The sequence below is a fragment of the Melanerpes formicivorus genome, unplaced genomic scaffold, assembly GCF_026170545.1.
Source record: "Melanerpes formicivorus ecotype bairdi unplaced genomic scaffold, bMelFor1.0.p_v2 SCAF_2, whole genome shotgun sequence".
Lineage (NCBI taxonomy): Eukaryota > Metazoa > Chordata > Aves > Piciformes > Picidae > Melanerpes > Melanerpes formicivorus.
In genome coordinates, this window is record NW_027142354.1 from 10,554,015 (window position 1) to 10,813,584 (window position 259,570).

Below are 259,570 nucleotides of genomic sequence, written 5' to 3' on the forward strand. Positions count from 1 at the left end.
ATGAAGCCCACAGCTCGCAGCCAGCAGGAAGCCTGCCTCCCTCCCTCCCTCCCAGCAAAAGCAGGAGACAAGAAGAACACTGACCTCTTAAATAAAGAATATGCAGGAAAAAGAAGGGAATAACACATTACATTATCCAGTGCCTCCCTCTTGGGACTGGCTTTCCACACAGCAGAGGAGCTCCACCTCAGGGTTTAGCAGTTAACCGACAACACCTGTGCAAATGCCAGCTCGCAGGGGAGGAGGCACGGAAAGGCTTTCTCTCCATTAGACAGCTGGCCACCACGTCTAACAGTGCAGGCAGAGACTGAATTCCCAATATCCTGAAGACTCAACTTGTTTGGGGCAATCAGACATGCCCACACCTAACAGCTAGTCGAAAGGAGAGGTGGGATTTCATTTCTGTTGAGCCTTAGAGAATTCCCAGTAACTTCTGTTTGTGTGCTCTTGTGCCCCGGGGCTATAACAGGCCTTAGCAAAGCCCTATGCCTTCACTCAAGAGCCCTCAGAAGTTACTGTAGTAAGACCCAATGATATAAACTGCTCCAATTGGTACGTTTCCAGTTGTCATGGTTTTGACAATGTACCTGTGTTGGGTGTACAGCTACAGCACCCCTGGTGAGGCAGAGCCTGCAGGAGGGAGGGCAGAGCCTGCACTCAAACTGCACTGTCCAAGTGTTAAACAAGCACAGCCGAGGAGCGGGGGTTCAGAGAGCAGCCATACACTGGGTGGAAAGGCACTGGATGATAATGTTCAGGCCAGCACAGCAAGAAGAGCACCAGGCAGAACCAGTGGTGCCAGACTGTTTCTGGTGATACTGATGCTTTTAGCCAGGTGGGCAAGCAAGGGGACCCCACTCTGCTGCCACCCCACCAGCCCTGGCCCACTGAGCCACAGCTCTGCTTGTCTCACCAAGCAGTCAATGGTGAGCCAGTCTGGCACTGGCAGGGAGATGGGAAGCAGTGTTTGAGATGGCAGTAGGAGGCTAGCGGTTGCTGTCATCACATCACTGTCCCCAAGTTAGGCCTCAAAATCCACTTTTTTAGCTCCCTGTATCCTCTCTTCCATCCTGTGACAGTTGCAGCAAAAGTCCCATGCATGCTCCACCAAGAAGCAAAACAATTGCCAGGCTGATGTGTCATCAACCACCCTTAACTGTATATGGGTTTCTTACACCCACAACTGCCCCAACATATTGTACAGCTGAGACCAGTAGCAGATATTTACCTGTGTGCTTCAAATTCCTGGAAATGAGAACAAACTGCCAAAGTCACCCAGCAGCTCCAGGGGTGCCATGCAGGAGCACTAGATCAAGCAACACTTTTGTCCAAAACCCTGAGAATTCAGTAGTGCCGAATTGTTAAGCAAGCACCTGGTAAATCAGCACAGCTGTAAACACTCAGATACTTTGGCTGTGATTAAACTAGCACTTAGTAATAGCCTCAGTTTATCTTACTAAGCACTCCCATGCAGAAGCGACAGTCAGCTTCCAAGCCCCATCATTGTTTGCTCGCTGCACACCTTCCTCAGAGGTGTTTGTGGCCTGGATGAGAGCACAAACATCATGAGAGGTACAAAGACTTACAGGCAGCAAAAGCAAGTAATGTATATATGGGAAGACCAGGAGTGCTTTCTCTGGCCCAAGCAGAGAGCTTAGACATCCCTGACAATTTCCTAGAAAGGGTCATCAAGTACCTGCTGAACCAGGAGTTGGCTGCACAGCCACAAGGCTCAACCCCACTGATTTTCATTACCTTAATTCACTAAACATGAAACTGCATCAATCTAGAAGAAGATTTACAGGTCTGGCTTTAGAAGAAAGCACCTCTTGCAAAGAGTATGTTAATTAACAAGACAACATCTACTGTCAGTCAATTTTAATCCACAGCCTCCATACATCTAACAGTCAGAGCACTCTTAATCTAGCTGTTGTCCTGAAATGAAGGACACAATAGCTAATGAGTAGTAGTTGTAGTCCTTTGAACAGTCATCTTAGAGACAAGAATAAAAAGAGAAGGTTCTAAAGCCATGCCTTGCTCACCAGAAGCAGCATTCCACACAGCTCCTTCTAAATGTATGCTCCAATTTCTTATTCCTGGAAGCCTTTAAGTAGTGCACCCTCTGGCTCCACTGCTCACACCAGTCAGAAAATTGTAATTTCGGATTAAACTAAAGGACAAACACATAGTTCTATACTATTTAAAGCATCTTGAACATTTGACCTACATTTAAACTATTTGATTACAACCATTTTGAGAGGAATTCCATGGCTCTTTTTCACACTGTACAAGGTCTTTCCTCAGCTGTGTTGTAGCTCTCTCAACAGCAAATTTTCCCAGTCACAGTGTTATGAAGGCAAGGACTTCTGTTTTGGGTCACAGTCAAGTAGCCAGCAACAAATACTGTAATGTACAACACTTTGCACTTAAAAATACCTGTAACAAACAGTGATAAGCCACAGGAAAGCAAGGCTCAGCATTAGAGATGTCTTCAGGTGAAACCATCACCTTCAATGAGCTTTTCAAAACCCACTCCAAAACTAACTATCCTATAGTGAGATTTCACCTGTGGCCTGGTTTATGCAGAGATGGAGGAGTTCCCAGGATTTAAGGGAACCCTTAAGCAATCATTATGCTAGTGCTGTTCTTGACTTCCTTGAGAATTACTTAACTGCTACCACCTGGCCTAGGCTTTTTAATCCCACAGGCAGCTGTGGTCTTTTCTTGTGCCCATCTGTGAGTAAATTTAATGCTTTCCAGTCCTCAGAGAAGACAACTGAGAAGAATAAACACCTTCTATGGAGAGGAACACTCTTTTTGTGAGGTCTGTGGAGTGCTTGGCCCTGGGGGGAGCTGCTCCCATTCCTAAAAAGCTGGTTACAACATCCAGGACCAGAGATCCTTCAGATAGACTCCTTTTGGTCACAGTGATAGAAGCCTAATTTGTAGCTGAGGATAAGGGGTGCAACAAGGTTTTCCCAGGAAACTAGTCTAATGCATTATGATTACATTGCACAGGATATCAATCTCTTGTTCTCCCACTACTGGCTTTTACATCTTTTTGTGGCCTCTTTGTGAAATCTGTATCAAATTAGATTATTTAAAAAACCTAAAGCTTCTTTCCCTTTCATGGAAACTCCAGTTTCAAGAAAAGTGACCAATAATAGTGACCCCTCTAGGGCAAGGACTGTAGTGTTCATCTAGTGTAAAACTAAGAAAATTCACATGGAAGAAAGACTCCTTAAGCACAGTGAGCACATAATTGCATCATGCACTATGCCATACAGAAGAGAATTCAAGTTGTAAAGGTGCAGAAAAAACAGGAACTTGTACTTTGCTGCTTACAGAACTATGGCAGAACAGTGAAGTTATATAGGATTTATTTGTGGTGTTACTACCCTCTGTACAGAATTAAAGGTATAAATGCAGCTCTCATACAAGCTAACAAGATAGATGCTTTCTTGAACTCCCCCCTCTTTAGCTGCTCTGCTTGAGTTTCTATGTGTCATTAGTTATTTTTACTTACCTAGTCTTCTGAAAGGATGAAAATATAGATGGTGCTCCAGTGAGCCTGGTGCACATCCACTCTGTGTCCACCTTTGTGGTCTCCTATTAATGCCACTCAAACACCAGGGTGAATGGAATTAATGTGTTGGAACTGGATATTTCTACTGAAGAAAGAGCAGAAATGAGATTGTCTGACAGGTGTGGATTAATTTGTGCAGTGCTGGCAAACAGTTTTTGCCCCTATAATCCAAAGAGAATATCCAGAATAATAAGGTCAGTAAAGTTGTACCTAAGTTGTACCTACTTTCCTGCATTAGGGAACTGAGTTTCCATTTTCACTAACTAAACCATGCACTGAGCCAAAGCCTGGCCAGAATTAGCCTGTAATACAGTAAATCATTGTACTCCTGCCATAGTAATTCACTAGATTGATTCTTACACAAACCCCTCACATTTTTCTTTCTTTTTTTCTTCTTCTTCTAATACCACAGTTTATGTAGACTGTATCACATCAGATTACATATTACTTACTGTAATTACATATTTTCCCTACTTGGTTGTGTGAGTCAGCATAGGCAGGATGCAGGAATGGCCACAAAACCAAAGATGAGATGCAAAAGTAAATGTATTTTTGTCACCTCACTAGCTGGAGGATCCCTGGACAGAGGCACAGGAGCAAGGATGCAAGGCAGCACTGAGCTTGGTCCATGCTAGAGCACCAAACCTGCTGTTTTCACCATGCAATTAATATGACAGTTGTATTTTTCTATACCCTATCTGATTGTCACTTGAGTGCATTTATAATCCCCCTTACCAGTCTTCCACTATTATCCCATATTTCACTCCCTCAATCAAGGGACTACTTCTACCGTGACTGGCAAAGCTGGAGGTGTCCATGTGGGTTTGTGGGGTGTATGGCAGGCTAAGGTACAGAGGCATGTAACAAACTCATCTAGAAAAAGGAATAAACATATCCCTACAGTAATGATTTTCATCAGATGTCTCACCCATCCTGTCAGGGAATTGAACCACTCTAGCTAGCCAGGAACCACTGGTAGATTTTTGTTTGTTTATTTATTTGATGCATTCAGTCCTGGGGGGGGGTGGATGTTGAACGTTGTCCTCTGTGATAGCGGATTTCATCAGTTATGTTGAAGCAGCACACACCTTCAAAACTGGTGCAGCATTTATGGTGTTGAAGGAGATGCTTCACTGCTAGTCAATTTTGTAATGTTCCTTGGCATGCAGCCATTACCTACTCAGAGAAAATAGCAAGAGGACCATTAATATCAAAAGCACTTAGCAGAGCATAATCCTCTAATACAGCTACTGGGGTTGGCACGCTAGTGAAACACATTGTCAAAAGATCTGCAGTTGTTAATCCTTCCTCAATACAAAAGGCTGTCGAGTTAGTTACAGCAGAGGACAACCAAATCCAAGTATTTGCACGTTAATCTCATGGAATCTTATCCAGGACCTGTGCTTGTAGCACAAGGCTACAAAGCATGAGAAGCCATCCTGTGATAAGGGACAAGGACATAAGCAACATCTCTTTCCAGTAACATACAGCATTACTCCATCTCCTTCAGCTTGTATTATTCTGATGATAACCCAGTGTGGGGTAATTGCTCACATGGATTGAAGAGCTGTGGCTTGTGCTTTTTCATTTTGAACTTCAATTTGATGCTTGGCTCATGACAACAGTAACACCATTCCAGTACTGCCTTCTCTGGATAAAACACAGGTATCCATTGAAAATACTTGAAATACAAGAACTCGAGAATCTGATACCAACAGAGGATGTAAAATAATAGGAGAAGTTGAGCTACAGAACCATACAGCAGGGATTATTATGTGAATCTTCACACCTAGAAGATGGTCTAGAAGGTCATGGTCCCAGCATGCACTTTAGTGGTGTTACCAATTCCATTTCCTGTGTGGTTATTTTGGGAGAAACACCATCTGGAAGAATTTCAATCCTCATCGTGTTTTGTACTGGCGGTGGTGTGATAGAGCGTCTGGTCACGATTATTCCAGCTGTTTAACTAAAAAAGAGATGAACTCCATATACCTGTCCCCTGTGTAGGGTATTTTTGTACACGTCAATCCTCTTGGGCCCATTAGGCTAACCACACTGAGGGCTGTTTGTATACAATCCTATTGTCAGTGTACAAGTAATGTGCATTCCCTTCCAGGATGGCAAAAGGTACTGCAATCAATTCAGTCCAGTGACGAGCTGCCTATATACCTACTTGCCACAGCATAATTCCTGCAACCAGGGCACATGCAACTGCTCTCTGTTGTCTTTGCCCAGTTGCCCTGTGTGTTGCACTTCCATTAGTAAACTGGACATCTTTTTCATGCTTTTCTGTTATCTCATCTTCATAAGGTGGCACTTCCTCCACTGGCCGTGTAGGGCAAGCTCCCGAGTGAGGCTGTAGGATTAAATGACACAGTGCCTAGAAAAGCAGCAGGCAGAGTGGTGACTCGTGGTTTTCCCAGTAGAAATCATTACTGTGAATAAAGTTTGGATTTCCAGTGTGTGGCTGTGTGAGCTGCCCCTTGCATGGGCCCTAATGACACCACCAGTAACCTCCCCATGAGTAGGTATGGGTGTGTCTGTACAGCCACATCTTGGCCTGTGACTCTTGCTGCTTCTTGTAGTGCCCCAATTACACATAAAATTTGTTTATCCATTGAGGTATAATGTATAGTGAAGCCTTGCAATGCCTTGGAACCAAATCCTACATGTTTTTTCTAATCTTTTAGCCAGGTCATCTGCCACAGTCCCCACAAGACTGGATCATCTAAAATTGCTACTTCTAATTCAAAGGGATGTCCTTGCCGAGGAGAGTATAGTTGTGCACACTCAGTGAAAACACTTTTGCAGGCATCAAACGCTGCTTGTTCCGTCCACCGCCAAGCAACTCTCTCTCCAGCTAACGCCTGCAGAGGGCGCATCAATACCACCAGATGTGAGAGAAAAGTTCTACACCCCGAAAGTCCCAAGAAGGTCTGTGGCTGCTCCACTGTGGTTACTACGGGAAATCACTGGATTGCTTTGTATCTCTCTAACCTGTCCATTCCACACTATTCCCAAAAACTGTATAGAAGTCCTAGGGCCCTGTATTTCCTTTGGATTAATATCCCAGCCTTGTTCCTGTAAAAATGTGCTTTCAGCAATTTGGCAGCTACTTCAGTTCCTTCTTGTGACTGCCGCAGTGCCACAGCAGCTGTTACCATTTGGTGGCAAATGGGGGGGCTGCGCTTGCGTCCCTCAGGCAGTATTTGGAATGTATGTTGCTTTTGTTGCCAGGTAAAGACAAACTGGTTTTGGCTCTCTGAAGCAAAGGCTTGCAAAAAGAAAGCATTGTCAGGGTATGTCACCACATTCCAGAGGGGCACATTCTTGCTAATTTTTTTCTATACGAGTAGCCATGCCTGGTAGTACTTCAACTGCAAGTGTAGAGGGTGACTTTATTCAGTTCCCTATAAACTACAGGCATTCCCCAAGAGCCATATGGTTTTTCAACAGGCCAAATAGCACCTCTCCTGTGAGGACAGACTGAAGGAGTTGGGGCTGTTCAGTCTGGAGAAGAGAAGGCTCTGAGGTGACCTAATTGTGGCCTTCCAGTATCTGAAGGGGGCCTACAGGAAGGCTGGGGAGGGACTTCTCAGGATCTCAGGTAGTGATAGGACTAGGGGGAATGGAATGAAGCTGGAAGTGGGGAGAGTCAGACTGGACGTGAGGAGGAAGTTGTTCACCTTGCAAGTGGTGAAGCCCTGGAATGGGTTGTCCAGGGAGGTGGTTGAGGCCCCATCCCTGGAGGTGTTTAAGACCAGGCTGGATGAGGCTCTGGCCAGCCTGCTCTAATGTGGGATGTCCCTGCCCATGGCAGGGGGGTTGGAACAAGATGATCCTTGTGGTCCCTTCCAACCCTGACTGATGCTATATTATACTATGATACTATGATTATTAAGAGTAGGCATAGCTCTCTTAGTGATTTCCACTTACTGAAGTTTCTGAATTGTTTGAGTAATTTCCACCTCCCTCCCTGGCAGAGTCCAACATGATGGCATTCAACAAGTCCAAGTGCCGAGTGCTGCACTTTGGCCACAACAACCCCATGCAGAGCTCCAGGCTGGGGTCAGAGTGGCTGGAGAGCTGCCAAACAGAAAGGGACCTGGGGGTGCTGATTGACAGCCACCTAAACATGAGCCAGCAGTGTGCCCAGGTGGACAAGAAGGTCAATGGCATCCTGGCCTGCATCAAGAATAGTGTGGCCAGCAGGAGCAGGGAGGTCATTGTGCCTCGTACTCTGCACTGGTTAGGCCACACCTTGAGTGCTGTGTCCAGTTCTGGGCCCCTCAGTTTAAGAAGGACATTGAGACGCTTGAACATGCCCAGAGAAGGGCAACAAGGCTGGGGAGAGGCCTTGAGCACAAGCCCTGTGAGGAGAGGCTGAGGGAGCTGGGATTGTTTAGCCTGGAAAAGAGGAGGCTCATGGGAGACCTTATTGCTGTCTACAACTACCTGAAGGGTGGTTGTAGCCAGGTGGGAATTAGTCTCTTCTCTCAAGCAGCCAGCACCAGAACAAGAGGACACAGTCTCAATCTGCCCCAGGGGAAATTTAGGCTCAAGGTGAGGCAAAAGTTCTTCACTAAGAGAGTTGTTTGCCATTGGAATGTGCTGCCCAGGGAGGTGGTGGAGTCACCATCCCTGGAGGTGTTCAAGAGGGGATTGGACGTGGCACTTGGTGCCATGGTTTAGTCATGGGGTCTGTGGTGACAGGTTGGACTTGATAATCTTTGAGGTCTCTTCCAACCTTGATGATTCTGTGATGATATAATCACAATTACCACCTTGGCAGGCACACATAGAACAGGACCTTATTTTGTAAATCCATGCAAGACAGTTACAGATCAAACAGTGAATCCTGCTTCTGAAGTCCTCAAGAAGAAACAACCATTTAAAGTTTCAACTGTTTGTCTTGCCAACACATCAATAAAAATATATTCATTAATCATGGCAGTTAACACTGTCATGGTAAATTGCTAAGCTAACCTTAGCTCTGAGGGCAAGAGTTGGATTTCCCCCTAATCCACAGACCTGTGATGTGGTGTCTTTACTGTTAATATCACTATGTAATACAGTAACTTCAGCTCCAGTATCCACCAGAGCTGTAAAATATCCCCAACCATTACTTTAGAGTTAAAGGAACACAGAGGTGTTGGTTCCCCTTAATGGAAAAAGGCTACAGTGGTAGCAATTTTGGGGGACCTGGCAAACTTCCATTTCTGCTTTCCATGTCTGTCCTTTGTTTATTAGCAACATGTGCTACCAGTCAGCCTGCAGTACCTTGCAGCCCATGGCACTGCTCGGCTTGTGTAGGAGTGACGTCTCGCATGATTGCCTTTGCATCTTGTGAAGTCCCAACTTCCTTTTCCAGTTCTCTCATTTTACTCCATAATGCTACAGCTTCACAATCATGAGCTCTAAGACCAGTAACCAATAGCTATCCCAATCTGCCCACTAACCTGTGAGAAGCCTGTGATGCTACTTTCCATGCAAACCACTCACTGTCATGACAATTGTCTGGGGTGTAACCACCACCCAGTCATCTGTTTTAGGCCACACTTCTGCTGGAGCCCATGTGGCCAGAAAAGTAGCCACGGGGGTCCAGTGCTGTGTACTGGCTTGTCCTGGAATACAGGGAGTCACTGTCACAACCTCCCCAATCCCCAGCTTTTCTGCCAGCAAAGGCATGGCTGGTCTTGAATCCATCTGACTACACCAAAATGTGTGAGTCAGCACAGGCAGGATGCAGGAACAACTGCAAACCCACAGATGAAATGCAAAGAATAAATTTCTTCTTGTTACCTCACCAACTGGATCCCTGAAGCAAAAGCCAGGCAGAAGCATGTAAGTGGGAACACCAGCTCAGCCCTTCCTAGTGATTGCTGGACCTGCTGGTTTTGCCTGTGTTTCAGGCATTCATGAAGGCAGAGTTTACCACTGTGCTTTGATCTTTCCCACAGCAGGGCAGGAATCTCAAGCATGCCTGATAGGATGCTTCTAAGTCTATCACATGCCTATGTTGTTATCTAAACACAGATATTCTACTTGTCAAGCACACAAGGCTAAACAACAATTAGTTTGATATATGTGTTTCTCTAACACCCCAGCTGCAAGTCACTTGAGGGTGTTTATAATCCTCCACCCCAATCTTCTGTTATTATCTCAGACTGGTTGCTCATATTTCACAATAAAAACACTATGCCACAGGAGCTGGGAATGAGAGGGAAAAAAACCTGAGTACATTGCAGATATGAAGGAAACAAACTGAATTCCAGATCTCAGTACCTTCTCAGAGCTACAGACTGCTGGAAAAGTGCAGTTGAAGACTACCAAGGAAAACCTAGGTATTTTCTGTTGTTTTCAGTGTTCCCAGCTGGGTCCTATTTGATGGAATTCTGCGTTTCCAAGTAGCATATTTCAAGATATGTGGTCATTTATGTTACCAGTTTCTTCACTGATGTTTAATACCTGCTTTTATCCCAGGGCCACTTCTCTTCATAGATATTTAGAAAACCTAAACACTGCAAGTGAAGTAAAACAGACTGTGGGCAACAGCCTTGCAAGGTGTCGGAGAGGCTTTCACACTGTTGGCACAAACCACAACTGGATGTTGGGCTCTAACAGCAGACAAATCTCCTACCATGCATTTAAGCGCACACAATGGACACCTGTCCATACTCTCATTGCTGAAGTGGTGTCACTGCTCTCTGTAGCTGTTCACAGTCCTTTCACGGGTGTGAGGACAAGATAGCATGGATAAGGATGCAGTTTGTGGGAGCTGGGTGTGAAACAGGATGGTGAGTAAGAGCTTAGAGGTCATGGTCAGTCTCTGGCATTCTACTGGGGGAGAATGATTAGCAAGCATCTGAGACTGCAATTAAGGAAAGCAGACATGTTAAGAGAGGGGAAAGATAGTGGAGTCAAAGGTTAGCAGATTATGTTAGAAGAGGTGAGAGAAATGTAAGCTGCAGGAAGCTCTCCTCTGAACACACAATCTAGCAAACTAAAAGGTTTCAGCTCTGTATAACTGGAAAACAAGAACTGGCAAAGCTAGAAGCCCCTGTGCTGGCATGGAAGCAGGAGTTGCTGTCACTGATGCCATTTTCCCAGATAGATGAGCTTTAGGAGTCCATAGTCCTTGTACTAGGGCATAAAGGACAATCAAGTTTAAGCTCCCTTTATATCTATTATTCTTGGAAGTTTTTTTGGAATATATACCAGTATCACTTGGAAGATACAGCAGTATTTAAATGTAAGGGAAAACTACTGTAGTTTGAGGGTGCTGGGGCAATGGAATAAACTGTCAAGGGATGTTGTGGAGCCTTCTGTGGAGACTTTCAACACCCGTACAGATGGCATTCCTGTGCAACCCGATCTAGGCAAACCTGCTTTAGTAGGGGGGTTGAGGTCCCTTCCAACCCCTATCATTCTTTGATCACAAAGAAGTCTTGATGCCAGCAAGGTCTTTGAAGCAGATGAAGAAATACCTGTTGAACAAATCCTGCCAAGGCAGTCTACATAAACACATGATATGAGGTGTGGCTTATCCAAAGAAGGAATAGTCCAACAAACAAGAGTAGCAACCAGAGTGATTTTCAGAAAGACAATTGCAGTTTATTGTCAAGATACTTTCTTCCTTCTTTTCTCATCATTTTAGATAACTTCTAACACAGACTAACAGTTTCTCTTCCAAGAGGTCACCACAGTTTCCCAGATGCTGGTGATGATTTCAGACTGAGCATGTTTGTGGCACAGAAAGCAAGTTTGGAGATTCTTTGTTTCCAAAATCCACACTGGTACTACAGAGGTTGTCAGATCATGCAAGAAACTCATCCTGTGACTTGAATGACCAGTTTATTGCATGAGTCCTGGGCCTCAGAGCTGCCCTCCAGAAAAAGCTTTTATTTTACACAAACTTGCTTGCATAGGGTTGTGCTTAACAGTCCAGAAACAAAGAAGTGCTAATGAGATTTTAATCTCAGAAATAACCTATCAACTGCTTCACATCCCCAAATTACACAACCCACTTCTGACAAGCTCTGCAAAAAGCTGCATCAGTAAATAGAGACAAGCACTGCTGTGGATGTTCTATGATGGAATATTAAGGGATTACACATTTGATTGTTACACTGAGGCACACTTCTGTTCCCTGTGTATCACATCACAGACACCTTTCTGTAGAATTTAAGTTTGGTTGATCTCAGATAACAGACTGGCCCAGACAGTGTTGTCTGTACACCAGTCTCATCTGGCATCACCAGTGGTTTGGTACTGCATGTGATGATGTCCTTAGCTTTCAAGTGGATATAAGCTACCCCAGAACCACACTGTCTTAAGAACTCTTTTCTGAAATGGACATTTCCTTTGTATCAGGACTCTATAAAAAGGTAAATGTATTAAAATCATTATCACTCCTTTCCTTGTGACTGCTGTACTGACTGTGTAGACCTGGGTTTTGCTTTTTTTTTCTTAATCCTTTTGACTACACTGCAGCTCCCAGTGGGCACAGTAATTTACAAACACCCCCATTTTGCAGGCAGCACATTACAACATCCCAGCTGAGGAGTGAAGGGTAGGATCACCTTTCAGTCTCCCAGCTGGTCATGCTTTTGCCACAGTAGTGCTCCTTCACCATTTTTAAACTGGCTTACAAATCAGTTTACTGAATTAAGTAAGTTAAATTATTACCTACATTTCTCTTTTCACACTGGGTTGCAGAAAAAGAGACAGAAATTCCAGCCTTCAGGAGCTAACACTGTGTGTGACCAACTTTAAAGACAACATTAATTTAGTACAGAGACTTGATAGGGAGCTTGGTTGCATGGCTTAGTTGATTAGGTGGTGTTGGATGGTGGGTTGGACACAATGATCTTGAAAGTTTTTTCCAACCTGGTTTATTCTATTCTAAGAAGAACATGGAAGATTAAGCAGTTCTAAAATACCAGTGTCCAGTCCTGATACTCAAAACCCTGCACTCATCAAATCCACATCTTTCCCAATTCTTTTAATTGATTTCCAATAACCTTCCAGACCTCCTCTTAATAGCTATTGCTCCTTGTATAACCATCTTTTACTTAAGATATTAAATTCTCTTCTCTCCAGCACATAAGCAGTGAAGGCCTGTAAATGCCACAGAGCCTTATGAATATATTAACATAATAACTAAAAGGGATCTAATTAGAAGAGAGAAAGCATTCTTCTTCAGATGGCAGGTAGGACATTTTCTTTCCTGTAGTTGATGTGTTGCCAGATTTCATCAAATTGTTTCTGTAATTCATGTATTTATTTCCTCCCCACAAATGAGTTTTTACCATCTGAACACAGAACTTAGGTCTCTACTATCGTTTTAAAGATGCAGTGAACATGCAGAAGCTTCTGCAACCTCTGTTTCCTGACAGATCTTTACCTTTTTGTGTTACTTCAGTAGCCAGAATTTGTGTTTTATACTGAAGGCTGGTGCACAGCTCTGGTGAGACCCCACCTGGAGTACTGCATCCAGTTCTAGAGCCCCTATTACAAGAGAGATATGGACGTGCTGGAACATGTCCAGAGAAGGGCCACAAGGATGAGCAGAGGGCTGGAGCACCTCTCCTATGAGGACAGACTGAAGGAGTTGGGGCTGTTCAGTCTGCAGAAGAGAAGGCTCCAAGGTGACCTAATTGTGGCCTTCCAGTATCTGAAGGGGGCCTACAGGAAGTCTGGGGAGGGACTTCTCAGGATCTCAGGTAGTGATAGGACTAGGGGGAATGGAATGAAGCTGGAGGTGGGGAGATTCAGACTGGATGTGAGGAGGAGGTTCTTCCCCATGAGAGTGGTGAAGCCCTGGAATGGGTTGTCCAGGGAGGTGGTTGAGGCCCCATCCCTGGAGGTGTTTAAGCCCAGGCTGGATGAGGCTCTGTCCAGCCTGATCTAGTGTGGGGTGTCCCTGCCCATGGCAGGGGGTTGGAACTAGATGATTCTTGTGGTCCCTTCCAACCCTCACTGATACTACTATGACACTATGAAATAGAGCAGTACACTATAGACAGAAGCAATTCATGTATGTTGGGACTGCCCTTTCTCTCTGTATTATATTCAAACACATGCACGTACCACACATTTAGATTTGCTATTAACAGACAATTTCCTGCTAAAAATCAATGACATTCGGCATCAGTATTGTTGGAAGGAAAACTGATTGGCCCTTAAAATGCTGGTTGCACATTATGTGAAAGAATTTAACTGCAAAGAGAGAAGTTTTCAACATAAAATGTACTCATGGTGCTGGAGAAGCACTTTCAAGACTTCTGGCCAGTCTTTCAGAACAGTATATAACATAGCAGTTCTTTATCAAACAAACCTGTATTTTACTTTGTTGAGTGTTCATTAACTCACCAGATTAGCCACAGTCATGATACAGTACTGAATACCTGCAAGATTTTAACACCTACACTCTGATTTGAAGTTGGTAACACCTCTTCAGAACCAAATTATCAGGTTTATGTCAGAAGACTTTTCTAATCTCAACCCTTGAAAGAAAGAACTTCTGAAAGTTACTCAGGAAACAAAGTGGAACTCAGAAAGCTAATACAGTGTACATTACATAGCTAATGTAATTTCACAGAATGCTTTAGGTTGGAAGTGACCTTTAAAGGTCATTTAGTTTAACTTCCCCCACAGCTGATATCCCCAGACCAAGGATATCTTTAGCTAGATCACGTTGCTCAGAGCCTGTCCCAGCGGACCTGGAATGTTTTACAGCAATGGGGCATCTACCACCTCCCTGGGCAACCTTTTTCAGTGTTTCACCACCACAGCAGCAAAAAACTCTTCCTTGTATCTAGTCTCAATCTACCCTCTGTTAGCTTAAAACCATTATCCCTTGTCCTGTCACACTAGGCCTTGCTAAAAAGATTGTCTGCATCTTCCTTATAGGCTCCATTGAAGTACTGATAGGCCACTGTGGGGGGCTGAAGTTTTTTTTAAAGACATAGCCTAAAACTGTCACACCCACAGTAAGGTCTTCCCCCATCTTTCTCTTTTCCATGTTAACCAATCCCAGATCTATCAGCCTGTGCTCATAGGAGAGGTGGTCCAGCCCTTGCATCATTTTTGTGGCCCTCCTCTGGACCTGTTCCAACAGGCCCATCTCCTCAATGCACTGAGGGCTCTAGAGGTGGACACAGTACTCCAGGTGAGATCACAACAGAGTGGGATAGAACAACAGCATCACTTTTTTGTAAGTGACATAGATAAAATGAGTCCTCTGTCGCCACTGTAAATTTTTTTAACACTATTGCTGAAGTCTATGCTTTTAATCATCTCTTACAGAAGCAAACAACACAGCATTATGAACCACTTAAGCTGTACTACAGCAAGTACATCTGGATTTCTGCAAGGCTTTTGACATGGTCCTCTACAACATCCTGCTCACCAAGCTGGAGAGATATGGATTTGATAGGTGGATTGTTCAGTGGATAAGGAATTGGCTGGATGGTCACATCCAGAGGGTAGTGCTCAATAGCTTGAAGTCCAGATGGAGAGCAGTGACAAGTGGTGTCCCTCAGGGGTCTGCACTGGGACCTGCGCTGTTTAATATTTTTATTGAGGATATAGACAGTAGGATCAAGTGCACCATCAGCAAGTTTGCAGATGACACCAAGCTGAGTGGTGGTGTTGATACACCAGAGGGACAGGATGTCATCCAGAGGGACCTGGACAAGCTGGAGGGGTGGGGCCAGGTGAGGTTCAACAACAGCAAGTGCAAGGTTCTGCACCTGGGCCAGAATAATCCTCACTATCAATACAGACTGGGGGATGAGGTGATAGAAAGCAGCCCTGTGGAAAAGGGCTTGGGGGCAGTGATGGACAAGAAGCTGGACATGAGCAGGCAATGTACACTTGCAAGCAGATCCAGAGAGGTGATTCTGCCACTTTGCTCTGCTCTGGTGGGACCTCACCTGCAGTACTTCATTCAGGTCTGGAGGTCTCAGTATAGGAAGGATGTAGACCTGATGGAGCAGGTCCAGAGGAGCTGCTCATGAAAATGATCAGGGAGTTGGAGAACCTCTGCTACAAAGACAGGCTGAGGAAACTGGCCTGCATTAGTGTGGCCAACAGGAGCAGGGAAGTCATTGTGCCCCTGTACTCTGCATTGGTTAGGCCGCACCTTGAGTCCTATGTCCAGTTCTGGGCCCCTCAGTTTAAGAAGGACATTGAAACACTTGAGCGTGTCCAGAGAAGGGCAACAAGGCTGGTGAGAGGCCTTGAGCACAAGCCCTATGAGGAGAGGCTGAGGGAGCTGGGATTGTTTAGCCTGGAGAAGAGGAGGCTCAGGGGTGACCTCATCGCCTTCTACAACTACCTGAAAGGTGGTTGTAGCCAGGAAGGGGTTGGTCTCTTCTCCCAGGCAACCAGCACCAGAACAAGGGGACATAGTCTCAAGCTGCGCCAGGGGAGGTTTAGACTCAAAGTGAGGAGAAAGTTCTTCATCATTGGAATGTGCTGCCCAGGGAGGTGGTGGAGTCACCATCCCTGGAGGTGTTCAAGAGGGGATTGGACGTGGCACTTGGTGCCATGGTCTAGTCATGAGGTCTGTGTTGATAGGTTGGAGTCGATGATCCTCGAGGTCCTTTCCAACCTAAGTTATACTGTGTGATACTACTGTGTGATAATATTCAGCTTGGAGAAGAGGCAGCTCTGGGGAGACCTAATAGGAGCCTTCCAGTACCTGAAGGGGGCCTACAAGAAGGATGGAGAGAGATTCTTTACAAAGGCCTGTAGTGATAGGACGAGGGGCAATGGCTTCAAACTAGAGAAGAGCAGATTTAGACTAGATGTTAGGAGGAGGATTTTTAACATGGGTGGTGGAACACTGGAACAGGTTGCTCAGGGAGGCGGTTTGGGCCCCATTCCTGGAGATATTCAAAGCAAGGCTCGACAGGGCTCTGGGCACCCTGATCTGCTTACTGCAGAGGGAGTTGGACTAGATGACCTTCAGAGGTCACTTCCAACCCAGACCTTTCTAGCATTCTATGAAAAGCTTTGTCTGAGCAGTGACTGCTGCTATAAATGGCTTTTCCAGAACTTTGTGAATTCCAGCCAATACATGACAAGCTATAATGGCTTGCAGGATTATGAAGACATTTATCCTTGGGCTGCATGCAGAAGTGGTCTTTCTTCATTCCAGGAAACAACTGAAGGTTTAGCAAGTTAGCAGAACATAGGTGTCTGGAGAACTGTATTGTCTGTAGGAATCACTGGACATTAATCTTCCTGATCCCATATATTCTTGCTAGATTTCAGGCACAGAACCTTTTTTGTATAGAACCCTTCCAAGAGTTGTGCTCAACCCTGCAGCTACCTGCTTAGTGTTGCCTGAAGCCTCCTAAAGCATTCCTCACTTAAGCCTACTTCTGCTTCTCTAAGCTCACACAATTTTGCTCTTTCTCCTTTTCTAAAACATTTTTTCCTATGTTTGACTGACTACACCCTTTAAAATGTGAAGAAACACAAGGGCCAACATTTTTCTTTCTCCTTGCTCCTTTCCTTCTTCTAACTTCTGTATTTGCTGAAGCTCATCTTCAAGAATCTGCATTAGCCTGCCTCATACCTTACTGTCATTCTGTGTCTCTTCTCCTCAGTCATCTCCTTGCTTCACCTTTCTGTCATTATTCTGTGCCTTCTTTCAGCCAAGCCTTGTGCATGCACCAGCATCCAGCCCTGCTTACTCAACCCCCTGCACTCATCTCTCCCCATTTTTAACTGATTTCCAATAACCTTCCAAACCTCCTCTGACCAAGCTATTGCTCCTTACATAACCATCTTGCATTTAAATTAAGACATTAAATTCTCCTCTCTCCAGCATATAACCAGGGAAGGCCTGTAAATGCCACAGAGCCTTATGAATGTATTAACACAATAACCAAGGGGCTCTAATTAGGAGAGAGACTGAGACTTCCTACATCTAACAGTAGTAAAAGTGAACTCTGAACATAAACACAGCACTCATAGAATGACTTAATACAGAACAAAGTTTAGGAAAATATGGAAGCTGATAAAAGAAAAAAGGGGGGAAAAAAAGACATCAAAATCTCATCCAGCTTCAATAATTCTTTTAGAGACAAACTCTAGACCAACTATAAAGTTTGGACAAGGCCTGTAACAGTACAACTCATTAAGAATCAGGATGACAACAGCCTCCTTTTTCTATTTAGCATGGCCAAAGTTTGTTTATTTTCCTTTCTCTCTGGATGTCTTTAGCAGAGGTTTGCTAAACTTACTCCATACTTATTCACCAATAAAGCCATCACAACCCCCCGCCATGGAAGAAGCTTCTAACGGAAGAAACTAACTTTGAAGTTGGATACATGACAGCAAGTGAAGCATGTTTTCCTTAGCATAGTTACACACACATTGAAGTTCTTGACAGAGCAGAAAACACAGCCCAAAGTTGTCATGCTCTTAATGTTCTGTAGAGGATACTTGTATTGGCTGAGACTCACTGGCTGAGAAAACTGAGCTGCTAACCACTTCTGTGTGCTGCTACAGAGGATGATGCCAGTAAGAAGATGACATGATTGCATCTCCACATCAGTTGCCTAAATAAGTATCCTTAGAAGCACCATTAAAAATGTTTCAGCACATACTATGCAAAATGTAGTCATGCAGCAACATCAGTAGGGCTACATAAACACTGCCTTCTGCACAGCAACCAAAATATGAGCCTCAACTGAAACCCACCTCACAGCAGATGTGGGCTTCAGATAAGCATCAAGGCTACCTGTGTCCAGAGAAGAAATTCAGCCCATGATACATTCAAGTTCAATCTCACCTACCTGCATTGACAAGATGGTGTGTTTGCAGGCCAAGACTTCCCAAAGAGTACCCCATACAGCCTATGAAAATGACTGGCAGCATCAGCTGGCCAGCAGCAGGGAAAGAAGCTGGCTAGGCTCCCTCCCATAGGCATCTCGTGCAAAATGCTGTAATGTACTGCAGAAGCTGCAGACACCAGAACTGTGATGTTCTCCAATGCTGCAGTTTTCAATTTGATGATGCCCCTAGTTGTAAACAATAAAACCAAGCCTGAGTGTCTTCCTGTCAGGATGGTGGCATGAGGACTGGTCAGCATTTACACACTGCTTTGAAAGGGGCAGTAGCTACTATGAAAAGGACATGTTTCATGTTATAATCTCTGGAAGAAATGTCAAAGCAAGAACCAGAATGTCTTGCACTAGCTCTTTGCAACAGCATGCCATTCAGATCAGTATGAATAGATGTGAAATGATCTACTTTATCCAATTAGTTTTCCAAAAAATTCCAGTGGTTCTTTCAATAGTATTTAGCATGCAAAAATGGCACAAAGTTTGCTTGCTGTGCACCAGAGTTAATCCCACCCTGGTTCCAGTGAGTGCAGCTGGATTCACTTTCTCCACTTCATTTCACTTTTCACTCTGCTTATAACCTGGTTCTGCAAAAATTTTAGTTTCTGGGAGACGTTGCAAGTAAGAGAAGTAGTAGAGACACTCACAAACAATACTGGAAGAAAGTTTAGGATTCTATTTCAAGTTTTCTAGTTTCAGCACTAAGATGCCAAAATGGGATGGATGTGTACGCATGCTTTAGTTGTCTGTGAAGAGAGTTAGTAAATCTTGTAGTGAAAACTGAGATTAGTAGCTGGATGGATGGTTTATGGCATTCAGCGGGTTGCCATACACTGTGGGACACATCTTTTGAAGGAGATTTTAATCAGCTCAAAAGACAATATGGCAACTGGCAGCCTTTTTCTTTTATTGAAGCAAAGTCACAGCATTTTCATCACTATTCCCCTCTTGTGAAGGGAAGAGTTAAAGAAGGCCCCTGAAATTTACATCGCTAACGAGTAAAGGGTTGAAGAGAGAGATTACAAGCGTATTTCTCTAAAATAAATAATCTACAAAGAGTGCTTTTTCCTCTTCCAAACAGCCTAAAAATGTATAAATTCTAGGGTGAGGAGATCGAAAGGATTTTAACAACTTCCAGTATTTACAAACAGTACAAAAAACCTGCGCACGCCGTCGGACGAGGCAGAGTTCGCCTTAAAACTTAAAAGCTCCATGCCTACCAAGAGCCTAAGACTCCAGCCAATATTTCAGTTTTAATTAATGGTCTCCTTCACGATTGGAAAACCGTTAAATGCTTTTATTATCTGTAAAATGTACAATAAAAACAAACCTTGCTAAATTATTAAGGTTAAAAACAAAAAAAAAAAAGGAGAGAAATACTGCAGGCAAATCGAAAAGGAAAGCAACTGTAACTTATTCTTTGGTAACCAAAAGTTAGCGAGTATTGTGTATTTCAAGTGATGAAAAGTAATCATCTTCCCATTCTGACAAATGGAAGACAGACTTCTGGCAAACTACGACTCCCAAGTCTCAATTTTGAAAGACAGGCTTCACCTACAGCTCCATAGTGCAAGTTCTCAAAGTCAAATTTTGCTTTCTACTTCAGAAACATAATCCTTCCAAACTCTTGGCAGTACGCTGCTTAATTCCTCTCCCACCTCCCTTTCATCTGCTTGCATCCTCCGCACGTATCCAGTTCTTCCAGTTCTCTAAGGGAATACTCTAGTCAAGGAAGCAATTCACTTGGAAATGAGTGTTTCACCAAGTGCCTGTGTGTGGCTGCACAGCAGCCAGTAGTGTGTTACAAAACTTGGCTCCCTTTTTCACATTAACTCCTATTTCATTTTCCCTTAGGAAAAACAAAAAAGTACCCTGGACCAGTTCAGAACTTCAGTGGTGACCTCACTGCTTTAGCAGGACATGCTTCATTGAACACTGAGGCATACTCCAGTAATAAGCCATGTAACCCCAACCCTACTACCTTCTCATAGGTCAGTGTGCCTCGTCACGCCTCACTCTGCTTACAAATGCACTATGCTGCACCACTACAATGCTTTTGAAGCAAACGTCCACCTTGTACCATGGAAGCCTTCCCATTCCTCCTTTTCAGGCTTATACCTAAATTTACTTGCACAATTGCAGTCTCAAGAAAAAGAATAACTTCACACCCCTACAGGCTCTGAGAAAACTCCCTCCCCCACAAGAGGACTTCTAAGGCTTTACACAAAAAGTTCAACTGTTAAACTCTTTAAGCCACAGACCGCTCATTCATAGCAAGTCCTCCCCACCCCAATCCATCCATGCAGAGCTATCATTGCTTTAGCATTTAGACACACACATGCAGTTCATGGAATAAATGCTTAGCAAAGCACACTTGTCCTGGGTCTGGGCTTTCTTCTGGAATCTAGTCCTCCATCATTTTCTAGACTAACATCCAGTGCCTTTAGTCACTGCTTTTAACTTTCTTCAGCTGAAGGGCTTAGATAATTCCTTGAAGCACCTGGCTGAGTCATTAAATCTAGATGGGTTGCATCCAAGGTCTCCTTAGAGCCTGCCTCCTCAGCATATGGAAAGTCATTTACGTCCATTTCATCACTGGCAAACATATCAAGCTGCCTTTCTTGCTGCTCTTCCAAAGTCCTTCGGGCCCTGCCCTCCGACTGTTCCACTGGTTCCCCATCTCCTTCACTGATGACGGTCATAGGGCTGCTCTGGATGCGGTTGCGGACATTGTATTTGCTGCTGGCAGCAGAGGGAGGTGTTCGTGACCGGCCGTACCTAGTGCCAGAAAAGGACATGCTCCTTGGCATCAGGCCCTCACTCTTAGCCCACTCTTCCTGAGCTCGCTTGCTCTTGCTGGGTGAGCAGCTGGCAGGGCTGTCGGAAAGGTCAGGGGAAGAGGCATCTGTCTTTGTCCGGTGGAACCGTGGGTCTGTGTTCTTCAACATCTCTGCTGCAGACATGCGGGAACTGGTGTCACAGCGGCTCCCTTTCTTCAGCAGCAGGGCTTTGAAGTTGTCATTGCTGGTGCTGCTCTTGCGAACGCTTCTCTGAATCGATCCAGCCTGTTTGAGTGTAGCTAAGGTTGGGGAAGCACCAGTGGGAGTTACGGGGGGCGATGGGGAATGGTTGCGGGTACGGTCATCTTCAGAGTCTTTACGGCCGAGGACTTTCCTTTTGGATCTGGGTTCGAAAAACAAACAAAAAAAGAGAGGGCCAAACAAAAAAAAAAAAGAAACTTTAAACCACCCTGAGCTAGAACTCAGCTTAGAAGGATGACAATGAATTAAGCCAAAGCACAGAGAGAGAGAAGGGAGAAGTAACCTAAGTATAAAGCATGAGTAAGAATGCCGCCAAAACTGTACAGGCATTAATGCGGCATTTGCAGTATTAAGCTCAGTTTATTGTTCTTTTTCTGCAAATCTGGAACAATGAAACTACTAAAACTGGCAAATATTGATTTTATTCAGTAAATTTAGTGAATCAGGTTTTCTGAAGTCAGTATTCAACTGCTATGACTACTGCATCATACTCCACACCATGTGTCAGTTAGTTTGGGGACTTGATTAGAAACGTCACCTAGGGTACGTTGGGTTTTGGTTTTGTTTTTCTATCGCATTCAATGTTCCCTGGACAACGAGAACTGCGGGTTTGTGCACCTGCCTTTAGAAGAGGACACTGAAATGCACTACTGCTGAAGTTAAGATGAGGTAAAGGGAGGCATATGTAGCAATTCTGGATTAAGTGATTAAAACAAAAAAGCCCCCCAAACTCCCAACCTGAATATTATTACTGAAATGTAATTTTTTCATCTTCTATTAAGGTGCACAGACAAAATTCTGTTGGTTCTCTGTCACTATGTTGGTGCTCTGTCACTGTGTTCTGTTGGTGCTCTGTCACTACGACCCTTCAACTAAATGAAGGAGAGACCAGCTTCCTGACATGACAGTGATGAAGAGGCATAGTGTTTTTTAAAGTGCAAGGGTAACAAAGAAACAAACAAACAAAAAGAAACCATCATAGAACTGGCACTAAGTGGAAACTGGACTTCTGTTGCCCCATTTTCACATTAGAAATCTTCGAGACGTATTAGATGCCCAGTATCTGTTGGAAAGCTGCTCTGTTTCTTTGCAGGTTAAACAAGAATTAATTCCAAGAGATTATGCAAAAACTAATTTTACATATGCTGTTTTGGCCAAAGTTTCGAGCCAGTCAGCAGACTTGTTACAAGATTATCATGCTATAATTCCATGTTTAATACAGACTGTTCCTCTTATACAGCAGGTTTCTATTTAACATGATCTTTAGCTGTTCCTTTCTCAAAGGCCTTGAGATTTTGCCAAGGAAAGCTCAAATGTCTTCATGCATTGCAGCTGACTCATAATAACCAGAAAACAAAGTAGCAGGATACATCAGCTGAGTAGGTGGCAGCAACGGACGTTACCGGAAACTCTGCCAAGATGGTAGAGTGATCCTGTCTTTCTTAAGTGGTGGAATTTATGCATAGATCACTTTTGATCACCTCCCTCAAAGGCATCTATTTATTTTCAGCTGCTGCTGCCTTCACCTGCCTTTCTGGAAGAAGACTGTAATGCTGACATCCATTCAGTCTGAGGATAAATGGACACCAGAAGATAGCATAGGGATAAAATGATTACTTCGGTAGTGGCAAACGTAAGAACCTTGTCTAGATTCAATTGTGCAGCCAGTACTGTAGACAGCAAACCAATTTGGTGCTTGGATGCTCTGCAAGTCCGTACGTGAATATGTGTGTGCATTAGTGGGAGAAGATTTCCGTTCTTTACAGATACCTATAGGAAGCCAAAACCCTAAACAGTGCAATGCTGGGGTTGTGCTGCTGCCAAAACCCAAATTATATTCCAAATACACAGAAAGCAAAATTCATTTGCAAAGATCTGCAGGGAAAGAATTCACTATCTTGTCTTGAAGCAATTCAGTAAGACTGTGAATGCAGTGCAGAGCAGTCAGTTTGCTGTCAGCATCTAACCAGCTTTTCTCAGCATGTATGAAGTATGGCATAAACTTAACAATGAAATTTGGTTTTGGTGGCTTTTCAGACAGAGGCAGAGTTTATAATCAAGCACAACTGTGACTTAAGATTCTTTTTCCTGTCCTTAACACACATGCCACTAAATTTCTTGTCTTTCTCCAAAGCACATATTTGAGAGTGAGCCAATCACTGAGATAATGCCTTTTAGAATACCAGGGTTGGGGGGCAAAGGGAGGGAACAGAACCAAATGGGGGGTTTTATGAGTTAACAACCCAAAATGGTTGTGGTTCAAGTCTAAAGCCAGCAAAAGCAAGGTCTTAATAACAAATGTGTTAAGCAGTTTTAAATATGCCACATCCAGTTCCATTGTCCATTTCCCCATAAACTCAAGAATTACATACACACAGAGATCCACTCTGTACCTGCGTGCATAATGGAGAGAGGTTACTGGCTAGAATATTCCACTCTAAGAACAGATTTGTCACAGTCCTAGTGAGTGCCACGCAACATGAATGCAAAAGACCATTTTTAGAACAGCTCCTAAGGGGTAACTGTAAGTTACAAAAAGTCAGCATCGTATATGTTACATTTTTGTAACAGGATTGTTTCCAAAACTAGAAACCAGCATTTGCATCCCAAGTGCTGCAGTCTCCCAGCACCCAGCCGTGTTCTCTCAGGCTTTTCCCATCCTTCAGTTCTCCTGATGCAACTCACACAGATAAGCAAACTGACTGTGAATCTACATAAACTTACGTGGGTGCTGCCAAGCTCTTTGTGTGACCACATCAAAGAGCTGACCCCTCTGCATTCTGAAGTAAAAGCCACAAGATGGCACTACCACTACATCGATTCTAGTCTAAAAGCAAGCTCAGTAGTTCAGAGTGGTAATGGTCTTCTGTGTGTACTGTTTAAATGGTGCACATGTTTCATTTGCTGGTTTTAAGCCTTTTTCTTTTTTTCCTTTTTTTTTTTGTTTACTTCTTTTTGTTTTGCTTTGTTTTTTTGGACAACCTCACCATTCATAACAATCTAGCTGCCTATTCAGGATGATTGTGTTTGTCAGGGAAATGAAGAATGTCATTAATAATAGAGCCAGTGCTGCACATTTCATTCATGAACCAGTTGGACACAAAACACCCGACCTCAGGCTGGATTATGGCAAACTATAATCCAGCGTTTGCCATATGTTTTGCCATATGACTGACATGTTGTGTTACTTGCCAGTTTCAGCCACGCTTGCCATGAAGCATTAGCGTTGAGCCTCTGTCCCAAACTGCACCATATAAGCAGCGAAGAGAGTAAAAAAGAGATGAAGAACAACGAGAATGAAAACAAAAAGGTACACAGAAAAAAGCAACAGTAGAGTTAATATGGCAAATTGAGAACAGTACAATAAAGACTAGATGTAACTTCATATTTTAAGGGGCAGGACGTTTATAAAACGATCTACATTGATCTAATTCTTTCAGTTCAGAATGGATTAAATGCATCTGTAAAACAAAACACAAATCTTTTTCATCTATAGCCTTAGCAGAAAGTTCATAAATGCATGCCCTCTGTTAAAGCAATGACTGCTGTAACTGGGTGTTTGGCAAACAAGGTTAATTAATCTTGGAGAGAACTATTGGACCTGACAGTATGAGCAGTGCAAGTTCGGCAGTACCTGTGAATAGCTGCAAAAAGATCCTCGGTAGTCCTTGGTCTTGCTGGTGTTGCCACTCCGTCCATTTCTTCCCCATAACTACTGCTTGGCAGGAATGAACTGTTCGCTGCATTCGATTCAAATACCTCCACTACGAGGAAAGAAGGAACAGTAATTATCAGTCCATAGAGAGAACCCAGCAGCACATAATCCTGAAATCAGCCCTCATTGCCTCTAAGGCAAAGCCTCCAAGAGACTGTGTGAATGCACTCTTGTCATTGTGATTTCAGAGTGATGCTGTGCTTAGGAGGCTGCAGTGCATGAAATGCCAAGGCTTGCTCACTCATAGGGGTGGAGAACAATACTGAAAGAAAATTCTGTATGGTCTCTACTCAAATTGCAAAATCAAAATTAGCCAAACTAAGCAGGTTTTCATGGCATGTTTTAATCCTAGCACAGTTAAATAAACATCATTCTCTTTCCACGTCTGTAATAATGAGAAGTCAGAAAGGAATTAGAAGAAATCCATGAAATATTAATCAGATTCTGCAACTTTATTCAAGCTTTCAGTTGTACCTCACACAAGAGATTCTTCTCTCTACAGAAGCCCACCTGAATGCTAGGATTGCTATTCTCGCTCCCCAGGCTCTCTAAAATAGCTACTGCTGCATCTGAAGAACAGTCAGAGAACACAGACTCACCACTTTCATTTTCTTGAGAGAGGTGCCCATCAGCATTACTGCCACTGTCTTGGCTGCTGCCTGAACTGCTTTCTTCATCAAAAGCAGACTGCTCCTCCTGCCTGGCTTCTTGAACTGGTGATGCAGAAGGCTGTGCCACAAAGGCATTAGCTCCCACTGTCTCAGAGAAGGTGAATCCGGCAGCTCCTCCCTCAGGAACCAGGCTGCCAGAGTCCATCTCGCTGGAACTGAGTCCATCTGTAAGACAATTTCTCGCTCCCTCGCAGTGTGCAAGCACAGCGTCTCTCTTAGTTGGACTTGATGTGCTTCTGACAGTATCTCTCACTTCAGCTATTTTCTCCACTGTAACATCTAATTGCGGAGGTGGTACAACAAGAAACAGTTTGGGTTTCTTTGAAATAGGAGGTGGCTTCTTGCTTGGCAATATGACCTGAGTCTTGTCAGGAGATGCTGGTGATCCCTGAAGTGACATGCCAGAATGGAGGTCTTCACTCTGCACTGAAGACTCAGGTGTGTCTTCAGTAGCTATCCCTAGTGCATCAGCTTCAATGGGCTTGCTTAGACCTACTGCACCTGCAGGCTTTTGATCACTGTCAAGCACAGTTTTATTATCAGGGAGAATGAAAGGAGAACCCCGAGCCAGCACCTGAATTGAGTCTTTAAATGAAGTGCCTTCAGCTTTCACTTCCTCCTCACCTAAGCTGTTACTGAGTCTTAGTGAGAGAGATGGCTTTAGGGAAGACTGTGATGGTGAATTTACAGTACCTTTTTCCTGAGAGGTGGTTTCAGAAGCAGATTCAGGTGATGGTTCACCTTCTGTCACTTTTTTCACAGACCTCAGCTGCACCATTTGCAATGCTTTGGTAGTGACTAAGGGCATTACAGGTCTTGATGCATCTTGCTTGTTGAGTGGCTGTTTCACTGGACTACAGCAAGAATCTTCCAAGTTACGTTTCTTAAAAGAATACTGTGGTTGGATTGTTGCACCTTTCAGTTTGGGATCAAGAGGTGGTGCTGGAGGTGGGACAGCTAATGGCAATGGAGAAGGAGAAGGAATAGGGGAAGAGAACGAATTGGCAGAAGCTTCTTGTGGAAGCCATGGGACAGTCTGGGCAAAGGAAGACTTAACATCAGCTTCTGGGGGAGGAGGAGGGAATGTGGGAGAGGATGGCAATGGTAATAGATCCATGACTTCTGCAGCAGGAGGAAGGGGAGGGGGAAGAGAAAGCTCAGGACAATGTGATGGAGGCGTTGGAAGAGGAGGTGGTGGAGGAGGTGCACCAGAATCTGGAGGAGAATTCAGTGTGGGGTCCAACTTCTTCACACTCACACTCCCTTCAGTAGATGTATTTGAAGAAAGAGAAGTAGAGGATGAAGACATGGAGACTGAAGACAAAAGGGAAGATTTCCTTTCAGGCACTTTAGGCTTTGGCTTAGATTTGCCAGTTCCTGATGATGAAGATTTTAAAAATACAGGCACTGGAGTAAGAGCAGTGGGTGTGTTGGACTGGCTGGAGTACCCACTCGACGGAGATGTGACTCGGTGGGATTTCTCTGGCGAAGTGCTCTTTGGTTTGGCCAGTTCACTGGGCACTTGCTGCACTGAAGCCCTTGAGCCATCACTGAAGTGGCTGATGCTGTAATCGCTGAGAGCAGATGATGTGCTGGCAGAATGGGTCACTGGTGACTTCATCTGGTCGTCTCCCACTGCAGCATAGTCACTGTAGTAACCCCACTGGTCAGCATATTCTGACTTGATGCTACTTGTTTCGCTCTGAGATGGAGTGACTGTGCAGATGGAGTACAGGTTTGGAGCAGTGGTGGACATCATGCTGCTGCTTGCACTGACTGAGCTTTGGCTGCGGGATCGCAACACCCAGGGATCCTCATAATCACTGCTGGGGCTCTGGGAAGGGGAGCTGCCATTTTTGCACTTCAGATTCAACTGCAGAGAATGCTGGAGGGTGGCAATGAGAGTTTCATCAAGCACCTGTCCATTAGATGGAGCTTTTTTCTTGGGCATCCTTCTAAGTGAGTCTGTTCTGGATGGTGGCAAAGGAGGCTTCTTTGCCTTTTTCAGAGAGATGTTTCTTGCAAGGGATTTGTCACCTTGGCCTGACTGGTCATCCTGATATCTCTTCTCCTTTCCTTCAAAGACATTTATCACACTGTCTCTGGCATTCCCAAACCCATTAGTACTATTGCATGGCACGTCTGACTTCAGCCCAGAGTCCATATGCATGGAGCTGTAATAACCATCATGGTCCACAGAATGCAGAGAAGTAGAATCGTCCCTGACCAAAGTCCTCTCCAGGCTGCTGCTGCTCAGGTTGCTACCAGGAGTGGCGCAGCCTGGTGCGGTACAAACTGCCTTGAGTAAAGGAGTCTCACTGTTTTCTGCAGACTTGTACAGCCAGTGCTCTGTGCTGTTCACTGCTGCTTGTGCTTGCTCCCCTGAATAGCTAGATTCACTTCTACCATCACTGTCCTGGGAAGAGTTTGGTAAAGCAACATTATTCCTACAGCTGTAGCTCGTGCTCTGAGACCCAGCCTCTGCATTTCCAGAAGTGCTAAGAGACACAGCAGAGTCACCAAGAGAAAGCATCATGGCAGTGTTAGATGGGATGGTATCTGAAGTCTGTGAGTGACGTGTGGAGCTACTCTCACTCCAGTTACCACTGGAAGAATGGTGATCTTCTTTCCCACTTACCGCACTGCTGGCAACAGGGTTGTCTCTTGGCTTTGGGTAGGCAGTGGAGTTGGTAATTTTACTATCCAATGGCCCAACACTCTGGGCTGTGTGAATAACAATAACTTCTGAGGAGGATGACAGCGTTGCATTGGGTATGACGCTCGTTGAGTAGGTGGCATGAGGAGAGACAACACATGCTGGGCTTGCAGATTTTTCACTATCGCAGCTTTTTACCTCTTGAGACTTTGGCCTCAACAGGACTCCTGGTGTGGGATTATTCCTCAGATGCACAGCACTATCATCCACTTGCAACTTACTTATCTGTTGAGGTAAAGTGCCAGCGATGTCTTCTGTCTGCCTAGAGCTGCTCTGTGTCTGCTCTAGGGACTGCAGTGAGACCCTCGCACCAGCCCGTGGCAAGCTGTGGAAACCTATGTCGCTGTTTTGGCGAGAGGAAAATATAACTGCAGCAGAATCACTCATCACTGACATGTTTCCAGAGGAGCTGGAGAACTGAGACATCTGGGCCGCAATGCCTTGTCCTTTCTGTGCTCGTATTCTTCTCATTGAAGGAGGCACAACTTTAACTTCCTCCGTCTGGCAGCTGGTGTCCTTGGTTTCGGAGCGCTGCATGGCAGAGCGATAGCTGTCCAGTCTCCCTAGCGTGGAGCAGTGATCTGGGACATACATTGAATGCCCTCGGAAATCACCTTGGCCAGCGCCAACTGCTGGAGTCAAAATAACATCATTATTTCTTGAAGCACAAGTTCACATTTATATTCTTATTCATTTAAAAACAAAACACACCAGCAAACTGTTTGATCCCAAGCTCCTGCAGGTTATGCCTTCTGAGAACGAATCTGCAACAATGGATTTTGCACAGGCACTCTGTGTTTTCTGCATCTCTTCCCTTTTTCCTTATTACCATGAGCCCTCTACTTACAGGTTTTTCTGCATTCCTGCTGCAGATTTGACACATGAAATCCTCTATTTATGACATGGCAATAATTTCCATAGTAATCAGTTATGTCAGAAACCAAGTAGCACTGTTTGACTTCCAGTAGGAAAAGCAGCAGGAACAGACAAAAGCCTAAGCAACGTGAAGTGCGTTTCCATGCTGATGCCTCATGCAATAAAGAAAAGGGGAAGGAAATTTGGAGACTAATGTGAATAATCAGATCTGCTTTTTGAAAGCATTACACCTCACACACACAAAATTTCAGAAGACCTGGACTGCAGGTCTCCATGTCTTGCAGTTCATATGAAAGGAGGGTAACACACTGAAGCATGCATTGTTTTACCACAAATAATATGATACCATTTATACAAAGACATTATCCAACAATGCAAAGAAATCCATTAAATAACATTTCTCCATACAACTAGTTTTGATTTATCGTAAAGGAAAAGCTCTTAAGAAGTGGGGGAAAAGGCACAGCTAGTACTCAGCACTGTCAGGAAACAGAAAATAACTGTACTTTAAAAAAAAAAAAGAAGTAGTAGTAATAACAATAATATATTGGCATTAAAAGAAACCAACAAACCTTCGAGGACAAAGGAAAACCAGTTGTAGTTCAAAATACAGTTATCACTGGGTCCACATAAAGGACTCGAGGGTTCTGTTAAACTTACATGTTTATTGGTAGCTGCCTTTTAAAATCACAAACCAGAGCACTGGTTTAAAATTGGTCTGTGTAAAGCTGTTGCTTTGCAGTTCGGTTGCATGACTGTATAAATAGCAGACACGAGAGGCAGGCGTGCTGCTGGAGATGCTCCTAAGGATGCTGCATATGTCACTGCGGGGGAAATCGGTTATTTCAAGTCTCCGCCTTAGCTAGTCTCAGGAGTGATGAAGCAGCATGCCCGATGGGACTGTTCTCCTTTCATATTTACTATATGGAACTGGATCAGGACGAGAGGTATTCTCATCATGCAGCTTTAAACACCACTTAAAGGATATTTAATTATCCTTATTCTTGGCAGGCAAAAGAGGCATTTAGGAGAAGGAAAAGAGAGCTCTGAAAAGGCTACAGTGAATGCAGCACACACAAAAAGATTGTTTGCTTCTTTTCCCCAGGCACTTAAGTAGCCTTTTACCGGCTTGAAGCCTATTTGGTTTGCTTTGTGTAGATTCTCTTCCTCTCACTAAAACCTAGCCTCTTTCTGCTTCTGGTAGAGGTTTGCAGCAAAGCTAGATACTTGGATGCTGGCAAACATCTTGGATAATCTGAGATGCTATCAGAACAGATGGACTCCTGCAGCCAACCAAGAGAGGCATTTGCATATTCTGCACACAGTTATTAAGAACTGTACAGTAAGAAAAATAATTTCATTTCATTTTCCATGTATGTTTTTTCTGTGGATCAATGTCCCCTTTTTGATGAGAGAAAAACATCAGAGCAGGTGTTACAAATGTTTCTGGAACCATGACATCACTGATGATGACTGAGAGCTAATTAAAAATATCCAGTAATAAGAATGTGTGTACCACATCTTACAAATACCAGAGGAACGGGGTGTTTTTCTTCTTTCTGCCACTATGAAATACACACACACATACACACACACAGGAGACAGAAGGATGGGGCTGGTGAACAAAGCTGTCAGCACTACAGCAAGCATCTAACACTGTCACATACTGACCTGTGGCTGAGAGCACCTCATCTCAGTATGCAGCATGTTTGTATTCACCAAGGAAGCTAAATACACTCCGCTTCACAAGCAGCATGACACAGATCCACGGTTTATGCCTAAGAGCTTACTGCTAGCGAAGGAAAATGGCAAAGCAGAACAGCACCGGACCTGCTGACTTCCCCTTTCCTCCTTCCAAAATCAGGCGTGACAGACACACTACTGGGACATGCTGCTTATGGCAAATGCAGAGCGATGTGTGAAAGACAAACCTTGGTGCTACATCTGCACTACTGAAAAGAGGCCAAGGAGGGCTGTAGCAAAATGGCTGAGGAAGAGCTCTTTCCCTGTCCCCTGGCACCCATGCCAAGATGTAGCCCGGGGGACCACTGCTTGGCCCAGGCCAGAGCAGTACCAGAGAAGCACACTAACAAGAGGGCAGCATCAACAACCACAGGATGCTGCTGGGCATCAGTGCTAATCCTGTGTTTGCTACTAGAAGTTAACTTAGGGTCCGGTCTAATATGCTCATGAGTGGAACATCTCCCTTATGAGGAAAGGCTGAGGGAACTGGGCTCTTTAGCTTTGATAAGAGGAGACTAAGAGGTGACTTCAGTGTTTACAAATATATGAAGGGCAAGTGTCGTGAAGATAAGAGCCAGGCTCTTCTCAATGATGTCCAATGATAGGACACGGGGCAACGGGTGCAAGCTGGAGCATAGGAGGTTCCGTGTAAACATAAGGAAAACTTTTCCACTGTGAGGATGACAGAGCCCTGGAACAAGATGCCCAGAGATGCTGAGGAGTCTCTATTAAGGGGTGCTCCAAACCCCCCTTCCCCCACCTCCATCAGCAGAAATTTGATTGGGGAAAGACAAAGGCATGAAATTGCCTTCCCCTTCCCCTGGAGACAGGTAAATGGCTCCCATTCCTCTTGCCTGGGTGGAGGTCCGTCACACATATTTATCAGTGGGGGAAGTCCACTGGGTTTGGGAACTATGAGTAGCATTGTGCTTCGTGCCCAGTATACATTGGCCCTGGACACATTGTCTAGGAACACCTTCAATAGGGTGACCAGAAAGCCGTCAGGATTCCCGCTCTCATTTTGCTCGCTCCCATTTTGGCTCATCTTGGACTTGCTCTGCTTTCATGGCAAAATTGGAGAAACCAGCACTTGGACCTGGCTTCTCCCTGGACCTGCCTGCTGCTGGAGTGACCCTGACTGCCGTGAAACTGTGGCTTGATCACACTGTTCAGACAGTGCCACTGCAGAAGTTTCCCCTCATGACAGCCACGTCTACAGACACTTGATTCTGGCGGGTCCCTTTTCCTTTGGACTTGTGCCACATTATCCACAAATCAATTATAAAACCTGCAGCTCTGGAGCCTGCCACTGAAGAAAGACCTAGGGACCATTGCCAAATTCCTGCTCCATCCCTGTGAGTACAACCTGGTGCCCTCATCAGCTTTCCCTGAGGTTCCTGGCTTGCCTCTGATTTTATAAGTGGGGCAAAGCTATTTTGGGGTTTAGCCTTTTCCATTTCCTGAAGTCTCTAAATTGTACTACAGTTGCCCATGAGCATCCTGGTAGAATTCACAAGCAAATAGAACCTGTAAATAATTTAGTAAGTTTTACACATCATTTTTGGGTGGGATTTCTGGCAAAAATAAAAATCACTATGTTTTTGTAATTCCCACCTCGTTCACTTAATCCCAATCAAATCAGTCTCCTTCTCTCCCACCAGGATGCATTCCTGTGTGCCCTACTCTAGGTGATCCTGCTCTGGTGGGGGGGTTGGACTAGATGATCTTTCAAGGTCCCTTTCAACCCCTAACATGCTGTGCTTCTGTGAAATTGATTCAACAGCAGTAAGCCTTTACAATCTTGAAAATGCAGGGGAGCCCATCAGGGGCACATCTCTACCAGTGAGAAGCCTCTAGTAGTTAGAATGAGTCAGATCCCAAACAAACACAGGGTTCAGAAGGGGCAAGACAGCCTAGTCTCAGAAGTATAAAGTACAGGGCTACATCCTTCGATCATTATGGGACTTTTCACAGCAGTTTCCATCACAAGAGCACAACATTGAGGTTTTATGTAATTTTTTGTAGAAATGGATTATATTCTGAAATTACTTCAGCTTTGGTTTTACATCTATGCAGCATCTTAAGCAAAAGCTGTGAGGATTTACTTGTCCTTTATAATACAGAGATTGCTCTTTTTACAGTTCCATTTCCTGAACAGGAACAACAGAAATCTGCAGGGAAAATGGTTCAAAAAAACCTCCAAACAATGACCAAAGAAACATTTAAGACTCAGGTATTCTCTTAAAATGTTGTGGGCTTTAAGACTGTGATGGAATTCAGAGGAGGGTAATGAGGAGTGTTTTGTTTGCTATTTACAAACGCACTGCAAATGCACAAAAAAACAAACCACCTTTGCTGATACTGCAACTAGTTGACAAAATCCATAGCTAAGGGCCAGCTCAAACCTTCAATTGATTATTTATTACACTGTCTCTCTCAGAAAGCCTCTACTCAAATAGCAGCCAGAAGTTCCAGGATTTCTGCAACACCACAATACTGGATATTGTGAGGAGAAAGTTCTCCAAGGAGAGAGTCATTCATCATTGGAATGGGCTGCCCAGGGAGGTGGTGGAGTCACCATCCCTGGAGGTGCTCAAGAGGAGATTGGACGTGGCACTTGGTGCCATGGTCTAGTCATGAAGTCTGTGGTGACAGGTTGGACTCGATGATCTTTGAGGTCACTTCCAACCTTAGTGATACTGTGATATTAATCAGAGCTTCTAAAGAATACCACTTGCAAGTCCATCTAGTTGCAGGAGTGATCTTCAGGCAGATAGCAGAGAAAAATGTTGCAGAACTGGACATTAGGTTACAAATGCTGAATGTTAGGAAGTCAGAAGGGGCTGCAGTTTGGTGGTATGATAAACGTGCTGAAAGTAATTAATAATTGCAGACAGTGCTATGTTCACCACAGGAGACCAGTAACTATACCCCTTTCTTGATTAGCCTAAGCTGAAAATACCTCTTAGGGCAAATGCTCTTTCCTAACACACAGTGTAGGCTCCAGAAGCAAAACACCCACTAGCTGGAACAAACAAAATATGCAGAATATTTTAACATTTCTTGCATGGAAACACAGGGAAGAGGTTCAAATGCATGCCTTAGCTCCAAGCACTTGATCCAAGATAGACCTATACAGGTTACACTAGTTTTCCCTGACTCCAGCAGTCATTGGTGTTGCTCATTAGAGATGACAGGCACTGAGAGTGACTGAAGATCTGATGGGAAAAAAAGAAAGCATCTGCATCTAATTCCTAGGGCCAGATAATAGCTACTAAAAGACTCCATATCTCCTTGTGATTCTGGCTGATCGGGTGGCACCAGTAACTCACTACAGAGAATCAGCAGAAAGGTCCTCTGCACTGAAATGCGTGCAGATAACTGAGGATTGGAGAGGATAGCACAAAGAATGTGCTTGTTTCAACTAGTACATAGAAGTAATCACTCTTCCCAAACTTCTTTTGACTAATCATTTCTGCTATAAGCACTTGTCTCTTGTGCCCCAGGCACATTCCTGAAGTTTGCTGCTCTCATCTTCTCATGCCCCACCTAGCAATCTTCCTCTAAACCTGGTGACCTGGCCAAGTCACCACACAGGCACCACAACTTCCACCACTAAAAAAGAAAACACCCTTGGAGATTCTTAATCTATTTTACCCTAGCAATTAAATACCAAATGATTTTTAATAGACATTCAACAAGAAATAGACAAGTACATCTGGCTTATGGTAGTTTTAAGGAATTTTCACTGTGCTCCATGAAACATCTGTAATCTCTCTCAAGGGGAAGAAAAATATCGCAGAGAATCTTGCAATACTTTCAGTCCTGACAGCTAAAACAATATCCTGATTCCTTGCCTATGTTAGTGACACCCTGAAAGGGAGAACTTTGATGGAAATGTAGGGAATTTAAGTTTTCTTGAATCTGTTAATTTCACTAACTGAACAGCCTCTGGTAAAAAAATATATTCCTGGCATCTCTGTCTTTCATCCCCCATTATCAAAAAGCAGATCATACCTGTTTTCTAACACTCTTGATTTCTGGATTAATAGTGCTGGAAACAGTGTTGAGAAAGTACACCTTTAAAACCAGTATTAGTTAACAGGCACAGCAGCTCTGGAAGAGAGATACTCTGTTCAAGGACTTTTAAAGCTCCTTACTGAAGCAAGTACAGAACACCAGCCTGAACAGCTAGGTATTTGCATGGTATTTCTGTAGGCCCACAGCACAGCTGTGACTCTTCCTAGCTGTGGGACCTCTATCTTGAGTGACTGCAAGTGCTGAAGCAACAACTTGGAAAATAATATCCCTTAAGAGGAGTCTTCAACGGAACAGTGAGACTCTGAAATAGGTAGCCCAGAGAGGCTGTGGATGCCTCTTCCACAGAGGTGTTCAAGGCCATATTAGATGAAGCAAATCTAGTAGAGAGGCATCCCTGCCCATGGCAGGGAGGTAGAAATACATGATCTCTAAGGTCCCTTCTAAACCAAGCCATTCTATGATTGATGATAAAGACTTATGTGCCCCCATGATGCTGAGATAGAACTGTTTCCTCTAATGCACCAACAAAGGGTCTATGTTGTGCCACAAGAAATCACACAAGGGACTAATAATTCAGGTGTCAGTCATATTCATCCTGATGACTGACAGGAGGGCCTAGGAGTGACAATTCATTGTGAGCTACTGAAAATGTGAGGCAGGGAAATAAGTGGAAGAAAAGCATATGAGGTCATTCTGACCCTCTGAACTCTCTTGTTAGGAAGAAAAAAAAGAAGTACAAGGGGTGGGAAAACTGAACCACCAAGCCATTAAGACCCTGAATTGCACCTTAAGGTGGACAAAAAACGTTTTGAGATAGCTCAAGGGAAGCACACACAAAGCATAGCATTAAAAGACAGGTTTTGAAAATGTGAAGAAAGAGACTTTGATTAAAGAAAAACAGCATGCCTGGCACAAGACCAAATCAAAAGGTGGAAACCTTGAAGATGGCTTCCTCTCCCCTGTTTTGGTGAGGTTATGTTTAATTGGAAGATGTGTTGTGGCAGAACCAATTCTCAGGTCTGGGAACTGCTCCTCCTGCAAAACAGGGGAGTGTGGGACACCAGAAGCTGTTCATTGGTGCCTGGGACTGCACTGGTGCAGAGCTCCAAAGAAACATTCATAGCCAGGTAACTTGGTACCTTCAGAAAAAGAAAGTTAGTCTGAGCCAGACATAGAGCACTGACACAGAGAAGGGACCCTCCTAATGCCTTTATTTCATCTAGAGAATTGGAACACATGAAACTGAAGGTAACCAAGAGACAAGAAATGAGCATGGCCTGCAACAGGTTCTCCCAGAGAGATGCTCATCTATACCGAACTTGTTTGGGAATCATCTTCTTCATGAGGGAAGAATAGCAGTTTGCATATAAGGTGCTGTCTGAAGAAGACAGCTAGAGGTGATGGATAACGGCAACACAGAGCAGAGAAACTGAATGCGCAGAAGTGTGAAGAAAAACATCATCTCAAAGTTTCTTGCCCTTTCTGCACTCTTGATCCAACATTAACTCCTTTAAATATATATATATAAAATATTAATGTTCTGTAAGACAATGAAGGTAATTGAAAGTTAAGCAAAACTAATTTTGCATTGCTGTGCTTGGCAGAGAGGAATGCTTTGCTTTCTTGTCTTACTTCAGTGTTGTTCTGCTGAATAGTACTGAGTGGGTCCTGCTGTTGAAAGAATGACTACTTAGAAAATAACTGGCATCTCTCAACTAGTGGGCATCTCATATTTTTCTTCTGTCTCAAAGTACTATCTATGACACTGCATTTAATTTACACAGCATTTTTAGTGCAGAAGTTTCCAGTCTGTGCAGAGACTGGTTCCTTGCTGGAAGACACCTGCGAAAACACAGCAGTATTACAATGCTCAGAAGTAGCAATGTTTAAAGATACTTTCAGCACACGCTTCAAGGGTGCAGTTAAGGATCTCTGTTGGTACATTTGTCTAAATTCTATGAGGGTACTGCAGGCACTGAGCTCAGGCCAGCAATCTGCACAAGCTCTCTCCTCTGTCTGGTATTTTTTATTCCAAAGCAGTCAAGGGAGAACCCCATCAGTTTGGTGTAGCAGAAGCTCTTCCATGAAATGAAAATAGTTCAAACTTGGTTGAAGCTTTGAGGTTCTCTCAAGTTTCTGCTTCTTTTGAAGGACAAACAAGGGGTAACAAGAATCTGCTGTATGTGTTGGTTATTCAGCCTGTGCACAGCAACTCTGGTGTACCAAGGGATTTTAATCTTTGTGTAAATATTACAGCCATTCAGCTTTAGGGGAGAAACAAAGAGATTTATTCAGCTGAAACCACAGGGAGAATGTCAATAGGCACAATGCAATTGCTTGATTTGGATTTTAGTCCGAATCCTTCTTCTGATCAAATGAACTGTGGAATGTTTTAAAACAACTTGTTATTTATTTTGGGACAGTGTAAGAGAAATAGGAATGGACAAGTACAGAAATATTTGGGGAGTGTCAGAGGAGAAAAGGCAAAGAGAGTACTGAACAAGGATGGGGGAGATTTAATTTATTCCCAGCCTTGCCAGCTGCCTGCTGGGTGACTCCAGCTAAGTCATGGTTTCCCCATCTATGAGATGAAGATACTGATAACTTCTCTCTTTTAAACTGCACTTTGTTTCTAGTGAGGGAAAGCAATATGCTAACAGGATGGAGAGTTCCATTAGAGAGTCTTCCTGGCATACATTTTGCTGTGTAGATGACATAAAACCACCACGGAAGTAACGAGAAGCTCCTCAAACAACTTCCACTGTAGGGCAGATGGCTGAACCTCTACTTGCCTGCCAGTTGTCGGGCAGTGAACCCTCCAGGGCAGAGCTCCTACACTGAGGTACTGCCATCCCTGAAATTTCTGCAACTTAGATTAGGAGCCAAGGAAAATCTTCAAGCAATGCAACATGAAACATGCTCAGCACAGAGGTGAAAGACTGAAATCAAGACCATAAAACCTGTCACCCTTAGCAAACAGGCTGGCAAAAGACACAAACCTCTTTTAAGGCAGTAATTGAAGAAATTCTCAGTTAATGCCACTAGGAAAACTACAGCTGATGCTTTCAATCATTAAACATCTGTCTGAAGGCCTCACAAACATTACCACAAAGTTCTGGAAAGTCTGCTGGCAATAAGCATTGTTCACACATCCACCTGAGTAACAAGTTACCTGTTTCAAAAGCCATGTGCCTGAAAAAGCATGGAGAACCCCAACAAGAGACAAATGGCAGTGTGGAACAAAACCTTCTATGTCACTCTGCTTTTCTCTGCTACCTGCCTCAGGGTAGGTCATCAAGTGTCAAAGATAATCCCTACCAAAACCAATGTCCATGGTATGTGTGCCATTTTCAGAATACCACAGAAGACTAAGACCACTGTAATAACATTGAAAATGAACAATTTAAGTCATGTTCAGTTTTGCATTTAAGCAGCACAAGTACTTTTAAGGAGCACGAGGCATTTCATCTAAGCTCTAGACAAAAGAGCAAAGCAGTTCAGTTTGAAATGGAAAAACAGCTCTAGAACAGATGAGAGAGGAAGAAGGCTGTTTCTGCTATTCCTCAAACTAGCTGTAAACACGGCACCTGAGGGATTATCCTCAGAGAGATTTAAAACAGAAGGGAATCTTGTTGAGAATAATTTAATATTAAGTTTTATGTAGCTTTGTTTCCAGCTTTGATCTTCATTTGGTAAGAACAAATCTACTTTATTTAAACTCTCAAGCTTGCTTATACCTGACTGCAGGTCTGATGAATGTGCTGTTCTCTCTCAGGAAATAAATTCAGATTTTGAACTCCAGGAGCATCTCTTGGTCTGGACATTGTCTCCTGTCAGGTGGTAAGGCCCACTACACACAGTGAAGAGGGAGGAAGGGAATCCACACTATGAGGAGCTCCCTACAGCAGGCATAAAACAGCACCCATCTCCCAAGAAGAGGTGGACAGACACCTGTGAAACTTGGACAAATCTCAGAGCAGCAGTTAGAAATCAAATCCTTATGGGGGACCCAAAGGTGGCAACATTTAAAGCTGCCTAACTTCAGCCATCCTAGCAGAGTTAGAAAAATGGAGTTTCTTTCTTGAAGCAGAGGATCCCATGGCAGGGCAGTTTCATTACAGATGTCAAAGGAGCACAGGTCTACTCACAAACCACTTTCCATACACTTGCTTCTTACTTTCTCTACACTGGGCCCTCTAGTTCACTTCAAACTGACTCACACACATATTTTTGCTCCTGTTACTGAAAAATCTAGACCAACCACCAAGAATTAAAACACCATTAAAAAAGAAAGAGATGCAAGATGCAAGGCAGTAAAACTTACTTGAAATCATCAATATGAGATGATTCCACATGTAAAACACCTAAAATTATGCTCTGCCACACTACTTTAAAAGACACTCTTCCTCTACTGCCAAAAAAAAAAAACTAGAGAGGGAGTGTAATTTTACCTGGAAAGTTATATTCTTTTTTTTTTAAATAAGTAAGAATAACCAGTTAAAGAGTTCTGCAAAAGTGCCTGAAAGGTCTGCCAAAATACAGACTACTTCATCAGCTTTGAGTATCATGTACAGTACCAACTATGAAAGGATAGCCAAAGGTACTGTAAATGAGACTGAGTAGGAATTTTTCCTTTGGAATATATGCAATAGCTGATGAGCCCTTGCAAGTTGCTTCCAATCAAATAACATTTATTCTTAAGGAATCACCAATTAGAGCTAAATTAAGCTGGAAAATTTACATGTTTTTCACTGTTGATGCAACTCTTGGCAGATCCAAGAAGGCATCCATGAGTAATTGTTTGCAAGCCAGCATGTCTGCCCACTTCAGTTTTCTTTCAATGAACATCATAGAATCATAGAACTGTTAGGGTTGGAAGGGACCTCAAGGATCATCTAGTTCAAAACCCCTGACATGGGGCAGGGACACCTCACACTAGAGCAGGTTGCTCAGAGCCACATCCAGCCTGGCCTTAAAAACCTCCAAGGATGTGGTTTCTACCACCTCCCTGGGCAACCTGTTCCAGTGTTACAGCACCCTCACGGTGAAGAATTTCTTCCTAACATCCAATCTGAATCTACCCATTTCTAGTTTTGCACCATCCCTCTTAGTCCTATCATTACCTGACACTCTAAAAAGTTGCCCACCAGCTTTCCTGTAGGCCCCCTTGAGATACTGGAAGGACACCAATAAGGTCTTCTCAGAGCCTTCTCTTCTCCAGACTGAATAGTCCCAACTCTCTCAGTTGGGGTGCTCCAGCCCTCTCATCATCCTCATGGCCCTCCTCTGTACACGTTCCAGCACGTCCAGATCCTTCCTGTAATAGGGGCTCCAGAACTGGCTGCAGTACTTCAGGTGGGGTCTCACCAGAGAAGAGTAGAGGGGGAGAATGACCTCCCTCGACCTGCTCGCTGTGCTTCTCTTGATGCAGCCCAGGATGTGATTTGCTTTCTGGGCTGCAAGTGCACACTGCTGGCTCAGGTTGAGCTTCTCATCCACCAGCACCCCCAAGTCCTTTTCTTCAGGGCTGCTCTCAAGCCAGTCACTGCCCAGCCTCTGTTGGTGCTTGGGATTGCTGGGGGAAAAGCCCAAATAACCAAGAAAACATTAAGGAACAGAAACCTTACATCCCTGCAGATTTCCATTGTACCAGTACATCATTTTCCAAATACCCTGCCCTGTGCTCCCTTCAATAGATGGAATTCAGATAAAAGGTCCTAATTTCCCTTGCCACTTTGTGCATCAGAGGCACACACGTTTGGAACCATAATAGGCTATCAGACTGTATTGGTTTCATGAGCACTGGTAATGTCATTAGTCAAGTAATGATAAGCAGTGACAATGAACAGTGGATGGAATACAGTTCTGATGAGCCATACCTAGCTCCTTTTGTATGTTGTCAGGGATTCCTGTAATAGTCTTTCTCCTTTTGACTTTCTTCGGCCGTCTTACCACCGTGTCTGTGTAAATTAGAGACCGCCGAATGCTGGCTTGGCGGTCGAAATTCTCCCCTAATACATGATAGAACAAGCAAAGCAACATTACTTCCAAGCATGCTGACATCATGCACTTTCTTCCACTCACATTGTTGTAGAAATGGAAAAAAAGGCATTAACAAATGATGTTAGCTTGTCCTACAAAGGTTTACATTGAAGGAAGATACAGCACATTGTCACAGTAAGGCCTCAGACGCAAATCCATTACACAGGACTGCAGGCTTTAAAAGGAGTTTTGACTTCCTGAGCCCAGTTCAGATCTGGTGAGAGCAGCTCTAATTCCAGAAGTGAACAGAATCCTTGCTTTGATTTGACCCTTCAGGGTTTTTTTGTGTGTGTGGTATTGTTGTTTCATTTTGAAGTAACGAGCTGCAAAAAAGCAGCAGATCTGCTCATGAAAATGAAAGATCACAAGGGTTTATGCGGGAACAGCCATCGCCATTGGCAACAGCTATTGCGTCTTTGCACAGCTCCATCATTAAATCACACAAGACGCTGCTTTTCCCTTCCAGGTTGCTCTGAACCTGTCAAGTGTGCCACCACTCTGGTGGTGATCTTTGAACACGAATACAAATAAGTACTATGGAGCATGCAGAGATCAAACCAGTCTTTTGGTCTCATAAATATTTCAGTCAGAGCCCAAGATGCTTAAAACAGACATCTTATAAAGGATTACAAAAATATACAATGGCAAGAGCCGAAAAAAATGTGTGCAGGAGCACGCTGCCAGACAAAGCCTTCTGATGACCATGTGCTGTATCATAATGGGACCCAGAAGCACCACTATCATTAAGCAGCTTTTCTTTAGGAATTCACTTCTGTTTAGAGGTTTATAATTTGGCCATTTTACTACCAGGAAGATAAAGCTTGCCCTACAGATTGTGAGCCAAGTCACTTCTCTGTTACCACTAAAAATGTAAGGACTACCCCCACATGTAACACCCTTTTTAGAAGTTAAAGCATTTTAAAGCAATAAGTGCCCTTTAGATAATCCATTTAAATGTTAAATGCAGGGAAAAAATACCCACATGTGTAGATATTTTTTGCTAGGGATGTTCTGAAAATTGATGACCAAATTATTTACCTCTAAAAAGTGATTAATGCAGAACAACTAATACGTCATAAATATCCCTGCCTGACTGCACATCAGGATGATGTGTGTCGTGCAAATGGCATAGAAAACCTCCTTACCTCTGTAACAGTTAAAGATACAGTCATATTAAAAGTACAGCACGTGGACTCATGACAATGCAAGGAAAAAAACACCAGTTTCATTCACCATTTTGTAAACATAAAGACTCTGACTCTGTTTGACTGGAGCCTTGCGCTCCCATGAACCACACTTGTGTGAAGTGGCATTCTTGCAGCTACAAAGAAGTGCCAGTCCCATCCAAATTTTGGATGAAGTGATTGAAGTCAGGGCAGATTAAGGGAGGAGGAAGCCTATGAGATTCATAAAATTTAGAGGTATGGATCCCAGTGGCTTAGTAGAAGCCCCTGCAATACTGAGACAGACTATGCACTGTCTGGGGCATTACCACTACCAGGATAGTAGAACCTTTATGGGGTCAGATTTGGTTATCCTGCCATGCAGGATAATAATTCTATCCACATCATAGCAAATTTGAAGGAGAAAAGTTTTGCTTCTCTGAATAAATCTTTCTCCATTCAAAGGCCAACAATTAGGCCTGAGACTGTGAGATGCAAGGAAATTAAAATACAGCTTTGAATGCCCTGGAACGAAACATAAGTGGTAAGTAGAGGATGCAAACAAGGAGAGAGTCTTTTACATGAAGCCTCAGACAGCACAAACAGGATGACCATGGGGAAATGTTACTGTGTCAGCTGATCCACAATAACTTCTTCCCCTGACCTACCCAAGAACTAACTCAACCAATCCATCTTTAATGACTTTTGATTGACAAAGTTTGGTTTTTTTTCCCCAAAGCCACAGTGAAAATGTGTAGAATTCCAAAGTAGCAGCTTTAATAGACTCCAACAAGCTAAATCAGAACATCTTGGTTTTTTCCCCCCTTCTTCATTGCCATCTTTTAAAAATTATTTTTAGAAAATATATATCACCTTAACATTAAATGGATTTTGCACATTTAAGAATACTTTCCTTCTGTTACAGATTTCTAACAAATCACCTAGGCATTGCTCATAGAGTTTACTCAGTTTCCTTGGATGCACTGAAAATATTTAAGTATGGTGCTTAGAGTCCCACTGAAGTCAGTCAAGTCAGACTCAAGCAAACCCTTAAATGTTTTGCAGGATCCTGCCTGGCACTGATCACCTCCACCATCACCAGCCTGCTCCCTCTGGAAAGAAAGTTAGTTCCGAAACCCCCATGAAAGCAGACACCATTATACATCTTTTAACCCCCAAGATGTGTAAATGCAAGGAGTGGCCACCGCTAGAATTTCAGCCCAGACCCTTTCCAGGCCCAGAATAAGCTCAGCTCAGGCACTCCCAAAGTCTGAAACTGCACCCATATCTGGATGCCCAGTCAGCAGCTTGTCAGCCCAGTCAGCAGCTTGTCAGCCCAATGCAATGCCCCCCTGCACCTTTAGGCTATCCAACGGATTTTTACTATGACTGCATTAGCTGCTGCACTCCATCCACCGAAAAGGCCCGAAAGCTGACCTTGCGGAGCGTTTGCTGCACAGCCACGTGAGAGGCCATTGTATCAGAATCATTACTAATGTGCTGTTGAAAATGCTGTCTATTGCCAACAGCCTCTTCAGAGGTTAACCTTTTATTTCATGCTACAAGTAGTAAAATGGGAGTTTTTGGACCTCTCTTCTGGGAGTGGGGCGGGAAGGGGGGGCGGGGAAGGCAAGTGAAGGAAAAAGCCCGATGAAAACAAACACCAGTGATGGCTTGTTCCATGGCACATTGAACAAACTGGACAGAATTCTTGGTTGGTTTTTTCCTGCCTCATGCAGTAACATAAGGAACTCCACAACATAAAATTATTCTATGTGTGGGAGAGCAGAGGAGGGGACCAGATTGTGACTTTTTACAAAGGAACAAGGATAGCAGCTTTTTCATGTATGCTGTGTGTGGCTCCTAGTCTGTTACTGTTGCTTGCCTTGTTTCACAGTAGTAATGTAATTATTCAGGGAAAGGAAACAGCAGATCACAGAGACCATCCACATGCTGCAACAGTGGTCTTCCTTTACTGCCCTCCCTTTCCATCCCCTCTGATTACCATGCTTACAAGGGAATAAATGCTCAACAGCACACTCCAAAAAGGTGAGGTGTAATACAAACACGCACTGCTTTTATCGTAAAAGTTGAGAACTGCTGCATTTGCCAAGCGCAAACCAAACAGTTCAGGGCACACAAGGTTTGCTACACCAGTCCAATTAAGCTGCTTTACGTCTCAAGACTAGTTTATCCTAACATGTTGATGTTCTCAGTGACAATGAATTAAGTCTATGAGGTTTATTTGATCTCTTTCGTCTCATTTTTCTTTCCATCTGTTTTTCTCCTCCATATATTTTCAGCGGGCAGGATCATTTAAATCAAACAGCGGATTACTCTTTCTGTAAGTATACCCTGTTCCTGCTGTCACAGTATCTAAGCCCTGCTCAAGCTTATCGATTATGTCAGATTATCCATTGTTCCCACAACTCAGCCTTCTGCACCTACATCCCCCAGATAATGCCAGCTGGCCTAGTAACATTTGAGCATTACATTTATTTTCCTTCTATTAATTTTCCAGATGTGAAGTGTTTGTAATTTTCAGTCCTCTTAATGCTGTTTATTTCAAGTATTTTCTGCTATTTAAGAAAGAATTCTTGTTGCTTTCTCAGCTCTCTGATGTTTGTCACAGAAGTACTGCTCTTACACTATTTAAATACTATTAAATAATACTGTCTAAAATTATAGTTCATAAAAAATACAGGTGAAGAAAATACTGGTAGTCATACATGGAAGAACACCACCCAGGGTACTTTCAGAACAAAACCAAATAGTGTGAGCTATTAGTTGTAAGACTGAGCATGGAGTCAGAGCATGCCATATGGCATTTGAAATAAATTGGATATTGAATATCATCCTGGTTTTGGAAGGCAAGTACTCAGTTATTTAGATTAGAGGAGAGGCTGAGAGAGCTGGGGTTGCTTAGCCTGGAGAGGAGGAGACTCAGGGGTGACCTTATTGCTCTCTACAACTACCTGAAGGGAGGTAGACGGGCGGATGTTGGTCTCTTCTCCCAGGCAACCAGCACCAGAACAAGAGGACACAGTCTCAAGCTGCACCAGGGGAGGTTTAGGCTGGATGTTAGGAAGAAGTTCTACACAGGGAGAGTGATTGCCCATTGGAATGGGCTGCCTGGGGAGGTGGTGGAGTCACCATCATTGGAGGTGTTCAGGAGGAGACTTGATAGGGTGCTTGGCTGCATGGTTTAGTTGTTTAGGTGGGTTGAATTAGTTGATAGGTTGGATGCAATGATCTTGAAGGTCTCTTCCAACCTGGTCTGGTGTATTCTATTCTACTCTATTCTATTCTATTCTATTCTACTCTATTCTATTCTATAATGGCTGGATACTGTGTAGAAAAAGAGGGACTGTTAAACTGAAGTGACAATTCAATCTTTCACACAAATTCTATTCACATGTAGCAACATATGTACTCAGCATTAGGCTTGAGCATAATTTAACTTCCACAAGGCATGAGTTCTACAACTGTAAAACCAAAGAGCACTTTCAACATGAAGAGTTAACAGACCGTTCACAGCAAGAAGATGTGGACTATGGTCCCGTGAGTGTCTTGCTGAAGACGTAGCCCCGTTAACTTCTGCTGCTCTTACCCTATTCACCCTGCTATCCTCTTGCTGATAAAAAACCCAACCCTTGAGGCAATTTTTTTTTTCTTGCCTTTTGTAATGTGCAGTATTTGGAATATAGAAAACCCCTGGTAACTTTCCTTATGTAAAATTCCTAGAAAGAAAACCCTTGAAAATCATCAGCATGGCATGAAACGTGATTTTCCATTATGTATCTTCAGAACAGTCCACAGCAAAATACTATTTATTAATCCTCTTCTAGTACTTCACGAATATCTCACGCTGTTTCAAACCCACATTGTGTAGACTGTCTTCATTAATGATAATTTTAAGGGATTTTGATGTTTCCTCATTAACTTTGGAGATAGACTATTAAACAAAACGCTGTTTTCACAGAAAGGTGCAGTAAGTAATTAAATTTCATGCATCAATCATACGAGTGTCAAAATATAATCCAACTGTGTGAATCCCTTTTTATCCCTTCCCTCCCTCAGTGTAATTTAATGACTGAAATTAAAAGCCTACCAGTCACATTAATAGGAACCAGATCTGTTTGGACTGCCTGCGCTTGTTGTCGCATTTTCTCTTCTGGTGTTGGCAGTGGAAGTGACTTAGTCCAGTTGGTTTGGGTGTCGATATCTGATAACTCATCTGAAACTGGAGTTTTAGGCCTCTTGATGCTAATAAGCTTTTCCTCTTCTGGGGAAGAGACAGGACACTACAAAGAGAAATACATGCAACAATGTAAGTTTGCTATAATAAAACCCCAACAGCAAACCACAAAGGTGGGACTATGACATTACAAAAGTACTGCTGCTGCAGCCAGCATGATCGCTCATGGAACAAAACCCTCACAACTGTCACATTTTTACCTATATGAAGAGTGGTTTCAAAGACACACCACCCACAATGAAACACCTAGACTGTATGCATCTGAGACATCTAATGAGTCTAAGGCCCATTAGATCCTTACCAATGAGAGAAAAGAGTGGTCCTGAGCACAGCAAAGCACAGTAATGTATCACCTTGCACTCTGACATCATCCCTGAAGTGATTAACCCCTCCCACTGCATTACAGTGCGCCCACCCTTCTCCTCTCTCCCCCAGTGCCCTGTCAGGAAGATGAGATTTCAGCACTGCTTTGTTCCAGGTCTACTAGGTTGTGAGGATGTGTCAGGTCTCAGCAAGAAGTGTGCTATGAAACGACAGGTTTTGGGAGAGCCAAACGAACCGGCCAAGGTACTCTACAAAATCATCAGCCACAGATCAGTGAGGTAGTAAGAAAAAACTTTATTTCACCTTGCCACACTCAAGGAGTCCAACTGTGCCCATTTTTCAGGGGTGAGGCAGCTAATATTAGTAGGCACATAATGTTCACATCAAAATTAATTCCTTGTCAAAGTGGCAGATTTTACCCCCACAATGGTGTTTCACTTCAGAAAACCATATCAACCAATAAAACAAAAGCTTTCAGCTCCAGAAAAAGAGGTTGCAACAACTTGTGCAAATCCTTCCACTAAAGTTATAAGCCAGAAAAGCCATTTGCTTTCAGGGAGCAAACCTGTCTTTATTACAACATCCTGGCTTGCATGTCAGTGACAGCAGAGAAAGCTGTAATAAAGCCTTTTACTGATAGGACAGTATTAGTCCACAGGAAAGCCCAAACACAGGCAGGTTCAGAGCACACAGAAGACACATCACTGGGGCTTCCAGCAGGTGATCACAAGCTTCAAGCAAAGCCAGGAGAAGCAGCCTTCTCTAGTCACTCCTACCAGCAAGGCACCCCAGGGAATCCCAGAAGCAGGAGTGGAAGGAAGGCCTAGAGCAAAACCAATCTGTGCTTCCCTCCTGCTCCCAGGCAAAACAAAAGAGAGAAGAAAACCACAGCAGTTCAGCAGCACTAGCAGAGATCTCTCTGCCACCTCCCAGCTCCTCTGCTTCAGAGTTGTTTCATTTGGAACCTCCCTCTTCACCACCAGACCAGAGTTAGTCCCAAACTCTTTCTTTCTTTTTTATTTTTTCCACCCCTCTCTCCATTTGGATGGCAGAATGCTACCCAAAATAAGGTTATCTGTAGTGGATCACTGTCTCTCCTGGTCATTACTCCCTCACTGCTGTACACAGCATGGGAAGAAGCATCACAGCTACTTATAACAGATGGACTTGTTAAATTATTCTGGGTTTTCAGAGTAAGTGATCTGCTCTGAGTGCTATACAAAAGGCATGCCCAGACAACACTCTGCCACAACCACTGTTCATAATTTCTGAGTTTAATTTTCCTCCTGTTACCATGAGGCAGTCCCATTGTTTATAAATAAATAACCATTCATTTATTCTGTTATGCTTCAACTGTACATCCTTACAAGACAGGGCTCAACATCATAATACAGAAAAAATAAGTAGGGGGAGAGGGAAAGGGGGAGGGGGAGAGGGGGAGAGGGGGAGAGGGGGAGAGGGGGAGAGGGGGAGAGGGGGAGAGGGGGAGAGGGGGAGAGGGGGAGAGGGGGAGAGGGGGAGAGGGGGAGAGGGGGAGAGGGGGAGAGGGGGAGAGGGGGAGAGGGGGAGAGGGGGAGAGGGGGAGAGGGGGAGAGGGGGAAAGGGGGAAAGGGGGAGGGGGGAAAGGGGGAGGGGGGAAAGGGAAAGGGGGAAAGGGGGAAAGGGAAAGGGGGGAAGGGAAAGGGGGGAAGGGAAAGGGGGGAAGGGAAAGGGGGGAAGGGAAAGGGGGGAAGGGAAAGGGGGGAAGGGAAAGGGGGGAAGGGAAAGGGGGGAAGGGAAAGGGGGGAAGGGAAAGGGGGGAAGGGAAAGGGGGGAAGGGAAAGGGGGGAAGGGAAAGGGGGGAAGGGAAAGGGGGGAAGGGAAAGGGGGAAAGGGAAAGGGGGAAAGGGAAAGGGGGAAGGGGAAAGGGGGAAGGGGAAAGGGGGAAGGGGAAAGGGGGAAGGGGAAAGGGGGAAGGGGAAAGGGGGAAGGGGAAAGGGGGAAGGGGAAAGGGGGAAGGGGAAAGGGGGAAGGGGAAAGGGGGAAGGGGAAAGGGGGAAGGGGAAAGGGGGAAGGGGAAAGGGGGAAGGGGAAAGGGGGAAGGGGAAAGGGGGAAGGGGAAAGGGGGAAGGGGAAAGGGGAAAGGGGGAAGGGGAAAGGGGGAAGGGGAAAGGGGGAAGGGGAAAGGGGGAAGGGGAAAGGGGGAAGGGGAAAGGGGGAAGGGGAAAGGGGGAAGGGGAAAGGGGGAAGGGGAAAGGGGGAAGGGGGAAGGGGAAAGGGGGAAGGGGGAAGGGGGAAGGGGGAAGGGGAAAGGGGGAAGGGGGAAGGGGAAAGGGGGAAGGGGAAAGGGGGAAAGGGAAAGGGGGAAAGGGAAAGGGGGAAAGGGAAAGGGGGAAAGGGAAAGGGGGAAAGGGAAAGGGGGAAAGGGAAAGGGGGAAAGGGAAAGGGGGAAAGGGAAAGGGGGAAAGGGAAAGGGGGAAAGGGAAAGGGGGAAAGGGAAAGGGGGAAAGGGAAAGGGGGAAAGGGAAAGGGGGAAAGGGAAAATAATGAAGAAAAAAAGAAAATAAAAATTAAAGAAAAAAAAAGTAACTTCCAAGTGAAAGGTAAAAGAAGAAAGAAGTAAAATCTCTTCAAGTAATAATGAAAAGATGTTTCAGGCAATGAAGCTATTAGTAATGTCATCCTGACATTTGGAACCACGCTTTGTAATGTGAGAGCTTTTCTTTCTGCAATTCTTTATAAGAGAGGCTGCAGATGAGATGGATGCTGCTCTGGAGGGAAGGCCCAGCCCTGTGAAAGGCTCAGCAATCATTTCAACACAAGCTTCTTGGAGGACATTCATATTTTTTCAGGCATGCATTATTTTTAACAGGCTTTAAAACCATTTCTATAAAAGCATAATGTGGATGCTTATCTTTTTACAAGTGTGTGCACATACACTGTTCATACACAGATACAGTGTGGGCACAGATATCTGTACATATTTACACACACACACAAGGATTTCCCCACCTCAATCACTCAAATTCAAAACCTTTCACTAACTTAAGCAATTTGGGAGAGAAAAATCATTGCAGAATGGAAAGCTGCCTCTGAGCCATACTTCCTCCGAATTAGGTTTAAAATCAACTGTGAGAGATAAAGGGTTTGTATGGAATGTAGCACTGGGGGTGCTAGCCCAGTGTCACAGTGGGCACGTGTGCATGCACTTAAAGGAGCCATTGGGGTTGAGGCAAAGAGATTCTGTTTTCCCTGTTCTACAAAGAGCTTTTCTCTGCCTGAATCAGGGAATCAAGGGAGACACCTCAGGCCTGGTTTTGCAGTTTGTGTGGGGTGGGGACGAGCTCCAGTGACCTTCAGACACTCTGCTTGGTTGACATTGTCAGCATTAATATCTGTCACATTCAGACTGTACAGCAGTGCCAGGTCTCAGCTGTCACACAGTAGTCACCAGGGGCTCCTCCAATATGCCAAGTGGCAGAGATATTGATACAAAGCCACCTTTCATTTACAAGGCAACTACCCAAACCAAGTAGAACACTTCTTCTGTTACAGGACATAGAATAACTAAGGAACTGAATCACCTACTACAAGGGAATCCAAATTATGGAAAACAAACAAAAAAAAAAGTGGACCAACAATGACAAATTCTGCAGAATTAAAAGCTGAGGAAATCTGGGACAGATGGAGGAAGATGGACAGAAATGAAACAACCCAGTAAGTGTGTAACAAATGCAAAGTAATTGAAAATCCAACTGTGCAATTGAGAGTTCAAAGCACTGTATCAGGAAGAATTTCTTCTGCCACAGAACGGTGACGTGTACTTCTATAAAATAATTCAGTATGAGCTGTGGGTGGGTTTGGGTGTAGGAATAAATGTTCTCTTTTCATCTGTAGGTACACTTCCCATGATTCCTGAAGAAGCATAATTATCTTTAATATAGAACCACTGATGGTGGAAGAGATCTTTGAGATCATGATCTTTGTGAGGGTAGGGAGGCTCTACAGAGGGACTTGGATAGATTGGATCGATGGGCCAATGTTAATGGGATGAGCTTCAACAGGCCAGATGCCAGGTCCTGCATTTGGGTCACAAAATCCCCATGCAATGTTACAGGCTTGGGAAGTGTGGCTGGAAAGCTGTCTGGAAGAAAGTGACCTGGGGGTTCTAATCAACAGGGAAATGAATATGAGCAAGCAGTGTACCCAGGTGGCCAAGAAAGCTAATGGCATCCTGGCTTGTATCAGAAATGCTGTGTCCAGCAGGAGTTGGGAGGTGAATGTCCTCTTGTACTCAGCTCTGGTGAGGGTACACCTTGAGTATTGTGTTCAGTTTTGGGCAGCTCGATAAAGGAGAGATGTGGAGGTGGTGGAGTGAGTGCAGAGGAGGGCAACAAAGCTGGGGAAGGGCCCGAATAATATATCTTATGAGGAATGACTGAGGGAGCTGGGGCTCTTTAGTTTGGAGAAGAGGAGGTTGAGGGGAGACATCACTGCTCTCATCCTTAAAGGATGTTGTGGAGAGGCTAGAGCTGGTCTCTCACAGGTAATTCATGATAGAACAAAAGGGAAGGGCCTCAAGCTATGACTGGGCAGGTTTAGACTGAATATTAAGAAGAATTTCTTCACAGAAAGAGTGGTCAGGCATTGGAATGTGCTGCCCAGGGAGGTGGTTGAGTCACCAACCCTGGATGTGTTTAAAGATCTTTCAGATGTGGTGTTTGGGATATGGCTTAGGGGTGAACCTTGCAGAGTAGGGTTATTGGTTGGACTTGGTGATCCTGAGGGTCTTTTCCAACCTGAATGTTTCTGTGATCATCAAATCTAATCACTCACCTAGAGCTCACAATCCACCACCACTAAACCACGTGCCTAACTACCACATCCATGTGGGGTTTTTTAATACCTCCAAGGATGGTGACTCTACCACTTCCCCGGGCAGCCTGTTCCAGTGCTTGGTAAAATTTCTTCACAGAAAGAGTTATCTAGTAGCCAACCTGAACCTTCCCCGGCAGAATCTGAGGCCATTTCCTCTTGTCCTGTCACATGTTGCATTGTGAGAAAAGATTGACCCCAACCTCACTCCAATCTCTATGTTCTTCCTTCCAAGTACTCACAGCGACAGCGGCATAGGATTTTTTTGATGTGAAGCTGCTTTGAAGTCCATGACAAAGCCACACACAGCTTTCTTGCATGTGCAGGAAAAGAGCAGCTTGTATTTCAGCTTTCTTCACACATAAATGATTTTCCTCCATAACCATGATGAAAATAGGGACTCACATTTTTAGCAAACGCTCCCAGATTTACAGCACAGAAGCTTGCTCTAAGATGCAGTGAACTGCGGCTGTGTAATGTCTTCTCAAGTACTGTTTGTTACGTCAGAAATAGCAGAAACAGTATATCAGGACTAGGCTGTACTTCGAGATTATGTATCTGCTTAGCAAAGCTCATCATAAACACTATGCTCATAAAACAAAAAGCACTTGCCCCATTTTTATGGCATAACTGATTCATAATGGCTTTGTTACTAGACTTAAATGGCCACATTTCTGTGCCAACTGGATGTAAAGACCCATCTTCTTAGGCAAACTTGGTGGACTTTGTTCTTTTTAATGGATATTGGAAGAGGGAAAGGTGGGAAGTAAAACTAGCAGCCTAGGACCTTACAGTGTTTCCAGAACACACAGTTTTACAGGGGAAAAAGCACAAGCTTTTCAATGGGAGTTAAAAAGAGAATCCAGTGGGGGGAAATGTCCTACAAATACCCTGTAGACAAGCTGTATGGCTCAGAAAGCCAGAGAATCTCCAATGTTTTGCTGACATATCATCCTCCAGCCTACTCAGCTGCCAAGATACAACAAAGGAAGGATTTCACTGTCTTGTCACATTCATGTTATTTGAGTGGTCTCAGATGACAAGTGCATCTTCCAGCATGCTCTACCTAAATTCTGTTCATTCTTCTTTTTTATATTCCAGAGGCTTATACTACAGGGTTAGCTGTCCATTACTATTTGCCAGCATCTTCTTTCTTCTCCAGCCCTTTACTAGGTTTGACAGCTTCAAGTGCCCTTTCATCCAATGCAAGATGGAAAACCAAACAAACCCCCAAGAAACCCCCACCAACAAACACAAGCTCCAAACCTTTAAGTTATTCTTTCCTGGTCAATTGAGAATGTCACTCTGTGCTTGCTTCAGCCTGTGGGGTTTCACAATGTGTTATGGAATACTGCCACATCATAAATTTACAAGAATTTACAGTTAAACTAAATTAGCCATGCCTTGCTCTATTTGGTGTCCTTCCAGACCAAGGTCTCCAGTCTAATTCCCACATTTTTTGTAGAATATTCCCTTTTACTGCTTCTACCCACAGATCTTTGGTTACACCAGCCAACTTTCCTATTCTACTCAATCCTTCACTTCATAACCTTCACTGTCTCAGTAAGGAAGTGATTCCTGTTCTGCTAGCAAAAAATTCTGAGCATCAAGCAAGTTATGACCTTAACCAGCACCACAGAAACGTTCCTTTCTTCTTCCTCTGCTGCAATAGGTATAAAAATATAAGAAGAGTTATACTGCACCAGTTCAGAGCTCTTAAAAGCCTGCCTAGTATCTGTATTATGATAACACCCAATCAATAATACAGGTGAAACAAAAGCAGAAGATGCATAGAATAGGATACCTTCCCCTGAATATTTTCTCAGCACTGGATGGAGTCTCTTTCCCCAGTTTACTCAGTTGCTTTCTCTACATATGGAAACTCCCAGCACCCACAATTCCCGCAGCAGTTAGGCACTGCATGTCATACATAACAAATTATCTTCTTGTTTGTTCAAAGACTTTCTGTGCTCACTTCCTTATGCTCTTGGCAGTTTACAGTTTGAGCTGCTGGTTTGACTCCAAAAACTGAGCAGTATTAGAAAAAAAACACCACCAAAAGCCCATGAGGTGGTATACATGTGCTGCTTACTGCTCACAAGAGAACCCCCTCTTAAAACTACCTCCAGTTCTGCTAGTGTCCATGCCTCAGGACTCTCAGGCATTCCCACCTCCAAACTGGAGTGCCTACTTACTTCAACCCCTCTTAACATCAAGCAAAGTTTCGGATTAGACCTCCACAAGTTTCTCAAGCCAATACAGAAGGGCAACAAGGCTGGTGAGGGATTTGGAGCACAAGCCCTGTGAGGAGCAGCTGAGGGACCTGGGGTGGTTTAGCCTGGAGAAGAGGAGGCTCAGAGGAGACCTTATTGCTGTCTACAACTACCTGAAGGGTAGTTGTAGCCAGGTGGGGGCTTGTCTCTTCTCCCAGGCAACCTGTGACAGAATGAGAGGACACTCTCAAGCTACACCAGGGGAGGTTTAGGCTGGATATTAGGAAGAAATTCTTAATAGAAAGAGTGATTGGCCACTGGAATGGGCTGCCCAGGGAGCTGGTGGAGTCACCACTACTGAAGGTGTTTAAAAAGAGACTGGATGAGGCACTTAGTACTATGGTTTAATTGATTAGATGGTATTGGGTGATAGGTTGGACTTGATGATCTCAAAGGTCTTTTCCAACCTGGTTAATTCTGTATTCTGTAGTCAATGCATCTGTTTTAACTCTTGCACATATATTGAAGATACAACTAACAGTTTGCATGAGTATAGTAGCAAATATCTGATTCCCCCCCATGCATAAGCAAAATAACCTCAAAGTTTAAGACATTTTATCAAGTCAAAATTTGTAAGCAAAATGGCAGGACCTGAAGAAATACAGCATGAGATTTTGGCACACAGACAATTTTAGAGAAGGAATAAAGATCTGATATGCTGCATGTCTGGGAGCAAATGCTCTCTGTAGTTCACATTTCATCATTTAAGAAAAATACACTACTCCAAATTAGTAAAGGTTCTCTTTGGCTAATTAAGAGCAGATGAAGCAGCTATTTAAACCAAACACAGTGATTGTTGGTGAAGGGGTTTTAAAGAAGGTAAATATTAATAGACAAAAAGGAATGAACAAATTTCAAGTAAACAGGATATTGGACTGCAGACAAGAAGGAACAGTGAGGAACAATAAAGGAAACAAACCTGGTGCAGCATTCTTCTGCTGACTAGTTTATTTTCAAAATAGAAAACAGAAGCAGGCAACAACTGAAGGCTGAGAGCAGAGTAAGATTGCATATAGGCTAAATGCTACAAGTCACATCAAGCTGCAGATATGGCAGCTGGATGGTCCCACTTGTGGGCAAGGTACCTTGTTGTTCCAGGGAACCAAGTTACAGCAGGAGCTAATGCAAGACTGAGAGATGCAGTCTAACAGACTAGACTGTTGAGTGAGACAAAAAGAAACAAAGAGAATGAGTGATAAAAAGGGAAAGAAAAAAAGAACAAGAAACAAAAAACCCACACACACAAAAGACAAATACATTTAATATACACAATGCATGCATTCTAGAACTTATGGGAACCAGAGTTTGAAAGTGACATCCAAATTTATCTTGAACTTCAGCAATACTGAGGGACAGGAATAGCTCCCAAATTGTATCGCCGACAGTTGGTATGCACAGAATGAAAAGGACGACTCTGGTCACAATACTGAGATGTAAAATCCAGATAAACAATTTAATCTCCAACAAACTCAATTAGGATCAGTACTGCAGTAGAGCTTGGAGTGCAGTCATTAATGTAACTTGTAAGAATCAACATTAGAGTAGTACTACTACCAGTACTACTGCTTCCAAGAATTACATTTTCTACCAGCTACCAGTCAGAGGCTTCAGCTTTCTATGGTTTTTTTGCTTGTTTTTCAGCTGGGCTAACTTGAGTGCCTCTCCCTACTGGTTTTCCTTTCCAACAGCAAATGTTCTGCTTATCATAGACATTTACCAAGACTCACACAGAATCATGTGCCTTGCGGTACAAATATCACCACCCTCTGCTGACAGACACTCACCTCCACAAATTGAGGTCTTCCCTTGCATCATTTAGCCACAGTTTCATACTGTCTCCAGTGTAGACAGAGAACTGGAATATGTGGCCACATTTTTTTTTTAAGAAAAGGCAGATCAAAAAGAGTGTGGAAAGATGATCTTCATTGTGAATCTGCCATGCAGTTTTTCCACAAGTTGGCAATTACATCAATTTAGAAGCAAATTTCCAAAGAGTAAACAGCTATTCATCCATCCAACTGTCATTATTCAGTTGTTCTTGAATTTCAACTATTAGCTACTGGAGGTACAGAATTTAAATGCTGGCCTCCTTTTCTTTGAATAGACAACTACACCAAAAAGCTTTCATCTAGTAGTGAGGAGTTCACATATTCAATCATGGAATTTTGGTGACCCCAGTTCCACGCTGGTGCTGAAGAGCAATTCTGACAGCTGAAGTATGAATTGTTCAAGGCATAAGACTTATTAGAATTACTTGGCAGTTTACCAGTGGGATTATTATTCAGAGATCTGTTGTGCTAAGTGTTCATTTTAAAATAAGAGCAAAATTTTAGGCAATTACCAAAAAAGTGAATTAATCAAAAGATATTGGTCAAAGGACACCACTAAGCACTCAGTGGTACGATATGAAGGGAGACTCATGCTGCCTTTTACATGGGATTGATGCCTCTTTGAGCAGCAAATTAAGAGCTGCGGGATGAAGATTAAAGTTCTGAGATAATCAGTAACATTCAAGACTGTTAATTTGACAGCTCTCTTTCTCCACAGCTCTGGACCATCCTCTCAGCAAAAGCTATTTAAAGGAGATGATTCCAATTCAAAACGTGAGTGCTATCCTATCTGTGAAACGTAACTAGTTGCATGTTTTTTTTTCCCCCAGAATGCACAGGAATTGTTACTAACACATCATGTTAACATTCCAGAAAAACCTTAACCAAGGATGACAGACAGCTCTTAGGTCTCTGAAAGAACTCAGTCTTGCCTATGTGCTCTCATTTGAATTGTTAAAAAACCCAAAAGAGTGTATTTCTATTTTTCTGATGTTACACTTGGTTTACATGTTGCAGACATTGTGTGCAGCACAGTATTGGCTATGAGGAGTGGACAAGCTATATCCATGAACATTTATGAAGTACCTCAATAGCAACAATGTGCTAATACTAACCCCAGTGGAAGTTATAATTCCACTCATTTCAATGTTTTGGAAGTTATCATTATAATGCACTCTACAGTAAGAATGTCCTCTACATTTTCTGTTCCCTGCCAATAGATACTCCACACAGCTAAACAAGATGCTCCAACATTTGCTGCCAATACACTCATAGAATCTAATCACCACCTGGACGAGAGACTGTACATCGTCCATGACACACTTTAATATGTGATGAAAAGCTATGGAGGACAGAGCTGAAACACTGTACCTTTTAAAGAAAGAGTTCTCACTTTGTATAGAGACATTTATTTAGTCTGTACTACACAGGCTCATATGGCTTAGTAATGATTCAAAGCAATTAAACTGCATTACAATTAAGAATACCCTCCCACTCTCTGAGCAACACTAGTTCTGTAATTGAAACATATATAAATTGATGTATATAACAGTCTTCATATGTCCTTTCTCTCTCTTTCTTTGCTTGCTTAATTTCTAGATTCTAAGCTAAGCATATCAGAGCTGAGATGTGGGCATATAAACATGAAAACCATGAAGCAAACTGAAAAAAAAAACAGCTGAGAAACCCTACTTGGTGTGCAATCTTTTATTCTTCTGAATGCCTTTAAGGAAATAGTTGTGATGCAGTACGACAAATCTTTACCTAATGAAACTTCCTAACTGGTTTTATTAGTCATTCAAAGTCTGCACGGGGTGCTGTTACACTGCCAGTACACCAATGGCTGGATAACAGCTTTTCCTGGTATTTAAATGTAAAGGTCTTCCCTTCAGAACATCACCAAACCCCTTCTGGCTTTCACATCATAAGTTCCACTTGGAACTTCACCTGAGTAGAGTTAGGATTTTGGGAAGGCAAAAGCCAGATGACCTAATACCACTGTCACTGAAAGGAATACGCATGCTCATGATCATCTAGAAATTCTAACTTATTTATAAACTGCACCAGACACATACTCTTTCCAGCACTTCACCTCTCACCATTACCTTTTGTTCAATTTCTTCGTAATCATCCTGATAGCTTCCACAGGTTGCATTGGAAGATGAGGAGAAGGTGGGGCCCTGAGAGTAATACTGTGAGCTCCGGTAGCCATCCCGTCGCAGCTTGTCACACTCTGTCAACAGACAGCAAAAGAGGAGATTAATTCATCACAGGGGCCATTACTATTTACACTGGGTGTACAACAGCACTCACAAAAGTACAGAATACTCTTCTGAAGGTGTTTACCATGCGTTAGCATCATCGGTCTCAAGTGACAGAACCCAAAGCTGCATTTTTTGTGCCTGTGTTACCCCTTCCCTGACATATATTACAGACACCAGCCCACACATAGCATACATACACATGGCTTTTGTTCAACCCAGGAGATGTCAAAAGCTTTGGAAAGAAGGGGGAAATAGATTTATTTATTTGAGGCCTGGCTCAGTGTCTTGACAGATGCCAGCATCTTGCAGGATGGGAGATGGAAGCATGAGAGTAACACCAGGGGTCTCATTTGCCAGGCCGGTAGACACCCATTATGTGCCTTACACTTGAAACCATGATGCTGCTCACTACCCATGCACCATCTGCTAAATAACTTTGGCACTGACCACTTGCCTTCCTGCCTGCAGGAGAGACCATTTACTGTGATTTCAGAGAGGTATGCAAATCACAGGGACATCAAGATCTCACGTTGCTGCAGAGCACGTGTAGTTCAACAGGAAAGTTTTCAAAATTCAGGAAGAATTCAAGAGTGGACAGGCATGCACACTCAAAATGGCCAAAATCCCAGGCAGTATCTCAGCCCCCTTAGCCAAGTTTTCCACAATCATCTTCTTGCCTCCTAATTGATATTCAGTGTGATTGTGGTGAAGAGTAACAGACGCCAGAGCATAAGGAAAAATTAAATGTTCGAGATGAAGCAAACCCACCAGCCCAGTCAGACTGTTAGCTCTGCATTTCCACAGGCAGATATCTGAGACTGTTGAAAGATGAGGAAAGAAAAAAGAAAATTAAGAATTTGCTACATTTCTGTCTAAGGAACCGAAATTTCTGCACAATACACTGACGTTAGCATGACACAAGGTGCTTTTATCATCACTTGCTGGAGAAAGACTTTCCATGATTGCATCATCTGTCTCCCTATCCTGATCTTTTGACTACCCCTTAAATTGGAAAACATGCAATGTTTACATTGAGGGCAAGGGTTTTGAGAGGCTTTTGCCTGGCAAATGATTAAGAGGAGTTGCAAATTGCACATTTCATCTGTTACACTCAGATGCTTTCAAGGCTGAGGCCTGGAGGACTTCACTCTGATAAGTTAACTGACCTAGAGCAACCACAGCTCTACCAGGATTTAGTCAGTGTGGGCTCCCTTGTTATCTGCACATGCACACTGAGGAAGCAAGTCTGCAGTTTGGCAGCTACCCACTTCCAGCACCAGACATACATCCTGGCCTATCACATTTCTGTATTGGGTCAAGAAGGGCACCATGGCATGAACCTGTTCACTTCTCTCTCAACTCAGGGACAAAGTGTGGCTAAGGGGGGCTTTGAGATCCAGGTCAATTGCTACACCTCAGGAACAGAAGGTTGGTAACGCCGTTTAGCTGCTTTGCACATGTGAGTATGCTGACACTGCACGCATCTGGCAAACTGCTGCTGCAGTTCAGAAGAAGGTGAAAAATGGCTGCAGGCAACCACAGGAAAACAAATTCCTCTATTGCCCTTCCAAATATAGCACTGGATCCAGCCAGATCCAGCAAGTAACACTCACAAACGTGAGCACCCTGATGGGCTGTTTGTTGGTTTGAGGTACAAAGCAACAAGACTAAGCAGGGTGCAGGAGAACAAGACAATCCGGGGACTTGCATCAGCTTGTAGCACGGGTTAAACACACTAAGCTGTCAACTCAGACACTGCCAAGTTTCACCTTCAGATCAGTCACTAATCACCACAAAAAAGTATGAAGACAGCCTAAGGGGTACAGAAGAATGCAGTGTATTTTTTTCTTCCTGCTCTTGGGATAAGGCCCCAGGGCCCTGGCTGGCCATTTCGGTGACTATTCAACATCAGGCATCACCATGCACCCCTAGGGTGATGAGCTCTCACGATGCATGGTAGACACATACTCTGATATGAATTGCTTGACATTATTTATTCTCCTAACAAAGGAGATGAAGATGATGAATGGTGTGCTTCAGGGAGCCAGAAAACCTCCAGAGTCTTAAGCAAGCCAATGCTAAAGGTCTCAAGTCCACCACAAGTTCAGGCGGACCGAAAACAAAAACCTGACAGTTTATCAGGCCCACAACCTCCATTTGTTGACAACACAAGATCCATGTAATATCAGAAGCTAGTGCAATAACATTGCTGAAGAAGCCAAGAGAATTGCAAGACAGCTGCCAGGTGAACACAAAGGTGATTTGTCCCCCAGATCAGCTTTTCTTTTTATGTACTGTCACTCTACGTTTTGCAGTGCTGCAGGAAACACACTCTGTGAACAGTAACCAAGGCCAATTAACATCAGCAGAGTTTTTAGGCTGCTATCTTTTACTTTACATTCATTGCAACAGTCCACAAGCACACCACAAACTCAATCATTGTGTCTAATTGAATCTACTCTTGCTGCCAGACCAAGGGCAGCAGTTTCTATTTAAAACCTGCTCTAGCTGGAGGCACACACCTCTCTTCTCATCACTACTATTAAATGTGTGTATCTGGTCTTCTGTAAGCAATCAGGCTTGCACTTTTCAGAGAAACATTGAAGTTTACATAAAAATAACCTAAAAATTCTTACTCCAGGAGCGATTCCAGACATGTTTCCTTTTGCACAGAGAAGCAATACCTTGTCCTATCCCTTGCAGAGGGACCTTGACAGGCTGGACAGATGGGCAGAGTCAAATGGCATGAGATTTAATACGTCTAAGTGTCGGGTTTTACACATTGGCCACAACAACCCCATGCAGAGCTACAGGCTGGGGTCAGAGTGGCTGGAGAGTGGCCAGGCAGAGAGGGACCTGGGGGTACTGGTTGATAGTAGGCTGAACATGAGCCTGCAGTGTGCCCAAGTGGCCAAGAAGGCCAATGGCATCCTGGCCTGTATCAGGAACAGTGTGGCCAGCAGGAGCAGGGAGGTCATTCTGCCCCTGTACACTGCACTGGTTAGGCCACACCTCGAGTACTGTGTCCAGTTCTGGGCCTCTCAGTTTAGGAAAGACGTTGAGTTGCTGGAAGATGTCCAGAGAAGGGCAACAAAACTGGTGAGGGGTTTGGAGCACAAGCCCTCTGAGGAGAGGCTGAGGGAGCTGGGGTTGCTTAGCCTTGAGAAGAGAAGGCTCAGGGGAGACCTTATTGCTGTCTAGAACTACCTGAAGGGAGCTTGTAGCCAGGTGGGTATCGGTCTCTTCTCTCAGGCAACCAGCACCAGAACAAGGGGACACAGACTCAAGCTCCACCAGGGGAGGTTTAGGCTAGATGTTAGGAAGAAGTTCTTCATAGAAAGAGTGATTGGCCATTGGAATGGGCTGCCCAGGGAGGTGGTGGAGTCACCATCACTGGAGGTGACTGGATGGGGCACTTGGTGCCATGATTTAGTTGATTAGATAGTGTTGGATGATAGGTTGGACTTGATGATCTCAACGGTCTCTTCCAACCTGGTTTATTCTATTCTATTCTACAATTTCAACAGAGAGGAGGAGCACCACACACTGATAGTGAAAATGTTCTTGCAGCTTTGCAGATAATAATAATAATAATAAACCAGGTTGGAAGAGACCTTCAAGATTGTGTCCAACCTATCAACCAATCCAACCCACCTAAACAACTAAACCATGGCACCAAGCACCCCATCAAGTCTCCTCCTGAACACCTCCAATGATGGTGACTCCACCACCTCCCCAGGCAGCCCATTCCAATGGGCAATCACTCTCTCTGTGTAGAATTTCTTCCTAACATCCAGCCTAAACCTCCCCTGGCGCAGCCTGAGACTGTGTTCTCTTGTTCTTATTTCAGGACTGAAAGCTGACTGGGGAATAAAAGCATACAGCCAGTTGCAGTTGTTAATAATTTTCAGTTTTAAGACTGTGACAACACATCAGTGCTTTTGTGAGCCAAGGCCATACACACTCTTGGACTGAGCAGCAGAGCTGCCATTACCCACATTATCCAAGACGTGAAACAGCCTTTCCATACCTCTGCCTCAGAACTGCCAAGGTATGGTAGTTTCAGGTTGTGCCTGGAAAATATTCCACAGATCCTGAACAGAAAGCAGAAGAATGTAAATGAATTACCATTGGATGTATAAAAGGAAAATAATGGTAAGTTCTAAATAATTCCACTGCACAGACGACTAACAAAGTTACAGTTCTATGATTCTATCAAAGTTGGTTTGTATAAACTAACTTTCACTCTTTTGGCTTCCTCACTCTGGCAGATATTAACTTGTGCTTCTGCTGGCTTTGCTGACCTTGAATGTGTTCTTATTGTGGTTAAGTAACTAACAGCAACTCTCTGCACTTTCTCTCGTCCTGTGTACAGCAGGGTAGGGAACGGAATGGGAAAGGGGAAGCTCTTAGTAGAATAGAACAGAACAGAACAGAATAGACTAAACCAGGTTGGAAGAGACCTTCAAGATCATCACGTCCAACCTATCATCCAACACCACCTAATCAACTAACCCATGTAACCAAGCACCCTGTCAAGTCTCCTCCTGAACACCTCCAGTGACGGCGACTCCACCACCTCCCCGGGCAGCCCATTCCAATGGGCAATCACTCTCTCTGTGTAAAACTTCCTCCTGACCTCCAGCCTGAACCTCCCCTGGCACAGCCCCCTGGTTTGTACAGGGGTGTTCTTGTGTTGCTGATAAATTGTACATATATGTAAATATTGTGTATTTTGTACATATTCATTGCATTTCATATTCAGACTGTAGTTTTGCTTGTAAATACAGCTTCACTTGCTTTCTAACCGAGCTGGTCTGGCAATTTTATGTTGGGGGGAATTTTCAACCCACCACACAGGGCAAACCTCAGGAGACTGCATCAGGCAGGACAAAAATGCCTGTTCCTGAAGATGTGCCTGCCAGTTCAAATCTATAGCACACTGTGCAAACTCAAAGACACACAATCTTAGAATAGTTCCAGTTCAGAAGGACCTTAAAGATCATGTACTTCCAACCTCCTTGGCATAGACAGGGACACTTTTCACTGCATCAGTTTGCTCAAAGCCCCATAGAATCTGGCTATGAACACTTCTGGGGAGAGGGCATCCACAACTTCTCTGGGCACCCTGTTTCAATGCCTCACCACCCTGCACAGTAAGGAATTTCTTCCCTACACCTAATAAAAATGTACCCTTTTCCAGTTTGAAATGGTTAGCCCTTGTCCTATCACTGCACTCCCTGGTAAAGAGTCCTTCACCATGTTTCTGGTAGGCCCCCTTTAAGTACTGGAAGGCTATGATAAGGTTTCCCCCGAGCTTTCTCTTCTCCAAGTGGAACAATCACAATTCTCTCAGCTTGTCCTCACAGGGGAGGTGGTCCAGCCCCCTAAGCATGTTTGTGGCCCTCCCATACACCCACTTGAGCAGGTCCATTTCTTACACTAGGCACCCCAGAGCTGAGCACAATACTCAAGGCAGGGTCTCTGGCAAGTATCTGATATGAAATATGCAACAATATTATTGCATCCCTGATGAATCAGTTTTGTTTGCACAAACATTGACCATTCAGCCAGGAAAGAGCCACTGCCTTGGTAACTGCAATCAGTGGCTGAACTGGGCAGTGTTACAGCACTACCCCCCTCCACCTCCCAGCTGCTTCCACGGATGAGTGTGCAGGGGTGCTGCCTGTCATCTGCTGCCCTGCAAGTGCTTTTCTGGCCAGATAAAATCACAGATTGTCCTTCTCCTCCTACACTGATGATACATTAAATTTTAAAACATCTTCTGTATCATAACATTGTTAAAAATGACCATAGTCAGACTGCATTACAGTATCTTTTAACCCCACTTATAAACATGCAAGTTAAAAATCTTCCAAGAGAAGGTAGTTTTGCCTGAAGTTGAGTTTAACTATTCACAGGGTGGTTTTAGTTAAGCATGAAGAAAGTGCATGGGAAATGGGGTCAAAAATCTTTTGAAGGTCCCCTCAGAATTTCTACAGTTATCAGAACAGGATACATCTGATATTCAGGACATGCAAGATGGAAGTCAATGTGCTAAAGATGTCATACAATACATCCAACCATCCACATGTACCCCCTTGGGACACTGCCACTGGCTTTACTAAATCCTGGCATCAGACAGGCATGCTGAGGACATGCTTCTCAATGACAACAGGCATCTGCATCACCCTTCTCTGCTTGCTTCCCTCCCTCTCAAAAAGCAGGGGAATGAGCAGGTACTGGCAGCACCCTGCTGAAAGCAAGGGCTCAACTGAGCCAAGTGTAATTCTTCATCAGTTCTGAGCCACAGGCACCAGATTCAGTGCTGCTGTGAATAGCTTGACCTCTGTGTGTAAAACCTTCAGGGCTCTGTGACAGGCAGTGAGACCAAGTGTATGAAAATACTTTCAAGCCTCTCAGCCCAGATTTTCTCTCCATTTTATATGAGGAACTAGCACATAATTGCATTTGGCCCTGAGCCAGTAATACAGTTGCAAGTCTCACACAGCAGAGGAGATTTACTGCTTTTCCAACAACTTGAAACCACATTCTTACATGATAACTTGAGCCACAAATCGCCAGAGTGAACAGCAGGCACAGCCCTGATACCTCAGTAATTCGTCTGACATGGTATTACTGTGAAAAACCAGGATTAACATTTACCTTGTCTGCTTAGTTAGACCCACACAGTACATTGCTCTGAGCCAGAAGGAAGGCTGGGTTTGATGGAAGAAGCTGGATGTGTTGGCTCTTCTCCTCTCCTTTAACCAGCTTTGGTAGGACTTCATTCCCGCTGAGGTTCCTACCACTAAAAGTAGCTGCAATACCTTAAAAATTCATGTGAAGGAAAATGCATCATCCTGCCAGCAGCAGAAGTGGTTAGAGGTAGATGGATTGATGGCAATTTTCACAAGTTTTCCCTTTTGCAAACTTAATTTTTATTTTATCATAAATAAATTGTGCAAGACAGAGTGTCATTCTTCATAAGCTTCTTCATAAAACTATGCTTGTGCCTGCCAGGCTCAGGGCACCCCATATTGCCATGGCTGCAGGGAGAACGTCTCCAGAGGCTGGTTTTCAAGGCTGGAGTTTATCTGAGCCTGGGACATCTCAAGGTGCAGCCTCAGCAGCAGTGCAGAGCCACAGCTTCCTGCTACCACTCTGGTCTGGTCTTCTAGGCCTCAGGGCTGAAGCACAGCTATCACTCAGTAAATTGGCCCTAATGAGATTACTTGTATAAGCAAACACTGCCTCATGTGACTGTTGCAGGATCAGGTCTTAAGCTCTGTAGTTGTCTATCTCCACACAGGAACACTCAGAAACACTCTTGAATGCATGGACTAAAGAGCTCAATATTAAAAGAAATAATCATCCACTTTTCTGTGTTTCTAATTATTTATGAGTAACCAGTAAAAAAAAAATAGCTAAAGAATTAAGCTACCACCATATTTACAAGTATAAACCTGGAAACTTGTCATTGAGGCTACTCAGACATCGAAACAGCTCTGAGTTCACTGGCATCACTATCCATCTCACTGGATCGGTCAAGTAACCAAAGACAGAAAGATGATGTCCCAGAAACATCTGAATTTGCCTCATATCACAGAATCAACCAGGTTGGAAGAGACCTCTGAGATCATCAAGTCCTGTCATCACCCAACCCTACTTAATCAACCAGACCATGGCACTAAGGGCCTCATCCAGTCTTTTCTTAAACACCTTCAGGGGTGTTGACCTCACCACCTCCCTGGGCAGCCCATTCCAATGGGCAATAACTCCTTCTGTGAAGAACTTAGAAGATCAATCCCCCTGCACAGCTTGAGACTGTGTCCTCTTGTCCTGTTGCTGTCACAGGTTGCCTATGAAAAGAGACTGATACCCACCTGGCTGCAACCTCCCTTCAGATAATCGTAGACAGCACTAAGGTCACCCCTGAGCCTCCTCTTCTCCAGGCAGAACAATCCCAGGTCCCTCAGGAGCAAATCATAGGGCTTGTGCTCCAAACCCTTCACCAGCTTTGTTCCCCTTCTCTGGACACTTTTGAGCAACTCAACATCTTTCTTGAATTGAGAGGCCCAGAACTGGACACAGTACTCAAGGTGTGGCCTAACCAGTGCTGAGTACAGGGGACGAATTACTTGCCTGCTGGCCACATTATTTCTGATACAGGCCAGGATGCCTTTGGCCTTCTTGGCCACCTAAGCACACTTCTGAACTAAGAACAGCACTGAAACTTGAGACTAATTGCTGAAACCCAAGAAAAATATGTCAGTCAGGTAAGGGGCAGCTTCCCAGGGGAGAAGATGTACTGCCCACCCAGCAGAGCTGCCCAAAGCCACCAAGGCAGAGAATGCCCAGGGCAGAGAGAAAGGGAAAGGACCAGCACATGCTTTGCTTGCCTTTGCACCATCCCTTGTCAGCAAGAAGGGACAAGTGACAAGCTGGCAGCTGCATCTGTGTACTTGAAAAATTATCTCAGCTAAAGTCAGGGTGACTTTTTGGCAGAGGCTTTCATGCTGTAACTTGTATTTTGTAGAAAGGGATTCCCCCACCCCCACTCCCCCTTTTTTTCTGGTACTAGAGAGGCTCTTAACTTCAAGAGTCAGCTAAACTGTCAACTACAGACATAAATCTGCTGACTAGAAAATTAAAACACATTTATCCATTCACTGCACATATCACTGGAAAACTGCTCTACTCCCTGAGGTCAGAAATCTTTTTTTTCCCCCCTGTCTTTAAACGTTACAGTCAATCCCTTCTTCCATAAATATCCACAAATCACATTCCTCCCCAAGTCACATCTGCAAACACTGTCTTAAAAGTAGCTTTTCAACATTTCACCTAAACCCAAACTGGGCTGCATCAAGAGAAGTGTGGCCAGCAGGTTGAGAGAGGTGATTCTCCCCCCTTACAGCACTCTTGTGAGACCCCAAGTGGGGTCTCAGTCCAGTTCTGGAGCCCCTATTACAAGAAAGATATGGATGTGCTGGAATGTGTCCAGAGAAAGGCCATGAGGATGATCAGAGAGCTGGAGCACCTCTCCTATGAGTACAGGGCTGAGAGACTTGGAGTTGTTCAGTTTGGAGAAGAGAAGGCTCTGAGGAGTCCTTATTGAGGCCTTCCAGTATCTGAAGGGGCCCTAGAAGAAAGCTGGTGAGGGTCTTTTTAGGGTGTAGGGTAGTGATAGGACTAGGGGGAATGAATCCAAGCTAGAAGAGGGGAGATTTAGATTAGATGTTAGGATGGTCTTCACCTTAAGAGTGGTGAGACACTGCAACAGATTGCCAAGGAGGTGGTGGAAGCCCCATCCCTGGAGGCTTTTAAGGCCAAGCTGGATGTGACTCTGGGCAACCTGATCTAATAACAGATGTCCCTGCCCATGGCAGGGGGGTTGGAGAACTCGATGATCCCAGGGTTCAAACCCTGACAATTCTGTGGGTGTCAGAAGACCTGGAATTTCCTACCAGGCATTGTTTCAGCCAGGAAAATCACTCTGGGTTAAACTCAGTCAGGAACTTACGACTGCAGAGAGAAACAACGCAATCAATGTATGTGCCTCCTAAATTAAGGGTTCAAGCAGGTATCTACAGTTTGCCTGCAGCACCCAAGTATATAGTGAAGCATCTTAGGATAAAATCAACTAAGGAAGAACCTGGGGTGCCTCAACTCTTGCCCTTTCCACAGCAGTAATGACCAGCGCTTGGTCCAGTGCTGTGGGCATCTCTTCTCATGAGGAGCAGGAGAATGTAACACCTTTAGCTCTGAGGATGATGTTCTTTTCATCCAACAGCTGCTGAAAACAGCATGATGCAAGTTAAAATATTTTTCATGAGGTACAAATTAAAAATCTTTAAGAATCAGGTGAGCACAGGCAAAATCTCCAACTTCCTAAGAGTCTGCTCTGAACGTTACACAAAAAGATTGTCACCTGAAATGTAACAGTCAGAGGTCTATTTGGTACTGCTTGCACTGGTGCACACCGAGACATGCTCTGACCACACCTACCATATTAGGTGCAGCTGCCTGTCTGCTTGCAGGGCTGCAGCCTGCTCTTAACCCTGCTATAAAACCAGGGTTAACTCTGTTAACCAGGAATTCCAGGGAGGTAGCTTTTCAAGATAAAGAGCTTGTTGACCATTACTCTGCCTGGGACCATAATTAAAGCAGGCACCCTGGTTGAAAGGTCTCTCTGGTTAGTAAAGCTAACTAAAATTACTGCCTTTCACTCTGTCTCTTTGCGAGTTCCTCATTTGGAAACTGGGGATAAGAATGCACAGGTCTCTGCATGTGGATCAAACAAGCTGTATAAAAGCAGAACTGAACAAAGGCAATCTTGTTTACAACAAATGTCTCATGCTAAATGTGACTTAAAACATAATAAAAGCAACTCAGTTTAATTCCAGTGAAGCATCTATTTTTGTCCCTGGATCTAAATATGAGGCAGACAGCTTGCCACTGTTACTTTACACTCCTCCCAAAAATTCATTCAGCCTGGATCAAATCCCATTCCCCTTAAATGTATAAATCCCCATATCATCTGCAGAACTTAAATATCACAGAGAGTACTTCTATATCAAAGCTTTAAAATATGTTGCAAAGCCACAGCAACCATGCACTTGTGTAACAACTGAACTGTAACCAACACTGACTGCAAAGCAAGTTCATGAACTTCAGCTGTGATATATCCAGTGCTCTATTTTGTTCAGACTTCGGGTTTGATGGAACAGGAATTCCAACAGATGTAGTACCCATAGCAGCCCAGCTGAAAAAAACCCTTCAGCTCAACAGTTGGATCTAGATGCTCTGGATAGTACCAGCCTTTGCCAGGACAGATACCTTCCTTATTATTCATCTTCCCCTAAAAGGAATCTGATATTGCTATTTCTAGATCTTCATATTTACCAACACGTATAGAGAAGGGTAAGACAAGCCTGGAGATGGTGAACATTGGTACCCAACACACTTCCACAACACAAGTGCCATATGAAATGTCAAGTTTTTAAACCACCAACAAAACTTCATCATTTACTACATGGCCCTCTTGTCTGAGGAGGAACAAGAAAGCTCTTTCAGACTTTTTAAAAGACTGTTCTGTACGTTCCCTCTCTTGAATAAGCAGCCATGCCCAGCTACACAAATAGCATCTAATGACAGATGCTGTGTGGAGTTTCCCAGAAACAAGTATGTCCATAGGAGAAAGGTAACCTTAACAGAGGGCTGCTGGACTCTGATGGAGAAGTATGTGGAATGGACACCTCAAGAAGTCTTGAAAGCAATCAAATATGTTAGGTCTATTCCCCCCAGGGCATAAGTGCAGACAGTCTCCTTGGGAAGGATGTCCTGACTGCAGGCCCAGTCAGGCTGGGAAACCAACCCTTCCAGATCAGCATCTCCAAGCTACTTCAGGGCTTGATAACACCAGCATGAAAGTAAAGGAAGTATGCAGTCAATTTATTTTCAAGGGCCCAAATCAGAAGCAAGTCTTTAAGAAGGACCTAAACTAAAAGGAACTCTGCACTGTGAAAATACCTTTAACAAGGTTAAGTCAATGCAAACACACTGATAATTCCTTTTTCTTTTCTTTGAGGTTTTTAGAAAACAAATACATATAATCCCATTCATAATTCCCCAGATAATCTGTAGGATTTAGTCATACAGAAAGCCCTCCTAATGGCACCAAAATGCAATGCCATTGCAAATTATATTTGTTAACAAGCTGTCACTAGGGAGTGCCCAAAATAATTATCACTGTTTGTCTTCAGTTAAGTTAAATTTATGCAAGTGTGCTGCACCACTACATTTAGTGGTGACAAGATGTCTTAAGTTTAACAGTTTCCTTTCTTCCTTTTGCATGTTTGGTGCTGGCATTAAAATCACTGTCCCTGCTTTTTTGTCTAGCGTTTTAATGTTGTTTCTTAGACAAATGAAAGCAGCTAATGCAAAAATATGAAAGGAGTTTTTAATGATTTCTTTCTCCTAGGACACTTACTGTTAAAACTAAAGCTCTCTAAAATGCTGCAAGCAAGCATGTATAACACCCCAGTCTAGGAGAGGAAGGAGAAAGAAAAGCAAACAATCTAAAGCCTGATATTCCTTGTGATGGAAGTTACTTTACCTAGCACTGAAACAGATACACCACAGATAGTATACAGTTCAAATTTCTTCTCTCCATTAAAGGCACAGATCTGAAATGTGGTGAGGTTTGATAATCTTCCAGCTAAGTCTTCCTACTGATTCTGACTTCTATAAAAAGTATTAAGAAAACACATGAATCTGGTTTAAGGAAAAAAATCATTAGTATTATTTTGAAACAGATTTTCATCTTCTTTCAAGCCTTTCACTGGAATTACTTCACTTATGTATTTCTTGCAATCAATCTATATATAACCACCCTGTATGTTTTTACAGTAAGCACTGCACTAAACCTAAAAATAGGGAATGCTTCCAAGTAGCTGAATTTTTCAGCACAAGAGCAGCTTTCAAACATGAGCAGTGCAGACTCATGGTCAAATCCTGTTTAGTTTTATTTGAATATTTGATTTTTAAACTTCCTTATTAGAAAGGGCAGTTATGGAACTTGGCCAAAACCATCAACGGCTGCACTGTGAATTAATTCAGGAACCACAAAAAGGGCAGGATACATGGATAGAACCTCTGCTACTAACTTGACTGCTGAAACTAAACCAGCAAGAAATCAACTGATTTCTATTTTTTGACTTTACCACTCCAAGGCCCTTCCTGGACTTAACAGCCTTTTACTTCACTAAGGTTTCCAGTTGGTAGGGAGCTCACATCTTGATGTCTCTCTGAACCTGAACCAGACCTATTGTCAATATGGAGGTTGCCTCCTATTTTGCAGCTCTTTAATGAAACATAAGATTATTTTAAGTCCATAATCTTCTCAGAAGGATTATCAAGTAGTAGGGCTGACCCTAATATTGCTCATCTGAACAGAGGTCTGGCAGATGCACTGAGAAAACAAAGGCTAAGCACATACCTGTCTGGAGGGTCTTGCAGCAAGGCATAACAGAGGCTTTATGAGTAACTACTTAAATCCGGTTTTATTTAACAATGCTTACCAGATGTCTTCTAGAAAACAAATCGAGTGCTTCAATCACTGCTGTTTAAATACATTCCTTGAATTTGACCAACAAAGCTAAACAGAAGCTATAGTCAGCCAAATCCAGCTCTTCTGAAGATGAGATAATAAATGAATCATCATGGACACTGGAACATGGTGCCCTATATTATGTACATAGCCTGAATCAACACAATTACCCTGGGGGGGGGGGGGGGGGGGGGGGAGGGGGAAGGCACAAAGTGCAGGCAGCTGTGCAGGAAGTCTCCACAGTTACAGTCTGAAATGGAGTGTGAAAGTCAGCATATGGACTGCTCCTACTATTAACAGCTACACTTTCCTAAGTACATACCTGACACACTGTAACCGGCTGAAAACAGCCAGCTGGGCCAGCAACCAGCACCCTATGACAATTACCACTCCTCCACAACTTGAACTGATCAGGGAGAACATCCACAACACCTCCTGACAGCCTGGTAACATTTCTGTCTGCCTGTGTTTGCCCTTAAACATCGACACAGTTCTTTCATCCCTTCCCCCTTCACATCTGTCACCTCCCACGGCATGGACAGGTGACAACACACAGCAGTGGAACTTGTCCTCCCCCAAATCTTCATTCTTGTTCCAAATCAAAAGTGCTAACTGCAGGAAAGGGAAGATAGCTGCCCCTTGGAAATCCAGCTATGTATGTCCTACTCTGGCTCCCATCTCTACAACTGACTTATATCCACATTTAAAGGAGAATATAGGACAGTTCCAAAAAATTCAGAAGCAAAGAGAGCTCCACTGCATTACAGGATCTTCTTTTCCTGTTTTGATTCCCCACCCTGTTCCTTCACTTCACCATAGTTTGCAAGATTATCTGAGGCCAGTACATTCCAGATAACTTTAGGCCTTCCTTTTACGACATTAGACCTACACCTGTGAACATGTTACTAACACTGCTATCCAGTCCAGAAGGTAGAGAGGCATACTCAAGAGATACACCCCAAAGCAGTTATGCAAAGCAGTCATGGAATCATAGAATTGTCAGGACTGGAAGAGACCTCAAGGATCATCCAGTTCCAACCGCCCTGCCATAAGCAGGGACACCCCACACTAGATCAGGTTGCTCAGAACCACATCCAGCCTGGCTGCAAAAACCTCCAGGGATGAGGCTTCCACCACCTCCCTGGGCAACTCATTCCAATGTCTCACCACTGCATGGTGAATAATTTCTTCCTAACATCCAACCTGAATCTACCCATTTCTAGGTTTTTTCCATTCCCCCTAGTCCTATCACTACCTGACACCGTAAAAAGTCCCTCACCAGCTTTCCTGTAGGCACCCTTCAGATACTGGAAGGCCACAATTAGGTCACCTCGGAGCCTTCTCTTCTCCAGACTGAACAGCCCCAACTCCCTCATCTGTCCTCACAGGAGAGGTGCTCCAGCCCTCTGATCATCCTCGTAGCCCTTCTCTGGACACGTTCCAGCACCTCCAGATCCTTCCTGTAATAGGGGCTCTGGAACTGGACGCAATACTCCAGGTGTGGTCTCACCAGAGTGACGTAGAGGGGGAAAATCACCTCCCTCAACCTGCTGGCTATTGATTTGCTTTCTGGGCTGCAAGTGCACACTGCTGGCTCATGTTGAGCTTCTCATCCACCAGCAACCCCAAGTCCTTTTCTTCAAGGCTGCCCTCAAGCCAGTCACTGCCCAGCCTATATTAATGCTTGGGATTGCCCTGACCCAGATGCAGAGCCTTGCATTTGGTCTTCTTGAACTTCATGAGGTTATCATGGGCCCACCTCTCCAGCCTGTCAAGGTCCCTCTGGATGCCATCCTTTCCCTCCAACATGTCAGCCTCACCACACAGCCTGATGTCATCAGCAAACCTGCTGAGGGTGCACTTAATGCCAAATTTCATGTTGCCAACAAAGATATTAAACAAGACTGGTCCCAGTAGTGATCTCTGAGAGACTCCACTTGTTACTGGCCTCCCCTTGGACATGCACCCATTGACAGCCACCCTTTGGGTGCAGCCATCAAGCCATTTTTTAATCCACTGAATGATCCATCCATCAAACGTGTACTGCACCAGCTTGGAGACCAGGATGTCATTCAGGACAGTGTTGAAGGCTTTGCTCAAGTCCACGTAAATGACATCAGGTGCTTGGCCTCCATCTATTAATGTTGTGACCTTGTCATAGAAGGCCACCAGGTTTGTCAGGCAGGATTTGCCCTTGGTGTTCGAAGCCAAGAGCAGCAGTGCTACAACAGTGCTGTCTCCTCCCCATCCTTGTACTTCGTGCCTCATTGTTTGTCATTTTCAGATTATAATACCATTAGTAAAATTGGGGTTAGTCCCAGTTTACTTTTCTTACTATTTGCATCATTATTTGCATCACTGCTATATATTACTGCTCTTTCATCTGCACTCCCAACTGAAGACCACTCAACTTCGGGGACTTCTGCAGACAATGCTAGTTTAATGCTAGTTTAACAGAGTCTTTTCCCTACAACACAGCTCCTGCATGCCTAAAGAAGAATAAACACCTTTACATCAGTGACTAACAAATTTGAATGCAAGATCTTTTCATGCAGCCCAGGAGGCCAATCACATCCTGAACTGCATCAAAAGATGCACTGCCAGCAGATCCAGAGGTGATTTTGCCACTTTACTATGCTCTGATGAGACCTCACCTGGAGTACTGCAATCAGGTCTGAAGCCCTCAATGCAGGAAGGACATGGACCTGATGTAGAGGTTCCAGAGGAGGACCCTCTACATCACGAAAATGATCAGGGGGTTGGAGCACCTCTGCTTTGAGGACAGGCCTAGGGAGCTGGAAGTGTTCAGCCTGGAGAAGAGGAGGCTCTGGGGAGAGAAGGGGGCCTACAGGAAGGATGGAGACTGTTTACAAAGGCCTGCAGTGACGGGACAAGAGGCAATGGCTTCAAACTAGAGAATGGCAGATTTAGACTGGATATCAGGAAGTTTGTTACTATGAGGGTGGTGGAACACTGGAACAGATTGCCCAGGGAAGTGGTTGAGGCCCCTTCCCTGGACATATTCAAGGTGAGGCTTAACAAGGCCCTGGGCAGCCTGATCTAGTTGAGGATGTCCCTGCTGAATAGGGGGAGGTCAGACAAGATGACCTTTGGAGGTCCCTTCTGGCCTGGACTATTCTATGATTCTATCTCTTTGAATCTCAAATCTCATCTCAAATTTGAATGCAAAATGGCCTCTTTTTTTGGTCAGGCATTGACATAGACTGCCCACAGAGGTGGTAGAGTCACCATCCCTGGAGGTGTTCAAAGACACGTAGACATGGCACGTCGGGACATGGCTTAACAGCCATGGTGGTGTTAGATCAGAGGATGACTTGATCTTCAAGGTATTTTCCAACTGAAACAACACTATCCCACCATTTATAGAGTAGTTTCATAAAGCTAAACACAGTATTTCTCTCTGATTTCAAAAGGGTGAAAGGCTAATATAGCTATAATAATCTATCCCCATGCAACATACACTATCACATGCTGCATCCACCTCCACTGTGTGGTAAGCAGAAGAAAGTAAAATAATAAACTACATCAAAGAAAAAAGGAAAACAACTTTCTCCTCCTAACACAACACTGCTCTTCCTGTAAAAGAATGCAGACCATGAAGAGATCACCAGGCAGAATACTTGGTTCTCTCAAAACAGGTTAGACATCATACATTACAAGATCTAACTCTTAACCCTTTAGTCTTAAACCAATTTAAGAACAAGAAGTGATAATAGCTTTGCTGCTCTTTAAGTGGTGCTTAGAAGTTTATTCTAGACCAAAGACAGCTTCCTATTTACTTCACTAGGGTTTTATTTAGCTAGACCCATGCTGTCAAACATTTGCTGTTAAAATGATACCAGAATAAATAGGTTTGACCTTGCATTGTCTTAAAAGCTAGACATGATTTTGTCTGATCAATATTAAGTAGGTGAAAACACCTTGGTACAAAGCTATCTCTTCCTTCCCAATCTCTAAAAGTAGGATTAAGTATACAGGGACAATTTCTGAGTAGCATTTATCTTACTTATTCTAAAAAATCTCCCAATGATTTCCTAGCCCAAAAAATTCATCTCAGTGCTTCAGGGAAGTTTCCTCTGTCATCAGACCCAAGCACTTCTCTGTTGCTGTGCATGTTCACTACTTCATTTCTGTCTTACCACAAACAAAAACTTAATTTCACTTTTGTTCCATTCCATGCAGAGGGATTCTTAACAGGGGAATTCATCCTACTGTTTCCTTTACAGAGCACAGTGCACCTTGTAACCCAACAGTGGTTTTATTCCCTACCACTCACACAGCATTTTGGGTCACAGAGCCATTCTGCTGTCCCAACACTTCACCTTGACCAAAGAATTAGATACATCAAGATGTCAGACTGCGAGGTTCATCATGACACCAAGAAAAGCAGAACTAAAGCTGCTGTATCTGTAACATAGATAAACCTTTCAAGGTTTATCTATGCTATAATCACACAGCACTGAATTCACCTCCTACCCATTAAGGAGCATTGGAGAACTGCCTTTTCTAAAGCAGCAGGTAGAAAAGCAGTTTGGCAGTTGTCACAATCATGTCACAATTTCAACAGCACTTTTATGCTGAATGAAGTTCAGCTCTGGCTACAGAACTTTTAACCCAATCCTCCAACAGTGAACAGAAGCACTGTTGTCTGCTTGATTTGACAGTTCTGGCGGAAGCAGCAGCAGAGTAAAACTGATAAAAAACTACTCAGTGCCTCTTTTACTACTCAGAGACCCTACAGGCAAGAACAAAATTACTGAAAATAGTGTTAAATTCATGCTGTAGGTACTCAGGACAGCTACAGGGCACAATAAGGAGTTATTTTAATACTGCTCTTGGGGAATAAGTACAGCCTGGGGAAATAAATAAATAGCAGAGTTTTGATGACTCGAGTCAGCAGACTGAGGTCTGGTGACGGCAGCACAGTTTCTTCTCTCTATCACTACCCTGAAAGCATAAAACTGAAGTTCAATTCATTACCAAAGAGACCTACAGCACATGCACAAGCCAGATTATTTAACAGAAATGGCTAACTGATCAGTTGTAGTAGTACTGAACAGCTTTTGTTTAATAAAGATCCAAGGCTCTGGCAAAAGGTCCCAGCAGTTCTGAATAGCTTCAGATGTGTAAGGTGGGGGAAGCTGCATATGTTACTTAAGTTACACACAAATATATTAGCTATAAATTTACTGAAATAAAAGATGGATGTGCAGTCAACACCTTTCTGATAAAATATGAGACAAAATTAGGGCAGTGTTTTAGCCTGTGCAGTTTTCTTTGATATCCCAAACAAACAAGAGAAAAATAGAAAGGTAGCTGAAGTTTACAATAAACTAACCACAAGCTGTGTTCTTTATAATCTAAAGCAAGCAAATATTTTTCTTCTGTAAAGAACTGGTGAATGTGCCTTCAAGGAAACAATAAGCATTTCAAAGCTGAAGTGCTGCACAAAAGTGTAAATCCAATAACACGTATAGAGGACACACAGGCTATCTGCTGAGCTATGCAAGAGCTAAAAATAGTGGCTGTCAAGATTTCCCTATTAAATAACAAAAGGCACCCAGTAAAAGATAGTGAAAATCAATCCAGAGAAACAGCAAGAGAAATAGAATACAACAGCCAAACACTTCTCTATTCAGACATGCAGAATAAAGTTCTCTGCATGTTAAGAAGCAGAAATGTGTTAAACAAAAATTACAATGTTCTTTTAAATCAGGCTAACTCTGCAAGGTATCAAGTAGCTGCAGTTCCTGCCAGAACAGAAAGGGAATTGAAATGAGTTGGCTCTTTGCAGGGTAACCCCTTTTGTTACACAGCCAACGTAAAGAAAAGTTTTAGCTTAACCACTTCCAGAACAGACATGAAGTTGTAATTTAGAACTTCTGGCCCAGGGACAGATGTTCCGCAGCCTGCCCCATCTTCATGGCTGCACTAACACAACACCTGCCATGCCAGACCATACAGGTACACTCCCAATGCAGACACCAAAGGCAAAAAATGCTCCTTAAAAATATGCTGCATCCTTCTGAAAGAAGGGACTTTCTCTACTGAAAGAGTCCCTGTGAGTGCCCTGTTCCTGGTTTCCCTTCTCTGCCCTTAGCACCTTCTCAGACATGTCTCAAGTAGTCACATCCCTAGCAATGACACTGTACAACAACAAAAGACATCACCTCTGATGTGATTCTTAAACTAAAACATAAATGAGTAACACAGGACTTACAGAAAAGGGAGGTACCATTCTGGAAACACTCTGAAGACCAAATGGAAGTGGCCAAAAGACACAAGGCTTTCTCCTTTTCCATTCTCTTCATAGCAAAAGCATTTTTGCCCTACACCCCTGTGCTTGAGTGGGTAAATCCCACTAATGTTCCTGACATGCTGCAGGCAGAAGAATACATATGCTTCTTCTGAAGCTTACAATTTAGATATGTTTGCAAAACCTGTGACAGAAACTACTTGCCCTTTCAGACATGTGCTAGTAGCAGCATCCCTTACCTCTTAGGACTGACTTGAGGTTCAGCTTCGCTTGTCGGTGCAGATCCTCCACACAAGGTGGTCTTGAGGAGGGCAGGAAGACGTTTTCCTGCTGGTGCCATGGAGCAGTGTAGTGCACAGTCCATCTGCTTTCTTCATCTAAGTTGGAAACAGCTGCAGAAAGAGACAATACAAACACTATTGTAGATAACTGTGTCTTGAAACCACACATGTTTACGTTTTTTGCACATCATCTTAAAACCAAAGAAGATTATTTGCCACTGTAGTTCCATCAAAATGCTCTCTAGGACCTCACTTACATTGCAGTTAAAAATCTTGCTCTCATTTCTAGTCTAAATTTGTTGTGCAGGAAACACCTTTCCATCTTGCCATGTTTACACTCACTGTTGTATTTACTCTGAACTTGCAGCAGCTTCGTTTTCCCCTCCACTAGCTCCCAGCTTACACAAATGAGATCAGTATCCCCATTCCTCTGATCCCAACAGGCACTGTGCATTGCAAGATAATTTCCTCTTGTTCAAAGGTCACCCTGGTAATATGGCAGTCACCAAGAGAGATTATGACAGGTTCATAATAACTTTCTCTGACCTCATGCTTGCTCAAACCAGGAACAAAGATTCCAGTGAAGCCAACAAATTAGCTACCGTCTCTTGCCATGAGTAGAAACCAGGTTTGGACAACAGCAACTCCCTGGGCAAATACGGCTCAGAACACAACAGTACTGAAGGAGGATTGTTCTGGCCACCTCTTCCAGCCAATACACACATGAAAATAAAATAGAGACCTTGCTCAAGTTCAAAGTTCCCTACAGACATGTAATGAATCTCTAGTAATGAACCAGTGAAAGCACACATTGCTAAGATTTGTTTATCATTTATGACTCCCAAGAGATAGACATTACCTTTTGTTTAAAATTTATCACCAATAAAAACAACTACAGCTTAATAGCCTTATCCCTCCACCCTGTAATAATAGGCAAAGGGTAGCTGGAGGTCATATTTTATGATTCCCCCAGGCACCTTTTTGCCTTCAGCCAGCGTACTGCACATCCTTGCTTTTAGCCCTCTGGATCACAAAACCAGTATTAGCTGTGGTGCTTCCCGAGCACCTGCCCTGCTGCTGTGCTGGCCTCACCGCCAGCTCCGCATCTTCCCTTGCTGCCCGGGCACTGCTGGCTGCTGTCACATCCCTTTGTGAAGTTTGTCTGATGCAGAGGAGGTGTGTAAACTGAGAAGCAAAATGAAGGCAACAGCCTCCTGTTACCTGAAAAATTACCCCTTCCCTAACGCTATCGTGCATCAGGATCCTTTAAGATGGAACCCATCACACCTTTTGCTTTAAAACCTGCCCACAGCCTATTGCTCAATGCCTCTTTTGTCCTAGGAGGACTTTGGGGGGGGATGGAGGGATGGGTGTTCTCAACTGTCTTTCTTTACTTGTAGTTTAGTGTAAAGTCTCGAAAAAGGGTTTTGAAGACTTTATTAATCACTTCATCTCCGAGGTGGCTTGGTCCTACACTCTCGCCCCTATCGCAGACATAGTGGCTGCAAGAAGGCTGATAACACATTCAGTCTCTACCTGCTTTTCCTCTTATTGCTAACTAAAGGTCAAACCTAAATCATGACAATCTCACAAGACACCACGTACCTGGTTACAGCATCAATCACCCTGATATGACAGAAAAAGTGGTAGGTGTAATGAATGACCTGCCCAAAAAGCAATGCTCACCATCCCCAGGCTGAGCAGGTGCGGGGGGAGGAGAGTTAAGGCGAGGGCAGGAGGAGGGAAACACCAAGCCTACTGTCTGGCTGCAGTCCCACCGTACCAAAATTCAAGTTTGCTGCTCATCACAGCAATGGTCAACAAAACTAGTCGAGAGGAGTGCTGCGTGCTCTCTCTCTCTCGTGCAATTTGTTTATCTTCGTGAGTTAAATAAAGATCTGAAATTTTAAAAGCCGTTCTGAAACCACAGCACCTTTAGAAATCAAATATCTGCTCAGAGAAAGCTTTTTGTAGGTAGCTCAAAAACACAAGCCCGTAGCTACACAGGTGCCCAGCAGCTGCCCAAACAGACGCAGGTAGGCGTCTGTCCAGCCCTAGAAGAATGCCCCAGCATACCGCAGGACACCTGTGCCCAGCTGCAGGTGACACTGGCACCCTCAGCCTTGTTACCAAGCTGCTCCAGCTCACTTCACACAGAGAAGTTTGAGTCCTCCGGAATTACATCGACGAAGTATTTCAAAAGCAACAACGCAGCATCCCAAAGCAGAGGTCCTAAGGCACCTTATAAGGCTCCATCTACACATTGGAAAGTACTCTTATGGAAAAGGGAAGCAGGACACAAGGAAAGCAGGACCCGAGCCCAAGGGAATTGCACTTTCCGGCTGTCTCTTGAAAGGACAGAGAGCACGCACAGCTACTTACTCTTTCTCTTAAAAATTTTCATGAAAGATTTAAGCTTTGTGTTGATGAAAACCACCATTTTCAAGGTGTTGAACTTCAATCCTGGAGTTCAAATCCCATAGAAAGGAGGAGCTGCAGAAAGGTGACTGTTTCCAGACCGAGCCTGTTCAAACTCCACACAGCAAATTCCTCTTCTCCAGGCTCTCTTCTCCGCCTTTCTTTCCTGAAATCACAACTTTAAACCTGTCTAGATCTTCCTGATGCACGAAACCATTTACAGTTCTTTACCCTACATCTGTCCTCCTCACAAGTAACTTTGTGGGCTGTAAACAGCTAGGTCCAACATGGAAAAACAGGAGGAGCAGGAAAGAAAAAGAGTTAACTATATTCAGGTTCGCACAGAGCTTTCCTGCTGTCCACGCATTTACTCAGTTCTTCTCATCCTCTGCTCGGCTCTCCAAGTTTGGCTGCCCCGGACAGTTGGAGTTCGCAGGTGACCGCTTCCCCTCCCCACCGCGGCAGCCGGCTCTGCCCGCGGAGCAAAGGGAGACGCCTGCACCTTCCCCCCTTCCTCCTCCTCCCTCTCCCCGCCCTTTGCACCTCCCCGATGCCAGTCTGCAGGCGGAAGGCGGCAGGGCAGCCCCCACCCGCCCCCGGCCCCAGCTCTGCAGCCTCATTCCAGCTGCAAATGAGTTGCATTTTCGTGCAAATCAGGATGCCCAGCGTTCCCACCGCTCCCATTCTATCCTCCCACACCCTTTTTCTTTCCCACCCTCTCATTCCAAGGACCCAAAAGCTGCGGTTTAGTTGGCTGCTCCCCCCGTATACATCGCCACCGCCTGCGACACTAGCCTTCTGGTTTACATATTGAATTTCATTCAGTTACATACCTAATTTATTCTTACCAGCGTCATCTCTGACCAGATACAGAGAAAACAAAATCGAGTTATTGCTGGCTAACAGAACCTGTTATTCATCAGATGAAACTTGTGCATTAGCCCAGCTCTTCCAGATTCACATTACAGTCTCATGCCTTAATAAAACAAAACAAAAACAACCAAACAAAAAACCAAACCCGGTAATTGTACTTAGAGGTCCAGAGCCATCCTCCCTAGGAATGCTGTTTTGCAGCAGTTAAAGAGAAAATGCTAAGCACCAAACCAATGTGCTCAGCAGGGCATGCCCTTCGCACAATGTTCAGGCTCAAGAAGCAAGCCCTCCCTCACAAAGCAAGCTTAGGAAACCCCCTCGAGTTAACAATGAAAAGGATTTTTTTTTCCTCAGGAAAAAGAAAAAGGCAGCAGCAGGGGGCTCAGACTGACCCCGAAGCTGCAGCAGGATCTGGAGTGCAGCAAGTAAAAAGCAGATGCTCCACAGGAACTTCATGTTTTATAAAATGGCTAAAACTTAGCACTGCACAGACCAGACTGCAAAGTACCTCCATCACCGTCTGCACACGCTGTCATCAGCATTCTTCAAACCCAGATATTTTACAATTACAATGTGAGATTAACACCCAAAATGCTGCCATTACATCAGGTCCTCCTTGAGTAGCTGCTGGTCTAAGAGACATTTTGACTATCTCATCTCTGCCACAGGGCTAGAAGACCATGGTGCCACAGCAGCAATGGTGAAGAAGGCACCTCTGCCTTTGCATTGATTTCTGTCAAGAACCTTACACAAGAAATGACCCCGGGATCAAACTCTGATAACATGGTAACTGCTAAATGTTACTTGCTCTTTAAAATCGCACACACAAGAATACCCCCATCTGCCATCTTTCGTACATCATTATGTGAGAAACTGGTTATAATATTTGGCTTTCGCAAGGGGAATTGCTGGGGACCGGGCGGGCCCCATCGTTGTGCCTGGATCGTTGGGCTGATGGGTCTGTATTGTCTGGGGTATTGGGAGAGAAAGGGGAGGTGCCAACAGGTCTAAAGACTGGCCAGGTCAAGGGTGCAGGTTTTGTCTGCCCTGATGGAGAGGGGTGGGAGCGTGCTGGGGAATATATGAATATGTACGCTTTAATATATTAATATGCATGTTTGCCGTCTATATCAGTTCACCTCGTGTTGTTAGGGTGCGCCTCTAGCAAACTCGCTTGCGCCCAGCGCTGTGTTGCCTTTATTTTATAATAAACTGGTTATAAATTTTCAGCAGTGAGTTCATTTCTCACAATTAAAACCACTTTAAATGCACAGACACACTCTGAAGGCAAGGACAAACTGACTGCATTGTCATCTGATAACAAACCCAGACGGTAGTAACTCCTTTTCTGTTGTGGTGGTGTCTTTTTTAGGGTGCAAGATGTGCCTCTGTAAATGGGATGGGCAGCTACTGTACAACTGCAAAGAGAAGGTAAAAGTTTCAAGCTAACACGTGCGGGAGACTGGGCTACTGGAAATGAGACATTGTCCCCGAGGTCTTTATAGCACCTCACAGAAGCTTGCAAGCCCTGGGAAGCAAGCTTCTCCTTTTGCACAGTTACGCCCTTCATCACGATGCGGGGTACTTTGGACGACTCTAGGAGCCCTTCCCCTTTTCACCTGCATTGTGTGTCAAGCCCAGTGTTGTTCTTTGTTACCAGATCATCAGCCCAACCCTGAAGCATTTTTCCTGCCTGAAAACAAGAGCCTGATGGCTGTCCTCAAGCCCTCATCTCCAGTATGGAGGCAGCTATTCAAACCCAGTAACAATCAATGCATAAGATGATGTCTGTCGTTCATCCTCACCCCTCCTTGGCTTCCATCTTCCCTCAGGTCACGTTGATAAAGAAGTCAAACATCAAAAATGCCTATCATGAGGGGATACACCAAAGGAAATACCAGTTGGGTACTTGTATTTGCATCTCTCAGAGACAGTACTAGGTCAACAAGGACCAAAAGTCTTTTCCATTTGAGGCAAACCCATTAGCTTCCACGAAATGCAGCATACTATTTCAAATCCAGCTTTTTAAAAATGCTTTTGCTGTCACAGGAAACAATCAACTGTCTTCTCATGGCAGTTCTCCTAGAGCTGAAAGCATGAAATAAGTGTGCTGCTCTGCAGCCTGCTTCTCTACACCGAGAAGAGAAAGCAAAGATGAAACAGTTTTGAGAACATTTATTTCATAGTCATTATCCAAACAGGTAAAGGAATCTAGCCATTTGGTTGGTATGATCTTTAAAATATCTTTTTCTGTTTGGTTGGGTTGGTGGTTGGTTTTTTTCAGTACTTAGACCAGCCTACAAGAAAGTTGAGGACAGACTTTTTAATAGAGCCTATTGCAACAAGACAAGGGAGGATGGTTTGAAACTGAAAGAGACTGCATATAGAGGAAGAATTTCATTATTCAGGTTGCCCAGGGAGGTGGTGGATGTCCTATCCCTGGAACCATTCCAGGCCAGGTTGAATTGGGCTCTGAGCAAGATGATCTACTTCAAGATGCCTCTGCTGAATATAGTGAGGTTGGGCTAGATGACCTTTAAAGGTCCCTTCCAACCTAAAGCAGTCTGTGATTCTAAGTCTGTGATTGTAGCCTCCAACAATGCTAACCCAGGAGACAAAACACCCCACCACCCCCAAACAACAAACCACTCACCTAAAGTTACCTTAATAGAAAAAAAGTGTAAGTTTGTTGAAACTGAATAAACCCAGCATGAACAGTAGGTGTGCATGCACTGATAGCCCTTCTTTAGAAGCAAACGACTCAGAGAGAAGTAGCAAACTAGCACTGTGACACATCCTACTTCACCTTAGATGTCTAAGTTAATATTAACCTGCCCTCTCAGTTCTCACAACATACTCACTTCCCACCTCACAAGGCTACTATCCCAAGTAATACAGAAAACACCGGGATTTTTAGTAAATGCCACTTCTCACTTCATACTGGATGAGACTCCTAAGGATACCTAGGAGTCTTTCCTACCAAGTCAGAGATCAAAGCAAATAAGAGGCACAAGATGCAGTGCCAAACAGCACACTCAAAATCATGAATGTGTAACACCATCGTTAATAAAATGTGTCTAAGCTTACATTACAATCGTTTCTGATGGAAGTGGTTAAACTGATTCTATTTTCTAACAGAGACCATGTACATACAGCAGAGAAGTGAGCGTGAGTGGCTGCTTGGACATGGCATGCCTGAAACGCTGCATCCATTCCTTCGCTTCTCTCTCTGCCCTCTTTAGAGGGGCTTTCCAGCTGACCTGCTCTGCAACAGCCGTCTGGGACAGCTATCCCTCCACATTCATGGCAACATAAAACATCAGCGCCTGTGAAACAATCTGAAAATATTTGGCTTCCATGGAAATACTTGAAACCAGCCCCTGGGGAAGGGGGCTCTCCTGTAGAGCCCCCATTCACAACCCAATGCCCTGAACTTTGCACCAGTGCACATGATCCATTGAAGAAGCTGTGGGTTTATAAATGGTAAATGTTGAAAAGGGATGAATTTGAATTGTTCAGAACCACAGCTGGAGCAACTTGCCCAGCAGCAGCCCCAGCAGCAGCTGTCTGTCGGGTACACGAACAGGGCAGTGAGAATCAACTGTTACTCACTTTCTGACGCTCATCAGCCTATGCACACACACAGTATTAAATTTAGGAAGTACCAAGTTAGAGCAAACCCAAGCAAACACCCACAAGAATAGCTGAAGGAACCCATTTATCCTCCCTCCCACAAATCAAGACAAATTTTACCACTTATTTTCATGAAGGAGGGGCAAACCCAACACACACATGAAGTTCATGAAAGGAAAGATGCAGCAAGCTACTAACACATATCATAATCTCAAAACTTAAATCTTAGAAGTAAAACCGTACAACTGAGCTGAGAACTGCACCACAAGAGTTCTTCCAGGGAGTATCTTCAAAAGCAAAAGGGAAAGCAGAAACTTTGCTAAGCAGATCTACTCCAAACAATTAAGTTGATGTCTTTGCTTTTCACAGACGCCTCAGTTACTCATTCAGAACAAGTTTCCAATGTGCCACTCTCCAGCAGCATGCAGAGGACAGGCAGGGAAGAGGCTGTCTTGCAGGGGCAAGTCCACGTAGGACGTGCTCAGGATTGCTCCCTGCCACTCCCGTCTGCCTCCTCCCAACAGCTGCTGTGTCCGGAGGGTTGCAGCTATGGGACTGACACCAATGCACCCCAGGCAGCCCAGATACACCCGGGCGTCCGCGGAGCGAGTCAGAGCCCCAGCAGGATTATAACCCCCTTCCTGCAGGTGACAAGGCTCCTGCCTACCTCAGACCTGGCCTTGAAAGCTGCACCTTTACTTCTAAGCAAGACTTCTGTCATTAAGAAACATCAAGCACCTGAGATAAGACAGACCGAATGCCTCAAGTGTTTTCAAAACTCGTGCCCAAGCTTTTATGCCTATCCTGCCCACCCTCGCCCATGCTGTCAAACGCTTGTGGGTGTTTAAACGGAGTTGAAGCCACCACCGCAGAACACAGGAGTCAATAATTTATGGTCAGGAGAAGTTTCTTGCTCCCTCCCTCTCTCCAGAGCCAGCCTCAGCTGACCCTCTCCCTGCATCTTTCCGGAGAACAAAAGTGCTCCCTCCACAAAGGCAGTCCCAGGCGGCACCGCATTCAGCTGCCCTCCTGTCTCAGCTCAGTTCGCTCACAATGGCCTCTTTGAAGGCAACCTCGGCCTTAGTGAAGCGCGATACTTCCTCGGCTACCGAGAAATTACAATTCATTAAACCTGGAATCAGGAGGTAGAGGAAGAGAATGCACAGGGGAGAGGGAACAAAGAAGAAAAAGTATTTTATCCCAAAGCCACCGCAATAGAAAGCCAAGAGGGACCCAAGTCCCAGCAAACTGTCAGGGGATCTGGGGCTGAACCTGTCTCCATGCAGGCAATTCCGAAGCAGGTATTACTTTAAAGTAAGTGCACCAGCAGCACCCTCGTTATTCATGCCGTAAGGGATTATGGCTACAGGCTCTGGAAAAGAGGCTGCTCCGCAGGGGCAGGGGGAAGAGAGAGGAAGAGGAGAAGGAGATGCAGCACAACCTAAGCCAGAGAGAACAGAAAAGCAGCAGACTGATTGATCTGACGATCCTATTTAGGTCACAGCACAATAAAGCTAATTCATTCCTTTGACAATTCAAAACATCTTTCCACAGGATCCTCTATCATGCAAACACATCACAAGAGAGAAAAGGGAGCGTGTGGGCAGGGCTGTCTGCAAACAAAGCAGCAGTTTCTTCTGGTTAGCCCATCTCCACACACACTGTAACTCCACAGGAGAACACAAAACGTTCAGTGAATGCACAGTTTTGTTTCACGGTTTTGTTTTAAACTGCAAGGAATGATCGTTTTCCTTTGGCCATTCCTGGACCCAGCTAAGGCAACATCAGCTCCCAGAAGAGTACTTTTCTGCCTTCCTAGGAAGGCCCTTTTTAAATACCACCAGGAAGTGCTCTCAACTTACATTCAAAACCCACCTCAGTGCAGCAAGTAATAAGTTAGTCACTGCAAAATCTAATAACACATCATAAAGATGATGTTTCTCTTCTGAGTTACTGATGGGAAAAATACCAGGCAGACAGGTTTGCATAAATCATCTTATCAGTTCATCCTGTAAGACTTGGGAGCAAAACAAAACAAATAAACAAACAATACACCCAGACTGCCAAAAAAGCTATTTCTGAACTTCTGTCCTGAACAGACTCCCTGTTCAGCCTGTCATTCCATCTCTGGCAGCTGTGCACTTGTGGATCCACACTAATATCCAACAGACATCTTCAACTAATCTCAGTCTGCATTCTCCTCCTGGGTGTCCTGAAGGGGATATGCTCCCCACTCATTTCACTTATTTAAAGGTCACAGAAAGAATTCTTGTAGCCTATCTTCATGTCCCTGCCCAACATTGCTCTTTGGCATACTTTACATGTGGACTATCCTGGTATAAGAAGTTACAGTATCACAAAGGTTGGAAGAGACCTCAAAGATCATCGAGTTCAACCTGTCACCACAGACCTCATGACTAGACCATGGCACCAAGTGCCACATCCAATCCCCTCTTGAACACCTCCAGGGATGGTGACTCCACCACCTCCCTGGGCAGCACATTCCAATAACAAATTACTTGCTCAGTGAAGAACTTTCTCCTCACCTCGAGCCTAAACTTTCCCTGGCGCAGCTTGAGACTGTGTCCTCTTGTTCTGGTGCTGCTTGCCTGGGAGAAGAGACCAACCCCTTCCTGGCTACAACCACCTTTCAGGTAGTTGTAGACAGCAATGAGGTCACCCCTGAGCTGCTTCTTTCCCAGGCTAAACAATCCCAGCTCCCTCAGTTCAGCTGACACTCTTTTTTTCCCTTCTTTTTCCCTCTGCTTACTCTTAGACTCAGGGTGAGTCATATTAAAGCTTGGAGACATCCTGTTAAAATTAGGCTGGTACCTCCTCTAATCTCCTAAGAATTTTGCAATCTATAAATGAAAAACATTAAGCTCTTTGGAAAACTCCAACCTTCATACAATCTTATAACTGCTCATGCCAAAATCAAGCACCAAGTGCTTGCTTACTTGCTCACACAGCAGCTTGGAGGGGAGGGAGGGGGAGGAGTATTCCTGTTTTTTTTTTTTTAATTTTCAAAACCTTCATTATTTACAGAACAAACAAGTAAAAGCTAAAGTTCACAAACAATAAACAGGATTTCAGCAGTTGTGACATTTAGGATCATCACAGTATCACAGTATCACTAAGGTTGGAAGAGACCTCGAGGATCATCGAGTTCAACCTGTCACCACAGACCTCATGACTAGACCATGGCACCAAGTGCCACGTCCAATCTCCTCTTGAACACCTCCAGGGATGGTGACTCCACCACCTCCCTGGGCAGCACATTCCAATGACGAACAACTTGCTCCGTGAAGAACTTTCTCCTCACCTCGAGTCTAAACCTCCCCTGGCGCAGCTTGAGACTGTGTCCCCTTGTTCTGGTGCTGGTTGCCTGGGAGAAGAGACCAACCCCTTCCTGGCTACAACCACCTTTCAGGTAGTTGTAGAGGGCAATGAGGTCACCCCTGATTGTTGCCAAAGCCCTAATATTGTCAACAAAATCTGAAAATGGGGGCATGTTCCAGTTAAATAATAGCACAATCTGCCCTGAAAAACAAGATTCTCCAAGTTCAAGCAACGCACCTAGTCCACATAGCATGTTGCTGCAGGATTCATCAACATATTTTAAGCTTCTAAGGAAACAACTGAACCAATATCTGTGCCACAGCATCTCCAGAGAACGCTCTTGGCTGGCCATGAGCATGTGGATCTCTGACACGATCAAATACCAATGGGTTCTGAAAACAAATTTTACAATATTTGTGTGGTCAGCACCATCTTCTTATATGTTGCCAATAAAAACTAATGAAAGAATAGCATCTGTGGATTCCAACTTATGATTTTATCACCATTTGTATGCTCAACAGTGCCTGAGATGCAAATATCTTTGTTATTAATCATATGCAATCTAGCAGCCCAAAACTCACGACACAGTCAACACCATCAGCATCTAAACATTTAAATAATGCTACTGTGACAAAGGTACTTTTTCACCAAACATCTTCAGAAAGCACTAGTGAACACAGCTATCACAAATTTTAGTACCAGGGCAATGGTTTCAGGAATTATGTGGGGACACTAAGCAGACACCAGGTATGCCCATCTGCTCCATCGAAAGGTAAGCCACAAAAAGGTAAATAATATTCTCTCCCCTCCTGCACTGCCTGCCATTTCTGCCTCCATTTCCTGATACAAAAGGAAAGAAGTAGATCCCTACTCTTTTTTTTCTACAGTGCAGATACCCACACTTTTTTTTATTTTAAAAACCTAGTTATTCCCTCCTAAAGCTGCAGAACTTCAGATAATCAAACAGTGAAACTGTAACATAAAGGGTTTAACACATACTATTTAAAATTAAAGATACCATTTGTAATTGCAAAAATGTCTCCTTTGTTATCCTTGGTTTCCCCACTTAGCACAAAACAAACTCCAGAGAAGTTGTATTTTGTTGGAGGAGTTTAAGTGCAAGTTGGAGAAGTGTAAAACCTGAGACATCTGATGCTAGTTTTTATATTATTTTTCCTGGACCTCTCACTATTTGCACATGAAAACCTTCAAAAGCCTGCAGCTACAGCACCATCTTCCCCACTTCAGCTCCAAACAGGTAACACTCTGTAACCTGACATCACATCTCCAGACTAACCTTCCTCCAGTGATGAACTCTCACAGAAAACATCTAATTAGAAGAGACCTCAAAGATCATCCAGTCCAACCTTCGACCCAGCACTGAAGGGTCAACACTAAACCATGTCCCTAAGTGCCAGGTCCACATGCTGCTTAAACACCTCCAGGGACAGTGACACCATCACTGCCCTGGGCAGACCATTCCAATGTTTGATAGCCCTCTCTGTGAAGAAGTATCTCCTAGCACCCAGCCTCAGGCTCCCCAGAAATGCAAGCATGCATCTACAATTCAGACCAACACTTACATTAAAGCTATCAAAATATTTTTGAAAGAGCTTCTAAATATATTATCCTGCCAACAGTAGATACATGGCAACTTGGAGATTCCCAACTGAAGACACAGAACCTAAAACTACATTTCTGAGCAGAAACACCATGGGCTTGCCAGCCCAGCATACAATTAACTATCCTGCCCAGCTTGGTCATCACAAAACTTCCCAGTAGCTGTTGTTAAGACAACAGTTAGGACAAGGCAAATAAATACCTGCAGTTAAATACTACTAAGCAAACAACCCTGCCATCTCAAGACAATTGATTAAAGCTACTGGACATCCCAAGCAGCTGCATTTTTAAACTATGTGGAACAATCCAAATTCAACTTTGGGTTACAGGTTTGTCCAGAGGACTGCTAATTCCTGACAGTTTGTGCTATTACAGAATTGGCACAAGACAGCATTATTCACCTCAAGTTCTTCAGAAGAGATGAGAAGTCTCATTTTAAAATGGCACAGAAGAGTGAGGTGGTAAAGTTCCTGCCAGCTCCAAGGCAGGGTTCACCCCTGGATCAAAAGATCCAATTCAAATGTAAAGAAGGAGGTGGGCGATCAATAACACAGCCAATGCGAGTAACTTTTACACCCTCAGGAAAACTGATCGATGAAACCACAGCTATATTTTCCCCAAACCATTCTGCAGTACGTAGTATGCACAACAAGGCTCTTTTCTCATCTCTATGGATAACACCACCAGCTTTTCCAGACTTTGGCATCCTTTAACGATGCTGCAATGCAGCACTAAACAAACTTCAATCCCAGTCCACCTGAGTTAGATGCAAGTGTCACCTAATGGGACACCTGTTTTGCCATCTGTGGCAATGCCAGCGACGAGCAGTGTGAGCAATCTGGCAGTGCAGGCCTAGAGCCGGACATGGTGGTAGGCCATGCTCAGCATAACTGCAGAGCCAGCTAGCAGTGCGGCAAAACAGTGCTGTGCCTGCAGCATGTAACTAAAACAGGACACTGGTAGCTATAAACACAGAAAGTTATCTTGGGACAACAGGACATGCACCTGCATCAACAAACTTCACGTGTCATTAGTAGTTGGACCAATAATCTATAATAGTGCCATGTGTGGTCACTCCTAGGGAACCAATGAAGCCATGCCAACAAGGCACTCCGAGTTTATATAAGTTGTAGAAGTTCCCTTGATACACACTTCTGCCCTTCCTTTTGCCTCCTCTTCTATGCTTTACTTTACTGTGCTATACTCACACTATAGGCCTGCAATACTGGAACAATGAAGAAACAATATTCGATCATATTGGTCAGCTGTATTGATGCCAATCTCCACCATTGATAGCCATCATGTCAGGAATTGTCTAAGCTGATGCACACCAAACCCCAATTTCCATTTTTGGTTTTAAACTGCAGCTGGAAAGAAGAAAATAGTTGGAACCTACAGCCACTAGAAGTATATGGCACATCCCACAATGCCTATGGCACATCCCACAATATCTAATACCCTGTACAAAGAGTACATTCTGCTCCAGGAACAAAGAAATTAAAATGCTGTTCAGTCTGCAGAAGAGAAGGCTCCAAGGTGACCTAATTGTGGCCTTCCAGTATCTGAAGGGGGCCTATAGGAAGGCTGGGGAAGGACTTCTCAGGATCTCAGGTAGTGATAAGACTAGGGGGAATGGAATGAAGCTGGAGGTGGGGAGATTCAGGCTGGAGGTGAGGAGGAGGTTCTTCACCATGAGAGTGATGAAGCCCTGGAATGGGTTGTCCACGGAGGTGGTCGAGGCCCCATCCCTGGAGGTGTTTAAGCCCAGGCTGGACGAGGCTCTGGCCAGCCTGATCTAGTGTGGGGTGTCCCTGCCCATGGCAGGGGGGTTGGAACTAGATGATCCTTGTGGTCCCTTCCAACCCTGACTGATACTATGATACTATGCTGCGTTCACATAGGCTTTGAAAATATCTCTTGTTATGTCAGGGAAATTAATATCTTGTTTTTCTTTGGATAACTAAGCCTAACAGGACGAGGTTACCATTACACACAGGAAAAAAGCCAAACTCATACTCACCTTTAGTTATGGACATAAAAGAGCATCTTTGATGCTATTAATTATTTAATCTAACATTACTATCACCATCTGTTTGGGGACCTGCTTGCACCCACCAAACAGCAGCCCACTCTCCCTGGTCTAGCTGTGCCATCATGTTCATGGCAAGCTTCTGAAAAACAAAAGGAGGGACAGGCCAATTAAAGTTCATGCTGAGAACTATGAGGGATCAGGAGAAGTGCCAAACCCGCTTTGGAGATGCTACCCAGCTACAAGTTTAATTAGCCCTCTCTAAAACAGACCACTGATCTGCAAAGCAATAGTTTCATATTCTGCTGTTCATGCTTTTGGGCGATGACACCGTGCTTGCTCCACAGCCTTTGTGTGTAAAACTTCACTGTTCTTAAACTCCTTGTCAAAGTGCCCAAAGGACAGCAGACAAACAAATGATTGCACTGAACCAGAGAAGGGAAAGCTGTCCCATACTCATCGTGGCCCAGATCAAAAACTGGACAGGGGATGCAACTTACAGGATGAGCAGCACATGGCCAGTGCCCCCTCGCAAAGCAGGTAGCTGAGCACCCCACAGAAAAGCCACCACACATGGATAATTTGTCTTTCAAAAACGGCATTTATAAGCTTTTCTTTCTCAAGAAGCCTAGTGTCCAGTGACACCAGTTCACGCTCAGCTGATGGGGACAAGCCCTCACTAGTAACATAGCAGCATACTGAAAAACAGTATCCAAACAAAAGCCAGGGGCTGCAGCCTAACAGCCATGAGCAATGCTTTTAGAGAACTCGGCCTTTAAATTAGTTATAGTCAAGCCAAAGCCTGCCTGTCTGTGCACAGAAGACACAGGGAGGCTGATTAAGTACTCTTCTGTTGTGACTAGAGTAGTGGCATCCTGGGGCTTCCTATTTATTCTCCTCCAATGACTCCAGGACAAAACTGGTCAGTTACAAGTCCGGCGCTGTTCCTGTAACTGCTGTAATGGCAGGCGCCGCCTGCAATCCAAAACTCAAGCTGTGCCTTTCCAATCATGTATCATCCCCATAATCCAGATCCCACTGCACTGTATTACTGCACCGATTGAGATGTAATTGCAATGAGCCACTTAAAGCATTCTTCTGATTAAAAAAAACACAACAACAAACCACCAAGAAAACCACCCCTCTGTCCCAGTTTTTGCTCAGGCAGAAGAACATCACCAATCGTTTGTTTTGCACCATGTATTCTTAGAATCGATCAGATCCAATCTATCTTTCAACTGTTCATCAGTGGTTTCTTAACTGTGCTATCCTCGTGCTTTCCAGCACAGTTTGAAAAATGTTTTAAAGGGTTTGGGGGGGGAACAATAAGTTCACTAAAATAAAGGCTGTGCCTCCCCGCCACCACCTTTTTCTAAATAACCAATCTCTCCCAATCACAGCTCCTCTGAGACATTTAGGAGATGCAAGCAAAATGCCATCTGTTGGCAGTGAGGTGGGACTAAGGCTTTAACGTTGCAATAGTGACTTTAGAAAACCCAAGCAGGCAGATTTGAGTGACAAAACTGAGTTCTCTAAATCACTGCATATTCCAGGTCCAGTGCTGCACTTCCTTTCACATAAGACAGATATATTTCTGTTTGCTCTGCCATTAACTCATCACTTCCCTTTTAAGAAAACAGTAAGATGACCTCGCATTTTCCTCCTACCAAACCTGCTGCCCCTTCATTGGTTTAAAAATTTCAACATGGGGCTTTGCTCACCTTCCTAAGAAGGCGTGAAGCAAAGGAGAGAACAAATAACCTCTAAGCAGAGCTCGGGCGCTGGAAGGTTTTTTGTCTTGTTTCAGTAAGCTTCTTCTGCACATACCATGTCATATGTCCCTGCTGTGAGTTCCAGTCTGCAGGCCATTGACTGCCCTGTGGCAGGAGATAGCCATCCCACAGCCCCCCACCGGTGGAGCTGCTCTACAGACCATGCAAATGTCAGTATGGGGCTGACAGGAGAGGAATAATTGCATGTGTACTCCCCACCTACACCTGCTACCCAAGAGAACTGCTGTGCATCTGCTGAGTGGCTGCTGCCTTCACACAGCATCAAAAGAAAACAATAAATACATAATTTGAGGACAGCTTTCAAAAGTCCCACTCTCAGGAAGAGCATCATTCAACATCCTACAAGGTGATCTGATGCCAGACACACGCAGTCACCAGTCCACTACAGCTTGCCATAGGTATTCTCTACGAGATAACCTACCTGTTCCGTGCCAGACAACCCAGCTCTGCTAAGGTTTTTATTTTGAAGTCCAAGAAACCCAGTTCTGCTCAAGACTTACCATTGTTACCTAAAAAGACTACATACTTGCAGCAAAATCACAGAATAAAGTCTAAAAGTCAGCAAACTTTACACTCCACTTGGCTCTTCCAGCCTTGCTCCCGTGAGAAGCGCTCCAGGTGTGGGTGCATCCATTGGCACAGCAGGCAAAGGCAGATGGCCATATACCAGCAAGGCTGCCTTCTGCAACTTCCCAAACAAATTCAGTATCCACTTGCACAGCAGTCTTTCACAGATATGCAGTCCCCACACAAGGCACAACCCTTTCTACTCAAATCCTTCTCAATTTTATATGCAGTAATTTTATCACGCAAGAAAAGGGAAAAAAAAAGAAAATACCTAAACAAACCAAAAGAGACTCCTCCTAAAATTCAGATTGCATCACCAAGCTCCAGGCACCCTATCATTCTGGGATTTATTCTCTGAAGACACCACTCTGCCAGTTAATTTTCTCTTTCCACCACACTAAGTAGCCTTCACTCCTCTCCACTGTCTCCCATATGGTTAACATGAATGTGGCAATTAATATGCAATTAATAAACTGGTGTGATCGACTGCTTTTGTTCACAGCAGCAGCTGGTCTGCATGTTAGAGCCTAATTAGACAAATTAAGACATACCCCTTTTGTTTGTAGAGGAACTGACAGCATCGCTCATGCTCAAATGTCCCTAAACCTACAGGCATTTGGGGATTACTTTAAACATGTCCTTTTTGATTAACACTACAAGGTATCAATAAGCCAGACTCACATGCTGCCAGCTGCAATGCCAGCAAAGCACAAGGTTGCTTTACCTCCAAGAGGTTTGCAGAAGGCAACACAGAGTTACGGAGAGAAGTGATGGATTGCAGGGAATGAGTGTGCTTTTGCTCTGGGTAGAGGACAAAAGCAGAGTAGATCTGTAACTGTGTCCAAGCAAAAGTTTGAAAACCTTGAGGCTCAAGCAGTGTGCATAGTTTTCAATGTTTTGTCATCAGATTAGGGCAGGGAAACAAGAGAGGGATAAAAATCTGTCGTGATCTATCAGATTTAGTACCATTTCCTTTAAAAGGCATTAGTGTGCCCTATGTAGGAGGCACACAGAGAAGAAGTGGTTTCAGGAACAGTTCCAAGCTCTTTAGGAGTTGAGAGATGAAGTAAAAACCCCACATTCTGGCCAGGCAGGAGGCCAGGAACCACAGCACCAACTCCAAGCACCAGCAAACCTACACAACTGAGCTCGTCCAACAGGCAAAAGTGCTGGGGTGGATAGGACCAATCCTCTGACAAATCCAGTTCTCAGGAGCTGCTCTCCAGAAGCCAGATTCCTTTGCCTGCCTAGTGGCCCCCAGTGGCCCATGTACCCTGTGGAGGCTGTACACCCTTTCCTGGTTGTCCTCACTGGCAATGCACTGCAGTCCACATTGCTCCTACTGAGAACATAGAGGTCATCATACCCACCGTGCCAGTGGCAATATCCTGTTCAAATCATTGCATGACCACCTGCCATGGGCTCTGCAGAAGCAGCACTGCGGGCTACATACATTTAAATAGGGGCAGCACATGTCATACACAAAGCACCAAACAAGATACCTGATAAATCAAGCGTGTGCAAGGCAACACAACACCTTTCCAAGGGGTCATTACTAAAGCTTCTGGCTTTCCAATTGTCTGAGAAAAACACATGGGAAAGGACACCGTGTGAGGAGCAGCTGGCACAGGAAAAATAAAGGAGTGGCAAGCAAGCCTTTGAAGATGTTCACATTTAGTAACAGCTAACAAGAAAAGACAAGCCACCAGGAAGATTTCTGCTGCAGGAGCAGTGCAAAGGTGCCAAACTCCACGGCAGCTCTCTACCACCCTACCTCTACCATTCACATGCAGACATACAACCTGACTCAAGAGATAGCTGAAAGTCACCAACCTGCAAAGATCTGGAAGACAGGCTCTAGAAGGAGTGATGTGAGTAACTACCTTGTTAATAGGAGAATTTGCTTCTCTACTCCTCCAGCACAATAAAAAACACTGCATCTATAAATCCTGGTTACCTTTTATCACTTCATCTCAAAGTGCTGGCCTGAGGAAGGGTGGAACACAACAAGAAACATGGCATAGTAAAATGGATTTTGATAATGCTACCATAACCCTTTTCTGATGGCTAGTGTAACTCCATTAGCCAGACTGATAAAGGCATCCCTTAAAGCACTTGTGCTTGCCTGTGGAGTTTCACATTCTGCTCACCATGTTTCAGCCTTCCTATGATCTGAGTCTGATTTTCTTGTAACACTTAAAACCATTTCTTCAATTCACGGCACTAGCTAAAGATCTCCGTAAGATCAGCAAACATACTGTACCCACCATCCATAAGCCCCAGGTTTAAGCACTGACAAGCCTATTCAGTCTACAATTAACCATCATCTTCAACCACAGGCTTTCCAATGTCACCTGTTTCGTGTGTGGATTTGTACTTACATTGCTCCACTTGCTTAATTACAGCAGATGCCCCCTGCTCTAATTGCCAAAAACACTGCAAAAAGAGTTCAGATGTCTATTTTTTCACTCTTCCAGATGCACTTGAGTGATGTTAATGAGTGCTGTACCAAAATCTCCCTTCCTCTTCCTTGAGCTTCTGAGTGCCACACGTGGCTTCTCATCTGCTTCCATGCAGAAAAGAATGCATAAAACATACACCACCAGCACCTCCTTGCAACTGCAAGCACAACTTCACATCTAGCAGTGGGCAGGCAGGCTACCCAAGCATTTTCTTTCAGCAAGGCAACACAGCAAGGCCTTCATATTCATGTCACTGATTCACTTAATGTTTTACAACATCCCAACACAAATCTCTTTTCACACCACGTATTTCAGGTTCGCCTTCATCCACAGTTTTCTCACATCTGATTCTCAAAAGGATTACAAACTGCATGACAACAGCATAGGAGACCAAGAGCTGGATGCTCATAGCCCAGCCAGAAAATGAGAGGTGAAGGGGCTTTTCTGTACAGCACATGCAGGGAACATGCAGCAAAATGAGTCAAAAATGCAAGACGTGTACTGAAATGCACATCAGGAGAGTTGTAATTTATCCAAGACCTCAAGTAATGTTGTACAAATTGAAGCACTCCTTTCCTTCACAAGGTTTCAGTGGCTTGTTTGGGCCAAATGAACAAAATATCCATGAAAACTCAAGCGTAAGATACATCCTAGCTAAGACCACAAAGAGAAAAAAGGAATAAACCCTTTCCTTTTTAGGCACATAATAAAAACTACACTGATGTCACTTTCTCTTTAACAAACAGATCAGTTCCCAACTTACCTGATACAATCTGATCTGTCAGCTCTTATGACAGGAGCTGAATGCAGCAGATAAAACTGGGAAGAGAATGGCCAGTCACTTGCATGAGGCTCTTTAAGTAGCCATCCCAGAGGCTCACTGCAATAGACTGAGCCCTTCTGTCACTTAGGGCACCAAAGGCCACAAAGGCTTCCTCAGTGCTCCCCACACAGCCCACAATTTGCTGAGATGGAAAGCAATTCAGTCTTTGTTTCACACTGCTAAATGAGAAGGCAAAGGATGAATCCTTCCAAAACACAAGGATTTTTAAATTATTTTCTTTTCTACAACACCCTGCAATTGAGAAATTCAAACCCCATCACTGTTGGAAGAGAATACTGAGGGGGAAAACACTGAGCAAACAGTGGATAATGAAATACCCAAACTGGTTCAGGACATCCCATTCATTTGTAAATAGGTTGAGTTATTACTGTTATTTCAAATCTTGTATCTTTTTTTCACAAAACACACACCACAGGTAAGACAGAGCTGCTGTCCTTAGAGCAACGAATTAAAGAGAAGAAAACATTCTTTCAGGAGCTAGCAGGCAACAAAATGCTGAGAAAAAAAGCCCAATAACTTTAGCTGCTGTTCAACAAGTGTTAAGAGTAATCTGATACTGCCATTGGCTCACTCCCACATCTGTGAAAGAAAGGAAAGAATCCTCCAAAATCCTTCCCAAAGCTTTATCATCACAGAAAGCCAGCAGATGCCACAATTTAGCTCGGTTAGCAACAGCATACATCATCTTTGAACTCTGCAAATCTGGTGAAATCTGAGTCAGCAACGGGAATCACAAGAGGCAGGCGATGCTCTAACAAGGAGCAGGTGACAGCCTCCCAGGGGTAGCAGTCACTGCCAACAGCCTCCAATTCAGCACACATTTAAACCTAACCGAGCCAAGTCCTCAGCCTAACTTTGCTACAGGAAAATCAACTGCCAAACACTCAGCACCACTGAGTATCTGGTTTTTGTCTGCAGTCATGAACGAACACGTGATGGTCCCTCCACCGCTGTAACACCACGTTTCTGGCAGGCAGGCTGTTAAAGGATGCATTGCTGCACTGACTAATTTCAATCCTATGCCGCCTATTTAAAGCCAATCTGGCAGCAAAGAAAGGCAGAGGAACAGCATCATGGATGCTGAAACAAAGCTGAGCTGGTCATGCAGAACTTCCACTTCACAGAACCACTGATTTCCCAGTTTTATCAGGACAAAATATCCAAACCCTAGCATAGTGACTTGATTGCCACAGCTACTACATCACACCACTACTGAGTATTTTGCAGAAGAGATGCTGTCAAGTGAGCAGGATTGCCAAGGATTACTGGAAGGATGCTTCCTCCAAGCCTATGAGAAAGTTCAATAATTTGACTGTATTATGTTTTCAAACAACCCTAACACTACCAGGGGCATTTTCTGTGGAATACATAAGCACTGTGAAACCTCTCGAAGCCCAGTTCTCATGACACTTGATAAGGACCCCAAAGGGAGGCCTTTATCAACTGAGATAAAGCTCAGCCAATAATCCCCTGCTGTGCTCTGCAGTTATCACTTGACCAGGTCTCAGAAAGCACTTCCACTCCTGAACACTTTTGTTCCTTAAAATAAACATTAACAGAGTTTAAAAGCAATGCACCTTCCCTGCCCCAAAGCTCTGTCCCACAAATAAGGCTTTAACTGATGCCTTAATTACGTTGTCAGTCTTCTCCTTCTGCTGACTGAGAATGAGTAAGATGAAAAGGCAGACAGCAAGACAGATCTGGAGTTCCACGTGTACACCCTTCTACCATAGGGGACACTGTCACTGAAGCACAAATAGTTATCCTGGGAAAAGTCAGGGCAGAAAGCAGGTTAACTGATTTGCTGTCCTCTGTTTCAAAGATTCAACACTAAATATTGAAACTCCAGTGGTTTGCAATTTAAAAACCAAAACCACAAATAACATGCATGAAGTCATACCAGGCATCAGTGGAACTCAACATAAAGGAAGTAAGAGTAAGCTTGGTCTGAAGCATGCAGAAGTTTGTTAGGGTCTACAAAGGACATTAAAAAGCATCAAACAATTCAATTGCTCATATGTCAACAACAAGCTGGTTAGAAATAAAAATTACATACACAGTTTTTTAAAACACTAAATAGAATCAAACAGAATTTTTCTCCCTTCATTAGGAATATGTTGAAGCAACAAAAAACTAAGGCACTTGCATAGGGTGCTACAGGAATTACATCACACCACTGAGATAGGCAAAAGTTTCCCAGGTTCTTCTTTGCATACCTACTTAAACAATTTCCATTCAGAGATCATTAAGTTCCCTTCCAAGCAGACAGTACCTTAAAGTGACTCAGCTATTGAAGTGCCAAAAAAAGCCAACCATCCAACAAAAATCCCTGTGTTTCAGTTTCCAAACTTTGGACATGAAAATAAGATTTAAGTTCATCAGCAAGTCCTTACTTCTCCCTTTCTAATACTGTAGTAAGGTAATTATTTCCTCTGTCTCCACTTACCTTCTGCAAAGTTTTCATTTCAATGCAGGTGCATTTCAGAAAGGAGGAAAGGGACACCTTTCCCTACAGACAGCACGAAGGGAAAAAGGAAGCAGGCAGCAGGGAGGAAGCAGGTTCAGATGGATGCTCCTGATGTCCTGAGCTTGGCACTCACAGCAACGCCTTCCAACCAGCTCTGAAAGTCAGTGTCATGACTTCGTAGGAATGAACTAACTTGTCACCCATCAAGACAGACAAAATCATATATCCCAGACCGGATGGGGCACGGAGGGGCCACGTGCTTCTCACCAAAAGCATCTCTGGAGTAATTTTCTAGCACTTATCCTCTTCAGCATTTCCCCAGGTGCTACAGTACAGAAACTAGATTGGATGTGGCACTTGAAGCCATGAGGTGTTGGGTGCCAGGTTGGACTTGATGATCTTTGAGGTCTTTTCCAACCCTATTGATTCTACGATTCTATGTAATTTTACATGAAGGAAGCATTTTAATTTCCCCTTCTGAACAAACCAGAATTCACTATGTGCTCCAAAATACAAGAACTCAGCAGATGAGCTGCATTTTTCTTTCCCCTCGTTTTAAGACATTGCTTCCTCTCGAAGAAGGCCTGAAACATCTCTGTGATAAATCACATTCTGACATGAGGGGACATCAAATGAAGCTTGCTTAGAACTAGATAGAGAATACAGAGAACAGACATACAGGTGGTTCCACCAACCGGTGTTCACACGGTGTGGCTAGATGATTGTTTTTTTCAATTGCTGACAACTACCCATTGTCAGATGATCAGCGTGAGACTAACAAGGAAAGGAAAAAGATCAATACAGTTGCAAATATATTCATGTACTTTATTTCTTTTTTTTTAAAGGCCTGGTGCAAGATAACCAGCCAACCGGCTTTTGCATTAAAAGCTTTCTTTGTCTGGTGAAATTTCTCCCCCATCACGCTTAAATACACTTTTCTCAGAAGCCATTCCACAAACAGCTGGGAGCCTTTGCTTAGGTGGTCGGGGGTGGGGGGAAAGAAAGAAAGAAAGAAAGAAAGAAAAAGAAAAGGCAAGCAATAAGGCTAAAAACAAAACAGCTGAACATTACCTCTGTCTGTCCTATTCTTTCCCTCTTTCCCATCTGTATTTGCCAGTGAAACTTGAAACTACACAGACTTAAAAAGGAGAGTCATCACAATTCAGGAATTCTTTCTTCTCACATCCAAAGGGAAAATAACCTTCAACCTAAGGTTTCTCAAAAGCAGATTTTTAATTTTTTTAAAATAAGCACTTGTCAAATGCATTAAGCATCTCTGAGTCTGTTAGATCCCTTTCTTGTTTTTCCTGGCCTTTATATCCACTAATTCTTTCTACTGCTTTCAATTAGAGTGCCACAGCTCCACTCATCTAAACCAATCATTTTGTTGAAAAGGAGCATTACTGAACGAAAAGCAAACGCTCAAGGCCTCTCAAACACGAACATATCACATACACAGTGTCATCCTGTATCAACTTTGCAGTCCCACCAGATGCAGAATTTACTTCATCCTCCAAGTAAGTAGGAGAAATAAGAGTACTTTCCTTGTTTATCTGCCTGTTTTACTTATTTCCTCAGTAATGACGACACACTGCTAAATGACCAGAACAACTAACAAAAAAAGAACTGATCTTTCTTACTTGGCCAGAAGGAGTTGTCATCTTTGTTCAGTAACTTTTTCTTGAGGCGCCCGGGCAGCTTGGTGTGAGTGTTTCCCATTTTGTTGGAATACAGCGGGATAAGTTCCTCCTCCTCATCGTTGCAGCTGGGCTGCCACTTGCTCTTGCCGAGGCACCCGACCATCGGCTCTGAGGGCAGGCAGTGCACATAGGCAATCATTGTGAGATGCTGCTCTCAAAGATGCGTCTGCTGTCCCCAATGGCTAGTTGGGAGCAGAAGGGAGTGGCCTGCTCATAACCCTTGAACGGACGCATTCAAAAGGCTGCAAAGGAAAATATTTTTCTCCTCCTTTGCACTTAGGCAAGCTAAGCTATTCCATTATACTAGGAACCGTTTTGAATAGGATTCTGTTAGCCCGTAAAAAAAAATAAAATATAAGGAAAGCTACAAAAGGAACCACCTGGTTAAGCAGCTCCGTCCAGCTGCTGGATTCCCTGCCCCCAGCTCTCAGCCACCAGCAAGAAAATACAAGCTGCAGAGAGCTGGGAAACCCAGTTACCTGCCACACATTTCAGACTTCTCACTTCCTGCTTCCACTCCAGTCTGCTGCTTCTCTTAAGCCTTATCCCTGATTACTCACCACCCCCTGAACAACAGGTACTCTGGCCATACACAGATGGCCATATCCAAGCAGCTTATTTAAAGCTAACATACAGTAATCACTGTGACACTGACGGGTAAAGAACTGCAACTTGGCAGTTCTGCCACAAACAGGAACATTTACCTTATTCCACAAAATAAAAGTAAGAAAAACACGCAGAATAAAGGGAAAAAGAGAGAGAGCAAAGTGTTGCAATTTCAGTATGTGGATTTTAATAAGGGAACTCCCTCTCAAAGCCAGAATCACAAGAAGGCATCTTCCAGGTTAGACTACAATTGGACTGATGCTGAATGCAAAGGGCAAACAGCTACCAGTTTGCACTCAGTACCATATAAATACATAAATCCTCACAATGCCTCTAGAACATAGATATTAGTCCTATTTAAAGGTGAAGACATAGTCCCAAAGAGATTTAGTAACCTGCCCACAAAGTGGTAAAGCCAGGATTAGAGTTGAGGTATTCTCAGTTCTTTAGCCTCATCCACAAGCCGTTAGGCTGTGGCACCTCTCCACTCCCAAATAATGCACTGCTAGGCAAGTTTCCACGCTGGTAACCACATCAACTCTAATCTTGCATCCCCCATACTGTTTTTCTCTGGGATCCAGGAAGCCAGCCCTTCCTGGGCTTCTGAATTGGCTGCAACAGCACAGTCAGATAGGGACTGCAAGGAAAACAGCACATAATGAGACATACGCCCTGCATATACTGCTGTCTTAAGCAACTTTAAGTCTGCTTTTATATTGTTCAAAAGATTACACAGAATTTAACACTCTTATACTTGCTTTTAAAAATTGGAGGATATAAAAATCCTAAGTAAAGTTCAACATAGATGAAATCTTACTCTGCTTCCTTAACTTTTCTTTTGAAACTCTTTAGTCACAACCCATAGCTTTCATGAAAGTGGCTGCTCTCTACATAGGAGCTGAATAGTGTCAGGGAAGTATTTACACATATTAGAAAAGGCTTTATTTGCTGTTTGGTTGATATCCACCATAAACTTTTGGACTGAAAAAATAGTACTAGACCCCCCATTGCTTTAATAGGGAAAAAACCAAACAAAAACACCCCCAAAACCCCAACAACAAGAAACCCCAAACAAACAAACCCACAATAACAAAAATTCAGATCAGATGTGCACCTCTCTTTCTCCCTGACACACATACCCATCTCCTGCTGCCTCCATTGGCAGCAGCAGCCTGAGAGCTGGGTGTATGCCAGGGGAGGTTTACGTTGGATGTTAGGAAGAAGTTCTATACAGAGAGAGTGATTGCCCATTGGAATGGGCTGCCTGGGGAGGTGGTGGAGTCACCATCACTGGAGGTGTTCAGAAGGAGACTTGATGGGGTGCTTGGTGCCATGGTTTAGTTGTTTAGGTGGGTTGGATTGATTGATGGGTTGGACACGATGATCTTGAAGGTCTCTTCCAACCTGGTTTATTCTATTCTACACACGAGCTGCCCGCAGTCACCGCACCAGTGTGGCATCTGCATTCAAACACACCAAACAGAAAGCGCCACCCAGCATAAACTGCAGCACTGACTCAGCTGCCCTGGCAAACAAAAAAGTTACCAAGAAACTGGCTTGCTTGGTATTTGGGGTTTTTGCTTAACATGCTGTTACACTGCACAGCAACCTGAGCAAATAATTACAACTGCATGACGTTTTATCCACACCTCACAGTCACATCTCATCAGATTTGCAAACAGATGAACACAGGGTGTACAATGAAACATCAGGTGACTTTAAAAAAAAGATGAAACAAGCACTGACCACAATTTTACCTCTTTTGACAACAGTCTTAAATATCTGCAAAAACATGAATGAAACGGGGAGAACGTGCCAGCAGCGCAGGCGACAGCTGTTGGCACCACCAGCTCCTCTGTGCGTAGAGCAGAAACTCCTGGGCATAAACTGAATGCTGGCAGCCAGCGTCTGAGGCAAATACAAATTTCCAAAGCCAAATACATTTACTCATCAGGCTATGAGAAAGACAAGCTGTGGTTAACACCAGCCCAGTTCAACTCACTCATCAGCCACGCCGATATTCTTGCATCCGCCAGAATAAATGAACGTCTAGACAGTCCTCCTGGGTGGGATGAATCCCTGAGAGTGCTGTTAGTGAACCAGCTCATAAGGAGGCCCCATTAACGCCTCCCTAATGGGGCAGTATCTCTGTAACCCACTTGTCTAGCCACTGTGCCTGCTGTCTCATGCTTTCAATTCCCTGTGATTGTCAGGATCTTACGAAGAGTCACTCTTGTGATGCACAAAACTTCTAAGCAACAACAGGCTAAAAGAGTGCACTAAGGTTTGCACTTACTGTTCCTGCAGACAGGAGTGGGATCCTTTGACACCACTTTTTGGTGAAGCACTGGAATGGGTTGTCCAGGGAGGTGGTTGGGGCGCTGTCCCTGGAGGTCCCTGGTCTTAAGACCAGGCTGGACGAGGCTCTGGCCAGCCTGATCTAGTGTGGGGTGTCCCTGCCCATGGCAGGGGGGTTGGAACTAGATGATCCTTGTGGTCCCTTCCAACCCTGACTGATACTATGATACTTTTGTTAGACAAGAAGACAGCTGTATTTCTGTTATGCTTTTTAACAACTCAAAATGATCTTACCAAATTATATTTCAAAAGGGAATCAGCTGATGTTTGCATGCAGTCTTTGTATTTCTACACAATCATGCCACTTGACATAAAAGCTAATGGTAGATCTACACATCAAACCAGTATATATTGGGTAACACACACTGCAAACACAGGAGCAAGACAATAAGGGTCACAGGCAAAATTCAGTGTTCAGCAGACTCAGATGTTCCCAAACATTTAACAAGATGACAGGATAACACATTGGCGTAGAGTCCCCATGCCAGTCACCATGTACTTCTCTGGGCTATAGACACACTGAATTAGCCATGTTTCCAATGTGTGCTCACAAAGTAAGGCTGATGCCTAATAATGGGATCTGTGCTGAAATCCAGTTTAACAAATGTATTTACCATATGGTAGGCATTAACGACACCCACAAATCTTTTACCTGCAGAATCATTTTTTTCACTGAAGACTGGAAGATCTTGGTAATGTACACAATAAAAGATTTGGTGATGGTTATGATCTCAGCTACTAGCAAATGCAAAACCATGAAGAGTTAGGAAAAGGATATACCCTCTGACACAAGAAAGACATTATATACATTGCCTCTTCTAGTTTTCTCCCCCAAAAATCCCCTAAATCATTATTTTATACTGTGCCTATATAGAGCAATAATTTCTAAGTCTGCCCAAATCAAAATGTCACCCAAAATGTTATGATAAGATTTCTGATTAAAGTCAATTTATTCTATTGAAGCTATCACCATAGCTTCAATATATATAGCTTCAAATCCCAAAAGTGAGGCTGTTCATTTTTCTCAGCCTTGGGCCATCATTTATATAAAGATTCCCCCAAAAGATCATTTTATTTCCTTCATTCATCTTTTTCACACCTTTTAAAAACTGAACTATTTGTAAGGCAAGTAGGAATGTTCTAAGTAGACTATTAAACACGCATATTCCTTCTTTATAAGCATATTTCATTCTTGCTAAACCACATCTTTAAAGTCAAGTTCTATTAGGGAGACCTTGAATTATTAGGGAAAATAATTGATTACATTATACTGGAAACAGTGTAACATCTCAAGAGAATAGAATAGAATAATCCAGGTTGGAAGAAACCTTCAAGATCATCATGTCCAACCCATCAACCAATCCAACCCACCCAAACAACTAAACCATGGCACCAAGCACCTCATCAAGTCTCCTCCTGAACACCTCCAATGACAGTGACTCCACCACCTCCCCAGGCAGCTCATCCCAATGGGCAATCACTCTCTCTGTATAGAACTTCTTCCTAACATCCAGCCTAAACCTCCCCTGGTGCAGCCTGAGACTGTGTCCTCTTGTTCTGGTGCTGGCTGCCTGGGAGAAGAGACCAACCTCCACCTGTCTACAACCTCCCTTAAGGTAGTTGTAGAGAGCAATAAGGTCACCCCTGAGTCTCCTCCTCTCCAGATGATGATGAGATGAGACTGTTGAGAGTTTGACAGATTTCCCAAACTGTGACTAACTCAGGGATTGCACAAAACAAAATTTAACACCAGCAACCAAAGAAAATATTATCCCTTTTTATTAGACAAGAATGTATGCTCCTTAGTTCTGAGAACAGCAATCACAGTGATGACTCACTACACACAGGAGTGTGAAAAGCACATCTATATGATATATCCAACAGGTACTCTAGGATTTGTGATTTGGAATCACAAAGTACACTCGTGTCACGTCATGTCAGTCTTTATCTCTGGCTTTGTAAGATGTCCAAGGACAAACAGTGGATGAAATGACTAGCAGGCCCCAGCAATGAAATGAAAGTCCCTCTTCCTCTGTACAGGCCTGTGTTTCAGATGTGAAAACTGTCCTGGAAGATCAAGTGAATCCTATTCCCCACCTGTATGGTCCTGTGTTTCAGCCATGAGGAGCAGGTCCTTCCCTATCCAAAGGAAAGAATCTGGGAGGTACATACCATGGCATACCCTGTGGTTTTACTTACATGACCATAGGGAGGTCATGAGGAAGCAGGATGGAAAACCCACTTGAGTCCTGGCTGCACAAGTACACAAATTACAAGGAAATTATTCCCAGAAGAATGCTGCCACAGATTCCAGTGAAAAGTCATCCAAAAAGAGCAGAAGAACTGATGCTGCTTCTGATCCTCATGAAGAGATGCCCAAACCATCTTCACAGGTTGCAAGTGATCCCAGTCAGAATTAGAGGGGCCCTGCCTCCAATCAGATAGAACCAATAGCTTGCCAAATTGAACCCACAAGAGTACAAAACTTCAGTAGATGCCATCAAACTATAAGGGGTGAAAATCATCTGTGTTTTTGGTGGGATAGGGGGATCCCAACACCTGAATGTTTCGGAAGGAGAGCACCAGAATGCAAGCCACAGTTTGCTTGCACTTGGAGGGGTGGAAGGAGTCACTGGAATTGACTGACCCCAGAGTGGAAATGTTACAGCCCCATCATTTGGACTGGTCATGGACTGATCCAAACTGTACTGGAACATGGTGGAGCTCCAGAACATATGCAGTAAGTCTTCTGTGTACTGCAAAGTAATCTCAGTTTGAGTAAGAATGGATAGTGAATGATGTGTGTTGTTTAATGTTAATTGTTGCTTGGCATGACACAGATGGTATAGAATAAGGGGTGGAGAATGTCATGGATTGAGTGGGATCTGCTGCTGATACTCAATACCATGCTGCTGTCATGCCAGCTTCAAAATCAAAGTGCTGACTGGAACAAGGTATGATGGGGCTTGTAGTTCAGAGTGTAACATGGGAAGCTTCCCATTCCAGTTGCTGTTTCCAGGTTTGGGGTGTTGGTCTTTTCCACTGAGCTGGCTGCAGGTCCAGGTGTAGGGGCATCTGCTGCTGCTTCTGCATTTTGCTGTGCCTTTCTGCAAACAGGGTAAGGTAACTGTGATCTCATTTCCAGTAAAACTCTATCTCATCTTGTTACCTCAAGCCAGGATTTTTGTGTTACTTTCCCTCTCATCTGTGTGGGGAGAAATGGGGGGATGGAAGGGGGGAGAGCGGGCTGTATTAACCCAGCACACACAATCTTAACAACTACTCTGCTATTAAGATAATCTCTATAAATTTGCTACACAAGAAATGGTATGAAATGCCTTTATGTACAATTTGCAGATTCTCTGGGTAAAGGAAAAGCACTAATATGCACAATGTAGGGAGATAATGGCACTTTTACAAACACCATGCTCAACAAAACCCCTCAAAGTAACTTCCCATGCAAGCCCAACAACCACAATGGAAACTGAAGAGAGCCTGCAGAAATCCAAAGGGATAAACTTTGCCCTAATTAGACAGTGAGCCTATTTTTAGCAGCAATGGGTTGACGTATTCTGTGCTTTTGGGCTGATCAAGTGGAGGTTTTAAACCATATTTTAACAACTATTTTTAAAACAAACAAGAAGAACAACAATTGTACATTAATCTCGTTTCATTTGAGCCACATAGCATTAACTAACCCTCAAAATAATACTCTTGGAGAGGAAATATCCTCCCTTTACAGCTGGACAACTTGCATGACTGAGCACATGCCTGTCACAGAGGAGCACCACAACATCCTGGGCAACCTGGTCTAGTTGAGGATGTCCCTGCTGACTATGGGGATGTTGGACTAGATGACTTTTGGAGGTCCCTTCTGGCCTTGACCACTCTATGATTTTGTCCTCAAGAGCTGACAATGGCCAGATTGGACACAGGATGTCATGCTCTCCTGGCCTGTGTATGCACATTCCCTCTTTCCTGTTTATTAATGTAGCATGTCTAAAGTCTTAATTCCTGTTCCTTAAACATATCTACAGAGATAAAAGCTAAAGAATTTCAAAACAAGGTGGGGGGCTGGGGGGTGGGGAGAGGGAGGGGGTGGGAGGTGGAAACCACCTCAGGGTATTGCAATTCACTTTTTAACTGACTATGAATCTGTCAAACAGGAAGCAAGCAGTCCCTGGGAACTTAAGAATTGCACTTCTGTGGTCTCATTATTCATCTTTACTTTCAATTAGGAAGCCTTCTTAAGAGCAACAAGCAATGTCATACATTTGATATTAACTCTTGATTGCTGCTTTGCTATATTTAAATGAGAAAGAAAATAAAGCCAGCTGTATAAGCAGTGGGTACGTCAGAAAAGCCTTTCTGTGCCTTTCCAGTTTAGCTCTGCTGCCATACAGAAAGAGAAAGCATTTTGGTTGGTGCATTCTGTGCAACAGACTGCCTTTGGGAAGAAGGTGATGCACATTCAGGACATATGACAGCTGTTGGTGAGACAGAAGTAATTCAATATTACCACTGGTGGTTGAATCAAAAGCCATTCTTGCTGCCTTACTCCAGGGAGAGCCCCATGCATACACTGACCCTTCTCAAAATGTGGAGCCAAAGATAATGCTGCCAAAAGCAGAGGGAGAAGGCAGCATCCAGTCTGGAGCCACAACGGAAGGCAGCACTGCTAACAGTGGTACACCCACACACTCTGTGAGCAAAGGAGACTCATCTCTAGCAGCTTATTTTACAACTCATATTAAATGGCAATTCAGACAGAGATGGGTAGGATTACCAGTTACAGATCTGCTCATTAAGCTCATTACCATGGTAACAGAAAGAAGTAATCTCCCCACTCCTATTTTCTCTCATTCCTGTTCACTCCTCTAATGGATTTAAAAGCCCAAAGAGGGAAGCTCCAATACAGAGCAGCAGTGACCTCTCTAACACCAAAGCAGCTCACTGGAAGAGGCCACACACAGTGGGATTTCCATTACAAAAAAACAAAACAACTTATACTACTTCACAAGAGCAAACTTCATAAAGCAGCCTTCAGTCATTAGGCTACAGCATCCTAGCCCTCCTCTTCCTGCAGGAAATGCTTTGCCAACACTGCCTTCTGTTCATGCACACCATCAGTACTGTCAAAACACAGTGCCACCTCCTGGACACACACGTTCCAAGGATGGCCTACTTCAGCCAGGTGTGTAATGGGGAGCAAGGAGGGCTTTCAAGAGTAAAAAACAACAGGCACAAGAATTCAAATCTGTATTGAGAGCATTAATTTTCAGCAGGTAGTTGTAAGAACCATTTGGTTTCACATGGTCAGAGTGCTTCAATGAGTGCCCTACAAAGAACTGCTAGAGATCCACATAGGAAAGAAAAAACCATGAAATTGAGCTTTACTAATAGAGTGCTCCTTCAGTGCATAGTCAAACAATCTTGAGATGTCAGAAGATGAGCTAATCTGTTTGCTTTTCTGCTTTAGACAGAAACTGTTAGGTAATACCCACCCCCACGGCGTCAAAACTTCCTAGTCTGTAGGGCACAATACTCAGCATTGAAGAGTCATCTGCTGCTGGGCAGAGGCATTTGTTCACACTGAATTCAAACCACAGAGCAACAGCTAATATTTTATACACAAATACATTAAAATATAATGCAACTATTTTAAAATATCAATCTATCAGACGGAACTGCCATAAAAATAAGAAACTCAATGGTTAAGCTTTTCACTTTCCAGCCTGAAAAGCTCTTCTTGCATACTGGCACACATTTCAGCCACACTTTCACAGTACCACAGTATCACCAAGGTTGGAAAAGACCTCAATGATCATCGAGTTCAACCTGTCACCACAGACCTCATGACTAGACCATGGCACCAAGTGCCACGTCCAATCCCCTCTTGAACACACCTGCAGGGATGGTGACTCCACCACCTCCCTGGGCAGCACATTCCAAAGACTAATAACACTCTCCATGAAGAACTTTCTCCTCACCTCGAGCCTAAACCTCCCCTGGTGCAGTTTGAGACTGTGTCCCCTTGTTCTGGTGCTGGTTGCCTGGGAGAAGAGACCAACTCTCTCCTGGCTACAATCACCCTTCAGGTAGTTGTAGAGGGCAATGAGGTCACCCCTGAGCCTCCTCTTCTCCAGGCTAAACAATCCCAGCTCCCTCAGCCTCTCCTCACAGGGCTTGTGCTCAAGGCCTCTCCCCAGCCTTGTTGCCCTTCTCTGGACACATTCAAGTGTCTCGATGCCCTTCTTAAACTGAGGGGCCCAGAACTGGACACAGGACTCAAGGTGCGACCTAACCAAAGCAGAGTACAGGGGCACAATGACTTCCCTGCTCCTGCTGGCCACACTATTCCTGATGCAGGCCAGGATGCCATTGGCCCTCTTGGCCACCTGGGCACACTGCTGGCTCATGACTAGGCGGCTGCCAATCAGCACCCCCAGGTCCCTCTCTGTTTGGGAGCTCTCCTTGTAGGGCTTGTGCTCAAGGCCTCTCACCAGCCTTGTTGCCCTTCTCTGGACACGTTCAAGTGTCTCAATGTCCTTCTTAAATTGAGGGGCCCAGAACTGGACACTTAGGGATTTTTGGCATGACCCTGAGAATCTCCACATTCCATGCCACTAGTTTGCATTGCAGGCACAAGGACATCAACAACTACTCCATGCCACAGATCTGCTCTCTCTTCTGTCATGAAACTTGACAGTGTAGACATAGCTTCTCATAATCATAGTATCATAGTATCAGTCAGGGTTGGAAGGGACCACAAGGATCATCTAGTTCCAAACCCCCTGCCATGGGCAGGGACACCTCACACTACATCAGGCTGGACAGAGCCTCATCCAGCCTGGGCTTAAACACCCCCAGGGACGGGGCCCCAACCACCTCTCTGGACAACCCATTCCAGGGCTTCACCACTCTCATGGTGAAGAACCTCCTCCTCACATCCAGCCTGAATCTCCCCACCTCCAGCTTCATTCCATTCCCCCTAGTCCTATCACTACCTGACATCCTGAGAAGTCCCTCCCCAGCCTTCTTGTAGGCCCCCTTCAGATACTGGAAGGCCACAATGAGGTCACCTTGGAGCCTTCTCTTCTGCAGACTGAACATCCCCAACTCCTTCAGTCTGTCCTCATAGGAGAGGTGCTCCAACCCTCTGATCATCCTTGTGGCCCTTCTCTGGACACGTTCCAGCACGTCCATATCCCTCCTGTAATAGGGGCTCCAGAAATGGATGCAGTACTCCAGGTGGGGTCTCACCAGAGCTGAGTAGAGGGGGAGGATCACCTCCCTTGACCTGCTGGCCACACTTCTCCTGATGCAGCCCAGGATCTGATTGGCTTTGCGGGCTGCAAGTGCACACTGAGAGCTCATGTTGAGCTTTTTGTCCACCAGCACCCCCAAGTCTCTCTCCTCAGGGCTACTTTCCAGCCAGTCACTGCCCAGCCTGTATTTGAGCCTGGGATTGCCTCGACCCAGATGCAGGACCCTGCACTTGCTCTTGTTGAAGCTCATGAGGTTGGCTTGTGCCCACCTCTCCAGCCTGTCAAGGTCCCTCTGGATGGCCTCCCTTCCCTCCAGCATGTCTGTGAGTTTAAGGTAAGGTAGTTTTATTATTTTTAAATGCACAACCAATGAAAAAATTAACTGTCACACGCTTCTGTCAGGAGCCCACGGGGAGGTTATACCTCAGCAAAAAGAAGTATGTTTAAAGAACTAAAACAATAGCTTATATCAAATATCACTTTACTTGGAATGGTTTAGCACTATTTTTTTTTTAATCTGAAATGTCACATTTACTCAAATCATATTTCTATAAGATAAGCTAGTTAGCACTAATTACAGCCCACCTACTCTCCAACAGGCCATATCAAGGTTTTTCAAAATGAGTAAGTAATCTTATAAATCATGACAGAGGAATGCATCAAATGCTATTAGAAAGAGTAATGACAAAAATACGCCTGGGAAAGATTAAGCTAATGAAGAGCAGTACAAAATAGCAACATTTCAATCCAAAACAAAAATCACACCCAAAGAAAGAATGTTCTTCTTGAGTTCATATGATGCATAAACCTTTTATCATCAATCAGGTAGTCTTGATTGTTACAGAAAAATCATACTGACTTGTCACTTCTGTATCTCAAAGAACCAACTCTTTCTACACAGAGAGAGTGATTGCCCATTGGAATGGGCTGCATGGGGAGGTGGTGGAGTCACCATCATTGGAGGTGTTTAGATGGAGACCTGATAGGGTGCTTGGTTGCATGGTTTAGTTGATTAGGTGGTGTTGGATAATAGATTGGACGCAATGATCTTGAAGGTCTCTTCCAACCTGGTCCATTCCATTCCATTCCATTCCATTCCAACTTTCCAGACTGCTTTTTCATGCAGAATACGGAGTTACAGAAGACAACTGTTCTTACAATATATGATTTTCCAACAGAATGGATTCAATGCAGTTGTTATAGCTGCTACACAGCCTACTAGTGCCCTTTCTCGGCACCTGGAGTTACTGCTCTGTGAAAAAATAGTAGAAGTCCAGTGGGTGACCTTCACAAAATCAACTGGAAAGAGCAGCCATCTGTATATGTGCCAGTGTAAACACGCAAATTGATTAATTCAGTTGTCTAGGGGTTTCATTTCCAGTCTGCTCACCAGCAAAAACACAAACAAAGCAGAAAAGCAAACTGCCTGAACAAGGGTACATTTTTGCATTCAGGTGGCATCAAGCTTTCTTCCCATTCAACACAAATCTCCCTGCAACGTCTTCAGGCAAGAGTATCCAACTAGTTAACCTTAAAAATGCAGGGAGGAAAAGCCTGGGTTTTCCTCATTACTTAAGTGTCATGCTTCTTTATTCTACATAAGCATGTTAAAGATGCAGCAATTCTCTTAAGACTAAGAGACACAAAAACCAATTCCTACAATGCAGGATTTGCTGTTGCTGAAGATGTCTCTGTATTAGTTCTTGCATTCACTATGGGAAAACTACTATTTTATTTGTTTCAACAAATACCGATGAGTTCAAATCAAAATGGGGATGGGTTAAAAACCAGAAACCAAAGGAGGCTAGAATGCTGTGCTGCAAAGAGCAGATTTCCAACAGGTCTGGATGAGGAGGAATAGTGAGCCACTAAAGACCTTGCAACAGGCAGTCTACATGAGACTTGGCACTACCTCCCTACATAGGTAACTACACTGAGTGACAGGACAAGGCCAAGAGTAAATTGAAGTGCATCTGTGAGGTCCAAAGCCCCTGCGAGGGCAAGAATCCTGTAAGGTAAGACTTCTAAGGCAAGTGCAGCCCACCCAACACTAGAAGAGGACAGGGGATGCCCAGGGGCCCAGGCCAGGCTGAGCTCATGGAGAGGTTTCTGCCTCAGCAGTACCACTTGCTCAGTCTAAAAGGAAGACTGGGGTAAGCAGGGCACACCTACACTGTGAGGAGCTACAGCACGCCTTGCTCCATATCCTGCCTTTCCCTGTGACCAGCCTCAACTGAGGAACATCTGAATATAGAGAAATTTCTACAATTACATATTTAAAGGGGTAATTAGTTCTTCCTGCTCTTCACAGGAGAATCAGAGTCACTTAGACATGGGATGACTACAACATATGCACAAATGCAATCCCCTCCTTAAGCCTTCACGTAGCGCCACGGCCTCCTGTCACGAACTTCCCTTGCTAGCTTCAGAAATTCTGACTTAAAGTCTCCCCAAACTTACTGAGAACAGTCTTTAAAACACTTCTTTGTCTACATTATCCTGTTTGGAAGTCTGTTCCACAACTTCCCTTCTCAGATGGTTTGGGACCTTTTAATGTCTGACTTCAATTAATTCAGAAGCCGCTCATAACCACTCATCTTGTGCCAATACTCTCCTTTGACTTCAACAGGTTTCCTCCTTCCTTGTGGTATTTACCTCCTAAGCTACCAACTAGACTAAATAAGCCATGATTTCATAATCCCTCTACATACCGCCAGCAATTAGGTTTAAAATAGTTTAAGGTCTGAAAGACTAAAAGTTAGGCAAGAGATTCAAATGCCAAGAATATTCTCTGATTTCATTTTTTTTTAATATAGCTAAAAAAAGGGGGATGCTCTAGAGGACTGTAATTCAGACAACACTGGGACAGTACTGAAAAAGATGCCTGGGGTAATTATAGACTGCTTTGCCTGCCATTAACCGCAAGCAAGATCACAGCTGTGACAGGACTCTGAATAAAAGAATTAACAAAATTTCCATCTCTTAATACCAGGCAATGTGCTTTCACAGGGAACAGGTCTCCCATTCACAAAGGTTTCTGGCATTTTCCCAGGAGTAACAGTGGTCTTCTGCACAAATGCTGTTGTGGGGGGAGGGAAGAAAGCCAATACAGAAGACTGACAAGCATAGACAGTACAAATCTGGTAATGCTGTTGCATTAAACAATGTGAAATCATTACTAAGCTTAAACCTCTGAAAAATGTATGAAGATATTTATAGGTTCCAAGTAAGTGCATGCTGTTTCAAAGACCACTTCAACATTAAATTCTTTCAATGCTTATGAATCCAATCAGCTGCACATGCTACTTCTTACATCTGTTTTAACATTCTCCAGCCTGCCCATTTTTTACTGCTTAGAATTAAGTGCTGTCTTCTTGCTGCAATCTGTCAGAAATTCACTGCCCTCTACTACTGCTTTGCACACCAATCACCATCTGCATTGTACTTGTAGCCCTCCAAATGATGAAGAAGGTTAATAGATATTGTTTAAAAGCAAACAGAAGCAGGTCAAGGAAAACAGCAGATGATCTCTCCACTGACGATTCATTTACCAACAGGGCCTCTTTGGAACTGCAATGCTGTGTGAATTTGTGCAAATGGCTCCTGTTACAGCCTGCAGGAAAGAACTAGGTGTGGAGCAGAAAGGTCCAGTGTGCATCAGAAAGGTCCAGTGTGCATTAAATGCTCAGGTGAACATGAAAATAGAGTCTAAGGAAAAGCTGTGTGTTAATGATACACTTGTGACAGCAGATGAGTCAATTTTCAGTCTTAAAAGACTGAACACCAGCTAAGTTAAACTAATAGACATCAAGTATTTCTGCTTGTGTGTATTTATACTGCACTACGTTTGCAAAGCACAAGCTGAATACAAGCACTGAAAGCTGGGCACACAGAGATCTACCCTGACCTCCATATGTTCAATCATCAGCTAAAAGTTTTACTGAAGGAGAGGTTCAATACTAACTGATTTCATAGCTTAAACCTATATAACCTGCTTTGTCACCATGCCACTTTAGGGTGAAAGACTTGTGTGCCCTGGGAAAGGCTGGTGTACCTGACACAAGGTGTTTTTATGTAATGTTGGTTATTTTCACCCTGCTTCACTCACTGCCATTTGCCTTCTTAAAAAAATTAACAGAAAAAAATAGGCAGCCACACCCTGTTCTATGGCCAAAATAAAGGGCAAAGCAAGCCCACAGCAAACAATAGGCATTTATTCTGCAGGTTCTGTGCCCATGCCATTTGGTGGTCTCCTCCAGAGTCAGTCAAATGAAACAGCAGGAGCTGCTTACACAATGTGGTGAACAAATGGATTTAAGATGAAATCTCTCAAGTGCAGAAACAAGAGTTAGGGTACACCACCCTCCTCCAATGGGTCAGCATTGCAGAAGTTCTCTCCAAGGTTTCCATTTGACCCCTTTGCTGCAAACAGAGCCAAGAAACAAGACAGGCAGGCAGTGCAGGCACAGCCACAGCTCAGCCACCCAGGCACTCTGCTGCTTTGGAAATTCACTTGGCTTTTATATATCCTGCCCCCTTCCAATGTATTTAATTGTGATTTCATCCAAGCAGAAACACTGCTCCTCTGGGTGCTCAAGTACCACATTACAGGACAGGAGCATAGCCACAGGTGGAGCAGTCCAACAATACTTAAGGGGGGGGGGGAAGAAAAAGAAAAAGTAGAAGTCCATGGGGATCTTCTGTATTCTTGAGCATCTGGCTAACTGTAGCACAAACGTTATTATCCAGACCTACAATCTTCCATCCGTTATGTTCAATTTCATTCTAGACCTCCAGGCACAGTTAGAAGCAATTCCCATTCCCTGTTGCCCGGTGGAGAGAGGCCAGTCCTGTGGCAGATGTTGTTGGTCATCCTCAGCCATAGGCATATCTTTCCCACTTCTGTACTGCTCCTTCCTTCAGCAGGACATAATAGAGCTGTCATTTAACCAACATACCCGCCAAACTTTAAGCAATCTTAAACACTATAATCTCTTTAATAATTAAAACTGGGTTTGCCCATAGCAAATGAATACACCATGTGTGACAGAGCTCTCTGTGGCTCTCTTGGCATGTCAAGCATTCACACAGGTGTAACTGTGAATACTTACATTCAGCCCATAGAGACAAGGAGAGTGGCAGACCACAGCTGCATCTGAGACGAACCAGGCAGCCGTTCATTTGAATATGGGCAGGAAAATCAGCGAGGGAAAACAAATCCCCCCAAAACTGAAAGAAGCACAGCAGAAAGTAATGCAGTAAGATACCTGGAGGAACAAAGAAAAATAGCAGAGCTCTCCTTTCAGAAGTAGATTTTTTTTTCCAATCTCAAAGCCATAATCCTAGTTCTCATTTGTTTGTTCTAATTCTGCATTTGCTCAAGCTGTTTTTGTATTTTGAATTAATTACGGATAGGAAATGTCCTCAAAGTTACTCAGCCTACTCAAACAATCTGTATACGATATAAGAAACAACTACAAAAAGAATGGGTCTGACTCATGAATCCCATTGTGATTGAACACAATTTCAGGCTTTTTTATTTCTCTATGACTTAAGTCAGAGGAATAAATGCCCCATGATCAGCCTCAGGCTTAAACTGAACTCGTTAGATTCCACCAGGAATCTTCACTTAAATTAGTACATCCCCTCCCTCATTTTGGCCTCCTGTTATGCACACACACACACACACACACCCCAACAAGGAAAAAAGAAACCCAAACTTTAAACAGAACATAATAAATAAACACGAAAGCAACTTGGACAAATTTTTGCTTGCCTAGCCTGTCTTGGAAAATGCATTTAAGACATGATAGAAAATCTGTTTCCGATTTCAAACACTGGATATTTTATGAGGACATTGCCAAGAAAGGAATCCAAGGAATGCCCTGACACGCACAGAACATGCAAGACAACTGGTGAGCAGCCCTGTGATCTTTCACAAAAAAACAGTAAAAAAAATTTCTTCATTTCCAGTGTTGAACCCTTCTCTAGGGAGCAAACAGCACATGCCTGGGACTTTTCATGGAGAGATTCTATCATAATTTCTTGCTATTATTAGTATAAAATACTTCCCTCTCAAATCCACAGCTGTAAGACAAGCAAGGATGGAAAATACTTCCCAAGTGCAGGCAAGCAGTAAGCACACATGCTTGCTTTACAGTGTTTCCTGGCACTATTCTCCTACAAAAGCTATGAAGAAATTCTAGGCAAATATTACAGAAACTTAAACTCACTTTTCAGCACATGCCAATGAACTGGCTCATGACCCTTCGAGGAATTCTTTTATAGCAAAATGTGTTTAACTCTTCTGTTTATATGTTTTCAGTCCAAAAGGCACAGAGCATTGCCTCTGCTGCAGATGCCCCATTTCCATCAAACAGCTATATAACTTGTGTCTGACATGATGGAGGTCACCTCAAGGGCTGTGCTGAAGAACTGTGTGCTGCCTGTGGGTTAGTGAGGTGTGAGGGCCACCAGGCAACGCAGTGATAGAGCTCAGGTCTGTCTGTAAGCAGAAGACACAGGTTCACCTGCCATGCATAGGCAGAGGCACCCAGCACTCATTGCCTCTTTTCCCCAAGAGTCTTAAAGGGGCAGCTGGACAGGGCAAGGCAACAAGAGACTCCATGTTGGCAGTTAGGACTTTCATAGAGCAAGCAAACAGTAACCTGGGAAAAAAATAAACAATTAGAGTCTGCAAGCCCATAGAGCTCACGGCAACTGAGTTTTAGGGTAGGGATTTAATAACTGACTTAATACATACACCATTGCATCCACACCCACCAAACACACAGACTTGGTCCCAGGACAAACCTGGGACTAACTCATCTGATCACGACTGCTCACCAGGTCAGACTGAGAAAGTGTCATGGGAGCTGACAGCCAGGGCAGTGCCAGCACAACTACTTCCAATCTTCCTGAGCCCTCAGAGCCTCAGGTTGGACGTGATGATCTTGAAGGTCTCTTCCAACCTGGTTTATTCTATTCTATTCTAAACAATCTCCACCTGAAAAGCTCATGTGCTGTGCAGCTTCAAACACAGATATAAACCTTCCTCTCTATACAGGATACCATCAAGTCAGTAAAAGGACTGGCATGCAGCAGCTTCTCTCCTTTGCATCTTAAGGTTAACAAATAAATAAATAAATAAATCAGTAACACCACATCAGGTGATTAGCTCCAGATCATGATTTTCAATGCAATACCCAGTAACTGCTGCTTCTTGAGGTCTACTACAAATTAACAAAACAAGGCATGCCTGACTTAAAGAACAGCTTATAAATGCATGTAAACATGAAAAAAAATGAAAACATGACAATCAAAATATATTGGTATCCAACAAATTTATCCACTTCTTTGAAGCATAGCCCTAAGATGTATTATTATGTATTTTAGCTAGCAACTTTTCTTATCCAGAAACAAAACCTGAAAATATTGAAAAAAACCTTTCTTCCACACATACAACTTAGGGTTCATCAAAAAAAAAATAGTGCAATTCAATTTGAATATGGAAGACTGTATAAAAAAAAAATTATTTTGCTTCTGTACAAACTCATTTCTTGCATGTATGACATCTCCACAAACTTCACTTCTTGCTTCATTGTCAGTCAGGTACTCCAGAAGACAGAAGCCTCAGTCTTCTTACAGGGCTGGTTACCCACCTTGCTTGAAAACCTTTTCCCCATCATACTCTCTACTTCTATCCTGTATCTGTAAGTTTAAAAGTTTCATCTTTCATGCCTTCTGAATTCCAGTGATCTGTTGAACTGTTGTGAACTGAAAGTCTCTTGGGAAGCTATAAAATGCTAATAATGCTGGTTTTGGGGGGGTTTAAACTTTGTACACTGTAATAATTTCATTTAAAATAAATCACTGCAGAGCAAATTTACGTTGTGCAAAGTTTTCTCTACAAATGCCGATTCACTCCTCTGAAATTTGCAGGAAGTGAACATTTTTCCTGCCTTATTTAATTTGTAGTTAGCAACTCTACCAAGGCATTTAGTGAAAACTAGACAAACAGAAGTCATTAATAGAGTAAGAGCAGTGGAAGTTTCAAAGCAGAAAAAAGAGCAAAATACTCAGAGCAGTATTTAACTTAATTTCTCTTCCTACACAGGCAAAGTATCTTTTTTACAACTCCTAACCCCTTCCTTGCCACAGCTCTCTGGTGTCATCTTACAACTGTACTTTAGTAAGAAGAGTATCTGTTTTTAGTAAAAACATAAACTGGACGTCAAACACAAACAACAACATTTTGCTACCCATGGTTTTCAGAACCACATTCTAAGAAGTCCAGTTAAAGACGAAATAAAGATCTCTTTGGACAGAGAAACTCTGCCTGTCTCGACAGGTCTGCCCCATCTCTACACGACAGCAAGCATCCCCCGGCCGAGCAGCCAGCATTTCTATCCAGCACCTGCACCACCGCCTCTCTGCTGTTGTCTGGGCACACGGTGACATTTCATCCGAAGCGTGTGTGCGCGGAGAAGGCACAACCGAATAAAGGTCAACAAACTTCAGGTGCCGTATGGCCACTACAGATGCTCCGCACCCTAAGCCACCACAGCAGTCCATCCTGCAAAGCAAAGTGCCCCCCACCATCCGCCGCCCGGGACGCGCAGCGCAAGAGCCAGCCCGGCCTTTTGTCTGGCGAGCTGCCCCGCCGCTCCCGCAGGATTCCCGCCGGGCGGGCAGCGCCGTCCCGCTCCCTGCTTGCAGACACAAAAGGAACAACAGATTCATACGCTCGCTCATCAACGCACCGAACATTCCACTGGCTTTTTTTAAGGACTACGTTTCCATTCTGAAGTCCCCCCTCAGCCAGCGGAGGAAGCCCAGCAGGAAACGGCGGCACCCCTACCTTTCAGGCAGAACATCCTACAGCCGACCCTGGCGGTATCTACGTGGGGCAGCGCACTCCTGACGAGACTCCCCGCAGCCCCCGACCCGGCCACCTCCCCCCCCGGCCCGGCCCATACCGCGGGGCAGGCGGTTGCAGAACGGGGCCCGGCCCGGCCCCAGGGCAGCTCCCACGGCCCCGGGGCGCGGCCGCCCAATCCGCGGGGGTCTGGGCCGCAGCGCTAGCACCTCCCCATCGCTCACGTCCCCCGAAGCACAACGCCCGCGAACTGAGCAGCACCTACAGAGCGGGCCGCCGGGCACCCTCGGTCCGGAGGCAACTGCGTCAGCCCCGCTGCCAGCTGTGTCACCACCGAGGGTGCAGCTTGTGAGCATCACTTGGTCCGCGTTGGAGAAATACATCCCTTTAATGCCACTCAGCTGTTCATTATGAATTACTAACTCTCCTCTTTCTGATTTATTTTTCTTTTTGCTTAGTTCTGGAACACGTCTGGTCTCTCTGAAGGAAAGGCTTTGTGCGGTTTTCCATTTCATCCACATATGCAGGCTTATTAAACAAAAACCTTGCAAGCATACCCGAGGAGTTGAACTACAGACCCCTCACCTTCCCTTGGCTACTACCAAGAGACAGAGGACACTCCACACAATTTTCTGTACAAAAAAAGATTAATAGTGGGGAAAATCTAAGCAGTCCTGTGTCTTAATAAGTTTCTTTATGTTGAGTATCACAGTCTCTAGAGCCAGGGTCTGCCTGGCCCTCATGAAAGTGTATTCCCTCTCACTAATTCTGGGCTAGCAACACAAAGCAGACTAAGTGGGTAAATGTCCTTTTTTAATTCTTTTTTATGAATATATATTTCTTCCTGTGTTCTTTAAGATTGCTTCTACAGTTCAACACTAGAGATGTCGTGGCTAAAAAGGCTTCTTACAAAGACCCTTTTTCTGCAGAAAACTTTCAGGAACAGAAGCCACACTACTTGGTAAGCATTTCACTGAGAGCTGCCAGTATTGTGCTTAATGGTGATACTTGGGTCTAAATCCATCTGTATTTTGTTCACTAACTTTCATAGACTCTGACCTTATACAAAGAAATAGGGACCAGGGAGCAAGGCAAGAGTCAGGGTAATATACCTGACTGAGCAACTGAGAACTGCAACTGTCTCCAAATGCACAAGTCCTTGAATCCTCGACCTAAAGCAGACCACATGCAAACACATTATCTTTGAGTACAGCGCCAGAAAAAAGAACTGGTCCAGACACCTTGAAAATAGCAGTTTAGACCCTAGATGAAGCAGCGCTAATGAGATGCTGAGTACCATTAGCACTGTTTAGAGCTTGAAGTATCACATTTCAAGTATCTGTCATCATGTAAGACAAGTTACTTCATTTTAGAGTGGGCTAAGAGCAGGCTGCTGTGGCAGAAAAATGGAGACATTACAGTGAAGTAGCTCAAAATCCAGAAAGAGAATTTATATAGCTTAGCCTCTGCCTTTTCTCTTAAATCCTGCTAGAAAGCATACAGACTAACACTACAGGGCCCTTTCTCTTAAATCCTGCTAGAAAGCATACAGACTAACACTAAAAGGCCCTTTCCCTCTAATTCTGTTTTCTGGTGCTCCAGGCACGCACACACTATTTCCTACCATAACTGTTCAGAGGGCTCCAGGAATAAACACTTTGTGGAGGCAAAATAAACAAAAACATATTGTAGCTGGAGGAAGGTCATTTGGATACCAGAGGGATTTTAAGGCCCAATCTTGTTAAATCTACTCATTAATTACCTGGAAGGGGAAGTGAGCAGCGCATCAGTGATAATCACCAGGGACTGACAGCAGCTGCAGACACACAACTGGGGACTCGGAAGCAACAACAGATTCTAGGGGAATCACAAACACAAGTGGGAAAATACACAAGAAGAGTCAAAACCAGCAGTCAGTTTTGCACACAAGCAGTGTGGAAAACTGTCAATAAAGCAAGGAAGAGGAAGCCAACTGCAGAATAGTATTGTTGTTTGAAAAATTAGAGCTCAGACACAACATGGTATTAAAGTGCTGAACAGCCAGAAAGTGCTCTGGGCTGTAACATTCACATACCCCTCTGGGAAGGTTTAGGCCAGTGTCGCTTCCTCAGGGCATACCTGCTGCCCTGTTCACCAGCTCACTGGGAACACTCTCCTGTTCCCATCCTCACTGGAAGGAGAGCAAAGAAATCTGAAAACCAGAATTACAAAATCCTAGTCCAGTATCTATTTCCCTCCTCTATTAGTGTGTCAGTACTCTGAGTGCCCAAAGACATGTGCACAGCTTTACAGTCAGCAAAACTAAGGATGCTTGGAACCTCACCAAGTGCCTCAAGGGTGGTGAACTTTGCCATCTAGGAGGGCAGGAGGTCCAAGTGACACTATTTTCATACCTGAGCGTTTGCAGCAGCTAGGCCCTCTCTAGCAGTTGTGACACTTTTGAGGATGTCACATCTAGTTCTGACTCTGAGTCTCATCAAGGAACCGGTTCTCAGACTCCCTAAGTCTCATTTTGGTGTCTATGACACTGGGGAACCAGATTTCCTCACTGTATTGGCATAGACTCTACAGAAGTAACACAGAAATACCTTATAATAGTGAAATTACAAAGTATACCGACTGTGTAAAGCATTACATGTCAAGCTGCATATGAAGAGGCAGCTGCTGCAAGAGTGATGTGCTGCCTCCAGGAGCATATTCCACCATACCTCCCATGAAGGGAGAAGCAGAGGAGTAATGCCAACTGCCATCACCAAGTCTCACAGAGACACCGCTCCTGCTGACTAAATAGTCTGTCTGCACAGAGGAGATCACAATTGCCATGGAGAATTGCATATGTATATCCATTTTTAATAAGAACTGGTCATGGTCTTCTAAAAGTTTCAACCATCTGAAGCTGCAAATTGACACACCAAACTATGTATTTAATTTTCTCCTTTACTCTCAAGTCACTGACATTTTTATCAGCTCTCTGAGAACAACTAGGAGTATTAAGTGTTGTTTTTCCCGTGTTGAAAACAGCACCATTAGCACTGTTTCTCTTAGCTGCCCTAACCTGAAAATGCAATAGGATGGAGGGAAATAAATGTAGGGAAAAAATATATATACTGGCAATATTTTTTGATACTAAAGACTATACCATAAGCATGAGTGTTAAAGAAAATGAAGTTCAGGCTTGCCCAACTCACAGAAAGAGGGTGAGGGTTTAGGCTGTTTCTATCTTGCTTCACATGCTGCTGCACAGCAAAGTGCATCCTGATTTGACTGCCAGTTAGCAGGGCTGCTGGAACACCTAACTAAATCCTTTTTCCTTTTAGAACTGAAGTGGTCTGCAGAGATGTACATTTCTGATACCCTGGATGGGTGCCAACTATCCAAAGACTGTTTTTCTAAAGCCTGAATCATCTAACACATTTCCCTTTCAAACTATGCATAAAACACACACACAAACCAAACCAAACAGAAAACCAGTCCCACTCTCCCCCAGTAAAATAAAACCAAAACACCATGAAAAAACTATCCAAAGAAGACAGCTGGAGTTAAAATAAAATTTTCAACCTGAAGGTAGCCAGAACCCAACATCTTGTAGTCTGCAGTTGGCTCATACACTAAGGAGAGCCAGACCCAGAGCCTACCAGGCACTGTGGTGATAAGAGTGAGGAGATAAAGAGGTCAGGTCAGCCCGGTCCTATCTTTAAAGGGGCAGCATTGACTCAGAAACCAAGCAACAGCTGAAATTATATTAACCACTATTGTGATAAGTAAAACCAAATATTCTTGTAACTCCAAAGAGAGAGAAAATGTTTTGCTGTTATCTCTTGCAGTATATAGTGTGCATTATATTCCTTGTTCTGTTTGAGGACTGATTAGGGTGGAGTTTCCTCACACAGTGAGAAGGGAAAGAAATATTTTGAAAAATACTACAGAAGATGAAACTCATTTGGGGAGTCACAGCAAACATAATGAGACAAGCAAATTACTTCAATCATCAGGCTGGAAGTATGTCCTTTAAAGCAGCATCCACTGTGAATAATTAGAATAATCTTATGGTTATGTCAAATACCTCAATTTCATGGCAATCTGGGGAGGTGCCCCCTGAGTGGAAAAGAAGAAACACAACCACCATTTTCATAAAGGTAAAAAAGGAGGGCTCAAGGAACTACAGGCCAGTCTCACATCTGTGTCTGGCAAAATCATGGTGTAGAGCCTCCTGGAAACTGCTAAGGCACATAAAAACAAGTTAGAGACTGGCAGTTTCACCAAGGGCATATCATGCCTGACAAATCTGGTGACCTTCTGTGACGAGGTAACAGCATTGATGGACAAGGGAAGAGCAACTGATGTTGTTTACCTGGGCTTGTGCAAAGTGTTTGACAATGTCCCTCATAAAATTTGTAAACAAATTGGAAAGATATGGATTTGATGGGTGGAGCAACCATTGGAAAAGGTATTGGCTTGATGATCATCCTCAGAGAGTGTTGGTCAAAAGCTCGCTATCTAAGTGGAGACAAGTGATGAGCAGCATGTCTCAGGGGTCAATACCGAGAGCAGTGCTGTTCAGCATTTTTGTCAGCTACATGGAGAGTGAGATCAAGTGCACCCTCAGCAGTTTTGCCAGCTACACCAAGCTGTGTGGTACAGTCAAGATGATGGAGGGAAGGTACACAGTCCAGAGGAACCTTGATGGCTTGAGAAGTGGGCCAATGCCAATGTCATGAGGTTGAACAAAGCCAAATGCAAGGCACTGCACCCAGGTTGGGGAAATCGCAAACAGAAAAATAGAGGGTGGGTGGAGCATGAACAGAAATCACTCCTGAGGAGAGGGACATGGAGGTGCTGATTGGTGACAAGCTCAATACGCACCAGCAATGTGCACTTGCAGCCCAGAAAGCCACCTAAACCCTGGGCTGCAGCAAAAGATGTGTGGCCAGAAGGCCAAGGGAGGTGATTCTCTCCCTCTGCTCTGCTCACATGAGACTCCACCAAGAATACTGTGCCAACTCAGGAGCCCCCAAGACAGCAAGGGCATGGAACTGTTAGAACAAGTCCAGAGGAGGACCACTAAGATGATCAGAGGACTGGAGTACATCACCTGTGAGGACAGGCTGAGAGAGCTGCAGTTGCTCATCCTAGAGAAGCGAAGGCTCCAGGCAGACCTTATAGCAGCCTTCCAGTATGTGGTAAGTGGTACCATGGTAAGTGGTAAGGCACTGGAATAGGTTGCCCAGAGAAGTTGAGGAGGCTTCAGCCCTGGAAGTGTTTAAAGCCAAGTTGGATGGGGCCTTAAGGAACCTGGTTTAATAGGAGGTGTATCTGCCCATGGCAGGGGTTGTGACACCAGCTGTTATTTAAGGTCCCTTCCAACCTAACTCATTCTATGAGCTCACATTGATAAATATTCACTATAGCAGAAGATAAAAGGATGTGTCCTGTCCCACAAAAAGCAATGCAGGAAGGTGATTCTGGTGAATGGACCTTCTCAAATTATTAGCTGAACAATAATATTCTTTGCCTCAATTTTTACTAGAAGGGCAGAACGTCTTCCTGACAGCTGGTCTGCAGAGCTAGCAGAAGGAGCCAGGGAGCTGCACAGTTTCCCTATGTTCCATGAGGCGGTGGTTGGAACTCTCCTTAGCAGCTTGGATCCCCACAAGTCCATGGGACCAGATGGGATTCATCCTAGGGTGATGAGAGAGCTGGCAGATGAGCTGGCCAAGCCACTCTCCATAATTTTCCAGCAGTCCTGGCTCACTGGCGAGGTCCCAGAGGACTGGAAGCTGGCCAACGTGGTGCCCATCCATAAGAAGGGCCGGTTGGATGAGCCAGGGAATTACAGGCCTGTCAGCCTGACCTCAGTGCCAGGCAAGATCATGGAACAGGTCATCCTGAGTTCAATAACACAACACTTACAGGATGGCCAAGGGATCAGGCCTAGCCAGCATGGATTTAGGAAGGGCAGGTCCTGCCTGACCAACCTGATCTCCTTCTATGATCAGGTGACCCGCCTGGTGGATGTGGGAAGGCCTGTTGATGTAGTCTACCTGGACCTCAGCAAGGCCTTTGACACCGTCCCCCATAGCAAACTGCTGGCCAAGCTGTCAGCCCATGGCTTGGACGGGAGCACACTGCGATGGGTTAGGAACTGGCTGGAGGGCCGAGCCCAGAGAGTGGTGGTGAATGGTGCCACATCCAGCTGGCAACCAGTCACTAGTGGTGTGCCCCAAGGATCAGTGCTGGGCCCTGTGCTCTTTAACATCTTTATTGATGATCTGGATGAGGGCATTGAGTCCATCATCAGTAAATTTGCTGACGACACCAAGCTGGGGGCAAGAGTTGATCTGCTGGAGGGTAGAGAGGCTCTGCAGAGAGACCTGGACAGGCTGGACAGATGGGCAGAATCCAACGGCATGAGATTTAACACATCCAAATGCCGGGTTCTGCACATTGGCCACAACAACCCCATGCAGTGCTACAGGCTGGGGTCAGAGTGGCTAGAGAGCAGCCAGGCAGAGAGGGATCTGGGGGTGCTGGTTGATGGTAGGCTTAACATGAGCCTGCAGTGTGCCCAGGCAGCCAAGAGGGCGAATGGCATCCTGGCCTGCATCAAGAACAGTGTGGCCAGCAGGAGCAGGGAGGTCATTCTGCCCCTGTACACTGCACTGGTTAGGCCACACCTCGAGTCCTGTGTCCAGTTCTGGGCCCCTCAGTTTAGGAAGGATGTTGACTTGCTGGAACGAGTCCAGAGAAGAGCAACAAAGTTGGTGAGGGGTTTGGAACACAAGCCCTATGAGGAGAGGCTGAGGGAGCTGGGGCTGCTTAGCCTGGAGAAGAGGAGACTCAGGGGTGACCTTATCACTCTCTACAACTACCTGAAGGGAGGTTGTAGACAGGCTGATGATGGTCTCTTCTCCCAGGCACCCAGTACCAGAACAAGAGGACACAGTCTCAAGCTGCGCCAGGGGAGGTTCAGGTTGGATGTTAGGAAGAAGTTCTATACAGAAAGAGTGATTGCGCTATGGAATGGGTTGCCCGGGGAGGTGGTAGAGTCGCCGTCATTGAAGGTGTTCAGAAGGAGACTTGACGGGGTGCTTGGTGCCATGGGTTAGCTGTTTGGGTGGGTTGGATTGGTTGATGGGTTGGACACGATGATCTTGAAGGTCTCTTCCAACCTGGTTTGGTTTATTCTAATAAAGGTTTTATTCTAATATAGAGCTATTCATGCAATCCCACATTCACAGCTACAGGGCTTTGTTGTACCCTTCAAGGCTGGTATAAGAAACAGAATTTCCCAAATATTTAAATGTAGGAAACCAACCTAACAAACAAAACCAACCTAATTCTAAGCACTTGCAAGCAACAGGGATGAACAGAACCAATATAAATATTTGGGGGGGAGGGGGGGGAAGGAAGGGAAGAAAAAAAAACCCACAAAACATTTGCCCATAATTAAACTGATATTTAAAACAACCTTCTTCCAAAAAAAGCACACCTCTGGAACCACTTGAAACTGTTTTCCTTGATAATTAAACCTCCTATTCTATCCTATTCCATTCTATCCTATTCTATCCTATTCTATCCTATTCTATCCTATCCCTCTTACTTGAGGGAAGGACACAGTTCCACTTCAGTTGTGGTAAATTCAGGAGCCTGTGTCAGTTCTCTTCATCAGAGGATGATTTGCAACAAAACAACTATACCTGTGTTTCTCCTACCTCAGCTATAAGCTATGCTGCTATACACATACCCTTTGTGAGATTGTGGTATGGTTTCTGATTTGCTACAAACAAAAAGTTCTTCTGTAATAAACCCTACAATATCTGCAGGTGTCAAGTGCTTGCTTGCCATAAAAATAATTAAGCCCAGTGATTTTAGGAATGGGCTGTTTTCTGCCTTAAGTGAAGAAGAAAACAAATACAATGAGGTCATGAATTAGTCTGCCTTATCTTTTGTTTGCGTTACTCTTCAGATAAAGGGCACAGAAAGGGCAAAATGTTTTTAAGAGCTGCTATAGGTCAAGAAAGGAATTTGTAACCAACTTCTGCAAATTCATTCAGGAATTTCTTTGCCGCAGAAGCTGAACAAAGAGGGCATTCCTGTTTGTGCAGGGAGGACTGAAGTGTATAGAGGCTTACCACATGACAAGGCGAAAACTAATTATACCAACACACTGACTGACAGTCTTGAATTTAAAGAGAGCCTAGAGTAGAAATTCTGGGGGGGAAAAGCCTGGAAAAACAACAGGCAACCCAGTAATTTCCCATCTACTGCTAAAACACTTTCTACTAAATAAGACCCACTTGTTTTGGGAGGCCTGTGTGCAAAATTCCCTTTAATGGATGCAATAGGGCTTTATCAGTAGTGTTTATTATTAAAACAAAACAAAGAAGCCCCTTGTAGGCACTTTGATTTGGCCAGTCACCAGTGCACTGCTACAGAAAACTGCTGCAGGTGTGTCATAGGTTGACACGGATTTACTCCTTCAGAGTGATGATGTCAGTATTTCACTAGCCCCAGTAACAAGCCACTGAGGAATGCTCTGAGGCCACCTTTGGGTAACCAGGAGTATCAAAATTGCAGGCAGCAGGTCCCACAAGGAGGATAAGAAACGAGCAGGTTGTTTCCTAAAATGTGTACAATTGTGACACACTGTCACCCAATACAGAACAATGCTCTTTTATCTAAAGACTCCCCAGGGCTGAAACACACACCAGACAAACACAAAGCAGTAAACAGAAAAATCAGTTTCTCTGCTGACTTAAGGGATACGACCATGCAGATGCCATCGGTACCAGCCGAGAGCTGCTGTCATTCACGTTACCAAAATGTTTACCTAACAGACCAGTAATAGCTCAGTGAAATAGTAAGCTAAACCCAGCAGTACTTTAAACAGTTTTCTTTTGATTTAAAGCTATGGGCCAAAATACACCCATGTCCTTGAAAGTGAATGACAAGAATTGGCACTTGGGCGGTCGCTGTCCTTGGGCAGCAAACAGAATCAGCCCTCTCATCAGTAACTATGCGCAGAGCAGCATGTCAGAGCAGTTGGCATGTTATTACGACCTCAACTGTGCATTGCAATAGAAAATATCCCTGAATTCCCACCTGTTTTGGCTCTTTTCTTGCTACAAGCTCAAGCCAGCCCGAAGGCATTTTCTATCTTCATTCCCAGGGTAGAAACACAACTGCTTCTTCACTGAGACTTTGGCACACGTGTGAAGTGTCAGCACAGAGCAGAGAGAACAAAATTAGTTATTTCTCTTTTGACCTGATTAATTTAATAGATCTGCTGCCTTTCTCAAAGTCCCAGCTGAATCACAATCTGCTGGAGATTGTAGGGAAGCTGCAGACCCCTCACTGTTGGTCCCGCTCCACGACCATTGCCAGTCAGCACATTGGTAGAAGCAGTTGGGCTGTTGAGCACAAAGAGGCTTCTCCCTTTGCAAAAGTAGTTAAAGTTGGCTACAAGTCAAATGTATAATTTCATATGCGATTCTGTCACTGCATAACACAATGACCTAATTTTCATTCTGAAAGGAAAATGCCTTATTTACTGTATGTGGCATTACATGCATTACTCAGGGTTAATAAAACTGAGTTTAATAACTCCTTGTATGAGTTTTCATGGAAACGTACAGTATGCTGTAATCAGTCACTCTCACTCATTAGCTCTTCAGTAGTGTTGACTACAAAGAACAAAAACAGGTACAAAAGACTCCATGGAAATTATAAGCAAGTACAAACAAATTTCAGTTTCTAAAAAGCAAACCCCTCCACTATGCATTAATTTCTGTGGCTGTTGCAGGCACTGAAATGAAGCATGAACGACAGAACTAAAATGAAGGGCCTGCTTTTTCCACGGGTCCCTCTAATATAGTTACTAGTGAGGTGCCTACAAGAGTGTGATTCAGAGTATTAAGCCAAATATGTATGAACTGTGAGCATCCCTGCTGCATTAGGGAGCAAACATCTTCATGTGCAAAATAAAACAAAGCCACAGGGAAGTAAGAAAATTCACATATGCAAGGAAGCAAAGAACTAAGAGGTAGCAGGTTATAGGAGTGGGTCTGATGGGACTTGATTGACAGAGATGTACTGTGTGAACCCAGGCATGTGGTGTCCAGCAGGCAGGTGCCATTCCTGGGCAAAGCCACATGGAGGCCAAGCTGTGCTTCCCTCCAGCAGCTGACCAACCTGATCTGCCAACTGGCAAGCACAGCTTCTTGTACCACGGTTAATAGGCATAGCCCACAGTTCATGTAAGAAGTGACAAGAGAGGTCACATCTCTGCCTCCCCCCTCCCTCCCAATACACACACACGTGTGTCCCCTTTGACCACAGACCTCCATTACCTTGCAGAAGCTGCCACCAGTGATAACGTCTATTTAACACCTCTGTGAGCTACTCTCAAGCAATATGCATCCCTCTAAATCCCTCTGCTTTGGCATTTGATTTGACAACTTCTGAGCAACTTTACTGAAAGCCTTTTAGACATTTCTCACATCTTTTTGTTTTGAGTGAATGGGCAGCGGATGCCCCATCGCAGTTAATGCTGCAGCGCATTCAGTTCGCAGCTCATAACTGCCTGCACTACACTTCATCCAGATTCATGTCCAGGGAATCCATCTGCTTCAGGGAGATAAAGTGCCAAGCAGAAGCTGCCATGCCATATGTAAGGGAAGCTCTAGAAGGAGCAGAAGGTGTATGTATCAATTACCTTTCTTTGGCATGCAAAATGCTCCATGCTATTAGGTGTCAAATATTCATGCTCACATGCTGAAAATATACCTGAGCCTTACATCTTAACAGATCACTTCAGCTCAGGCTTTGAAACAATAAGCTATGCTTGAGGTTATAGCAGGGGGCAAAAACCCAAACAAATCAATGAACAAACAAACAACAAAAAAACAGCAACCCCAAAACCACACAGCAAAGGGATTTCTACCTACAAGTGGGAAAGAGGCTAGTAAATAATAGATAAATGTCAGCAAAAAAAAAGAGTTTAATTTATTTATGGGATACTACACCTAAAAGACAAGTTTAAAATGTGTTTCACCATTTAAATTACAAACTTGCAAATCCACCCCTTCAAATTGTTCCATGTGTTGTAACAGAAGCAAAACACACTCTCTTTAAATTCATTAACTTTGGTCATAAACCACATTCCTAACCTTTAACTTCACTTTCTATTAATTTGTAATGGAGATGGGGGAAAAAAAGCAAGTAGCTGTCCTGCCAGAATGGTGAGCTATTACCATGCTGGATACAAAGGTCCCCTCAGTTCTATGGGGCAATTCACAGAATGGTTGGCTGACAATTGCATGCAAACAGAGAATTTTTTTTCCCCGTGTATTCTCTTACTTGATGATTCTAGTGTGTGTAGAAAAGCACATACATTGAGTTGCTGCAGCTCAAACACACCTACAATGTCTCACTGGATAACAATGAGTTTGCTTTATAAAATACAGCTAGCTAAGAGTGAAATGTGATGGTCAGGAGACATCAGTTTTGTCCCTCAAGTTTCAAGGGAAACATTTGCCCCAACCTTTCAGCCTAAGGATTGGCTGGGCTTAACAGGGAAGAAGAAGTATCCTGAGAACAAGGATATGAAGTGTATAAAAGGACACCAAGGTGTCTACATCATGACATATAAGTTGAAACTGTTCATAACGGTCCAAACATGCATTCTCAAAGGAAAAATCCAAGTACTCTGCTGGTTTCTTTACGGCTGCAGAAAACCCAAGCAAAGGACACGCTATTCTGTGAAGAGTGCTGCTCTAGCTACAGTGCTAATCCAAACACCAAGTAAGGTAAAACTGCCAAACTGCTTTGTGATGTCCTTGTAACTTTTGAAACACACCATTAAGTCAGGTGCTACTCAGTTTGTTTGCATTTCCCAGGACCGTGGTTTTCTACAGCAACCAACAAGAGAACTCACTGGAGCTACTCTTCAAGTGAAATTCAAAGCACGCTACAGAAGATAAAAGCAGTCAGGGTCTCACCTCACAGCATACACAGAGCTGCCCAGAAGGAACTGGCATCTGACCCAGAAGCAGCAATGCAGAGAGCTTCACCATTCTCAAATACCAGCAGCTAATTTCCCCTTCATGAAACAAAACCACACTTCTGAGGCAGCAGCTCTGACATGTCAATTCCCTACAGTCAGACCATACCTACCATGTTCTTCCCTTCAAACACAAATGTCAAGACGCAAGCTTGACCATATTGGCAGATTGTCACAAATGCATATATCTATATCCAGTTTTATCTTTGGCATACAGAACCTACGATGTGTAAAAGGTATAAGACAGAAAATCTGCCTTTGTATCAAATGCTTGCATTATTTTTTCCACTCAGATATTTGCCTTTGTATGTGTGTCCTCATATATGCAAAACTGCGTGTCTCCAAAACATTAATTTCTTTTTAAAAGGCCTTCCACAAATAGGTATGTAAAACTTAGAATAATTGATTTGGAGCTATTCCAGTCTTTGACACAAATGCTTTTTGAAGTTTCCACAAATTATTATTTATGGACTTGCCCACAGCTTTAAGAGTCCTTTTCACACACACACAGAGACACACACACTAATGCTACAATCCATCACATATTATTGCTTCTACAAATGCCAACAGATCCCTTCAGGTTTGTAAGCCCTTATCTATATAGCAACTGAGGTGACTTCACCTCTTGACCACAAGATCACAGTATAATCAGTATCACAGTATAACTAAGGTTGGAAGAGACCTCGAGGATCATTGAGTCCAACCTATCAACACAGACCTCATGACTAGACCATGGCACCAACTGCCACGTCCAATCTCCTCTTGAACACCTCCAGGGATGGTGACTCCACCACCTCCCTGGGCAGCACATTCCAATGATGAACAAGTCTCTCAGTGAAGAACTTTCTCCTCACCTCAAGTCTAAACCTCCCCTGGTGCAGCTTGAGACTGTGTCCCCTTGCTCTGGTGCTGGTTGCCTGAGAGAAGAGACCAATCCCTTCCTGGCTACAACCACCTTTCAGGTAGTTGTAGAGGGCAATGAGGTCACCCCTGAGCCTCCTCTTCTCCAGGCTAAACAATCCCAGCTCCCTCAGCCTTTCCTCATAGGGCTTGTGCTCAAGGCCTCTCACCAGCCTTGTTGCCCTTCTCTGGACACAATCAAGTGTCTCGATGTCCTTCTTAAACTGAGGGGCCCAGAACTGGACACAGTACTCAAGGTGTGGCCTAACCAATGCAGAGTACAGGGGCACAATGACTTCCCTCTTGTGAAAAAAACATACAGGAAAAAAAGCCCCATGAAATTATTTTACATTAGAGTAGCAAGAGCAAGTTTGGATGTTGCTTATGGAGTCTAATTAGTTCTTGGCACTTTTACATCTTATTATTTGGGGGGAGAAACCCCAACACAACAAAAAAAAACCCAAACAAACAAAAAATCCCCCACCACACCACAATGTGATTAGTCTCATGAACTGTGACTTTAAAAAGCCCCAAAAAATTAAAAAGTCATTTGGACTTTAGAAAAAGACTGAGCTAATGCTCTGACACTGCAGTTAGACATTGTCAGAATCTCCACACTGAGTTGCTACAGAAAGCAATGGAAACACAGACTTCTTGGTATTACAAAGATTGAAGGTCTGGAGTCCCAGCTGTCTCTGGAACATAAAAAGAGGCCTTATCCCACAGTATCAAATGTATGTGTGATTTAAAAGACTACAGGTAGGACAGACATAGCTAAAGAACATAATTTTTACAGACTACATATGGCTACTGTGACAGAAGAAATTAATTGCTTGGTTTGTGGAAATTTAACCCCTTGGCAAGTGTGATGTTCTCAGATCACGATAAGCAGTGGGTGGTTAGGAAGTTAACTGACAGCTTTGGTAGGAGTTGTCATCAGGATGTCAGGATTACCTCTGTCAGATATGCCACAGGGACATGAAAGGCTGAGCCCACAAGCAGTTACTTATGAAATTTAAAGGACTTTTAGAATGAAAAGAAAGTTTCACATGAAGACTGTTTTTGCAAGGGGGAAATGGGTATACCACATGCTTTTATATTAAGGACCAGGACTTCGTCTGCAGACAGCCAGTGGCTACCACTTTTTGAACTGGCTTTGATTAGTCCTTAAAAGACCACAGTTATCTGAGAAATGAGATTTCTCTAATGACTCCAAATAGGTTTTCCTATAGGTAGCAGAGCCTGCAGCAAAAAGCACTCAAAGTTTTTGACTTTTTCATGATGCAAAGGTTGGGAAGCAATCAAGTGAAATGGAGGCAGTGGGTTAAAGTAAAAATAAAAATATCAGAGCAATAAGCATTGACAGGAGCTGGGGGCAAAGGGGAAACCTCCCTGTTGGGTAACTGCTTCTTTTGGTGCACCACCTGAGGCCAGACCTGACTGTTAATTGTGCTTCTCCAACAGCTGGATGGAAATAGCAGGAAAAATAAGGACACTAGGTCAGGCCTATTTAACCATTCTGGAGAAATATCTTTTCATCCTCTGCAATCATGCCAACATCACAGGGAAATCAGCATGACCAGCCCTGAAGGTAGCACTACCCAGAGCTGCTGTCGCAAGCTCTTTTTCCAACTCCCAAAACCAGTAGGAAGGAAGAAAGAAGAAAACAAAAAAACACCATCACCCCCACCACAACAACTCAAAAACCACAAAACAAAGTCAGCAAAACTCGTAAGATGTTCTGGTGCTGTCACACAACTTGTTTTCTCCAAAGTCAAAGTAACCATGGTGAGATGTCTACCATAAATTGACTTATCTGTCACCTCTACTCACTGTTAACTTGCTATGTCATACTCAGGGTAAACAGCACAGACCCACATGAATACATACCTCCTTGAAGGGCAGGTCCTGCCTCTCCAACCTGATCTGCTTCTATGATCAGGTGACCCGTCTGGTGGACGTGGGGAGGCCTGTGGATGTGGTCTACATGGACTTCAGCAAGGCCTTTGACACCGTCCCCCACAGCAAACTGATGTCCAAGCTGTCAGCTCGTGGCTTGGACCACTACACTATGTGCTGGGTTAGGAACTGGCTGGAGGGCTGAGCCCAGAGAGTGGTGGTGAATGGTGCCACATCCAGCTGGCGGCCAGTCACCAGTGGTGTCCCCCAGGGATCAGTGCTGGGCCCTGTGCTCTTTAACATCTTCATTGATGATCTGGATGAGGGCATTGAGTCAGTCATCAGCAAGTTTGCAGATGACACCAAGTTAGGAGCAGATGTTAGTCAGTTAGAGGGCAGAAAGGCTCTGCAGAGGGACCTCGACCGACTGGACAGATGGGCAGAGTCCAATGGGATGGCATTCAACAAGTCCAAGTGCCGAGTGCTATGGCAATCCCATGCAGAGTTACAGGCTGGGGTCGGAGTGGCTGGAGAGCTCCCAAACAGAGAAGGACCTGGGGGTGCTGAGCGACAGCCACCTGAATATGAGCCAGCAGTGTGCCCAGGTGGCCAAGAAGGCAAATGGCATCCTGGCCTGCATTAGGGATAGTGTGGCCAGCAGGAGCAGGGAAGTCATTGTGCCCCTGTACTCTGCTTTGGTTAGGCCACACCTTGAGTACTGTGTCCAGTTCTGGGCCCCTCAGTTTAAGAAGGACATTGAGACACTTGAACGTGTCCAGAGAAGGGCAACAAGGCTGGGGAGAGGCCTTGAGCACAAGCCCTATGAGGAGAGGCTGAGGGAGCTGGGATTGCTTAGCCTGGAGAAGAGGAGGCTCAGGGGTGACCTCATTGCCCTCTACAACTACCTGAAAGGTGGTTGTAGCCAAGAAGGGGTTGGTCTCTTCTCCCAGGCAACCAGCACCAGAACAAGGGGACACAGTCTCAAGCTGTGCTAGGGGAGGTTTAGACTCGAGGTGAGGAGAAGGTTCTTCACCGAGCGAGTTGTTCATCATTGGAATGTGCTGCCCAGGGAGGTGGTGGAGTCACCGTCCCTGGAGGCGTTCAAGAGGAGATTGGACGTGGCACTTGGTGCCATGTTCTAGTCGTGAGGTCTGTGGTGACAGGTTGGACTCGATGATCCTCGAGGTCTCTTCCAACCTTAGTTATACTGTGATACAAGTCAGAAACCCTTTGCAACACATACAAGCACCTCTGCTTTGGTTTCAAACAATAACTGTCTGGTTTTTCAATAATGTGTCTTTTTTGGAGGGGGGGGGGGGAAAAAACAAACAGCCAACACCCAGAGGCACTAGCAGCATGCCACCCATTTTACACACCTACCACTGCTACATCTCCAGCACACAGACAAACAGAAGAAAAAGCCACCTCTGTTGCAAGGCAACACCAGAGCAGCCACAGGACCCAGAAGATGGGAGTCTGCCACTTTAGTGGCTTTCCTGAGATGGCCAACCCCAGTCTGTGGCACCCCTCAGCAAAGCTGCCTGGGTACCACTGCCCCAACAATCCCATGTGCAGCTGTATGAAGCATAGCCAGCTCCAGGGGTTCAGTCCATAGCAGACTGGATGAACTGGTCTGCGCTCTTCCCTTGGAGCAACCTCTGGGAATGCCAGTGACAGGAAAAGATAAGGAGTGCCTATGCAAGAGAAAAAGGACACTTGGAGCATGAGTAGGGAATAGAAAAAGAATTAAGTCATTTCATCTACATACATGCACCAAAAAATGGAAGCTTCTGCTATCCCAGCATGTAAGATATCCAAACTATACATTCAGATTGAAGAAACAGGAGCTAGAGTGCTCTCATTTCAAAGGTCTTCCAAGCTGACTGGAGAAGAAGAGGGCTGAGCAAGACGTGTTTCAAACAACAAATCTTTATTTTACTGTCAACTTTCACTGTCTGTTTCAGTAACTGCTTTATCAGGTATGAAGTCTAATTGGTGCTACCAGTTCCAAAACACTCTGCACTACCTTTTAAAAAACAAGGAGGGAAGGAGCAGTAGCCCCTGGCTTGACTTCCCCACAGGGCTCAGCTCATCAGGGCAGCGCCCCAGGTTGGTTGTTAGTGTTTACTTCAATTTTCCTGCTCGTTTTATACTGACAAATCCAACCAATCTCCCTGCTCGCTACTGTTTGCAAGTCCCCCTTAGCAGCCAATGCAGATTAGCCACTTTGCTGGTGAAATACCACATAACACATGCTGGCTTGTGCCTGTCACCTAGCAGCCTGGTGGGAATGCGATATGAGCCAGGAAGAGCAATGAAGCAGCAAAGAAGTAAGAGGTTTAAAAAGACAGGAAGAGAAACAGCTCAGGAAGAAAAACAATTCATTCCTTTTCCATTTCTGTTAGCACTCTTGCCTTCACATGTACAGTTAGGCAAAGAACAAGGTAGGAGAGCCTGTGATTTGTCAGGCTTACCTTTTATCAACTTACCTGAGGAAGAACTGGGGGCAAAATTACTCTGATAAATGAAATTTTAACAGTTTTTAGCTGATTTTTTTTATATAAAACTAGCCATCCAGCCTACTGTGCTTCCTATTTCTTTGTAGTCTGCATTAATTTTGAATGACATGGTTAACTCTGGCACAAAAGACAGTATTGTTTTCAGTCCCTGGTCTTACAAAGGCTGGCAAGCAATAATGCAGTCCTGTGAAAGACTTACAACCATGACAAGTTTCTCCTCTCCTGCTTGAGTATATATAAGCCAAACTCCCTTCAGCCCTGGCATCTTCTGCATGTTTGTCAACTCTCTCCAAGTAGAGCATCTTGGTCAGCAGAAGTGCACAGTTAGATTTATGATCCAAGCAGATAACACAAGTTAGATCAAACTGTGCCCTGTGAAGGGGAAATAAGCCCTCCATAATCTATACCTCCCCCCCCACCTTCCTTTCAGAAATGACCTATTGTCATCTCTGCTATAGGAAGGCAGGGAGGCTTTCATAGCTTGCTGCCCAATTACAGGAGGAATTCTGCCCTCCTCCTCCAGCCTGTACAATAGGCTCTTTATGTAAATCACTCAGAAAAATTAAGACACCATTAATCCATCGGTAAAGCTTCCTTTCCCATCTCTCCCTTGTGGTGTGGGCATGGGTTAAGGAAGGCAGCATGAGAAACTTTATGAAAGTTACTCAGAGACCATCAGCAGGACTGCCTTGTTCTTGGGATCCACAGCATGCAAGATCCCACAGGCATTAAACATGTGTTTGACATTGCTGTATAACAGCAACATGCCAACAATCAGAAAGAAAAAAAATCACCACTGGTTGCAAATGTAAATTCCCTTTTTAGAAGCTTTTCAGCAGCAAAAGGGGTTTAAAACAACCTTCAAAGCACAGATTAAAATCGTCTCCTAGCATGCTGGGAGCAAAGCACAAGCATATACATCCTGTGTTAGTGTTCCTGCATCCAAACCATTTACTGAAGCCACAACTTATTCGGAGTCAGAACTGAATTTTGGGTCAAATAGCTATTAACTGCTCCCAGAAACAAAAAGATATAACAATCCCTCTGAAGTCCAAACACCCTTGGAGAGCCTGCCTACTCTTACAAAAGTGACCTTACAGCAGAACTGAAGCAGCCTTACACTTTCCACTAACAAATTAGTGCTTTGGCAGCACGGGAGAAATTACAACCAAATCGCTTTATCAAGTATTTTTGCCATGCACTGGTAACGGTAGCTCACTGTGGCAGGAGTAAAGTTCTGACATTTATTTAGATTTGTAGTAAATATGAGGTATGCTTGGTTAAGTACCTGGCAAACTCAAAAAGCCAAAAGTGCATACAAAAAATAAAAGCACTTTTTTTGCAGTCTCCTCTAAAACATAATCCATGTTTGAATACTTCAAGGGTTCATTCAGAGCTTCCTATCTTGTATCACAGATCTCCTGCATCCTCTCTGTAGACTGATTCCCATCACCATCTCATCATCTCTTTCATTTTGCACCTGGGACTTCTCCTCAATTTGCCTCCATGCAACAAAATACACTTCAAATTTTCCAGCAGGACCATGAGGCAGTCATCCAAAAAGCCACCCAGTCTGTTACAAGGGAGATCTTAAATGGCTTTTGGTACCACATAGAGGAGAGATTCCTGCAGCACTGCCACCAGTGACTGTTGGCTACAAGAAGCATAAACAAAACCTACCTGTACGACACACAGTCAGTACCTTTATGTGGCCCAGATGGGAAATTTTGCCGGATGATTACTACAAGCTTTCACAGTTTTGACCCAAAGAAGAAAACTTGGCAAGACAGTGCTGTGCCTACACTTTATGTGCTGTCCTCCTGCTACCCCACCTGTGTCTCCCAGCAGGACCCAAGCAGCTGGACAACAGCACAGAGAAGTGGCTAACGCTGCAGCAGCAATCACAAGGGTTATAAAGAAAGCAAATCACCTTTCCTCTGCTGGCTCCTGTAGGTCCAGGTCTCATCATCCTCGTCTACCTGCTGCACGCACATGGAGGAGAGTTCACCATCGCTGCGAAACAGTCTCTTTGTCTGCCTTGACAGGGAGGAGAAATTTATCCAGCTTACAGCACGCGAGAGGGAGCCTGGGTTTTGTTTGAGTTTGAAAGATCTCGAAACACACTCCTTTTTCATTTTCTTCCAAGCCAGCTACTGGCCTCAGTTCCAAACAGAGCTTTCTGAAATTGCTCCTGTCCCCTTTCCAGTGTTTTTTATGGAAGGCTAAACAATTTCAATACGACTTCCGTCCAGGTTTCTTCTCACTGCATTTAAGCCAGCACCAGTATGGAGGTAGGTCACTGTGCCAGCACAGCTCCCTGAAGCTGTTTTGATACAGCACTCAGGGAGCTGCCAAAGAAAACAAAGGGGAGAAAAGCAGCAGAAAGTGGCACCTTGCAGCAGCTCAGAGAAGCATGTAACGGCTGAGCAGAATATAGCACTAAGGCACGTGTTTTCCCCATCCTCCACTCAACGGCAAAAACTGTAGCTCCACTCTTCTCCCTGGCATCACTCCCCAGGAGCATGCATGCAATCCAGTCCTGTCTTCTGGCTCATCAAAAACACCCCACAACGAGGGAAGAGCAGGCAGAGATCACGCTCCAGCGTGGCACAGTTCAGGAGGGAAGATGAACTGATCACACTTCTGCCTCCTCGTTTTGGCTGCCCTGCTCTCCCCTAGTAAGAAGCCTGGTGAAGGAGCTCCAGGAAGGCTCTTCTAACAATAAAACAGACTGCGTGGCTATCGCTTAGGATTAGAGTGAAATACGATAGGCTTCCTCTCCTAAAAGCACAACCGCAGAAGTAAAACTCCTCCTTTCCTCAGCCAGCTCGGTGGCAGTGCAAACTTCTGAACCCTGAGTGCAGAAATAGAAAAGCACTTGTGCACCTCTGTGGACTTGGAGAGAGGAAAAATAAAGTTCTGCAGCTTATGAACGCCACAAGCATCCCAGAGTCTGCTGAAAACATTAGTGCCCCTGTAGCTGATGGCACATTTGAAAAGAAACTCCGAATGAATGCACGGACACAAACAAAACACCGTGCCTGAGCAGACACTTTCAGTGACCAGACTCCCACCAGTGGGACTCCAACTCACAAAACAGGTTTCACTCCCAGCTGTGCTACGTTCTGCCACTTTCTCCTTAAACTAGCAGCCAGAAAAAGCACTCAGTAGTGTGAATGTTTAAAAAGTCAGGTGCCGTGGAACGCTGCTGATATGCCATTGGCTTCTGTCCTGCATGCCAACACCATTGCTGCTTTCAGGAGAGCATAAGCCTCAAAGAATAGGCAGCAAAGGCTGAATTTTAATGCAGAAAGAAGTTGGTAATACCAAGGTGTCCAAATACCCATGGGTTTGATGGGATTTGTCAGGATGAAAGCTGACAAAAAACACACAAGTTTGTATCTTGCAGCAAAAGAATAGACTTGCATGTATGAGACAGCCAATAAAATTAGCTCAGTGAATCCTCAAGGAGATGCTGATAGTGAGGAGCCCAGGAAAACAAAACCCAGCCAATGAACCAAAAACAAACCAAGAGGTGCCTCCTTATCTGAAGGACAAGCATTAATGCCATAACATCTTACCGGCTGCAGATGATGTTAGCAAAAGGCAAAGCAGCTTAAGAAAACAAGAGTACAGCTCCCAAGCTGTCAGTCAGATTTACACTATTGCAGAACACATCCCAACACTCTGGCAGATGCTCCACAGCCTTCTGGATTCTGCTGCACAGTCTATCCAAAACCATTAAAAACAAAGGCTCTGGCTGTTTCTGAAACTTAGGGTTCTCTGACTCATAATAAGAGCATAAGGTTTAAGCCACTGACTGGGAGTCAAAAAGCTAAGTACTGTATCAGATTACCCTATGAATCAACTAGGCACACCAAAGTGACCTTTGGCTGCGACTAACACAGCACAATGGGTTTGCCAACTGTCTTCTGTAAATAATTTAATAGGTTGCCTTTAAATTGAGCTCTCCCAGTGAGGTAATGCATATGTACATACACAGGTCCACCACTTCCCCAAGTTAGCGGTGATGTTGTGGGGTTGGGGAGGGGGACTGAAGTGGTACACGAATCGGAGCATGCATCACTAACATTGGCTTTTCTCACTGTCATCAAGTCCTTCTGCTTTGAAGGGTTTTGTCTTAAAAAAAACACCACTCTCCATCCACAGTGAGACAAGAGCCTTGGATAGACTCTGGGAAGAAGGGGTAATTTTATTCTTCAGATCTTTTGCTTAAAAGTATATTTGGAGAATGCAGGGTGACATACTCCTTGAGACCCACACACTGGATCCATTTTGGGGACAGTTCATGTTCAAAAAGGTAGGACTTAACATAAAAATCAAATAAAAGACCATGCTTTAAGTCAATGTCTTGTTTCTTCTGAGAAAAAGCAAACATTCAGAACTGCCAGTACAGTAAACTACTACAGCTATTACTGGCTAAATTATAGAGGGCCAAATGTACAAAAATTTTGGTAGGAACTACAAAATCAATAGAATAGAAAAAGAATAGAATAGAATGAACCAAGTTGGAAGAGACCTTCAAGATCATCATGTCCAACCTATCAACCAATCCAACCCACCTAAACAACTAAACCATGGCACCAAGCACCCCATCAAGTCTCCTCCTGAACACCTCCAGTGATGGTGACTCCACCACCTCCCTGGGCAGCCCATTCCAATGGGCAACCACGCTCTCTGTGTAGAATTTCTTCCTAACCTCCAGCTTAAACCTCCCCTGGTGCAGCCTGAGACTGTGTCCTCTTGTTCTAGTGCTGGTTGCCTGGGAGAAGAGACCAACCTCTGCCTGTCTACAACCTCCCTTCAGGTAGTTGTAGAGAGTAATAAGGTCTCCCCTGAGCCTCCTCTTCTCCAGGCTAAGCAACCCCAGCTCCCTCAGCCTCTCCTCATAGAACTTGTGTTCCAAACCCCTCACCAATGTTGTTGCCCTTCTCTGGACACATTCCATCAAGTCAACATCCTTCCTAAACTGATCATCTCCTCTCCACTGTACAACTTAGAAACAGAAGATTAGAGAAACCAGCAAGAAGGAAACCCTTTCAGGTTAACCTAAAATGCCAGGGTAAATCCTAGAGACCTGCCCAGAGTCTTGGCAGCAATTAATTTTTAGGAATTTTTCCTGACCTGCCTTTAAATTACAGTGCTGAGTCACAACTTGATGGTGAAAACATCGTTGTGGGTGACTGACCGTAACATTTCCACTGTTACTGTAAATACAAAGTGGTGCAACGCCTCACTCGGAGTTCGGTATTATTATTATATTTCATTTCAGGAACAGATCCATCATCACACTGTCATTACTACAGAATGCTGCTTATTTGTAGGTGTCAACACATTTAGCATTACCATACATTGTTGCACATGCGGATCAAAAAGATATTGCCCAAGACCAAGGTTTTATTATTACGTTCGGAAAAAGCAAGACACATGGAAGCATTTACACCAATAGAGTTGCAGGTTAATCTATGCTCTAATTAGCAGCCAAACACAAGGCCAAGGAGTTGAGAAATTTTAGCATCTGATACACTTTAATAAAACACTCTACAAAGCCATTTAAAAAGCTTACCTAATTTTCCAACCTATTTTCTCCCTTATGAACTCATAGTACAAGTAAACAGGCCTCATGTTTTCCAAGCTATATGTGTAAAGTTTAAGGCATTATTTTTTTTGTTTCACTTAATACAAGCCCAGCTCAGAACAAAACCATGAAGGAATGACATAAGAAACCCTGTTTGAAGTAGAATGCTAGAACTGGTTCCTCCCACCTCATCCCTTTTATTATTTTTGCAGTGAACAAAAGTAAATATTCATAGCCTCACATGCCATCAGGATTTTTACCATCTATCACAACCCTATCAGAGGATTCCCTAAAGGTTCTTAAGCCAACACACAACACATGGCTCTCAGCCACTGCGTTCTCCTAAGGCCAACCAACAAAAAAATTGTTGCACAGAAAAGGTTTTAATTCAGTGTAGAAAACCAATAAATCAGAAAGAAAAATACCAACCCCCAAACCCTGCAGACGTGCTCTGGTTTTGGTTGGCTGTGGGTTTTGGCATAGTTCACACATTAATCTAATCCCCACATTTCCTAGTCTGTCATTTCTGATGACTCAGACGGTAACAGACTTTCTGGGTGTTTTCCTTCAGGTGGCAACAACTCATTACCAGCCAGTCATAAAGCTATTTAGATTAAGCACTGTCAAAAGCCCAGTGAAATTGTCTTGCCTGCGGACTCAACCCTTCCTTACATCTCTCTCTCCCTGCAGCCAGCTGTGGTGGTTTGGAGGGCATGGGGTGACCCAGAAGCCCTGAAAGACTCTCAGTCCCAGGAACTGTCCCAGCCCCACCAGTTCCACTGTGTAAGGTCACTGTACAGTCTCATTCCCAGTGCCACCCCAGGCAGCGAAGCATGGACACTTCAACAGGTTAAAACCTTGTGAACCTGGTCTTCACCTACAGCATGCCTGTTCATATACAGGTATCCTATAAAGTGGTCACATAGCAAATCCACAAAGTAATCCATATTCTTGCATGATTATTTACAGCAAAGCAGCCACAGAGAACATTTTGGTATTAAAACAGGGCCTCAAACTTCTGGTTAAGATTGTGCCCCTTTTTGTGCGGAGTGCATAGTGAGAAACTTTTCCATCTAATGTGAATGGACTCAAGAATGGAAAAAATACTAAAGATGGAAGAGAATCAAAAATGAAGTTACTTGCCCAAGATCACAGAAAGGATAAGCAGCAAAGCTAAGAAAAGAAAGTAGGTCTCCTGGCTACCAGCCTTGCGACCTACTTAAAGTAGGCCCTGTCTGAGACAAAAAGCAACGCCTGTTAATTGCTTCTCTCACAACCACTACAGAGCCTTTGAATGCCCTAATTACAAATGAAAATTTCCTTTTTGTTTTGTCACTCATTTTATCCTTTTAGGCTGTTTGTTTGGTTTTCAGCTTAAAAATATACCATACTATACATGAGTACCTAAAAGAGCAGGCAGCTCTGCGCTGTAGGCTGCTTCAAGTGTTGCATACACATTTTCCAACCTTATTAGGCACATGGAAACAAAACTGAGATCAAATAAAATCAGACTGCAGACAATTGTAGAGGATAAAGTCTGTACAGTGCACCTGCTACCAGCCTCCCTTCATGCAACTTCAATATCCTGGAAGGATTCACCACACCAGGGCAGGCAATATTTTCTCCAATTTAATAGCTGCACTCAACGTTGGTAACCTAGGTTAACCTGGGCATCCTTCTCCCCCCCAAACCAGGTACACACAAGTGTAACTCCCGCCCTGTCAACCAAACAGCTCTTGTTGGGAGCAAGGAACACTAAAAAGGCACTCACACAATTTGGTTGTTAGCAACCAGACTAAATCTACCCTCTTCAAAACCATTACTCCTTGTCCTGTCACAACAGGGTCTGCTAGAGATATTGCTCCCATCTGTCTCACAGGCCTCTTTCAGGTATTGAAAGGCTGCAATAAGGTCTCCTCAGAGCTTTCTCTTCTCCAGGCTGAATAGTCCCAACTCTCCTAGCCATTCTTCATGGGAAAAGTGTTCCAGCCTTCCAATAATTCGTTGTGGCCCTCCTCTGGACCAGGTCCAGCAGGTCTACATTTCTCTTGTGCTGAGGACTCCAGAGCTTGCCACAGTACCCCAGGAGGGTGAGGTCTCACTAGAGCAGAGTGGCAGAATCACCTCTCTTGACCTGCTGACCATGCTTCTTTTGCCACGACCCAGGATAAGGTTGGTGTTCTGGCAGCCAGTAACCAGTTTCCAAGTAAAGCAGCTTACAGCTACTGGTAAAATCACTTTTGCTCTCCCAGCAGGAGCTGCCAGGCCCCTTGCCAAGACCAAGGGGAATGGCTGTGGACAGGGCCGGCAGGTGGCAGCAAGGACACAGCTGCCAAGGCTGCGCTTTCCCACCCGGGGTACCTGTGTAGCCACGGGTGTAGCAGCCACAAAGTTACAGTGAAACACACCTCCTGTGATTTAGCTGTTCGCAATGTGCTGGTTGAAAGGTGTTATTATCTCAGCTGACTCTGGCATGACAGCTTATAAATTAAGGTGGCGCTGCTGGAAGCTTCCACTAACTGTAGGCTCTGCCTCAGTTCCTGCTCAAGTCCCTGTAAGTAGTGCAGCTCTGCTTTTCTAGCACAAAACCTATAAAAAAAAATCTTAACCATAGGGTTACCTGCCCTCCAAAGAACATGGAATTACTCCACTCACAACTGTTAGCAAATACATCCCAAATGTTGATAGTCGGTGAAGATTAACTATCAAAGTATTACACTTTAGAGGAGCGAGTAAGTTTTCTACCTGAGAAACAGATTTTATTCACCCCCCCTCCCCCAGGCATTCCTTTGTTTGTTGGATCACCAGAAGTTATTGATAACAGTGCTTGTGAATATGAGAAGTCACTTTAAAAGGTCTGGGAAAGAAACTAGAGAGGTGATGCAGCAGCACCTCATTACACCACACTGACCCTTACTCCCACCAGGCACCCACTGGCTCCTAACTGTTGTCCCAGCTGACCTGAAGGATGCTCCAAATCAAACCAGCTCCTGCCTCTCACTGGGCATCTCTTACCTACCAGGGAAGATGTGTGCTTTTGTACCACCCTATCTCCACATATATCCTCCCTGCTCTTGAACATTCAGCTATGAACACATGGATTTAAACATATTCTGACTTTATAAATGAAACTTGCATTGCTTTGATCTAAATTGTAAGACCATTTTACTCTCTTACTACTTTACTTTTGCTATGTTCATACTAAAGAGGGTCCTAAATAACTTTTAACACCTGAATATGCAGATGAAACTTCACAACACTACAGTTATATTAGAAATGTACAAATATCAGTTTGGTGAAGCACAAGAAGCTTGACTGGATCAATCCAAGATTCCTGTGGAATTGCTGTACTAGAAACAATTGGAAGCTAATGAAGAAACATGCCATAGAAAAAAAAAAAAACATTTATTAACATGTAATTGAGGACCACTCTCCAGCAGGAAAGTACCCCAGGCCACTAAACAAATGTCTTTCTGTTCCCCACTTCTCTGATTAAGAGGATCACAGGGAAACTGCAGAGGGGATACGGTTGTTTGCTTTGAGGTGGAAGCCCTCTGCTGGTTAACATAAACTAATTAACACACTAATCTGAGTGTTTTTCCAAACAACAGAACCACAAAGAGCAAGAAGGGAGAGCGCAGTTAAAGAAGCAGCAGAGAAGAATCACCAATAATCTCAGTCTTCATCTTATTTAGTAGGCCCATAAATGCAAGAGGACTTTGTTTCTTGCTTGTATTTATATGCACTTTGACTTACAAAACAAACCATTTAATAAATTGTACTAGTCATTTGCAATAATCAAATGCTAGAAAGGAACTTTAGAACCCTGTGAGACATTTGGGCAGACATGACCACTGCAACAGAAAAAATGTTCATGTGTGCTCTCACTGTTTAACAAGCGAAACACAGGAAACTGCTTCTCATAGATACAAATGCTGTTTGCACACATCTTGTTGTCTAGAACCCTTTATCTTTAAAACAGATTCCACAGTCACTTCACAGCCAAAACAGCAAAATTGTTTGACCTTACTGACATCATACATATGTCTCACCTAGAAACCCAGCTATGAATGTAATTTCTTAAACAACACATAAATATTGAGCTTTATAAGGAGACAGAAGGATCATTTTTGCACGTGTGTACACAGGTGTAAGATTGCTGGGGTGCTTTTTCAGTTCACTTGTAAGTTTGCATGCCTGCTTTGCCTGGTACATAGTAAGTACAGAGGAGTGTGTGGAAACTCTGGACAAAATTTGTAAACGAAACTGAGCTCCGTCACGCCTGGAGGAATGCTGCAGTCTCCTCTCTTCCTCACAGCAGGCTTTCTAGGTTAAAAGAAACTCATTTCTAGGCGGAGGATGAGCACAAGGAATGCTGCTGACACACAGAGAGCAAGGAGAAAAACACACTTTGTGACTCAGTTACTGTCCTACATAGTTATACTTAATCCCAAATAAAATATCCCTCTTAAAAGCTTGATAAAAATGCAAGAGAAAGCAAAACTTCAAAAAATAATGAGCATATGGCCTATGTATGTGTATGCACTTTCTCTGTATGCAGTGCCTGTGCATGTGTTCACTCCATATGTACACTTCCACATATCCAGCAGGAGCACCAACTGTGACCAATGAGAAAAATTTGCTCCCCTCACTGCAGTTTCCTCTTCTGCCATGTACAGGCCTGAAATCAACCTGATTTTCCTGCTCTTTGGTTTTGTTTTGGGTATCCTGAAACACTTTTGTATTAACCCCTAACAACAGTAGTTTCTAGGTGGGAAAAGACATGAAAATACAAAGTAATAATAGGTAGGGTCATTCTTGTAGAGCTTATAGTCTCCCCAAAAGCCTCTATATGAAACATTTGGTACACAAGAAGGGTTCCTACTCATCAGCTGCCAACACAAGGTGAGAACAGGAGGGGAAAAGAAAGCCCATGCTACCCTTAGTAAAAGACAGGATAAATAAGGACATTGATGCTAGCAGTGGGAATAATCTGATACTGCTTCTTAACCACTGGCATGGGAAATACTCATCCTCAATAGAACAGATGTTTAGTTGCAGCTAAAAAACCCCCAGTGTCAGTTCTGAAATCATTGCTCTCTGTTCATAGCACAGAGAGAACCAAACTGAGGCTTTGCAGTCTTCCGTAACTTTGCACCACAGCTTCTTGTTCATGTGTCTAAAGAAAGCTGGCCTACCACTTCGTGGTACAGGGTGGGAGAGGTAGAAAGTGAAATAGAAATCAGGTATTAATAAAATTACAGCTGTGAGAAATGTTTGCTCATCAGATACTAATCTGTGGAGAGCCCAGAGGATGACTCCCACAATACTGACACCCCAAATCAACTTCTTCTAAGGAGGAAAAAGTTTAGAAGGCAGACTTCCTGACTTCTTACAGCCAATGCTAACCACCAATCACTGTTTCAAGTAGTCTGATCAAGGGAAAGCAAATTCACACCTTCAAAGTAATTTTTAAATGAAGTCACACTGACATTTCACTATTAACCAGTGGACTAAATTAGAGGGTTTGTCTTCATTTACAGCTTCTTCCTGCCCACAAGACAATCCGCTTGTAATACCCTGCTAGCCTGAAAGTAACTCTATGCAGTTCCTTCAAAGCTCTCCTCTTCAGATGCTTGGAAACTGAGTATCAATCCTGATGCAAATATCTCCTACAGCATGACTCCTCCAATGACCAATATCAAAATACTACTCCTATCTATACAATTTCCCCCCCCCCCCCCCCTTCTTTTACTATACAAAGCAGTTGGCACAACTGGCAGCCCATGTGTCAAATCCAATATTTTACAAGGTCTTTCACCTTTTCCTGGGCAGAAATGAGGAACATGAGTTGAGCTCAAACACTTACAAAGGAAAAAGTGGAGCAGCAAAAAAAAAATCTCCATGAGAACAGGCCCAGGTTCCAAAACAACACACGACAAAAGCAACGTCTTCACATCTTTCAGGAGGTGAGGGGTGAGGAAAAGAAGTATGACCCACAACGGAAGCTAACCCCTTTCTTCCTGTATCCTCTATGTAAGTAAGAGTAAAGGTCACTAGACATAAAAGGAAACATAAAAATAACTTAAATAAAACAGAACCCCAAAGGAAAATACTCCACATATGCTTTAAAAGATAGATTTTTGTTTTGAAGAAGTCAAAATGAAGATTTAATTTCTGTGCTTTTCACTTAGTTCTGCCTGTAGGTGGCCTGTAAAGTCAGGCCACCTGCGTCAGTGCAAACCCTACTACACTAAGAGCACATGGAAAACAAATTACACTGAGTAATGACAGATGCTTACTATTTCTCTTGCAATAAACATTCCTTATTTACAGGCATCTAGCAAACCACCAGCAGTATAAACAGATGCCATACAGATATTCCTAAAGAAATAGGAGTACAGACACATGGGATTGCATAGCAAATAATCAGCGTTTCTGCATCAGTTTATCTAAACACGTGCTCTATCAAGTACCACATTCCTGTTATGTAATCAAGTTTATTCACCCAGAGGAGTCCCCTGACAAATAAGGAGAATGTTTCATATGTATTTATTCATCAAATAAAAATAGCAATGGTTTCTAGATGGAAACTACAACCTTCCTTTGATTCACATGCCTCCCATGCTTACTCATTCTAAACTCATCAGGTTGACAAGATTATCAAGATTATCAAGATATTGGCTGAAACAGCCAATAGTTCTCAGCAGTAATATTTCCCCCCCCGCCCCATGAGCAAAGTGGAAAACATTGTGGTTTTCTCAGCCAGCTTTGGCATAGAGATAATGCCATGTTCTGTGGTTAACTGCTAGCTCCTCATCCTCAAGGCACTGTGAGTCATCTCTGCTTTCCATACTGGTGTCTTCCAGACAATTCTGGGTAAAACTCTGCTATTTTATTCTCACCAAAGACATTGTTTGAGTGGACAATTACACAGAAAGGATCACATATTACACAAATTTGGTAAAGCATTTCATTAAAAAAAATGTGCAAGGCAAATATTGCAGCTAACTAATAACCAAGGTTCAAAATAAAACCAATTTAATGAGAGATGCCTTGACACTTGCTGGCTTTTTCTACAAGTACACGCACAGTCACAGCAAGATTTGCCTCTCTCATCCAATGGCACCTTTTCCCGAGTTTAGACAAACAGATGTGAGGAGATGCTTTCAATCTTTACTTGCAGACAGCATTGGTTTTTCATTATGACAAAGTGTCACTGAGCTTGGCAGAAGAAACCACCCACTTTCAGAGACTTTTGGTGTAGTTAATATTCCTCTGCTTCACAAAAGCTGCCTTGGTCTGAGGCTGTTTCCACAGGCTGTTACAGCACTGCATCCAACTGACCTTCATTTATGAACAGCCACTCAGGCTCCTGAGCTGTTTTGTTTAGATTAGGGCCAACAAAAGGCAACAGACTGACAGCTGTAAAGATCACTTAACCAGAAAACAAACAAACAAACCTCCCCCCACCCCCCAAAGAACAAAAAAAGAAAAAAAAGCACAAAAAACACACATACTACAAACAAAACCCAAAACAAACACCAAACAAAACAAAAAACTACAACACCCCTGTAAGTATCAATATATGATATTGATGTAAGTATCAATAAGAATATATAATCATAATATTTGATTTTATATATATATATATATAAGGGTAGAGAGGCTCTGCAGAGAGACCTCGACAGGCTGGACAGATGAGCAGAGTCCAACGGCATGAGATTTAACACATCCAAGTGCCGGGTTCTGCACATCGGCCACAACAACCCCATGCAGAGCTACAGGCTGGGGTCAGAGTGGCTGGAGAGCAGCCAGGCAGAGAGGGACCTGGGGGTGCTGGTTGATGGTAGGATGAACATGAGCCTGCAATGTGCCCAAGTGGCCAAGAGGGCCAATGGCATCCTGACCTGCATCAGGAACAGTGTGGCCAGCAGGAGCAGGGAGGTCATTCTGCCCCTATACACTGCACTGGTTAGGCCACACCTTGAGTCCTGTGTCCAGTTCTGGGCCCCCCAATTTAGGAAGGAGGTTGACTAGCTGGAGTGTGCCCAGAGAAGGGCAATGAAGTTGGTGAGGGGCTTGGAACACAAGCCCTATGAGGAGAGGCTGAGGGAGCTGAGGCTGCTTAGCCTGAAGAGGAGGAGACTCAAGGGTGACCTTATTGCTGTCTACAACTACCTGAAGGGGGGTTGTAGACAGGTGGAAGTTGGTCTCTTCTCCCAGGCAGGCAGCACCAGAACAAGAGGACACAGTCTCAGGCTGCACCAGGGGAAGTTCAGGCTGGAGGTCAGGAGGAAGTTTTACACAGAGAGAGTGATTGCCCATTGGAATGGGCTGCCCGGGGAGGTGGTGGAGTCACCATCACTGGAGGTGTTCAGGAGGAGACTTGATGGGGTGCTTGGTGCCATGGTTTAGTTGTTTGGGTGGGTTGGATTAGTTGATGGGTTGGACACAATGATCTTGAAGGTCTCTTCCAACCTGGTTTATTGTATTCTATTCTATTAGTATCAATATATGATACTTGCCAGCATCCTTCAGCAACGAGTAGGCCATTTTAAAAGTCAGCACCCTGCATTATTTCTATATTAAAGAAATCATTTTAAAAAACAGAGGAAAATGTTACACTTTATAGATACTTAAAAATAAATCTAAGCATATAGACAAAGCAGACCCTTTATGATTCCCAAATTCTGGGCTTCTCCAGGGGTTGCTGTATCTCAGGAAAAAAAAATCCAAATAAAATTACAGACCCCAGGAGAGTGCTTACAGCCCCAGGCAGGGTAGAACCCAGTGAAGCAGGTGAGGTCACAACAAAGCACTTTTTCTTTTGCTATCAAGTGAAGCCAGAAAATAAAGTTTCCATCTTTCCTTGCCCTCTGCGTGCTTGTTCTTGCCCTGCAGTACACAGAGGGCTCCTCCCATACAAGCACAACTGCTTCAGGAACTGCCTAGGAGTCTGCACCATTAGAACCCCAGCCTTTCAGAAGTGTTCACAGTATCACAGTATAACTAAGGTTGGAAGAGACCTCGAGGATCAGAGAGTTCAACCTGTCACCACAGACCTCATGACTAGACCATGGCACCAAGTGCCACGTCCAATCTCCTCTTGAACACATCCAGGGATGGTGACTCCACCACCTCCCTGGGCAGCGCATTCCAATGACAAATGACTCTCTCAGTGAAGAACTTTCTCCTCACCTCGAGTCTAAACTTCCCCTGGCGCAGCTTCAGACTGTGTCCCCTTGTTCTGGTCCTGGTTGCCTGGGAGAAGAGACCAACCCCCTCCTGGCTACAACCACCTTTCAGGTAGTTGTAGAGGGCAATGAGGTCACCCCTGAGCCTCCTCTTCTCCAGGCTAAACAATCCCAGCTCCCTCAGCCTCTCCTCATAGGGCTTGCGCTCGAGGCCTCTCCCCAGCCTTGTTGCCCTTCTCTGGACACGCTCAAGTGTTTCGATGTCCTTCTTAAACTGAGGGGCCCAGAACTGGACACAGGACTCAAGGTGTGGCCTAACCAAAGCAGAGTACAGGAGCACAATGACTTCCCTGCTCCTGCTGGCCACACTATTCCTAATGCAGGCCAGGATGCCATTGGCCCTCTTGGCCACCTGGGCACACTACTGGCTCATGTTTAGGCGGCTGTCGATCAGTACCCCCAGGTCCCTCTCTGTTTGGGTGCTCTCCAGATTTATCCTAAATCACTGCAGCAAGCCAACAGATGTCCTCTTAAACATCTGTGTCAGCAGAAACAAAGGGATGGTATGTTGAAGAAGGGTGGACAGGCCAGTAAAAGAAGAGGAACTTCTCCAGCAGAGAACATCAGGTTAGCCAACTGTATGTTCCAAGACAACATCTGTCCACAACCCCCCAGTTCTGAATAATTCAGGGTATTGATAAGGAGAGGTTCCCTGAATCTCTATTCAACTTGCAGGTAAAACAAAAAACAAAAACCCCACAACAAACTTGGATTTTGAAACAGAACTCCTCTTTGAGAGAAAATTTGTTTGCAGTGGCTTGGTGGGTTTTTTTTTTCCCTTTAGTTGCTATATGTATTTTTTTTAATAGTGCTTTATTTTGACTGTGTGTGGGAAAATGATGCCTGAAGTCTTTGGACGCTTTCAACACAGGATAAAATGACTAAAGAGACTTCATAGCGAGGTGAGGGTCAGGGTTGGGCAAAGAGATCACTCAGAACATTTACATGAATTATGTCACCCAAAAAAATTCAAAACACTGCGTGTGTTGAGAGGTCATTACCACAGCACAAAGGGAATATAGCATCCAAGATCACAGAAAGGTCATTACTGGGTGCAGACTTTTCATTTTTCAATTTGGCAATCAAGTTTTGCTATGTTGGAAGTTCTCTCCTGTGCTAAGAGAGTTTCATTATATCCAAAGGCATCATAGCAACCAGCCAAGACAAGGATCAAGAGAGAGAAGACACTGTTATGCTCTCCCCAGTTCAGGAGAGGATGAGGCCAAGTTAAATAATTTAAGAGAGCTGTCTTCCGCAGTAAACTTTTCTTCCAGTTCATGGATTATTTCACGTTGTCACCCGACTACAGACAGTACAGTTTGTTAGGGCAGCCTGTTGAAATTAAGTGGAAATTTATTTCTACCTTATTTCCTTCACAAATTTTTAACTCTAGCCCCTCTTGGCAAAGTTGGTGCCTGCTGCTTGGTGTTCAACACTATGGTGTGGGGGGGGTCTTCTGGTGTTCGTGTGGGGTTTTTTGTGTTGTGGGTTTTTGGTTTTGGTTTGGTTTTGTTGTTTGGTTTTTTGTGTTTGTTTTTTTTTTTAAATGGAAACCTTGATCTTCAGACCTTACTGCAAAGAGCCACTACAAGACTTCAAGCTGGAAGAGGATATATTTAGACTTGGTATTAGGAAGAAATTCTATACAGTGAGGATGATGAGAACAGGTTGTCAAGGGAACTTGTGGACATCCCCTCCCTGGAGGTGTCCAAGGCCAGGTTAGACAGGGCCTTGAACAACTTGGGTTAGTGGAGGGTGCCTCTGCCCCTGGCAGGGGTTGGAACTAGATGATCTTTAAGGTCCCTTTTCAACCCCAACCATTCTATGAATAAGACAGTGCAGAAGATACATTTCCATGCTACAGCAAGCACAGAGAATAGGGGGGAAAAAAAGGTGTAAGTCATTGAGGAGGGTAGGTGAAGCATCCCTGGGTCTCCAGCCCTGATCAAAAAGGAATGTCACTGCTTTGCAGCTGAGGTAAGGACACAAGCTCACTCTTCAACATAAACATCCCTTCTTGGAAAAATAGCTCAAGTTGCAGCCTGAATTACCCTCCTTGTCTTCAGCAGCAGGTTCACTGGGCAGACACTCATCCTTTATGTACTACCAGCTAGTTTTAATCTTGGAGAGGGCTACTGCCTTTGCAACAGATTCATCTGCAGTCGTCCGACAGGTTCTGCCTGTAAAACTCGGTCTGCCGTCTCCTTACCTCTCTGTAATGACTGCTTTCTTCTTCAGTGATGGACACTGTTAGTCAGAGCCACACACAGACACATGAGAAAATATCTTTAACCTCATCATTTTCTCCAGTATCATTCCCTCTCCATACACAACTTCCCAGGATTGCACAAGTGGGAAACTAAAGCAAGGCAGCACAGAGCAACCACCCTGCTGCTCTGCATGCAGAGTGTGGGGGGGGCAAGACCCTGCATGTGCACAAAGCTTCTGCAAAACTCCAAGTGAATCATATCTGTGCTGCTTCTTCCCACATCCCAGTTCTTCAGAGTCACACAGCTGTGTGAGAGTCTCATCTTTTATCTTCAAAGAAGAAAAATTCTAAACTTAATTTGAGGGATGGCAGAAATTCACAGAACCCAAGCATCACAGAAGTACAGACCTTAAGAGCTACTAAAAATTATCATTTTAATTTCCATTATATTTCATTATTTTTTTTAAAGCAAGCTCAAGATCCTGAATGATTTGGTCAAACACTTCTACAGCTGGGGAAATCTCTCTAATGGAAGCAGTTACACTTCAGGAATGCAGTTAAAAGCAAGGCAAGGGATGCTTTCCTGGGGAGGGTTCTGAATGCTTGCATACAATAACTTGAATGTCTCACCTGTTGAGCTGATGCCCCATCAGGGCGGCAGCAAGGAAAATACAAGCTCTTCATTATTGAGTAATTGGGTGCACACCCTTAATAGTGAAAACAGTTTACTAAGTAATTGCTCACCATCAGACAGCTAGAACAGGAGCACTAACAAAAATCCTACAAGATCCCAAGGGTTAGAAGAGAAGCAGGAACAGCAGCAGCAACTGTCGGAAAGCTGTACAAAAGCTTTCTATACGAGGAAGGCTTCAGCCAGTATGAACCAGCAATGCATGCTTTCCTGCCAAGAAGCATACAGCTGAACATACAGCACAAGTGACTAAAATAATTTAGCTCAAAAACTAAAGGAATTTAAAATTCTAGTACTACAATAATTATTTTATTCAAAGAGTTTACTGAAAATTTGATGGTGGTTCTTAAAAGCTATCATTGATTATAACTCAGACTTTAATCAAACTCTAAAACAAACAAACAACTAACAAACAAACCACCACCTTTAAAAGCTCTCATTCTGAAAAGGTTAACTTCATCAGGTTTTTAAAGTACAAAGTAAGCAACATCTGAGGTGACTGGAAGGGGATCACCACTGTCATGTCCACTTTCCTCCCTTTCTTCACTAGTTCTGTGTAAAAGAAGTGTCTTTCTGAATCATCCTAAACTGGGTGTGTATAGAGAAGCAAGCAGGCAGCTCCACCTAACTATCAATTACTGTCACAAGATTTACACTTCATCTATTTTCCTTCTCTCCAGTTTTGTTTTTCCTGCACCAGCAATAAATTTGACAAAACCACAAGACTACAAATTCAATCCCTGCCACCTACTGAAGCCAGTTAAATGAGTTTAACATTTTTTATATTGCATGGTGGGAAAGATTAAACTACAAGTTCCCATTGAAACAATTCTTGTTCATATTTCCTTATTATCATCTGAGAGCTTACTATTGAGTTTGCAGATCAGCTTCCCAGAGAAGCTGCTTCAGTCATTTGAAAAAAAAGCTAAAGACAACCAAATCAACATTTAACATTTTGTGTCAAAAGCTGGAACATGCCTACCAATTTAGCCAAGTGACCTCTATCTGCTATAGATTTACATTTTCTCCTTTTGTCCTCCCTTAGAGAAAACTAAGCCAATATCACAAAATGATTAGGGTTGGAAGGCGCCCCAAGGATCATCTAGTTCCAACCCTCCTGCCACAGGCAGGGACACCTTCCACTAGATCAGGCTGCTCAGAGCCACATCCAACCTGGCCTTAAAAACATCCAGGGATGGGGCTTCCAACATCTCCCTAGGTAACCTGTTGCAGTGTCTCACCACCCTTCTGGCGAAGATCTTATTCCTGATGTCTAATCTAAATCTACCCTCCTCTAGCTTGGATGCACTCCCCCTAGTCCTATCACTACCTGAGACCCTAAAAAGTCTAAGAAGTCCTTCACTAGCTTTCCTGTATCCCCCACATCAGTCACTGGAAGGCCACAATAAGGTTTCCTCAGAGCCTTCTCTTCTCCAAACTGAGCAACCCCAACTCAGTCTGTGCTTACAGGAGAGGTGCTCCAGCCCTCTGATCATCCTTGTGGCCCTTTCTCTGGACACATTCCAGCACATCCATATCTTTCTTGTACTTGGGCTCCAGAGCTGGACACAGTACTCCAGGTGGGGTCTCATGAGAGAGATGTAGAAGGGGAGAATCACCTCTGTCAACATGTTGGCCACACTTCTCTTGATGCAAGCCATATTACAGTTGGCTTTCTGGGCTGCAGCTTATATTGAGAGGAGTTAGAAAGAAGAATCATTACTGACTGATTGGACAAATCTGAGTAGACTAAATGTATTTCTGTCAGCATTGAACAAATTAACCCATTATTTGATAGATTTGCTTTGAAAGCAAACGTGTTCTTTCTGGTTTTATGAGCAAATGAAGACAATTGGCAAGAGATGCATAATACAAAGGAGTCAGTTACTCAAATCATAATACCTTGGAAATAAAACATGTTTCAGAACTAAGCAATAGTGTAGAACATTTACAACAAACATCACTTGCTTCTGCCACGCAAAGGAAGAAACAATGAAAGCACTGGACAGCACATGAGCTTACAGATGGTGATCTACAAGAAGCAGGGGGAGGAGGGAAATGAAAAAGATATTCAGCAAAATGAGAGCTGAAATGTCCATCACAAGGACAAAGATAAACCCACAGGAGACAAGCCACAACTTGGGGATGGAAGAGGGAAGTACTTCTCTTGCCCATATAAGGCCTCTGACCTAAAGCTCTTTGAAGGGATAAGATTTTACAGTAAACACAGGGGATTTGAATATGGCTTTACTGCTGTTCTAGAGTGGGGGTTTTCCTGAGAACTCAGCACAGTCTTCTTCACAGGACATAAAATGAAATATTTCTTCTATTTTATTGATCCCTTTCATTGCTCTGAAAAAGGAAAACAAGCTATGCACTACCATAAAATACTACTGCTCCATAGCTGATGCAGTCTGCTACAGCTACCATCTCCACTATATCTATGCTACCTCTAAATTCCCTCATCTTCTCTATTTATGATATTTCTGAACCATCAACTGAAAAAGACCAAAATATGGTTGCGGTGATGTGACTGGGAGGTTACTGTGAAACTTAGGGATAACAGTAAAGAATGGGACCTTTTGCATACACAAGAAAAGACACAGAAGGAAACAAACTCCATTTAGTAGGATCATATAGTCAAACTGAAAAATGATTTTTTGATCTGATCCATGGTTGCTGGCCCTTTGTTAGAGCAGACACACATATGTTGAATGTCTGTGTGAAAGCAGAAGACATTCACTAAACCATACGGGAGCGAAAAATCTATCTGTAACTGCGACCATAAAAGGGAGAAAGCTATGGAATGTGTTATGTTCATCCAGCAAAGCTGCTCTCTAGCAATCAGCAGATTCAGTATAATCAATCCTGCTTTTAGACACAATAGAGTCTAGTCTGGAATACAAGAGTAAACTAAGACAAATCATCAGAAAGCTCTCCAGAGATTTTCCTTTTTCTCTTGGGGTTTTTTTTTGTGGTATCAGACACAATTGGCAGGAAATTGCGATGGCAAGAAACGTCGTGGGTTCAAAGCTGCCCCAACTTTCTAGCAAGAGGATGAATTCAAAACACCTCCCTACACACTGCACCAAAGCAAGAAAGGAAAAAAAAATAAGTTAAAAAAAAAGAAAATAAAGAAAAGGAGAACTTCAACAGTGGTTTTCACTACAGATAAAAAGAGTCTGGAAACAATTAGCAAGTTAAAAAAAAATTGAGGAGGAAGAGTAATGACAATAAAAAAAATAATACTTGAAATGCTGAATACTGAAGATGTGGATTTTGATGGCTGTAACACCCTAGACGCTGCAGGTATGTAACAAAGTTTGATACAGAATTTAACACAGTTCAAAATAAAACCAACCCCTTCCATTAGCAGTGTTCCAAGGCCATAAACTTACACAGCAAGTTATCAAAGAAAAACATCTGTGCACTGTCCACACATGCAGCATGTGCTTAAAAAGCAACAAAGAATGATGTCATTTCAGCCTGGTTTTTATTACATTCCATTTTCTAAATTCTCAGCAGTACAGCCCTACCTCAGTCTCTAAGAAACAGCCCAGCATTACTTCACCATCATTTGGGGCAAATTTACAGGGAAGTCTTTTGCAGTGCCCCATGCTGCAAATGTTCCCTTTCACTAGGATGATGATGAATGGTTTGATTTTCCCTCCACAGCTACAAACAAGTCATAGTTTCATAGTTTCATTCAGGGTTGGAAGGGACCACAAGGATCATCTAGTTCCAACCCCCCTGCCATGGGCAGGGACACCCCACACTAGATCAGGCTGGACAGAGCCTCATCCAGCCTGCTCTTAAACACCCCCAGGGACGGGGCCTCGACCACCTCCCTGGACAACCCATTCCAGGGTTTCACCACTCTCATGGTGAAGAACCTCCTCCTCACATCCAGCCTGAATCTCCCCACCTCCAGCTTCATTCCATTCCCCCTAGTCCTATCACTACCTGATATCCTGAGAAGTCCTTCCCCTGCCTTCCTGTAGGCCCCCTTCAGATACTGGAAGGCGACAATTAGGTCACCTCGGAGCCTTCTCTTCTGCAGACTGTACAGCCCCAACTCCTTCAGTCTGTCCTCATAGGAGAGGTGCTCCAGCCCTCTGATCATCCTCGTGGCCCTTCTCTGGACACGTTCCAGCACCTCCACATCCCTCTTGTAATAGGGGCTCCAGAACTGGACACAGTACTCCAGGTGGGGTCTCACCAGGGCTGAGTAGAGGGGGAGGATCACCTCCCTCGACCTGCTAGCCACACTTCTCCTGATGCAGCCCAGGATCTGATTGGCTTTGCGGGCTGCAAGTGCACACTGAGAGCTCATGTTGAGCTTTTTGTCCACCAGCACCCCCAAGTCTCTCTCCTTGCCCATAAATGAGTCCTTGCCCATAAATGAGGCCAAAGTGATACAGATTTGGGTAGCTTTCCTCTCGCGCCACTACAGCAGCCAGTAGCCTGCTCTCTGAACACAGCTGGCCTCCAGCAAAAGTGTGTGAGTCCATGCAATGGAGCATGACCCTGAAATGGAGAAAATAATTTGATCTCCAACAGAGAGCCATAGCAGCCAAAACTGAAGTTCTCAGACACCTACTGCTATTGAGGCTTGATGTGACAAGCAGGGAACTGCCTGCTTAAGAGAAGATATCAGAGGCCATACACGTCATCACTTCTCCAGGCCAACTGCACTGTGTCCATCAACCTTCATGCTTCCACCTCCTATCTCTCAGAAGCTTCATTCATGCCAACCTTCTCAGCACCGATTTCCCTCAGACAAACACACTAGAAAGTATGGCCTATGATAACACAGCACTGCACTGCTTATTTCTTCCCTCTTGAGGGGAGAAAACACAAATAAAAAGAACAGATTTCTGGTACTAAGGTCTAGAACATTCCTAGAAACTCTCAACCAGGGTTTTGTTTGTTTTGGGGGTGGGGAGTGGTCTGTGTGTATTTTGTGTGTTTGGAGGGTCACTCGTGTTTTGTTTGAGGGAGGGAAGGGTGTTGTTTTTTGTTGGTGGTGGGTTTGTTGAGGGGTTTTGTTTGGTTTGTTTTTAATTTACCATGCTAAAGTGTTGTCCAGCCTACAGTTTTCTAAGCTCAGTGATTTATTTCTGATATTTAATTATTTAAGAAGGACTAGCATGTTGCAATAAGGGCTTTATAAAGGTAGACCCTCAGTAGTTTTGTGGAGGGATGCAGGGCAGAGTACATGTGTTTCTCTCAGGCCAGTTCCAGGAGACACTGGAAAAAAGCCATATCCCTTGATTCAAATGAAGTCATTCCTGCTTCTCTTCCAAAAATTACAATAGCACCATGTATGAAACTCATCAGTAACTGGAGAATCTTGGACTTCATTATTTAAAGCTGGATTTAATGCAATATGAACTCTTTCTTGAAAACAACTTTTCACATAAAGGCATTAATGTAAACTTACTCGTATGTATTGGGGCTTTTTTTATGCATACCAACGCTTTCTTGTAATACTCTTGGACTGTAATATTGGCCTGACACACTGCATATAAAAATAGTCTGTCCTCTTACCCAATGATGGGCTTCAGGGACCCCAGGGTTATTAAATTTGGACAGACTGCAGTAGAATATTTAGAATAAACCAAACCAGGTTGGAAGAGACCTTCAAGATCATCGTGTCCAACCCATCAACCAATCCAACCCACCCAAACAGCTAACCCATGGCACCAAGCACCCCATCAAGTCTCCTCCTGAACGCCTCCAATGACAGCAACTCCACCACCTCCCCAGGCAGCCCATTCCAATGGGCAATCACTCTTTCTGTATAGAAATTCTTCCTAACATCCAACCTGAACCTCCCCTGGTGCAGCCTGAGACTGTGTCCTCTTGTTCTGGTACTGGCTGCCTGGGAGAAGAGACCATCATCTGCCTGTCTACAACCTCCCTTCATGGAAACATGGGATGTGCTCCCAGACTCCATGTGGGAAGCAAGCAGTGCTGAGGCCAGCCTCCCAGCATGATGGCCAGCTTGGCCACCGCTCCAGCCAGAGCTGAGACCTGGGCCGCACAGGGAAAGTCCCGTTCCCTTCCAGAGTCACAGCAGCCATGTTGCTTGCTTTCCACCTCTGTCATCTCCTCTCACCCTTGCCTGGTCTGATGTGGGTATTACCAAGGCAGCAGATTGGTACAGTATCTGGACAAATGCACAGCAATGTTAACAATCTCCTTACCCATGCAAGGAGCATGTTAACCCACTCAACCATCAAAACTTTCACAAGTATTATACTAGTCCTGGAATGAATACAGATATTGGAAACTCACAACTGTAGTAAATTTCTGCTTTAAAACAACAGCCTTTGCACATAAGGTAGCTTAAGCCAGCTAAAATCCATAAATAACTGAAAATCCCCTTGCTGGAGAACTGAGAGGAGAGGTATTTCAGTTTAGGATGCTGAATTAAATACCAAAATTCAGGTTTACTCCAACACAAAACATCAAGCCAAGGAGTTACTAGCAACAGATAAAGAACTTATCATTTCACATTTTTACTAATATGAATGAAATTTTAACTGCTACTCAGAAAGAAAATCCTATTAGCAGCTCACGATTCTTATTGCTGATAATAAGTTATTTGATAGATTTTTATGTTGATATGAAAGCAACAGCCAGATGGCTTCACTAGAGACTTCTGCTGCTCTACAAAACACACACATACACACACACAAAATAATCAATGTGAAAGAAAAAAGTGTGTTCAGTCACCATCTTCTCTCTGCAGGAAATTACTCCCATCAGATATCTGCTTATATTTATTTACATATATACACAGATAGATAACACTGTCAATTCCTTTTACATACTCAACATCATTTAAGTCCACCCAGCAGGTAGTCCTACAGGCAAAGCAGCTAACAAAATGGTCATCCAGAAAGAGATGCTGCCCCTAGAATGCATAAAATACTAAATATGATTTTTAAACATGTTCCTACATCTATTTCAACTGATAAATCTCCTCCACCTGCAGTAAGTGTGAGAGCACTGACACTGTTTGGATTGTATTATAAATCTGAATTTTGAAGATTTCCACCTAAAAGTTCACTTCATTTAGAAAAGAAGGAGTTGAGGGTCTCAGCCTTGGTTTACTGTTCACTTTGTTAAAACACTTCTTCCAAGCATTCAGTGGATTAAGATTACTCAGCAGCATTCTCTGTTGTTACTTATGCTTAATTTAGAATATATTATGCAATTAAAATAAAAAATAATTAAAAATTAGACCCCCCCACACCACACTTTGGTTAGAATCTGTGCACTTCAATTCTGACCTGATTTTTACACACACCCAGAACCCAAAAGCGTAAACAAACCGAAGAACCTAAGTGCAACCCTTATCTGCATAATCATAGCTGCCATGTAGTTGTAATAAAAAACCCTCAGTTGCTCCTGCTATAGTTAATTATTCCCTTCTAAATATAGACCAGTTTCAGGCCTAGAGAGTCAGGTCACCAGGTAAAGCTTTACAGAGCATAAATCCGTCACCGCCTTTGCTCAAAGCACCTCTTTAATCCAAATTCATTTACTGTGACAGTGAAAAGTGGCTGATTTAGGCAGCACAGTCAGATCGTTTCGAACCCGTCTGTCCTGTTTTCAAAGGAGGGAGATCACAGTGGAAACTCGGAGGAGTCAGCAGAAACTCCACCAAGTTGCCAGCCTGCCTTCCAACCTTTTTATCTTTTTTTGTTTGTTTACTTAATCTTCTCCAAAATTTGCATGCTCCTCGCAATCGCTACCGATTCCAAATGACAGTCATGTCAATAATCATAATTGCTATCTACATGGGCAGCCAACCACCACCACAAATAAGACCATGCACTTGCCATAATTATAAGGGAAAACATTAAACCAAACATTGTTCAATTTTTCAAATTAATATAGTTACCACCAAGCTCTAATTTGTCTCATCGATGTCAAAGTTAACCTCGTGAAGTTCAATAAGAGCAAGTGCAGGGTCCTGCATCTGGGTCGAGGCAATCCCAGGCACAAATACAGGCTGGGCAGTGACTGGCTGGAAAGCAGCCCTGAGGAGAGAGACTTGGAGTTGCTGGTGGACAAAAAGCTCAACATGAGCTCTCAGTGTGCACTTGCAGCCCGCAAAGCCAATCAGACCCTGGGCTGCATCAGGAGAAGTGTGGTCAGCAGGTTGAGGGAGGTGATCCTCCCTCTCTACTCAGCCCTGGTGAGACCCCACCTGGAGTACTGTGTCCAGTTCTGGAGCCCCTATTACAAGAGGGATGTGGAGGTGCTGGAACGTGTCCAGAGAAGGGCCACAAGGATGATCAGAGGGCTGGAGCACCTCTCCTATGAGGACAGACTGAAGGAGTTGGGGCTGTACAGTCTGGAGAAGGGAAGGCTCCAAGGTGACCTAATTGTGGCCTTCCAGTATCTGAAGGGGGCCTACAGGAAGGCTGGGGAGGGACTTGTCAGGATCTCAGGTAGTGATAGGACTAGGGGGAATGGAATGAAGCTGGAGGTGGGGAGATTCAGGCTAGATGTGAGGAGGAAGTTCTTCAACATGAGAGTGGTGAAACTCTGGAATGGGTTGTCCAGGGAGGTGGTTGGGGCCCTGTCCCTGGAGGTGTTTAAGCCCAGGCTGGATGAGGCTCTGGCCAGCCTGATGTAGTGTGGGGTGTCCCTGCCCATGGCAGGGGGTTGGAACTAGATGATCCTTGTGTTCCCTTCCAACCCTGAATGATACTATGATACTAGGAAATAACATGCTTGTCATGGGAGGGCACTTCAAATACTGAAGCCCAAGGCAGAAATGCATTTGGAGTAAGCTTTTTCAAAACCAAAGCATTTCTATGTGTTTATGCATTTCCCTCCCCTTCTTTTCTCCTTCAGATATAGTCACACACACAAAAAAAATCTATTATTGATCTACAACTAAATGAAGGCATTTGCTTTAAAAGAGACATGTTCCATTTTCTAAAGCAATTTATATTTTGTGAGGCAAGGTGGCACTGAGCTTTAACAAAATATAGCCAGTTTCCAAAAAGACCTGTTCAAAGCATAGTCAGGTTCCAAAAGTATCTGTTCAAGGTTGTAAATTTTTATATATTTTTTATATATAGAATCATAGAATCAACAGGGTTGGAAAAGACCTCAAAGATCATCAAGTCCAACCTATCACCCAAGACCTCATGACTACTAGACCATGGCACCAAGTGCCACGTCCAATCCCTCCAGGGACGGTGACTCCACCACCTCCCTGGGCAGCCCATTCCAATGGCTAACAGTTCCTTCTGTGAAGAACTTCCTCCTCACCTCGAGTCTAAACTTCCCCTGGTGCAGCCTTAGACTGTGTCCTCTTGTTCTGGTGCTGGCTGCCTGGGAGAAGAGACCAACCCCTCCCTGGCTACAACCACCTTTCAGGTAGTTGTAGAGGGCAATAAGGTCTCCGCTGAGCCTCCTCTTCTCCAGGTTAAACAATCCCAGCTCCCTCAGCCTCTCCTCATAGGGCTTGTGCTCAAGGCCTCTCACCAGCCTTGTTGCCCTTCTCTGGACACATTCAAGAGTCTCAATGTCCTTCATATGTTTTAATTTAAGTATATATTATATATACTTGAGTATATATTGTAATACATTAAAAGTAAATATTCTAATACTTGACTCTTTTTATATATTATATATATATATAATTTACATATTTTAACTTGAGTATTCCAAGTTGAGTATTGTATTAAAATACAAATATGAACACTGCACTGGGAACCAACATTTATTCAGAACTTTAGCATATGCTTCAACACAGGCTTCCAAAATAGTGATGCAGCACTAGGCACAGTGTGGCAGGTTACTGAAATCTAGCATTCTTGAGGAAAAAGGGAAGCAGCCAGTTTTCTGTGCACATCATATGGTTAATGAGAGAGAAATTAGTCATGCAATGTTATCACATTTAAGTTTTGATTTAAAAAAAAAAAAAAAATCACTTTCTCTATGGAAGCCAAAGTAAACAAAATATTTAGAGAAGAAGCTGCATTTCAGCTGCACTTCAAAGTCTAGAGGCAGGACAGCTTCAGCAGCCCCTCCTGCCCTGCATGGGGCAGGCACTACTGCCACCCCAGCAGCTAACCAGCCCAAGGAACTGATTCACCCTTGCAAAGCTAAGTCAATTAATCAAACCTTTTCATCCTCCCCACCCCTGTCTGATTCCCCATGCAATCACTCACATGCCAGCAAAAGGCTTTGCTCAAGACATGCCCCAAATTTTCTTCGTTTTCCAACTCCACCGGTCAAGAACAGAGGAAGGCTGACCTGCTGAAGGGTGGGTTACAGCTGCTGTGATGGCAGACACCCCCCTGCCCAGCCCCACTGGCTGACAGCTCCTGCTGCAAGCCCTGCTCCAGTCAGAGCAAAGACTGGCAGGTTAGAGCAGAGAAATGAAGCTGACAGAAGCCTCAAGGCCCCAATTTTGAGCAGCTTTAGACAATCTAATTGCTGTCTGCAAGCATACCAACCCCCTAGTCCCAAGCCATCAGAAAAATCTTTTTTCCTATTGTGTTATCCCATGGGATTTGTTTCTGTCAGCTTACTGAAACAGCTCAGCAAAGGGGGAAGCACAGGAGCACAGAAGTAGAGGCACCACTGAGTTCACAGATAGGTTGGCATCAGTCTAAGAAAGCCTACAGTCTAAGCTAAAAAAAAATAATCATTTTTGCAGCAATTTCTACTGCAGCAATTCTTTCTTAATACCTCAGCATTGCCATGACCCTTTCTAACACCCATTTTTCTAATTTATTTTGTCTTTGCTTGTCGACTGTACTTTAAAGCTAAGTAAATAGGTATTGAAAACACTTCTTGCATCTTTCAGGTTTGCAGAATATACAGGCCTCACCACAACACTGATCCACAATGCTGCCACAGCAAGTCATCAAAGAGATGCAAGGGTTGGCTCATGATTCTTATGGGTCTCAAAACTTGCATAGTAATTCCCAGGCCTGCACAGCAAAATCAGGACTCCCTCAACCTTCCCTCTTCAGAGCCACAGAAAAAGGCTGTGGTGAGACACAGTGGGGATGGTGTCTCACCACAGGTTGAGGGAAGCCCAAACTCTGGTGGTTCACTCAAACTCTTGCATCTGATATTTAACTCCAGCAGAGCTCCTGAGCCAGGAACCGAGCAAGGGGCAGGTTATACACCCTCCTCCAAGCCTCAAATTCCCAGCAGTGCACCAGTGGTGGGATAACCATTGCCACACCTGCTGTATCTCTGTTTGTCTTCTCTGACAGGAGAGAACCCATACAACACAGCCAGCACAACCTGACTTATATCATTAGCGTGTTTCTTCTACAAAGAAGCACAGCATATGCCATGTGCACACTGCTGTGAAGGTAGGGCTGTGATTCTTTCATTTCCTGCAGTAGGTGGGAAAAAATACAAAGAAAACCACCATGAGGATCATCAAGGAGGAGACACCCTTGTCTGAAACAGCCAGCCAGCTACAGACACCTCAAAAGAATTAATTGGTACCTGCTTAACTATGTCTTCTCCTAATAATGGAGATTTCTTTCTCCTGTTTCCACTACTGAATTAGTATGTAGAGAAGAGTCATTTTTTGTTATTATTTACAAGAGACTCAATGTATCTGCATACCCACCTCATGCTTGAACCAAAACAATCTAACACTTCATTACGGGTTATTAAATACATGAAGCCTCATGACCACCTTGTGATTTATGGTATCATTCCCTCCACTTCACAGAGAGAAAACTACAGAACAGCAGTTATCTCAGTTGAGTAAGTTATTAAAAAGCTCTGTCAGGAAACCCACAATAAAAGTCACTTAATTTCCATGGGGCCAGGATTTCATGTCTTTTTCTGACTCTCTGCCTGTGCTATAACTGTACAATTACTAGTAAACTCCAGTGGAGCAAAGCTCAAATAATTAGAGACATAGCCTGCTTTCATTGAAGCCACTGGCAAAACTCTTACTAATTTTAACAGAAGCAGGATTACACTAAGTGCTCATAAAGCAGCTGTGATCCCTGGAAGTGACTCCTGAGTTCTCAATATTATTAGCCATAAGACTACATCTACCTAAGGGATACTTTTGGTTTAAAGCATTCAAAATCTGGTCTGAAAACCTCCTAGGTTTTTTAAATGTTGTTTTTCCACAAGAACATCGTTGAAGGACATATGAATGGTTATTATTCACACTGAAATTGTTCATATGAATAATTTAAAGGTGTTGCTAACAGCAGATACCAAGGCTACTCCAGCAAGGGACAGAAGTCCCTGTGAGGATTCTCATCTCTTTCATATCTCCTCTTGCCCCTGGTTATAACAGCTTTTCATTTATTTTCCAATTAAAATGGTGAATTAACAAGATTTGGAAGATCTACCCAATCAACAGCTTGCTTTATTGCTGTATTAAATGGGAAAATCATGAAATACCTGAAAAATGGAGGAAGGAAAGCTTTTCAGGCCAAGTCCTTAACATGAAATTGTTTAGATTATAAAGCACAGCAGACAGAGAGAGTTTCTTGCAACTGCCTGACCTGGTTTGGGTTTTTTTAACATTATGAATTTTTCTCTACGTAGTGTCTCATGCTGAAACAAATATAACAAAGTTCATGAATGATGGGTTCCACCAGGTTTCCCTGCTCAATTTTAAAATACAAGTTATAGCCTGAGATCTGCCTAACACAAAGGCATACATAAGTTCTCACCAAGATTTTGGGCAGCAAGTGAACAAACAAGTACAACTTTAATACACCTCAACTATGACCAAATGAGCACAGGCGAATACAAAATCATGCCAAGAGCATCAAAAGGACCTACACCTTTAATAAGCATGAGCAAGAACTACACTAACAAACATAAGTACAGCAGCTTTCACCCGAAAGGTCACAGGTAAATCACTCCTGTGAGCCACACTAGGTATAGAATAGAATAAACCAAGTTGGAAGAGACCTTCAAGATCACTGTGTCCAACCCATCAACTAATCCAACCCACCCAAACAACTAAACCATGGCACCAAGCACCCCATCAAGTCTCCTCCTGAACACCTCCAGTGATGGTGACTCCACCACCTCCCCGGGCAGCCCATTCCAATGGGCAATCACTCTCTCTGTATAGAACTTCTTCCTAACAGCCAAACTAAACCTCCCCTGGCACAGCCTGGGACTGTGTCCTCCTATTCTGGTGCTGGCTGCCTGGGAGAAGAGACCAACATCCACCTGTCTACAACCTCCCTTCAGGTAGTTGTAGAGAGTAGTGAGGTCACCCCTGAGCCACCTCTTCTCCAGGCTAAGCAGCCCCAGCTCCCTCAGCCTCTCCTCCTAGGGCTTGTGTTCCAAACCCCTCACCAACTTTGTTGCCCTTCTCTGGACACACTCCAGCAAGTCAACCTTCTTCCTAAACTGAGGGGCCCAGCACTGGACACAGGACTCAAGGTGTGGCCTAACCAGTGCACTGTACAGGGGCAGAATGACTTCCCTGCTCTTGCTGGCCATACTGTTCTTGATGCAGGCCAGGATGCCATTGGCCCTCTTGGCTGCCTGGGCACACTGCAGGCTCATGTTCAGCCTACCATCAACCAGTTCCCCCAGGTCCCTCTCTACCTGGCCGCTCTCCAGCCACTCTGACCCCAGCCTGTAGCACTGCATCATAGCAACGAAGAAGTCACAGTGGCATCTATGGCTCCCCCTGCAAGGAAAGTGATTAACAGGCAGCTCGGTTCCACTCAGATCTTGCTATGTCTCATAGAACTTTAAAGAGAAGGCTTCATTAAATGTGTCTGGAAGCAAAAAAAGCATAGCTAACAGCAATAAGTTTCACACAGGAGAAAAATGCCACAGTTACTAATCAAACAGAGGACTCTGAAGGAAAGAAGACATGGAATAGCATCCTGAAACCACACACACCTATATGTCAAATAAATCTGAAATAATGGAATTCTTTAAAATTCTCTTTCCTCTATTTTGCAGCTCAATGCAGACATTTGGATGACGACTGCCATGTCAGCATTGTTGTTCAGACATACTTACCCAGACTAAAGAGAACAGAAGCAGAAGCCCAGAGGCTGCTGCCCAGCAGCAATTCAAGCATTTCAAGTGTTCCCACTTTAAAACCATACAAGGCCATGGCAAGGCAAAGTGCACACCTTCAACAACTGCTGCTTCTATCCTAGCCATAACCATGGAACACAGCATCACAGAAGACTTCAAGTACAACAGAAGCTTAGATTGCTCTTAAACAAGGGTATCTGTGGATCCTCAAAGCTTTTATTTCAAAAGACATGAAAATATTTTTGCAAATCAGCTTTAAGGAACAAACATTAATTGTTCTTTGCCAGTCTTAGTCTGCAGCCCCTGTGAGCTTATCAGTATAAGGAAGCTTAAGTTTTCCATAGTCTCACTTGAGCTTCCAGGATTCATTACACCAAAGTCATTCACAGCTTCATCACATGATAATCCCTACATTTTTGCTGAAGATAAATCAGTGAATAAATACATTTGTTTTAAGCAAAGAATACTGATCTGTCTCTACAGCAGCACTGTGCATGATTTGACAGGGTTTCTTTTAACTGACTTCATTTTCAGATGAAAACAATTATTCTGAGCAGCAAGGACAACTTGTTCTTTTACAAAGCACTCTCTTCCTTCTGTTTAGTCAGCTAAATCCCAGAAATAGAATCCCCTATTTAAATCTACCTGCAATAAGCAGAGACTATAAATACACTCAGGTTATTTCCAAATGCAAAATCTAATTTGCACAGAAACAAAATGAGTTCTTTCTTCAACAAATGACTGCATCCTAAAATTTCCCTACTCACACTTGTGCACCATGTTGGCACCATGTCCCCATATCCATCTCAGCTCTAGCAGATGGGAATCTAAGAGATACCCTTAGGTAATCTTTGCACCCTTAGCACTACAAACCACAGGTACTTGCCCTCCCTTGCACATCAACTAACTCTCTCACCAGATAAACTCCCAAAAAATTTGCTACCTCAAAAAACACATTTACAACAAGCTCCACCTGTTCCTTCCTCAGATGAACACCTCCAGGTAGCTTAACGTTCCATAAAGGAACCTGAACTTGCTTGCCCCTTCAAAGCACAGGAGCTTCCCATATCCCTGTAGGGGTTTCATCATGCTGGCAGACACAGAGCAGACCTTTTCAGCTGTTTAAGACATCTGCACCCCTGGATTCCTTTATCCAAATTAACACAATTCCATCTCCTTTGTGTCTTTCCAGTTGTATGCATATTTTTGCCCTTGCAGATAATTCTACATTTGTGCCAGCTACTAACACCAGTCACCCTCCAACTTTCCATGATTCCCCAGCCCCTTTCTAAAGCCCAAGCACTAACCAGTTTCACAAAACTCCATGGTGTGCCGGGTAAGTATTGATCTCATGTCACAGCTGAAGACGGATATAAAAAATTTGATGACTTGTTTAAACTGGGGTGGGGGGGAAATTAAAGACTTATGAGTTAACACTTATGACAGACACAAATATTAGAAGGAAAATAACTATTTAAGATGCTGCTATTACCTACAGGCTGGGGTCAGAGTGTCTGGAGAGCACCAAGCAGAGAGAGACCTGGGGGGTACTGGTCGATGGTAGGCTGAATATGAGCCTGCAGTGTGCCCAGGCAGCCAAGAGGGCCAATGGCATCCTGGCCTGCATCAGGAACAGTGTGGCCAGCAGGAGCAGGGAAGTCATTCAACCCCTGTACACTGCACTGGTCAGGCCGCACCTTGAGTCCTGTGTCCAGTTCTGGGCCCCTCAGTTTAGGAAGGATGTTGACTTGCTGGAGCGTGTCCAGAGAAGGGCAACGAAGTTGGTGAGGGGTTTGGAACACAAGCCCTATGAGGAGAGACTGAGGGAGTTGGGGTTGCTTAGCCTGGAGAAGAGGAGGCTCAGGGGTGACCTTATTGCTCTCTACAACTACCTGAAGGGAGGTTGTAGACAGGCAGAGGTTGGTCTCTTCTCCCAGGCAGCCAGTACCAGAACAAGAGGACACAGTCTCAGGCTGCACCAGGGGAGGTTTAGGTTGGATGTTAGGAAGAAGTCCTACACAGAGAGAGTGATTGCCCATTGGAATGGACTGCCTGGGGAGGTGGTGAAGTCACCATCACTGGAGTTGTTCAGGAGGAGACTTGATGGGGTGCTTGGTGCCATGGTTTAGATGATTAGGTGAGTTGGATTCGTTGATAGGTTGGACGCAATGATCTTGAAGGTCTTTTCCAACCTCGTTTATTCTATTCTACTGAAACTTGAAGTTAGTACAAAATTATAAAATCATAGAATGGGTTGGGTTGGAAGGCACCTTATAGATCATCTAGTTCCAACACGCCTATCAGGGAGAGAGACATTTTCCACTAGACCAGGCTACTCAAGGCCTCATCCAACCTGGCAAAGTAACATTTTGAAAGTGCGTATCACACCAAACTTTCATCACAAAAAGGACATATGCTACCAAAGCAGATTTTTGAAATATAAAGAGGGGTAAGTAGAACTGACATTGGAAAATGCTTAAAAATAGCCCAATGGTAAAAATGAAGGAGAGGAGAAAAAGAAAATCAACAACCCAAAACAAAAACCACCACAACCCAAAAAACCCCACACCAGTCTGTAGTTCCTCACACAAAATTCATTGTGTTTAAGTTGTACTATTAATATGCACCAAAAAAGGGGGGGAAGTGACAAATCTACTCGCCAAAAGGGTAATCCCTTGCTTTATATACCCAGAAACATAACAATAAGGTGATTAAAGTACATATTATATTTGATATGACAAAGAATTAAGGGGAGAGGGGAAGAAAGAAATAAGAAACTGGTAGCAGATCTGATTTCACACTCGGGGGATTACAATGTAGAGAATACACACAGGCATTCTTCACTGACAACAGCACTGCAAAACACTTGGTGCATTGCTGGCACCCTTAGGATTTAAAAGACTCAGTGTTCTGCTTCGTTACTTCACAGCATGCAAAAGTTCGGAGAACGCTGGAATACCAAGCGGCTCAGTAAGAAAGCAAAAGGCAAGCAAAGGGCCTCATCAAACTTACAAGATCCTGATAGACCTCATTTGACAGCATTTTACTGTGCCCAAATTGTGGAAAATAACAAAGCATTTCTCTTCTCTTAACTGTGCAATCCAGGCCATGCAGTGGGTGCCATACTGATTTCATAGTATCAGGGTTGGAAGGGACCACAAGGATCATCTAGTTCCAACCCCCCTGCCACGGGCAGGGACACCTCACACTACATCAGGCTGGCCACAGCCTCATCCAGCCTGGGCTTAAACACCTCCAGGGATGGGGCCTCGACCACCTCCCTGGACAACCCATTCCAGTGCTTCACCACTCTTATGTTGAAGAACCTCCTCCTCACATCTAGCCTGAATCTCCCCACCTCCAGCTTCATTCCATTCCCCCTAGTCCTATCACTACCTGACATCCTGAGAAGTCCTTCCCCAACCTTCCTGTAGGCCCCCTTCAGATACTGGAAGGCCACAATTAGGTCACCTCGGAGCCTTCTCTTCTGCAGACTGAACAGCCCCAACTCCTTCAGTCTGTCCTCATAGGAGAGGTGCTCCAGCCCTCTGATCATCCTCGTGGCCTTTCTCTGGACACGTTCCAGCACCTCCACATCCCTCTTGTAATAGGGGCTCCAGAACTGGACACAGTACTCCAGGTGGGGTCTCACCAGAGCTGAGTAGAGAGGGAGAATCACCTCCCTTGCCCTGCTGGCCACACTTCTCCTGATGCAGCCCAGGATCTGATTTCCCCAAAAGCAGACTGTACGTGCACCAACAATTCTGACTTCACCTAATAAAGAAAATTCAGTTGTTTCCTCACTCCCTTCAAAAACCATGAAGACTTGCAAGAGCTAAATGTAGAAACAAATTGACAAAACTTACACCTGCAGCAGCTGCATCAGAAATTTTGGTTGGTTTGGGGGTTTTGTTGGATTATTTTAGGTTTGGGTTTAGGTTTGTTCTTTTTGCTTGGTTTGGTTTGGGTTTTTAGGGGGTGTTATCCTCAATATGGGCCACTTCTGATCTTGGATCTCCGGGATCAGATGCTTCGCAAATGTGTGCTTTCCAGTGGTCAGCACTGAGGTGGACCATTGCTCTTCCATGCAGAATAATAATGAGGGCAACAGATCTCTGCAAGCTGCAGGAATTTCTCTCTCTTCCACCCTGTGCTGCCCCTTAGGAGCAACCCCGTGGGGAAAGTGACAGCACTACAACAGCTAATCCCAACAAGCAAACTTCCAAGAGTGGAAATGTGCCCTGAAAATACAACATTTATTCTAAAAGAATGGGAGTCCTGAGAAAACACAGAGGCCCAGTAATTAGTCTTCAGGATGAGAAGGTGGCTCTTTCGCCTAAAGATTCTTTTCAAATCTTGGGTATTAAGTTTAGCTCAAAGAAAACAAGGGTATTTTTTGTTAAGCAAATATCTAAGCACCTGGAAATTTTAGAGGCACACATACAACTGCAATGAAAACTAACTTCCAACAACTGAATTTTGTGTTTAAGATGCCCTCTAAATTAGCTATGTAACACTAAAAGGTTTGTGGCTGTTTCCACACCTTTTATGAAAAAACATTTTGTGGGGAGGTTTTGTTGTTGCTCTTGCTCTGTTCAGAAAGGGCTTGAGGAGAAAGTAGAAACCCACTCAGAATATACCTCCCTATCCTCTTCAGGCAGTGCTTCCTGAAGGCATGCTGCAAGCCTCCCACGGTATGCAGAAGAGCGATGGATCCAAATTATGAGCACTACAAATGCCTCAGGGAAAGCCACTATCTGCACACTTTATTCTCTGTTCTTGGAAGCTGTCATACTGAGATTGTATCTTCACACACTTCTTCCTATTTGCATCCCTAAAGAAACCCACCTGGCCTGGGAAAAGCTCGTCCCAGGAGGAGATGGTACAGCAGCTCCCTAGGAAGCACCCACAGAAACAAAAGCTTTTTCTGTCTTGTGCCTCTTCAAAGTTGCAACCTGCTAGCAGAGAGCAAATAACTGACTTCATGTTGCCCCGAGCAGTGCCAACTGCATCATAAATATAGATTAAATTGACCATATTTACTTTGTTAAAAGCATACATACACAGCAAAATCTATGCAGAAACATCTAAGCCAGCAGTAAGTCCATCACTTAGGACTGGCTAATGTACTCTCAGCCCATTGTTTTAGCACTCAAAGTGAGATCAGTACCTTGGCTTGAACAATTTCCATTCCTCATCACTACATCCCTCCCCCTCCTTTACCCTGCTAGTCATATCCAGCAAGAAACTGACAGTGATGAAAAGAAAACTGCTCCTTTGGCTTTTTTACCTTTTCCACACCGGCTCAGGTCCCAGCACCAGCTCACAGCAGAGCTGGCACAGCTCACAGCACCAGCACTGCCAGCCTGCAGTGCAAGGCCACACAGCCTGGAATAAGGCAGATTTCGATTAGACATTAAGAATAAATTTGTCATCATGAGGGTGGTGAGGCACTGGAACAGGTTGCCCAGAGAGGCTGAGGAGGCTCTAATCCTAGAAATGTTCAAGGAGAGGTTGGACTGGGCCATGAGCCAGCCTGGTCTACTAAGAGATGTCTGTCCATGGCAGAGGGCTTGGAACTCGATGATCTTTAAGATCCCTTCAAACCCAGACTATTCTACGATTCTATGACACAGCAAGTGAGGGGACAGGTGGTGGCAAGGGAAGGATGCCACCACATTTGATACCCCTGTAAATATCGAAGTTTTTGCCAAGATGGGCAGCTTCACACACTCCCCCAGCACACTGCCATGGCTCTACACAGCACAGAGAGCCCAAAGAACGTATTCTGATAGATAGAACTTTTGTAGCTGACTTTCTAATTCAAAATGATTCAGATTGCATTGCTACAAAGAGGATCATGTTCACTGGGAGTTAACACACTCCTGAATCTTACCAATGGCTGTCACCCACCTCCCAACCCTGTCATATACTAGGAAACCCTGTCAAGTACTAGGAAAAGGCATGAAGTCAGCCAAGGACATTCAGACACAATAGTTCTCATAGGTAAAACATGAGAAACAAAAGTAAGAGAGAATTGAAGAAGAAACAAAACAAGATTCCCTAAACAGATCTAGCTGATGCAAAGTTTGAAATATCTAGCTCTATTATATTTCATATATGAAAATGTTTGTACTCAAGTACAGAATAGAATGTAAGCAATAATTGCTTTGGAAGGAGCAGTAATGTGCAAGATGAGAATAAGTACTGGAGGCCAAGAGCAAACAGGAAGAGCTAATTTGCAAAAGAAAGCTATTAGAATAAAAAACCATCTTTGATTAAGAAGTGTATATTAGTAAGTAAAGGAAACACTGGTGCAAAATGCACATGTATTTTCATCAAGTATAAGGCAGGTCTATTTACAGGAAATTACTTAGTAGAGTCATACAGTATAGTGTTTCATTTTGAAAGCTTACTGAACTTAAACTAGACTGGATAGACACAACAGAAGCATAGTTATTATATAAGCAGCACTCATCTCAGAAGGATATTGGGTTTCTAGTTTGATGCTGCTCACTCATAACAAAGTCTAATTACAGCCTAACAAGCACACCCACTAACTGCAATGAGACTAGCTGAAGAGTAAGACTGGCTCCACTGTTTGTCAGGTTTGGCAGCTTCCTGATGAAGTACTCTGGAGGAAACAAACTATTGAGGCAGTTAATAGAGGAAACTATTTAATGCAGAAGCCAAGGGAGAAGCGATGCAACTTGCTCACCACTGCAACAGTCACCCTCAGTGCCAGAAGCAGGACTGAGAACTTCACAGCTTCCATGTGGGTGCAAAAGATCATGAGACCTCCTCTACCTTCAGTAGATCTTTAATTTTGTTGTTTATTTGCAGCTTTGATAACAAGCTTCTGAATCACTTGCTTTTATTTTACTGGTAATTGCACAGGGACTTGAGTTATAGACAGATGACTCTTCTACTGGCAGACTGTACACTTTTGCAGCTGTAATAAAAAGTGCAGAACAGCAATTAAGGCAAAGCAACTGGGGAAGAAACTCTGGGCTCGATGGCTGTTGTTAATTTTTAAGTACCATCTCCCATCATGAGCCAAACACCAAGAGGCAAGTCATTTCTGCATATTTGCTTGGCATACTACAACACACACAAAACTCACCCATCCAGTTGATATCTCTCCTTCAAAACACTCTTTACTGCAGCAATATCAACTTAGATAGCAACTTCAAGAGATCTCTTGGTTTGAGTAGGGCTCACTGCTCCACTCTTCAAACTACACTGTGCATGGCCTCTAGAGTAGTACTTATCATAGTCCCTGCTCAAAACACCCTAATTCAATCAGATCAGACAGCTAAGTGCCTGTGCAGTGCCTCCGTTAGAGAGTGACACCTCTGGGACCACTGAACATTACAGAACTGTCCTATGGAGAGCACACTGAAAAGAGATGCTAATAGAAACCCAGGGACTGAAAGACAGTGGCACATCATGGGGAAGGTATGCCAAAGTTGTGGGTATTTCTGCACATGGATTTGGTTCCACAATGATGTTAAATAGAAGATTTTAAATGTTTGGATATGTAATATTAAGATTGAGCCAGCATACTCTCATTTCACACAGTTTGCATTCCTTCTTTCATTAGTCCTCACTTCCACCTGAATTACAACCAACAGAGCTCCCATAAGCTCTATGCCCAGCTCTGCAGCACAATTTCTCTCCCTCAGGTTTGAGACCATGCTCCTCCTGGCTGGAAATGCTTTCTCTTCCAGCTGGAAGGATGTGATTTGGCCAGAGCCGCGCTGCCAACATTGCCCTGCTTTGTGGCAGGCTGACTCCATTCATCAGTGAGCTAAAGTAAGCACAATTAATACAATCTCAGTTACACAGGCGTAAGGGTTCAGCGTCTGGTTAGTCTACATGAGATGTCTCTGGTACCTATCAGACAAAGCCAGACGTTCTTAAGCTGCACAGGCTCAGGCACGGAGTTGAACCTGACTGCACTTGGGGCTGGCGATTTACAAGGGAAGGTCTGTGCCGTGTTTGTAGCAAGCTATGTATGATTTGTTGCAACAGGCCGGCCTGAATGAACTGAATATCCACATGGTGGTTGTGTTCCTGACGTACTGCAACACTAGCACGCTGAAAATATTCAGGGGAGTGAAACATCTGTCTTTGAAAAATAAAAGGGGAGAAGGATGGGGTTAAAGTACAGCATGTACCTCCACTGAAAAATTAGAGCTTGTATCTCTCCAGTCAAAAATTCAAACCAACTATATCAACAGCATCCATTCAACCTCTTACAAAAACACACTTGGCAGAGAAGCCAGCAGGATGCACGCACACATGGTCCTCCTGCACTACAGCTTTCCCCACTGCCCAGCTATGTATGCACAGAGGGGGAGGATAGAATAGAATAAACCAGGTTGGAAGAGACCTTCAAGATCATCGCGTCCAACCTATCATCCAACACCACCTAATCAACTAAACCATGCAACCAAGCACCCTATCAAGTCTCCTCCTGAACAACTCCAGTGACGGCGACTCCACCACCTCCCTGGGCAGTCCATTCCAGTGGGCAATCACTCTCTCTGTGTAAAACTTTCTCCTGACCTCCAGCCTGAACCTCCCCTGGCGCAGCCTGAGACTGTGTCCTCTTGTTCTGGTGCTGGCTGCCTGGGAGAAGAGACCAACCTCTGCCTGTTTAGAACCCCCCTTCAGGTAGTTGTAGAGAGCAATAAGGTCACCCCTGAGTCTCCTCCTCTCCAGGCTAAGCAGCCCCAGCTCCCTCAGTCTCTCCTGATGAGCTGGTGCAGGCACCAGGCAAAGCAGTGACACCCCACACACGGCGTTCATCCCATCCTTGTCTTCAGTTCTCCTGAAACACTGGCTTGTTCCATGTATTAAGCAAAGGAGAAATTGCAATCATACATACGTTAAGCTTTAGCTTATTTTGCATGACAAAAGAACCTCGGAGAGGTACTAACTGGTGAAATAGACACTTTTTTTCCACCTCTCTTCTCTTTCCTCTTAACTAGGAAGTCAGACTAATTCTTCACCTTTGAAACTGTAATACTCAGATCAGAGAAGTAAAAGCAGACTCAGCTTGATATTCAGTTACAATTTCAACACCTATTTTGGTTACAGTCTTAAGGCCTTGTTTCCTTCCCTCTTGATTTTATCTCATTTCATTCAAATCACTATGTATGATTTTATACAATTTAGCTGTTTCACACATCAAAACCTGAACACAGTAAGTACCAGATCACCGTGAATTCATATGGATAAGGCCACCCCACCACAGGTATCTGCAATTTCTTTTATGTGCCAGGCCTAAAAATACTTTAGATACATGATATGGCTTTAAGTACAGATTGATGTGCTGCTCCTCTGTGATTTGGGAGGAACAAAAGGAATGAAGAAAAAGGATAAACAAAACATGGTGGCCATTACATCACTGCATCCATTTTTCAGGATGCAGTCCTAAGGAACCCTAAGTCCTCAGATTCCTGCAGCAGCAGGGACAGTCAGTTGGGATTCCTGCCTCACTTGAGATGAGGAACTTCAAAAAGCACACACAAGTCGTTCTCAGGCTCTTCAAAGAGCTCTAGAAGCAGGAAAATAGCAGACTACAATGTATTCAAAACCTAGTAATAACAGCTTCTTCCATCTTCTCACATTAGAGAAGTATCTGTAATTTACCCTAGCAGCAAGCTAAGATAACAAACCCACCCTTATAAATCAGCCCACAGAAAAATGGAATTTGAGAAGCGGGAGGATAGAGGCTTTTGGCAAAGCATCTAAATCTAACTATTATGTTCAACTACTTCACTGGAAATTTTAAAGACTAACTTGGAGGGGGTAAAGGTTGCAAAGAAGGATAAAAATGCTTGATTTTTATCAGGATTGTCAGGTGTGTTCTTCAGCTTGTGCCTCTGCTTTCCTGGTGAAGGGGAAAGGAAGCTATGAAGGGGTTGCTAAGTTTGCAAGGAAGGACAAGCAAGCAGGTAAATGTCCCAAAGACAGAGCTTCAAAAGGAACTGTCAGTGCCGACACCATTAACCAGAGGGACTACCTGCCTAAACCCATCCATATCTGAATGCATTAATTTTCCCAAAACTTACAAATGAATCAAAGGCTATTTCACACCTCAAGGAAATGAAAGAGGTCTGAATGAACGGTAGGGGAGTGTGGAATCAGCATGACTGTGATAGTGACAGAAGGACAGGCTGACCCCACACAGGCCTGCTGTAAGCTCATGACGTGATTTCATCCACCAGAACCTCCCACGGTAGTGCCTGTTTGAAATGCTGCTGCCCGCCCTACAGCGATGCCAGCATGCTTATTTACACAGACACACTGAGAACCAGATCTGGATTCACCAAGCAAAACAACAGCCACAAAACATGTTGCTTCCCCCCCCGCTTGCATTTTTGAAGTTGGATCCAGTCCCTGTTCTGGGTCACAGGAGAGCTGTATGGAACAACTGAGAGGGGTGTGCATGTGAGTGTGGGGTGGAAACATGGGATATGAATTCACCTTGTAAAAAGACAGTTTGAGCCAATTCTCCCTGCCAGAGGCAGATTTATTTAGACTTAGGAGAATTTATAAGAGAGCAAGTAAGACCTATCCAGATAAGCCTTTAGAGACAAAACAACATCTTATACAGTACTGTGTTATGTATCCAACAGGCATTTTCAAGGCATGAATAAATAACATGTTCTGAAGATCTGAAGATGCTGACTCCCTCTTCACTGACAAGTTCTGCTGTCAGTAAACTGCAGAAAACAGTCCTCTTCAGAGCCTAAGACATGAGCTACCTGATGAAGGAATTGCTTGTGGCTGGCATGGCCAAGCTGCAATCCTGATCTTAGGTCACAGAAGGATACTATGAAATCACAACATTGTATCCCAAGAGAGTTGACATCCAAAGCCTGTCACCCATGGTCACTGAACAGCCACGTGCAAGAATACGCAGGTAGAAAAGCTTCACTTGCTGAAATCAGTGCTCAGGTGTTCTAGCACATGCAACAAAGCTTTGAACTGAAGGACAAAACACACTTGCTAAAACACTTGTGCCCTAATCATGGTTCTGAGTGCAGATAAATACCTGGTTCTTCCATTCCATATGAGTTTCAAATACCCTGAACCCAATTTATCTCAACTTTAAAAAATGTTAACATTTCTCATTTCTTTGCATTTCTTTCATGACCTCTACATATTTATTTTTTAAATCATAGTTTCACAACTGTTTAAATGATCACAGATCTAAGAAACTGAATTCTCAGTTGCAAGGCAAATGACATTCATGTCTGAAGGAAAACAGCAACAGTAACAAACAAAACAAGCCAACTCACCACTTCTGTTAGAATACAAATATTTTCAAGTCATAGAATGGCTTAGGCTGGAAGAGACTTCCCATCTTGAAATGCTTGACTCCTGTTGTCCCCTGTGTTTTAGCTATCTCTAGAATTATTATGGCACACTTGAACAAACCTTTTCCACCACTAGAGTTGAAGAACATTCAGATGTGAACTCTTGTTTTGAACTAGAAGAACAAAAACTGGCAGGCTTCTGCAGAATGCAAAAGAAGCCTCACAGGCAGTAAATCTCACATGTGCAACAACCCAGTGAAGAAAAGTATCAAGAGTCATTGGTTTGAGTAATTCTTGCAGAGAGAAGTTTCAGAGAATAAAGCAATTGTATTTAAAACTCACATGCACTGTAATAATAGTTTGAAACAGGTAGCAGGGCTTGTTTTTCCTCCTGGATCCAGCAAACTTCAGAATTACTTAAAGAAAGGTATTTATGCCCTTTATCAGCAGAAAAGCAACAGGTGTGATAGCCAGATGCATGTATATTTCACTTACCAAAAAAGGTAACAGTTTGGAAAATTATAATCAGAATCATAGAATAGAACCATAGAATCAATAAGGTTGGAAAAGACCTCAAAGATCATCAAGTCCAACCTGTCGCCCAAGATCTCATGCCTACTAGACCATGGCACCAAGTGCCACGTCCAGTCTCCTCTTGAACACCTCCAGAGACAGTGACTCCACCACCTCCCTGGGCAGCCCATTTCAATGCCTAACAATTCTCTCTGTGAAGAGCTTAGTATATACAATTATATATTATATATAGATATACAATTATATATATACAATTATATATTATATATAATTAGTAAATACACACCTGAATGTTCAACCAAACAGCAGCTCTGTGAAGTGTCTTAAGCAAAACTAATACTAACATACAGAAGCTTTCAGATCGCTTAAAAGTTAAGTTACAAAGCTTGATCTCTAGCTCTTTCGGTCTCTCAAAGCCAGCTCCTGGCACTACACCATGGTACAGAGATCAAACCCAAAATTCTTCAAGATTTGGAAGCACATCCTAATCACATTTACTTATCTGAAAACTGCTGCAAGTAGTCAAATGTGCACAAAATTGATGTTATCAACTCTCCCAGCTACCTTCCCTAGGTTTAAATTGATTTCTCTTTAACAGCTATTTTCTTCTTATTTAAGTATTTCATAAAAAGCCCCAAATCCAAGACTCTACATTTCTAATACTGCATTTCCTTCAGTTCTGAGAAGAGTGAGAGGAGCTCTGGCTATCTGGCATCACAGCAGCACCTCAATACACCATGGGTGCTGCAAGAAGCTTACACCATTCACAAAACCCTCTCATCGTGTCCAGCACATATTGTGTTCAGCACAGTTACTGTGCTTCTGCAGAAGGATGCATTTGATGTAAATCTAAAAAAAGTAACTGATTGTAGCAGTTGGGAAACAGAACAAATATGACAGTGAGATTTTTTTTTCCTTATATTTTTTTGCCTGCTTCCTGGAAAGAAATCCATAGGCTGACACAGTGACCTGCTTTCTGGAAGCCCTGCACATTTATGTGGTAAAAAGTGTTAGCATCAGAAAACTCTCTCTTGTGAGGATGCCAACTTCATAGCCTTGAACAGAAGTTGTACAGCAGGTACTGTTTCCAGCTTCAGAGCTGCTAGTGTTTGAGCTTCTTCTTGGAATAGGTTTTTTGCTGAGAATGGAACCCAAGTCCTTTTGGCACTGTATCTTACAGTGGTGCAAATAAATGGCAAACCTGACACATCCATAGACATGGGATTACACAAGTAATGCCAGGGGAACCCAGGCTTAGAAAAGTATTACTCAAACTCAAACATAGTAGCTATTTATTACCTTCTGAAAAGGATTCAAATTTGTATTTCTCATGAATGTTGCAGTGTACAAACTCTTAGCTAAGAGGAATAGACTTCAAGCCAGGTCAAGGGAGGTGATTCTCCCCCTCTACTCAGCCCTGGTGAGACTCCACCTGGAGTACAGCGTCCAGTTCTGGAGCCCCTATTACAAGAGGGATATGGAGGTGCTGGAAGGTGTCCAGAGAAGGGCCACGAGGAAGAGCAGAGGGCTGGAGCACCTCTCCTATGAGGACAGACTGAAGGAGTTGGGGCTGTTCAGTCTGCAGAAGAGAAGGCTCCGAGGTGACCTAATTGTGGCCTTCCAGTATCTGAAGGGGGCCTACAAGGAGGCTGGGGAGGGACTTCTCAGGAAATCAGGTAGTGGTAGGACTAGGGGGAATGGAATGAAGCTGGAGGTGGGGAGATCCAGACTGGATGTGAGGAAGAAGTTCTTCACTATGAGAGTGGTGAAGCACTGGAATGGGTTGTCCAGGGAGGTGGTTGAGGCCCCATCCCTGGATGTGTTTAAGACCAGGCTGGATGAGGCTCTGGCCAGCCTGATGTAGTGTGGGGTGTCCCTGCCCATGGCAGGGGGGTTGGAACTAGATGATCCCTGTGGTCCCTTCCAACCCTGACTGATATTATGATAATATGAAAATATTCATTCAGAATGCTTCTCTTCTAGGACGAAACTTGATGATCTTTGAGGTCTCTTCCAACCTTGGTGATTCTGTAATTCTGTGATTCTGCATCTTTTAAAACTTTTAGTTGTCAAAAATATTTCTGAGAGAGATGATCAGCTCAGATGCATAATGAGCCTGGTGTAATAAATCAATCAATCAATCAATCCCTGGATGAAGTTCACAAGCTGTGCAGGTCCCACCAAGCATCCACAGAAACTTTGCTTTGTAAAAGCTTAGTATGAAAATGCAGACTCAAACAGAAGAGAAAACCAGGCTACACTAAATGTGCATCCAGATCATAATTGGGAGTTTATGCTCATCGTAATCCTGGCCCCAGCTCTTGACTTTAAGGTTGGTGCCAGAACTGCTGTCTTTCACCTGCATCACTCCCCTGGAAAACTCCCATTGCCTACAGCAAGGGACTTCAACCTGAGCTCTATGAACATACAATTTAAAACATGCAAAACATCATTTATAGCCTTAAGAGAAAATAAAACAAGTGGTGATAATAAAGAAATGGAGTTGATGGACAGAAGGAATGGAAACAGAAAGAAGAGCACATACAGCTTCACAGTACTATCATAAGCATGCTGACTGGAAAGAAGCCTATGAGTTGGGACTGTTTGAGCTACCAGATATAAATAAATTACTGCAGGTTAAACAACTATTTCCTTACTCATTACACTCAGGTATGTATTAAGCCTTTATACATTAAAATGATGAATAATTCTGCATATATCACTCAGCAAAAGCTCATGAATGCTATATGACATGAAAGAAAAATAAAACAACCAGCAATTTCAGGGAAAGACATTCAGTGACTGAACATTAGAATTGGCAAGGACAAGAAAAATGAAGCAATCACTTCACAGACAGGTGAAGTTCATACACAATACTAATGTGGGCCAAACTGCACAAGTATCAAGAGAAGGCAGCAAAACTTGGAAGAACAGGATAACAGCAAATATTCGGGAAGACTGACATGCCTACTGATTTCTGATGAAGGGCAATGGTGGTGAGAACATAGCTTTGCAAGGAGATGGGATTAGTTGCTGCTCACTGCCCTGGTCTACCTGCTCAACAGAAACAGCCCAGACAAAAAGCTATGTAAGGCAAGAGCACAGAAAGCAGAGAAATAAAAAACATGAGGTTATCCAGTCAAAGCTCACTCATTCTAAATAATAGAATAGACCAGGTTGGTAGAGACCTTCAAGATCACTGTGTCCAACCCCTCAACCAATCCAACCCACCTAATCAACTAAACCATGGCACCAAGCACACCATCAAGTCTCCTCCTGAACACCTCCAATGATGGTGACTCCACCACCTCCCCGGGCAGCCCATTCCAATGGGCAATCACTCTCCCTGTATAGAACTTCTTCCTAACATCCAACCTAAACCTCCCCTGGCGCAGCCTGAGACTGTGTCCTCTTGTTCTGGTACTGGCTGCCTGGGAGAAGAGACTGCCTGTCTACAACCTCCCTTCAGGTAGTTTTAGAGAGTAATAAGGTCACCCCTGAGTCTCCTCTCCTGAAAACGTATTACCAAGAACTTTATTAATATTCATCTATAAATTCAGTTTTGCAAATAGATTAAGCACCTGCACAATGTAGTAATGCAGTCAAAAAAAAAGCAAAAGTTTAGGCACACACTAATTGCCAAATAGGAAAATAGCAAACATGGACAGATTTAATGCTTTTAAGGAAGCCTGATACCTCCTGGAGAAGGCAAATTTCCAAGACTCACAATGATATCTGGTTTGCATTTTTACTGCCTAGCAGTTTACTATAATAAACTGTGGTTAAGAAGAATTTGTGTTAAAACTGGAGCAGGTTGCAGAGAAGTGAACTATTTCTGAATGTATAGAATGAGCATGAATATATTCTGCCTCAATTACATCTCTATTATATTGGAACCTCAAAGCAGACTGAGGGTAATTTTTCTTAAAGAAGCATCATGATAAAGCACTTGATAGATAAGCTTTGGAAAAACCTTGCTGTTGGGGCACTAACTTGAAACAGAGAGCTCAAGGCAGAAACTACTTAAACTCTGTGGTAGTTCCATCCACACACACCAAAACTCATACCAAGTTTCTGACAGATTTGTGGCAGTTGGTAAAATTAGACAAAAAGTTGCTCCCATCTCTACCCACGCACCCTGTCCCAAGGCAAAGGTACCCAGTTTGCACATTAAGTAGCTCAGGAACAGATGCAGTTTTCCTCCCAGAAACCAGAGTCTGTTTACCTTGGTCTATGCCCAGCCAAAATGTGTAGATTTCTCTGTGTGAGCACATGGAGGAGCTTGCCAGTTGTAGCCTGTCCTTAAGACACTGTTTTCACCTTCCATATGATTTTTCATCAAAAGAGCCACCCAACAGCACCAGGAAATTGTTCCCAGAGACCCAACACTGAATTGTATATGAACATGCTTGTCAAACTAGGTTATGGCAGAACAGGTTAAAGCCAGCTGCTCCTTGTTGCCATATTCTACAACCCAGTATAAGGAAGTCACCAACATAAGGACCATCTTTAGACTTAAAGAGCAATGCACTCAAGTCTTAACCTTAAATTCAAAAGATATATTACAGCATCAACTTTATGTTGCACTGCTCTCAACACAACACTTACTGAAATAGAAGCAATTTTGGCAACACTCACTTTGAATCTGTTCAAATACCTAATCAGTACCTGTTTGTGAACATTCCAATAATGTTATGCACTAACATCAGTGTTTGAGTCCAGTTTTAACCACATACAGTAAGATTTACCCAAGAGCAGAAGAGCTAAGAAGGAAACCTCTAACTAGACAAGACCTGTGAACCCCCACAGTTAAATATAACAGCCAGTTATAAATACCAACTCCCAAAATATTTGTTGCCCCCAAAGTAACTTCCCATGTTCTTCCAAAGGCAACCGCTTTTGATAGGCTATCACTAAAGGATGTCCACCTCAGTCATGGTCTTGCAGAACTTTTGCCACAGCTCCCACACACCAAAATTTAGCATTTAACTCAAATTTTCCTATGTTCATTATTATTTATAATCTTATGACACATTTAATCAGAGTGTATGATAAACTTGCATTGATTTCAGTGGCATTTAGTGTGGCAACTGATAGCAAAACAGATGACAACACACATGCAGTAAATACAGTCTCAGGCTGCGCCAGGGGAGGTTCAGGTTGGATATTAGGAAGAAGTTCTATACAGAGAGAGTGATTGCCCATTGGAATGGGCTGCCTGGGGAGGTGGTGGAGTCGCCGTCATTGGAAGTGTTCAGGAGGAGACTTGATGGGGTGCTTGGTGCCATGGGTTAGCTGTTTGGGTGGGTTGGATTGGTTGATGGGTTGGATGCAATGGTCTTGAAGGTCTCTTCCAACCTGGTTTGGTTTATTCTAAATAAAGTTTATTCTATCTTTGGTTGAGGAAGTGTATCAGCAAGCTCTCAGTCTTCAATTTATTATTTTCATGACCTCAGCCTCGGCTCTAGTTTGGAAGCATTTTATTTGGATGAAGAGCTCACCTAGCAGAACAAGTTAAACTTTGTTGGTCTTTGCCCAGGGAATAGGCGTGTTTTTCAAATTATACTCTCACAGACTACATGTAAAGAGGACAGGTTGGGAAGAGGAAAAAAATCATGATGGAGCTAAGCTTCAGTTTAGTTGGAGACAGTGGAGAAAGAAAACACTGACAACATACTAGCACACTTGGATTATTTTTTTTTTTTTGTACAGTAAAGTATCAGGAAAAATATTCCAGCAAATATAAGTCTTAATATCTTTAAGGCACCTTACTCTAACAAAATACAATATTTCATTGCTCTGCATGCTTCATCCTCTAACCTTATGACTGTGCAAGCACCTGAACAACCTTTTGTATTTTATACACATATTTGCTATTTGGCTAATATCTACTCTACACAAAAGGCAAATTTTACACTAAAGCTACCAAAATTTAACCCTTGGGCATTAGAGAGTAGTTATTATTATTATTATTATTAATCCTGAAAGTTTGTGGATACTGCAATATTTCACATTTCAAGTAATATCACTGCAACTGAAGCATTCATTGGTAGCTTTGAGTAAATTAATTAGTGTTCATGAAAAGGCACCAGGTTAATAGCTCTGGAGAAACTTGTCTACTTTTTGCTCCATTTTGATCTGTAAAAATGTCTGAATTTTTGTATTAGAGATGCAGATCCTGTCCAGCCTGGAAAAATCACAAGTGGTAGCACTGCAAGAGTAACAAAACCAAGAGCACAGGCACCAACACACTGCAAAGTTCCTGTAAAAACTTCTGGGATTCACAAAAAGTAAACTAATGGGGGGGTGTGGGGTGTGTGTAAGGCAATGCTGTGCTGCTTTCACCATTAAACCCATCCCCCTAAAGTTTTACCACATAGCTTTCACACACACACACACACACACAAAAAAGATCAGAACTGATGGTTTTGGTATTGAGTGGTGGTAAGGAGGAAAACAAAAGTGTCTTCACATTCTACTTCTAAATTATTACAAAAGCAGCTGTAAGGAAATGAAAAATGACCATTCCTTCAGTTAACAGAAGAGACATCAGCTGTATCTATATGACACTGAACTTAGGTGTAGGAGATGCTGCTGTCCATATGGCACCACACCATAACATAGCAGAGTTTAGAGCAGTCCCACCAGTTATGTACAAGCTTCTCACTTCACTTCTAAGAAGGGAGGGAAGGAAACCCATCGAGCTCCTTATGTCAGTAGTTAAACTGGTTTTAAACCCAAGCTTTATACCTTGTTTTAAAAGGTTTTGACTTACAACTTTCCTGTAAGACTGTGAAAAGTCTATAACAATCTATGCTAACCACAGTGATGCCTTGGAAACATGAATCATGTGGCCATTTGGAATACAACTGAGATAAAAGTTTTCCTGTGCAACCAAAAACATCAAAGTGCAATAACCTTCAGTTCAAGACAATTTACACCAGATCTTAGGGGGGGTAAAAGGCATTTTCATTTGGGCATCCCACAAATTTCGAAACCAGACAGATGGGCAGAGTCCGATGGGATGGCATTCAACAAGTCCAAGTGCCGAGTGCTGCACTTTGGCCACGGCAACCCCATGCAGAGCTACAGGCTGGGGTCGAAGTGGCTGGAGAGCTCCCAAACAGAGAAGGACCTGGGGGTACTGATCGACAGCCGCCTGAACATGAGCCAGCAGTGTGCCCAGGTGGCCAAGAAGGCCAATGGCATCCTGGCCTGCATTAGGAATAGTGTGGCCAGCAGGAGCAGGGAAGTCATTGTGCCCCTGTACTCTGCTTTGGTTAGGCCGCACCTTGAGTCCTGTGTCCAGTTCTGGGCCCCTCAGTTTAAGAAGGACATCGAGACACTTGAACATGTCCAGAGAAGGGCAACAAGGCTGGTGAGAGGAGAGGCTGAGGGAGCTGGGATTGTTTAGCCTGGAGAAGAGGAGGCTCAGGGGTGACCTCATTGCCCTCTACAACTACCTGAAAGGTGGTTGTAGCCAGGAAGGGGTTGGTCTCTTCTCCCAGGCAACCAGCACCAGAACAAGGGGACATAGTCTCAAGCTGCGCCAGGGGAGGTTTAGACTCGAGGTGAGGAGGAAGTTCTTCACTGAGCGAGTCATTCGCCATTGGAATCGGCTGTCCAGGGAGGTGGTGGAGTCACCGTCCCTGGAGGTGTTCAAGAGGAGATTGGACGTGGCACTTGGTGCCATGGTCTAGTCATGAGGTCTGTGGTGACAGGTTGGACTCTATGATCCTCAAGGTCTCTTCCAACCTTAGTTGTACTGTGATTTTGAAGAAATAAAGCAGCAGAAGTAATTTAGCAGTAAATGAAAAACAGAACTTCATTGTGGTCAACAGGTAAGGTAGCTTGTTTCACATAAATCATAGAAAGGGTCAGGAGCATCTCGGCATGGCACAGAGAAGGCACAAGACCCTCCAGGAATACTGCTTCTTCATTATCTATAGGCAAATTAGCAAGACCTCACATAGTCAGAAAGTCTTACATTTCAGCTCTGGCCTCTCCTGTCACAAACACAGAGATGGAAAGAGTTCCACTACAGCTCTATAATTCAGTTTACATTTCTACTTTCTTAGCTCAGCCATGTTTGCCCTTTGCCTGTACTTTTTGGAGTTAAAGGACAAATATGGAAAAAAAAATTCAGATTCTATGCAGAACTCCATGTTATCTACTTTACATTAATTTAGAAGTCTATAATACAGGAACAACTTGATTGGTGTTTATTTGAGCTCTACAACCAATGGAATGGCATCTCCGCATCCAATTTCTCAATTTTATTTTTCTTGAGTTCTTCACCTCTGGACACTACATATTTCCAGTCTTCAGGTTAAAAAAAAAAAAAAAAAAAAAGGCAAGTCTTCAAATTTATAATATTAAATAATGATGATGTGTTCTCTCCCTCAAAAATGTTCAGATTTACTTAAGCCAAGAGTGAGGGGAGGCACAGAGGGAGGGGAGGCACATTTGTGCATTCATGCTCTTCCAAAAACAACTATCCAAAACAAAAACCTTCTAGAACTTCTCCCAGTGGGCAGCAATTTAAAAATGATCAGGAAAAGCTGTATAAACTAGCAGTGAACGAAAGATGTTTCTGGTGTCATGATGAAGCCAGCACTGACACAGCGGAGTTAGCAGGGCATTGTATTCCTCTTGAGCAGCTACTGCAAGCTTCAGCAACTGGAAAGATCAGCATCACAATTTAACCACAATGTATTTCTGAGTTCGGGATCAAAGCGTCAGGCTAATAGACTTCTACCAGCTCAAAAGCAGGTCTCTGTCAGGAAAAAAAATATTAGGTGAAGAACTGATGTGAAAATTAAATTTCATTTCTGCACTGGTTGCCTCCTAGGCGCTAAGCCTGCAGGCACATCCCCAACCCAGTGACTGCTACCTATGCCCAAGTGCATCTTCAAGCAACCAGCTCAACCCCCAGTGCAGGGGCTGTCCCAAAGCAGAGAGAAGGCACAACACTGCCACCTGGGACCACAGCAGATCCCGGAGCAGTTGAGAGTACCCAGAACTGCAGTCCTGCTCTTCAGCTCATTATTCAGTATCACTAAGGTTGGATTGTAACATTACAGACCACACTGCAAACACAGCAGGCCCTATTACTTAAAATATGACAAAGAAAACCCAGGGCAGACCTCACATATCACAGGGCATAAATGAAAATGGCTTAAGACTCAAGCCTTCCCTCACAGTAGGCTCTTCAATGTTGTTTTCCAAAGCCCCTCTGTTCTGATGAGATTAAGAAACTCACAGTGAAATAAAACAGTTTTAGTAAATGTGCAAGATGGGACACAGGACTCTTTTCCTAGACACTAAAAAACATTTTTTTATGACATCTAAGATGCTAAAAACTGAAACAGGGCAAGTGGCCAAAGCAACACGCTGATGCGGCAGACACGTGTGGTGGCACAAGGCTGCTGACCATGCAGCAAGAGTTAAAGAGCAAAAATACAGAGAATACCTGCAAACTGTCAGCCTCAGATAGGACAAGGGGAAATGGTTTCAAACTAGAATAGAGTAGATTTAGATTGGATATTAAGAACAAGTTCTTTACCATGAGTATAGTAGCATTGGAACAGGTTGCCCAGAGAGGTGGTTGGAGCCCCATCCCTGGAGATATTCAAAGTGAGGCTCAACAGGGCTCTGAGCAACCTGATCTATTTGAGGGTGCCCCTGCTTACTGCAAGGGGTTGGACTAGATAATCTTTGGAGGTCCCTTCCTACTCTGACTATTCTGTCATTCTGTGATGCCTTCAGTGTGCAGCTTCCCAAGAGGTTTAAGGAAAGGCAAGGGGATTTTTTGTCCATTTCATTGTGACAAAGAGGCAGCCCAGCTTCCCTTGCTTGAACCAGTTTTAAATCCACCTGACAGCAATGGGAGAATACATTGAAAGCTAATGAGTCTATAGTCACAAAGAAACTCTCTTTTCAGTAAATGAAGAAGTTTCTTAAATTCAATTAGGTCTTCACATGCAAACAAAATTAAATGTGCTGTGGAAATGATGTTTTATTTGTGCTTTCCCTTCTAATCTACACATCTCCAGACATTAAAGAGCAATTCTGAGTACCTGGCATTCATTCAACTTCAAATACATGAATGAAAGCAATGAATGCTGAAACTGCAGCAGCCACACATCTCAATCCTGTGAACAGGGAGATTTCAGCACTGATAGGGGATAGCCTGGATTTGGAACACTCTGGAGGGAAACCATGTACCCCTCACTACAAAGGGAATTGATTTAAAGGTCAGGTCCCAGTGCTGATGTGTCCTACCTCTGGCTGGGCACCACTGTACCACTCCAATCCTGTATTTAGCAGCAGCTGCACAGGACTGCTTGGGTGCAAGAGCTGGCACTGCCTCCAGACCCAGTCACCAATGAACTGCACCCCGCAGCCAACATCTGCACTGCTGGCTGCATGTGAACCTGTAACATAGTGGTTTCTCCTCAGCTGCTCATTTTTGTGGTATTTGGCACCTTTGCTCACAGTTAATTTCCCTTTGTTCTAGGCCACTGTGCAATGCTATAAATCAGATGTTTAACTACCTTGATTTAGGAGAAAAGCCACCACATTCGCGTTGCACACTCTCCAGCTATCCCTTCCCGCGCACTCTGACCGCTGCCTTCCTCCTTGCCTCAACATACTTTGCTCCCTGCCCAGGGCACCCAACTCAGGACCCAGCTCCCCAGTTCCTACTTTTACCTCAAAGGCTTTCCCCACATTAAGGTGGTCAGAAACATCTGGGGCTGCTGACTCTCCCTCTGTTACCAAGTCTGCCTTGCTAGTATTTTATTTTTAAGAGAATCCTATGGAAATCATAGTGACAATGAAGCAGGGCCAGGTCATTAAGCAGAAACCACTCAAAACTCATTTCCTCTAAAACATAAAATATTAACACTTACACAGTGGGAAAAGGAACAAAAGCTTTCCAACATCAAAATGGGGGGAAAAAGAAAAAAGTATTTCCAAGTATGACATCATTGGGGCTTCTCTAGATTTTTATAAGTCATCTTTAAAGGTATCACTTGGTTTGTTGAGTTAAAATAAAACACACACAGAGGGCACATGTAAGAGAGAAACAAAAAGACATAAACAAGTAGAGGTTTCCCACTATAGAGATTTTTCAGTCACATATACCAGGGGTAAAACATATACACCTTAAAAACATTTTAGAGCATAAAGCTATTTAAATATTTAAAAGCAGTAGAGTTTGGGGTTTTTTTATTTAGACCACTTAAGACTTAATCCTGCAAAGGCTTATGTGGTTGCTCCTGCAGTTCCCTTTAGGTGATGTACTCTTACCCCACCAGATTTTCAGTTTTTGATATGACACTGAGAAGAAAAATCTTAAAAGTGTAAAGAATGCAAGTTGCAGTGCATAAACTATTTTATATCTATTTCATTGTGTGCAATCTTCTCCCAAAGCACTCAGGATGTGCCCACAGTTTCAGGCTTTTCTACATTTTTCCAGTTTCACCGGGACAGACATTCCAAATGTCTTTTTTTTCTGGCTATTTCCTTATCATTCCTGCTATTTAGAGCTTTGAACAGCCTGTAAAGTCAGATTTCATAGAAGCCCCTTACTGACTACCAAATATTGTTATGATCCTACACCATTTACGTAGGGGTTTTCTGCTTGCAGAAATAACAAGACAAGAATCTTCCTGTGTTATCACAGCAGCGTTCTCCAAGCAGGATTTCTTTCTGCATGGTTTGTCTTGTTTTCTACATGTTTACCTCCGTGGGATTTTTTTGCTGGTATTGAGAGCTCCAAACAGAACAGTCCCTTCGCCCACTTTCAGTCGCAGGCATAAAACGTGCGCTGGACCTAAACAAAGATCAATATCTAAAAGCCAGCAGCATAAAGTAGATAACTCATATTTACCATTCAGTTCAGAATATTCTGCATCCATCATCAGGTGTCAGGCAGGACAAAACGAAGTGTCTCGTAGCACCAGCAAATGGGGGCTGCTCCAACTGAATAGTTTGGTTGCAGTTTGACAATGAAAACACTTGTAAAAACAGAAAAACAAGCAGGCGATGGCAAGCTGAATAGCACGCGGAAAGCGCTAGCAAGCGCATTCGGTGACACAGCGCTGCGAATCACAACAGGCAACGGACCTGGTTTGTCAAGGGATTGCTACACGTTAAAGCAACTTGTAAAACAATAAATATCATTCTGGTGACTTGTTAAGAACCATTAACTCAGCCCACATTTATTGAAGATTTTTATCTCCATTCATATAGCACCGCTAGGTGTGTATAAAAAGCCTGGCCTCCAAACCAAACTGCATCAGCTGCTCATTAGTATATGTCTTTAGAAACAAAGCAGGAGTCAAAGTTTTCACAGTTTAAAAGGCACCAAAAAAATGAAAAAAAAAAAAAAAAAAAAAAAAAAAAAAGGAAAAGAAAGGAAAGCCCAAAACCACCCAGTTTTAAATCAACTGTAAATAAAAGCTAAGTAGAATGAAACACCTATACTCCTAGCATTTCTACCAGACAATGCACCCATGCAGATGGTTTGCTCAATATCACTTTTTTCTACGGCAGAAGAATCAATGCTGTCTGATTGCATTAGAACAGCCAGACAAAATCTCTGTGTGATAATTTGCTGTAGCTACAGAGAATTTGCAATGAGGGCCTGAAAGTTTTCATAGCAACCCACAGGAGGGATTCCAAAGGAGACACTTCTTTTACACACTGCCCAAAAACTACTGTCACACAGGGCATAGTCCGAATGCCACACACCTTGAGCTTCATCCAGGCTAAGCTCCAAACTTCCTCATCTCTCCTTGATTCTTTTACTTGCTTATTTCTCTTGCCTAAACATACCTCCTTGTCCTCCCACTCTCCTCCAGCTCCCTATTCAAAGCCTCTAATTCAAGTCATTCAAATTCTTACAATGAACACTGATACTTCTTGGGGCTGAGCTGTATCAGTTTGCTTCTAATTTCTCACTGCATTGTTTGCTTTTTTTTTTTTTTAGAAACCATCTACATGAAGGGCAGTTCTTACAATCTAAAGATTCATGCAGATCAGTGCAGAATAAGGACTCCATATAAATATTTTTAACATACAAAAACTATAGCTCAGTGACAAAATGCTATTTTATACCACCTTCAATGCTTTTATGCAACACAAAACTCAAAAGTAAGTTAAATAGAAAACTCTCACCATAATTAATTGGTTTTGATATGAATCAGAAATTGGAAGGTTTATGAAAACCAATGCCTGCCCAGTGAAGCCAACAGATTGCAAAGCCAATGGATAGGTCCTTTGGAAGACTGCATTTTTTATTACTGCCCGAGATTCTCAGAAGGCTCTACAAATTAAAAGTGTAAACATAGAATGACAGCAGATTGCGTTAGAAGACAAGAGTACTTCAGGTAACTATAGTGCACATTACTATGTAAAGCTTCCAGAATAGGTGGGAAAACTTCACTGTGTGCCCAACTATCAAACTAGCTTAGTCAAAAAACAAATAAATTTCACTACGTAGTAATGATATACATAGTGAACAGTCAATGACAGGTAAGCTTAGTGAAGAAAGCAGCTTTTTCACAGCTGTATAAAGCAGATAAAATGAAAGGAGAACTTCTGACAACTTCCTATAAAGAGACAAAAGATATTTAAGTAGCACAATGACTTTCAATTTCCTTATGACTAAGAAAAGGGTGGCAATCAACTGCTCATCCCCTTGCTTGTCCCAAGCAGTAGGGTAAGGTCGCATTCACTGTGGGTTTTCTGGTCTCTCACAGGATGAGTTTGTTTCTCCTTTTACTTCAGGTAAGGGCCTGCCACAGACAGCACCATTAAGGACAATGCCAGAGAGATGCTGCACCCCCCTGGGGACAGAGACAGCAGGGAAGACAGAGTCACAAGAAGCATATGAAGAACTGAAAACCAAGAAGCAACAGCAAGAGTTTGATACACTGATGGTGGAGTTCATTGAAAGAAAAGAGAAAAACAGAGGAAAGGGGAAACGTGTTTGAAATTGTGTAACTAAACCCAACTCTGGTATGTGTTTCAGTTATGTGAATGAAAGAAATTTGAAGCAAATAGATAAAAATCTCCACATTAGGAAGTATTCATAACACAAGAAGTGACCATTCATATTTCAGAACAAAAATCACTTCATCTTGGTTTATAATCACATGCCACATACAGCATCTCTCCCTTTTTTTAATAGCAGGCATCACTTACAAACCTTAATGCATTTCATTTGTAACATTGCTTCCTGTTCCTGATAGGGAAAGGAAAATTCATGAGGCAAATATTTAGCTCCAGGCAACAGGCCAGTATAGCAACAGAAAGTTTCACACTTGTGCCAAGATTTCTTGGTTTCCTTTTAAAATGAAAATCGTGACAATTATCTTGATGCTTTCTGATGAATCAGATCTGTCTATATGAAAAAAAGACTTTTTTTGTTTCCAGCATGCTATTTTACAAGCTCATTCACTTTAAAGTGGAAAAAAAAAGTGAGGAAAGAAAAAAAGGGGTGGAGGGGAGAAAAAAAAGACAGCTTATGTACCAACTTAAAAGCTCATGTGGGTGCATGAAAACATTTGTAACCAGTCAAGCCACAGAGATTTTCAGTTGGTAAACCTGAACTGGCAATTGAAAGAGACACAGAATTTCAGCAAGGGGATGGATTTAGAGAGACTTTCCAAAAAAAAGCAGTTATTGACCACTTTGTTCAAAACTTTCCAAGCCACAGAATACACCTGACTGGCTTACAGTGTCAATCAACGATAATGTTAGTGGTTTAAAAACCATTTCACCACAAATTAAAGTCTCAACTGAACTTGGAAAAAAATCCAAGTACTTCACATGCCATGCCTATGCTGCTTCCCACCACAATTCTAAATTTAAGCTTATTTTGCTGCTTCTTTGTCCCATGCATGCTTTATTTGTCCTGGGGTCTTCTCAACGCTACTCCTACGCTGTTTTCTCACCAAGTGCAGAGAGTGTCAGTTGTTAGGTGATTTGCAGGTAGGAATACTAACTCAGATCAGTTTTAGTCTCCTGGTTTAACTCTGTTCTCACACTGAGCAGCAACCAAAGAAAGGCTAAGGTCATTTCACTTGGCAAGAAAAAAACAAAACAAGCAAACAAAAAACCACTAGCTCATCTCCAGAATGCTTTTTGAAGCTGAAGTTATCACATGATTTTCCAGTTTACTGAGTTCAAGAACCTAATCTGTTTCCAGTGTCCATTGGATTCCCTTGCTTTTGTAGATCTTCCCCAAGAAATGTCCTCCCAGCTCTCAGGAACGTGCTTCTTGACCATCAGCTGATGGCTCCCACTGGTAAAGCTCAATCCAAGAGTGCTGCAGGTACAAAAGTTCACAGCAGAAAACAGTGTCTACATTCAGGCAAGAACTTAACATTTTCTGGACTTCTGCCCCTCGCTCCTTCTCCCCTCCCTGGCAGAGCTGCAAGCGCATTTTCCGCTCCCAACAGAACAAACACACAAGCACATTTGAAAGGAGCAAACTCTTACGAAGTGCAACGTCTTATATAGACTTGAATCCTATCATGCACAAAACCTAATTCCTTGGGCAGTCAGATTTCCCCACTGTGAATTACCAAAACTCATGACTGTCAGACTGTGAGCAAAAAGTAAATAAATACAGACAATTTGACAGTAACCAGGGAAGCTCTCCCTGTCACACAGCGGCTTCTCAGCTTCCAACCTGCCTCACCACCGCTGTAGACACAACAGATCTCCTCCACTACTCTCTGCTTACACAGGCAATTATTGCACAGAAACATCATTTTCAGTATAGGAGGAAAGACTCTGAAACCAGATATCTCGCAGCTCTTAAGTCAGTGCCTGCAACTCTTTGCAAGTCTGTCCCCCAAGACAGAGCACAGCAACCCTTAGGAAGCACTTCAAGTCCATTTCACTAGGAATCACACACTATGCAAAGCCACTTTTCACAACAGACATCAAGACTACAGATCCACGGTAGAAAGTCAGTAAATCTACAGGTAAAAAAAACAACAACCAACCAAAACCAAACAAACAGAACAAAAAACACTCATGGCATTAGATCCTCTGATTTCCTCAGCCACTCACTGTCTGCATTATCCAAACCTGAATCTCCTGCCCTTAGTAACACTGCAGTCAGCCATGCTCATCCTTACCACACCAACACTGTTCACACGATCACATGCTTAAGATAAAATTAAAACTGTCATAACATCTTCAGTTAATTGTTAGATCTTTATCCATCAGTTTGCTTTATTTTTTTAATACATCTGATGCTAGGACAATGACTTCAAAAATACCCAGTAACTTGCTGCTTTTTTTTTAATTGGAATTGCAATTAATGAACCTAAAATCTAGAAATTAAAGTTAATTTCTTTTTTAATTACTTTGATAAGAACTGATCTCAAATTAGTTTTACCCACCCAGAACTTCTGACCAGAGAGACAAGAAAAGCTTGTGCTCTTTTAAGCACATACCATAGAAATCTTGTGGTAAAACCCACTGTTATCCCTCCAAACATGCTTCATTTGGAATTATACAAGGTTGATGCCCAAAACCAAACTACCAGGGACTGCACACAAGAAAGAAGATAAAAGGAAAACCCCAGAATGTAGTGTATTATTACTCCTGCAGCATTATATTCTTTGTGGCTGAGTTCTATTTCTGTTAGTTTTTCAGAAGATTCATGTTATACAGTTAAACACCATCTCTATATTTGACCTCCCCTGAGATCGCCTATTGTGATTTTATGGAGTTAGTGAAGAAAATACTCTTGAGCAAAGACAAGCTGGGTGATACTTCTACAGACACCGTACTGGAGAAGGAAGGGACTGTCTGATTGTCTTTCTCCCTCCCCCCCTTCCTCTAATCATATTCATTATTTTGTGGAAGAGATCATTTTGGTATAAGGAAATCTTGAGGAAAAGGCATGACTACTCCTCTCAAAACATGGAGTAACTGTTACTGGGAAAGGGCAATGAGCAAGGCTGGGCATGGTAAAGTAATCATTACTCTATTTCAATCTGTGCAAGTTAAACAGTCTTTCAGAAGGGGAGCAAATGTTTCATCACAAGCCCGAAGTATAATCTGTTGATTTTCTTCTGCAAGATTTTATCCAATGTCAGGCATGATAAGGAACTAAAAGAGGACAGCAGAGAAATCATCTGGTAGCAGGACAGGCATATCCCATGTACAGTAGAATATTTGCTTTTTGTGAAATGCCACATTCCAAGCCTAAACCAGAAATCTCTGCAGTATTTTCTCTAAGTATCAGGTTTTGCACAGAGGAACACAGGCACTACTTCCCACGCTCACAAGCAGGGTAGCTGACACACCCACAATCTCAATCAGGCTCCAACCCTGGGTTTGTCTCTTTCCACAAAGGACATCTCATGACAGGCTTTCCACTTGTTTGTTTAAAAACACACACACAAGAATACTCTTATTCCTTCTTTTGCTCTTGCCACTTGAATCTGATCTCTTCTTCCCTAGTCTTCCTTCTAGCAAACTTCCAGTACTCACAGGTGCTGCAGCCCTGGCCTAGCCTCTCCTTCACTGGTCATTATCTATTCTTACTACTCAGCACCTCCTTCCCATCAGAATTCCTGACACTCCATCAGACTCCTTTGCCTACAGCCCTATCAGGACTCCCTGTCTCCATGGTTTGAGGTCACAGAAGAACTTTACCTGCATGCGTTTAAGTAAGATAGAGGCTTCTGCTTTACCATTTCTTCTACAGTACCATACCTAAAACTGATTTGGGTCATGATGAGGTACATAGCAGCTGGAGAAGCAGCTGAAGTGCCTGCCAAGTTCAACTGAACTCAGCACTCCAGATTAAAAGGATAGTTCTCATCCTCCCCCACTGCCCTGCTGGTCACCATTTAAATGTTGCTCTAGGGCAGAAAAAAGGAAGTAGAGGGCAGGAAACTGCTCCTGCAGAGGATGCACCAACCTCCTCCCAGCTTCATCTTCAGCCAGCACAGAGAAATAAGAGTCACTGCACAGGCTTAGGAAGGAATATTAATGGTAACAAGACTAAAACAGGAACTGTAAGAAGGCCTTGATTTCAACAGGAAGAACTGAAGAAATGTGCACTTCACTGGATTGTTCAATGCTTTCCTATTAGCTCACTTGAATTAGATCTCCTAGTAAATACAGGGATAAGCGAAGAGTTTGTCCCTGGTTTGGGGGGGAATTAGTGGTAGAGCTGGAATCAGAAGTCCAAGCCTGGCAAGTCCACTCCAGCATCCAAACAGCTGCACAATACTGCAGATGCAAGCTCAAAACAGTTTCTGATGGCATGCTTCTGTGCTGCTTACAAAATGCCCATCACTTTCTGAGTACTACTGTACTCAGAAAAAAAGCTAGAGAGGGTTAAAAGTGCAGTGACAGAAGGTGAGATTAAAACAAAAACCCAAGACCAGAACTATTTGCATTTTTAGTTCTACACTTATATACATAAGACTCTACCTACACACTAAAAGACAAACTATTACAATCACTGTGAAACATCTAACAACCTACCTTCTATGGCAGTGCTCACAGGCAACCAGCAAATGCATTTCACAAAAGCCAAGGGGCATGAACAACCTGATCAACATGTGAGTTTCGGAGCACTGGTTCAAATCCAGTACAGATCACCAACAGTCAAACCCACTATCATACTAGATAGTCAGTGACCTCAACTGCCGTGAAGGTGATATTTCATCAGTGTACTCACTGGTATTGTGACTGTAATTGCAGGCACAGTAAATTCACACTTGCTCAATAGATTAAAAAAAATTAATTTACTGTCCTTTGATGAAGCTGATACCAAAAAAGAAGTCACAGGATGACAGGATGTTAGAGATTGGAAGGGACCTCGGGAGATTGGGTCCAATTCCCCTGCCAGAGCAGGGCCAAATAATCTAGTGCAGGTCACACAAGAGTGCATCCAGACAGGTCTTGAAAGTCTCTGAAGGAGGAGACTCCATAATCTGTCTGGGAGGCTGGTTCCAGTGCTCTGTGACCCTTACAGTAAAGTTCTTCCTCATGTTGAGGTGGAACTTCCTGTGCTGTAGTTTACATCCATGGCACCTTGTCCTATCACAGTGCACAAGTGAAAAGAGGCTGTCCCTTCCTTCTTGACGCTCAGCCCTCATATTTATAAACATTTATTAGATTCCCTCTCAGTCTTCTCCTTTCCAGACTAAACAGCCACAGGTCTCTCAGCCTTTCCTCATAGGGCAGTGCTCCAGTCCCTGAACCATCCTTGTAGCTCTCCGTTGACTCTCTCAAGTAGATCCCTGTCCCTCTTGAACTGGTCCATGCCATGCTAAAAATCTAAGAAATCCTGACTCAGGTGATGTTATTTATATCTGACCATTCAAGATGATGTGTTAGCACCAAGGAATAGAGCTGCCATTAATTTTTAGTGTTTTCTTTGAACAAAAAAGATTTCTATTAGTGACACTGGAAACAAACACAAACTTTGCACAGCGTTTGGATTGTAGTTTGGGGCTGATTTTGAGAAAGGTTCACTTCTTGTGGGGAGACAAAGTGCAAAAAATTCAAAGTTCAATGCTCACATCCCAGACCAGCCCAGATACACAACCTGGGGAGTGGAACCAGCTTCACAATCTTAAGACAGTTTCCCAAGCTCTTTAACGCTAGGCCTGAGAAATGAACACATGCACAGAGGAGGAACCAGTTAAACCCCCCCCCCCCCCCACAAACATGAGAAAAAAAAAACCAGCACAAACTAATGAAAAACAATGAATAATTGTACATTGGGCAGTAAATAGCTACCCACCAATACACCAACTACTACCAGCATGCTTACTAGTTACCATGCACAGCATTGCCAGATAACCTCTATATAGCCATGCTCACAGCCACACTAAAGCGAAAGAGTGCTGAGCAGTAACAATCTCTCCACCCCAAGGGGAATTTCAAAACTGGGACCCATGTGCACCTTAAATAGAAGGGAGCTGATAAAAAGGATCATGCTTGTTGTAACCCTAGTGCATCCTGAACAGCAGAGTTTTTTGGGAAGCACTGATACTGAAGGCAGAACAAACGAACAAACACACAGAGATACGCAGTAGGGTAGAAATAAGCAGGAAGAGGAAACTTGATCTTAATGAAAAGGAGATGAGACACCAATGAATGCAGGAAGAGCCAGGCTGGGCTAAACATAGAGTAGAAGCAGTATTCCCATCCCAGCTCCAAGGAAAGCAGGATTACAGAGAAGCCTAAAAACCCCTGAGTTTCCAGCAAACCAGAGCAGATCAAAACCAACAACAAGCACAGACCTGCTTGTTTGGACATTAGCACTAGTTTCTGGTTGAATGAACCCATCATTTGTGAATACCATTGAAAAATTTCCCATTCCTATTAAAGCAGCTGCAAACAGGAAGGGATAATATCCTGTCTTCCACTTCTTTAGTATCTGAAAGGCATCTGCTGTGCTCTGAACTCCAAACCAGCTGTTTTCTGCCACTGTAACATAAGTCACCGACTGTTGTACCAGGCTGGGAAGTTCAGTGACTCAGGTTTTTCAAGACATCAGGCATTTTAATTAGTGAGCTGTAATGCAGACTAAGTCTGAGCAAAACTGGTTTAATTTGCATTTAATTACCACAGTAGATCAAGCCACACAGGTCTGGCATCAATTTCAATAAGGGAAGCTAATGAATGCTTAAGGTGTGTGAGAGAAACAGGATTTTCAACTAAGTTCCAGTCCATACAGACAGACAGGAGATGGCAAGAGAGCAAGGAGGTGTACTCTAGTTTTCCATTTCAACATGCCAAAAATACTTGGCAATCTAGGTAAAGCAATTAGATTTATAAATGTTGTGGAATCAAGAATCCAAACTGGACACACTGAACTTCTTATTAATAGTATTTGCATTATTATTATTAAGGGGGGCTGGGGGTGGAGGTGGTGGTGGGTGTGTGAATCACTGGACTAAAGCAGAAAAAAAAAGAAGTCACTGGATTAAAACAGGAAAAAAAAATTCAAAAAAAATCACTGGACTAAAGCAGAAAATAATTCCCAGAGTACAGACCAAAACCCACATTAATCCAAACCAGCCAAGTGCCCTAATTCCCAGGCTACAAAGCCTAGGAGGCCTCTTTTCCAGTTTCTTCCTTTCTGGTCCCATGACATTCACTTCAGCAGGAGGGATAGAAAGTGCTGCTATTTCACACCAGCCCAATGACAGAAGCTTGTATACTGTGACTGTCTTCAGTTTGAAGGGCCCACTTAATGAAAAGTGCCTATTGTTATCCTTAAATAAAAGGACCACTAAATAAAACAAACAAAAAAAACCAAACCAAAACCACCTCCCACTCCTTCCCACCCCTTCCCCACCCCCCACAAAAAGGAGATTTCAACTGAGTTTAGGCATTCAGGGGCGGCTTGCAAGTGAATTATTGGACAGCAAGTACAGACTTCTAAACCCAGCAACCTCCCAGGGACACGGTTACTCATCATGGTAAGCAAATGCCAGACAAAATGCTCCTAGCAGGTTCTTTTACTTCCTTGCAGTTATTGCAGCTTGCCCTATTTCCGTGATTACTTTGGTGATGGAGAAAGGGCAGATGATCTTAAGGTGTGCACTACAGAAGCGAACTCACCATCATACCTCCAGCATGGACATTACTCCTAATCTAGCAAAACTGTATTTTGCCCCTTCTGCCAGAAAATTTCCCCTTGGATCAGTAGGCTAAACTAGCACTGCATCTTCACTGGATCTGGCCCAAGAATCCTGCAAGAACAGCAGAAGGAAAAGGACAATGGGTGGCAGCAACCTGTAGATACACAGATCAGGTATCACTGTGCCTGGTGGGCTATGCCCGTCCATCGGCTTAGTGCCAGTATCAGCAGGTCATTCACTTTCTTCAAGCTTCTCTTGGCAGTCAAAATGCATCTGGAAGAGGTCTGGAACATTTCTTTCAGTGGTGCCTTATTCTTCATACTTTCTCCTCGCATATCACATGAAGCTGTTCTGATGTATTAGGAATGGCTGGACAGGTTATGCCAGGGCATAGCATAGATGCTCCAACAGATAAAACTTACTGAAAAGACCCAAAAGCTAGTCTGAAGCAAAACCTGAAGTGCACTGTAGCTTTATCCACAGTAGTATTCTAAGGACACATACTGTACACGGCTCTATCACATCAGACATGTTTGTAAATTAAGATGTGAAATACCCTTTATATTTTAGGCAAAACCAGAAAGAGTTAAAAAGAGTTAAAAGCCTCTCAGTCACAGTACAAATTCACTTCCTAAAAAATCCTAATTCCATCTTACAAATTTGTTAGATCCTTGCAGGCAGCTCAAGAGACATTGCTGCTAACAGTGTAATGACAACATCAAGCCAATGTGTGAGAGCAGTTAGTGCTACCTCCCACAACCTTGCAGTGCAGGCTCCAACTTTGGCATTGCTGGAGCCTCTTTGGATTCCCTGTGCTCCGGGGGTTTACAAAGCAAAATGCAAAGCTATCTAGAGAAAAGCTTGATAACCACCACAGCTGAGAAAAGAAACAACAAAAAGATGGCATCACAGGCAAAGAAAAGAAAAAACAAACACAAGAATTTTCAAAGCTTTCTATTGATACATGCATAAACTAAAAACAATCAAAGCACCTGCAAGCAGCAAGCACAGACTTAACATGTCAGGTGATGAAAGTCGTTTCTATTATTTGTATGGAGGTACAAGGCTTCCATGGCAGCAAAGAAAACAGAACATTTGTTATCAATTCCATGCTCTACACCAATACCTCACTGTTTTCCTCCCTCCTACATTTTTCCTACTGGCTTCTTTTTAAACAAGATCTAATTACTAGCAGATGCTACAGCAGTGCAGTCCTCAATAGATGTGTAATTAACAGATGAAAGTTAGGCAGTTGTTTCTAGTTAGAGTCCGATGAGCTGTACACTCCTCACCCCATGAGGGAAGGTGATGAGCAAACCAAACTCTGCCCCCGTTCTTCAGATCACTCAGGGTTGTTATGTGCTGTCTCCAGAACTTAAGAACTGAAAATACTTACAATATGAATTTTGCCAAAAGCTTGAGAATATTCACTACCTTTAACAAAGCAGATAAAAAAACAACAGTACTAGGCATCTGATACTGGCCAGTGAGAGGTCTTTATCAACAAATGCTAATTAATCTGTATAACCTAAGTCTTTACTTTTTCAACAACAAAGCTTGCAAGTAAGTAACTTCTACAGACCTTCAAAATGTAACTTATTTTCTACAGCAGACACAAATAAACAGAACTACAAGCTGATTATGGAGGAAGTGCCACACGTGAATGAACACAATGTATGGCTTCAAAGAAGTCTAACCCAGTTTAGTTGCTACTCCCGCTACTAGATAGCTGCCACAGTTTTCATTGTTGCTTAGCTAACCTTAGAAATATGCCAGCTGGGGCTAGTTTGCCATTTTGTGCTTCAAGGTTTGGTTGTCAAAAAGATAAGCTGCAACCATAAAAACAAGTGAAACAGTATATAAAGTAAGGACAAGCTTGGCTAGTCTGCACAATTATTCAGCCGGACTTCAATTATTGCAAGAATAAGACCAAGTGCCTCAAAAGATCACAAATGAAAAGTGTTGTTTCATGCATGTAAATAAGAGTAACTGTTATGGTTGAAGTTATCAGTATTGTCATAAACACGTGATGGTGAGACATTCAGTTTCAGAAATAAAAATGCATTACTTGGGGAAATAGAATAAGATAAACCAGGTTGGAAGAGACCTTCAAGATCATCACATCCAACCCATCAACCAATCCAACCCACCTAAACAACTAACCCATGGCACCAAGCACACCATCAAGTTTCCTCCTGAACACCTCCAATGATGGTGACTCCACCACCCTCCCAGGCAGCCCATTCCAATGGCAAATCACTCTTTCTGTGTAGAATTTCTTCCTAACATCCAGCCTAAACCTCCCCGGCACAGCCTGAGACTGTGTCCTCTTGTTCTAGTGCTGGTTGCCTGGGAGAAGAGACCAACCTCCGCCTGTCTACAACCTCCCTTAAGGTAGTTGTAGAGAGCAATAAGGTCACGCCTGAGTCTCCTCTTATGGTTTTACCCAGAACAGATGGTATTACCTAGAACAGATTTCAGCTGGCAACAACGTGAATGACTCCATACAGGAGTTCAGGCCACACATGCTTGTAGGAAGGAGGTTAATAAAACTCAACCTGTAATTTCTAAATTACTTTTGAGCTAAAAAGAATGGTTTAGAATATTTTCCTGGGGAGGAGGCAGGGGTTGGGAGAGACTAAAGCATGCTTTATTTTAAGGACCGTGAGGAGAGATTCAAAAATAAGAAAAAAAGCAACCCTAAAAACATCACCACTATAAATCTGATCTTAAGACTATAAAAGACTAGGTTTTCATGGTAATTTTAAAATATTTCTTTCAGATTTATGTTTTTTATAAGCAGACAGGAATTTCCCCTTCTCCTTCCCCCCCCCCCCCCCCCAGAGAGCAGACTATGAGCTCATAAGCTGAATAAAAAAACCTTCAAACATACTCAATATCATTAACTGCTCTACAGAGTTAACAACAGTTCAGGACTCAAAATAATGTAATTAAAGACAATTCAAAGCCTTATGTTTAAGCCCTTCAGTATTTATTATATCCTTTGGGAGTGGCTGCAGAAATTTGAACTGCATAGCAGCTTACACCAAAACAACTAAACCTGTTTTCATTGCACATTTTGTGTTAATTCTCAGCAAATCTGCACGGGCACATTTATTTTGGGATCAGATATTTGTTCAAGATACTACCACTAGCACTGAAGAGGGGGAAAGAGGTACTGCCAAGACCGAGTGGTCATGAAGCAATGTAGGGCTGGCCAACAAAGTACCAGAGCTGGCTCCTGTTTGATGGGTTTTTTCCCCCTCAAGTGCCACCAAAACCAAGGGCTACTTTAAGTCCTGATAACTGGTGACAGCCCCAAATGGCAGACTTCGGCCACACTTGCTCAGATCACCGATTCCCCTCATTTGTTCATTAGAAGCTGGAAGATTCCCCAGGCATGTCTTGTGCTACCTTCATGCCAGCCAGTGATTTTGCCTAACTTTCTGTGGAGTCACAGGAGTGCTTCCCTTGGGTCACTGCTGCTTTGTTTGGGGTTTTTTGGGTGGGTCTGGGTTTTGTTGGTTGATTGGGTTTTATGTATTCACACACCAACAGTATAAAATCAATTACTTCTTAAATGAATGCTAGTGGGGACATTGGGTGAAAACCCAAACACCACCACATGCAATTTTCAGAGCTTTATAAACTCCCATTTCATGTCACATTTGCTTCCCTGAAATCCAAACCTGTTTTAGCATCCTGACTCAGAGTTTGGGGCTAGTGGGACCACTACAACTTCTTTGCTTCAACAATGAAGCATTTTCCTCCTTGCTGCTTCACCTCTCTCCTGCATATTTAATTATCAGGTTCTGAGATGGACCAAGTAAAACACTGCAACTACTGATCACCAGCTGAAGCATTTCAAATGCCTCATCTTCCTCCTACAACAGAAAGGGCAGCACTGCCTTGCACGACAGACTGCACAGGTGGCTATCCTTTAAACAACACACACACAATACTGCACTAAACTCTCACTTTAGCAGAAAAATCTCTTTGTTTTATTTTTAACAATTAATCAAGCCCCATTACTACAGCACGCCAGTATCTCAAGGTCTGTGCTGTGGCCCTCCAGGGAAAACAACAAATCAACAAATCAGTCAGCTGCACTTAATACTGGCCCCATTAGCCAGCTGAGCACAAACAGATTAGGTCTGATTTGGGGTTTATGTGTACCAGAAACATCTTCCCAGTGTCCATAAAGAAACCACTTTGTAACTGAAGCAGGAGTGGTACCAGCAGCCTGCTGGACAAGTCTGTCTGAACTGTCACTTCTTGAGGGGAGAGTGAACGGGGTTCCTATGAGCTAGCAAAGAGCTGCTACTGACACAGCCTGGGTGGGACAGACTTCTCCTGCCACAGCTGGGCGCAGGCAATTTAGAGCTGAAAGGCGCTAGTGCCATGTAAACAGGGCCAAAGACATGGCTGGTGTGGTACCACTCAACAAGTTGACCAACGAGTGATACATAAACAACGCCCAACACAAGGGACATGACTGCAGCAGTGCACATCATATGGAAAAGCACAAGCATGTCAGCAGCCTCCTCATTCAAAGATGGGTTTGAGGTAGTAGTGAGAGCAAGCAACACAGCCAAGATAAGCACCATCCTTCTGTCTATCTGGCTTGGACATCTCACAGTGCCATGTGTTCAGGTATGTTTTCCTTTACCACAACAGATGTTTTACTCTATTTCCTTTGCACCTAAGTAGAGAGACTATTCAATTTACCTATCCCAACAGGCACAGGACTTCTAAGTCAATACTGAACTTAGCACTCCAGCAAAAGAAGTAACACCCTCTTGCCTTCAACCACCCCAGAAAGGCTACATCCCTGCACACTCCATTCTCAACCAAAAAAAAACCCCAACCCAAACTCCTAACTTTCTCTGTGATCTTCAGGTATTACTCAGCATCCTCTGAGGAGTGTAAATACTGTGAAGCTTGAAATCTGAGTTTCTACACATACTGAAAAATTCTACATGTTCAGCTCAATTTCTGTGTTGCCAGCAGAAGGACTTCATGTAACCAAGAAAAAATTGTTAATAATCCTGCTGAAAAACAAACAAACAAAAATCCATATTGGGTTACTCAGAAGTAACACCCCATCATAAAACCTGAAGTGTATTGTAGCAGTTTTTTTCAGATGCAGCAGTTGGAATTAAGTACACATCTTTCTGTTTGGTATTTTTCTGTTCTCAGTCTAATTTCTTTGAATACACTCAACTTTCCTTCTGCCAGAAGCATAAAGAAAACCTATAGTGAAGCCTTCAATTTTTTAAGTCAGTGGGAGCTAAACATAAGGCCTTAAAAAATTCTAGACACTATCTTTATCTTAGGAGCTATGTAAAGTATTTTTCCCCATAGCACTTTTCACATCTAAAATATCAAAAGCCTCTGCAGACATTTACAATTACCATTCACAAACTCTTTGCTGGGAATCCTTCAGAGATTCATATTACATAATTCAGCTGGGATAAGCATTTGAAAGCAATTAATCACTAGGGATATCACATACACATCTTTAGTGACATTTACTTAACCAAAGTCAAAAAGCATTTGACCCTTTCCACAGAAATCCTCAGGCATACCTCACAAAGTCATTTTGGTAGGTACACACATCCTATCATCCTTTACCAATCTCTGTGGTTAAACCATTATTTGATTTGTTTGCAAGAGGCTGTTAAAATTCATGAAATTGGAGATCTCTGAGGAAGGCTTTTCAGGACTGTTCAAGTAGAAAGGAAAAAATTCAGCCCAGGCATTGACCAGTAGCTCAGTGAGAAGGCTGCCAGCACAAACCAGATGTGAAAGAGCAGGCCTGGCCTGTGCTGTTACAGATGGGCATGTACCAAGCTAAGCAGGCATACAGGAAACCCAAGATGCCTTTGGACCACTGCACTATTGATCATCAGAGAAGGTAATTTTGTGATGAATTTCCTAGTGCACCAAAATGAAATGTTACAATGATGATAAACTGGTTTCATACAATGCCTATGGAACGTTACAGGGAATAATGTAATTACTTTCCTTTATCACTAAAATGTTTTAATCACCACAGTCAGCCCAAGTTTGCAAAATACCAGGCCTTTCCACTCCCTCCCTCCTCAGATCTGGTGGATAGGTCTGGCCACTAATGCCCTATTCATCAAAGCCCAACTGATCAAAGCCAAGTTGAGTAGAAGGCAAGGCAACTCCAGACAGATGAAGCTTGTGCAGCCTACCAATTAGAGAATCTTAATCCATTGGGATTGAGATGCAGACTCTGATACTATCTCACTTAAACATGCCACTTTACCTTTCTGATTTTTGTTTGTCTTAAATGTAAATGGGAATTCTGTCATCCTCAAATCCCTTTTGTCATATGTGAATGAGAATGTCTTTTAGCCATAGCTATGGCCACATCACAATGGCCACATCTGTGCTGTGCCTCACTTTGAAACATCAACCTTCAAAGATGAGATGTTGCTCTTCCATTTAAGGAATATTTGTATTATTATTTGGTGGTGGTGGTGGTGATATTTTAATACAGAAGCTTCCCAGAATTTTGTGCACCTGTCTATTCTTCTGCATCCACAAATTGAGCATTTCCAGTTTCCAACATGAAGATCTGTCTTTTCAAGGCTAGCAGAGGAAGATTTCCAAACTTCAGGCAAGCCATAAGTCATATTAACAGAGATCTTGCAAGCCTACAGTACAAGAGTGCTGGTCATTATTAGAGGCCTCACAGGGATAGAATAGAATTAACCAGGATGGAGAAGACCTTTGAGATCATCGAGTCCAACTCATCACTCAACAGCATCTAATCAACTAAACCATGGCACCAAGAACCCCATCCAGTCTCTTCCTAAACGCCTCCAGTGATGGTGACTCCACCACCTCTCTGGGCAGCCCATTCCAATGGCCAATCACTCTTCTGTGAAGAATTTCTTCCTAACATCCAACCTAAACCTCCCATGGATGCTGGCAACCATGATCACTCTGAGCATTGGTACTACTTGTAGGATTTCATCCACAGACTTCAGCTTCCTTTGATGTTTTTTCCACATTCATTCAGTTTCTTTCCTAGAAGTCCATCCAGAAAAAAGAAGTGACACTTTTACCCCTCCCCTTCATCTGTTTATTTTTTGTTTCACATACAACCAAACCTCCCACTGTCAACAGTAAGAAAACACAAATGAGAATCTAACTTGACTGCAAGATGGCTGCAGAGGACAGAACTTCTTCAGTTCAATGGGACCAATGTTTCTCTTCATCCCTTGCCATTTGTGCCATCTGCTCTTATAATCACTTTAACTCTTCCATGCAGAGCCAAACAGATTAATTAATTAAACACAAAGGAAACATCAGCTAGACATGACAGCACAGGCAGCCATGTTTTCCTACTTTCTGATCTCAGGACACCCCAGACCACTGGCATAAGCCCAGCTGGGAGCCACAGCATCAGCCCAACACAGCACCACTTGCTCCACTAACACTCTACAGTAGTTCTGCTCTTACACCACACATTACTGAATATTAATGAAGCTTGATTACAAACACAAAGGCAATCCTTAGTTAGGATGAATTCTGTTTTCAAATTTCCCTATTGAACATTTCAGCTTCCATAGCACTGCTGGACATACCAGTGCTCAAGCTGCTGGTAACTCCCTCTCCTAACCACATGAGCCCCTCTCTGTTTTTATAGCATTTCAGTGAAGAAGAATGAGAGGTAATCTCAAGAATTCTGCCAAAACATGAAACTGCAATAGCTAGAGCTACTGAAATACAGTGAGGAAAAGCTGGAGGGGGGTAGAGTTCAGAAAAGAGTGGGGTTTTTTTCTATAAAAGTAACTTGAGAAATAATGTCCTACAAACCATAAAGCAAGTTGTTCAGAGAGGAGACAAAAAGAATACAATAGCATTTCCTATGAAATACATTGGAAAACGTTGATCTACAAACAGCTACCTAACTAGGAAATGCTGAGGGATATCCTCCCAAGAGCAAAAAGGAAGAAGCCCAAAACTTACCTGCACACCTTCAACTTTTTCTCTCTCTCCTGCATCTTCACTATTACAGACACACTCCCAAAGTGACAGCCTCAAGCAAGCAGACTCTTCCCTTTGAAGAGAGCTACAACAGACTGAGCTCTAAGGATGTGAGCATGGGGGAGGGAAACTTCAATATTACAACCCATCCATCAACCACTACTATAAAGCTCTTTTGTTCCAAGTTCATACTTAGCAACTCAAGGTCAAAACTGATGTTGGAAAATGCAGATCTTAAGTCAACCCAGACTTTCACCCCTCAGAGTCTTCTTAACCTTAAATACAAACAAGAAACAGACAAAAAGGGATTTTTAGCTACATGGGGGGAAAAAAGTATATAAAGGAATAAAATCAATCTAAAAGTGACTGAATTAGGCTCTTAATCTACACTGCTAATGATACAGATCAGAATGTATGATACTTCGGTTTTCTTACAGTTTGGACAAAGCCAATCAGTTATTGGGAGATTTTCTGGTGGGGTTTTGTGGGTTTTGTTCTTTTTTTCTTGGAAGGGAGTGGGCATTTAGATACACACACACACAAGGTTTGATTGAGAACACCAGAGGGAAAACTAACTGGTTTTTAAAAATCCAACCTTTTCCTCTCTGGTAAGAAACAAAGGAACACATCTCTATTAGCCTTTGGCTTTAAGAAGTCCTGAGCCAGATGTGAGCAGCCTTAACAAAGAAGACAAACAGTAGGTATTAAAGAAGAAACAAAGAAAGAAATGCAAGGGTTTGACTGCAGCAGAGAAAACAGGATGTATTCTACAGCCTGCAACTATTCTCCTTAGAAACACAATAGTGGAAAAAAAAATAATCATTCATTATGCTCAAATACTTGAGGCCAGACTTTTCAACGACCCCCATTTTTGCAAGGTTCCACAGCACAAAGCAAGAGAGATGCCAAATACCTGAGATTACAAGCTTATCCAGTGGATATTTCCCAGGGGTGTTGTAACAAAAAAAAAAAAACCATCAATCTACATGCACAATACAGAGGTGGTGTAAGACAGGAGAACTCTGACACAAAACTGTGATCTAGTATTTAAACCTCCTAATTTTAGAATGACCTGGTAGTCATTAGAATTGTCATCTCAAAACTTCAAAACGTTTTACTCCAAGACATTACATATAACATCTTTCATATGGGAAGCATCCTGCCAAAGGCTTTAAATGCAGCTTTAATGAATGCCAGTTTGGCTTCCTCCATGTGGATTTGGACACTTTAACAAGAGTTTATAAATTTTCATTGGGGGGAAAAAAAGTACATGTTTGCCATCCATGTGTGTAAGTAATAGGTTATTGTAAAATAGCAGATCATCCTGCAGTCTAACAACCCATTTTAAAATAAGGTATTTCTCTCCAATAGCTTTGATTTAGCACTTAGTCACAAGTTTCATTTAAAGCACCATCACGCATCCAAAGTCCTGGTAATTAACTCAGCCTAAAGGGGTGCTTACTAAGGGGAAGGACAGGAAAATGTGTTTAATTAGCAGCAACTCAGAATACCAAGGGACTACTTTATTTGATCAATGGATGATGATGAAGAAGATGTTTCCTGTAGTCCTCATTGGAGCTCACTTGCCCCGGGCTAGATGAAGAACAGAACTATACCGTATTTTTCTCACCTTCTTAATAAAGCTCCCATCGACAAGAAAAAGGGGGAAAGAAAGGGTACTGTATTAACATAACCCAGATCCTAGACCGTTTCAAACAACCTAGCCAAGAACCTTTGTCAGAATTTCAAAAAGAAGCCGCTGCTGAAATTCTTAAGCACACGGAAGGGTTGTTCAGGACTCCTCCTGCAAACACTGAATGCTTTTCACTCTTCAAGAGCTGCTGCCGACAGGATCTGCAAGGTGAGACACCAGAAACAGTTTCCACTGAGATAGTTTCCATCTTTCTGATCCCAAGTTTATCACCTTTCACATACATCAGTGGGTATATTTATTTGGAGTGTTAAAGCTCTTCCAAAGGAGTGCTGCAAGGTCAGAAGTCCTCAAGTAAATAAATAAATATTTTTCCCCCCTAAATAATTATTTATTTTTTTTTTACATGTGGTATTTGGCTGCCAGCTTTGTTACTTTATTAACACCTTCCCTTGCCCAGCGTTTTTCAGTTAAGTGTGCTAACATTTACTTAGGACCACAAAGTAACCCAGCCCTCCTGATCAGGTTGTCCATCTTGGCTGCAAATTAATAATAAATAACAATAATAATAATTAATAGCAATAATAATTAATAATAACAACAATAATAAACCAGGTTGGAAGAAACCTTCAAGATCATCGTGTCCAACCCATCAACCAATCCAACCCACCTAAACAACTAAACCATGGCACCAAGCACCCCATCAAGTCTCCTCCTGAACACCTCCAATGATGGTGACTCCACCACCTCCCCAGGCAGCCCATTCCAATGGGCAATCACTCTCTCTGTATACAACTTCTTCCTAACATCCAACGTAAACCTCCCCTGGCACAGCCTGAGACTATTAGCACCCCTCTTGGACAACCCTCCAGAAGGATGAGTATGTTCGTGTTCCTGCTCATGATGCTTTGACAAGAGGCAATGCACACAAACTGAAATTCAAACAAACCTCCATTTAAACATAAGGAAAAACCTTTTTACTATGAAGGCAGCCAAACACTACCACTGGTTATCATAGCATCAGTCAGGGTTGGAAGGGACCACAAGGATCATCTATTTCCAACCCCCCTGCCATGGGCAGGGACACCTCACACTAGATCAGGCTGGCCAGAGCCTCATCCAGCCTGCTCTTAAAACCTGGTGGACCAGGGAGACTGGATGCTCCACCCTTGGAGATATTAAAACATAACTGAACACAGCCCTCAGCACCCTGCTCAAGCTGAGCCTGCTCCCAGTAGGGAGTTGGATTAGGTGGTCACATCCAGAGGGTAGTGGTCACCAGCTCAATGTTCAGACGAAGAATGGTGACAAGTGGTGTCCCTCAAATTCTCTGTCGGGACTTGTGCTGTTTAATATCTTTGTCAATGACACAGACAGTAGGTTTGAGTGCACCTTCAACAAGTTTGCAGATGACACCAAGATAAGTGGTGTGACTGACATGCCTGAGGGACATGATGCCATCCAGGGTGACCTGGACAAGCTTGAGAAATTAGTTCTTGTGAACCTCATGAGGTTCTATGATGCTGTCCCACATCTAGAATTTTGTGATTTCAATAACCACAAAAAGCCTGTTTATCCTTTCAGTTGCAAAGCTCTCCATACGTGTTCTACGGTGACTGCTCAAGCACCCTCAAGAGACTCAAACTCATGCAGTCACAGCTTCAACAACAGCCACCAAGGTGGAGAGAGAAATCAAAGTACAACAGCACACAGTCCAAGTACATTTATAACACCCTGTAAGTGGGAACTGTGCTCTAGTGTTAACTGAGATCACACATGGCTGAGTATGAGACAGACTCTGGTCACTTCAATGTTTATACAGAGTTGATACTGAAGCCTGGTATTTAGTGGTATCTGCCTTTTGTGGGTCAGTTCTAATTTGCTATTTCTCTTAAATGCTGAGATACTCTGGGGTCCTCCCTGGTGGCTTCAAACTTCTACTACTAGAAATATATCCATGGAGGTTTAAATTTAGTGTTTTCTTCTCTTTTATAAGCCATTAATAATAATCTAAATTAGAAATACTGTATGTGCATAGATGTAACTAGTGATAAAACCAAGAGACCATAAACATGCCAAGCTGACAGGAGCTCAAATGAAGGCAAGCTTTTGCCTAACACAAGATAATTCATTTTTCCTACCAGTTGCAATAATAGATAATGCATCTAAATCATTTAAATACTTTGTGTTAACCTGCAGCAAGTTATCTCTATACACAATGGTCAACTATCAGCTATTGGTCCTACTGTTTACACGGTGCAGCTGTTCCAGGTCTGAAGCAAGTATCACAATTTGTCAGCAAAGTTCCTTAAGAGTAACAAAATGGTTCCTATGGAAAAAAGCTACTGTTATTTTCAATGTTGGGAAAGGGTGTAGGAGAGGAGAACAGCTGTTAGAACAGCAGAGCGAAAACAACACGCCTTGAAGAGCACTCCCTCCCATGTTACACACCACGCTCTTCAGAAGGGACATCGAAAATGACATAATTCAAGCCAAACTCAGCAAACAGTGGGAGCAGGCAAGATAATAAGTACAGCACATGGTTTTGGTCTTCCTGACCATCCAGTGGACACAATGTCTCTGTAACAGATACAGAACAAACAGAGGTTTTTGTAACATGCCAAACCAAGAAACATCAAGAGCTCCATCTTTTTGTGGTATCCTCCACCTCCGGCAAACTCTCTGTGGATTTCTAATTACCTGCTCTTCCTCTAAACCTCAAGAAAGCCCATAACTATTGCAAAACTTTGGGTTCTTCAACACAGACCTTTTTAAACCACAGAAGTCAAGGTAGAAGATGCAGTTTAAAGTCTTAAGACTAGACTCTCTCAGGGCCAAGAGCCTTCTGCTCACAGTTAAATCTGTATTGCGCCCATGCTAAATTGTTAAGTGCTTTCTAATGCTGTAAGGAAATATGGGATCATTAAGTAAATCAACACTGCAGTTTCACCCCTCAGGATAAGCAAGCAGAGCCCCCCTCCTCTCCATGCAGGGGACTTCTTGCTGAAGGGGCAGCCCTGTCCTACCACTGACCATCATGACGGGGGAGGGCAAGAGAACTGTCCGGCATTCAACTTGTTTTCTCCAGCTTTCCTATCCTTCCTGAAGGTAAAGATCATCCTTAAATTCTGTATATTTTGTAATTATTATGTAATTATAACTGCAACTATAATTTCAAAATCAACTGTAACAATCTATTTACATTTAAACCACCCTTATTAAGATCATGCTTTCCTTGCCAGGATGAGGTAAACCCTACACGATGCTACCCAGGACTTCAGCAAGCACGGAGGCAGAGCCACTTTGGTACACATTGCACAACCAGGGCTGAGCCCAGCTGCAGCCCAGCAGTCATGTGTCGTCCTCCTCCCCCCACCCTGGGACTGCTCCCCACAGGGCTCAGGCTGTCCCAGCCTGCCCAACAGGACTGCACATGCTCCCCCATTGGGAGAGCAGTAGTCAGAGATACCGGGAAGGGAGTTGGCCCGGTGCAGATCAGTTGCTATACCAGTTTGCCATACCTTGGCTGCCATCAGGCTTCCAAACACAACTGGTACAAAACCTTTCTATTTCCCAATTACTGCCCCTCTATTTCCTACCTTACTCATCCCCTGTGGCATGCATTCAGCTGTGCAAACCAACTTTGTCTGATAAATATGCTTGCACCTTATTGTACTCTTGATCTGTTACACACACATGCTACTCAAAAAAAAAAACTAATCTGGAGGACTCATGCAATACCTACCTACCTTTGCTTTAATAAAGAAATAATTTAATGAACCAGTTATAGGAAACTGCATCTAAACACATAAGGCATGTTATGAACACCACAGTATTTTTATTCTTTCTCCCTCATAACACATGTACAATGAGCTTAGGTTCTTGTATTCAAAATCTTGAAGGTAGGGCCTCCATCTTTCCAACACCACAAATAAAACAGTATAAAGGGGACTATTATCATGTACTTCATTACATTTTTATCCATATACACGTGATCACTCCATAAGATTAAGACATGTATTAATTACCAGAAATCCTTGGATTCTTGGACTTCTGCAAAGAACCATTTTCAGTGTCTAGTACGCATGTTGGAGAAGGGAGAAAATCATTCAAGATTGGAGGAAAAAAAGGATTTTATTGGCATGATGTCCAGAATAAGTGGGACAGGAGAATGGATCTTCTTGCTTTGTTTGTGCTGTCTTTCTTCTAAATTGAAAATCAAGTATCACAGCTGATTTAAATAAACAGTATTTGGCTTCTTTTTTCTAATTCAAAATGTTCTAAGCATCTCTAAGGACAATGTGGCTAACAACATGTTGAGTTTTCTTTTTAACATTGCATTAGCCAAACATCCCTTGATTTTTCAACCCACTGAAGCAGATTCAGTTACTCAGCATCAACTAGATACTGAATAGGAAGAGAAAGCCAACAGCACTCATTTGGGAGCTCCTTCCTCCCATACAATAGGAACAAAAGGTGCCACTAGAGATAACCCACAAAACACTCTTCTCCAGTCCTGCTGAGCTTCCTGTAAGCAAAGTCCCATTTGTTGCCAAAAGCCAAAACTTGCCAATGTAGAAATGAGAAGACAGATCTCCCTTTGCCAGGAGAAAAACTAAGCTTGCTTTCTTACTCAAACCCAAGCTGCTGAGAAAGCTTACCAACATCACAACCACGTACAGAATATATGTAAGCCAGTGAGCAGCAATATTTATTCCACCACTTAAAAGTTGATGAGAGCTCCTCTGTAGCCAGCATTTTGATGCTAAAATGGGGGGGGGGGGGGGGGGGAGTGGAATGGGAGGAGCAAGGAGAAAGAAGAGTATACAATATGTTATTATTGAGAATATTCTAGAAGTCTTGTGTTTTCATTTTCCACATGGCCATTGAACCAGAACAAACAAAAAAACCCAAAAGACTACAACAACAAAAAACCAGCCACCAAAACCCACCACTGTCACTATTACTTGATATGCTTGAAATATCTACTTTATGGTTTTTCTATTACAATTTACATTAGCATTTATTGCTAGTAGAAAAATTAAGTAGCTAAGTTCTTCAGCATACATAGTTCAAATTTGATTCAGGAGGCATCTGTACTAGTCCTACTCTCTGAGAAACAGGAGCTAAATTCATTTAAAAGTTGCAATCTTAAACCAAGTTTGCTTAGTTGACTGGATTGTGCTTTTACTGTAATCAGGCTGTAGCCTACCTTTGACAGACCTACTAGTTAACACATAAAATTTCAGGTTAAAACAGCTGCTGCTCACGCATAGATTAGGGGAACTAAAGCTAATGAAAACACTAAAATGTTCTTTCAGATCAAACGTTGTAAGAATGCAGCCACAGAAATGCAGCAGAGTGAATTCCTTTGGTTACTTTATTTCCAGTAATACATGGATACTCTTACTTCCACCACTGCAACGGTGTAAATAGTTTTATTCTCAATTTGTACTCCTTTAGAGAGCAATAGACATGTTTGTGTTTGGAAGGCAAGCACTAAAAATGAGCAAAGGGACATACATGGACAACATTAAGACTGCTTCCTATGTTGCTCTCCACTGTGTCACAACCCCAGCCAGGAAGGCCTCACGCTGGGACTAACACAGAGAAGAATGACGTGGAGGCATGAGAATTTCACCCTCTCCTGTCTTTGCTTCCCAATCCCTTACCTCCTTATTCCCAAGACACACCAACCAGTAGGCATTGAGAGAGTCTTGTATTTGAGGAAGAGGAGGTGCCCAAGGTCAGTTTTATCAGGCATGACATAAGTGGCAAGGTGCACATCAGGTATTTAAACTGTCTGTCACTCCTCAGAGCAAGCAGGACTGGAGATGGGAGAGGTAGCTCATAGCACACCTAGGGTGGGGAGCCTAAACTACTAAAGAAAAAGGGTAAGAGAAGAGGAAGGGGAGAAAAATAATAATAACAATCAGACCTTAACCTAAGAAGTATGTAGAGTAGTGGTTCCAACAGTGAAATTACAAGAGGAGTTACGGCAAAAGCAATTACTATTACTCAGCATTGCCTCTGTCCACAAGCATAGCCACCCTGACTCAACCACATTCAGTCAGACCTTAAACTATTATTCTAACTACTTAAAATTTTGAAAAGGCAGCAAAATATCACATACACAATGCTGATTAAAGGACAAGAAGCCAATAAATAAATAAATAAAAACAACCTAACGCCATAATTCACAAATGACAAAGTACTAAAACCAACAACAAAACCAAACAGGACAGCCCAAAGCCAGAAGCAGCCCTGCCCAAGTAAAATATGGTACAGTATAAATATAAACAGCTTGCAAAGTCCACCCACATGAATCTGTGCTTAACCCCCAGGTTGAAAGATATTTTTTCTAGTCTCTTAAGTGGCATGTCATTCAGGCTCTCTGGAGACTGACATCCAACCAGCAGGTTTCCTATCCAACCTACAGCCAAGATCAACATTTAATTACCATGTTTAATTGATCTTGTTAACTGTTAGGGTGGACAGCTTTGATCTCTCCTGCTGACTACAACAGAAACTGCAACTTTGCATAACTGCCAAGTCTTCAATGCGCATTTTTCAACTCCTTCTATTTGTCAGTCTCCCTTTCTGTTTGTGTTCCACTAATGCTCCTGATGACAGGAACCAAAGCACATGCCTTCAGTTATCCTATTATTTATTTGAACATGCAGGAGGGAAAGAAAAAGAAAGATGAGGAAAGGGAAATTTGCATCCCCTTCACCCAGAAATACAGAAAAGGGTCAGAAATCGTAGTGAATCTCGTCTTGGCAATGGTTAAGCACAGCATCCCATGGCTTATGGCTGCTGGCACCAAATGCTTTGGAGGAAGGTGCAGGAATCACTGAGCACATGTGGGATAAATCTGCTCCCATCCCCCTTGAAAGCCTCATCTGACTCTCCACTGATTAGAGGCTGGTTTAAATTCCAGGACAGGGGTTTTGAGGAATTTCAGTGGCTTTCCACTGTGTTGTTTTACATTTGTTAATAGGTTCACCAAAAAAATGCTGGAACTTCGTATTAGCAGCTTAGGAGAGAAGCCCACAAGACCAAGATTACTAGCTCACACTGAACCACGCTGAGACTGTGCCAATACTAATAGGAAGAGAAACTTCTGAAGACATTTTATTGTATCCTAAAATATCTAGGAACCTTCAAAACAGATCCTAATTGAAAACAACTAAATACAAGTATGTTTAATTCATTAGCTACCTGTCCTAAACATCGTGTTCCTGAATGATCAAGCCAATCATAAGATCTACGGAAATAAACGTTCATAGGTGGTGTATAATAGGTTCTGAGCAATGTACAAAGCAGCTCTGCATTTCAGCCAAAGAGTGTCAACTGTTTTCAAAACAGCAAGCCAAGCCCTCATCAAACTGAATTCAGCTGGAGATTTGCCACTCAGCAGGACAGCGACTTGGCCTACTGTCCCCATGGGAAATCTTTCTCTAACTCAGACTTTCTTCCTGCTTATTTCAAATGAAATCTCCTTTGGATCAGGTTGAATTTCCACAGATAATTAGTCTTGCACTAGCTAAATAAAACAAGAGTTACATTGCTTCTGAGCAGCAATCTGAATAATTACAACAGGGTAAAAGAGAAAATTCTTTTTGTTGTTGTTTTTTGGTGCTTTCTTTCTTTTCCAAGGGGACATTAGCATTTAGCTGTTTAACGTGGTTTGAACTTTGCTGCTGAATCTTCATATTGCACAGCAAATGAAAGAAGCACCATAGTGCATAACCACCTCAAGCATCTGTGGAGTATTGTAGCTGAACTGTAGCTCTCAAACAGCATTAAAATGGAATTTTTCACCTGAAAGTCAGTCCTTCTGCAACAAAACTTCCTCAACAGCAAACCATGGTTTTGGTGATTGGTTTGAGGCTTTCAGGTGTGGTGTGGTTTGGTGGTTTTGGTTTTGTTCCTTTGTGGGTTTTTTGGTTGTTTTTTTTCCTCTCCTTTTTTTTCTTTGGGGGTTGGGTAGGGGCATGTATGGTGTTTTGTGTTTTTGTTTGGTTGTGGCTTGTTTTCTGAAATCATTTCCACAAGAAGGTGTCTTCTCATTATAACAAAATGATTAACATCTTTTGCACTCTATCCTTATACTAGAAGCTATACAAAGCCCAGAAGTCAACCAGCTCATTCATCTCCCGCCTACTGCTGATACTGTCTCAAATAATGCTCACTTTTGGTGGTTAGGGATGGAGGAAGGGTTTCCCTAGGAATAAGCTGAATAAAGCTTCCTGTCCCACTGAAGCAGGAAATGTGTTCCAGTACTGCCTTGCACACAAAGAGTGGAAAATACTAAACAAAACAGCAGGAGATAGGTATAAACTGGATTGTCCTTCCATCATGTAGACAAATAAAATAGTCATCCTCCTAGCTCTCTTGCACTGATGGGCTTAAACTGGAAAAAAATCCCTACATGTGTGTACAGATTCTGCATGAACATCAAATGCTGATGCTGTGCCTTTAAAACCAAACACTGAAGGATTTTAAAGAACAACAAAGCTAATTAGGAGGTATCATTTCCTCGCTCCCACAGGATCAGTTTCTTCTTGTTAGAATAGGAGGTACAACTGGCCAAACCCCATCCTACTACTTGAGAAACTGTACCAGAAGTTGTCATTAGGCTAACCTCCCAGCATTTCTCTCAACATCTCTCCAGAAAGACTGAAAATAGCATGAAGATAGAAGGCCTCCATTCTGTCAGACTTTTAGGATTCACAAAAAAAGAACAGCATATTCATTTTTGCATAAGCATCTGCAGATGGCTGAAGAAAAGTATAAATGGAAAAAAAATGTCCTTCTCCATGCCCTATAAAAACAATGACTGTTTAAAGCCTCGCAGTGCTTCCCAAGAGCTGGCCTTGTAATTCACACAAGACTTCTCTGCTGACATCATACGCCTTTTGATGAACTCCAATCAGTTCAAAGAGGCACTTGTCCTTACCCACCCTGATGTTTTAAGAACTGAAAGTGATGGAAACTACATCACCCAAAGCTAGGTCACAGCTATGGATACACACCGCTACAAGATGAAAAGCTGTTAAGCAAATCCCATGGCATAAAACATATTACAGCAGCTGGACGCGGGAATTATAGCACCACACAAAACAGGAACACACAAGCTCAATGCAAACCTAATGAATGCCTTTCTTAAAGCACTGAATCTAATCCTCTGGAGGTGGCTAGCGTAGTTAAAGTAAGGTCACAAGTACAGCATACTACACTTGAATTTTATAGCTCTATATAATGGCTCACCTTGAGCCATTAGTGCCTCCCACCACCATGAGTTATAAACCAGTCATCAGCCCCACAGGGACATGCCTCATCGTATTTTGATGTCCTTTCTTATTGGCAAAGCACCGTGCTCAACATGCAAATATCAAATGCACATTAGGAAAACATTTTACTAAACAGCCTTTAAAATATCCTTGTATTGAAACAGTCAGACACAGCCTTCTTACTTAGAGAACATAAAGAGAAGCTCCTCTACTATCCTAAATGGAAAGTTTAAGACAGCCAAACTAAACCAGCTCTGAACCATTCCAGTGAATCCCCATCACTAAGATTGCATACAACTCAAAGCTACGTTCAACATCCTGAAGTGGATATGGAATTAAACCCTTTAAGGATGTGTGGCATGCATAAACCCTGGAAAACAGCCCCAGCCCTCCCCCCCCCAGTTAAAGGGCATAGCAGAAGTCCAGCCAGTATTGATAGATGAGAAAGTTTCCCCCGGTAAGGGTTGCAAGGACATAGTACCTTTATGAATCAGTTTGCCACATCAGTAAAATGAATGGAGGTACTTGAACTAATGCATTGACTATAGGACATACAAGAGTATATAGAAGAGAAAACTGCAGAGCTCAATTAAGGGACATTTATCTGTTAATACTCCAATATGTGTATCTATGAACATATGGATCCTACACAGATGCACAAGGACACTGCACAGCCAACACAGGCCGAGAGTGGAAAGAGTGACTAAATGAAGACAAAGAGCTTTGTTCTGCTTGCTTTCCCTCCCTCACATGCCCCACCAAGCACTAACAGACCCATTATCTGAAGGACACTACATTGGAAACTCTACTTCGAAACAAAATGATGACAGTACACAAATAACTCCTCACAAAGTATGCACTTTGCCAAGCACCAGGAACATACATAATGCAACTTATACTAGCTGCCCATGTGCGGCTACTTCCCAAGAGGTGGATGTGACCCAATTTGAAGTGTACTGGTCTTCTTCTGGTCCTTCCCATATAAAATCATACGGGAGCCACCTTGGAACCTTCAGTTCCAAGTATTGTCATGGGCCTACAAACAGAACAAAAGCCATTTATTCAATCAGAAATTACCCATTATTGGAAAAGCAGGTGTAAATGTCCTGTCTCATCATCCTGAAAGGCAGAGCAAAATACTCAGGTCATTTGATACAATGTCATGATGCATCTGCCTATGCTCTACAGGACATACAGTAGTTCACAATATTTTCCCTGCAAGAAAAGGCTTGTGAGAAATGGAAAGGCAATTAAATTTGTTTACAATCCTTTGCTCTTCTTACAGTTCCACATCAGCAAACCACTTTCACCTTACAGCTTATGTCTCTTCAAAAATGGGAAGTAAAATTCCCCCTTTGTCATTGTTCCCAAACAAAGCCAGCATTATTAAACTGTTCTTTGTTTTGCAGATATTGCTCCTTAATGCCAGCAACAGGGTTAAACTTGCAGACAAGCCTTGATGACTTGTATTACAGAGACCTTCACCATGCTAACTAACTACAACTGATGATGCCACCCAATGTCCTTGGCCAGAGTACAAGGTACAGAAAGCATACAAGAAGAGAATTGGCATGTCTTTATGTGCAACTTCATGTCAATAAGGTTGGCCTACGAATCAATTCCTTTTGACCAACAGGTAAATAATCTTCTTTTACAGAATGGCAGTATTTCATACCATTTTTTTTTTTTTCAAAAATAGGATATAAAAAAGGTCTAGAAAGAAATCATGGTCAATTATCCTTAACCTTAATAAATGAGATCTTTGAAAAACAAGTATTAGCAGCAGCAATGCAGCTGTTCAGTAGTGAAATTAAACCTGACAGCAGAGACGCCACTAACAAACAATTTAAAAACCAAATTAGGAAAGCAAAACATTAGAATTATGTCCACTTTGGGAAATTGCAATGGCAAGAGAAAAGATCAAATTAAAAGCAGTAACAGGCTTAGCTCATAGAACAGAGTTGTAATTAAGAAAGAAAGTGTAAACACAAACTGTGCAAAACGATGACCAAGAGAGAGTACAATAATTGTCTGACACATGTAAAATTTCAGGGCTCGCACAGTGCAGCACTAGCTTTATTTCACCCTTCCCTTTAGATGAGTTACATCAGTGTACAGTAATAGTTAGCTCCATATTTAAAATAGAGATAAATATATACTGCTTCCTATGAGGGCGGTGATGTAACATGCCACCATACTGCAGGTATCCCCAGTACTGTAATTCTGATTTCAAGTCAGACTGCACCATGCCGTGCTGAACTAATATAACTGTATTGGCAGAAAAGGGCATACCTGCCTTGGCAAGGAAGAAAGTCTCCTTGAGTTTCCCAAGCAGTTGCAAAGCACCAAAAAAATCAGAACGGTTATCACAAAGCTTCAGTCTAACACAAACCACAAAAGCAGCCTTTTGGTAAGGGTAATGAAAGTTTCCCTTCTTTGGAAGAACCATATCCTGAAGTGTACCATAAGGAGTTAAACAGGTAAGTTACCCATTCAGAGTTCATACTCTTTGAATCTTATATGTGAAAGGCCTTCCTTCCATATCAACTTTGTTCATAATGTGGTGGGAGGATTAAACCTTCACACTACCACGGTATGACATATGCAAAGTAGCTTTTCTACTTCCATTTAAAAGAAAACTGTAAGTAGTCTCTGAGAATCAACCCTATTTAAGCTAGCCTTACACAGCTGCCACAGAAGTTGCAACACGGTTCTTAGGATTCCTAAATGTTTCCAGCAGATTGAGAAAGCAAAGCTGATGTTGCAAGCCATCATTCACTTTGTCTGTGGGGAGCTAGGACATGCACAAATGAAACTTCATGTAGCTGATAGACTCTCGTAAAAATTGTTTCTCCAAATTTGGACCAAGTTCGCAAACAAACCTTTTCCTATACCTGTGAGTAGCTGTACTATTAGCTGCTTCTGAGGACCACTTTACAGACTCAGAAAAACTTAGCAAGAACGTCCCCAGACTGTACTATTTGGGAATCTCAGGCCAAATCCAAATCTTGCTGCTTGCACTCATATGAAGTTGAAAATACAAACTTGTGACCTGCTCTGGACACAGAGCAGAAACTCAAGAGACCTGAGAGATACAAAACCAGCTGCAAAGTACATCCAGGTTTCTGTTTACTGAGATCTTCCCATGCGCATACAAAAGAATTAATCAGGCATGTGGGCTGAACTGTCAGAAGCCCGGCTGATCCGAAGTCTAGGGCAAACCCAGCACAAACACATGAACAATCCCACCCAACCCTCTTTCAGGATGACCGCGCTGGAAGCGTTGACAAGCCGCCAGCCTCCTTCGTCCCGGCCACTCCGCTGCCCTTGGTCCAGACACTCTCCCTCCAGTGATCAAGCTTCTGCCGGACAGAGGCACTGAGAAAACACGAGTAGCCACCGGCCTCGCACGCTGACACCTCCTTTCCCGGAGCCGCCGGGATGAAGCCCCGGGCCGGGGTCCGCGGGAGGGGGACAGGGAGTGCCGCGATGCAGCGGGCAGGGCCCCGGGAGGAGCCGAGGCGGGACCGCGGAGGCGCCCGCCGCCACCTGAGTGCGGGAAGCGAGAGACGGGAATGCTTAACTTTTCCCTCTTTCTTTTCTTTCTCAAATAAATAAATAAAAAGAAGCCTGCCGCGCAAACCGCCCCATCGCCGGCAGGTTCCCCTCCGACCCCAAAGTCCCAGACAAGGGAGGCACTCACGGATCTTGACTTTGCGGTGGTCGAGGCGGGCGAGGAGTGCCTCCAGGGCGCCAAGGCGGCGCTGAAGCCGGGCGTTGCGGTGGCAGAGGGAGTCCGCCTCGGTGAGGATCCCGCCGAAGATGTCGCCGGCGCAGCGGGAGAGGTCGGAGAGCTGCATGAGCAGCGACACCAGCGCGTACGAGCTGACCTGCTCCAGGGCCCCGAAGAGCGGCACCGCGCCGCGGCGGCGACCACCGCTCCCCTCCGCTGCCCCGGCGTGGTCCCCCGGCGCCGGGCCGCCCCGCTCCGCACTGTCCCCGCCGGCCTCCTCCAGCCTGCATAGCTTCAGCGGCTCTAGGGTCCGCAGAGGGAACGGCATCGCGGCCGGGGGAAGGAGGGCAACTCAGGGTGCGATAGCGCGGGGGTAGAAACTAGGCGACCGCGGCGCAAAAAGTCTTCATCCGCGCAGCGGCCGCGGTGACAAAAGTTCAGAAAGAGGAGAGAGAGAGAGGAAGGGAGAACAACAACAACGGCAAATGAATCGGGGAGGGAGGGCGGATACGCTACGCGCTCCGAGGCTGGGGTCGATCGGTCGCTGCTGCCACTGCTGCCGCCGCCTCGGCGGAGGGGGAGCCCCGCGCGGCGCCCATGTGCGGGAGCGGCCCCCGGAGGAGGGAGCGGCCCCGGGAGGAGCAAGGGAGGAGGGGAGGGGAGGGGAGGAGAGCGGGGCGGCCGCCGCAACACCGCCGCACGGCGGGCGCGAAAGAGCGCCGGGCGGCTCGGTGCTGCTCTGCGACTGGGAAGCAGGAATGAGCCCAGTTTTCCCTCCCTAAAGGGGCGACTGGGGAGGGCGGGGGGAGGAAGCGTGGGAGGGGGGCTGAAGCGCCCTGAATGCAGCCACAAAGGAGGAAAGGCAGCCAGGGAAAGAGGAAGGGAAGAAGGCAGGGAGAGGAGCCCAGAGCAACCCCACCTGGGCAGCCCCGCGCAGTTGCAGGCACTCTTCTGAACACACCAAACTTCCAACCCGGAAAGCGAGAGCTGGAAAGAGAGGAGGAGAGAGGGAGCAAAAAACCCAACAAACCAGCTTCCACGAAGCTGGAAACAGAAATCAGGCCGCCGCCTACCTGTGGCTCCCCGAACTGGAGCCTCAGCCAGAGCCTCACCCTTCCCGTCCAGCCAACAACCAAGGTAGCCGCTGCTGGCCCGCCCCGCCGACTCTCGCCGTGGGGAGCACCAGCCCCCTCGGGCCCCGCTGCCACTGCATTCTCCTGACCCCGGAAAGAGGCCAAATAAAATACGGGTAGGTCGCCACTGGCGTCCTGCTTCAGCCCCTTCTGCCGCCGTGCTGCAGGTCAGGCCGGAGATGCTGTTCAGAGTCAGGGGACGAAGAACAACCTGCCTGGGACAAACGAGTCGCGGTGCGAGCGAAGTTCTAGCTGTTGTTTGTGGTTAGTTTTTAGTAAAATTGGCACTAAGGTAGAAAAAGAGAAGTTTGAATCTGGCAGCAAAACATCGACTGTCACTGCACCAAACGTTACCCCAGCATGTAATAATTCTGATACAGACTGGAGTCAGGTTCAGGCCTCATCAGCCCCTGAGTTTTGCCCACCATGTAAGACACAGTCAGCTCCTCATGGAGGTGTCTGCTCTAATGGACTATTCCCCACAGAACCAATTTAGTTTGCCAGCAACTGTCAACAGCTGCTATTTAATTTTAATTGAACAGTGCCCTACTGGCTCTGCCTCTGCTATGTGATAAAGTGAGGAACTCAATCTCTCTCTTCTTGTGGAAAAGGGCCCTGGGGAAAAGTAATTGTATAGCTCCTTCCTGCTCCATAGCTCCTTCTGCAGCTGCAGCTGATGAACCTATGTGATGAAAGAAAGAGAATCAGCTGGAGAAGGAAGGACAGAGAGACAGATCCACTGTGTCCTTTCATTAACACTTTGGGGATACATAAATTATAATAAAATATTCTGCACTGTAGTAATTTCTCATATGTAGCTTCAGCCTTGGTTACTTAAGGGAAACCTGAAGAAAGCTATTCCACCAGTACGCAAAGGAGTTTGGGAGCAAGGCCACAGACAACAGAATACAAACCAAAGGCTCAATGGCAGTCAGAAGAGTTAAGATCTACAGGAAACACTCTTAGGGGTGATACTCGTATGCAAAAGTTGCAAGTCACTAATTCTCATACATTAATCAAGAAAAGTCTTTCATCTTCACATTTCCCTTGGGAAATAATAATAATAATAATAAAAAGGCAATGTGTGTTAGTGTTAATCAAAGAACAAAACCACCTTTCTTGAGACCTCAGTCCAAGCAGGTTACCAGTGGATAACTTTGCAACTTGGAATGCTCCCACTGGTTTGCTGTTACAGACAGTGCAAGTGAGTGCATATGTGCAGTATTTGTAGAAACTGATGAGAAGAACATGGTGTAAATGGACTAAATGGTGTTTAGTCAGAGGTTTAAGCACACAAGGAATTGTAAGCAACAGCCTTGTGATGAGGTAGCTGTCGGGACTGATTAACAGAGGATGGGAAGCAGTCATCCTCTCATATTGAATTCTTCTGGTTTTATTTTGGGACATAATGTCTTCATTAGTTCTAAGATGTGTTTGTTTGGGATAGTCATTTGATAAAACCTGCAGTCTGTTCACTGGCATGTTTGAATTGAGAGGAGTGTATCTTCAGATGTTTTGTTTATACTACAGGAGTACTGTGAGGAAGCAAAGGCTGAGGTGAACTTAGGTATCTAACACAGTAGGAGGAAAACAAGCCAAGAGCTCAGTTCAGGTGTCAGCTGAAAAGAACATAGCAACTTCTCTTCTGGGGCAGGTACCATAAGGCCATGAGAATAAACCTTTATTTAGAATAAACCTTTATTTAGAATAAACCAAACCAGGTTGGAAGAGACCTTCAAGATCATCGTGTCCAACCCATCAACCAATCCAACCCACCCAAACAGCTAACCCATGGCACCAAGTACCCCATCAAGTCTCCTCCTGAACACCTCCAATGACGGCGACTCCACCACCTCCCTGGGTAACCCATTCCAATGGGCAATCACTCTTTCTGTATAGAACTTCTTCCTAATATCCAACCTGAACCTCCCCTGGCGCAGCCTGAGACTGTGTCTCTTTTTTTGTGCATCTTTTTTGGATTGGAAATTACTCTTTTAAAAATGGTCATTATTTTGAAGCTTTAGAAATAGGTATTAAAATAAACACATTTTTTTAAAGATACACTTACCAGTCTAATAGCCTTTCTGACAGTTCAGATCAAATTCTGAGGTTGCAAATCTTTGTGCATTTTCTCACGTGCAAGTAGGAAAAAAGCATTTGAAAGAGATTTGTTCACAGGGAGAAAAAAAAATAACAAAAAGTCAAAACTTTAGGCAACATCCAAGTGCAGTAAAGAGCCTCAGCATAATTTCAGTGTCAGTGAGGACTACATTACCTATTTCCCTGGTTCCTACATCTGCAAAATGTAAAAGGTACTGCTGTGACAGCTTGTATATTTCTGGTAGGGATAATGTCTCATAGAAAATGAAATCTTTTTCGGACTAACCAACCAAGTTAAGATAAAAATCTGAATTTTAAATGCAGACATTCTCAAAACATTCAGAGTCTGTGCATTTATTCAAGAACAATACTTTTTTTTTCCTCATTAATTTACTTGGGTCTGTTTTTTATGGGATGGGCTGTTACTGTATGGAATATTCAGAAAAATACAAGTGCTAAAGACATGTGAGTCTGAGTGACTGAACTGTGAACAAGGGTTAACTGAAATCAGTAAAGGATAGTCTCTGAGCTTGTTTCTTCCCACGCAAAAGAAAGGGACATAGGAAGAGAAACGGAGCTTAAATACTTGCACAGTTGGAGATTTTAAAGTATTCATAGTGCTGGAAAGGAAGCATGTAAAACTTCTAAGTTCAATGGAAATACAGACTTTCTTAGGGACGACACCTCATGCCCCTAAGTTGTCTGCTTCAAGTGGCTATGGCTGGAATTTATTTTTTTCTGCCAGCACTTTGTGGATGTTCCTACCCCTTCCTTATACTCCTCTGGGCTGGGGGGAGCCCTGGGCTAAAGCAGACACCACCAGCCATGGGCCAATGCCTGGCAGGGTGGCCTGCCCATGGGTAGCCACCTCTGCAGCTCAGGGCCCTAATCGTTCCCATCAACACAGTTTGTGGCACTCATTGTGTGTAAGTGGTGGGAGTGAGTGGCTGTTATAGTTGTCCCTGCTGGTGAAGGTGGTCTACAAGCTCAGTGGGCAGCAAACCCTTTCACTTGTGCAGCTAAGCTTGGCAGAGCTGTGACCTGGCATGCTAGGTCTCACACCTGCAAATACCCTCAGTCAGGAGTCGAAGATACTCTCAGAAGAGGAACAGAGCCTAGAAAACCAAGGTGCAGAAGAGGAAGGCAGACTAAATGACAGTAGAGACTTCACTAAATATTTAAAGTCACATTGATTTAATTTTTAATGAAAGTTCAAAGTTCACTGGAAAGTTCATTACATCTGAATTGTAACTGCCTTCTTTTGGCATTTGAAGCCTCAATCTTATGAACCCAACAACTTTCATGTTCTATTGCAAGAAACAGAATACAAGTCTTGTGGGAGTTACTCATCCTCTGTTATGGAATGAATACTTCTCTTCCCTCAGTTTGCTTCCACAATCAATTTGGGCTCTCAGAAACAAATGGCAAGCAGTAGTACAAGAACCACATGTCCAACCATAAAACACTGGGCAGCTCTTCCTATTGTAGTTACATGCCAAAAGGTTGGTTTAGATGTGGTCAGCTGGGATCGACAGGTTCATCCAGTCTAGCTTAGTCCACCAATTCAAGCTATGTGCCTGTGCAGGCTATTTCTGTGTATCAACCAAGCTGATGCACAGAAATAAACCACAGTACAACTTGGAGGGATAGAAGAGGGTGTATCTTGTTTGCCCCCGGAGCGGAGCTGATGAGCTTTAATTTGTAATATAGAAAAACCCGCGATGTTCTGGGCACAGCATCAGGGTCTGTATTTTTGAGTTACTTTGGCTGTTGAGCTGTAGCAGTTTGGTGTAGGCCTAAAATAGTGTTAATTCTGCAAGAGAAGGATGTTTTCTGACATTTTATTCTTTCCTGGTTAACCATAAAGTATGTGGATGCTCCCATTCTTGTTGGGACATTGGGCTCTTTTCATCATCTAACACTGTGTTTCTATCTTCAGCAGAAAACCTTGTTCAAAGAAGCCTACATAAAATAGGCAGAAAATGGGACTAGGTCTGCCTTCTGACAAACTTAAATGGTACCAGAATTTTGCCCATATCTTTTGTGGTCTGTGGCTCATGACTGCAAACTTTTTACACTTTATATAAATACTATCAAACTATTATATTAATTAGAACAGAAAAAAATAGCTGGTTTGTTTGTTTGTTAAATTTATACACCACTATATTAGAATGGAGATCACCTTTGCCTGAAAATGCATCAGGACTTCCAGTCATCACTTTTCTCTGAGCTAACCAGTTCCAGAAACTGGTATTTGTGTGTACCAGTACTTGGACCCAGCATGGCACAAAAAGAATCCCTCCTTGTCCAGAAATGGAAATCTTGTGGACATTATTTAAAACTGCTTGCAAAACTTCTCTGCTGATGACAGGTGTTTCTCTGACACAGGTTGCTTACAAAGTCTATTTCCCTGGATGTTTCAAAATTCTGGCAGTCCCAAGCTCTCCATGTCTGGCTTATCCCTGGGTCATGCACCTGCCTGAAGTCTGGAGCTGAGCTTCCTCTTCTGTTTAGTTCTCTAATATTTTTGCTCATTTTCTTCACCATGTTGTCTTCACTGTTAAACAAAGACAGCTATGTAACTCCAACACCTTCATCCTTCTTATTCAAAATGTAGCAGATGTATCCATAGTTAGATGAGTTTAGTATTTTCTTGAGCACTATCCTAAATGTTACTGTTTGGTTGTTTGTTTTTTTTTCACCACTTCCAGTGATTTTCCTGTCCCAGTTCTCTTTCCTCGGTTCTAACATTGAGCTAAAATGTATTCTCCAAGGCTGCCCAGCTTATGGTTTAAACCTTGTGTCTTTCTGCTAGATGGTCCCTGAGCTTTTCAGAACTACAGAGCTCTGTATGTCTATACAAGTGCAAGAATCAGCACACTATTTTCTGTCAGCTTAAAATCTCTCAAATCCTTTCTCATTTTTCTATCTTTACACAGTTGTCTTTGGATAAAAGCCATGTTAGCAATGGTGCAATGGAACAATCAAAGTTAACTGCAGTAGGAATGACACCACTGAGGAAGTGGTAGTTGTAATGGCCTAAGGATATGATTCAACAACACACCAACCAGGCATAACATCTCTTTGCCACTAAAAGAGGAGCTCTTCCCCCCTCACTTCCTTCCTTCTATTCCTGCTCACAGATGAATGGTCTGTAGCTTGCTCTGCAAGCATCTGAAGTCACAAGCAGGGATATCTTTCAGTAGATCAGGTCACTCAAAGCTCCATCCAGCCTGGCCTTGAACACTTTCAGGGACGGGGCATCAACAACCTCCCTGGGCAACCTATTCCAGTCTCTCACCACCCTATCATGAAAGATTTCTACATCGTATCTAAACAAAAACCTAATGTAAGGTCTATATAATTATTCATTATTAGTGGGTTACATAGCAAAAAGTATGCATATAGCAAGTGACTGGAGGTCATTATTTATGAAAGAAAACCCTCAGATGGATGAACAAAGGCTGGAGGAATTATTTTCTGAAAATCAGACTCAACATATGGAGATTTCATAAAGGCTGGGCAAAGCCTTTTGTTGCCATCCTTAGCTTTAATGAAAACAGTTTGTGTTGAAAGCTTTTGCAAATTCCATATGAAATTTTTGTTTATCTAAAACACCGGGCACATTTATGTCTTCTTTAATTGTGTTGCATGTGGTCCCCTTTGAAGTAATTATACAGTTTACATTTTGACTCATTAACTAAATATTGTAACAAAAAAATAATCCTACAACAGTTTGAAAAACAATTCAGTCAAACAAGACTTGAAATTGTATTCTTTTTAAAAGGCTGTTTGTCTTCTCAAATGAATGCCTCAGGGCTCAGGGCAAACAATACATCCAACGGACGGGAGTCTCTTAAATTGCTTCTCAAACATGCAGGCTGTGCTGCTCACTAAAGCAGAACTCAGCTTCTCCTTAGGTATTAGCTTCCCACCATCAGTTGCTATCTCTACAGCCAAGCACTTGTTTAAACTGTATATATGTGACACTTCCAAAAAAAACATTCCACATGGTTTTGTTTCAGTTGATGAACACCGAAGGATGGTATACCAGTCAGTCACAAATTATTTTTGATGTGTTGCAGCAACTCCTCCCTCAGCATAAAATGTAGATATTGGTCACTGAAAGAAAAGTAGGGCATGACAAACCATCTGTCAACCAACAGGGATTTCTCCATTCTCTTCCTTGGAAGTGGACATGGTTTGTCACTGTGATCTCACCAATGGATGAATGAGTTGTTGGTGCAGTTATAGTGGGACTGTGCAAAGCAACCTGCAACAGACTTCACCACTGTCTAACTCTCCATTTTTTAGAGGTTTTGGATACCTCTTGATATTTTCAGATTCAAACAAACAAACAAAAAACCAAACAAAAACAATCCAAAGTAGTTCCTAAATATATTTAGCATACTATGCATGTTTTGGATATTTACAGGATTCCAGAAAAATGTAGGAAGAATTTAGTGCTGTGGCAGATCATTAAAGGTCTCTGGCTGCTTTGTTTTTGTCTGCATCTACCTGATGACCGGTTAGGATGAGATCAAATGTGTTCATGCTGCACATCTCAGTGTATCTGTTTATATACCCAGAGACCCAGTGTTTCTGTTTATATATCCCAGAGACTGGCATATTGCTAGTAAATTAAGTCTAATAAAATATTTTCAAATTCCAAAGTAATAATTTTGAAGACTGACAGCAAGGGAAAAGCTATTTTATGGCTATCTAGAAATTACACTGAGCAGCAAAGTCTCAAGCTGTGCCAGGGGAAGTTTAGGCTCGAGGTGAGGAGGAAGTTCTTCACTGAGAGAGTCATTTGTCATTGGAATGGGCTGCCCAGGGAGGTGATGGAGTCACTGTCTTTGGAGGTGTTCAAGAGGGGATTGGACGTGGCACTTGGTGCCATAGTCTAGTCACGAGGTCTGTGGTGACAGGTTGGACTTGATCTTTGAGGTCTCTTCCAACCTTAGTGATACTGCATGGAGTAACAGCTGAGTTACACCTCTAAACCCAGACACTCAAAGCGATACATGTGAAGGGTGGTGTGTTTGTATTTTCTGTGACCTGTGCATTGGAAGCACCACTGCTTTACAACTAGTGTAAATGATCTGAGTTACTGGTGTGGCAGAAAATGTCTTGTTTACACATACACACACACACACAAAGTGAGAGAAAGTAAAGAAAATATCACAGTATCACAGTATAACTAAGGTTGGAAGAGACCTTGAGGATCATCGAGTCCAACCTGTCACCACAGACCTCATGACTAGACCATGGCACCAAGTGCCACGTCCAATCCCCTCTTGAACACCTCCAGGGACAGTGACTCTGCCACCTCCCTGGACAGCCGATTCCAATGGCGAACGACTCGCTCAGTGAAGAACTTTCTCCTCACCTCGAGCCTAAAATCAGGATTTTTAGCACATACTGCTTTCTGAATACTCCCAAAAGTTTGTGGGTACCAAGTATGTGATCATACAGTCACTGTAATAAATGCAGCTGTGTTTATTTCATTGTATAGATCAGACAAACTGTACAAGCTAAGCACTACTGTCTTGTTCATAAATCTGTGAAAAAATATAGCACTGTATGCAAGATTTACTCAGACCTACTTTCTGTTCCAAGTGTTTTCAGACTTGGCAGACTATGCAATCCTTAGAGGACTATAAATATGCAGAGTTTTAAGCATTTCTAGCAAAATAATTTGTTAGTTATCTCAAATAAAACATATAAACATTTTGCTTAACAGCATAAGAATCAACTCTTAAATAGTGAAACACACTTTAGAAAGTTCTGTTTGGGTTTTTTCTTAAAAGTGCAGTGACAGAAAAATAAGGAATTTCAACCTATTTCCTATTTCAAGAACAGCCTCTTTAAAATTGAAAAAAAAAAAGCTGACTGTATCTGAGACTTCTTTCATGAGTTTCCCTTATGGTCTTTTTCTAGAAGTTTGCAAATGCAATCCCTGATTGTTCATACACATTAAAAACAAAAGCCCCAGAACAAACAAACCAAATCCCCATAAAAGCAAACCAAAACAAAACCAAAACACACCCTGCACAACAACAACCACCACCTCACAATGATGTCCCTTTGCTTCTTTTATGTCTTGATTTTTCTGTGCTTTGTATGGAATGACAGTTACAGCTGCAGTTTTTAATACTAACACAATTATTTTGATCCACAACCAAAACTTGTAGATGCAGAGTTGACATTTTTACATGTTTCCATATAGTTTTTTGGGGGGGTTGGGTGGATGGGTGTTAATGTATTTTCATAAGGAGGTGTCTCATTCAAACCTATTACCATGTAAAGATTAATGTACGAAACCCTTAAAATAGAAGTCTTCTCACTAATATCTATTGCAGCATACTGTAACTATTAGACAATATACAACTGCCTTCAAGGAAACAGTGCTACTCACATGCCCAGTGTATTCCATCATGTATTCAGGGCTTACACATTTTGCTGCAGAGGCCCTCTTTGAATAAAGAGGAATACTGCACACAGTCACAAGTGTCCTGTTCAGACCCAGAACCTCATTATTTTTAGGATTTCCAAGGCAAAAGAAAATGCTTCAAATACATAATTTTTCCTTTCTTAATTAGAGTCACTAGAGTAAAATCATATTAGGAAGAATTTTTAGCATATGGATTGCTTAGAATCAGTTTTCTGCACAAATATTTCTGTGTACAGTTATTCTCCTTAGGGAATGGATTCTTGTTTGGTTTTAGTTCTGCATTTGTATATGTCTAACAAAACAAAGTCTGAAATTACAAACACGCTTTGTTTGGGAGACCAGACACAGTCAGTGGAACTTCTCAGCAATGTGTCTTCAAGCCTGGAAAAAAATAGTCACTTGATGCTTTTGAAACATCATAGCAGTTGTATTTATACCAAGCCACCAAGCTTGATGGTAACAGAACCTATGACAATAATTAGTTTGCTGCTGTGCTTAAAACATCGTTGATTACGTAGCTCCAAGCTGCTTGATTGTTCCCTTTTTTCCCCTTTGATCTTTTATCCTTCACCGAGAGAGTCATTAGCCATTGGAATGGGCTGCCCGGGGAGGTGGTGGAGTCACCATCCCTCGAAGTGTTCAACAGGAGATTGGACATGCCACTTGGTGCCATGGTCTAGTCATGGGTCTGTGGTGACAGATTGGACTCAATGATCCTCGAGGTCTCTTCCAACCTTGGCAATACTGTGATCCATCTGTTGTATGATCTTTGTGCTAGGAATTGGCTCTATTTGCTCCCTGAGTTTGTAGAGTTTTCCACCAGGGCATTCTTGCCCATGACTAAAGATTCAGAGATACATGCAGGTGATTACGTCCACAAGCTCTTGTTTGTGCACACCAGAGGTAAGGATGAAATTCTTAATAAAAGTTAAACTTCACTTGCCAGACCTTCCCTGGCATGCCTTGAGTTCCTCTATACTAGCAATACTGCTCAGTGGCATTTCATAGAGTGTGAATACCAGTTTACCCTGCTGACATTAGGAGTAAATACTGGCAATGAAAATAAAACCATTTTTGTAGGCACTTTGCCAAAACACTGAAACAACAGAGCAAGTATTTCATTTCAGTTGCTACCTTAAGACTATTTTGTTTGTTTGGGTTATTTTTTCTCTGCAAGATCTTACTCCAGTATGGCCCTCTTGTGATAAATGAATGAACAGTTTAAAAAGCAACATATAGAAAACAAAAGATGCACCTTGGTTCTTCGTGATATGAGCAGCAAGCTCTGTCTTATTGGACTAAATTAATCATAAACATTATTCAACATTTAAATATTTAAAAGTGGAAAAGAAGAGGTGCCTGCCAAGTACAGGTGTTACAAATTCAAGCTTAAATAAACTGCACCAGTCCTTTATGCATATTATTTCCATAATATATGTCAGAAACCATACTCTCACCAGTATGTCCCCAGCTGTGCAGAAGAAAAGCCTTTGGTCACGTGTTTTCTGATTTAGCCTAGTTTCTAGAATTTACTTCCCACTTAGATTCACAAGAGCTCCATTTTGCTGACCTTACTGGAATTATGTAAATATCATGTTACTGATCGTAGAGTGATTGTAAACATCATTACTGCTACAGTGAAGACCTCGATGAGTACCCAGAAAAACAATTCAGCGGGCTGCTCAATGGTGAAGAATTTGCCCAACGTTTGATTTATTTTAAAAGCACATCACCATTGTCTGCCATTGAACATGCCTGCAAGCCTTTGAAGGAGTCCTGTGCAAAAGGTTATTTATGACAAAATTAGTGAAGCAGACTGGTAGATGGAATAATTTAATTATACTGTATTTTAACATGTGAACAAGCACTGTCCAAGCAAGACAATGGTGAAAGATGGAGATCAGCAATCATCCTGCACAAAAAGTCTTTTTCCTCCACATTTCCTTTAGGTGACTCACAGCCTTATCCTTCAAAAAAACCTCTTTGTACAAGGTGACAGCATCTAAAGGCAGAAAAAACAGTTTTATATCATTCTAAAGGAGGAGGCATCACACACTGGTGAACCATCAATGCATTTCTTGTTAATCTTAGGCTTATATCCCTGATAAAGCCTGGAAATCTGTGTTAGGTTTGGTCTGGAATGTTGGGTGTGCTGGCAGAGTCAGGGATGCATTTTTCCTTTTCCATGTGCAGTATCAGGATTACTAAAACAACTAATGTACAATTCAAAAGTGCTTTTTCCATGCAAGACCTTAATGTATACTACAAACATTTAGAGGAAGGCAAATGTAACTGTACAAGAGGTTCTGTATCTGTTGAACACATGTAGAACACTAGCATGTTATACAACTAAGAATTGTACAAGGAAAAACTTCTTCACTTGGACTGTAGTGCAGTAGTAGAACAAGTTACCTGCATGGGTGGTAGAATCTCCATTCTTGAAGGTTTCAAGGCTTGGCCAGACAAAGCCACAGCTCACCTGGTGTGGCAACTGCCTTGCTCTAAGCAGGAAGTTGTGCTACAAGACATTTGTGCAGTCTTGACCCTTGAAGATTTTCAAGATGGTCCGGATAAGCCTTTGACAACCTGGCCTGACTACACAGCTGACACTACTTTGACTTGGAGATCTCATGATATCCCTTCCAACCTGAAGTATCCATGATGCTATGACTTCAAGAGGTGCTTTCCAACCACTATTATTTCCATAAGACTGTGAATACAAAATCCAGACTAAGTACTGCACATGTTAGTAATATTCTTTCTTCAACATAATTTTCTAGACATATAATGAAATTGAGGTTATTTTCTCAAGACAAGACCACAGATTATATACCAGGGGTCCATCCAGCAGCTGAAGAGAGGGCAGGGAATGAAGGCCCTGGGGGGAACTGAAATTAGGCAGCCCATGGGCTATGAGGTCAGAGGGTCCCAGGTGGGACAGGTCAAGGCCATTCAGGCCCTAGAAGCCTAGTTCTTGGAGTGAGTGCTGGGTAGCACTGCTATGTGCATTGAAATTGCATCTGAAACACAAAACTGGAGGGGATGGGAGAGTATTCAGACACCAACACACATTTGCAAGCTTCTTACAATTTTTTTCAGGCATCTGCAATTGGCTGCTGTGGAGTTAGGACGCTGGGTTATATGGACCTTTGCTCTGAGTAGCCCAGATGTCTTTATAGTTGATGTAAATCCTCAAAGCTTCCATGACAGGAAGAATCAGCTTTCATTCTTAGGGAATGTCCTAGGGGGATCATCTCAGGCTTTAAGGGACTATTAAGACAAGGGGGCAAAGAAGAACTGCAGAGAACTGAAGATACATTTGGACAAAGAGAAGGAGTCAGAGCATGACAAGAGTAGATATCTCTGGAAATGAGGAAGGCTGGAACAAAACTGACCAAGAAAGTTCCAGGAGGACATTATCAAAGAGCTACAAGGGTTGATGTACTGTAGGAAACTAGGGTAGACAGAATGAAAAAGCTCTGAGTAGCCATCATCCATCAGAGGAAGCCTCACATGTAAACATGTAACCAAAAAGATTCTTCCTCCTAAGGGATTCAGCAAGTCCCTTCTGTTCTCCTTCCTTTCTCCCCTCATTGCTGCATGTGGATGCCCAAATCACTGCTGGCCTGAGGAAGTGGTTTGTTCAACATCCACACTCTGGCAAAAGATTTGTTTTGCTTTTGAGCAGGCCACATATTTGATGTTTTGCTATCTAACCAAGAATTGGTTGGGTTTTTTTCAGTAAGTTGGCACAGGATACACATATACTGGGGGAGGTTTTAAGCTACTTGTTCTCAAGTGTAACAGTGCTCATTTGAATGGACTAATGAAGTTCATGATGTGGAAGCTGATAAGTAATAATACAGAAGTCTAAATATTTATATTTGCTTATTTATCTTCAGCTAGACAAAATACTCTGTATATATAAAGCATACATGTTGACAGTTTTCAGTGACATTACTTGAGGGTATACCTGTCATCATTCTGCATACACATGTACTTAACCCACACAGTTCTACATCCATATTTAATCTGGTGTTAATTAATTTCCTTTCTGGGTAATTTCAACTTTGCTGCATTCTTCTGTGCATTTAGCAGAGTGATAGATATACATGCACCTTGTTATGCTTGTAGTAGCGAACCAGAAATATGTACTTTGCTTCACATGAACAGATATGTCTCAGGCTATGCTTTTTTGTGGAAGGTGATGCTACAGTGATGTCACGATTACAAGGTGCCACCCTGTGAAATACACCTGAGATAATTACAGAAGGTAAAGGACAGGATGCTTTCATCATTGTCTTGGAAGCCTTTAGAACCAACTTGCCAACTCAGGTTAAGTGAATAGGGCTTCCAGAAAGAAGAATCTGATTTTATTTGCATGTATATCTCAATACAAAGTACAGACTAAACTTCTTTGAAGTTCTTCTTCAAAGCATCTTCAAAGCTGGGCCTCAAGTTTCTAAGAAGATATGCATGTAAATAAAATCAGATTCAATTAACTCTTTAGCTTGCTTCTTTAACAATAAGATTGTTACTATTAAAACATTGTTACCCTTGGAGCACTTCAGTCAACAAGTAATATACAAACACTACCACTGTAATGCTTGATGGCATTGTGAGACAAAAGCCTTATATAGGAAGAGAAAAAGCATTTTCCAGACTGTGAATCATTACCACAACAGAAAATTATGCAAAAGCTCAGCTAAATGGAGTTAATCCAAAGCACACTTTTTCCTCCCCGGTGAATGTATGATACCTTTATTTGATTCCAGGCAACAGTGTTATCTGCAATAGCATTTGTAGCATCAAATCACAACCACACCACCTTTGATTCTTTGCCCTTAACTTACTGCTGTCTTTCATAAGAAATTAATTTTCGCTATAAAATTACTTTCACTACAAAAACATACAATGTCTGATGCTTTCCCAGTTATCTACCCTTGTAGCCTCTGCTAAATCAGATATAGAAATAATGTAGACATTTTAATAATAATTCTAATGTAATGTAGAGTGCAGTGATAAGAAATGTTCTTGGAACAAAACTTACCTGTCTGCTAGAAGTGATTGCATGTCATTTTGAGGGTGACCCAGGGAAATTGCTTACTGTTTTTGTCAAGAGTAACTAAGTTAGGTTAGTGTATTTGCTACTTCACACTGACACACCAAACTGAAGCAGGTTTGACTGTGGAATCCACCTGCTTCCTGAATAGAAAAGTAATTTTGTTTCTAAAATGCTCATATTAGTGACGAAAAGTTTTCCCCTTTATTTAAAAACAGTCTATAGATATACTATTTCAACTGCTCTAGTAGAAACAAGGGATACCTAGTCATCTTCTATCCTGTCAAACCTCTTTGCTTTATTCTGCATACATGGAACTATTAATCACAGAAGAAAAAAACACCCCAGACCTCTATATACAAACTGCAACATGGGTATATCCACTTGCTTATATAGTGTGTGAGAAATAAACAGAATGAACACAAACATTTAAGTCACCTTGCAGCTCACACAAATTTTGCAAATATCTACACAAATCTGTTTGCAAACCTTGCTTTTTCTACTTGTTTAGCCCCCCTCCCCCCAAATACACACATACGTATATCTATGTATGTACATGAATGAGCATTCTACTTAGGAAGCCCTATGGCAAAGAATCTGTGACTGGCTTACAGCCTGTGTGAATTTTGCTAGCTCTTGTTTCCCTGCAATGCATGCCAAACTAGACATCAGAAGCTGATATAGAATCAAAATATGGTAAATTGTTTCTGCTTCTCTACATGTCCCTTAAGTCTTGTACTACTACCTTTTTGTTTACTGTTCCTTCAGTGTTACAGATGTTTTCTTTCTTCTCATACCATTTTTCCCTGTGAGACTTGTAGCTTACATACCAACACACGCAGACTGTTTATTCTGATAAGCGAACTGTCAGTGTATCCTCTTGCAACAAGACTGTTAGTTACGTAACACAACTGATCCATGTCCTCAAAGCCAAGCAGTGTCCTGCTGCAAGGAATTATTTTCACTGCAGAGTGACCTTCACTGGACATTTGGTCCTTGTCCTTCACCGGAGAGTGACCGCATATACAATCTTCCTTTAGCAGCACCCATTTCTGGACTCAGAGCAGTATCTGAGTCTCACAATCACAACATCCCACAGAAGTCTTGACAAGGCACTGTCATATCTAATTGCTTCTGAGGTCTAACTCAAGACCTTTAAGAAGATTTAGAAGTAGGTTACAATTGGAAAATCAGGGTTTTACCATCATATAAGGTCTAGACAGAGGTAGCCTACGATGCATCCTAGCTGCACACCTGTTAATCCATGGGATATATTGACATACACTTGCAAACAACCAGTAAAGCTTTTCTCCAGTCTGGGTGATGGAGATCATACTACCCCGCACAGCCAGTGCATCAATAACGTCAGAGTTTTCATCAGAAAACACACAATTATGAACAACAGGTTTCTTCAGGAAAAAAAAAAAAAAAAACAACCCAACAACAACAAGATCTCATCACAAATAGAAGAAATTCAAGTTGACAGACTGTAAAGAGTTGATAAGCTCACCTCTAGGCAATAAAGCACTGTCACATGGGGGGAAATTGCCTCGAGCTACCATCCACAGCTAGGAAAGGCATGCCAAGCGTTCAAGCCTACAGAGCCATCCACGACGGGACGGGGAGCACTAAGAGACAAGCGATGACCAGAAATGCGTCTGAGTTCCTCTGCACTAGAGTCAGCACCTGGAGATAAGGCTTAGGGGAGCTGAATTCATTTATTATTAAGGCTAGGTAAGCGTGATCTGCTAATACTGCTTGCCTTGAAAAGTAAGTTACAGTAAGCCAACTGCTCAGTACTGGCATCGAGGTGGGGAAAGGCAGTGAGCTGTAAAGGACGTGGCAGCAGGGCCCTCCTCATTTAACTTGAACCAATGGCTTCCCCAGCAACACCTATCAGAGGGGTGAAACTGTGTAACAGAAGTCCTCCTTGTTTATTTATTAATCAGACTTGTTATCTATCGCTGCTACTTCTGAACAGCCCGGGAGGGAAAGGTGAACAGCGCGGCTCCGAGAGCCTCAGAGCGCGAAGTGGTGCTGCCACCCGGCGCACAGGGCCTGCCACTGACGAGGATCTGCCTCGCACCAAACCACACGCTTCAAACCCGCCGGAACATTGGCACCCGAGCTTCTCCGTCTCAGCAGGTGACAAAGCTCCCTATGTCCCACAAGGTATGGAACGCACTGCTACTGAGAAGGAGACAATCCTTTTCTAATCATTCCGCTCTCCTTCCGTTATTCAGGTTTCGGGACTGTGGAACTCGTCGTTTCGCCGGCATTTCTAGCGCGGTCAGAGACGCCTCCCGACTCGCGCGGGCAAACTGAACGACTCCACGGCAGCAGGCGGCGGCAATGTGGCCGCGGCGGAGGACTCTCCCGCCCCTGTGGAGACCGCTGTCCACCCCAGGTGCAACAACACCCCCATGGGCAGCCACCGCCCCACTGTAGCTGTCTCTTGACGCACAGCAGAAAGCATTCACCAACAGCCGCCTCCTTCGGCCGTTAACGGCTGTTTGGACTCCACCCTCAGCCCGGCCCCACCCTTTAGGGGGGCGGGGGGAAAGGGGAAGAGAGGCTCTGCTCTCGCGCATGCGCAAAGTAGCACCGACCGAGGTGCTCCGCGCGCGCCCCAAGGCGGCCGCCTCTTGCTGCGGAAGGTTCTGGGAATCGTAGTCGCCCTGTCAGCCAAAGGAGTCAGGCCGCCGGCATGGGGCGGGGCTCCCACAATGCATCTCGCAGGGCCACCCCTCCAGGCCACGTGACCGACGCCCTGGGCTGAGCCTGCCACTTCCGTGGGGGAGGGGTGAGGGCCGGCCAGGCCGGGGGGGCTCGAGCGCCGCTGCGGGGGCGGGGCCTTCCACTTAGGTAGCGGGCGGCCAGGGGGCGGGGCGTCGGGGGCTGGGATAGGGGCTGGGATAGGGCCTGCGCATCGGCGGTAGATAACTTGCGCCCGGGCTGGGACGCGGGGCATCTTTCTCCTTTTCCTGGAGTGGCGAGCGGCGTCCCAAGTCTCCGTCCTAATAAAATGGCGACATATAGTAGGGGCTGTCCCAGGCAAGGGGCAGGGCACAACTTGAATGTGACGGCGGGTCGGGAGCGGGCAGCAGCGGGAAAGCGGTCCTCGGAAGGTCCGCTGGGTTTGTATCGCGGTGCCGACGGGACCTTCCGTGGGGCGGTGGGTTTCAGAGGAGGCGTTTCCCCAGGCTAGATTATTAGGTAGCACCTATTAATAGCGTATATAATAGCAGCAGTCTAGTAAAGGAATTATTGGACAGCACCCACAAAGAGCAATAATAACTTGGCATCAGCTGGGTGTTGACAAGGCCATTGCTGTCCTTTCAGAGGAGCTCGTTTGGCAAGGATGAACAGCAGCATCCTTATGCCACCACCGTTTCTCAGTAGTTTGACGGGCATGGACTTGAGCAGTCATGGTGTTGCATAGCGGTAATCCATGAGAGCTGAAGTTTGAGATCCTTTTGAGGGACCTGAAGCTGGTGGAAATTCTAATTCCTTCCTGTTTGGTTGATCAGATGTGCTTGGATAACTTCTGAAAACTGGATTCTCTTGCTCAATGATGAGCAATCACTCATCTCTTCAAAGAAACTATAAAACTATAGTTGAATGTACTGCGATTTTCTTTTCCCTTTGCTTTTATTGTAAATGCCAATTTCAATGGATGTTTCTTTTTTTCCTTCAGTTTGGAGGACAAGAAACTAGTCTAGATCCAGTACATTGGAAGAAATGGAAGAAAGGAAAATCAAGAGGAGGAGCCCCAAATCATCTACCAGTCATCCTGCTCAGGTTGCTAACTCCAAGAAAAACTCTGTGCCAGTCAGTAAAAGCATAGCCTTTTCAAATCCTGCACCACAGCCTGCGGTACAGAAACCAAAGTTAAAACGGTAAGCTTGGGAGCATCCTGCGAGCTCAGTGGAATGGGCTGCCCGACGAGGTGGTGGAGTTGCCATCACTGGAGGTGTTCAGGAGGAGACTTGATAGGGTGCTTGGTTGCATGGTTTAGTTGATTAGGTGGTGTTGGATGATAGGTTGGACGCGATGATCTTGAAAGTCTCTTCCAACCTGGTCTGTCCTATCCTGTCCTATCCTATCCTATTCCTCAGACAGGCTAAAAGGGGGATTAGACTAGCTGGGACAGAGCTTAAGACTTGTGAATATTTTTTGCCAGTGTTCACTTTTTTTAGCAAAGTGATTTGTGTTTAGTGCAATACAGTGTTTGTTTTACAGAAATGTTGCTTGCCACTCTTCTTGTAAAATGTTACACAATGCTGTAGGCTTGTGCTGATAACAGTTTAGCTGAAGAGACAATAGCCAGATGTGACCGGTGAAAGACAAGAGTTGGATGATCAAATATGGTAAATGTGGGAAGGAGCTGTGAGGAACAAGTGAAATGCTATGTGACTGCAAAGTTGGAACTGACAAATAGGATTGGAAGTAGACATAAATTGAACAGGATGAGCTAGTATTGGAATGTCCAGGTGTTTGTTTGGGGACCTGTCATCAGTGGCAGCAATAACTCCCAGGCCCATTATATGTGGAGAGGGCCATTCAGCTCTTCAGAAAGCACTGTTTTGGAGCTGTTTCTGTATTACTGATGATACATATGTTTCAGTTTGGGAATACTAATGTTTCTCAATTTAGAAAATGTCTTCAATGTGGCTCATACAGTAGATGAATGAGTGAGGAGGGATTTTGGAAAGAAATGTTATCTAGGGAGAGGCAGCTGAGTTTATTGACCTTTAAGTACTAGCTGAAGCCTTAATACTGAACTGTTCCATTAGCATAGATAGTCAATTTGGAGGAGCTGGTATGGGCTTGATGAATAATGGACTGCTAGTTGCTTCAGCATGTAGACTGCAGTCTCTGTGATGTTTATAGACTACAGAAACCATTAGGCTGGAAAAGGAGTGATTGTTTCTTATAGGACAGATGGGATTTATGACTTGCAGAGTATGGGAAGAGGATTCAAGGGAAAGGTGAGGCTCACTAGGCTCTAAGCCCTGTTTCATAGTTTCATTCAGGGTTGGAAGGGACCACAAGGATCATCTAGTTCCAACCCCCCTGCCATGGGCAGGGACACCCCACACTAGATCAGATCTTCATGAATTAAATAAAAGCACTTAATAAATGTGACTATTTTTTAAAATACCCTATACCATTCTGAATTTTAACATTCAGCTCAAAACCTTTCACTGAATCAAATTCTGAACAGACTCACCATGAGGCTGCAGGAGCAGCCATGCCCATGTGAAAGACAGGCTGCATGCACACATGGTGGATGGGCAAATCAAGGATGAAAGCAGCTCCTTACCTGAATTGTATTAGGTTAGGAAGTGGTTGGTCTGTCTCTGGGTCAAAGGTGGAATGTCCTGCTTCTCACTGGTAATTGTGTTTTAACTTCCACACCAATTGTGTGTTCATTTGGATTTATAATTCTTTTGGTGCTGTCCATGTATTGTCTGTGGGCACATGGTGCTCTGAATAGACACTGTTGTCTAGAAAAAAATACATGGGATCCAAGAATTTTGCTGGCATTGTTGCAGAGGGAGCAGTAGGTGATTTTTAGCATGTTTAACATTTGTCTGGGCGTGGACTAGTGCCTGCCGATAGGAGGTACTGGCAGATTGGTTTGTGATGGTGACTTTCAAAGAACAGAGATGTTATTGGAAGGTGGGAAGAAGGAGCTCTAGGAAGACAAGCTCATCCTTCTGTATGAGTTGTTTCCCACACTGTTTACAAATGGGGGTTTGGGTGGTTTTATGTAGTTAATGCCCTGTGTGCACGTGTCATTGGTGGGTAATAGTCCTCTTTAGAGTATTAAGATGGCCACCACATACATATGCTCCATTGATGTTTCCCACTATTGGCAGGAAAGGAGATTGTTGGAATCCTTCATTTTGCAGCATCAGACTGTCTAGAGACAGTGATACTGTTATTTATTCTTAAGCCAAATGGGTGATCCATTTTTTAACTTGGAGTGATTGAAACATGTATTTTCCATTTCATTTTCAAAGCTCAGCAGCACCAGAACAAGAGAACACAGTCTCAGGCTGCGCCAGGGGAGGTTTAGGTTGGATGTTAGAAAGGAGTTCTACACAGAGAGAGTGATTGCCCATTGGAATGGGCTGCCTGGGGAGGTGGTGGAGTCACTGTCATTGGAGGTGTTCAGGAGGAGACTTGATGGGGTGCTTGGTGCCATGGGTTAGTTGTTTAGGTGGGTTGGATTGGTTGATGGGTTGGACGTGATGATCTTGAAGGTCTCTTCCGGTCTGGTCTGGTCTATTCTATTCTATTCTCTTACCTTTGAGATTCTCAGTGAAAGCAGGAAGTAATATCTTATTTTTTTCCCCCAGTGTAATAAAAGAGAAAGCCAAACCTCCAGGAGATGAAGCAAAAGGGGCACAGGCAGCACCAATCCAGCATTCTTTCCTCACAGATGTGTCAGATGTCCAAGAAATGGAAAGAGGACTTCTGAGTCTCCTGAATGACTTCCACTCTGGCAAACTTCAAGCATTTGGTAAGTGCATTAATTTTCTGCATGCAGTAACTGTTTTTATAGCTATGCATTTGCAAACAACTCTGCTGTGTGGACAGAGTGCCAGTTTGGCCTATGGGACTCTCTGGTATGAAATGAAGTTTAACAATTAATGTATTTTCCTGCATTTTTTAATTGTAGTCCTAATGTAAGGTTGTCTTCAGTGTGAGATTATGCAAATGCCATTTCCTTGTTGCTTCCCTCATGATTTATGAAAGGCTATATCTTGTCTTACAGATTTAAAATACCATGGTTAAAGCTGCTCCTTTATGGTAGCATAGGAATAATAATAAACTGTATTTAGCACCTGATTTTGCTGCATATTGCCACATTAGACTCTTGGTAACAACTTCTATGGAGTTCAGTGCAAGCTGCATTTTACTCATCTTCCTTTTCTCTTTGCATCCCACTATGCTTACTGTTTGACAGTTGACATAGGTTTAAGAAAAAAACATGGCACTCTCCTACTTCCTTTTTTCTCCAGTGTTGAGCACAAAGCTGCATATATGCTTTTGCAGTTGTAGTGTGAGGTCATAGTGTCATAGTATCAGTCAAGGTTGGAAGGGACCACAAGGATCATCTAGTTCCAACCCCCCTGCCATGGGCAGGGACACCCCACACTAGATCAGCCTGGCCAGAGCCTCGTCCAGGCTGGTCTTAAACACCTCCAGGGACAGGGCCCCAACCACCTCCCTGGACAACCCATTCCAGAGCTTCACCACTCTCATGGGGAAGAACTTCCTCCTCACATCCAGCCTGAATGTCCCCACCTCCAGCTTCATTCCATTCCCCCTAGTCCTGTCACTACCTAATGTCCTGAGAAGTCCCTCCCCAGCCTTCCTGTAGGCCCCCTTCAGATACTGGAAGGCCACAATTAGGTCACCTTGGAGCCTTCTCTTCTCCAGACTGAACAGCCCCAACTCCTTCAGTCTGTCCTCATAGGAGAGGTGCTCCAGCCCTCTGATCATCCTTGTGGCCCTTCTCTGGACACGTTCCAGCACCTCCAGATCCCTCTTGTAATAGGGGCTCCAGAACTGGATGCAGTACTCCAGGTGGGGTCTCACCAGGGCTGAGTAGAGGGGGAGAATCACCTCCCTTGACCTGCTGGCCACACTCCTCCAGATGCAGCCCGGGATCTGATTGGCTTTGCAGGCTGCAAGTGCACACTAAGAGCTCATGTTGACTTTCTCGTCCACCAGTACCCCCAAGTCTCTCTCCTCAGGGCTGCTTTCCAGCCAGTCACTGCCCAGCCTGTATTTGTGCCTGGGATTGCCTCGACCCAGATGCAGAACCCTGCACTTGCTCTTATTGAACCTCATGAGGTTGGCTTGTGCCCACCTCTCCAGCCTGTCAAGGTCCCTCTGGATGGCCTCCCTTCCCTCCAGCGTGTCTGCTGCACCACACAGCTTGGTGTCATCAGCAAACTTGCTGAGGGTGCTCTCAATGCCACTGTCCATGGCACCCACAAAGATGTTGAACAAGACAGGTCCCAGGACTGATCCCTGAGGGACTCCGCTTGTCACTGGCCTCCACTGGGACATGGGCTCATCGACAGCCACATTGGTCAGTACACTAGTGGTGGTTTTCTGTAGATAATGCTACATGTGCATGTGTCATTGTTGGGTAATGATCCTCTTCAGCTTATTAAGATTCCACACTGACTTTACAAGAGAACCTGAAAAGTCTGTATTATGTAAAGCATCAGTTACAAGAAAAGAAACCCACCAAGATGAATGAAAATAAGAAAGAAGAGTGATTGTGATTAAAGTTAAAAACCAGAGCCTTCTTAATTTGGAGTACAGGAAAACCACATCCATTCTACAAAACCCACAAACCAACAGTTAGTACCTTGGGTAGTTACTGCAAGTTCAGCACAACATAACACCAGCCAGGGAGGCAGAAACTTCAGTAGTGAAACAAGGAAGAAATCAAGGAGAAAGCAAATTAACTTGTATATTTAATGTTTGAATTCCTCTTCTGTAATGTAAAAAGCTGTGCAGCTTCACTTTCTCTCTCAGGTTGGTGGAATTTTTTTGCTAAAGCTGTTGCTCATCCTTTCAGGAAATGAATGTTCCATCGAGCAGATGGAGCATGTGCGGAGCATGCAGGAGAAACTCGCTCGCCTCAATCTGGAGCTCTATGGGGAGATGGAAGAACTCCCTGAAGATAAAAGAAAACTGGCCAGTGACTCAAACCTGGATAGGCTGCTGTCAGATGTAAGTACTGGGAGAGCAGAACACATGGAACTTTGCCCACAGCATTTGGCTGGGAGAAATGATGTACAGCTGAGGGGAACATAGCTCTGTAATGAACCAAGGCACACTGACAGCTGTTTTAAGTCCTTCCAGTGACTCAGTTGGTAGTGCATCAGACCCTTAATGGGAAGGTTGTGAGTTCAAAGTCTGCAGTGGGCAGTAGTGTCCTCCCTACTCTAGTCATGAGGTCTGGGGTGACAGGTTGGACTTGATCTTTGAGGTCCCTTCCAACCTTAGGAATACTGAATACAAGCTCTGCCCTCACCTTGGGCTTGAGAAAACACACTTCCATGTTTTCCTTTACAGGCCACTGCTTGTCTTGGTGAGTGGAGAAGCCTAACTGTAAACCATCTAAAGATGCAGGCCTATTTAGAAAAGCCATTTAGTCCATCCTCCTGGTACCTGAGGATGACCACACCTAACCAGGAATTTAGATCTGTCTATCCTGCACTTCTTTCTCTAGTGTTATTTCCAGAAAACCCCAACATTTCTTTCAGTTTCCTGAGCAGGAGGTTTAAATGTAGTTAATGCAGAATTCAGTGAAGGTTTCATTTGCTTTTTATAACAAAACCATACGTTGCAGTCCAAACTGCTAGTGATTTCCTTCATTGTTTCAATGTTCCATCATATGAGCAAAATTGTTGCATTTTAACTGAAATGCCATTTCTGATATTTTTTACTTTCACATTGCAGCTAGAAGAACTGAATTCATCTATGTATCCTTTTAGAGCTGTCTATTTTGCATTATAACTACTGCTAATTGTAATCAAACTATAGTGTATTTCTCCTGTAACTGGTGCCTTCACAGGAGTCAAATTGCTTTACTAATGGCATGGACTTTAGGTTCTCCCAGTACATAAATGACTAGATACTAACACTTTTAATTCCAGGGTGGGTTGTGTGGTTGGTTGTTTAGTTGGGTTTTTTTGGTTGGTTTGCTTTTTCAAAGGGTGATTGATTTTGTTTGAAGTGGTACACATTAGCTATGTGGTGACAGTTGATGACAAGCCCATCAGAAGCAGGGTCTTTTTGCATGTGTCTTGCTCTTGCTGAGACACTGTGGAACAAACATACTTAGCAATATTTGTTCTGTCCCATGCATCAGTGAATCCTATTACCTTTTAGGTCTCTCTAGAAATACATGCAGCTGTCACTGATTTTATTGTGAATAGTGGACTGGCCTAATTTTATTTCTAGAGTCAGACTGTAGTTGAGTATGGGCAACGGAGATTGGAATCAATACAGCTGATCAACATGATCGAGTATTGTTCCTTTATTGTTCCAGTGTTGCAGGCCTATGGTGCAGGCCTGTGGTGCGAGTATAGCACAGTAAAGTAAAGCATAGAAGAAGAGACAGGAAAGGCAGAAGTGCATAGCAAGGGAACTTCTACAACTTATATAGACTCGGAGTGCCTTGTTGGCATGGCTTCATTGGTTCCTATGAGTGACCACACATCGCACTGTTATAGATTATTGGTCCAACTACTAACAACACAATGAGGTTGTTGATGCAGCTGCATGTCCTGTTGTCCCAAGATAACTTTCCATGTTTATAGCTACCAGTGCCTTGTTTTAGTTGCATGCTGCAGGCACAGCACTGTTTTGCTGCACTGCTAGCTGGCTCTGCACTTATGCTGAGCATGGCCTACCACCATGTCAGGCTCTAGGCCTGCACTGCCAGATTGCTCACACTGCTCGTTGCCAGCATTGCCACAGTTGAGTCCAGTACTTTAGCAGAGCTTTGGTAGTTGAATAAATGTGTGCTCTTAACCCACCCAGAAGACAAGGGTGGATGGCTTAGCTTATATGCTTTTTGTAGGAACACAGTTGAGGAGTGCTGGTGTTCAGTTTATGCTGCAGTCTAGTTATTTCTGATGTTACTTTGTATGCATGGAGGAAGGTGGGACTCAGCTTTGAGACTAAAGATACTGCAGTGGTATATACATTCTCTGACTGTGAAAGGATGTTTAAGGCTAGGTCTCAACACAAGTGGAATGTGGTATTACTTAACAGTGACAAAATTGCCTGCCACTTCCCTTGATCTGCCAGCTAATTCTGGAGGTAGGTCTTAGCAAGGAAGATTACTGGTTGAAAACACAGGAATTAAAACTGAATTCATCTGGACTGGTGCATGCTCATCACAGGACTATTCAGTTTCATTGTAGCAATGCTATCTTGTTTATACCTTATCTGTATGTGAAAATATTACTCCTTAATGGTTTTCTTCAGCCAAAAACTACATTTAGCAGATGCTCAAGATATTCCAAATGGTACCACAGGCTGAAAGAACAGCTTTATCACTTGGGGTTCTTCCAGAAGCACTTGTTTTTTGTTTCCTGAGAAGGGAATCTGGAACAGTGGTTGGGTTTGGGGTGTTTCTTGGTGTTTTAATTTTAAACAATGCAGAATCAAAGTGCAAATTCAAGTGGTTATTTTTGCAGAGTCCTCTTTGAGCACTGTATGATGTCAGGACTCAGTGTTTAGTTTTAAGTAGGTTATTGTGACACTGCTTTTTATTATTGCCTTATTTAACAGAAAAAAATGGGGAAAGGTGGGAGTGTATTTCTTCTGCTCAGTGGTGTGTGGTTGAAAATGGTATGTATATAAGCTCATCAGGATCTCTCCAGTTTTTCTCAAGGTAGCAATGATGTTGCCTTTCTGATCAGTGTGTGTGGGTATGTGTACTGTTATCTTAAGTGCTTTGGTGATCAGTGATGCCACAGATGACTTTATTTTTAATAAAGTAAAACGTTTCAGATATGACTTTTTTGTTTAGAGAAGCTGCTGTCTGTTCAGCTGTGTTAAGATAGGAGCTCTTGCATGGCCTGAATGTTTGCAGAGTTTACTTTCTACATTACTGTGAATAAGTGCAAAAGGTCACTGAATTAAAACTAGCATGCATGCTAGCAGTCCACACCACTTGTGAAATTACAGAAGTGGGTAAACAGTTACTGTTCAGTAAATCCAGTATATGCAATTTTTTAGTCATAGCTGTAAATACTCTGATATTAACTGGTTTCTTCTTTGTGTTCAGTCAGGGGAAAAAAACAAGTGTAAAAATCAGGCTGGTTTTAGATTCAGATTTTCTGTCCTGGTCCAATCTCTGTCTTTGGTTTTAGATCTATTCCATACTCAATTTCTAGGTAATACATTCAAATTCTATATGCTTACTGCACAAGGAATGAAATCTTTAGCCTAGGTCAGAGCAAAGGTTTTACCTGCCTGAAGCGGGCCTGCGGGCAGGGAACAGAAGATGGCTGCTTGGCATCTCTGGAGAAGGTGCTGCTTCAGTCACAAGATGCAGTTGTGGATTCCATTAGCTCCAGCTCCTTTCTGAGTCACATGCAGCACCTAATTTGCACTCTGCAGCCAGTGATATATAAAGATCATTTAAATACCAGAGTGTGCTCTGTCAACAAATGCAGCCTCAGAACAGTGTTATTCCCAGCAGTGTAATGCATACTGGTCTCCAAACACCTCAAAAGCAGGAGTTGTCACAGTTTAAGTCATTCTACACACAAAATTCTTTCCTTTGGGAGCTCTGTCACCTAACTCCCCATAGCCTTACAAGTAACTTACAAATGTGTGATCTGTTGGGTGTCTTGATCTCACCATTTCTGCAAGTATGTAACATGTAGATGTAATTCAAGGTATCACAGTAAAAAAAATAAAAATCTTTCCCATGCTGCTACTCAGATTTATAAAAGAATTGTCACCTTTTTTCTTCAACCACTTGAAGTCCACAGGAACAGGGAAGTGATCATCCCTCTGTACTCAGCACTGGTGAGACCATGCATTGCATACTGTGTTCAGTTCTGGGCCACTCGCTGCAGGAAGGACATTGAGGTGCTGGAGTGTCTCCAGAGAAGGGCAGTGAGGCTGGTGAAGGGCCTGGAGCACATGACCTACAAGGGGCACCTGAGGGATCTGGGGGGGTGTTCAGTCTGGAGGAGAGGAGGCTGAGAGGAGACCTCATTGCTCTCTACAGCTAGCTGAAAGGAGGTTGGAGCAAGTAGGGGGTCAGCCTCTTCTTGATGCCAAGCAAGAGGACCAAAGGAAATGGTTTCAAGCTGCACCAGGGGAGGTTCAGGGTGGATATTGGGAAGTATTTCTTCACTGAAAGGGTTCTCAAACATTGGAATGGTCTGCCCAGGGTGGTGGTGGCGCAGCTATCCCTGGAGATGTTGAAGTAGCATGTGGACCTGGCATTTATGAACATGGTTTAGTGTCAGACCTTCAGTTCTGGGTTGAGGGTAGGAGAGGATGATCTTTGAGGGCTCTTCAACCAGGTATATTCTGTGTCTGCATACTGAAGAACAACAAAAACATAAACTGCAGTTCATGATCTACAGCCAAGAAAATCTGTTTTAAATTAACACTTACCCTAATGATGCTTCCCAGCCAAGCTTTGAAAAAGTGTCGTAATTTGCACAACATTTACTAAGGAGTTGAGGCTGACTGCATTTAATGTAGTTAATATTAACTTCCTATAATAGTGTACTTTACCATTTAAGTTGGTCTCAGATTCTGGAGTAACTGCAGATCCCTGCAGAATAACTGCTGTTTGATTCTCTAAAGAGTCAGTTTAGTGCTGATAATATTTTTAGCTTGATTTTTAATTTTGACCTAAACCAAGGCTTATAAACAGTTCTCACATTGCCTATTTTTGACTAGTTAAACAATTGTTAAAAATGTTGACTTGATGGAACGAGTCCAGAGAAGGGCAACAAAGTTGGTGAGGGGTTTGGAACACAAGCCCTGTGAGGAGAGACTGAGGGAGCTGGGGTTGCTTAGCCTGGAGAAGAGGAGGCTCAGGGAAGACCTTATTGCTCTCTACAACTACCGGAAGGGAGGTTGTAGACAGGGGGATGTTGGTCTCTTCTCCCAGGCAGCCAGCACCAGAACAAGAGGACACAGTATCAGGCTGCACCAGGGGAGGTTTAGGTTGGATGTTAGGAAGAAGTTCTATACAGAGAGAGTGATTGCCCATTGGAATGGGCTGCCTGGAGAGGTGGTGGAGTCACCATCATTGGAGGTGTTCAGGAGGAGACTTGACAGGGTGCTTGGTTGCATGGTTTAGTTGGTTGTGTGGTGTTGGACACAATGATCTTGAAGGTCTCTTCCGGTCTGGTCTGGTCTATTCTATTCTAGGTTATAATCAGACTACCACTGCAACAAATAGAAATTGCTTCAACTTAATGTAAAGTAAACCCTACAGAGACCACAACAGAAAAAGTCAGCATTTCTTCTTTCAGTTTTAGTGGCTGGCAACTCATTTGGTTAAAAATGCAACCCTGGTAGCCCTACTTCAACTTTCAGAGGTTTCACATGAAAGAATGAATACGCAACCTAGTTGAGAAAATTTTGTGGTCCTTACTTTCTACAGGCTAGAAGTTCTAAGCATCTTAATACATTCAGAGCAGAATTAAGGGGCTAAATAGGACATCAAATAAGGTCTGAGATCAAAGCTTTACTTTTATATGGTGTCTTGAATTTATAGAGATCTTGAGGATCTTAACAAAAGCAGAAATCTCTCACCAAGAATGAAAACCAGTAATTAGACTTAATACCACAAACACATGCTAAGCCTACTAGACAGTAGGCTGGTAATCTTTTTAGGTTAGTAAAATTAGGTTTAAAAAGCCCAACTAACCTGGCCTGTAATTTACAGGATACCGTTTTCTTCTCATGTAAAACCTAGATAGATCTTCATTCTGTCAGAAACACTTCCAGAATAAGCTCAACCCAGACCTTTAGCATATGGCTAAGTTCAGTCTCCTCCTTCAAGATGTAAAACCTGCCTCAGCAGTATGCTTTATCCTGCAGACTGAGTAGTTTTCAGAGTGAAGCTGAGACCAACGACAGAAGTCCATGTTTATCATGCAGTAACCAAAAAGGAGCTTCTCAGAGCTTGTTTGATGGAAGAGTTAGTTTGAACAAAGGTTTGGTTTCACAGGATCCCATGTCAGGACTGAAAGTTTCCAAAGCAGATTGTAAATCCACATGTAAAACCAAGGAACTTTGTGTTAAGACTATTCACAGCACCTAAATACACTACTGCATTACTATGAGTTTGCATGAGGCTGTACTTGAGGGTTTCAGGATGTCCTGGTTTTGAGCCATGACATGCCCAAGGCAAAAGGACAGAAAAAATATCTGACCCCTTTCCAAGGAGTAGAATAAATGCTCCACACTGGAATGGAAATTCTATTTACAAGTAGATACAAAAGGCATTCAGGTAAAAGGAAGATACCTGGGTCTACCAGGCCAAAACCTTCCAGAGAACCTCCACCCCAGTCAGCCTCAGCAGGCTCCAGAGCAGGCCACACTAGCCCCCTTGCCCCCATTCCCCCACTAAACTCAGGCCTACCACAGGCTTCAACAGGCTCAGTTTGTGTAGCTGAAAATTCCCTGCCAGCCAAGGCCCAGAGAAAAGCTCTCCCCCCCCAAACCACGAGATAACAGTGCACACATCCTGACCAGAGAGAAACATTTGCCTGCACTCCCTTCAACAGAGAAATAAAGGGAAACAGTATAGAAAAACAGATTACTATATCCTGGGATAAACCACCTGTCCCCCTGGGACACCCTAGCCTTTGGTGGACTTTTCTTTGTGGTCATACCCATTAACTCTTGATTTTCCTTAACCTACAACACAGGAATACACATAAATACAGACTTGCTTAGACAGAAAAGTTCCATGCATGCACAATTTCACATGTCTGTTAGTAATTTTTGTGCTCAAGAGTCCAGAAATTCACTTAATTCACTGGAAGTCTCAGTTAATTTTGAAGTTACATGCTTGGTCATCCAAATGTGGATGATGGATAAAAATTGTGGTTTAAACAGACTAGGTAAATTTATGTATTCAGACTTAATAATTAAACAAACAGAATCAAGTACCTGAGCTAGACAATAGCATACTTCTATAGATGCTGCTATCCAGAGCTGCAAGCTTCCTTCCAGCATTCAATCTCTTGCCCTTACTGTTGGCTTTGTGTGGGAAGACAAATACATGAAAAGAAAATACATAGTGACACCACCTTTAGCAAAACTTTAAACCCCAAATGCTACCTTGGAATCAATGTAATATCTATTTTCACTTCCACGTTTTGGCATTGTTCACTTAGTGTTAATTCAGATCAGGATGGTCCTGAGTTGTGACAGCTGAAATGCAGCTCCACTGAAATCAATGGATATTTTTTCCCCCCCATAATAGGAACAAAAAAGTTTCCTATTATCCTGCATGCACAACTATTTGCATAAAGGAAACTATAAAACTTCACAGGATTCCATTGTTTGAAAAGGCCATGGTGTGTGTGGGGAAAAGATCACAAAATATTTGATAGTTTTAGCATGAAAAGGTCTAGATTATCAATTTCGCACGTTTCTTGGTTAGTCAGTTCACCTCTGAAAGGAACTTGGTGGGACCCATAAAATCCAAAGTAACCAGCCTCTTAATTTTGATAAAATGACATGTGAATTAATACTGCTTTTCCAGAGCAGTTTTCCTGCTTCAATTCTATCCCCAAACACAAAGTGCAGAGAACAAACCAAGGAATATATTCCTTTTAAGTACCTTTCTACAGCAAGAGGATCTCTTGGTTCTTCTATGATCCCTTGGTTCCTTCTGGTTAAGTTAGATGACTAAACTCCTTTATAAGGGCAGTGGAAGACAATGGGATCGAAGCTCTAGGATAAAGGTTTGTTGTTAATGGCAAGACTCTTCTTCCAAAAGCAGGGATACATAACAGAAAAACAAAGTTGGAGGCACATCACTTGCATTTTCTGCTAGAACACACCAGGTACATTGCATTAGAACTTTCTATAAATAATTTCAATCTTCCTCTTGAAATACATCCTGTATTTTCTTGCTTAGACTGCACTCAAGCTTTCTATTAAAATCAGCAAAATAAGGCACAGCAGCACCTAGCCTGCTGAGTGCCAAATTCCACATCAGTTTAATGAAACACTTTACCCTAGAACTTCCTGAAGTATTTCCTTAGATTTCTGCCAAGAAATCACGTATTGCTGAAGCTACCTCCCCTATACACACCTTCTTGCCCAGTCTGACACAGACAACCACATATGCTAAACCTTCAGAGGCCCTTACGCTCACTCACAAGCATTTACAGTTTACAGCAACTGCTGCAATGATTATTCCACTCCATGCTCCTGAGCTGCATGTCAGAGCAATTAATTGATTCTAATGCCTCCTTTTTCAGTTTACAACTTTTCTTTCAATTATTAGTCTGTCTTAATTGCTTTCTGAATGGATATTGCAGACAACAGGCTCCTTGCAAAAGACATTCCCAGTTCAAGTGCCATTCCTTACATTTAACTTGTTCCACACCATGGACCATCCCCTCTCCTGTCAGCATTATTTGAACCAAAAAGTGAAATAGTCAGAGCTCTGAAGTTTCATGACAGAAAGCAAAAGCCACCTTTGCTGCCACGTATCACTGGAGGTGTTCAGGAGGAGACTTGACAGGGTGCTTGGTTACATGGGTTAGTTGATTAGGTGGTGTTGGATGATAGGTTGGACGCGATGATCTTGAAGGTCTCTTCCAACCTGGTTTATTCTATTCTATTCTAAAGAGCTGGTATGCATTGTAGAGTAGGATGCATATCTCTGTAAGCTCCTCATTCCAGTTACATAAGGGTCAGAAGAAGTATTGCTAGATTTTGCCTTTTCAGGTTAAATTGCTTTCACTGGTCGTTGATGTTTTGTTCATTTCCTTACTTGCTCATAATCAAGACTAGTCAAAAGGACAGAGTCATTTCAACTGCTTCCAGATTAGATGCATTCTCAACATCTCTAAGAGTAAAAGTGTCAAGAGCATCCTGCCAGAAAGAGAATGGAAGAGAATTCATGTAGTTCTCTGTGCTAGAGTGTACTGCCAAAGCATGATAAGCAGTACTAATAGTTGTCTTAAAGCCTTGGGTACAAGCTGGGTCATCATAAATGTAGAGTCCCCTAGAGTTACACTTCTGAATTTGAGTATTATAACAAAACAAGGGCTGTTTCTGACAATCGCTTCAATGCAAGACTCAGACCAGGCTGGATGAGGCTCTGGCCAGCCTGATCTAGTGTGGGGTGTCCCTGCCCATAGCAGGGGGGTTGGAACTAGATGATTCTTGTGGTCCCTTCCAACCCTGAATGATACTATGATACTATGATAACCTATTTATCAGTAAGCTGGAAAAAAGAACTGCAAGAGCATTTTGGAATACACTAACAGTGTACATCCAGGTACAATTAGGGTACAGTTGAGGTACAACTAGTACGCAGTCTAAAGCAGGAAGTTCACCTTTAAAATCCGTTTTGCCAATTTAAAGAATTACTTAAAGGAAATGACACAGCATTAAATTCTCCCTCCCAAACACAAAACTGACTTTTGAAAAGCAAGTAAATCAAGGACTCCTGTGGGGGAAAAAAAAAAACCAAATAAATTATCAGGACACTAGTGAATAGTCTCATTATTAGTATACAGACATTGTTATACAACCCCTAGTTAGTAGTTTTCAAAGACTACTAAGAGAATGTAGCATTTAACCTTTTTGTTGTTATTAAAGGAAAATAAGAAAAATGAGGACAAACTTTTTAGCAGGGCCTATTACAACAGAAAAAGGGGTAATGGTTTTAATCTAAGAGTACAGATTTAGACTAGATACTCAGAAGGAGTGTTTTGGTTTTGTTTTTCACAATGAAGATGGTAAAACAGTGGAACAGGTTGCTCCAGAGCAGTGGTAGAAACCACACCCCTGGAAACATCCAAGGCCAGGTTGGACAGGGCTCTGAGCAACCTGATCTAGTTAAAGATGTACC

General features: G+C 43.4%; 2 protein-coding genes across 13 annotated transcripts; one reads left to right on the forward strand and one right to left on the reverse strand.

The window, feature by feature from the left end:
• Positions 1 to 19,337: 19,337 nt before the first annotated feature.
• Positions 19,338 to 226,808, reverse strand: NHSL1 (NHS like 1). 7 transcript variants are annotated; one of them, XM_068150512.1, is made up of 8 exons: positions 226,155 to 226,808; positions 77,888 to 78,040; positions 58,102 to 58,229; positions 46,570 to 46,762; positions 41,133 to 41,264; positions 25,806 to 29,222; positions 25,126 to 25,255; positions 19,338 to 21,633 (listed from the first exon to the last, which is right to left on the reverse strand). In XM_068150512.1, exons 1-8 carry the CDS (start codon positions 226,510 to 226,512, stop codon positions 20,907 to 20,909), a joined length of 5,238 nt encoding a protein of 1,745 aa, XP_068006613.1. In that variant the 5' UTR covers positions 226,513 to 226,808; the 3' UTR covers positions 19,338 to 20,906. The 7 variants fall into 7 exon arrangements, with proteins under 7 accessions (XP_068006613.1, XP_068006605.1, XP_068006659.1 ...); XM_068150504.1 differs by having other exon boundaries at positions 25,806 to 29,225; XM_068150558.1 differs by lacking the exon at positions 226,155 to 226,808 and adding an exon at positions 120,767 to 120,839 and having other exon boundaries at positions 25,806 to 29,225.
• Positions 226,809 to 243,248: 16,440 nt separating this feature from the next.
• On the forward strand, positions 243,249 to 253,443 carry CCDC28A (coiled-coil domain containing 28A). 6 transcript variants are annotated; one of them, XM_068150612.1, is made up of 6 exons: positions 243,249 to 243,343; positions 244,634 to 244,835; positions 247,305 to 247,468; positions 249,548 to 249,702; positions 250,435 to 250,457; positions 251,971 to 253,443. In XM_068150612.1, the coding sequence occupies exons 2-6, from the start codon at positions 244,678 to 244,680 to the stop codon at positions 252,023 to 252,025; spliced, it is 555 nt and encodes a 184-aa protein (XP_068006713.1). In that variant the 5' UTR covers positions 243,249 to 243,343; positions 244,634 to 244,677; the 3' UTR covers positions 252,026 to 253,443. The 6 variants fall into 6 exon arrangements, with proteins under 6 accessions (XP_068006713.1, XP_068006681.1, XP_068006705.1 ...); XM_068150580.1 differs by lacking the exon at positions 243,249 to 243,343 and adding an exon at positions 243,681 to 243,739; XM_068150604.1 differs by lacking the exon at positions 243,249 to 243,343 and adding an exon at positions 243,758 to 243,801.
• Positions 253,444 to 259,570: the final 6,127 nt, after the last annotated feature.

Excerpts from the sequence above, each read along its gene's own strand:
- NHSL1 (XM_068150504.1), bottom strand. The coding sequence starts at position 226,512 with ATGCCGTTCCCTCTGCGGACCCTAGAGCCGCTGAAGCTATGCAGGCTG. Across the intron at positions 29,226-41,132 it reads CAACATACAAAAGGAGCTAG|CAGTTGGCGCTGGCCAAGGT; the intron begins GTATGGCTCATC and ends TTTTGACTCCAG. Across the intron at positions 25,256-25,805 it reads CTCTCAAGAAAATGAAAGTG|TGGAGGTATTTGAATCGAAT; the intron begins GTGAGTCTGTGT and ends CTTTCCTCGTAG.
- CCDC28A (XM_068150612.1), top strand. The coding sequence starts at position 244,678 with ATGGAAGAAAGGAAAATCAAGAGGAGGAGCCCCAAATCATCTACCAGT. Across the intron at positions 247,469-249,547 it reads TGGCAAACTTCAAGCATTTG|GAAATGAATGTTCCATCGAG; the intron begins GTAAGTGCATTA and ends TCATCCTTTCAG. Across the intron at positions 250,458-251,970 it reads GAAGAACTGAATTCATCTAT|CCAAAAACTACATTTAGCAG; the intron begins GTATCCTTTTAG and ends GGTTTTCTTCAG.